Source organism: Misgurnus anguillicaudatus, chromosome 20 (genome assembly GCF_027580225.2).
Source record: "Misgurnus anguillicaudatus chromosome 20, ASM2758022v2, whole genome shotgun sequence".
NCBI lineage: Eukaryota > Metazoa > Chordata > Actinopteri > Cypriniformes > Cobitidae > Misgurnus > Misgurnus anguillicaudatus.
This window is the reverse complement of record NC_073356.2, coordinates 37,545,807-37,807,500: the sequence shown is the minus strand read 5'-3', so window position 1 is coordinate 37,807,500 and position 261,694 is coordinate 37,545,807. Positions and strand designations below refer to the sequence as shown.

At 36.5% G+C, this 261,694-nt stretch overlaps 10 protein-coding genes and 2 long non-coding RNA genes across 37 annotated transcripts in view; 8 read left to right on the top strand and 4 right to left on the bottom strand.

Annotated features, from left to right (window-relative positions):
• Nucleotides 1-15,390, bottom strand: part of LOC129455469 (casein kinase II subunit alpha) — a 15,564-nt gene extending 174 nt beyond the window's left edge. Inside the window, exons 1-14 of one of the 2 annotated variants that reach the window (XM_055220201.2) lie at nucleotides 15,257-15,390; nucleotides 13,059-13,138; nucleotides 10,077-10,207; nucleotides 9,704-9,815; nucleotides 7,148-7,249; nucleotides 6,902-6,952; nucleotides 6,753-6,812; nucleotides 6,586-6,669; nucleotides 6,230-6,340; nucleotides 6,036-6,137; nucleotides 5,711-5,811; nucleotides 560-708; nucleotides 353-479; nucleotides 1-205 (exon numbers count right to left, since the gene is read on the bottom strand). The exon at nucleotides 1-205 is cut by the window's left edge and continues 174 nt beyond it. In XM_055220201.2, the coding sequence (XP_055076176.1) occupies nucleotides 379-479; nucleotides 560-708; nucleotides 5,711-5,811; nucleotides 6,036-6,137; nucleotides 6,230-6,340; nucleotides 6,586-6,669; nucleotides 6,753-6,812; nucleotides 6,902-6,952; nucleotides 7,148-7,249; nucleotides 9,704-9,815; nucleotides 10,077-10,177 (1,074 nt within the window). In that variant the 5' untranslated portion in view covers nucleotides 10,178-10,207; nucleotides 13,059-13,138; nucleotides 15,257-15,390 and the 3' untranslated portion in view covers nucleotides 1-205; nucleotides 353-378. The remainder of the gene's footprint in view (nucleotides 206-352; nucleotides 480-559; nucleotides 709-5,710; nucleotides 5,812-6,035; nucleotides 6,138-6,229; nucleotides 6,341-6,585; nucleotides 6,670-6,752; nucleotides 6,813-6,901; nucleotides 6,953-7,147; nucleotides 7,250-9,703; nucleotides 9,816-10,076; nucleotides 10,208-13,058; nucleotides 13,139-15,256) is intronic. The other variant, XM_055220200.2, reaches the window with a different exon arrangement.
• A 4,691-nt stretch (nucleotides 15,391-20,081) lies between these two features.
• LOC129455654 (uncharacterized) lies at nucleotides 20,082-27,514 on the top strand. 2 transcript variants are annotated; one of them, XM_055220419.2, is made up of 10 exons: nucleotides 20,109-21,229; nucleotides 22,214-22,272; nucleotides 22,584-22,616; nucleotides 22,703-22,735; nucleotides 23,564-23,599; nucleotides 24,770-24,802; nucleotides 24,927-24,956; nucleotides 25,056-25,085; nucleotides 26,578-26,610; nucleotides 26,709-27,514. In XM_055220419.2, the coding sequence occupies exons 1-10, from the start codon at nucleotides 21,219-21,221 to the stop codon at nucleotides 26,852-26,854; spliced, it is 444 nt and encodes a 147-aa protein (XP_055076394.2). In that variant the 5' UTR covers nucleotides 20,109-21,218; the 3' UTR covers nucleotides 26,855-27,514. The 2 variants fall into 2 exon arrangements, with proteins under 2 accessions (XP_055076395.2, XP_055076394.2); XM_055220420.2 differs by lacking the exon at nucleotides 22,584-22,616 and having other exon boundaries at nucleotides 20,082-21,229.
• A 14,592-nt stretch (nucleotides 27,515-42,106) lies between these two features.
• On the top strand, nucleotides 42,107-53,827 carry stm (starmaker). 2 transcript variants are annotated; one of them, XM_055220305.2, is made up of 22 exons: nucleotides 42,107-42,228; nucleotides 42,531-42,592; nucleotides 43,012-43,029; nucleotides 44,294-44,323; nucleotides 44,487-44,531; nucleotides 44,649-44,690; nucleotides 44,798-44,824; nucleotides 45,128-45,166; nucleotides 45,242-45,286; nucleotides 45,701-45,745; nucleotides 45,829-45,867; nucleotides 45,960-45,998; nucleotides 46,297-46,326; nucleotides 46,624-46,689; nucleotides 46,847-46,909; nucleotides 48,495-49,196; nucleotides 49,822-49,878; nucleotides 50,272-50,319; nucleotides 51,175-51,201; nucleotides 52,034-52,078; nucleotides 52,199-52,270; nucleotides 53,032-53,827. In XM_055220305.2, exons 1-21 carry the CDS (start codon nucleotides 42,218-42,220, stop codon nucleotides 52,264-52,266), a joined length of 1,548 nt encoding a protein of 515 aa, XP_055076280.2. In that variant the 5' UTR covers nucleotides 42,107-42,217; the 3' UTR covers nucleotides 52,267-52,270; nucleotides 53,032-53,827. The 2 variants fall into 2 exon arrangements, with proteins under 2 accessions (XP_055076280.2, XP_055076281.2); XM_055220306.2 differs by having other exon boundaries at nucleotides 42,108-42,228; nucleotides 44,652-44,690.
• An 8,047-nt stretch (nucleotides 53,828-61,874) lies between these two features.
• LOC129455784 (uncharacterized) lies at nucleotides 61,875-75,219 on the top strand. Of its 11 annotated transcripts, none has more exons than XM_073858633.1 (27): nucleotides 61,875-62,382; nucleotides 62,802-62,869; nucleotides 62,972-63,040; nucleotides 63,418-63,450; nucleotides 64,027-64,068; nucleotides 64,297-64,344; nucleotides 64,523-64,561; nucleotides 64,745-64,783; nucleotides 67,023-67,064; nucleotides 67,141-67,191; nucleotides 67,397-67,438; nucleotides 67,528-67,566; nucleotides 67,666-67,773; nucleotides 69,185-69,226; nucleotides 69,302-69,340; nucleotides 69,430-69,453; nucleotides 69,824-69,871; nucleotides 70,162-70,206; nucleotides 72,074-72,118; nucleotides 72,213-72,260; nucleotides 72,333-72,368; nucleotides 72,581-72,640; nucleotides 73,245-73,301; nucleotides 73,415-73,462; nucleotides 73,545-73,604; nucleotides 73,685-73,729; nucleotides 74,990-75,219. In XM_073858633.1, the coding sequence occupies exons 1-27, from the start codon at nucleotides 62,372-62,374 to the stop codon at nucleotides 75,094-75,096; spliced, it is 1,335 nt and encodes a 444-aa protein (XP_073714734.1). In that variant the 5' UTR covers nucleotides 61,875-62,371; the 3' UTR covers nucleotides 75,097-75,219. The 11 variants fall into 11 exon arrangements, with proteins under 11 accessions (XP_073714734.1, XP_073714736.1, XP_073714735.1 ...); XM_073858635.1 differs by having other exon boundaries at nucleotides 67,394-67,438; nucleotides 72,213-72,251; nucleotides 73,248-73,301; XM_073858634.1 differs by having other exon boundaries at nucleotides 67,394-67,438; nucleotides 72,213-72,251.
• Nucleotides 75,220-75,507: 288 nt separating this feature from the next.
• On the top strand, nucleotides 75,508-81,416 carry LOC141351578 (uncharacterized). 6 transcript variants are annotated; one of them, XM_073858643.1, is made up of 12 exons: nucleotides 75,508-75,653; nucleotides 77,587-77,640; nucleotides 77,740-77,757; nucleotides 77,865-77,912; nucleotides 77,996-78,034; nucleotides 78,105-78,157; nucleotides 78,260-78,304; nucleotides 78,449-78,499; nucleotides 78,581-78,616; nucleotides 80,511-80,549; nucleotides 80,691-80,735; nucleotides 80,916-81,416. In XM_073858643.1, the coding sequence occupies exons 1-12, from the start codon at nucleotides 75,632-75,634 to the stop codon at nucleotides 81,042-81,044; spliced, it is 579 nt and encodes a 192-aa protein (XP_073714744.1). In that variant the 5' UTR covers nucleotides 75,508-75,631; the 3' UTR covers nucleotides 81,045-81,416. The 6 variants fall into 6 exon arrangements, with proteins under 6 accessions (XP_073714744.1, XP_073714746.1, XP_073714747.1 ...); XM_073858645.1 differs by having other exon boundaries at nucleotides 77,740-77,784; nucleotides 78,125-78,157; XM_073858646.1 differs by having other exon boundaries at nucleotides 77,740-77,784; nucleotides 78,122-78,157; nucleotides 80,514-80,549.
• Nucleotides 81,417-82,313: 897 nt separating this feature from the next.
• On the bottom strand, nucleotides 82,314-106,194 carry hsf1 (heat shock transcription factor 1). 5 transcript variants are annotated; one of them, XR_008647898.2, is made up of 16 exons: nucleotides 105,736-106,194; nucleotides 103,276-103,384; nucleotides 102,814-102,882; nucleotides 102,562-102,698; nucleotides 100,383-100,507; nucleotides 94,286-94,361; nucleotides 94,145-94,206; nucleotides 93,938-94,025; nucleotides 93,698-93,831; nucleotides 93,238-93,471; nucleotides 89,394-89,471; nucleotides 88,826-88,931; nucleotides 88,695-88,742; nucleotides 86,395-86,461; nucleotides 83,948-84,051; nucleotides 83,646-83,863 (listed from the first exon to the last, which is right to left on the bottom strand). XR_008647898.2 is itself a non-coding variant. In XM_055218971.2 (15 exons), exons 1-15 carry the CDS (start codon nucleotides 105,862-105,864, stop codon nucleotides 83,688-83,690), a joined length of 1,638 nt encoding a protein of 545 aa, XP_055074946.1. In that variant the 5' UTR covers nucleotides 105,865-106,194; the 3' UTR covers nucleotides 82,314-83,687. The 5 variants fall into 5 exon arrangements, 4 of the variants coding, with proteins under 4 accessions (XP_055074946.1, XP_055074948.1, XP_055074947.1 ...); XM_055218971.2 differs by lacking the exon at nucleotides 83,948-84,051 and having other exon boundaries at nucleotides 82,314-83,863; XM_055218973.2 differs by lacking the exons at nucleotides 83,948-84,051; nucleotides 89,394-89,471 and having other exon boundaries at nucleotides 82,314-83,863.
• Nucleotides 106,195-106,452: 258 nt separating this feature from the next.
• On the top strand, nucleotides 106,453-183,935 carry bop1 (BOP1 ribosomal biogenesis factor). The gene is made up of 16 exons (XM_055218970.2): nucleotides 106,453-106,611; nucleotides 107,343-107,618; nucleotides 117,394-117,552; nucleotides 163,670-163,824; nucleotides 163,908-164,025; nucleotides 166,682-166,783; nucleotides 167,228-167,440; nucleotides 167,944-168,105; nucleotides 168,324-168,404; nucleotides 172,172-172,241; nucleotides 178,985-179,117; nucleotides 179,899-180,079; nucleotides 180,621-180,912; nucleotides 181,235-181,319; nucleotides 181,500-181,607; nucleotides 183,175-183,935. The coding sequence occupies exons 1-16, from the start codon at nucleotides 106,558-106,560 to the stop codon at nucleotides 183,326-183,328; spliced, it is 2,343 nt and encodes a 780-aa protein (XP_055074945.2). The 5' UTR covers nucleotides 106,453-106,557; the 3' UTR covers nucleotides 183,329-183,935.
• On the bottom strand, nucleotides 134,740-141,746 carry scxa (scleraxis bHLH transcription factor a). Its single transcript, XM_055218975.2, has 2 exons — nucleotides 140,830-141,746; nucleotides 134,740-135,732 (listed from the first exon to the last, which is right to left on the bottom strand). The coding sequence occupies exons 1-2, from the start codon at nucleotides 141,394-141,396 to the stop codon at nucleotides 135,694-135,696; spliced, it is 606 nt and encodes a 201-aa protein (XP_055074950.1). The 5' UTR covers nucleotides 141,397-141,746; the 3' UTR covers nucleotides 134,740-135,693.
• A 51,751-nt stretch (nucleotides 183,936-235,686) lies between the features above and the next one.
• LOC141351575 (uncharacterized) lies at nucleotides 235,687-236,138 on the top strand. Its single transcript, XR_012359878.1, has 2 exons — nucleotides 235,687-235,916; nucleotides 236,065-236,138. It is a non-coding gene; the product is annotated as an uncharacterized lncRNA (long non-coding RNA).
• Nucleotides 236,139-251,112: 14,974 nt separating this feature from the next.
• Nucleotides 251,113-251,983, top strand: LOC141351572 (serine/threonine-protein kinase pim-2-like). 2 transcript variants are annotated; one of them, XM_073858630.1, is made up of 3 exons: nucleotides 251,113-251,446; nucleotides 251,521-251,697; nucleotides 251,846-251,983. In XM_073858630.1, coding segments are annotated over exons 1-3 (513 nt in total). In that variant the 3' UTR covers nucleotides 251,848-251,983. The 2 variants fall into 2 exon arrangements, with proteins under 2 accessions (XP_073714731.1, XP_073714730.1); XM_073858629.1 differs by lacking the exon at nucleotides 251,846-251,983 and having other exon boundaries at nucleotides 251,521-251,705.
• A 232-nt stretch (nucleotides 251,984-252,215) lies between these two features.
• LOC141351574 (uncharacterized) lies at nucleotides 252,216-255,053 on the bottom strand. 3 transcript variants are annotated; one of them, XR_012359875.1, is made up of 5 exons: nucleotides 254,902-255,053; nucleotides 254,095-254,134; nucleotides 253,855-253,926; nucleotides 253,337-253,518; nucleotides 252,216-252,356 (listed from the first exon to the last, which is right to left on the bottom strand). It is a non-coding gene; the product is annotated as an uncharacterized lncRNA (long non-coding RNA). The 3 variants fall into 3 exon arrangements; XR_012359877.1 differs by lacking the exon at nucleotides 254,902-255,053 and adding an exon at nucleotides 254,341-254,874; XR_012359876.1 differs by lacking the exon at nucleotides 253,855-253,926.
• Nucleotides 255,054-256,695: 1,642 nt separating this feature from the next.
• On the top strand, nucleotides 256,696-261,051 carry LOC141351633 (uncharacterized). Its single transcript, XM_073858751.1, has 8 exons — nucleotides 256,696-256,711; nucleotides 258,911-259,042; nucleotides 259,317-259,423; nucleotides 259,696-259,705; nucleotides 259,872-260,213; nucleotides 260,377-260,477; nucleotides 260,594-260,644; nucleotides 260,749-261,051. Exons 1-8 carry the CDS (start codon nucleotides 256,696-256,698, stop codon nucleotides 261,049-261,051), a joined length of 1,062 nt encoding a protein of 353 aa, XP_073714852.1.
• Nucleotides 261,052-261,694: the final 643 nt, after the last annotated feature.

The window sequence follows — 261,694 nt, the reverse complement described above, 5'->3', positions numbered from 1 at the left end:
AAACGAAAGCTAATCGAGTCTCTCTCTAGTTTGTTAACATTCATAAAAATGTGGCCGAGGAACAGAGAGACGGTCAGTGAGTCTGTTCAGGGTTGAGCTCCGGCGGCAGCGGGAAGTTGAGCGGCGAGAGCGCTGGGGGCCGAGATGACAGGAGAACCTGCGATGTTAGCCATCGGCTGGGCTGAAGACATGGATGTGACGCCTCCTACGGACGATCAAACACCATTATATCATTATTCAAGTAATAACGAATGTAAACGGGGCAGTTTAGCTTTTCTACGAGAACAATCCTAATTCAGAAGATGAGTACGACTTTAGATCAGGATGAAGTGAAATATAAGGAAAAACTGACTGATGCTGGGATGGAGTCGGAAGCTGTCAGGATTCACCTGTAATCATACTGGATGTGCTGACTGGAGTGGATCCAGTGGACAGTCCTGAAGATGAGCCCATCCTCGCCTGGTCCTTCACTATGGGATCTGATAAATGACACATACACAGATTTATAAAGTTGCTTTAGTTATTCCCGTATCTTCTGATATAGAGGTCAGACACTCACAGAAGTACGGGTGATCCATCGCCTCGCGGGCGGTGAGACGAGCTTGGTGGTCATAGCGCAAAAGTTTGTCCAGGAAATCCAGAGCTTCAGTACTGACCAGATGCTGGTTCTCACTGTGGACAAAACGCTCCCACCTTTTCCGAGAATGTCTGGACACAGAGAAGACAAATAAAGGAAAGAGAACAATAAATGTAATAAAAATGCAACCGTATCTCAAAGCATTTCATAGTATAGTCACAATATATTTGATTTATTTATTCATGTTTATGGACATGATTTTTTTCATGTCACTGCACAAATTTCTATCAATCATCTTTCCGTATTTTTTTTAAAAAGAGACAAAATACTAGGGCTGTCAAAAAAAAAATCTAATTTATTTTTGGCCATTTTGACTTTATTTTTAACAGTGAATAAGGAGAGGACAGGAAAGTACAGGGAGGCGAGAGTGGCATGGGATCGGCAAATGACCACGAGCCGGGAATCGAACTCGGGTCGCCGTAAGCACCACATGTCAGAGCGCTGCGTTAACGCAAATTAATTTTAACGCCACTATTTTTATTAATGTGCAATTAACACGATGCACAATTTCAGTTTGACCCTTGGTCTAGCACATAGTTCAGCAGACGCAGCCTTAGATTGTAAATGTGACCAGTGCTGTCTAAATGAGTTGGAGGTGTTCACAAAAATTAGTACATTAAAGAAATAGTCTACTCATTTTCAATATTACAATATGTTATTACCTTAACTAAGAATTGTTGATACATCCCTCTATCATCTGTGTGCGTGCACGTAAGCGCTGGAGTGCGCTGCGACGCTTCGATAGCATTTAGCTTAGCCCCATTCATTCAATGGTACCATTTAGAGATAAAGTTAGAAGTGACCAAACACATCAACGTTTTTCCTATTTAAGACGAGTAGTTATACGAGCAAGTTTGGTGGTACAAAATAAAACGTAGCGCTTTTCTAAGCAGATTTAAAAGAGGAACTATATTTTATGGCGTAATAGCACTTTTGGGAGTACTTCGACCCCATTATGAGAGTGAGAAGGGGAGCGGACTTTTCAGGCGAGTCGAAGTACTCCAAAAAGTGCTATTACGCCATAAAATATAGTTCCTCTTTTAAATCTGCTTAGAAAAGCGCTACGTTTTATTTTGTACCACCAAACTTGCTCGTACAACCACTCGTCCCAAATAGGAAAAACGTTGATGTGTTTGGTCACTTCTAACTTTATCTCCAAATGGCACCATCGAATGAATGGGGCCAAGCCAAATGCCATCGAAGCGTCGCAGCGCGCTCCAGCGCCCACGTGCACGCACACAGACGACAGAGGGATGCATCAACAACTCCCAGTCAAGGCAATAACATACTTCAATACTGAAAATGAGTAGACTATTCCTTTAAGTCCTCGTCTAGCGATCCCAATGCTCTAAATAGTCGTTGAACATCTAAAATGATCTTTTTGTACAATTTCTAATTTGTACCGTCCTAAATGCTTAACTAATAGACAAAGGGTGCGTGTCCATCCACTTGTGCGTATGCAGGAATTACAAAAAATAAAGTGCAGGACTTGCTTGATGATAAAATAATTATTAATAGGGCTGTAACGATTAATCGTGTCCCATTAAAAAGGCCTGTCTGAAATCGATTCTGAGGGAGTTTCTGCACGAGAGCGCCCCCTATCTGTGGAATGTGCCGAGATTTCAACGTAATTCATTAAAATTCATTCAATGAGAAAATGCACATTTGCACGATTAATCATTACAGCCCTAATTATTAGGGGAGATAAAATTTGTGACCTGATTAATGTTAAAAGAGTTATTAAGAGCGACAAGACTTGAAAACGATCTTCCTCATGCGACCTGATATATACACATCTACACAAAATTAGTTTAAAAAAATATCTGTTTGAAATTGTTTTTGACTTTGTGTTTGTCAAATCTATTAGTTTAATCTGTGATTTTAAGGTATGGATGTGGTGATTTTGTTTTATAACCTTAACCTTCTAAGACCCGAGCGTTGTTGGTTTTTTTAGATTTCTTCCAGCTATTTTGGGGTTAGGAAGAACCAATAAATATAATAACCTAATATGTTTCTGTGAATATGAAGCAGTTTAATTGTACAGGTTTGTGAACAACAGTTACACAGAATTAAGTATTATGGGGCAAACAACTTAAAAATGGATGTCTACGTATGTGGACATCCAGGTGTTAGGAGGTTAAAAAAATCTTCGTTTTTTATCAAAATCAACTTTGCTGACTGTGTCAACTTCAAACAGGTGTAGTTCTGTCATGTTTTGTCAGAAACTATTCATTCATTTGAAGTTTTAATAGAGAATGTCAAAATATAAATAACTGATTTCTGAAAATTTGCTCGTTCCGACTCCAGCTTGGGTCACAAATGATGCAGCATTAAACAAAAATGGAGAAAGAAAAATGTCTTCTGAAAGGAAAATTCATATACAAAACACTGCCTGATGCTTCTGTTGAAAATGTAAACAGGTGTAAGTTAATTGCTCTGTGCAAAAAAAAAAAGGGGGAACTAATGGGAACCTGTGGTTTTATCTTCTTTTTTCCATGTGTTTAATAGACAAACAAGTTCTTTAAAAACTTCTCTACTGTCTTTGAAATATGTCTATATTCTTTATGCTGTATGTTAGTATGGTTTCACTTATGATAAACATACAATTGTGATTAACCTCGAGTTAATCGACAGGGTTCTTGCAGGTTTCAGCAAGTTAAATTTAAGACCTTTTTAAGACCTTTTAAGACCATTATGAGTAAAATTTAAGACCAACACGACACATTACTAGAAGCATTCGAATGATCTCAGAAATTCTCAAAACGTTCTATTTTTATTGATTCAGTTATAGAAACATATAAAATGAACACAGTTTTAAAACAGATAATCAAAATACATGGAAATTCATTATCCTTAACCCTATTAGACAGCGAGTGTTGGCGGCGACAAATTCTACCCACAGCACTTTAGGAAGACACTTCTGACAATGGAAGCCCAAAAAGCTTGGGCGTCACGTGATTCATAGAGACTTCAGTTAGTTCCTGGAAGCTCATAGTGACCCATTAAAACACATTGAGTTAGAGGCAAAGAGCTGTAATTTTTCTTACTTAATAGTCAAGAAATGCATTGATTTACAATATTTATATCACACTAATATGTGTAAGTAGTATTTTTATAAAATTCTATTAACAAATGTTTTTTGACAAATAAAATCCACTAATATAAGATCAGTTAGTATGGTCAGCCGCTGGTTTGTGCCCAGTTTTACACTGCCTCATACAACTTTAAAGCTTTAAAATGCATCACACTGTGTAGTACGTAAGCTTGTAGGGGAGGTTTCCCAGACAGGGATTAGACTAGTTTTAAGAGCTTTCCAAACTTGAAAACAATTTGCTCTGACATATCTTAAAATACATCAAAATGCACACAAGTAATGGTTTTAGTAAGGCATGTTTATTTAAACTAGTTATATGTCATAATTAAACTAAGGTCTAGTCCTGGTTTAAACTAATCCCTGTCCGGGAAACCACCCAATAATGTTTATGCATGTTTATAATGTACAACTGACTGTGTGCTGTGCCTGTTTCATTTATAAATATACAAAGAACAAAAGATCACTTTCAATTATTATTAATCCCTAAAAGCATTAATATATGCATTTTATTTATTAATTTAATATTTTATTAAATTAATTTATTGCATTTAATTGAATACAGAATCACAGAGCCAAAAACACTTCACCCATACGTTTTATGCATAAATATGCACTATATACAGCCATCACATTCAATAGCCTCTCTAATTACACAATAACGGATTAATCTGCCTTAAGAAAACGAAATTTACCATTAAAAGGCTGTTTGATATGTGTTGCTAACATTATCCACTAAGACCGTTTCTCAATCCGAAGGCTGTAGCCTCCGAAGGGTCGCATTTCTAAGATGGATACGTCATAAAAACGGTCTTATTTCAGAATATTAACTTTGAAATTAACTTTAAAATATTGATTAATATTCTTAGTTAATCGTTAATTGTTGTAATATGCTTATGACTTGCGAATGTAATGCTCATTTAACTTAAATAAACCAGGCGATGCCGTTTGCAGCTCTGATTCTACCGCTGTTCATTTAACCGTAACTCTTGAAGCATTTGCGCTATCAAAAAAGTTTGAATTGTTCCTAAAAGAAGACAATTGCACTTTTTGGAAATATATGGTTTATTACGGTACTTTCTTGCTTTCCGTCTGTCAATCGCTGCTGTTTGTGGAGATCTGAAGGGGGAGCGCGTTAGGTTCAAGTGCATTGCAGCAGAGAGCAATATTAAAGTCTAAAATATAAAACTGTGTAACACTAAAGTTGACACGCTGTTGGTGGCTCGTGACTCGACGACCCGACTGTTTAAGTTGATTTTCAATAAAGCAGTGTTGATTTTTGTTCGCTTCTGTCTATGTTTCAGAAGCTAACAAATGCTCAGGTAACCACGGGCTATTAAATTACTCCGAAAAAGATTTTTGCTTATACAAAACAAAATTTAAGGATTGTTTTCCGCCAAATCCACAGTATACAGTCAGATCACAACACCTGAAATATAGCTTATGGCACGATTTGCGTGGATTATGACAAAGTGCGGAACGATTTTTTTTTTAGAGACCCACCTTCATACACTTTCTGCCTCTGCCACTGATTAAGTTAATTCTTCAGCGTTTTAAATTACTATTTTATATTCTGCGGACAACGCTTTTCGGGAATGAACAGAGGTAAGAAATTTAAGACTTGGGTAAATTAAATTTAAGACCTGGGATAAAAATCTGCGTGTTTTTAAGACTTTTTAAGGCCTTAAATTTAACATTCTGAATTTTAGACTTTTTAAGACTTTTTAAGACCCCGCGGGAACCCTGAATCGATTAATCTAGATTAAATATTTTAATCGATTGACAGCCCTAGAAAATACATAAAAGTCGTGCTATGGACACGAAAAACTATTTATAGAAATTGGTGCTCAATGACAAAAAAACAGAAAATAAAATGAATACAAACAAATAAATCAAATATTTTGTGACTATACCATGACTTGCCTTTAGATTGGGTTGAAAACTACTATGTCAATAAACAAAAGCATGCATCACACATATACCTTCCCAAAATGTCGTTGAATCGTGGATCGAGCTCAATGTTGTATTTGTCGATGTAGTCATAAAGGTCCTCTGTACCCAGGACTTTGGCAATCCGTACAAGCTGAAAGGACACAATATTGATGACAGACAGCAGGGGGCAGCAGCGCATCACAGACATAGCCACTAGCTTTCCCAGTGACATGCCAAATTTAAAACCCACCCTTAATACACAGTCATGATGTTCGGTTTGGTTTCAAACAGACTTCTCAGTTCTAACAAACTTATAAAATATAAGAAAGATTAACTAGACTCACTGTTAATGGCTTTAAACTCAAAAGCTCTCACCTGATCATAGTTGTCGTGTCCGTGAAAGAACGGCTCTTTCCGGAAGATCATGCTTGCCAACATGCAGCCGAGACTCCACATGTCTAAACTGTAGTCGTACATCTGGAGACAAAACAAACAGATTTCCCAAACATACGAGTCAACAGTGAAGAATAAATAGAAAAAGATAAATCTACATCTTGTCTGATTCTCACCTGATAGTCCACCAACAGTTCAGGTCCTTTGAAATATCGAGACGCCACCCTGACGTTGTACTCTTGACTGGGGTGATAAAACTCTGCTAACCCCCAATCTATCAGACGCAGCTAAACAACAAACACAGACGGTTAGTAAAGAATCACATCTGAAATAATTCATGCTTACATGCATTACAAAGGTGTGATTTGTGATCAGTGCCACACAAGAGCATCACTGAAAAGATTAAGATTTGCTGCTTATTGTTACGGCAACAAATATGCTGTTTCCTGATTGGTGCAAGGGAGCTCCGCTTCAAGCGGCATCTCAGCAAATCAGACGTGGCCGATGTGATGCGGTGGTGGGAAGGTGGTACCTTTCTGTGTTCATGGTCAATCATTACGTTGTGTGGCTTCACATCTCTGTGCATGATTCCCATACTGTGGCAGTAGTCCAAAGCCTAAAAGACAGAGTAAACCAACACATGTATGCAATAAGTTGGTTATCCTTCATGATATCTGAATGTGTAGGATGTCAGCTTACCTTTAAGATCTCAAACATGTAGAACCGAATGTCATAGTCTGATAGCGTTTGATACAATTGCTTTAAGAAAAACAAGAAGAAGAGGTTGAGCTGAAACGATTAGGTTTGATGGATTTAATCTTAAAAAAACGAGCCAGCTGAAGTTTTACCTTAAAGTCTGTGTTGTTCACATGTTCAAAAACCAGAGCTGGGGTTCGAGACTGCACAGAGAAACATAAGAGACTCGAGTTAGATGTTTACTTGATGTTGACTATAACATAACATAAAATCAAGTATATGCTCTGAAATATTACATGTTTAGTGCATTGCAATATGCCAGCACCAGTATGAAAAGAAATCAAATTAAATAGCTACACAAAATAAAAGTAGAGAAATGTGTAGGTAACCCGACTGACCACGGGATCTTTGACGATGTCTAGAAGTGTGATGATGTTGGGGCCGCCTCTTAGATTTTCCAAAATTTTAATTTCCCGCTTGATTTTCTTCTTTTTTACTGGCTGCACACAGAAAGAAAAAGTACAACATAAAACTATTAACAAAAAGTGTGAGCTTTAACATCTGTAATGTGAAATTGTCCAGTTAACGAAATATTAAAAGTAGAAATATAAAAATCTGAAATATTGCCAAAGACGGCGTTACAGGGACGCAGGAAAGTATAGCAAGGGAGACGCAGCGTCTCGTTCCCTTCTCAAGGAACAACAGTTACATACGTAACCCGAGACATTTTCATGTGTCAAACACAACTATGCAAAAAAGCATTTTGGTATGAATCAACATTTGCATACAGAAGATATAAGCATTTAAAGTGAACAGTTTAGCACGTGTGCTTAAAAAGTCCTACTCTACACGGGGAATAATATGAATTTTTTCCAGAAAAAAATTGATTCAAGCACTTTCAATGACATGTATCTATGTATGTTTATTTTCACAAACTTCCCAGGGCCTTGAATTATTTCCCCCAGATTCACAGACTTTCAAGGATTTCAAGGACACGTGGGAACCCTGTTTTAAAAATAGGGGTGCACCGATATATCGGCATATATTTGAGTATTAGCGGATAAAAGCATTTCCCCCTCTATCGGCCGATTGTTTAAAAACAACCAATGATCAGGGCAGATTATATCCTAGCAATCAAAAGGATAAAATACGTATCGGTAGATGTCATTTTAAAGTCACAATGAAATGAAGTAGCGATTGTCTTATTTTCCCCGGCATGACATATCCAACTGAAATGGCTTCTAAGTAAAAAAAAGGTAGGGTGGGACTTAAAATCATCCATCAAAAATTGTACTGTAAAAAAATGGACGACGCAACGCCACTTCCTTTCATTGTAATGAACTGAACGAAAAATGTATGACCCTGGGCGCTGACATGTTACGCAAAAACGTCAGTTTGGAGCCACGGCGTGCGCAGAATTAATCGTTCGTGGAGCCCAGAGGTGGAGGCGCAGTATCTAACTACCTCCCAAATGCTCGCGCGCCGAATTCAACCACGCTCTTAAACGTCTAATTTTACTGGCTTGCTAAAATAAGAAAAGTTAAATAAAACTAATTTTGCCGGTGTGAAATAACACAGAAATCGAAAATTAATAGCTATATACATCTTCAATCTTCCCTCGTAGCTCCAAAAGGGTGCTCAGCTGTCAATCACAAATGTCAATCATAACAACACGCCCAATTTTTATAACATGAAATTACTAGCTAACAATTGAACATATATCAGCATGACTTCCTAATAGGGATGCACGATATATCGGCCGATAACTGCTTATTTTTTATATTATTGGTTATCGGTCTGATAGCAAAATTAGGCCCATAAATGAACGCCGATAAATGATGGATTATTTTGGTTTGTTGAACCACTTCACTTGCTCATTGCTGGCCATGTGGAGTTTTGATTGGTGCTTTCTGTGACATAGCACGAAGATGACCATGTTGCGGGCTTAAGAAGAGTATGCTAGTCTAGCGCAAAGACAAGATGTCTGCGAGTTTTTATTGTGAAAATAATATTAATATTTATCGGCCTATAGATATCGGTTATCGGCCCCCAAATTTAAAGAGTTATCGCTTATCGGTATCGGCCAAAATATCCATATAGGTGCATCCCTACTTCCTAATCCCTGCTATTTTTTCCTGGGTCCTGCCCTCCCGCCATACCTCATGACCAGAAGTAAAGAGAGATCGTTTCAAGGAGGAGAGGAGATTTGCATTTCTGATTAAAGATTATGAAGGCAAATATTGACGCTCACAGATAAGTCATTTGTAAAAATACCATAATAGAAAAATTTAATTTCTTTGTGAACAAACAATCGAACATCGATATCAGCATAGACATTTTGTATTTGTGCATCCCTAATAAAATTAGACAAACTGTATAAATGTATTTTGTCCCTTCCTCACATTATCAGTGAAAGTCTTGCAGTTTTAAAGAAACATTAATAAAGCGTATGTATTTCTTTATAATATCATGCACAGACAAGACCAGTGACCAGGACTATTTCCAATCTTTGAAAATTCCTAAAACATTGAAACAAGTCGACTGACTGAGGTTATCTGACCTGTCTAGACTCATATTTACAGCTTCATCCCTCGTGTCTCCAGGTAGGGGAAGTTCATTAAACACGGCTGGTTACGTTACATGACAACGGCACTAATCTTCAAAACTATTTATCACTTTGTTTGAAAAGAAGCTCTCAGCTCGTCGAGTGTTATCATGAGAATCGAGAGCTTTCTCAGGAGGAGGAATGGCTCAGGCGCCTGTGGATCTGAACACCAGCCAACGGGTTTGGTGTCGATACCATTCTTGCTTCTCTGCCATAACACAAACAAGCTTATCTAGAAGACCTACTTTGAAAATGAAACCAGGATGGGACATGAAGTCTAGGGTCTCTATTCAGTAAACTGGCTTTGCAGTGAACAACAATCTTATGTGAAAGATGGTCAGCTCTTCACCTTGAGTATTTTGACGACTACTTTCTCATTGTTTGTAATGTTGATGGCTTCGAACACTTCACTGTATTTTCCTCGGCCGAGCTTCCGCACCAGCTGATAATCATCTTGATTCCTGTAGACAAGATCAACACAATAAACACCAAATCTGAGCATTTTTAACAAAGACATCGCTGATATCATGTCAATGCCTTTGTGGTGTCTCTCTTAAAACAGATTCAATATTCACCACATCACACAAATCCAAATACATTAAATCTTAAACATATGAATACAAAAAAAACATCTTTGATGACACAGGCCTGAATTACTTCAGTGACAAATCAAAACATTAACTTTACTGTATCACATGCATAACATCCGGTTTTCCACTCACCCCCATTCTACGACGTGAGATTCATAGTCCCAGTATTCCCGAGGTCTCTGTGTGTTGACGTCTGGATAAACGCGAGATCGACTCGTGACAGGGCCGGACATGATCTGGATGTGTGGCTGCTCCTGTCAGGGCTGTGATAACACAGGAAAGAATCAATACATGACAGAGTTATCAGGCCGAAAGCAACCATAGCCTTAAACTTGTGACCTGGTTCACAGTAGAGAAGACTGGATGATTAAGAAGTTGGGCTTTACGGACCCCTGGCTTTCTTTTAAATTGGATCAAGGTACTGAAACTCTGGTCAGATAGGAAAAAGATAAGACCACCGCGGGCCAAAAAATGTCAATGCATTCTTTGAGGGTTGAAAACACACACAGATTTGACCAAATTTAAGGGGGTTTCAGGAAGTCTGCTTCCCAATATGTCTAACGATTAGGGTTGCAAAGGGCCGGAAAGTTTGTAGAAAGTTTCCATAGAAACTTAAACTGGTGAACTTTGGAAATATTCCAAATTGGAGAATACATATTATGAGAATTATTTGGAAATGTAGGGAAATTTATATAAACTATCATATACAAACATACATACACATTTTTGTTTGGTCATAAGCAGACATGATTGCAAGGTAATACAAATTTTAAAAATTAAATAAAGTTTATAAAAAAGGGAAAAAATTACCCAAAACTTTTGAACAATAGTGTGTATTAAACAAAAATATTTAAAATAAATTGTTCTTTGATTTAATAAATCTGTTTTTTTTTACTTTTTATTCATAAAAAATCCTGATACTTGCACTTAACACGAGATTATTTCATCTGAAATTCTTGTGACTGAGGAACATGCAGGGTAGAAAAACAAATTAAATTGCATTTATTCTTGTTTTAAACAAAATTAATTTTTAAACTACATTTAAGTTCCCTGTTATAGACAATAAGGTTATCACAAAAATTTCTGGCGTCGGAATCGGCGAGTACTTGAACCCATGTACTGATCCAATACCATTTTCTTAAATAATACCTAGTTATGCCTGCTTAAGCTAACGCTGCAAAGCTGAACTCATTTTATTCGAATTAAGTTCCATATATTCCCGTTAATTCCCATATATTACCGTTAATTCCCATAGATTCCTATTAATTCCCATAGATTACCGTTAATTGCCATGGAAAGTTTCTAGCCATGAAAATTCCTGGAATTTTCCAACCCTACTAAATATATACTGCACAAGATTAAAACGAACATATTCTATGAATAATATTGATTAATCTGAAAAGTATGGGTACTGCAGATGTCAAGCAGGCATTCTGAATTCACACACAATGATACTAAACATCATCAACAATGGATCGTTTTTGCTAGATGAGATTTTGTGTTTAAGCACCATTCCAGAGATTCCCAACTCTGACGATGGGAGAAGCACAGTGCTAAAGCTGATATCACATGTTTTTAATGAATTATTCACTAGCAGACATGATCTGTATCACAGTCCTCAAAAAATTTCATCTAATCTAGACATGGATGAGGATCAAATATTAGACACATCTTTATAACAAGTTATCCACTGTTTTGAGAAAGTTTAAAGAAATTAAGAGTTTGGTTCCAAAACTCAATAAACGCCATTATTGAAAAAAATGAGTTACTGCCAGAATCAGTATTATTTCAGGTCAGCATTTAAAAGTAAATTCTTAATTTTATGCAAAATCTAATATCCGCCGTGTTATTCTGTCATCTTTTCTCCCTTGTTTCCCAAAACGCGATAATCCCCACTCCCCTTTTCTAGAGAATGCAATAAATCCGCTCCACAAATTACAGCGCACCATTCCAGTCCTAGTTTTCCTCATCTACTTTGTACTTCGTGATCAACAAACAAGCAAAAGCAAAATAATACTTTAATGGCATTGATAAACCTGTGATGGTTTTCTGTGACGGGAAACAAATGTAAGCCGTCAACATCTAATAATTTACGCGAGAGGCACTCGGGAGACGGGTGCTTGTTCTCCTGACAGCATCAAGCTTCTGTCATGCTAACACACTGAGCCCAGGGGATCTTATGAAAAACTTTCCATAATTTTACTCAAAGTCAACGAAAATCGAGCAGGACCAAAACATTTTACAGTGGATCGCTTTGAAAAATGTTGAGCGACGACGTCAAGTATAACCGCAGCAATGTGTTCTTAATATAACAAAGTAAGTGTTTTGATTAATGCCATTAATGTTTATTTTTTATCAGTGTATACCACTAGTCAACTAAATGAATATAACATGGCAAAGATTTATACAGGCTATTGATTCAGTAGATTTATAGCATTTTGAAAAAAAAAACTTGTCATGTATTTATTGTATTTGGTGGGAAAAATAATTCGTTTTTATAATAAATCTTTGAAAATTAAGTTATGGATTTGAATTTTTTATGTTTAAATTACCTAAAGACGCTATGTGAAAGTTTGTAACAGAAAGTGGTTTTCATCTTGCCACTTTCTTGGTATAGAAAACACGTTTTTACTGAAATTTGTCAAAATGGATTTATTGCGTTTTGGAACCAAACTCTTCAAATACACTAGTCAACATCTGAAGTGGATCAAAAACTTTCATAAAAGCTGTCTTAAAATTATCCACATGTCAAATACTGTAGTTTTCCCAAAATGAAAACTCTCATATTTTACTCGCCCTCAAGCCATCCTAGATGTGTATCAATTTCTTCTTTCAGTCAAACACAGTACCAGCTTTACAATAGCGTTGGATAGTGCCCCATTTTTCATAAGGAATAATTTTATTTCAAACTTTATAATGTATAGCCGTATGCTTGTTCACGAGAGAGATAAGGTCAAATGGGGCACTATCCAATGCCATTATAAAGATGAAGAGTAAGAATGTTATTTATTAAAAATCTGACTGTGTTTGACTGAAAGAAGAAAGTTAATGCCATGGATGGCTACAGGATGAGTAAAATATGAGCTAATTTTATTTAAATTAGCCTTTTTTTACCTGAAACAGTGCTTGCGGGCAGCCTCTGGAATCTTGATTGGTTTACCGTGGTACTGGCCAGAGGGTGAAACACTACACACCTACAAGGCAACACAAAGCGAGTAACATTAAAAACCACAAAAATCTCACGTGATTTGTATGAATAAAATCTGTGTGTAAAACCTAGGGTTGATAACCGAGAACCAGTTGTTATTCAGAAGCACCAGTTGTTTTTTAAAAGGAACCGCACAGAATTTTCAAGTTTCGGTTTAAAAAGCGGTTCCGATGTGATGCACGGGCAAAGCTTAGGGAGCGGTAACTTTAAACCTCATGAATATTAATATTAGTCACGCAACAAAATTAACGCAACTTACGACCGCTGAGGTATGCTTTCTATACTTAGTGTTAAACATGTCTAAAAGAAAGTCAAAAGTGTGAATTAATTTCCAAAGGTATAAAGATAAAGCAACGTGTAACCTGCAAAGGCGGCTGTACAAGTAATATGACAAAACACTTGCTCCAGCAACGACATAAATCTTAAACCATGCAGTGTTTTCGAATGTTGAGAATGAGAATTACTGCTCTTAACATGTCCGCTTCACCACTACTACTTTAACAAGAATAAATGATATAGTGACTTTAAATATCAATTCACATTAGATTTAAATATTTTGTCAGTGATTTACAAACACAAATAGTATTGTTTAAGTATTTTGCATTATTTTTCATATTTCTTTTATTTTAATGGAATCGTAATCAAAACCATGAATCGTTATGCAGAACTGGAACCTAAAAATTTCTTACGATATCCAACCCTAATAAAACCAGGCCACTGGCACGGAGTACAGCACTGAAAATACAACGCAAGACACAATAATGCACAAATATGAATTAAAAATGTAAACATTCAGTGGATGTCTGACAGGTCTGTGTTTTGTTGACTTGACTGAAATAAAATAATTTTTATTTAATCTAAATTAAAGCAAACAGGTGTCTTTTTTTCCAATGTTATTCACTGCCTAATGTAGAAATGACTATGAGCCATTCATAGGTTTAAGCCCCTGAAAATCATAAACACTATCACTGCGTCCAAAAACGCATACTTCCATACTATATAGTAGGCGAAAAGCACTACTTCACCTTCTATATAGTATGGAAGTATGCGGTTTCGGACGCAGCATGTTACTCTGTTAGAGGCAGGACTACTGGTTAAATAGACCAATGGCAGACCTGTTTAAAAACATTCATGATTTTGCAATTAAGTTTGAAGGGCATTAACCAGATTTATAAAATAAGCATGTTGTTGGTTTTAATATAAAACGTTGTTTCTCTATGAACACTTGAAATAAACTTTTAAAACAATATTCATACACTACAGTATTTGACATGACCATATATTTTTAGCAAACCTAACCTTATTTGTGTCTTAAATCATTGTAAGATGCATACCTACCATTTTGGTCATGTTTAAGTGCACCAAATAAAGTTGTCTAGGTTATTCAGCACCATGTTAAGACAAATACCAAGAAGGAAGAATATATAAATGTGAAATTAATTGTTTTGGGGTCAATTTCTCCCCAGATTAAACCATCAAACCAGTTTCTCATCATCCAGCACGATACTGGACTCTAAAAAAAAACTCAATACCTCCAATATTTTAAATATCTCACTTAATAAAATAAACCACTTATATGTCTATAACATCAATTTAAGCTTCAATATATATCATAAAAGGGTTTAGAATAAAGGATTGAAGATAATATAATTTTGTATGTTTATGATGGAATAAAAGACTAAATAAAAGAATAAATTCATAAGATCTGACTTAAGTCTTTAACTCATTCAGATCTGAATGGAGAGCATCAGTTGGCTAAACTAAAACCTTCCTCAGTTTTAAACATTTGCAGACATACTGCTTGTACATGTTGAAATAAACCTACACTTAGGATTATCTTAGACATAATTTAGATGTTAAGCACAATGAAATATCCAACGATTCATCGAGTTTCTCATTGATATCATTCGCATATCATCACGTTAGCCACAGCCATGCTAACATTTCAATATCTACAGATTAAACGCGTTATAAAGACCCAATGAAGTAGAAAACACAATATAAAACTTCCACACGGTCCATGCAGTGATGAAACGATCCTGTACGGGGTAGAAGTTCGTGTTATAAAGCATAAATCGTTGAAATTAAAGGCGGTTTGCATTACCTCTCAGCTCTGTGGTAATATGGCGGCGGAGTTAGCGCGAGGAGACGCGACTCTCTTCCGGTCCTACAGGGGGCGCGAGACAGCGGCGCGCGCACTCAAACTGACTTCCGCACAAAGATGCTCTGATTTCAAAGATTCCCACTATCAACTAAAGCCATGATGGTCAAAAACCAGCGCTCCCACTCTGCGCAACCAGTTAAAACGAATGTCTTCCTCTCGTTAAATATAAACCAGTCTGTAAAAAAATAAAAAAGATCCTAAATAATGTAAATATCCTTATGTGAAAATATAACCTTGATGTATTTATTATTGACATGATCTAACTTTGATGCTACTATGAAAAGGTCATTTGATTATTTCGCATTTAGACAGAGTCGCTTTGGAGGATTTCTATCATTTTTAACAATTTCATACCATAACAATTTGTAAAAACTACACAACATCATGGATGTCCTGCAAAAGCCTAAGCTTTCAGGTAGTGTAACCAAGATCTGACTTTTTTGCATTGGAAAACATAGAGTAAACTGTCATAATGAAAACATGACAAAGCCATTTAACTTGTTCATCTTGTTCATAAATAATGGTGTCAGGACTTTTCATCTTGATGACACTGACACTTTCATTGACATGAATACTTGCTTTTGAGAAATGACCTGTCCATTTTAAGCAAGTGACACACTTTTGCAGGTTATCAACTAGGTTTTGTACTAATTGTTTTGAGAACTGCATTAACTGTTGTGTAAATGTAAATAGTGGTGTGAGAAATGCACCAAAGCGACTGTGAAAAACTATAAGAGACTTAAGACTTAATTTTACAAAAGCTATAGTAATAATCTTATAACAGAGCCTGCAGAAGGTCATGGGTTCGAACCCAAGGAACATACATGCTGAATAAATGTATACCTTGTAATGCAATGTAAGTCGCTTGAATAAAAGCGTCTGCCAAATGCATAAATGTAAAGGTACACGTGCAAGGTAGATGGATAGATGGATGGATGGATGGATATTTAATCTGATTGAGAATGTAATATATTCATAGACAAGAATTCCAGCAATGCAAGTGATTCAGCAGGTCATGTAGGTCTGAGTATCACATGACTGAATGCAGAATGAATAAGATGCCAAGCTGATGGTCTTTTATTTGACAGAAATGTTCTTTGGCTATTCAACACCTCCAACATTCATTAAAATACCAGAGAAACAGATCTGAAGTGTGACACTGTTAGCAGATTATAAAGCTCATATAATGTCCTGTCTGACACAGTGTCTGTCAAGAAAAGTGAGGATTTACCGGATGACAGGCAATTTATGTGCCCATTACAATTTATAATCTAACCTAATGTGAACTTGGACTCTAAAGAGAAGTGATAGAAGACACTTAATTGATTTCGACAGTAAATCTGAATCAGTGTTTTATATGACAGTCACGTTTAAACTCCCAGAGTTAACTTTGTTTTTAAAACCATTTTACCTAATGTCAGATTCATAACATCTTGAATTATTATTATTATTTATTTATTTATTATTAGCCATTATTATTATAACCAGAAAAAGAAAACAATATACTGCTTTGCAGAACACCAATCTTGATCAAACTGTTCAGTGAGTTTAATTTAGAAAATCTGTGATAATATGAATGAAGACATGCAGCTTTGTATTTGAATACCTTGACTACTTGATCTAATGCCGAGTAATTCACCATAGATTATTCCTGAGCTCCATCAGTCTCATGTGATACTCTGTCTATATTAAAAAGTGATTCAATCTCATCAGCCGCTGAATAAATCCTGTCTGGTATGTGCTGGTATAATTTTTCCATGATGATGGAAGTCAATGGAAATTGCTCTGAAATTATGACAGTTCACTTACTCAGTTGGCAGAGGGTTTAAACAACACAATCAGGAAAACTGATACCATCTCAAATCATACAACATTCATATTTGCTTCTTATTTATTATAAAATGATTATCTAATTTTGATTCCATGCAAATGTCAACACTGCCATGCAAAAAGGTTTTTAACCATACTGATATCTCAGATGTTAATATTTAGTGCCGCAAGGGAATAGTTCACTCAATTCTGTCATCATTTACTCTCATGTTGTTCTAAACCTGCATGAGTTTTTTATTTGTATTTTGTTGAACACAACATTTGACTTCTATGATAAACAAATATTATGGAAGTATTCTGATAATGATGAAGATATTTTGATAAATGATGGTAAGCACCAGTGGCGGCCGGTGACTTCTTTTTTCTAGGTCTCAACTCCGTCTCATCTTTGTCTCGACTCCGTCTCAGACTTAGTGGTCTCGTGGTTTTATTTCAAGACCGGTCAAGACCACAACTGTGGGAATTACAATAAATGGCTGGTGCATTGTCAGATTTTTGTGAAAATCGTGCAATACATACGGCAAATTCCAATTTGGTGTGTATATATAATACGCCAGTCCTTCCCATTCACTTAAACGGCGCATCTTTTTTGTTGTTTTATTTATTGGTTTCTTTATTGGAATTTTTCTGTTTTTTTCGCTTGGGTTTAGGGTTAGATTTGATATTTGCTTAAGGAGCTTATTTAATATACAGGTTTCTCCATGTTTTTGTCTATTTTTAAGCCATGGTTGCTTGGAGTTAGGATTAGAATTGGGGTTTGGGGTAGGATGTCATATTTATGTAACAAAAAGTTGTTCTAACCCAAGCGACAATGGTAAAAAAAAATACCCAAAAAATTGAGAAACCAATAAATAAAAAGTGATGTGAATGGGAAGGACTGGCATTATCATATACACGCCAAATTGGAATTTGGCATATGTATTGCACGATTTTGCACACTTTGTGGTATTTATACAAACTCCGTGAGACTGGGTCAGATTTTTGTGGTAATATCATTATTGTGATTGGATAAAAAACATCTGGCTTTAAAAACAATCATTGACTTATTTCTTATTTGATTTCTTCTGTTACTGTTGTCCTGGTAAGAGATGAATGGAGGATAGTCCAAAATGAAATCTGTCAACAAAATGAATCCAAAGCCCACAATATCTAAGATGTAATTCCATCCATTTTTTGATGGTCTTGGTCTTATCTCATTCTCGACTGTCTTTGGTCTCAATCTTGTCTTGGTCTCGGCCCCTAAAAGTATTGGTCTTGTCCTGGTCTTGACACCCTCTGGTCTTAATTAATTTAATTGTACGTTTATTAATGGCTTCGCTTTTGAAATCTTGCCAATACACCACAACAAACAAAGGTTTGATCCTGATGGTCCTGTAACCTGAGCGAGGTGGTTTTCTCCATCCTAAAGTGCCTTGGATTGTTTTTTTTTTCAATCACGAATGAATGCATTATGTACTCTGTATGGTCTCTGTAATTTCCTTTCAGCCTCCATGTTCAAAAGGAAAATCCAGAGGTCCTGTGTGTGCCCTATGGGCCTGTTTCACATACACATGTAAATCTGACCTTACCAGCTTTCAAAGACTTCCCTCACGAATGTGTTTCTTGAAAAGACAGCGAAGCGGCCGTAATGCGGTCTAGCAAGGGATCCTCAATGGTTAATTATCCATTTACGCTTTTAAAGAGAAAATCCTTTTAGCGTTCAGACAGAGAGCTCCTTTGATAGTAGCCAAGGCTGCTCCTAAATACCACAGCGGAGGACATGTCAAATGTAACTCTATTACACAGGAACACTTTCTCCCATTATCAAAACTCTAACCCCCGGTTCTGCTCCAGAGCGGCCCGGTCCGTTTTCCATAGAAATTCACGAAAGGTAAAACCCAGATGGGCAGACTTCCTGTCTTGTCTAAAGACGGCCCATTCATTTCCATTGGCAGGAGCTCGGTCTGATAAACGGAAAAATAGCCAAAAGATCGAATGCCCACAGACGGATGAGTCTCTGGTTGGGATTACAAGAGATTTCGTCTTAGTTTTGGGAGTAGGGCTGTCACAATGATTAAATAATCGTCTCATCGCAATGATTTCAGATCACCGCAATGATTGCATATCTCTCTAGAAAACACAAGGGGGAGCTGCAGCGCCTGTATAAACGAGAGAGTATAATGCCGCTCGTTGACTGGCAGTGTAATGCGATGCATTGCAAAGCCATTTGATAAGCAGTATGAATTGCCAGGTTAAACACACATTTTCCTAAACAGCAATTCCAAATTTTGGGAAGTGAAAGATGCTTCTCTATAAGATCTGTAAGGAATTGATTTTTTGCAGCCACTACAAACGTAGTCAAGTACTAATATGAGCTTAGTAGGATTGGTTACTATTTAAGGCCTGTATAGTCAGATTATTTTGATTGCATTTTTATTTTCAGTTATTTTTCAGACACTTTATTGTGTTTATTTCTTATGAAAGAATTTTCAGTTTTTAAAAGATATATTCATTAAATAATTACTTTTTAAATATGTGTTATGTGTATTAATATTTACTGCCAGGTAAACCTTTCAAAAAATTTTATTTAAATAATTACAACAATTATTAAAAAATTATTTCATAAGCAAACAAAAAAAAATCAATGAGAATTAATCGTCAAAGCCCTAAAACAGGCAATTAAAGGTGCAGTGTGTACATTTTAGCGACATCTATGGTGAGGAGCTGGTGAATTCCAACCAATGACTCAGTCCACTGCTTACCCTCGTTTTTTAATCACATAGAGAAGCTACGGTAGCCGCCACCGGACAAACATGTCATCAGAGATAACTTAGTAAAAAAAGTTTGTACATTCTGTAGAAACATGGCGGCACAAAATTGTGACTTCCATGTAAGGTAGATAAAACGTCTCATTCTAAGGTAATAAACACATAACGGTTCATTATGAAAGGTCTTTATACACCACTGATAATAAAGTTTTGTATATTATTATGCATTTCTGTCAAGAGATCCTTCTAAAAATTACACACTGCACCTTTAATCCTCATAATCGTCACAATTAACCGTCAGTCAAATTTCATAATTGTGACAGCCCCATTTGGGAATTTGTGACATCATCCATATCTATTCTGAAATATTTGCCTATTGTTTATGGAATATGTTTCATCTGCCATCACTGTACGTCTTTTTTACGTCATTCCTTCCACGTCTAATCCTGACCTTCAGGGAAATTCCCAACCTTTCTGGGAACATTTCTGAAACTCACTGTACCCAAAAACGACAGGTCATGCGTTCGGCCTGAGACGTTACCCGACACTGTTTTCGAGACGGTCTCTCTCTCTCTCTCTCCATCAAAATTAATCTGAAAAAAGTAGGAAAGAAGTGGAATTTCCTGAACACGGATCTTTCCTGCAGCGCTGAGCACTAAATCCTCCATCATCAGGCGGCAACTTTATCTCTGGCATCATGACAACAAGAGGCCAAAAAAACAAGCGCCATTTCCCCAACACCAGCCTCTTAAAGAGGAAAATATCTATTTATCCTCTGCCAGACTGCTATTGCTTTACAGAGCAATTAGGTTTACCTTTCCCTTCAAATAATGCCCTGAATGACCCAGGGAATCCCTCCATTCAGTACGACTCAGAAACCCACCGAATGACATGTTGACGTCTGCCTAACTATCAGGTTAACCATAACCCTCCGGAGCTGTAACGTAAAGACTGTTTAAAGAAACACTTCCATCTACACACAGAGAGAGAGAAAATATTCAGGGACTTTTTTGGGTCCTGTGGGAAATAGAGAAACATTAAATGTTAAATATGCAGCAGGTAACAAAAGGTTTAGTGTCACGTAAAGGTTACTCCTTTAATGGAAACGATCAGGGGAATGTACAGACAAATGAATCCTTACATTAAGCCACGCAATTAATGTAATCCAAGATGAAGCTGTTTTCCACACATCTCTCCTCCCACAATCTCAATGGCCTTTGAAGAGCTATAAAGGCTTTGACGGACAGTCTCGACACAGGACCAGATCAAGTGCAATACTACATTGTGTACTGTACACCGCGAGAGCCCATCTCTGACCTCCAACCATGCTGACCAGGTAAGACACTCGCATCATTTCACTTGAAACTTCACGTGTATTTAGTTTCCTCTTAATCAAAACAAAACACTGAGCGTCCATTATATTGAGGACTTGAATTAAAACATCATGCATTCTTCAGTAAATAAATTAAATAAATCAGCACTGGTAAGATATAGACATATTAAAGACCAATTAATGACCTTTAATATACACCAAAGGGAATTACATAATATTACACATGCAAACTACTCTAAGAAGCTAAATCTAATTTGCAAAATCATTGCAAGTCTGTTTTGAATAGCTATTTAAACCTGTATTAATATATTTAGTTAATGAAGTATTTTATGATACTGAAACGCATCTTAATAAACATGAAGTGCATTAAATACATTTCCATTATTACCACCGATCAGATAAACTTGTTATGTTATGTTGTTTCAACCCATAGTTGGTTGATTTATAGCCCAACTGTTGGGTTTGTCCGACCATATTTGACCCAATTATGGGTTTAAAAAGCATTTAATATTATATATTTAATATTTATTAAATAAATGTAATACAATACAAGTTTATTTGTATAGCACCTTTACAAACAACAGGTGTTGACCAAAATGTTTTACAAGGTTAAAAGAGACAAAAAGTGACACCAAACATAATTTTAAACTAGAAAAACAATTCAATTTAAGTTAATGCATGAGGGATTCCCAAACTTTCTCATTCCGGGATTCACCTAGATGTGTATAATCTACTTCAAGACCCAGCAAAGTATTTTTGAATGTAAATATGTAAATATTGTGTATTAAAACTTTACAACATTAGTTTGAAAACCCCTAAACTAGTATAATATTGGTTCCTTGGTTCATTTGCTTTTAGCTGTTACTTCCTCATTCAATTGCATCATTATAGATATTTAACAGATCTCCATGCCTGCCATACAGTAAACACACCTGCATGTCACTGATATATGTTTTTAATCTGAAATTGGTTGATTCTGTTATACAGGAATATCTTCATCCTCTGCTCATTGGCTCTGGTTTTGGTTAAAGCAGACATTGAAGCAGGTAAAGTACACAATTATCTTCTCAAGACATATTACAGACAACAGTCTGTTATTTGCTGTTAAAATTTACTATAGTATAATATTATCATAACAAAAAAATCATCATTTTACGTATTTTATGTAATACAGTATATTAATGCATGCATCAGTCGTCTTAATAATATAAAACACTGCATCTAACAATTATATTATTTATTTGTTGCAGATGTTTTACTATGTGTTCGTGTTGTCAATAATGCTTCCAACAGGACATATGCATTACTTCCAATGACAATATTTCATTTATTTAAACCAATGTTTTGTTTGTTTTAGTGGATGGCGGGTCCCAAGCCATGTTTGCCACAGGTATAAATCCCATGTGTACATACTTTGCATCTATTTTTGGAAATGAAAATAAACCTTTAACTAAGATTTCCCTCTTTACACCGTAGATCAGGACTCAACATCAGACGAGGCACCGACAGGTAAGACTCGTTTTGAATCACTATGGGGCAGTTTTCTGGACAGGGCTTATTCTAAAATGCTTGTTTGAGCTGCCTTCATTTAAAAACACATTTTTAAACATATATCAGTGTCATTTTTTTGTATCAAGATGTAAACCATGTATTTTTTTTTTTTGCAAGATCCTCAAGAATGAGAGGAAAACATGCACCATTGATTGACACAGTTCTTAACATTAAAACGTGAAACATTTTTAGATTTCCTAAAGTCAGTGTGTCATAATGTTGAACTTTATTTATTCAATTAAAGTTATTATAAGAACTTTACAATATTAGTGACAGATTAATAAGAAACATTCTCAAAAAAATAATGATGCGCGTGTGCAACTGCATCATCCACTGATAAAAGCAACGCAAGGAGAAATTTACAAATTGTTTTTATTAAAATATAATCTGCTAAATAAAATTAAGTTTATGTATAATTGGTAGGTTTTTGTAATTTGAGACTCCATAAATCATTTCTACATTGGATCAGATAAATGTAATGGTTTTATCAGAACTAGTCTCTGGGTTTAAACGTTGGTAATGGTATCATGTACTTTGCTTGTCTCTGTTAAAATACAAGTTGTAATGTTTTTACTACAAATATCATTATAGTAGTTTCTCGTATAAGATACTAAGTCATTATTATAAAAAAGTTTCTCTTAAACATGTTTCTCCAAATAACTTAAGGTCTTACAACGTATGGAGTTTTATATTCATTGATAGATGTAAGCAGGGATTTGACTGTAACCGTTTAAATCTTACAATCAGACTGCATTTCATAAGGCTGTTTTCTTTTGTTATTCACAGAAAGCATGAACTTGGTCTCACCTGACCGGCCTAATGGTGAGTTACTAACCCTCACATACAGTATAACATACTAGAGGAGATTGAGAAAGTCTAGTATTTAAACTGTGCACAATGTAAGGTGTGTATGAGATTGTCAGATGAATTGTTATTTTCAGATAAAAACATGTGATGAGTTAAGACTAGAATGATCTGAGGGATAAACTGAAGATTTAAAGCAACACTGCATGCATGTCAACCACAGCTTTGACTAATGCACAATGTGGCCAAACACTTATATGACTTATAAACACAAGAGATTAATTCTACTAATACTACAATTTAACCAACCTATTTTATAGCACAAGGCAAACATTTTGGGGATTAGACTAGTCCTAGACTAAAATTAATGTAAGAGCTGTCCAAACTGAAAACAACTTGCACTGACATATCTTAAAATACATCAGTGCTCTTTGTTTTGCCTCAAAATGCACACAAGTAATGTTTTTAGTAAGGCATGTTTGCTAAAACTAGTTATATTTCACTAAGGTCTAACTAATCTCTGTCTGGGAAAACGCCCCATTAGGGTTTATTGTAGTCTCACACTTTGCACTGACATTTCTTAATATATATATTAGTCAGTGTCATTGTTTTGTTTTAAAATGCAAACTACTGTTGTTTTTTGTAAGGTTTGTTTGTAAAATCTACTTAAATGTCCTAATATAACTAAGGCCTAGTCCTGAATTAATCTAAACCCTGTCTGGAAAACCGCCTCATAGAGATCACCAGCTAAATGTATTCTGTCAAATAATTTCAACTAAATTCTGATTTGCCTTTTTTAAGATAAAGGAAATCTAGAAATGATAATATTGATTGTAAATTATTGTAAATAAGTATTTTATTTTGAAAAAAAAATTAAATGAAGTTTGAAGATGAACTTCTCTGTGCTAAAGAGATTAATGGAGTTAGTCTACAAAGCTGTCACTGGGATTGTACCCTATAAAAAAATCCTGATACGTACCATTTAGCTAAAAATATATATCTGTGAAGCACTTTTGTAAGGGTATCACCCCAGGGACAGCTTTTCTATCTTTTATTCTGATATTGTATTGAAGTCTGCCCTCTTGTGGTGTTTACACACACGTGCACGTCTTTATCCATTCTCAGATGTTTCTTGTCTTGGAAGTATTTGATGATTCATTTGATGTTTTTTCTTTCCTCTTCATCCAGATGAGCTTTTGCATTATAATGGAGCAAATGCAGGTATATTAAAGCACAATGACACGTTTAATGTAAAATATAAAAAGAAGTAATTCAGCTGAACTTCTGATAGTGAATAATACAAATAAACATGAACGCTATTCTAATCATCTATGGTGTATTTTAGATGCCAGCAGTGCAGAGACGGTGAATAATGGTGAGGAGCAGATTTAATCATAAAAAGATCTCTAACAATAAAAGACTGAAAGATAAACTAAACATTGACATGATATTATCTGTCTCTTTTTGTTTCCAGCACCTCAAGTAAATGATGTGCCTAAAGCTGGTGAGTAATGATATTATATGTTATAATGTATGTATGATTCAGTAGATATATAGTGTGATATAATGTATACTATGTGTACCGTAACAATATAAGCATCACATAGTGCAAAGAAAAGATCCATTGAAATGTTTTTAACTTAATTTTTATTACATTTAGCCACATCTCCCTCCTGAAATTGTCATAACTGCACTGTAAAAAAATTAAAGTTGAGTAAACTTAAAAAAATAAAGCAACTTGCTGCAAAGCAACTTTTATTTAAAGGGATAATTCACTCAAAAATGAAAATTCTGTCATCATTTACTCACTTTCATGTTATTACATCCACGCATACATTTCTTTGATGAACACAAAGGAAAATATTTCAAGAAATATTTGTAACCAAAGCAGTCGTGGACCCCATTTAATTCCATAGTATTCTGTTTTCCTACCATGGAAGTGAATAGGGTCCACAAATGGTTTGGTTACAAACATTTCTAAAAATATCTTCCTTTGTGTTCATCAGAACAAAGAAATGTATGCAGGTTTGTAACAACATGAGAGTGAGTAAATGATGAGAGAATTTTCATTTTTGGGTGAATTGTCCCTTTAATAAGTCCAACTTTCCTTAATAAGTCTATTAAAAGAAAAACAAACTTATATAGTTCACTTAACATAGTTGACTGAACTTAAATTGTTACTTTCATTTACTTTGGTGTTCATTTAGCATTTTGAATAATATTATAACTCAGAGAATGCAATGAGTTGATGACTGACTCATTGAATAAACTTGATTTTTCACAAAAACACAGATGAAACTGCATTGCTGAAATTCATCTTAATAATTGTGGAAAGAAATATAATGTTTACCAAAGCAAACACTGATTACCTAAATAGTAACTTCACAGAAAACTTTAACAACTATTTGGATGCGCTATCAGTTTTTACATTCTGAACACGGTTGAATCAACTTAAAATGTAACATTAATTTCACATTAGGTGAAAATTTAGGTTGAATACATTTACATCTTTAGGTGTTACCAATTGAAATATATTTTTTAAGTTGATCAAATTTTGAATCTTTTACAGTGAACAGCTTTTAAGTTTACAGTAAAAAAAAATTTCAAGTCATCTTGAAAGATGATGGGTATGGATTTAGTCTTACAACTAAGACTTTTGATTTATGGGTCCACAATGCAAAAATAACAAAATTTTAAATGTGATCCTGTTGTTTTCCACTCAGATGAAAAAATGTAAAAAATTCACTTTAATCTTGTTTTATCTTAAATAGTTTTCAGTGAAAAATAAAAACATAGTTTCTTCCAAAAAAACAAGTTTGATATTTTTACAGTGTGCAATGGGAAAAATCTTAAATACTTTGTGTAGTTTAACTGTAAAGTAGTTATTGATAGGGAATTGAATTGATGCTGATCATTTTAATAAAAAAAAGTATGACATGTATATAACAGTGTGAGATTCATCCATTAATGTTATTTGTTTGTTTATTTATCTCTAGATGCAGCTAAATCTAGCATGGAAGACAATGATGGTAAATGTCAGATGATGTAAAAACACAGACAGTATATGTAATCAGTGTATCTTATACTTTACAATTTGAACTTTTGTTGTAAATCTTTCTCTCTTCAGAGGAAGAAGCACCGGACTCAGAGGAGATTGCGTCTGTGAAACCCGCCCCGGCTCCAGTCCAACGGGCAACCAAATCCCATAATGCATCAGCACGTAAACGCAGCAAACCAGCCTCAAAAAAGAGAACAAGAAACCTTCGTCCATGAGATGTGAACCTTAGACAGGAAAACAAGGACAAGGCAGTGATATAAGATGACAAACAAACATTAATGTTTTTGTTTGCAGTGGCATTTTTTGTTTTGTTTTGAGAATCGTGAACTAGACTTTATCTTCTGTGATGTACTGATTTATTTGTGTGTTTGTTTTGTGTTTGTGTGAATTGCTACAAACATTCGGCACAGATTCTGCGGGCTCATTTTCTGTGAGCTCTCTGTTAATGTGACCTACATCATTGTGCTTGCCAAATATTTGAGCAATATTTGATTTCATTTTAGATCAGACTACTCAAAAATATACTGTTTTAATATTGTATAAGCTGTTATAGCTGTTTATTTCCTTGATTAAATACAGGATAAAGTTACGGGATATAAAATCGAACATTCTCAGACTTGATGATAAAAGCTGGTGCTGGCAACCTGATGACTTTGTGCTCAGATGCGCCAAGACTTTAAGCTCTTATAAAAACACACAAAAGCCTTTGATCTCCTCACAATGTCAGTGTTTAAATCAAAAGTGTTTCTATCTTTGTTTTCAGTCACTTTTTTATACACAAAGTATTTAACATTATTGAATTTACAAATATTATAATCAACGTGTTATTCTGAAACATTTCTGTCTTTTATTGTAGCCCTAAATAAAATATGGTAAAGAGAAACACGGCGTTGCTTCGTTATTGCACGGATTACACATAAAAATGTTAAAAATATATTAAAGGTGTAGCAGAGGATTTTTTTTTTAATTTTAGAAAAGAACCGCCTTCTTAACAACCACTTTTTTTAAAAAATGCAATTGCGCAACACTCCTGATTGACAAATAGGAGGACCAATAGTCTTGATGATCCACCCAGAAAAAGAAAATCCTCCGTAATACCTTTAAGTAATAAAGAGGAAGGTTTTTTTTAACTAAGCAATAAATTGGGAAAATTAATAAGCAATTTTTAAATTAACACAATAATATAATATACACTCTAAAAAATATTTAACCCAGGGCTGGGTAACTATGGGACAGAACACATTTCTGGGTTAAAATGACCCAAAAATGGGTTGTTTTAACCCAACTGCTGGGTTATTGTTAGTCAACCATGTTGAAACAACCCAATAGTTGGGTTAAAACAACCCATTATTTGGGTAATTTTAACCCAGAAATGTGTTCTGTCCTATAGTTACCCAACCCTGGGTTAAAAACAACCCAATATTTTTTAGTGTGTATATATATATTCAATCAACTATTCTGTATGTATTAATAAACATCTAAACAAAAATAAATGTACAAATCTTCTTTTATAAATAAACTTTTCTAAAAGTTTTCTAAAAAATAAAAATAAAGTTGTGTTCATGATGTGAATGTACAGTGAAGTTTTAATGGTAATAGATTTGTTCATCTAGTTTCCATAGTTTGCTGTAGCTGAGTATAAATAACAATGATTTTAGTATTTACACTGCAAAAAAATGTCTTGTTTTCAGTACAAATATCTAAAAATTCTTAAATCAAGATGCATTGTCTTGAGAAGCAAAATGTCCTAAGAAAATAAGTCTAGTTTTTAGACAAAGATATACAATTTAAGTGAATTTGTGCTTAAAACAAGCTAAAAAATATCTGCCAATGGGGTAAGAAAAAAACTATTTTCTTAAAAACTTAATTCAAGAATTTTATTTTAAATTTTATTAAGCACATATTCACTTAAATTGTATATCTTTGTCCAAAAGATAGACCTATTCTCTTAGGTCATTTTGCTCATCAAGACAAAAATACCAAGTAAGAAAGTCATTTTTTTACTTTAGAAAGACACCTGATATCCAGGAGGACACACATGAGGTTTTCAGTCAGTCTTTATAACTCTATACCATACACTGTATGTGTCCACTTTTGTGTAAAGGTCATGTCATTCTCTCACACTGAAGCTGATACCCGTTTAGAGTAATGACTCATGAACTTTTTCTGTCACGTCTACAGGTGAATTCAATCCTCAGTAGCACTGTTTCTAACACATTAACCCACTGAGATCTCTTCTGAGAAATACACACAACCTCTCAGTCATACAGATCAAACGCTCAGATTGTAAACCTGCTTATAATCCTTCTCAGAACATCGCCAGGGCTGCATATACATATACTGCAAAGAAAGAATGCAGATATAAATGGTTCTTAATAGCGATGCCATTTCTTTTCTATAATCTGTAGTAGCATCGATGAAACTTTAGTAACACAGAAAGGTTTTTCAGATGTTAAAGCTTAATTCTTTATGTTACCATACAGAAAAAAGTGGTTCTTCTGTTGTACCTTTATTTTTAAGAGTGCAATCTTCCAGATTTTGAGAAGCTAAGTTAGACAACTTACAACAAACTATATTGAGTTGGATGCACTTAAATTTTTTTTTGTTAAAACCAGAAGTTATAAAGTTGAATACTCATTCATAAAAATTAAGTTGTTCTAACTTGTTTTTCACATTATATTGTATTTGATTCAATCATAGACACTAGTTCACACAAAAGTACTAAAAACCCTCTACTTATTAAATTAACAACACTTGGCATTTCATAGCAACTTTAAAATTAACAACTTAACAGAAACTCTTTTAAATACTAAAAGTACAGAACATTAAAGGCGGAGTCCACGATGTTTGAAAGACGCGTTGGAAAAGGAGACGGGCCGACTAGTGCGACTACCAAAACACACTTATAGCCAATCAAATCAAATCAAATGCCGGGTTGCGTATGTGTGGGGCGGGTCTATCAACAGAAGGTCCAGATTCTATTGGGGTAGGGGCGTGTTTGTTTAGGTGATTTCAAATATCAACATTGGCTTTCAAACATCATGGACTCCGCCTTTAATAAGGGGGGGGGGGGCACCAAAGCTTTTTTACACTGATTTTTTAAGCTAGCGGTTTTCTTCCACGCTGCAAGAATGCGCTCAGCGTTCTCAGCTGAAAAACGGCATTCGGCGTCCTCCAGGCGCTTTCATCCGCATATAAAAGCTTTAGTGCGTCCCGCCCTTATTAATGTTCTGTACTTTTCGTATTTCTTTCTTCAGCTGAGCACTTTGGTCGCTGTGATACTTGAGCTGTGAGCCGGTTGGTTGTTGTGATACTTGTTCGGGCCCTACTCCACTGTGATTGGACGGCCGTGTGAGAACTGACATTGACGAGCGGAGCTTTTCACCCAAAGCTGAATATTTTCATATATAAAACCGGACACGCAGCTCAGCGCCACGCAGCGGCATTCTAAAAAAACACATTGTTTTCTATGAGTATACGCACACCAGTGCCGACAGGTGGCGCCTGTCCGCGGGGCCCAGCTTTGACTCAGGAAGTTGTCCACTCACATAGTTTAACATTAAATAAAATCATATTTGTCCCAAATCATTAACGATTAACATTGGCTGCTAACGTATATTTTGCATTTTTAAGTATACGCTATCTGACTAAGCTCGCGCTATTTAATGTGCACTTCCGGTTTATGATACCTACGCAACGCGGCGCTGAGCTGCGCCTCTGGTGTGCGCCCCTCTTTAGTCTTCTCATGTTTTCATCTTGATGCACCTGTTTTTTACAGAAATTCATAAAATAACACCATATTTCTATATTTACTCTCACTTTCAAGTACCATGCAAAGCATGCTGGGAACCTAAAACCTGAAAAATAATAGTTATCAAGCTAATTACAGTGAATTACTACAACTAGTTTTAAACAAACTAATGCAGATATTTAGGTTGAAGTTACACACGATGTTAAGTTCATGTAAATATCAACAGTGTTGGGGAAATTTACTTTACAATATTAAGTTACTCCCCATAAAAGTAACTAAGTTACTAGTTACTTAGTTTTTTTTATGAAAACGAATACTTGCGTTACTTTTGCGCTACTTTTGCGTTACTTTTTGTTACATTGGCTGAGGCTTGATCTCTTTCAGGCCTTGCAGGTGTTTTTTTATGGCTGAGAAGTTCTGCATTCAGAAATTACATATTTCCATCACAAAAAATGTCGAGCTTTGGCCTACCATCTCCGTTTCTGACTCAAACTGTTCCCGCTTAGACGTACACAATGTATTGAGTATCACAACAAGGCGCGCACGCATAGAGTGCGTAATTATACGTGACTACGTTCAGTTTAATTCAGTACATTATTTTTTTAAATCATATTAATTAAACTGAAAAGTAACTTGTATTACTTTTTTAAAATAGTAACTTAAATATTAATGCGTTACTTTACTCGTTACTTCAGAAAAGTTATATTTTTAGGTAATACATGTTACTTGTAATGCGTTACTGCCAACACTGGTTATCAACATTACTATGTCAGGACAGCTCAATAAAAAAGTTTGCTTAAAATGTTTCATGAAATCAATAATTAAGAATTTTTAACTTGTACCAATGCATTTAATTAAGTGTGGCAACAGATCACCTGAATCATTTTTTTGTTGTTGTGAGAAACAGATCAAAATCTAAGTCAAATATGTTGAATAAACTGCTGTAATTTATTCTGGAATACACCTTCAAATGTATTGTTTAGTACAGCTAATTTCAGAATACAAATACATACAAGTTGGGTCATCTATAATGACAGAAGAGGATTTGTCTATAAATTGAACCTGGTTGCTTTGAAGTCACTGCACACCATAGGAGGGAATCTAAAGAGGAATGTATGGACGAGGTAAGCCAATGCTTCTCACATGGGGTTTCCAAAAATCCTCAAACAAATAATACAAACGCAATAAGTGGAATAATCCACATTTCATTAACTTCTTAAAACCTTAATCTGTCCTGTCTAATAAAAGTGGTATCAAAAGTCTGAAAGCGCAGTTATATATAGCTGCTATCAGAGCAACATCACAGGAACATGAAAAACAACCTGTTGCGGCCACATTGTTTCAGACGTGTAGGGTTTAACAAAGCCCTTCTGTTTAACAGCGCTGTGACTACAGGGTTTCTCTTATATCTGCTTCTGAGCTTACATGCAGGAACCCAGAACATACAGGGGGTGGGTGGGGGGATTTTGTTTTTGTGGGGGGCACACTTTTTTATAAAGTGAGAAACAGACTAAACGACTAAAACAGATTTGAAATGCACCAAGTTGCATATTACAACAAACACCAAAGCACAAGGCTGTCCAGTCTACAACAACAGCAAAACACATGAATCACGCCTATACACGATGTAAACAAAAACGCAAGATCGGAAATTGAGAATTGGCCAGTGGGTTTTCATCACCCTGTTTTTATGCGCATTTTGAAGTATTGCATCAGAAACCAGTGATGAAAGCACCAACTTTCGCAAAAAAAGGTGTGTTTTTTGACTTATGCGAAAAAGAGTAAATTTGAATAATGGGAGATAGAAATGCATTTGGAAAATGCAGTTTATTTGCATTTTCAAGTCACCTGATGCAAGTAAGTCACATAATTATTATTTGGAGATGACGCGGTATGAACTAAAACCTCCAAGAAACACTTCAATACGTATCTGCTCTCAAATATAAGTCACTTGACGATATATTTGTTTACAAGAATTCAGTTTAGCAACTAGTCAGACCATTAAACAAACAGAGACCGGAAGTAAAGTTCCGCTCAGATGGGTAATAGCGTCACCGCACATGCGTCTGACGAAAGTGTCTATACGTTGCCGCACCTAAGTATAAGACGCTTTCCTTGGCATTAATGTTTGGATAACACTTTTACGTCTCCTTCGGTTAAAAATAATGCCTAGTGCGATGGAAATGATAGTAAACCTACAAACATCAGTCGACATGATGTTTGAAATAAGCGAGATGGAGTGTCAGTCGCATATCATCGATTAATAGAAATGCTGTTACTTTGCACACTTTTTTTAACATTTAGAAAATAACGCAAAGTTTTGCGCAAATCTGCAATGGAAACGCAGCTAGTGACACATGCCAATGAAAACCAGATGTGTCAATAAGCAGAACGACATGTGCCACTGGTTTCTGTACATCAGATGCTACGTTAAAATCGTTGCTTGTCAGTTTCACCAACAACGCAGTAGGCTAATAATAACAATACATACCAAAGAGCAATAAACAAACGCACATAAAATCTCAGTGGCAAGTAGGTGGCAAAGTAAAATCTCATAAGAACTTAATCTTTATATTTATATAGTTCTTCCCAGACATGAGCTAAATGAGTTTATGATGGCCCAAAACCGTACAATTTGATTTTAATACCGCATACAATGTGCTGCTGCTCAGAAGGAATACAAACAATATATAAACTTACAATACTGTATGCTTACTGTATAACCATCTTATATCATTTATATCTACTATGTATTATACCAAACTCCATATTCTAATTTTAACAGAACTACATCTAAAACAAAATATAAACATATTGAAAGGTATGCTGCTGGAGGCTTGCAATTGGTTGTTGCATTTGAATAAATAATGAGGTGAGTAAAAAAAGATCACAGGGGCTATTTTTGGGAGTGTGTTCCACTATAAATATAATTGCTTTATTTGATTACGTTTATTGTAATATTGCATAAAATGTTCTGATTTATTTTAAAGATTAGTAGTTCCTTTTAAATACTGCTGAAGAAAGCGTTAAGTGCACTATATAGGCTACTTAAGAAGATAATAAAATTCACATAACATATTTTATCTTAATAAGTCCGACCAAATGATTAGGGGGTACGCTCTGTCATCTGGGGGGGGGCACTGCCCCCTGATGCCCCCCTCTTGGCAAAGGGCCTGAAGGAACCACAAGAGTTCAGCCTCTTTTGCAATGACTGACTGTAAATTGTGAGGAACGTGTCACACTTTGTAGAGTACTTCATTTGCATAGACTTACTACATATTTGGAATTTTCATTTGGTTGAAAAAGTGCAGAGGAAGGCATAAACTCTCTGCTGCACCCTTGTGGTTATGTGAAGTGTTACAAATTTGAAGTAAAACTTTTTTAGTAGTTATGGTTGGACCAATAAAAAAAAGTCCTGGTCAAATATTTCTACATTTTTTTTACAGAAATTCATATAATACTTGGTGACATATATAAAGCAATATAATCAAGCAAGCAATTTTGGCTAAAAAAAGGCACAATTTGGGCTGTCATTAACCATAGCCCGAAAAAAGACTATGCTTAGAACATGTAAAAGAAATTAAAGCCTTGAACACATGTTGACTTTGCTTACATGATGACATATAGCACATCTCCAGGTTATTTACGCAAACACGGCATGTAACCAAATTCAAGGTTATTTAGGGTAAAAGTGGGTTACTCATTGCTGCACTATATTGGATTATAGTTAGCCATCATTTCAACGTCTCGGTTTTTGCTTGCTGTGGAATGTTTGCTATTCATTTAAGGAAATCAGGTGGAAGATATAGGACTTTAATTCATTTGAGTCCTATGGACATATTATTTGATTGAAAATAATAATAAATATTTCAGTGAGACTCTATAAGGAGCACACAACTATAAACATGAGTCAAATTTATTTGACAGAATCTTTGGATGTGGACTTCAATGGATGTCAAGGAGAGATGGAGAACTTCAGCACAAACAGGCTTTTTACTCCACGAGCTGTAAGACATTCTTACATTTCACAAGCTGTTACCATTGACTCCCTCGTAAACAGATGAGTGCATTAGGACGTGAAAATCTGACACTGTACAAACAAACACTTCAAACCATCAGCAATTCACTAAACACAATACATTAAATCATCTCGCACACTATTTGTGCTAAAGTCATGACAGCTCCTTATATCATGAAGTTTGTTTCTAGAAACTCCACAGACTTGCACTAAAGGAGGGACCCGACACCCGAGCCACGTATTTGGACAAGACTATCATACACACTAAGGATGTTTTATAGACTTGTGCCAGTAAACAACCACTAAATACACAAAAGACACCTATAGCAAACAGCACCTATAGCAACCGAAGACATCTGAATCAATTAGAACATGACATTTTTATTTACATCTACAACATGAATTAAAGCAACACTAAAGAGTTTTATTTACCATAATTTAACATTTCCAAAAAAGTCGTTCATTCACTCGAAACAGGGTGAACGCAACTTTCACATTAGCTTTGCAGCCCTCTATCGGCCAAAACCGCACTAAAGAAGTTTCCAACCGTCGGGTAGTTTGAGTGAAATCTACAAAAACTTGCTTTACGGCAGACCTACAATCCAATCAGAGCCAGCTATGCTGCAGTGTTTACGACAGTGGTAATAGACAATTTCGCTTCTAACCTGTAGGGGGAGCAAAGAGCAAAAACTCTTTAGCGTTGCTTTAAAATATATTTACTAAAGTTTCGAAACACTCACTCTTTCTTTATTTTTATAAAAAATTTACAGAATAATAATAATAAACTCATCCAAATGTAACTGTGGGAGTGATGTTGGTGACTAAAAGCATCCAAAATAAATCAAAACTGTGTTATATTTTATCATCTGAAGTGCAGTAACCCTTTTCCTAGAAATTGCAAAATTGTACACATTTTATCAAGAAGGATCTTGAAGTTTCACCTGATGAATTTTAACCCTTCTGTTATGTTCAAAATTTAGCAACACTTTTAATGTTTGGGGTCAAATTGGCCCCAAATAGTTTAATATATGCCAAATAACTCCAAATTTAACATAAAATGGTAGAAAATATAACTAAATATATAACATAATATATAAGACATCTACTAATAACATAATATATAACATAACTATTTTATTTTTAATATACATAAATTGTTTATTAAATAGATTAATTTCTATGAAAATATATATTTAGTAGCACATAAATTTAGTGTATATTTAGTCAAACAAATATTATAAATAATATATAACATTTATTTTATTTAAGAACAGTTTTATCAGTGTTTCACATATTAACCCTTTAACTGCATGGGTTTCACAGTTATAGCTGTGAATGATCAGAAATTTATATTTCTCAACAATTAGTACATTTTGATTACAGAAATTAATAATCTGAAAAAGCATTAGCTAAGCTTTTCTACTTTTACCATAAAGTGACAAATCAACCATTTGGTAAAGCACGTTTTTGAAAAATTATTAAAAACATACTAACGTTTTTTCATGTCACCCAGTAACATCATTTTGTAAAGTTACACTGTAAAAAATATTTTGCTTAAATCAACTCAGATTTACAAGTCATGTCAACTAGTGTTTATCTTGACAAGAGATGAGTTGTTACAACTAATTAAATGAAGTTGACTTTTTTCAACTATATTTTATAAGTTATAACAACTCATCTGTAGTTATAACTCATCTCTAGTCAAAATAAATAATAGTTAGGATCCTGTCAGAATCTTGTTTTGAATTATATCTAGTCTTTGTGACAGGGTTCTGACAGTACCATGTTTTATGTGGGAGATGCGTGGTTTTAGTATTGGTTTATTTTCACTACGCATTTCTTGGGTCTCGTCACTTTTTCCCCGATCCCTTACTTGTGATTCTTTCCAGGTGTGTGTCATTAAGTTTTCCCTATTTAATGTCCTTGTGTTTGATGTCCTGTACACGTGCGTTTTGTCTCTTCATGGTTCCAGTCTTGTTTCATGTCAGTGCATATCTAAAGAGTATTTTGCTAGTGTTAACCTTGTCTTGTTTCCTCTGCAGTTTAGTGTATGTGTATCGTGTCTAGTTTAGTGTCAGTATTGTGTTCATCTTGTTCGGTTTTGCCCAATCGTGGGTTTTTGTTTTCTTGTTTGTTTTAATAAATTATCTATCATTTATCTGCTGTCTACATCTGGGTTCATCCTTTTACAAATCCTCACAATAGCAAGTTGAAATGACTTGTAAATCTGAGTTGATTCAACAAAAATTTTTAAGGCAGCAAAGTATTTTTTACAGTTTAGGGCTCTTACAGTGTAATATGTCAAAAAAATATGCTTTTCTTGCAAAATTTCACTAAGAACAGTTCACATGGCAGGAGTGATTCTTTGTCTCTGACATTTGTTTAAGAAGAAATGTTGAGAATGGTAGAGAGAGCTCAATCAGTAACTAACACTAACTAGTGTTGTAGTCAAGACCACCTAAACCGAGACCAAGACATGCCGAGACCGAGACAAGACCAAGACTTTAAAGGGTCGAGACCAAGTCAAGACCAATACCAGTGCAAGTCACTGCATTAAAACACTTATGAAAAAATGTGGAATATGCATATGATTAGACACTTTTTGTCTGTGTGTGTGCATGCGTGTGTGTGCGTGCGTGTATGCCATCAGAGAAGTTGATAAAATAATCAAAGGCATTGCAGATATGTGGGAATTTATCTTTGTCTATAAGCAAATAAAAGCGAACAAACACTAAAGAGCTGAAATCAACTTAACCATTTATTTAGTCTTTCCATAGCTTGCCATCCACAATGCAGGAGCTTTTAGTAATAAAATTAGAAAAACTGTCATTGGGAGAAACTTAAACAATGCCTACATCATATGCCAAACCTGAATAAACTGCATAAAATTAATGATAAAAAATAAATTTGTGATGTGCCATCAGTTGTGGTCTTGACTGTTCTTGAAATGAAATTCAGAGTCCTCTTTGTCTGAGACCGAGACGAGACCGAGTAAAAATGCGGTCGATTCCAAGACGAGACCAAGACCTTTAAAAAGTGGTCTTGTGACCAGTCTCGAGAACTACAACACTAAAACTAACTCTCAATAAAATATATGGACTAAAAATGTGCTTGAGATGTAGTTAAAGGGTTAATGGTAAAAAACACTCATTACGTCAGTTTTACAGGAACACTGTGGGTACAGCATGCACATTTACATACTTGGCAGACACTTCTAAAGTGACAAAGTAACTTAAGTCAAAAAAGTATCAAGGAATAGCCAAAAAGTACAGGTTTAAAAATACAATTAGCATATTTTTCAGAGATGACAAAGTAGCTAAACATAATAGGAGGATTAAATTATATCGAAGGAGTTCACATTTAATCTGGGCTCTTTTTAGTTGTTTTCTCTTCAATATTCAGAGTCATCCATTTCAAAAATAATACTTTTTTTAGTTTGGCACAGGTATATTTTTGTCTACAAAAGTAATTTTAAGCATTTAACCGCATACACTTTCAAACAAAATGATTTTTAAGATCACAATTAACATTTCACTCAAGAGTTTAAAAACTTTTGACCGGTAGTATATGTGCCACAACAATAGACAATATGCTATATGATGTATGCAGTTTCCAATCCAGTCTTTTTAAGCCTGCATCAATACACAGTACAGAGCACTGACTTCTGCTTTCTTTGCCTTTGTTTATAGAGCAACACAAACAGCAGTAAAAGCTAGCGGTTGGTTTAAAGGTGATGAACACAGAATATCAATGATCGCCGGCTGTTTTCCACAAAAATGTCAAGGAAATTTAAAGCTCACAACAATGAAGAAAGACCACACTTTACTGTGCCCTGCATCTTTAATAGACCGGACTTTACCTCCTGTTCCTCAGGAAGAGACTTTACACTGTGTTACTTTGTGTACGGTTATATCTGTGAAAAATACAGGACAAGCAAATAAATGAGAGAGAGAGACTGGGAAAATTCAACATTCATATTGCTCATATTGGATCATCAGTCACGAGATCTTACTGAGATGGAAGGAAGAGCAAATATTAAAAGTTAGTCAATATTTTACAAAAAAATCACAGAAAAACAAGTGCATGACCCTTACATCATAAAGACATCTCAGTTTTAGATAAATGAAATATTTTGCATGTGGTATAAACATAAAATCATTTTAAATTATCTTATTAATGGTTGTAATGAATAATTGAAGCCAAGAAATTACCACATTTCATTGACCACATTTTATAGACAATACTTTAGAAAATATAATCTCTTAAAATACATTTTCACTACTATTCACAAACTTTATTCATTTTGGAGACTCTGAACTATTCCAACTATCATAAAGGTTTTCTTGTTAGTTAGTCAAGTAGTGACATCACATCCACATCATCACAGGATGTCAATAATCCCATCCGAATGGCCACAACAGTCTCACCGTTTTAAGGAATCTTAAATCCAAATGGCAGCGGGGAACTCCCCCAAAATCTCCAGTCATCAGGAGATCTTTTAAAAGGCCACCTTACCCTATAGAGATCTGATGAGACATTTAGCACCAACGGACTCATTTCCTCAACAAAAGCTCATTTACATCCACACTAAAACATTTACTTATCTTCCTGAGCGTTCGCATATTAAAACATACTTAAAGCTTCTTTGATGCACGCTTCAACGGTCTGTTAAATGTGAATGGGTTTACAATGATTAACCTTTAAGGAAATATGCGCTTTAGTTAGGAACAACAATGTTTTTAAGCCCAATAAATTTCTGAATGGAGAGACAAAGAGGCTTTGTTTGTTGTACAGCTCAGCCGAGCAGCCATCGTGGAGAAACCGAAGCTTTTAAAGAGCCACGACCATCATGCAAATACAGGTGTGAAGATGAAAGGCTTGTTTAGGGTTCTTATGTTTACAAATGCATCATGTGAGATTATTCAAGCATACAAAAATAAATCAATTGATGAGAAAATGTAAAAAAAGCATAACTACGCAGACTACATTTGATAAAAACAGCTCATTATTGTGGAAATCATTTATGTTTAATAAGTTAACTAATTAATGGTTCTTGACAGTAAGAAACAACTCAGCTATGACCCAGAACACCCCAGCAACCCCATTGCACTGACTTGGCAACCACACGGTTAAAAATAAAGTTACCAAAACGTCTGGATATGTGGTTCCTATTAAGAACCATAAAAATTGTAAAAAAAATTGTTCTGTTAAGAACATTTGTTCTTGGAGAACCAAAGATGGTTCCCAAGAACTATCTGTTAATCCTACCTCCCACTTTTAGCACCAACCATGAACATGACATGCCCAAACTAAAATGTTTGCAGCTCCTAAACTATTTGAGCTACAGACATGGTTGTGATATATTCTGAAAGAATTTGAAACTATTTAGAATTTAAGATCGAGTTGTAAAAGTATAGACGTTTCAGCAGTAACAACATAAACAAACGGCTTTTGTGGAACAAACGTAAGTTCCTGTAAACTCCGCAAAAAATCAATAAGAACAGAGTCCTTTCAGAGTAGATTATTTCTCATAACAAGTTACCTTAGTTTAAATCAAAGCTAAAGCTTAAAACTACACTGAGCTAATGTTAAAATTATATCATGTATACAATCTTAACTACAGATCGCCTGCCAAACCTCCCTTTAAATAGTGCTGATTAATGATCGCCATTTCCCCCATCTTTAGCAAACTGAAACATTTTTTATTTTCGACAAGGTATTTGTACGAGTTTTTTTCCAAATATAATTTTAAATATATTTCAAAATATACAAAAATTAGCCAAAAACATATGTACTGAAATATATTTTGAAAAAAAAATTCACCAAAATATTTTTGTATGTATTTTTGTATATTTTAAAATAAATATATTTTAAAGCATTATATTCACATAGCATTGAAAGAAACACTTTGTATGCTACAAACATGTAAACATAACAGGTTTGAAAAGATTAAAATTAAATAAACACTGCAAAAAATTATTTTCAAGAAAAAATCTTAGTATTTTTGTCTTGTTTTCTTGATGAGCAAAGCAACACAAAAAAATAAGTCAAATGTAAGTGATTTTGTGCATAAAATAAGCAAAAGAATCTGCCAATGGGGTGAGCAAATTTTTCTTAAATTTTCTTGAATTTAGTGTTTAAGAAAAAGTATCTTAATTTAAGAATTTTTTGAAATTTTTACAAAAAACAAGACAAAAATACTAAGATTTTTTTGCAGTGTAGGTTCAACTGCAAAAACATAATTTTATACATACTTATACATTTATTCTTTTACTTTATACATTTTAAACAACTTTTATATTTTGGCCAGCAAACATATAATTTTTGCGTATTAGAAATGTATTTGCTGCCCCTAAAATACATTTTAATATATATATAATGTATATATAACCTTGAATATATATATATATATATATATATATATATATATATATATATATATATATATATATATGCAGGTTAAAACTAAATATATGTTCTTTAATTCAAATATATATTTAATTAAGCTAAAATTTCAACAAAATGCATTTAGCATATATTTATAACATATTTTTGGCCAAAACAATGTATTTTTTGCTGTATGAGATCTCTGTAAAAATGTATATGATATTAAACAAAATATAAGTTAATCGCTTCAAATCCACTTAATCTTGGCCTCAGGCCATTCAGAAATACTGAATCCTTACCAACAAAAATACAATAAAATAGCAAAGTCCTTTAAGTGCTTGGCAAACGAGTGTGTAACGACACATTCAGTTTCTTCATTTATACCTTTTAACTTCTGATTTTCATCATTTGCAATGTTTTTTAGTCCGATTTTGCAACTTTCTTGTCCAAAGAAGTGGATTTGTTTAAGAAGTGGACGTTTTTGGCCAAAAAGCTTGCATGCACTTAGAGGGTTTTGCAGCGAAATACAGCTCACTTTAGTGACATTTGTGAAAATAAGGCATTTCAGTTACTGACTAATAACCTTTTCATTGCCATTCAAGTGAAATCATTCTAATTCACAAGAAAACACGTCAGACGCACCTAGAGGGTTTTGCATCTCAACTCTTCACATTTATTAAACTTTTCTAAAGCCAACTACGTTTTGTCATTGAGTCATGTCTAATGGCTATGCTATATTTAGCAATCAAATCAGACATTTAATCATGTTCAAATACAAAAGAACCCTGAAAGAGAAGTGTAATCAGATTAACAATGTACCTCTCACTTCTTCCAAGTATTAACAGTGTTTGTCCAGAAGAACAGGTCCAATACACATCCAATATAAGATATAAAAACTCCTGTAACACAAAACCTTGAAAATGTTCTGCTATTCACAGCATTCGAGACAGAAACACCATCACAAAAAGTCAATCACAAAAGATATTACAGACAGCAGAAACGCCAGCAGAGAAAGATGTATTTACAAAAGCACTCTGTCCTATAGGGAATATGTAATATAAAGAGATAAAAATTCCCTGTAACAGAAAACCTTGAACATTTTCTGCCAATGTGACACCCTTTGTTTTTTTTTCCAAGAACAGGACGTCAAATTCACAACATTAAGACATAAAACACCATCACAAAGGAGAAGTACGCCACAGAAGCAGACGTATTTACAAAAGCTGTAAACAATAGTCACACCGCCTGATTTCTTAACCCTGTTTTAATGAGAAGAACTTTGGGAAGTTCTCATGTAACGCCTCTGGTCTTTAGCTCAACCACCTCCACTGAGGGTATAAAAGATCTGAGAGGAGCTCAATACAGCACTAAAACTTCCAGTACTTCAGACAATCTCCTTCTGCATTTTACTGAAGCTTTACAATGTTTTTCAGGTGAGTACATCACAACTCATTCATTTGCATTTCAATTAGAATTTGTTATTAAAAAAATTGTCTTTTTTGTTAAATATTCACAGTAATCATAACTAAAAGGTGCATCAGATGTAAAACAGACTTGTGCATGCATATTAATAAGAATTAACACAACTAACAATGTCACTAAACCATGCTAAAATAATTTTTTTATATATCTCTACATATAGTATACATTTTTGTAATACATGCACTGAAACAGCACTTTTTCACACACATATATACGTATAAAGTACTTCATTTCTCTGTGTTCACTTCTACAGGACATTGGTTATCCCGCTGGTCTTTGGATTAGTGTCTGTCTCCATTGCTGCACCAATACAAGGTAAGAAAACTTACTCATTTACATTACATTTAGTCATTTAGCACATGCTTTTGTCTTACAAATGAGGTAAACAATTAAAAAAGCAATTAGAGCAACACAAGAACAGCAAGTATCATCAGTATGCATAGCAATGGGTTAGTGAGTAAGTTTTTTTACTCATTACACTTAATTGTTCTTGCCACATATATGGGCTACACACACACCTTAAATGATTGTTTGTGATCTTCTCTTTTGGTAACATGAAACATTTGCTGTGTCCCTTTAATGAGACTGAAATCAGAGCTCTTACACAACACAATAGAGTTCTGTTCATGTGCTGCTAGAATTAAACTGGGCCTCTATAGGAGACCGACTCGTATAGCTCAATGCATTCACATCATTAACCTCTGTCTGTCTTTTCTCTTGGATGTTTCATGCAGTTTCAACAGACAATGATGGTAAGTAAAACTTAGGCAATTTAATCTCTTTATTTCAGCAATAGTTTCGACTGTGGAGTAGTTTCAATGAGATTTAAATGAGTCTCCTGATTTCTCATACAGTAGAAAGGCCATACATATTCTGTCATCTGTAATGAAGATTTACATTTTTCTATAACAATCTTCTGATCTCAGCTATACAATTTCGTAATTTAAAATAAAAATGCTTACTGCATGTTAGCAATTATTTTGTTGACTTCTCTACATTTAAGTAACAAGTGCTTCTGAGCAGTCATAGATGGGTGATTCTCACGAAAACTTGGTTTTAAAAATGTCAAGCATGAAAATGTAAAAATTGCTTAAATTTACTTTTTTTCCCACCAGACATTGAAAAACAAAGTCTGGAGTAAATGGGAACATTAATTAAAAAACTTTTACTTATCATTTAACACTTTTTGTAACATAATTTAAAAAATTAGTCCTAAAAAATCTCATTACCGCAACAGTCAGAAAACATCAACACTGACATATTTTCAAAATGACATGACAAACCTGAAAGAACATAATTTGGAGATTCTGCACATGCATTTAAAATCAAAGTATTATGCTTCTATTAATTAAATTAACATTTAATAAGCATCTGTTGTGGTAATGATAATCAAAATGTCGTGTAAGCATTCTGACAAGACAATATTTCAAATTAACTGTAAAAAAATGATCTTACCTGGTTGCCATCTTGAAGTAACTGGTCCATGTGCTTGGTCACTCAAAATCAAACTTTATTAAAATTCTGTATGTGTGCTTAAACTGTTCTCAAAAAGTGTTGCGGAGGATGAGAACATCAGGCATGGACACATCATTTTCCTAATTTTTCTTCATTGTTATTATACATGAATATTCAGTAAATATTTTTTCTGTCATCTAAAGTAGTCTAGCAAAACATCCATTTATTTTTTTTCTTAATATTTTTGTGTTAATTTGATTAAATTACAACATAACACATGTTCAAACACATTGCTGTAATGAGAATTTCAGCAGAAAATGAGATAAAATTTACAATTATAAATTCTTATGTTGAAATCACACATTGTGCAAGGTAGAACACAGTATTGTGTTAATTCTGATGCTTTATAATGTTACTATATTACACATTTTAAAGCTAAAATCATTAGTGCTGTGGTGTTTCAATGGTTTCGTGAGAATCACCCAGATACTGTATAAGATTGATGTAGTGCATATTGCCAATTGTGTTTTGTGATCTTATTTTCATGTCATATAACCTCAGAGACTGGATCACAGTTGGAAATCATGGTTGGTAGGTCATCTCATCTTATCTACAAAGACAACAGGACGTAAACATGTCATGCATTTTCTACTACTAATTTCAATTTAATTATGTTCAAGACATTCAAACTGATGTTGATGAATAAGCAATGATTCTCATTTCACATCAGTTATGCATGTTTTCTGTCTTTTAGTTCATTTTAATGGAGCTCAGCATACTCATGTGAAAGAAGATCCAGGTCAGTTTGGCTATTTAAAGCACTAAAAAGGGAAATATCTTAGTTTATGTATTTCATAGATAATATGCAATATGCAAACAGATATTCAAATAACCAAATGTAAAATTGTCTCTTCGGCAGGAACTACAGATCGCCCTGATTCATCAGAGAAACATACAGGTAAGAGATGGTTCTGGAGAGGGATCAACAATGAATTTAACAACGTTTATAATAACATCACACACACATTGTCCTCAACATCTACCCATGCATCTCTTTGATTTTAGGTTCAAGTGACACAACAGATAAACCAGGTCAGTAATAAAATTTAGAAAATAAATTAAGAATCTATGAACACACCACAAAAGTACAAAAAAGACCACAGAAATAAAGTTAACACATCAACAAAGTACAAAAATAAAGCCCACTTTTAAAAAGTTGTAGGATTAGAAAAGAAACAATAACTACAAGAGACATAAAACAAAGTTTTTCCACAGAATCATGTAACACAACAGCACTATTGTAATACTAGTACACTATAGTAGTAAAGAACATGAATTAACCAGTAACTTTTCTGTCTTTAAATTTACCATTTGATTTGTTGTCTCTTTTTGAAGAAGTCGATGGCCCCACTGACACATCATCAGAAACAAACAGTAAGAGTCAAACCCCTCTTTCAAACATATTTTGGTTAAAACCGCACCCAAACTAACCAGCTTGATTTATTTCAGATGAGAAAAGCAAAGATGAATCCACTGACAGACCAGACTCCAAAGGTATGATCGACAAGATTCCCAAACACACAAGCAACAATTTATACAAATTCATCCCTCATTTTCTTGAAAAACATGTGCACAGTTCTTCCCTCTTTTTTAAATGTTCAAAAAGTACCATGCTGTTAGCATAAATCTGTACACTTACATCAACTGTATGACCTTATAGTACCATTTAAATACCATGATGTATACATATGACAAGCACACAGTTTAATACTCTTAACAATGACCACTTCTAAAAGTTTTATGATAACAATATACAGTCATCCAAAATTGACATTTTACTAAAAACAACCGTAGAGTAGAAACATAGTGAATGCCAAAAATACCAAAAAAATCCTTCTTATTGAATCACATATTTATTTTGTACATTTTTGTAGATGACTTCTCTTTTCATGATTTACATTTTTCTAGACACAACAGATGGAGATGCGTCAGAGCTAAAGAAAGATGATTCTGGTGGGTGAAATATGCATTTTAATAATAACAAAGAAACTATTTGTATAAAATAATCTGACCAAATGACCTCCCATGTATTACAGATGAAAACACAGCCAAACCATCAACAGAAGACAGCACAGGTAAAAGTTATACAAGAATTAATATCAGCATGATTAGAGATGATAATTATGATGATGATGATGATGAAGAATGTGACATTTAATGTTTTTAGATGATGAACATGATGCAGATTCAAAGGATAAGTCAACAGGTAAACAAAAAATCTCTTTCCTGTCTTTCATATAGGAAATGTTCACACAAAAATGTAAACCACATAATTTATTTACTCTAATTTAACAAAAAAGATTTACAAGTTTAAAGCTTCCAAAAGGGCACAAATAAATGCAATACAACAACACACATCAATCACACCTTTATCATAAAACTAAAACTTAATTGATACATTATTTAAATGGATTCAAAGAAATTAAAAAAAGTGTAATAAGCTGCTGACATAAAGGTCATATAAAATGTATAAACAGCTGTAAATGTGTCTGTCTGCTTTACAGAGACAGATGAAGCGGAGGATAAAGACTCAGGTTAGTTTCTCATGCATTGCTTTCCATTATTTCTCTGTATATGACATAATCCTGGATCCTGAACAACATTCCTGTTAACAAATCAGATTTTAGGGTATTAGTGTTAAGCCTTTAACAACATTGCACAAACTACAACTTCCCGCTAATACTAGTTAATGGTTAAGCAGGCACTGTGTTTGTTTAAGAGGAATTTTCATCCAAACCCAGCACAACATCATGAGAAACTCAATCTTCTGGTTAAATCAAAGTCACTTCACAGTTAAAACCATAACTATTGTACTTATTGTGTCCTTTCAGAGGGAAATAGTGATGAAAAGAAAGACTCAGACGCATCTGATGATGATACAAGCGAAAGCTCACCAGGTAGCAGCAATTATTTTACTAGTATGAACAATACTCTCATTGTTCTTGTGTGTGTGTGAAATAATGTAGGCTTAGTTTTAAAAAAAATAAAATCATCATTTACACTGTTGATGTGTCTCAACCTGAAGTTAACAGTTGTGTATTTGTCCTAATAAAGAAAAAAAGGAAGATTCACATGACACGGATTCAGATGAAACAGATGAACATAACGACTCTGATGGTGAGCTTAAAACAAATCACAAGAGTTGCCAAACTGTTACAGTCCCTTTTATTTATAATATCTCACAATATAATAGGTGATGACCACAACAAATTATTATTTCCGAACACGGCAGGTAAACATTGGTCATACGGCCCCAAAAAAACTGACAGGTGGATGACGTCAAAGTACCGCGAGAGCGAGTCAAAATTAAACTTCTCTGTACGAGTTCTCGAATCGCTCTCGCGGTGCTTTGACGTCATCCGTTACGGTGCTGCACCTACTTCCCTTTTCACTCAGTCAGAACATATTTGAAGCAATATCACTGAAAAGTAAAATATTACACTTGTTTTTTGTGCTGATTTTCTTGTAGACAATAAAACACTGCAAAAATGTGTAAAAACAAATTGTGTAGCATAACGTTACTTGAACAGTAAACTAACTTTACTCACATTTCTGGTAGTCTCACGTCACAAAAAGCTGTCGTGTTTACATCAGTGACAGTTTGCTTCAGCAAGATCAAATCAACGCTTCATTTATTAAGTATGCGAAATATTATAACGTGTTTTTATATCGTTGTTATAAACTTAAAAGTGTAGAGAGACGTTTGTGAATGAAGGTCGCGCACACCTGTCTGTTATTGTGGTGAAATCGAGAGACGCCCCTAAACATGACGTGACACAAAGCGAAACGCGATTGGTTGATTTACGTGTCAGTTATATGGCCTCTTGGGCGGGACTTGGCTTGGTCATTCAAAGCGGCCGGCCATGGTTTGCAATCCTAATCTGACTTTAGCAACAACACTGAAATTACACAAGACTATGAGGGGCATAAACAAAGTCTAATGACTACTCTAATATACGATAGTATGTTACATTTTTTCAACTCTTTACTAAAGTAAATACTTAAGTATACTAATGTTACAGCATTTGGGTGAGGTTTGACTTCTGTATACTCTGGTTTACAGTGTACTGAGGTCACTTACCGTGTGACAAATATTTCCTCAATACTATTAACAATCCCATATTACTGCATATTTGAATCGCTTTCCCACTATCAATCCCACAATGCACCTCGAAAGCGTGACGCTCGGCTTCGGTTGTGGCTAGAAGGGATACAGCTACGGCCGAATTCTCGCAAAAGTATGTTAAATAAATTTGGTCTTAGTTTTTTGTCTGAACTGGGTGATCCTCTAGTTTTAAATGGCAAAATACAACCAAACTTTTTCATTTGACCACATTCATTACTTTTCCTAAGTTTCATAGGCATTTAGCATGCTTAGTGAATATGACTGAGTTTGAGTATTAAAGTCCCCCTGTAGTCAAGAATTGTATCACTGAAAACTCATCTTTGAGCATTTATAAAAGTTTTACCTGTCACAGTCATTCTTTATGCTTTTAAACAGCTTAAATGTAACTCTATCCTTGCCTCATGTAGTGTACGCAGAACTATGAATATGCAAATTAGCCTCCGCCTCTACTCAGTAGTAATATGCAAATTAGTCCCCTCGTCAATTATTTTCCACCACCATAAATATTGGTGATGCTAGTGGAACAAAAATGGCACAATTCAATTTTAATGGCATATCATTTGATTTTACATACAGATTCAGACAAAGCAGATAAAGACAAAGATGAAAAGAAAGAAGATGAAGACTCCAGCAAAGACAGTGACTCGGATACCGATGAGGACAAAGACTCCTCTGATGATTCCTCTCATGAAGATTCAGACGCAAAAGACACAGAAAGCACAGAGAAGAAAGACAAGGACACAGAGACCGATGAAGACACCTCTGAGAAAGACACAGACAGCACAGAAAAGAAAGACAAGGACGCCGATGAAGACACCTCCGAGAAAGACTCACACAGCACAGAGAAGAAAGACAAGGATGCTGATGAAGACACCTCAGAGAAAGACTCGGAGAGCGAGCAAGACACGAAAGAATCTTCTGACACATCAGATGACAAAGAGAGCGATGAAGACAAACACACAAAAGACGAGGATAAGGACAGCGAGAAGAAGGACACCAAAGACAAGCATGAGACAAGTGACCACAGCAATAAGGATGAGGATAAAGAAGATGAGTCCAAACCAGACGAGCAGGACAAGGAAGATGTCGCTTCAAACGAGGATTCTGTGAGCAGTCAGTCAGATGAGGAGAAGACAGAAGACAAATCTGATGATGACAACTCCAGTCTGGACTCGGACAGCAAAGACAAAGAGCACGAGAAGAACAGCACCGAGTCCACAGAAAGTGAAGGCAGTGACAGCAAGACCGATAAAGACAGCTCAGAAACAGGAGAAGAAGGTAAATCCGTTCAACTTGAGATGAAACATGGTAGTGGGTGTTGAGTCTGTGATTAGCTGGTCCAAACTTGGCTAGCATGTTGCAAAAACAAGTCTCTACACCCTATAAGCGGGTATGGAGTATTGAAGATACAAGATGATCTTCCAGCTCATGACAGGTTTAAAATCAGCTGCCAAGCGTGTCTTAAGCAATGATAAGTGGAATTAGTAGTGGTTTATACTTTTTTCACCAAACCAAAATATCATTAGAACCATTAATATTGTCGTCACACCAACAGTACTGTCCAAGTCTTCGACCCATTAGATGTTTTTTGTTTATATGAGTTTAAATCTTTAAATCTAGTTTCTGGGAAAAATAAATCCTCATCAACCTTTTTCATTTTTTTTCCTTCAGATTTTGGTGCCCACAATGCTTTGCATGATGCTCATATTTTATAGTTTTATTCTTTAAAGACTTAATGTTAATGTTTAATGCTTATTTAAATTTTTTTGAGTGAAAGTTACCCAACACTGAATCAGACTGATTTGTGTGAGATCATGTTGTAGGACTGATTTTGTAGGATGTACGTCTTTACTGTATCTGTAAAGTGTTTTATACTGAATGTATTTGTAATTCCCCTATTCAGATTCCCCAGACAGCGCATCACTAGAGACAAAGGAAGACTCAACTGTTGATTCTCATGGTAATGGAGTCAAAATAGATCACAATATCACTTTTTACTGAGGTGGACAGTACGTACATTTATTATGTACTCAAAGCGTTATTCTTTGGAAAACGTTTATTTTCTACATTCAATACTTTTAAATTCAACTACATTTCATTAAGTTCATTTAAGACCTAATTACTTTAAAAAAAATGTAGTACTCAAGTAAAGGTGAGAAAGTACTAGATTTTAAATATAGCCTACTTCACTATTAAAACGTAATTAATTTATTAAATGTAGTGGAGAAAAACACAGATAAAGTACAGATACTTAAAAAATGTACTCAAGTAGAAAGTAAAAGTCTGTCCATCTCTGCTTTTTAATGCTAAAATACAAGTAGTATTACTTAATAATCTTTGTGCTATCTTCTAGGTGATCAGGGCGGTGACTCTGTAGCATCTACTGAGTCAACAGCAAATGGTAACTATGTCTCATAATCTCAAATGTTTCATAATCTCAGCAGATATTTGTAAGAATCGTGTGAACATGTTTAAAAAGTTTCCTTTTTGGCAATAAAAAACTGAAATGTTGATGCAGATAGCCACCATTCTTTAGATCGTTGGCTTTAAAGGTGCAGTGTGTAAATTTTAGTGGCATTTAGTGGTGAGGTTACGGATTGCAACCAACGGCTTAGTCCACTGCTCACCCCTTGCTTTTAAAACGCATAGAGGAGCTATGGTAGCCGCCACTGGACAAACATGTAATCATTGGAGACAACTTAGTAAAAAAGTTTGTCCGTTAAGAGTTTCTGTAGAAACATGGCGGCACAAAATGACGCCTTCCACGTATGGGGACCCTCGGTGTATGTCGATAAAAGGTCTCATTCTAAGGCAATAAACACATAACGGTTCATTACGAAAGGTCTTTATACACCCCTGATAATTTAGTTTTGTATAATATTTTGCATTTCTGTCAAGAGATCCTTCTAAAAATTACACACTGCACCTTTAAACCCTTTGCGCTTATGCCACATGTTCACGCACCCTTACGAAGATTAACCATGCAGTTAAAACAAACAAAAAAACATAGTTACTGCATGGTTTTGCTAATAGTGATCAATACACCAAAAAATAGGGTTAATTTTTATAAGGGCATTTAAGAAAATACATAAATAAGAAAAATTTATTTACTTGCCAAGCGAATCGTAAGTTTCTTCTCAACGTCTAAATGAAAAGATTGTGCCGTCTAGTGTGATTAATACTGTCTGACTGAAAGTAACTGTGTGCAAAAGTCACAATGAATTCTGATGTTGCCATTATATATTTTTATGTTTAGATGATGATGACACTGATGATAAAAAGGGTAAGCCTTTCCCATATTTACAGCATCATAAACAACACACTGTAAAAAATGTGCAGCATTTTTGTCAAATCAACATATATTTTTTATGTTACTTAAAAAAATTACAAAGTTAAGCTAAACAATTTCAACTTGAATTTATAAGTTATGTCAATATTTTTAAGCCCAAACTTAAAATAGTAGGTTGAAATGACTTGCAAAACCAAGTTGTTTTAACTTTGTGTTGCATTTTTTTACAGTGCAGCTGATACACTTACTGAAAAAAAATTCAGCATGAAGTTATAACAACCTGGTTTTGCAAGTCGTTTCAACCTATTATTTTAAGTTTTGACCTGTGATAATTTGACATAACTTATATAAACAGGTTGAAATTGTTTAGGGTAATTTGTTAAGTAACACAAAAAATATGTTGACAAAAATGCTGCATTGTTTTTTTTACAGTGTATGAACATTAACAACGCATAGGTTATACGTTTGATTCCCACACTGTAAAAAATGAACCATAAAGTTTAAACAACGTAATTATGTAATTCTCAATTGCATTCAACCTACTATTTAAAAGTGTTGACATAATTTAGAAAACAATTTGTCAAGGTTTTTTTGATTAAAAATGCATGGTAATTTAATATCATATTTTACAGTGCAGTGAACACACACACACACACACACACACACACACACACACACAAACAAAGTTTAGCCTAAATGATCTGTAAATCGATTTGAATTAAAGCGTCTGCCTGATGCACAAATGTAAAAGTATGAAATGATCTGGATATACCGTACATTACTCCAGAGGACAAATAACGAACATGTTGTTTTTATTTGTTTAAAGATGCTCCAACTAAAGCAGACGGTCATTTTAATGGCACAACACAAGGTACTGACACTGTAGAGATTCTTCAAACAATCACTGTGTTGAACAAACCTCTGGAGATAAGAAAGCATGTGATTGCATGAAAGGTAAGATTTGTAATCAAATGTTGTTGTTTTTTCTCAGGGCCGAATCATGACTTGAGTACCCCCTTGCCAAGATCCTTACCATCAGGACAATACAAAAGAGATTGAACAGGTATCATCTGAGCTGTCCCCCTGTGTACAAAACCGTTTTATAGGCAGGATCCTGAAACCTCTTAAAGGGATAGTTCACCCAAAAATTAAAGGTGTGTCGTCATTTGCTTACCCTCGTGTAGTTGCAAACCTGTATGGATTTCTTTGTTCTGCTAAAAACAGAAAGGAAGATATTTGTGATGAAGCAGAAGACAGAAGCACCATTGACTTCAGTAGTAATATTTCCTACAATGGAAGTCAATGGTGCTTCAGTTTTCTGCTTCATTACAAATAGTAATGAGTATTCAAAACCTAAAGGTTTGGTTATAAACATTGCTCAAAACATCTTCATTTGTGTTCAGCACAACAAAAAAATTAATACAGGTTTGTAACTACACGAGGATGAGCAAATCATAATAGAATTTTCATTTTTGCGTGAACTATCCCTTTAAAAGTGAGCAATTACAAGAGAACCGCTCTTCTCACACACAGCACAAAAAATTATTTAGTTTGACATTCAATTTTTATCTAAGATATTAAAGTATTATTAAGTTACAAAAACATTTAGTTTTATTAGATAAAAGAGCATCTTTTCATAGTTTTTGGTGATCATATTAGATGATTCTAGCATTAAGAATATAATGTTACTCTATCGCCCCCTTGAGTCCTGTATGCTTTAGTCATTTTATTTGAATAATCTGGAAAGAATGCAATTAAACTGCAAAACTAATACATTCATGAAAGACAATATCAGTTATGAATTCTGCTTTTTTCCTATTCCAGAATTTTCCTAGAGAGACGTAAAAGAATCATCGGAGAAGGTCAAGATATAAAATGTCACCCCATTGATGCCCCCTCTTTCTCTTTGTCATGTGGTGAAGGTTCCAGGGTTTAAATATATTTGACTGAATGTGACAGATTTAAGATAGGCAGTAGTACTAACTCAAGAGTCATGCACTGTAAAAATATACAGCAGTTTTGTCAAATCAACATATATTAACTTAAAAAATTAAGTTAAACAGTTTCAACTTGATTTTATAAGTTATGTCAACTTTTCACAAGCCAAAACTTAAAATTGTAAGTTGAATTGACTTGCAAAACCAAGTTGATTTAACTTCACGCTGCGTTTTTTTTTTTACAGTGTGGACCTCTTTTGTTTTCCATGCGGTGTCTTGACAATGAGATACTTTTTGTTTATCTGAAAGACTGCAGCTGCTACAATGAAAATGATTTATTTGAAATGTCACACAATGATGTTTAACCCACCCAAAAAATGATTTAAGACTGTACAGACAATTTATAATAGACTCTTGAAAGAATACTAATAAACTAGCAATGTAATAGCAGAGATTGTTTTGAAAAACTGAAACTGAAAAAAATGTTGTATAGATTTAAAGTGGTTTAACATGTACACAGGGAGCAAACTAATAAAGGGTTGTCAGGTAATCCGCGACCATGACTTTTGGGTTATTTTTGTGTAAATTTAAACATGTGTAGAAAAACGGCACATGAAGTTTCTTATTTTCAACTGTTTCAATTGTTTCTCTTGAACAATGAGATTAAATAGAGATGAATTGCAGACTTTTGTGATGTCTTTTCTGAAGATTTTTCTCCTGATGATTAATCTCAATTGTGTGGACACTGCACTTTGATTTGCAAAAAAAAAGAAAACAAAAGTTTGTATTAAAATCAGATTTTAACATGAACCTCAATAATATTTTTACATTTTATTATCTCAATCTTCTATAAGATTTCTTCAAATTAAATATAAATTATGATCTATACACTCTTCACTAGACTTTAAAAATCAAAACCTTCAAGAAAACATTATACATTTTATTGTAGAATAATGTAAAAACAAGTGTTTTATTTTGTAACTTAAATATTTATACTAAAAATTAAACACCAAACATTTTAAAACGAGCAAGAGATAGTTCACACATGAACATCATCATTTGCACCATTATATTGTTATAAACCTGTATTTATTTTAATAAAAAGATATTTTGATAAATAAAGGCAATATAGTATTTGTTTTTCCACCAACTGTGTTTAATATCATTCATCAAAATATATTTTCTGTTCAAAAGATTAAAAAACTCATACAGGATAATAACAACTTGTGTTGATGGGTATAATGACAGAATTGTAATTTTTGGGTACACTGTCCCTTTAAGTGTTAAATGTTATCAGATCGTGTTAATACCCTTATAAATTGGATCACATTTCAGTGGTTTAGTCAAAGAAAGTCTTATCTTATCTCTAACTTCATTTTTTTAAAAGATTTAACCAGCAGACCAGATTTCTTGACCCTTACCCAGAGAAAGAGTTAAGTTTCCACGTGTGTTACCACCAGCTCTTTGGATCACAACTCAATCTCGTGTTACATCTCGGCTAAACCTGGTGGTCTAAACCAGGCCCTAGGGTGAAGGAACAGGAGGATGAGGAGAAAGAGGAAGGTGTATCACAGACAAAAGCCACCAAACAGCTCAGAACAAAGCAGCTTTGCCCTGCCAGTCCGAGCGTGACTCATGGGTCTCTGCGTGTGAATGACCCGTCACCCCCGTACCTTCACAAATTTTACAAGAGGCTGGTAAAACCAAAGGCTAAGTTTCAAAATGGAGACGTCCAGTGAAGCTTGACCCTCACAGTGCATTAGTCGCCCATTTTCCCAACAGCCTCGAAGGGGCCGGAAGACCACGAGAAGCCTTTAGAAATATTATACTTTAATTTAAGGCGTAAGAGGGTTTAAGATCTACTCTGATGTAGTGGTTGATATCTGTGAGAATAGAGCTACCTTTAACTTGAAAACATGAGGGTCACACTCATTCTGTGTAATATAAGATGCTAACTGATTACTGTTTCTCTAATATCCAAAGGTAACAGTGAGACAAGGTTTACAATTATACTATATGACTATACATCGCAAAACCAGTTCCAGTTGCTGTAAACTTCCAAAACGGCATGGGTTAATATATTATAGGGATAAAAACACTCAGTGCATACCATCAGAAAAAATATGGTCCCTAGCTGTACCATCCCTAGCTAGTATACCTTCCTTACTGAAAAATTCATATAAGACCAGCATAAGCATAGTGAGCTGGTTTTAGCTGGTCTCCCAGCTTGGTTTAAGCTGGATTTGCTGTTGTAGCAAGCTGGTTTAGCTGTGTTTTGGTCACTTTTTAAGCTGGTCTAGCTGGTCAGGCTGGAAGACCAGCTGAACCACCAGCTTTACCAGGCTGGGGGCAGCTTAAATCAGCTACTACCACCTTAAACCAGCTAAAACCAGCTACCCTGCTGAAAAAAGCAAGACCAGCATATGCTGTGTTTTGGTGCTGCTTTAGCTGGTGTTCACTAGACCAGGTTATGCTGGTCTAGATGGATTTTACAGCAGGGTTAGACCAGCATAATTCCCATGCTGATCCATGCTGGTTTTTTCAGCAGGGTACCAGGTTATGCTGGTCTAGCTGGATTTTACAACAGGGTTAGACCAGCATAATTCCCATGCTGGTCCATGCTGTTTTTTTCAGCAGGGTACCAGGTTATGCTGGTCTAGATGGATTTAACAACAGGGTTAGACCAGCATAATTCCCATGCTGGTCCATGCTGGTTTTTTCAGCAGGGTACCAGGTTATGCTGGTCTAGCTGGATTTTACAACAGGGTTAGACCAGCATAATTCCCATGCTGTTCCATGCTGGTTTTTTCAGCAGGGTACCAGATTATGCTGGTCTAGATGGATTTTACAACAGGGTTAGACCAGCATAATTCCCATGCTGATCCATGCTGTTTTTTTCAGCAGGGTACCAGGTTATGCTGGTCTAGATGGATTTAACAACAGGGTTAGACCAGCATAATTCCCATGCTGGTCCATGCTGGTTTTTTCAGCAGGGTACCAGGTTATGCTGGTCTAGCTGGATTTTACAACAGGGTTAGACCAGCATAATTCCCATGCTGGTCCATGCTGGTTTTTTCAGCAGGGTACCAGGTTATGCTGGTCTAGCTGGATTTTACAGCAGGGTTTGCACCTAAAGAGTTTATAAATGTACCTCAGAGGTGCATATTGGTACCAAATGTATACATATCTGCATGGTACAGTACATATTAGGACTTTTTTAAAGGGAACTGCCTGAGTGACAGCTTGGGACATTTGCTTGCCATTTTTTCTGTGCAAGTCTGTTAGAAAGTAAAAAATATGATAGAACCAGATCAACATATCTTCATTTATTAAAGGAAAAGTCCAATAGAATTTAAAAAAGTGTCCAAAACCCATCTGAGATATTCACGTAAGATGTTCGGGCAGGATATGAGAAGTTTAATGTCCACCTGTCCACATTATTTCTTAGTCCTTCTGCACAACATATTAGATTGAGCCCACGGTGATTCATTACAGAGCGCTTGAGTGACCCAAACCTCCAGTGCTGTAGTCATTTCAGAGCGATCGGGTTTCTAAACAAGAATGGTTCCTTTAGGACGATCAGAGGTGGCTCGTGGCCACTGAAACAATAAGTCCTAACAGAGCTTTAGATGAGAAATATGAGAAGAGAGCAGGAATCTGTATGGGAAAACATCGGAGACTCCATGTGTGTGAGTTTGTGATTGACCACAGCAGAATTCACCTACATGCAGCACGATTGTAAGGTTTAGTCTTACAATCTCTGAGGAACTGTGTTTCCTCAAAACAATATTTGATTTTTTAAACTGGTGAAAACACAGAAAATTAGCTTCAAATTATGTTTAGTAATCAGTGGATATTTGAGGCTTTATCCAGGCATCTGCGGAATGAATCCATAAATTAAACATATTTAAATATTGTGCTGGGGGGAGGTCTTTATATCCCTCTCTCTGATTAATTATTTTTACAAAATGTACCCCCATTTGTAATTAATGATCATATTAATCTATATTCTTTTCTAATCCATGCCCCGATTTTCCAAATGTTGCCAAACACCAATAGTCTATTTCAGCGCGAAAACAGTTTAATAATAAATAAAAAGAATTCCAAGCAGCATATCATTGTATTTTACAGGACAAACACAAAACAAATCTAAGAAATATGAACATTGAGAAAGCAAAAACGACCATTGTTAGGATCGAGGGGAACTTCCAGGATGACACAGGAAAGCAAAAATGAACTCTGCATCATCAAAACATTTTCTTAGTCTAAGTAGGCATATAGAGCCTATTTATTGTTATATTGAGAGTACAATGCGTGTTGCATTTTTTTCTATTAAATATTATGATAATACACAAGTGTTTTGCATGTCTGGAGCATCAATGCATTTTAGCATGTACAGTTCAGGTTCAGTAATTGTGTCTGTAACGGATGCCAGCTAGTTGTGCAGTAAAAGTAAAACTTTCTATGTGATTTTTACAAATCGCACCCTGCATATGAATATAATATAACATAAAAATATAGGACAATTATAATAGTAATAACAATTGTTTAATATTAATTAAGAATGTTATTATTATGTTAATTATTATCAGTCTCAGATGCAGAAATTTTTCTTGAAAATGCGTTTGTCCCTTTAGGCGTTCCATAGTCGACTTTTATTTTGTATAGATGACAGTTATGCTGTGTTCCAGACAACTCGAATTTTTTATATTTCCCAACTAAAAAATCTGATATAAAATCTGAATTAAGTAACATGGAAAGCATTTAGTAACATTAAAACATTTGAAGTGTTTGGAACAATTAAAGAGCGCCGTTGCAGACATCATTTCCGGTTTCAGGTAAATTTTCGAAATCGTTGAGTTTTTTTTACTTTTAATAGATGAGAATTTTGAAATATCTTAAATGAAATAAAAAAATTAACATATATTTATTTAGCCTAGAAGATTTTTTTACTCCAAGCAACATTCACATCAGGAAATATTTAACATTTTGAACATTCAAAACTTTTTTATGTTTAATTTATAAAATTAATAAATCAGAATTATTTTGACAAAAATTACCTTATATTAAAAGAAAATAATAAAATGTAAAAACCGTCAGGCGTTTAAAACAGCGCCACCAGTGGTGGAGAGAGTTCTGCTGTACCGCGTGACCTCAGCATCCACGCTGGTTAGATTGATCTCATCTCTGGCTCCAGGAGCGATATGGTTTCAGCACCTAACAGAGATCTTTTGTTTGAAAGCAGCCAGTCCTGCAGGAATGAGGGATACACAGGACATGAAACCAGAAGAGAAATATTGGCATCGAGACCAGATGGGTATTAATATAACTTTTTTATATAGCTTCTTAGCCCTGTTACTTTGATAGTCACCAGCAGATGCTCATTATTACCAGTAACTCAAAACATCTTTAACCCTTAAATGTATTATGGTGACTGTTTATTATGGTGACTAAAATGATGGGTAACACAGTGATTCAGTGGTTGGCACTGTTATCTCACAGCATGAGGAATCCTGCGCTGTGCCTGCTAAGCAAAGAAGTCTTTCTATGTGGAGGTTGTATGTTGTCCCTGCATTAGCATGGATATCCTTCAGGCCAGTTTCTTCTTTACCAGTTTCAAAACATGCAGATTAGGTAAATCAAAGTCACTAACACGTGAACACTCCTGATTTCACAGAGAGCAAGTCATGTAGTGTGAACCGCACAGCTCGGACGTACGTTTCAAAGTCATGTAGTCTGTACGAGCCCTAAATTGACTTTAGTTGGTGTGTGTCTGGCTGTAAGTGCCCTGCGATGGACTGACCATCTGTAGATAGTATACCCTGCCTGTGGCCCAAGATGCTGGTATAGGCTCAGACCTTCCCCTTCTATAGGATAAGTGATGCCGTGGTCTGACTATTATGATAGCTTTTATTTATCTTTCTGGAATTGTTAATGAAATATGAGGACAGTTTTGTAGAATTTAGGCAGTTTGGAGATCCAATCGTGTTAAATTAACATCCCAGATAACTAAAGCCCGAATGTAATGATGACCATGCATCAAAGGGTTAATAGATAAGGTTAATATTATGTGAGCTAACATGTTTTATAAAATACACTGTACCATTGTAACATAATGCTACAGATAAACCGAGAGAGAGAGAGAGAGAGAGAGAGAGAGAGAGAGAGAGATTTTAATTTCAGTGCAACAATGAAAGCTTGTTTAGTGCAAGAGTTCATTAGCTTTAAATCAACATCATGTCGAGCTTATCAGAAAGAGTTTATCAAAGAAATACATTTGAAGGACTGCTGGTCTCAGTTACATTGTAAAGTGGAACGGATGTGGAATTACATTTTCCTACGAGTGGACAGGAATTCCTGCGATGGGATTTTTTGTGTCCTAAAATTTGACAATACACTACTATGTACTAAAAGTACTATGGTATATAATTTGTACAACTACTATTACATATTACATGGGTGATTCTCACGAAAACTTGGTTTTAAAAATGTCAAGCATGAAAATGTAAAATTTGCTTAAATTTACTTTTTTTCCCACCAGACATTGAAAAACAAAGTCTGGAGTAAATGGGAACGTTTATTTAAAAAACTTTTACTTATCATTTAACACTTTTTGTAACATAATTTAAAAAATTAGTCCTAAAAAAATCTCATTACCGCAACAGTCAGAAAACATCAACACTGACATATTTTCAAAATGACATGACAAACCTGAAAGAACATAATTTGGAGATTCTGTACATGCATTTAAAATCAAAGTATTATGCTTCTATTAATTAAATTAACATTTAATAAGCATCTGTTGCGGTAATGATAATCAAAAGCATTCTGACAAGACAATATTTCAAATTAACTGTAAAAAATGAACTTACCTGGTAGCCATCTTGAAGTAACTGGTCCATGTGCTTGGTCACTCAAAATCAAACTTTATTAAAATTCTGTATGTGTGCTTAAACTGTTCTCAAAAAGTGTTGCGGAGGATGAGAACATCAGGCATGGACACATCATTTTCCTAATTTTTCTTCATTATTATTATACATGAATATTCAGTAAATATTTTTTCTGTCATCTAGTAGTCTAGCAAAACATCCATTTATTTTTTTTCTTAATATTTTTGTGTTAATTTGATTAAATTACAACATAACGCATGTTCAAACACAGCCAAACACATTGCGGTAATGAGAATTTCAGCAGAAAATGAGATAAAATTTACAATTAAAAATTCTTATGTTGAAATCACACATTGTGCAAGGTAGAACACAGTATTGTGTTAATTCTGATGCTTTTTAATGTTACTATATTACACATTTTAAAGCTAAAATCATTAGTGTCGTGGTGTTTCAATGGTTTCGTGAGAATCACCCAGTTATAGTATATAAATATGATTCATACATACATAAATAGATCAAATGAGTAGAGAATTATAATCTGAAACAATCATACTGTCAGAAAAAATGTTTTCTGTCACTGGGTTGGTACCGTTTCAAAAAGAGTTCATATAGTACCTCAGAGGTATATTATTTTTTCTTACAGGGTTCCCACAGGTCCTTGAAATCCTTGGAAGTTTGTGCATGTGGGGGGATTCAAGGCCCTGGGAAGTTTTTGAAAATATACATACATAGATACAGGTCATTGAAAGTGCTTGAATCTATTTTATACAAGAAGTTTTCTGGGAAAAAAAATCCATATTATTCCCAATGTAGTGTAGGATAATATCATAAAAATTCTAGACTTTTTAAGCACACGTGCTAAACTGTTCGCTTTAAATGTTTATATCTTCTGTATGTGAATGTGGATACTAAAATGCTTTTTTGCATAGTTGTGTTTGACACATGAAAACATCTCAGGTTAAGTATGTAATTGTTGTTCCCTGAGAAGGGAATGAGACGCTGCGTCTCCCTTGCCATCCTTCCTGCGTCCCTGTAACGCCGTCTTTGGCAATATTTCAGATAGCGATATACTTCCTGGCTCCCGCGTCACCCTGTCTTTGTCATTAAGCCTCAACATTGGTTGAATTTGATATACACATTCAGACACACTTACCCCTGGAGGCGTCCCCAAAGTGTCACCGCAGTGACGCAGTGCGATTTCCCTCAAAAAGAGAACTGTAACAATGTATCTTTAAAGGTAACACGATGTAACCTTACTCTCACTTGAAATGTGTCCCCACATTTAGTCCTTGAATTTGAGGATAGTGGACCTGGAAAGTCCTTGAAAGGTCCTTAAATTTGAAGTTAGCCAAGGTGTGGGAACCCTGTTCTTACTACTAACCTAGGGTACTAACCCAGTGACACCTTAAGACCATTTTTTTTACTTTTTTAACCATCAAAGCTAGTTTTAAGGACTTAGGGGGCGTGCACACCAACGCTTTTACGCCCGCGGCCGGCGCATGTTTTCAATTCATTTCAATGGAAACTCAGCGTTTTTCAAATAAGCCAGCAGCTAGCGGTTTTTTTCCGCGCTGAAAACCGGCGCAGAGAGTTGAGAAATGTTCAACTTTGGAAGAAAAGCTCCGCTCGTCAATGTCAGTTCTCACGCGGCCGTCCAATCACAGTGTAGGTGGGGCGGGACAAGTATCACAGCAACCAACCGTCTCACAGCTGACGTATCAGCGCTACTAAAGCGCTTAGCTGAGGAAAGCTGGCACTCAGCTGAAAAACAGCTGGCATTCGGCGTCCCCAAGGCGTTTTCAGCCGCGTTTAAAAGTTTTGGTGTGTCCAGCCCCTAATATAGGTTCTGATAAACCTCCATCAATCAAGATTGACTTCCTCTTAGATCTGAAACTTCCTGTAACTTCATGCGTTACTCTTTGTGTTGTCTTACAGGTTGAGAGATGTTGTGTATACAGGTGTTGTGTTGTGTGGTTATGCCCTCCACTGGCTGAGCTGCTTTATTGTGCTGTTGTTGAGCTTCTGTCAGAGAACTTTATCAGTCTTTTAAACAATCCACCAGAAGCTGATGCACGACATTCATTCATTCATTCATTTTTTATGAAACTAAACGCTCATATTTATGTCTCAAAAATGTATTTTTCAAAGATGGTGGGTGTAGTTTGAATGGCATGGGCTGGGGTTAAACATGAAGTCCTGCCCCTTGTAAAGATGGGGGGATGGAAGAGTATAAAATGTATTTTGGTGGCCACTCAAGCATAAGCCCATCAAAAGCAAGTTTGCTGGTTGCTTTATGTCTGCAGCAGAGTTTCCCACATAGACCTGTCTGTGCTAAAGATGCTCTCACGGTAAGTCAATAATCCATCCTTCATTACACCTGCTTTTGCTTTTTAATCATGCATCATTGTCGAGCATTAGTCAATAATAGATTAATATTTACCAATAAGTAGTTGTTTGTTTTATTAAGGTTGGGAGGAAATGTTTTGCAAGGATACTATATGCAGATTATAAATATGCAGATTGTGTATATTTGGGTGTAAAGTTTAAATAGATCAGCACTCAACAGTATTTTCAGTGCCATAAATGTTGTGACATTTACTTGTAGTTCACATTAAGAATTGACTTAAAATATATCACCTAATGTGCATCTCGTAAGAATTAATTTATTGAATTTTTAAGATGGATTTACTTTATAGTAATCATGATCTAATAGTCTTTATATATTTCTGTTTGCGTATACTGCAATGTTATCGCTTTGCATTCACAGAAATCTTGTCATTGCTTCGGTGGCTGTTGTGTTTTTGGTGTCTACTGTATCAACAGCTCCTGTTGAAGGTATGACCTCTTTCCCCAGAGGACTCAATGTAACAATACATCCTTATGTTTAACACGCATGGCCAAGTAAATATAAACACTTTATATTTCACAATAAAACAGATAAAGAGCCTGAAGAGAATGACTTTGAAGCTGAGGAAGGTGAAGAAGAACTTTCTGAAGAAGATGATGGTAGGTGATGAAGGTCTTTTATTTCTTCAATCTCTGGATAAGGGCCAATGACACTACGTTAAGAAGTGGCATCATAATACAACATCTGAACCAGCAAAGATGAACCGTTTATATTGAAGAAGATTAAACATCATAAAGGTTTATGATAAACAATCTCTTGATTCTACTTTTCTAACTTAATCTAATGAGCTTCATAAATCCATTCGATAAAACCTAAACCATAAAATGAGAAAAGACCAAACCTTCAGCAGTGAATTCAAGCATCAGACACTGAAATCCTGTATTTCTGTAGTTGTGATAAGAATCAAGCAGAAAGCAGAGAAGGTCAAACCTGCTGAGAGTTTATAAACTCTATCGATTCTTCCTTTTCTTCACAGATGATGACGATTCCAAAGCTCAACATATGAAGGGTGGGTGACAAGTTCAAAACTTACCACCATTATAATTAAACCTCAGTCATATTATGGTATTCATCTTGGTATTATGGGGGTTTGGGACGTGTTACTGCAATACCATGACTGATTTAAATACATAAAAGTATTTTTAAAGGGTTATATACCACACAATGCCATCCATTACAAAAGTACAATAATTTGCATCTTTATTTCCTAAATCATGGTTTTGTTTGGATTATATGTGCAATTTCAAACATGCCTTGATATTCACAGATGCATTTTAGTAATACCATGAAATTACCATCAGTACAGCCACAATAATGTGAGAAAAGCAATGCGTATAATTTTACAAATAAATAATGTTTTAAAGAAATGATTAAAAAGTGGAAACAATGTTGCTGGGATTAACCAAATAACTCTGATCTAATAAAATCTAAGATGCACATAAAAGGAGCGTAAAATTAGTCTTTACTTGATAACAAAAAGCACTTGTCCTCTCCATAGGGCCACCTGGCCAGAAAAGATTGATTGACACGTGAGACGCGATCTCTCTGAATCTTATGTTTCTTGTTCCTCTTTCATTTCCAAAAGGAGTTGGATCACAGCAGGCCACTTCAGCACCCAAAGGCTCGGGTAAGGTGAAGCTAATCCTCTTTAGAGAGCACTGAACCTCGTAGCATTGAAAAAAATAATAGTTCACTGGGTGCACCTGACTAAACAAAGTCAATCAGTCTTTAATCTGCTTTAGGAAGCAGGTGCAGGCATTGAGATATTAATAAATGCTTAAAGCAGAAACATCAGGTGCATTGAAAGCAAACTCTGGATGATGTTTATATTAAAAGTTTTTTTTATTTCTAGTAGGTATGAGTCCTTCACCTGGCAGCTCCGTCCCGGGCGAATCCCCAAATGGTACGGAAACTCTACTCGATAACCCAAAAACAACTTCTTTCTAAATGCATTAGCGTCTCATGGCCTCTTTGGTGAAAGGTGAATTTGTTAAAAGCTCAATGGCCACCTCTCAGACCTTTCTTTGAGTTCCCAAAGTCCAATCCATCTTTTGACAAAAACCTTTGGTCTTGTTTCCCAGGTCACAAGCTGAATGGTGCTACGCAAACTGGCCAAGTCTGTAAGTGTCAACCTGATCTAGCGAGAGAGCAACTTTCACACAAGTCACACTTTAGAAAGGTTACACATGTAGATAATACTCTTAGTATACTGATGGGGTTTGGATTTATAAATGATATCAAATATGACGATGTAATTTTCTTGTCAACTAAGAAACTGCAATAAAGTGTTTTTGTCGTTACAGCATTAAGCGGCCCGTCAACATCTTCATCTGGAGCCAATGGTAACTATGAACAACATTTCAACATTTGTATAAATTAAGAAATTCAAATTTTTGTTTTTAACTGCAATGCACACAAATGATTTATAAAACTATAGACTGCATGCAGACTATGAAAACTATAATTCACTAAATCCTATCACATTTTCTCATGCATCTCACAAGCTGACTTAAACATGACATAAGATGAGATATTGAGCAACCCTCTAAAATTATTTCACTGTACGCATGCACACACATCTGGATCTGATTAGCATTTCATTTACTTTAAAGGTTTAGTGTTTAAATTTTAGCGGAATCTAGTGGTTTGGTTGCTATTGGCAACAAACGGCTCAGTCCACTGCTCACCCCTCGCTTTTGAAACGCATAGAGAATCTACGGTAGCCGCCACCGGAAAAACATGTTATTGTCGGAGACAACTTAGTAAAAAAGTTTGTCCATTAAGGGTTTCTGTAGAAACATGGCAGCACAAAATGGCGACTTCCACGTAAGGGGACCCTCTGTTTATGGAGATAAAAACGTCTCATTCTAAGGTAATAAACACATAACGGTTCATTATGAAAGGTCTTTATTCACCCCTGATAATATAGTTTTGTATAATACTTTGCATTTTTGTCAAGAGATCCTTTTTAAAAATTACACACTGCACCTTTAAATTATGCATTTAACAACAGCATTAATGCTGCCTTGACGTAATATAGGAAAAATAGTGATAATTCCCACTTCCGAAGTCATAATACGCAAGTATGAACACCTGAACACAACAACAAGCTCGTAGCTTGTTGTTGTGTTCAGGTGTTCATACTTGCGTGTGTCTTGGAAAAATTTTATTTGAACACAAATTTATACTACTTTAATGATAAGACAAGGCAATGAAGCTATTAAATATAAAAACTAATAAAGCATACACTCAAAAACATGTTGGGATATTTTCAACCCAGCACTGGGTCAAAAAGAGACAAACCAACCTGTTGGGTTGTTATTTAACCTGGGTGGGTTGCTTTAACCCAATGTTGGGTCAAATATAAACATTTCCTGGCTAAATTGAACACACGGCTGGGTTTGTCCCAGCATTTTTTGGAGTGTACCTGTCACAGCAGAAATCCGTCTCCCATCTGCAATTTTTAAAGTTTGAGATCTGCACATCTTGGAAACTTGGGTATCAAAATTATTTCTGAACTTTAAAGGTGCAGTATGTAAATTTTAGCAGCATCTAGTGATGAGGTTGCGAATTGCAACCAACGGCTCAATCCACTGCTCACCCCTCGCTATTGAAACACATAGAGAAGCTACGTTAGCCGCCACGGGACAAGCATGTCATCATCGAAGACAACTTAGTAAAAAAATCTCTGTTAAGAGCTTCTTTAAAAAAATGGCGGCACAAAATGGCGACTTACATGTAAGGGGACCCTCGGTGTATGTAGATAAAAAGGTCTCGTTCTAAGGTAATAAACATATAATGTTTCATTATAAAAGGTCTTTATACTCCCCTGATAATATAGTTTTGTATATTATTTTGCATTTCTGTCAAGAGATCCTTCTAAAAATTACACACTGCACCTTTAAAGAAGGTAAACATGAAATCGATGCAATTTTTGCATAGGAAACTTTACGATAATGTGATGAACTACATCTGTGTGAACACTAAACTTTATCTTAACATCAGCTGAAAGTGCAAGAAAAATGAGAAGTAGTGTTTATGTAGCAGATTATGCATTATGTTTGCAGCACAAAAGATCATGGTTTCAAACCCTGGGAACTCACAACTCAAATGCATTCAAATTAAATATGTTGCTTTGCATGAAAGCATCTGGCAAATGCATGCATGTTAAAATGGCTCAGAAAAGTCAAGTAAGTTTTGAGAAAGAGCCTTTTGGGTAAATATTGAGCTTTTTTAAGAATGACTAATTGCTTCATAAGGCCACACATTTTTTTTTTTTTGCTTTAAGATGTGTATTGTGTTATTAGACACAAGTTTCCCAGACAGGGCTTATCCTAATCCCAGATTTATGTTTGAGCTGCCTTAATTTAAAAATGCTTTGTACTGACGTATCTACACATAAATCAGTGCTGTTGTTTTGTCTCAAGATACACACCAGTCAAGTTTTTGTAAGGTATATTTGTAAAAACTACTTTAGTGTCCCAACATAACTAAGTCCTGGCTTAACCTAAACCCTGTCGGGAAACAGTTTCATTGCTGTGCAGTAATGCTTCATGAGATCTTCATGTGTATGGTTTACAGGCAGTAACGGTAGAGACGGATATTCTCGCCCAAGTTCTCATGGTAATGTATTCGGGTTTGTTGGGTTTTCAAGCCTAGTACATTTTCTGCTCAGTCACTGTATTTATTACACTTTCAGGTTCAAGTAACAATGGACAGAATGGATCCAAATCAGAATTAATTCCTTCAGGTACTGCATTAACGTCTGTGTGCCGTGTTCTTTGTATTGCCTGAAAATTAAATAAAGAGACGGCACACGGATGTAACCAGTTTATAAAAATATTTTCTTAATATAAAAACGCAGTACAACAGCAGGAATACAACTGCTTGGTGTTGAAATTTAATTTGAATATGTTATGAGAAATAACACGCATCTGAAAACAATATATTAGCAGGAGGAACAGGTGCTCATGGAGGTTTAGGATCTAAAGTCCCTGGTAATGACTTTTAGAAACACATATATAACATTTTAAAGAAATGCACTAATGTACAACTCCCAATAAGTTTTTTGCATGATGCCTTTCAGGGCCAGATGGGGGCGTCCACACAGTTTCCATTTCTATTTGTAAGAGATCATGATTTGCATCCAAACAGAACCAACTATAAGTAACTAAACATGTGATGATTTGTTTTAAGCAATAGTGATGTGTCTGTTATGTCATAGTGTCATCAGGTCAAGGGTCATCAGGTCACGCGATTGGTCGACCATCAACAGGACAGATGTCAGGTGCTTCAGGTGTAGTTTCCTCTGAGGTCCAATCACAAACATCAGGTACTTCCAAAAGCTAAAATGTTTTATTTAATTCAATTTAAAGTTTATTTATATAGCGCTATTTACAGTTTACACTGTGATGCATTCTGACCATAAACGTCTCTTTACAATCTTCTTTAGTGTCACAGAGCTTTCTTATGAAAAAAACAATCAAAATTATTTTATATTATTGAAGATTTTAATATGAGCTCAAACATATCTCATTAAATTTACACAAATCCAAAAAATTATATAATTCATTTACATAACCATATTATTGATATAACAAATTTTTACTTTTTTTCTTCTATAAGCAATTTTAGGAGAAACATCTGAGATTAAAATATGTGACCACAAAACCAGTTATAAGGGTTAATTTTTGAGATACATTGAAATGCACCACCTGAAAGTTAAATAAATAAGCTTTTCATTGATGTTTGGATATGTTAGGATTGGATGATATTTGGTCAAGATGCAACTATTTGAACATCTGGGGTTTAAAAAAAATTAAAATGATCCAAATTAATTCTTTAGCAACACATATTACTAATGATGAATACATTTTTTGATATATTTACATTTATAAAAAAATATCTTCATGTAACATGATCATTAATTAATATCCTAATGATTTTTGACATAAAAATTGATCATTTTGACCCATATGTATTTTTGCCTATTGCTACAAATAGACCCGTGATATTATGGCTGGTTTTGTGGTCCAGGGCTATGAAACATTTTCCTCTGGGTTGCAATGTAAAAACGATATTGAACTTATAAAATAAAACATTTACCTAATGTTATCAAGTTTTTGCCAATAGTTGACACAGTAATTAACTCATTCTCCGCCAGGCTTTTTTAAAAAAGTTGCTTTTGTGATTTTCACTAAAGTTTCACAAAATGCCTTCCAGGAAAATTTTCTTCTAAAATATATAAACATATAAATATATGTTTATTTAAATGAAAGAAAAGACCTTCTGCCTTTAAACAAACAAAACAGGAAAAAAGTTCATTTATTTGTTCTCTTTTTATATCCTCTTAAATATTGGTAGATTTCTCTTAGTTTCTATATCCTCTTAGGTTATTGGTAAAGGAATTTTGTTGATCAGTTGATCAAAACATACACAGAGTTTATAATTAATTAAATTGGTTTTTGCTTTAGTGTTTTATAAATTGGCCATCTAGTGGATAGTAGCGGAATTGCAGATTATCATAAAAACTCATCAGAAAAGCGTCATTGGCAGGGAAATGTTTTCTCTTAATTGACGAGATAACTTGTCAATGGCGGGGAAAGAGTTAATGGTGGTTAAAGTTAATATGATAACAAAAAATCAAATAGCATTGCCACTGGAGCTTGACTTTTATAAAGCTTTTCATGTGTAACAGTGAATATATACAGTAAGTTATATACTCAGTGCATTTGTCTCTGTAGGATCAGAGGCTGTCGATCAACATGCAGAAGGATCTGAAAACGGTATGTGAATATCTTCTCAACAGGGTTTTCTTCTGAAGGTTTCTTAGGATCTGATGATGTTTTTTTTTTCTTTAGGTGACTCTGCACATGAAGGATCTCAGATTGAATCTCCAGGTGAAGAATCTCCTTACATTTCACACGATTAACAACACAATTCTTTCAAAGCATGTGATGAATGATGATTGTGTCATTTGTTTCTTCAGAAATCCCAGAGACAGAAACCAACGGTGAGTATTATGCTCTGGTATTGCATTAAAGTACGTCATATAAAAACAAGACTCAACCTGATTCTGCCAAGTGAGAGATGTCCTCAGGGCAACATATTGTGTTGACCCAAGGACAACATTTTTGTAAAAAAACCTAAACCCACCCCAACCCTAACCCTAACCATAACTGAACCCTAAAATCAGAGTGAAAAACAATGAAGAAGCAGCTAATCCTGGTTGTAAACTTGAAACAAATTGTAAACATATTTCTGAAATCTGATTGGTTGATTGAAATGTTGTCAAAATAATGTTGCATTGAGAAATATCAACCACTTGGCAAAATCAGGAGAGTCTAAGAGATTCAGTCACTTTAACTGTTGTCCTCTGACAGGTAATGGACACAAACACTTAATGAACGGAGGAGAAACAGGGTTCACAGGTGAGCAAACATCTCATACATCCTCTTTGATCTTTAAAGCATTATCTTTTTATAAAGACTAAACATCTGAATCATTTTACTGTGACATTTCATAAACCTAAGGTGATTTTAGTGAATGTATGAAGTCATTTCAAACAAAGAGAAAGCACAGGTTGACCTTGACTTGATTTGTATTATACTTCATTTGAAATATTTTTCTTGAAAAGTAAGCTCGTGTTATTTGTCTGTGAAGACGTTTGTGACCGCTCACAATAAGTGGCATAAATTTATTGTTGTTGTTTTTTATGCAGGAATGGATCATTTCATGCCAGGCTCATCTCCGATACAAGGAACAGGTGTGAAAATATGATTTTATATTTTATATCATCAGTAGTGTGCACAGAGAAGAAAACTGATTTTTCTAAATATTTAAATCTTACAAAATCATGACTGTGTCATTACTATATGTGTTTGACACATTTGGCACAAACTCTGGGAATTACAGGTAAAAACGAATTTTCCAACACAATCTCACAGAAATTCATATGTATTTTAGGAGGTGGCTATTTCATATTAATTCATACAATCAAATTTGTGAATTTTTGTACAACACTACAGATTTTCATGATATGTCCCCTTTAATGCTTTCTCTTTGTTAGCTGCTTTGGAGAAAAGTGTCTGCTAAATGAATCATGTAAAACAATTCAATAATCTAAAGTTGTGAAACAGAAAGGTTCTTCAGATGTTAAAGGTTCTTCATGGAACCATTCTGCCAAAAATGGTTCTTCTATGACAATCTTGGTTCCTCTAAAAACAAAGCAAAGCACCTTTATTTTTAAGAGTTTAAGGGTAAAAATTGAGCCCAATCTCATGGGAATTCACACAAAAATAAAGATTATTATTAAAGGGACACTCCACTTTTTTGAAAATATGCTCATTTTTAAAATAACTCCCCTAGAGTTAAACATTTGACTCTTACTGTTTTCGAATCCATTCAGCTGATCTACGGGTCTGGTGCTAGCACTTTTAGCATAGCTTAGCATAATCCATTGAGTCTGATTAGACCATTAGCATCACGCTAAAAATAACTAAAAAGTTTTGAAATTTTTCTTATATAAAACTTGACTCTTCTGTAGTTACATCGTGTACTAAGACCGACGGAAAAGGAAAAGTTGTACATTTTTTAAGCAGATATGGTCAGGACTATACTCTCATTCTGGCGTAATAATCTTTGCTGCTGAACATGGCAGCAGTAGGCACAATTATATTACGCAGTGCCCGAATATAGTCCCCTGCTATTGAAAGTAACCAAAGGGCTACCTTCAGGCGCTGCGTAATAGCCATATAGTACATGATGTAACTACAGAAGAGTTTTTAGGTTATTTTTTAGCATGATGCTAAATGGTCTAATAGGATTCAATGGATTGTGCTAAGCTATGCTAAAAGTGGTAGCGCCAGACCCAGAGATCGGCTGAATGGATTCCAAACTGTAAAAATCAAATGTTTAATTCTAGGGGACCTGGAAAATTTGCATTTTATCAAAAAAGTGGAGTGTCCCTTTAATAATAATAATCTTTATTTTTGTATAAATTCCCATGAGATTAGGCTCAATTTTTACCCTTAAACTCTTAAAATTAAATGTGCTTCACTTTATTTTTAGAAGAACCAATTATGTCATAGAAGAACCATTTTTGGCAGAATGGTTCCATGAAGAACCTTTAACATCTGAAGATTTTTGAATTGTTTTATATGATTCATTTAGCAGACACTTTTCTCCAAAGCAGCTAACAAAGAGAGAGCATTAAAGGGGACATATCATGAAAATCTGACTTTTTCCATGTTTAAGTGCTATAATTGGGTCCCCAGTGCTTCTATCAACCTAGAAAATGTGATAAAGATCAACTCAGTAACTTTTGGTAAACCATTCTTTGCAATCATGTGAAAAAAATAGGTCGATGAAATTTGGCTCCCCTTGTGATGTCAGAAGGGGATCTTATTATAATAATACCGCCTCTTAATCTGCACTATCCAACCACGGCACTGACATTTAGTGCAGAGATCAGCACACCCAAAAACAGCACATTTTTGCTCAAACCTACAAAGTGTCAATTTTAACATGTTAAAAAGTCTTGTGAAATGTCCATTTTAAGATAATAAAATGTTAAAACAGAACCAAATAAACATCAGACTCATAATTGATTTTAATTATGATTTCAATTCTAGACACTGTAGATCAGTCAAGCCACGACTTTCTTGTGGGTTTAATGGGTGAGCATCCATTTCATCCTATGAAATAGTGTAAGGACTTTATTTAAAATGATTTCCCAGTGTCTGAATGAAGTGAGAATGTCGCTCTCTGCAGGTGAAATGGGTGAAAACTTTGGTCCAGACACCCAAACGGGTGGGTTAGGTACACTTTTAGACTTACTACTAGACTCGGATCCTCCGTCCACATGTTTAGTAACTGACGCTGTCTCAACAGATCATACGGGACTTGAATTTCAGGTGGATTCCACAGGTGAGCGTGCATGCATGACTAGTTAAAAGCATGTGATTTACATTCATGCACACTGTATAAAATGGCCCGTGTGCGGTGCCGAGAGCTTTTCATCACCCGTCCAGCCGTCACACTGAACTAATGATGAGTTATTATCATGAAATAAACCAGCCAAGAGAATGTATTGAAATGTATTGGCTGATGTGAATCAAAGCCGTCTTATTTCTCCACAGCAGTTGGATTGAGTCCAGGGCAGTCGTCCAGCAGTGCTTCAGTTCTAGACGTTCCTCCAGGTAATAGCTCCTCCTGACTGATGCTCGGTTCTCCTTCAGGTCCTGTAAGTGTAGTCATTTCTTCATCAGGAATCAATCCTGGCCTCAAGTCTATACAGCTAAAGGGAAGAGTAATGAAAGCTTTCAGAGATGTTTATGATGATCTATGTGGTACCTGTGAGTTACACAGACGGACAGATCAATGTTGTAAATAGGGCTGTCATAAAGATTAAATAATTGTCTCATCTCAATTGTTTGACCTCATCGCGGTGATTTCAGATCACTGCGATGATTGCACATCTCTCTAAAAAACAAAAGGGGGAGCTGCAGCGCCTGTATAAACGAGACTTACTTTTAAATATGTATTATGCGTATTAATATTTACTGCCAGATAAGCCTTGCAAAAGATTTAATTTAAATAATCACAACAATTTGCGAAAATTATTTCATAAACCAAAAAATTTATGAGAATTTAATATCAAAGCAATAAAACAGGCAATTAATCGTCATAATCGCCAAAATGTATTAACCAATTAACCGTCAGCCAAATTTCATAATCGTGACAGCCCTAGTTGTAAATACTTTGTTAGGTGTCTATGGTCATGAATTTATTCCAAAATTTCAGCAGGACCGCCTCATCCATCTGCTGACAATGGGAACCATGGTTTCTCCCCATCCATAAGTAAGTGAAGTGTTTGACTTGATATCTTGATAACATTGACTGAAATCAAACTTTGATGCTCCAGATCTCATCATTAGATTACAAGACTCAGATCTGATGTCTTGTGTTTTTAGGTGTATCTGATAATGGTGAACAGTCAAGATTAGCAGCAGACACAACAGGTAATAAACTGATCCTGAGTCTGTATGGTTTAATACTGGATTACTGCACGTTTGAATGTCTTAATCCAAGTCATTTTTCCAGATTCATCATTCATCTTGGACACATTAGCACATCCAGATCATTTCCTCACAGATTATTCAGGTATGTCACTTATTGTAAATCACGCCATCTGTAGTAGTTTGATGATATGATGCATGACTGCAAGGTTTGATTTTTTTCAGATGGTGGATTGGATAATAACGGTGCCGACGGTCCTGAAACTAATGGTAAGACTTTTCCTTCCTGTATTGAAAAAGATAAATCGCATGAAAACATGTCCTGGTCAAATATTACCCTGAAATGAAAGCAAAAATTGTATTTGGCATGATTAACATTGTAACATTAATAACATTATCATTGTATGTTCCATTAAAACATCTCGTGCATTTTTGCACATTGTTTTAGAGGCACGTAACTACAGTAAAGTTTCCTTTATAATTCCTGTTTACTTATGCTGTGTTGTTTTAGCCTATCATTGGGTAAATACTGTATGGACTAACTCAACTGTTGGGTTAAATAAAGCTAGGTTAAAGGGATAGTTCACCCAAAAATGAAAATAATGTCATTAATGACTCACCCTCATGTCGTTACAAACTCTTAAAACATCTGTTCATCTTCAGAACACAGTTTAAGATGTTTTGGATTTATTCCGAGAGCTTGTTGACCCTTCAAAAAATCTATGTACGGTTTACTGTCCATATCCAGAAAGGTAATAAAAACATCATCAAAGTAGTCCATGTGACATCCATGGGTTAGTAAGAATGTGTTTACGACTTTATTCAGCATTGTCTTCTCTTCCGCGTCTGTTGTGAATCGCGTGCACGAGACTGAAGTCACGTGACTGCAGTGAAGCGGATGACGTACGACACGGCTGACGTGTTATTTGGTGCGCCCCAACTTTTTTTGTGCGCCTGGGCTTCTTTTACAGTCTGAGGGAGATGCACGCTGTAAGTTTGAAAAAAAAAATTCACAAACATGTCTGAGGATAACACGTCATCCACGTCACTGCAGTCACATGACTTTAGTTTCACGCATGTGCTTCACAACAGACGCGGAAAAGAAGGCAATGCTGAAAAAAGTCGTATTTTTATTTATGGACCAAAATGTATTTTGGATGCTTCAACACATTCTAACTGACCCACTGATGTCACATGGACTACTTTGATGATGTTTTTATTACCTTTCTGGATATGGACAGTAAACCGTACATAGATTTTCAATGAAGGGTCAACAAGCTCTCGGACTAAATATAAAACATCTTAAACTGTGCTTCGAAGATGAATGGAGGTCTTACGAGTTTGGATTGACATGAAGGTGAGTCATTAATGACATTATTTTCATTTTTGGGTGAACTATCCCTTTAACAAATGGGTCATATTTTACCCAACCATGGGTTGAAACAGCCGGTTGTGTCAGTGTTGACTAGAAAGACCATCATGGTCCATCAAGACACTTTTTGACTACCAAAGTTATTTATTGGGTTTCAGGAAACGGTCGGCACAAACCAGTTGTGGACAATCCAAAAGGTAAACAACAAAACTTAAACAAACGTATAAAAGAGTCTGGATTGACAGTCTTGAATGAGTGTGTATAAAGCAGGGGTGCCCAAACTTTTTCCTGAAATAATGCTGTGTTATTTAGGGTAACTGTTGGAAAAAAAAGAAATAATTTTGCCAATTATTTTTAAATGATAATCCTTTAGTCTGTGTGCCACTGCCTTGACCTCTCCATTATAAGCTTAGTACCCGAGTTCGTTGAGTTTCGTGATGCATGCTATACACATTTAAGTATGCATGTACAGTATTCACTTTAATTCCTTGCATTTTATTTCAATTAGCATTTTTCTAATGTACCAATAATACAAAAAATGTTACAGTTTAGAAAATGTTTAATTAGAAATATAAACATCTGCGTCAATGGTGTTTACCTTATCTCACGTGGCATGACGGGCCAAATTAAAGGTCACTGCAGGCCAACTTTGGCCCAGGTTTGGACACCTCTGGTATAAAGCAATAAAACCCATTAGAGTGATCACATGTTATTGACAGACTAACTCTATCCTGGAGATGATGTTTTCACATGTATGATTCTCTATCTGAACAGGTGTAACTGAGCATCAGTTTGTTGCTATGGAGACGGATCACACAGCTGGTACTAATTCACTCTGATCTTTGACAAAACTGATTTGTTATCCATCATGCAGAGTTTATGTATCTTCTCTTGGCTGTCAGGGCTGGGACGATTCATACTAATAATACCCATCTGAAGTCATTTTAAAGGGGATGTTTGCACAGCTCTTTCATGTACTATGGCTCTCTTTGGTCAGTAGAGTCGTTTACAACATGCATAATCATTATAAATGTTCTTTATTATCATGAAAATACATGAAAAGGTTTGAAGAACAATATAAATATATGCTTAGGCATTTCCTGGAGCTGCGTGTGTAATGAATGGTTCGTCTGTGGCGCACGATTTATCGTCCCAGACCAGAAACAATATCTCATAGCAAGCAGTTGATTCTGACTGAACTGCAAAAGAGAGAAAGCATTTAATTTTGCATCACACAATTTTGCCTTAATAAAACATGCTGTACATAACAGAAAAAGATGTTAATGGACAAACTCTTAGAACACACTAAAAACGATTTTGTCGGCTGAACAACCATTACTTATTAAAGTAATTAGATTAAACACGAAAAACTTAATATTCATATTCAACCTCTACTTAACATATTCAGTATGTGTAACACAAAAATTTTAGTTACCAGGTGAACTTAAATGTATGCAAAAATAAAATGAAAAAACATAAAAAGTAATGTAAATCTAGCATCACATTTTAAGTAACTATAGAGCCACGTGATATGCAAATTTCCCATGATGCCTTTCCTGCCAAAAATTCTGACCTTTGTCATAGCCATTATGGAAAGCACATTTTACTTAAAATGAACAGACATTATGTGTAATATGAACTTAAATATTTGAGTTATTGTAACATTCTTTACTTAAAATTTTAAGTACATAAAACACATGTTTTCTTGTTAATTTTAAGTAAAATTAAGTTTTGTTTTTGTAAAATTATCCAAGTTGGGACTACTTAAAAAGTGTGATGCAAAAATGGTGCTTATATATTTTAAGTAAATCCAACACATCATTTTTTTTAGAGTGAACAAATGTATTAAAAACAACACAAACAGTGTTAGTTTATGGACACACCTAATGCATCTCTGTGTTATTATTGGAACAAAACATTTTGTGTTACTTTTAACATGACTTGTGTTTTATTTGAAAACAAAATCAACACATAATCAGTTCACATATGGCAAAAAATATATTTTAAAATTTCAAAATATACAAAAAAATTACCCAAAACTATATTTGCTGACATATATTTTGAAATATGTTTACAAAAAATATTTTTCACCTATATATTTTTGGCCATTTTTTGAAATATATTTAAAAATGTAATAAATAAATTTTAAAGCTTTAAAAATATATATCTAGCATACTATATCTACTTTGTTTATGGTACAAATCTGTAAACAAAACAGTTTTAAAAAGATTAAAATTAAATATATTTTCAACTTCAAAAATATACTATAAAATAAAATGAGTTTGTATTTAGCATATATATAATTATTTTTTGGCAAAGAATGTTTTTTTGCCATATGGGTTGTAAAATTAAAAATGTATTATACATTTTTAAATATATGTTGATATATGAAGGTTAAAACTACATATATTTACAAATTAAAAAATATTTAATTAAGCATTACTTTCTACAAAATATATTTATATAAATAAATGTTACAAAATAGTAACACGCATAGAGTTAAACACACATAGTGTTAAAAGCATAACACAAAACTTAAAAAAATTTACAAATAATTTATCAAATTGATGGGAATGCAGAAATGCAGTCTATAAACGTGGAAATACAGATTGCTGGAAAAACTTGTCAATGGCGGGGAAATAGTTAAGAGTAAGGTGTAGTAAGCTGTACTTTAAAGAGAAGAAAAAGGAAATAATATATCTTTAAATTAAAAACTACAGTTGTTAAAAGCCTTCTTTACTGTGTTTTATTTCAGCTGGCACTCTTGATGTGAATGATCATACACTTAGTCCTTACGCTGACACCACTGGTAAGCAAACTTTATTCATCTGTTGTTTAATGCAATGATCATCTGATCTTTTTATGAATACATCGTTTTAATGCACACTCTCAATTTTGTTTTTTAAAGGTCATGATAGCTTGACAGGTGCGAGTGTGCAAACAGATACGGCAGGTACTATCTTTAATAATCTCTCAAATGACACGTTATAATCTGAGTAAAAACACACAGCCGTCTGATGTTGCTGTGAACAGGTGCACCCGGTGAATCTGTGACGGATGGAAATGTTCAGACAGATATGAGTGAGTTTTTATACGTCTATGATTTTAGCAGCACTGCTTATAATAAAATAATGATGAAATCTGTCTCATTTTTGGTTATATAGGTCGTTTAGCTGTGACTGATGGATTGCTAAAGTATACAGGTAGCGGTGAATATCTCAGCACATACAGACACGTGTCAGTTTATCACTCATGCAGGTGTTTCATGTGTAGCGTGTGTTTCTGAAAAGCAGATTCTGTGCACGAGACGGGGACTGAATATACAGGTCAGTCACTTTGCGTTTCATGGAGATGTCAGAGGATATATAAATGATCATTATTATCAGTCTAATGTAAAAACAATTTCAACATTGATATATCATTTTCAGATGCCTCACAGACACATAGTGATGTGGTACAGACACATTTACCAGGTATGTTACATTTTGGGTGAGCTGTCCAGGTAAGTTTCTTCATTAACTATAGTAAACAAAACCATTCAATTAAAATGATTGAAAGCATCTAAAAGCTTTGTTTGCAGAATATCATTTCTTATGATTTTTTTTGTGAACATTCAGCCACAGGAGATCCATTGGCAGTTTCTTCACAGACAGATGTCATGGGCACAGGTGAGCGACGGATCGACTATAACAGCTCACTTCATACAAACTGTAAATAAATAATTTGCTGGGTTTCTTAATCTTTTTTAGCCTCAGCTGAACCTCAAGGGACTCCCGGGAGTCCAAGTAAGTTCATAAGACATCTACAACTTATTTGAAATACTTGTATTTATGCTGGAGGGAATTATTTATCCGCCCTCATTTTCTGTGGAACACAACCGGGTTAATCCTGTTAAACCAGATGTTAAATGATAATCTATGTTAAACTAAACTAACAGGTAACAGAATTGAACATGAAAGTAGTTGGTTTTATTTCAGTGTTTTTAACGCTGTCCTAGTGCCACCCCAACATCTAACAAACCTCAAATCGAATCACATCATTATTAAAGAATACAAAATCTGCCCTTCATATATAAGGTTGCAAAATACAAAATTAGTATATTCAAAACCTCAGTAAGAAATAACCAGAAGCATCATTTAGAGACTATTAAATCTAGGGCTGTCACAATGATTAAATAATCGCCTCATCGCAATGATTTCAGATCACCGCAATGATTGCACATCTCTCTAAAAACACAAGGGGGAGCTGCAGCGCCTGTATTAATGAAACCGTTTCAGATAGCGCTCTTTAACTGACAGTGTCACATGTCAAAGCCATTCAGTACAGTGGGAAAAATGGTACTTTTAAATATGTGTTATGTGTATTAATATTTACTGCCAGGTAAACCTTGCAAAAGATTTAATTTAAATAATCACAACAATGTGCGGACGTTATTTCATGAACAAACAAGCAATTATGATAATTAAATGTCAAAGCAATAAAACAAACAATTAATTGTCACAATTTCTTAGACAATTAACTGTCAGCCAAATTTTATAATTGTGACAGCCCTAATTGTATCCCATACAGACACAAAAGATAAAGGATCGCCAAATTCATAAGTGACCCTGTCTGTAAATGCAATCTGAAAGTCTCATAAACTAATGATGAGATTGAAGTTTAATTTCAATCTTTGACATGATCTTACTCAGTCAATATTTAAGACATCAAGATTATATGTTCACATCAGTGATTCTCAAACTGGTGTCCAGGTACCCCCAAAGGTGTTTCAAGGGGTCCCCAGAAAAAAGACAAAGACAACAATTTGCTGTCTTTATAATATCAAAATTACTATGTATACTTTTAATGTTTCTGTAAAAATATAGATATATATTTTAGGAAAGGCGTTTATCATATGTAGGGGTCCCTGCCATCAAAAAGTTTGAAAACCCCTGCTTTACATTATGTAGGATCATTTAATGTACAAAACAGTAAATCACAAAAACAGGGTTCCCACACCTTAGTTAACTTCAAATTCAAGGACCTTTCAAGGACTTTCCAGGTCTAATACCCTCAAATTCAAGGACTAAATGTGTCGACACATTTTAAGTAAGAGCAAGATTAGATCGTGTTACCTTTAAAGATACATTGTTACAGTTCCCTTTCGAGGGAACTCGCGCTGCGTCACTGCGGTGAGACTTTGGGGGACGCCTCCAGGGGTAAGTGCGTCTGAAGGTGTATATCAAATTCAACCAATGGTGAGGCTTAACAACAAAGACAGGGTGACGCAGGAGACAGGAAGTATATCGCTATCTGAAATATTGACAAAGATGGCATTACATGGACGCAGGAAGTATGGCAAGAGAGAAGCAGCGTCTCGTTCCCTTCTCAGGGCCTTGAATTTTTTTCCCCCAGATTCACAAACTTTCAAGGATTTTAAGGACCCGTGGGAACCCTGCAAATAAATGACTTTGGGTTTACACAGACTGGGTCACAAATATCATTGGTTGCAGTTAGTTTTGGTGAATGCACATGCAAGTCACCTGGCACAAATATGGGGGATGTAGCATGAATAAGAAAATATGCATACTGTTGGGCATGCAAGTACATGATTTCTGGGTATTTCTAATATGAAGACAGACATGCTATACAAGTCAGGGTTGAGAATCACAGCTTCACGATGTGTTTGTTTTCCTTCAGCAGGCCGTCCTGGTGCTACAGAACAGACACAGACAGCTGGTAAGCCTCATGAGGGTTTACACTTACGCCCATGTTATTACACATAAATGATGTCCTTTACTAATGAATAAATATATGAATCGAGTAAAAGCAGGTGCTGAACGGCTCTTCTGTTTTCTCTGTTTTGTTTGCTCTGTCCAGTATCAGCAGGTGAACAGTACCACACATCAGGTCAGGGTCCTGAAGGTGAGGATGAACGTTTGTGCAGATCCATCACTTCTGTTTCAATAACATCAGCATGATAAAGAAAACCCAACTATTTTTAGATTTTACTACTAAAATACAGACTGCACGTTATGACTCAATGTGAATATATGTATTGTAACTAGTTTGACTTTCTTCTCTGATCTCTGTGCTTTTTGAAAGGTGCAGAAAATGTGGAACTGGAAGATACCTGCTGACTTTCACATGAAGCCTCGTGTGAAGTTCCTGCGTTACAGGTTTCAATGTATAGACCAGAACGCCTGGCAGAGGAATCGTAAACCCGCTCGCTAGACTTTAGCCGACGTCTTTGTGTGTCTGTGTGTGTGTGTTCGTGTGTCCGTTTGTTTTATTTAAACATTCAGATAATACTGTAAGTTAACTTTATATTGCGCCTGTTTATAAAAGTGCCCTTTAATTGTTTCTTTAGTACAACCGAGAGGAAAGAAAATTGAAATGACAACGCTTAATTGAATCAATATTGTGATATTTCTTACAATCCAAGTAAACCCGCTGTGTAAATGCATTGGTTTATTCCCCTGTAATGTTGCTTTCTTGCCTAGATGTTGAAGCAATAATCTTTTCAAACATCAAAAATTGTATATTGCTGAATGTCTTATTGAAAATAATCTTTACATTAAATGGATCATCTATTTTGAACATCAATTCAAGTGTTTCACATGGTGTTCAAGTGTTTTGAAAGGCCCTGCAGGTCCAATACTAGTTTAAGGTGGTCCAACTCAACCGAACTGGTCAACCACCTGGACTAGAGACAGGGTTCCCACACCATAGTTAACTTCAAATTTAAGGACCTTTCAAGGACTTTCCAGGTCCAATACCCTCAAATTCAAGGACTTAATGTGGGGACACATTTCAAGTGAGAGCAATGTTACTTCGTGCTACCTTTAAAGATACATTGTTACAGTTTCCTTTCAAGGGAACTTGCGCTGCATCACTGCGGTGACACTTTGGGGAGCCTCCAGGGGTAAGTGTGTCTAAATGTGTATATCAAATTCAACCAATGGTGAGGCTTAACAACAAAGACAGGGTGATGCGGGAGCCAGGAAGTATATCACTATCTGAAATATTGCCAAAGACGACATTACAGGGAAGTATAGCAAGGGAGACGCAGCGTCTCGTTCCCTTCTCAGGGAACAACAGTTACATACGTAACCCGAGACGTTTTCATGTCTCAAACACAACTATGCAAAAAAGCATTTTGATATGAATCAACATTCGCACACAGAAGATATAAGCATTTAAAGTGAACAGTTTAGCACGTGTGCTTTAAAAAAAGTCTAGAATTTAATGATATTATCCTACACTACACAGAGAATAATATGGATTTTTTCCAGAAAACTTCTTGCATAAAATTGATTCACGCACTTTCAATGACCTGTATATATGCATGTATATTTTCAAAAACTTTCCAGGGCCTTGAAATTTCCCCCCAGATTCACAAACTTTCAAGGATTTCAAATACTAGTAGGAACCCTGTAGAGAAGACCAGACCTAAAAAGCATGCGTGACTCCTCCAGTTCTCTTCAAATAAACAAACTTGCATTTACTTTCAAAAACATTTTATTTAAAACATACCAATACACAAAGTGTTGTTCACATGCGTAATAAAATAATTTGTCTAATATTAATGTCTCTCTGGTTATGACAGTCATCCAATGACTAAAATTATGACTGATAAAGATGATTTGACATTCGTCTCCTAGTTCATCTCCTGCAACCACCATCCAAAAATAATCTAATACAAGTCTCTAGGGCTCAACATGTGTACAAATCACACAAAATAATACAAGTTTAATTTTGGTGTTTTAGTATGCAAAGCACGCAAAGATGTGAATTATTGCACAAATCTTCAAATTCAATTGTTATTAAATCAATTCCTGTACCGAGGTGATGGGTGCCATTATACAAACTCCTGTTATTAAAGAAAAACAAAACGAATAAACCTGCCAATTAAATATTACATCTGTTGAAGATTTCAGTCATGTGAAATATGTAATTCAAAACAGTGTGTTCTGTCAGGAAAACAGCTTATATATTTAAATATGTCTGGATCTCTTATATACACTGATCATCTTGTTGTGGCTGCAATGTTAAATAGAGACTTATTTTAATACAAAATGTTACTACATATGCACATTCAACTGGCATATTTGTCGTAAAACATATCCATCATCATTATTATCCAACATCAAACGTTATATGATGAGTAACAGCTATGGCTTTAAAGACAGCGGGTGAGTGCTAGACAGGTTTAGGTAACATTAATTTACTGTCTGTTATATGTTTGTCTGATCAGATCAAACATGTTTTCCGGCTAACGAAGGTGCTGAATGAATTACAACACAATTGTTGTGTTGTTTCTCTGTATTTATATATATATATTTACAATTTTTTGCTTTAACCTCACATCTATGAGATGATACAACGTTACATACTGCAAAAGAAATATTAAAAACTTGGCGTAGTCGACAGGATGAGACCCGGGTGTCAAACATTTGATAATAATATTCAACCAGACCAGCAGGAAAATGAACTCAGGATTTCATACACGGGTGTATATGCTCATCAAACATGTTTATAATGTTGTATACTGTAGCAACACCTCTCTTAATATAAAACCATTCAAGTGTGGTCAAAATATCAACAAGTTTTTGGATGAATCAGATCTGAATGACAAACTACAGGAAGTACAACCTTCGTATTTTGATGTGTTAATTCTCTGAAAGGAATACTGAATTTTCTCTATTGGTTTTAAGAAAAACCTCCTCAGACTAAAAGTGAAATATTGTGTAATATTACCATGGCTAGCCTTGATGTGACCAAAAAATAAAATGCAGAGAATAAAATATTACAAAACCCACACAGACAAAAATCCCTTTTCAAATGCAACTCTCTATAATAGTTTAGGGTCTTGGGTTACGGGGACGAGGAGAAGTTCAAAAGGGACATGGTCGGGTCTTCAGCAGGTTCAGTTTCAAAATAAGAGTCGTCCTCCAGCTCAAGAAGAATGGGCAACTCATTCCCAGTGGTTTCCGTGGCGATGGGGTCGGGAAGAATGAGGGGCTGAGCCGTGTATTGAACTAACTGCTTACCTGAAAGAAAATATTCAAGTTAAATCAAGTTTTTATTGTTGTTTATATGTCTCTGTGGTGTTTTTATTATGCTTTAAGACGAACCATGTGCTAATTCATCATTCATCAGCATTGCTGAGTATTTTCTCCACAAAATTTGAGTTTCCAAAGACAGACTCATTCCCACGGATTGAAATCGCCTTGGTTTCCTACGTCACAAACATGTAACCAATAACATCATCACAATTGAACGAGTGGATAAGTAGCTCGAGCTATAGATGTTATGTTTGGACGACTCGATTGCACATCAGTACTAAAAAAAGGGGTGGTGCGCCAAGCTGCGCGATTGAAGAGGGGCGGGGGCTAATTAGCATATTCATTGATACACTCATATTTAATGAGGCAAGGGTGTAGAGTTATATTAAAGTTGTTTTAAATCTTTCACAGGAAAATCTTTCACATATGCACTGTTATGACGCTATACTATGTTATGTTTACTACAGGGGGACTTTAACACAGATTTTTACTTAAGAACTAAACATACATAAATTTAATGCAAGTATATCTGGTAATATCAGCATTTGTAGTGTAATGTTTGTTACTACATTAAACAAAATGATTTTGACAAAATCCAAGGCAGCGTTGCATTCGAGGGGCAACCTTTCGATCTCTCTGATGAAGCCAATACGGAAGTGACTTCAAATGCAATTCATCGACTGGCCACTAGAGGCAAGGGAGTCAATTCCCATAGGCCCCCCATGTTAAAATGCTCAAGTTTATAGCCTGGTACAAAAGTGTTTTTTGTCTATATAGTTAATTTTGCCCTTCATGACAACTTTAAGGAAGGTGAATTTTTTTTGCAACTCATTCGTTTAAATTATAATAAGCCTTAAAGTTCTGCATAATTAAGGGCGTGGCCGGTTGGCCTGCCACTGCTGTCACTAGAGTTGAGCTAGGGGGGCGTGGTTTCAGCCACTTCAGCTTCACCCAAACCTCGCCTCTTTATCCATTTTTGGTTATCCACGAGTGATGCACGGTGATGCGCAGACAAGATGGCGACGGCAGGCTCCGCTCACTACTGGCTTCAGAAAAGCTCTTCACAAATCTATGGGTGATGTCACGAACACTACGTCTATTTTTTTTACAGTATATGGTTACAGTAACCAAGTAATGAAAGTAAAAATCTGCTCATGAATAACTCTTAATTTAATATTGATGATTGTCTACAATTTATTTAATTATAAATGACTGTCAATAAAGTCTTATCCACATTTGAGACAACACATCTAGTGATGTTAGACGTGACACCAAAGCTGTGATGTATGCGTGAAAAAAAAGAAAAAAGGAAAAGAAACAATATTTAGTTAAGCGTTGTATCGTTGCTAACAAAATCATGTGACCAATGACGTCCAAAGCTTCGTTTCACACACTCCCACGTGACTGCTTCATTTTTTTTTATTCAATGCTTGACACAGGGAGCGCCCTTGTGGGTTGTTAAGGTGTATTGTTTTGCATATTCATTTTCTGTTGTGTTGCAAAAGTTTATAGTTTGATAGAAGTTGATAACATATTTGGCTTTTGGGGTGAAGCCTTATATTTAAGCCTAAAATTTTTATATTTTCATATCTTCCATCAAGTAGCCTATACTGGGATGTCCGGTTTGTGTCAACATAAGTGTCACATATTATTTGTTATGCCTAATTTTTATCATTAATTGTAGCATATATCTGTTCACTGCCGTGCGCACCAATCAGCAGTCATGTCATTTTTTTTTTTTTTGGATAGTAGTGTAAAAAGCTGGAAATAAATAATGTGTGTATGACTTTGTGTGTGTGCACCTGCATTTATTAACATCCTCTTCCTTTATTTGTGTTTTTGATTTGTTTAAATTACTTATTGTTTAAATTTCGACATTCACAGTACAAAATCTTGAGTACGCAATGGATTGTTATCATGTATTTAATATATAAATTCATAAATGTATTCATCTTTCCATTAATAATTTTTTTGCTTTTGAGATGGTTGTAAAACATTTTGGGACACGGCGCTTTCCCCCACTTTCACCAGCAGAGGTCCTCGTCGAGCTCTGATTTGAAAAGCTTTGAGTAATGAATCTTTTTCTGATACAATTGTGCCAAAGCTTTGGTGGTTCAAGAAAGCTTCACTTCGCCATCACTAAAGACACCTTCATATTGCTTGATCAGAGAATATCACACAACAAATTAAGGCTGCATAACGATTAATAACAACTAATGGTTTGCAGAATAAAAGTTTATATCACATATGTGCGTGTATAATAATTATGCATTATAAACACACACATGCATGTATAATTTTAAGAAAAAAATCCTAATTAATATTAAATTATATATAAATGTATATTTTTCTTAAATATATACACATGCATGTGTGTGTGTTTATCTCTCCATTATTATTAGTATTATTATTATACACAATACACACACTTTTATTCTGCAAACGATTAGTTGCGATTAATCGTTACGCAGCCCTACAACAAATGCTGCGAATGTTGATGTTTTAAACTGAAATACCTGAATCAGATGAGTCTGCAGCGGAGTCCGTTTCTTTCACTGGATCAGGAGATAGAAGATCCTGGATCTGTAACAGCACCATAGATTGTTGTTTACATAAATGAATAATGTGAATGAAAGAAAAAACAAAATGCTTTCCTGCAAATCACATGCTCTGAAATCAGTTTTATATACTACAAAAACGTAACACTACACACTAGATACAAAACTTCTGCCTTTATTTATTTGATGAACATTTCACTAAATGCAGCGCTGCGCAGACTGATCTACAAGAAGTTCTGCGAGAGAGCGATTAGTAAGAACTGGTCTCGAAACTCTCTCGCAAGACTCTGATGTCATCCGCTGATAGATCTGCGCAGTGCTGCTGAAGTATAACACACTTCAGTGTGATGTCATCTGTAAAGACATAAAATCTAAATGACATTAATCTGCCTTAATGCGTTTATTCAATGCGGATCAGGATTACAGATCCAGTACAGTCAGTGTCATACAGAAAGTCATTTGAGTTTAGTTCAATTGAGATTTTTACACGTTTGTTGATATTTTAATCGCAGTAGTGTCTTGTAATTTGATTTGTTCATATTTGCCTGTTCAGGCACAAAGGTGGCGTTTTTTTAACCCCTCCGCTCAGTCCGCTGTCACTGCAGAAAAAACAAGCATTTATTCGTATTCATATGCTTAGCTTATAAGTTCCTGATTAAAAATGAAAACAGAAGCTATTAATTATTATCATTGAAATATGCAATGACATATAATAATTGATTAGGACAGAATTTTTATGGCCATGTCCTTCAAAATGAAGGACAGTAAAAAAGTCTAACGCAAATTCTGTTTGACACTATGCCAAATACTTTCTGGTGAACGGGTCAGACAAGATTGTTTACAATCTTTGCATTTAGTTACTTTCATCATGACAGCGATGTTTATAACATACGAGCTTAGATTAACATAAATGACTGAACTGCACTTTGAGTTTAAGCCATTTTCTTAAAAAAATCCAGATAATTTACCACCATGTCATCCAAAATGTTGATGTCTGTCCCTGTTCATTCAAGAACAAGTTTTTTGAGGAAAACATTCCAGGACTTTTCTCATTTTAATGGACACCAATACGTAACAGTTCCAATGCAGTTCAAAATTGCAGCCTCAAAGGACGATCTCAACGAGGCACAAGGGTCCCATCCAACGAAACAACCGTCATTTTTGGCAAGAAAAACAAAAAACATTCACCCCCAAACCACAACTTTTCATCCTCCTCCGGTCCTGTGACGCGCCAGCGCGACCTCACGCAATACGCCATCACGTCAAGAGGTCACGGATGATGTATGCGAAACTACGCCTCAGTGTTTACAAGTGTGGAGAAAGAGGACCAGTCCAATGTTGTTGTATGTCGAATGATACCAAATAATGTCTGTGTGTCAGTTTAAAATGATCCGCAAATGTGCGTTTCATATATATAAAATGTAACAAGTGACCTTTCAACATCACTACGCAATTACGTGAGGTCGCACCGGCGCGCCACAGGACCGGAGGAAGACGAGAAGTGGTCCAAAAGTGCTTTTTTTTCGTGTCAAAAATGACAATCGTTTCTCTAGATAAGACACTTATGCCTCATTTGAGATCCTTTTGAAACTGCAAATTTAAACTGCACCAAAACTGCTAAGTGTTGGGGTCCATTAAAGGTGCAGTGTGTAAATTTTAGCGCCATCTAGTGGTGAGGTTGCAACCAACGGCTTAGTCCACTGCTCACCCCTCGCTTTTGAAACGCATAGAGAAGCTACGGTAGCCGGCACCGGACAAACATGTCATCGTTGGAGACAACTTAGTAAAAAAAAATCCATTAAGGGCTTCTGTACAAAAATGGCGGCACAAAATGTCGACTTCCATGTAAGGGGACCCTCGGTGTATGGAGATAAACACATCTCATTCCAAGGTAATAAAAGACATAACGGTTCATTATGAAAGAACTTTATTCACCCCTGATAATATAGTTTTGTATATTATTTTGCATTTCTGTCAAGAGATCCTTCTAAAAATTACTGCACCTTTAAAATGAGAAAAATCATGGAAAGTTCTCCTCAAAAAATTTCCGCCTGACTGAACAAAGAAAGACATCAACACCCCGGATGACATGGTGGTGAGCAAACCACCAGTTTTTTTTTTTTTTAAGAAAATTGACTAATTCTTCAATAGTAAACAATAAACTGGTTAAAAAGTCTGTGTTCTCAATGTTAAGCCAAGAGTACTACATAAAATAAAAAAATTATAAATAGAAAAATGACGGCGTTTCACAAACTTACACTGGCCAGGCTGTCGAGATCCACGTCGGCGGCAGCAGATGTGAAAATCTATAAAACACAACGATCCGTTTAAGAATATTTTCAAATCATAAGTCATCACATCTATGATAAGAGCGCATTGAAATATTTACATCAAACAAGGGTGAGCTGTCGAAATTAATAGACTGAGCGTTTAGGATCTGCTGAAGGTTCTCCAGGCCGTGATCGATGCTCTCCAGATGATCACTGAGTTCAGTCCTGCAGTGAAAAAACAGAGAAAATAACTTCTCATGTTCTTTAAACACATCGGACTCAACGTAGACCAAAGCTCATTTCTATAACCAGAAAGCATTTAAACACACTCCTCAGAGGCCGGTCCCCAGAAAGATCAAAACTGTGATGATGAGGGACAAGGTGGGCTGCTGACCTCATCACATTAGCATCCAATCAGAGGCAGGAGGGGAACGGGGATCAAATGGTGATTGGGTAATGTATTGTATATGCGCTACTGTTTACGTGCCATGCCACACTCCACATCAATCGAAGCACTTAAACTAAGGACACCCTGCGACAGCCACCAGCACTCCTGAGCGGACCAATCAGCATCAAGAATGACTATGGCAGATCAATCGGGAACATGAGCTAAGTGTGGTTAGATTCAATCCGATCAAGCACAGCGTCAGGCGTTCTGGGGACGGCTCGGGCGACTGAAATGCTGACCCGGAATGAGGCCTGAGGTGAAGAGAAGAGGTGGGGAGGCTGGAGAAAAAGCGACAGATCTCAGACATCTGAGGATAACTGAAAAGACAGAAGCACAACATGGATACAGCAGTAGGGGGCGCTATAGACATTAAACCGGGCCTGGAGTGTAGAGTCGAATCGCAGATCATTCAGAACGAGATTTATAGCTGCCAGACATCATCCAGTGCTTGTACATGTTGGCGAGGACTGTTAAAACAATTGCTCCAATGAACATTTATTAGGTGTACAAAACTAAAAGCTTTTTTCTAATCCATCCTAATCTAATCCGGCTTTAAGGAAATTCAATTAAAGATCAAGTTGAAGGAAACGTCGGACAGCTTTGGCTAGTTTGCTGAACATTCAGGTATACGTTAGCACTTTACTGACATATTAAAAACTAAAGACTCTTAAATTCAGTGCCATATGGGCAAAGAGATATAGAAACATGAAATAATGTACTGGCTTTCTGGAAAAACATTAGGATTAGTCACTACATCAGCCTGCCAGACTAAACCAAGCAGCCAAACTCTACAAACAAGTCCAGCTGAAGAGTTAGTTAAGAGGAGCGATGCGTCTGCCCGTTACATGACTTTAAAATCAAACCCAAACATTAGTTTTTCAGCTGTCCAGTTTGATTTGTTTTATTTGTAAAAGAAGTGTTTAACATTTCACCCGTGTCACTTTTCTCATGGAACACAAAAGATGTTTTTTTAGTGAGAGTCATAAGGTCTGGGTTTCCATCCAAACGTAAAGCAAATTCGAAATTTGCATAAAAATTAAAATGGGAATTAGGTGCGTTTCCATCCATTTCTATTTCGAACGACAGTGTTATTGGTAACCTACTAACAAACAATAAATAAAACAGGACAGGAGACGGGACTACATTTAGTTACAATTGGGCAAGTTATGAATTTACTAGTAGTACAGCTTGTAATTGCTAAACTAAATGTTGTGCACGGAAGAAGGAATGCAGTATTTTTGATGCAGGCACTAACAGCAAGGGCATTAAAACGACGTCGAGCCCCATATATAGGAAAGACAACGTCATGTTTGCTACGTCAGAATTTATTCAGCAAATGCAAAAATCTAATCAAATGCATAAATCAAAAATCACTTCAAGCTACTTTTTTGCGAATTATAGGATTTTAATTCGAAATTTGGCGTTTCTTATTCGATACTTCAAAATGCACGTAAAATCCCAGCTGGGACAATACAGGCAGGTGTGTTGGACCAGGACTGGAACTGAATTGTTGTAATTTCCACTGACGTCTCATTTTGAAGCCTGGGTCCTCTGGAGGTCTCATTTGTCAGCGTATAAATCACTGAGGTCTTATTTCAGAAAAGCAACAATAACGTTTTAATGTAAGAAAGAAATGACAGTGATTATGCCTCATGAGGAATAAACGTCATTTAAATGTTCATTTAATATTTTCCTGAAGTCGACGAATATCCCATGTGGGTGATTATATAATTGTAGTAGGTATACATTTGGTGTCCAACATCATTTTCACATTTTTAGTATTTTAATCATTAAGCACTCAATAGCTACATTTACATGCAACCAAATAATCTGTTTGTATTGGTATTGATGGCTCAATCGGATTGAAAAGCCTTCATGTAAACACCCTAAATCAATACGATTAAGGTCATTCGGATGCAAATTTTGAGTCTGATCTGTGATCCGATCGTCAGGAGAAAAGTATGCATGTAAACTCGTAAATTGTAATATTTTCAACCAAATGCAAAAATAACTTGTGCACATGTGCAGAAGAATTGTGCTTAAGTTCTCGTCTTATATTTACCTCTTATTTTTTACGCATCACATGATTCTCATCACAGAAACACAATGTGAAGACAACACGCATTATTAAGGTAATGGGGTCACACGCTGAACATTCTGCAGCGTTCATGTCTTTCATAACATTATATAAAGAAATAAAATAGCGTTGTGCGCCTTTCGGAAAGTGTTTTTTCATTGCCTTTATCTGAAAACTTCTTAAGAGCAACTTTCTCCAACTTAACTTTGACTTTGTAAATTTATCAGAGATAAAGCATGAACTCAACGAAAGGTGCTGTGCACTGCGTTGCCAGGTCCTCTGCTTTTTTGCGGACTTTAGATTCGGCTACTTTTAAACTGTTTTGGCGAGCTGATTTTGTTTCTGCGTGTTAAAGATGAAAGGAATTTTAGTTATTGCTATTTGAGCTGTGAATAGTCATTGGAAAGCTTTTGGGCTAGTTTTGAATGTCCATTGGGATGGTTTTGATACGAGAATCTGGCAACCCTGGCTGTGCGCTTGCGCAGACATATGGTTTGATTAGGTTTATATAAAATGTACATGTAACATTTTAATCAGATTGCAATGTTTAGGGTGCTTGTAAACTATAATTTTGTTATCAGCAATCAGAATAAATTCAGTCGGATTGACAAAATTCTGTGCATGTTACAGGCCACAACAATATAACATTTTCTGTAAAAAGTGTCTTAAACGGGTCATATGATGCAATTTCATGTTTTCTTTTGTCTTTGGAGTTTTAAAAGCTGTTTGTGCATATAGAAGATCTGTAAAGTCATTTTAAGTCTTAAACACTAAAAATATCTACGTCACTGTGCGCGTTTTTCATAACACCGCCCAAATGTATACACAAAGAAAGCGGGCTTATCTTTTTTCCCCGCTGTAGTATTGTTGCCACCGCCATTTCGCAGAGATGCTGTGCTTTGGGAGCTAATGTTCCAAATAGGTAAAGGGGGTGTAACATTTCTGTCACACGGTTGAGGTATTCGGCCAATCACAACTCACTGAATAGCTGGCCAATCAGAGCATGCCATGCTTTGTAAAAATCGACACCGTTTAAAAAAGGCAGAACTAGACAGTATCAATTCTGTAACGTCAAACTTTCGGAAATCAGGAAATCATTATTAGCTGTATAAGATACTTACAATGAATAATATATTGTTATGGCCTGTATCTTGTGATCCATGACAATGAGTACCAAATTTTTAGGGCTGTAACGATTAATTGTGCAAATGCGCGTTTTCTCAATGAATGAAGTTGAATGAATTACGGTGAAATCCCAGCACATCCCAAAGCCAGAGGGCGCTCTCGTGCAGAAACTCCATTTGTGCCACAGAGGAAGTCCCATTACAAACACTATTTCAGGAAATGTCTATAAGAATATTTATATCGCCGTTCTTCAAATTGTTTCAGGTATTTTCATGATAATAAAGAATAGTTTGAATGTTTTTGTATAACGAGTGTTGCTTTTTTAAATGCACGTTATAAACGACTCGGACTCATAATGATTTTAGATTAATAAGGACTTCCTACTGCCATAGTACACACACAAGCTGCGCATGAAACACAGAATCGCAGCCTTGCGATTCAGAATCGATTTTAAACAGGTCTTTTTAATGGGACACGAAATATATTGTTACATCCTTACAAATTATTAAATAGCCAAAAAATTATAATTTTGGACACGAATTGTACCTGCAATTATATAATCTAATGTATACTACCAACAAATGCGACATTAGGAGAATGCAGCCTTTAAAACGAGATAAAGTTAGCAGGTTAGGATCGGACAACTCGCCTCATATCGTAACTATCAAACTCACACTTGAAAAAGTTCAGACCTGTTCCATTCGTCGTTTCATATCACGCTAGACAGGTCCTTTTGTGCTCCATGGGACAAAGTGATCATGTACGTTTATTTTTTGGTAACTACACCCCCTAAATTCGCTATAATCACTTTAATATAAAAGAACAAACTGTTCAACTTTAAAGGACATGTGCGGTATTGTTTTGTAAAAGTAAACACTCACTTGTCCAAGCAGGCGATGCTCAGACACTTCTGCTCGATGGGCGGTGGGCTCGGGGCCGTGATGGGCTCGCTCTCCTGAAGGATTGAATTGATGAAGGTTGTGGGAGAAAGGGGCGTGTCCACAGGTATGCTTGACGCCGCCTCTACTTCCACTTCCACAGGACACAGCTCCTCTACTTCAGGGCTGTGGGCGGGGCTTGACGGCTCCTCCTTGATGTGAACCAATGGGCTTGTTCTGTGATGTTAAAAAGTTTGTTTGTAATAATTTCTATTTGTCATCTTTTCTATTGTTATTGAAAAGCTTTAAAGATGACATTTTCCTGAACCTGTATGGTTCGAGAAATTTCCTTAAACAAATTATAGTATCTTACTTTTTGATTTCTTTTGAACCAGGACATGCACTTGACAGGCTAATGTGAGATTCAATCACAGCACCTATGAGACAAAAAACAAACACTTGCCTGTCTTCAATCCATTCTTCTGTGGCCACAGGGTTGGACTGTGCAAGGTCAGTGATGTCAGATATAATTGGCCCCGTGTTCACAGGCATTTCAGAGGCGAAGACGCCTGTCCCCGTGAAAGCTGTAGTGGAGGGCTGGAAACACACACATTAAGCAATATTACATATCAACGACATAACTAGTTGAGTAATGATTGTTAAATTCAGGAGAGAGTTATAGGACAGCAGGTGCATTGCTCACAGACATAGCAGGAGAAGACTCCAGGGAAAACTGTCTGGAGTATTTGGGAATCGAATGTGTGGTACTGCTGTCATTCAACATGAGAGGTCTGTGAACAAACACAGAAAGACAGAATAAATCAGATATATCTTATATATAAACAGGTATAAAGATAGACAGAAACAAATTTTTTTTTATATAAGGATAGATTTTAAACTGGAAACGTACATCTTTCGTTTGACTCCCAGGACTCTGTTGGATCGCGCCAGTGTGAGGAGAAACTGAATGAGCTGTGAATGCAGATGAAAGAGTTTAACATCAAGAGTTTCACATGTTTGATATTTCTGTCGATTGTCTTTTGGATTTCACCTTATTGACGACTTTCTGTTGCTGAGAGTGTTTCTGTCTCAGACTGGCCACTTCTCTCCACAGAGCTTCATTCTCACTGAGAAAGACAGACAGACAGACAGGGAGAAAGAAGGAGATAGAGACAGACAGACAGATAGACAGAGAGAGAAACAAAAAGCAAGACATTGATTTTATTATGCATCTTATTTCCTTGAGCGTGTCAGAGACTTCAGAAGATCTTCAAGATCTTCAATTGTAATGATGTTTAAAAAAAACAAATAATGTGTAATATTTTTGTAGTACATTAAATGATGATTCCACTTTCACAAAAAATCTGATAATTAACTCACCCCCATCTCATCCAAGATTTTTATGTCTTTCTTTGTTTAGTCGAAAAGAAATTAAGTTTTTTGAGGGAAACATTGCAGGATTTTTCTTCATATAGTGGACTTTAGTGAACCTCAAAAGTTTACAGTTTCAGTGCATCTTTAAAAGCTCTAATGCTGCGTTCACAAAAGCCGCAGTAGAGGCGCCAAGTGATTTCAATGTTAAGTCAACGTGAAGACGCGTTGACGCGTGTCTGGAGGTCTCGCGGGGCAAATTAGGCATTTTGCGCGCCACGGTAGACGCGATTCCGCCTCATTCGCGCGTCTAGTTCGCGCAAATGGCGCAAATTGAGCATTGCCGCGGCAAACACTTATAAACACTGGAGCGGTAGTTTCACATACGCCATGCGTGACCTTTCAACATGATTGCGTAATACGTAAGGTCACGCCGGCGTGTCACACGGCTAGTGCAAGACGAGAAGTTGTGGTTAAAAAGTACTTATTTTTTGGTGAAAATGAGGATGGTTTGGCTAGGTAAGACACTTTGGGATCGTTTAGAGTATGGATGCATAGATCAATGCCAATATCGACTAAAAATACGTAGCCTATCACTATTCTGAATCGCACAGCCGATCTTACTCCCAGCCATTTCATGTACTATGGCTTTTGATCAGTAAGTCCTTATCGATCTGAAATCACTGTTAGTTTGAATCATTTATAACATGCATTTGAAAAAGCAACACTCGTCAAACATAATCATTATACATATTCTTTATTATCATGAAAATACCTGAAAAGGTTTGAAAAACAGCAATATAAATATATCCTTAAGCTGTGTGTGTATTGTTCTTCGTCTACACCTCATTTTGAGTATCTGCACAAGAGCACCCCCTGGGCGCATAGCAAGCATTATTGGCCGATCGATCGGAGCATCCCTAGTTTAGAGCCCTTTGAAACAGCATTGAAACCATAAACTGTTAAAGTCCACTATATGGAGAAAAATCCTGAAATGTTTTTCCAGCTCCCCTAGAGTTAAACATTTGATTTTTACCGTTTTGGAATCCATTCAGCTGATCTCCAGGTCTGGCGCTAGAACTTTTAGCATAGCTTAGCACAATCTGATTAGACCATTAGCATTGCGCTCAAAAGGAACCAAAGAGTTTCGATATTTTTCCTATTTAAAACTTGACTCTTCTGTAGTTACATCGTGTACTAAGACCGACGGAAAATTAAAAGTTGCTAGGAACTATACTCACAAATTGGTGTAATAATCAAGAACTTTGCTGATGTAGCATGGATGCAGCAGGCGTAGTGATATTACACACTGCCAGAAAACAGACCCTGCCATTGAAAGGGGACTATTTTCGGGCAATTTTCACAACTTTTAATTTTCTGTCGGTGTTAGTACACGATGTAACTACAGAAGAGTCAAGTATGGATTGAATGGATTTCAAAACAGTAAGAGACTAATGTTTAACTCTAGGGGAACTGGAAAATTAGCATATTTTAAAAAAAGTGGTATGTCTCTTTAATTTCTTTTCAACGGAACAAAAAAAAGACAAACATCTTGATGACATGGGATTGATTAAATTATCAGATTTTAATGAAAGTGGATATTTCTTTTATTTTCAATAGAGTGCTGCAGGCAGTGTTGGGGAAAGTTATTTTTAAAAGTAATGCATTGCAATATTAAGTTAAGGGCGATTTATAGTCGTGCGTAGGTTCTACGCCGTAGCTTCGGCGTAGGCTATCCGTAGCCTGACGCGCACCTCACAAAAAATTTAACAGCGCGTCAGATGAGGAGTGATTTAACTCAAACTGCATCAAAAGTCGCTGTTTATTTACTTCCATCATTGCTGGTCTTCTCAAATTATACACAACAAGTTGCTGTTTCTTCTTAGTTTGTGGGTTAACTTGCTAGGCTTCTTCTTCTTTCACGTTTGTGCTGCTACAGTGGTTACACGCGTGGATACTGCCTACCAGCGGTCGCGCGTGTGTTTGCACGTCGACACGGACGACGACGCAAAAGTATAAATGAAAACCGACGCGGAACCTACGCCGTCGCTGCTACGCCGTAGGACCTACGCACGACTATAACGAGCCCTTTACTCCTCAAAAAAGTAACTAATTGAGTTACTTAGTTACTTTTCATGGAAAATAATACTTGTGGTACTTTTTGTTACATTGGCTGAGGTTTGATCTCTTTCAGGCCTTGCAGATGTTTTTTATGACTGAGAAGTTCTGCATTCAGAAATTGCACATTTCCATTGCAAAAATGTTAAGCTCTGGCCTGCCATCTCAGTTTCTGACTCAAACTGTTCCTGCACAGGCGCGCACACATAGTGTGAGTAACTCTATGTGACTATGCTCAGTTTAATTCAGTACATTATTTTTTTATCAAATTAATTAAACTGAAAAGTAACTTGCGTTACTTTTTGAAAAAAGTAACACAAATATTAATGTGTACATTTATAAAGTAATGCTTTACTCCATATTTCAGAAAAGTAATATCATTACATAATGCCATTACTTGTAATGCGTTACTTCCAACACTGGCCGCAGGGATGACGTATATTTGTAGGCCACCCCAAAAGTTAGCAGGAAACTTGTTCCCTTGACATTTTTCCCATAGACTTTTGGAGTATCGATTTGTGTTTAAGGCACTTACACATTTTGTCCTACAAGATCATCTTCACAGATTAACACATTTTTGGGGATTTTTAAGTGTAAATGTGCTAACTAAAATTGAAAATCTAACCATGGTCTCTCTACATCAATGTCATTACCACAGAGCTTCCAACAGCTCTTTCAAACTTTATTAAACACATTTAAAACATGATCATTGATAAGGAAATACTCAGAGGATGATTTTTTGTTGATGTCGTAGAATAAAACATGAGAATATCTGGTGCTGATGCTGACTCAATAACTTATTGAAGGAATTTAACCAAAACTCCATTGACTTTGGGAGAATGCAATCAGAAATGCTAATATACTAACTTGCTTCTGGGTTTTGCGTCATTATTGATCACAGAATTGTTTTAGGGAGGTCTGTCTCTCTTAAACTCCGCACTGAAACTGTGTTTTACATGTGACCTCACAAGGCCACAAACAAATGACCAATCAGAGACTGCAGAACATTCACACTGTTGTTCCATAAATAGAAAAATTCACATCACAACAATGTTAAAGAAGATGAAGATAAATACGAGTCAAATGAATGACACAAGCAGCTGTGTTTGTTTTTCATTAACACATATGACTGAAAGACACTGGACCATAAGACCTTCTGCTGAACAAAACTATGAACTGTAAATAATAAACAGATTTTAATTTATAAATGATATATTATATTAAGTGTGTATGACACTTTTCCTGATGAAGTCTCCTGTGGTCATGAAGGCCCAGAGAAGCTCTCAGCTTGACTGTTAAAAAGCAGCGTGCAGTAAGAGCCTCTTAAAAAAGTTGCCCCGCCTGCCCCCCCGCACCCCACAACAGATGGACGAGGGCTTTTACAGGGGCAGCTGTGGATTCCTGTAAGGGGATCAGACCTCTCTCAAATAAATCTCCATTTAAAATCTCTTCACTCCATTACTAACTCTCAAAAACCTGTGTGACTTGATTGTCAACACCTATGGTGTTACTCAGGTGGGTGTGGCTTCCATGCTGAGGTCATCAGCTAAATTTTGCCTGTGTGTACCAGCTTATCATGTGACTCTGTGAACATGTCAAAAGCCAAAGAGGAACTCGAGTGACCCGTCCAGCAGTAAAACTGTGGGAATGAATGAATGACATGCCTTTGACAGCCTCACATCAGCTGCCGATATGCTGTTTCAGACCGATGACTAACTGGGTTTATGATGCAGATTAGGGCTGCACAATATATTGTATCGGCGTCGACATGACAATATGCGCCTCTGCAATAGTTAAATGGTAGAATATTAAAAACATTTATATCATATTTCGGATGCCTTTGCCAGTGTTACACTACATGAAATTGATTTCAAACCACATTAAATGACAATTCTCTGTAAAAAATCTGTGATCTATACAACAAATGCAAGGCAAAAGTTAAATCCTCTCAAACAGAATTTTACATTCCATCACGTGAAGTCATCCAGTATTTCTCACGTCGCAATTTATATTGCAGAAAAACAAAACATCGTTATGTCAGCCCCCCCCCCCCAAAAAAAATATCGTGCAGGCATAATGCTGATAAAAAAAAATACAATGTGGCCGATACGAGCCTGATAACATAAATGTAATAGAGACAAACCGAAAATTGGTCAAACTAAAAACCATTTGTTATGTATAATATTGATAAATATACCCTTTTAACTCTTTCCCCACCAGCGTTTTTTAAAAAAGTTGCCAGCCAGCGCCAGCAGTTTTTATGATTTGCACAAAAGTTTAACCCTTTAACTGGCGCAGCCCTTTTTGAGTGGGGGGTTGGTGAAAAGGTGATATACACCTTTAAATTAATATAACTATAATATAATTTTTTTTTTTTGGTCTAGAAGCCTAATTTTGGTTTTAATTTTGGTAATTTTTGGTTTTAAAGAAGACACTTCAACGTTTTTTAGGGAAGTGTCTGGAGGTGAAAATATAATTTTTTTAAAGCAGTTTACATTTATTTGTAATAAATAAAAAAGCAATATAGTATAATTTTTAATACATAAAATTGTCAAAAAAATGAGGTTTGTGCTGGTTTGCTGCATACTTGTGTCACAAATGAATAAATTACAGTTACTGCATAATTATTACTGCTAAAAGGTTTGGAAATATGAAAACTACATTCTTAGACCTTTCCAACAATATATAGTTTGTCGTGATAGATTAACATTTACATAGAAAATATTGAAATAAACATAGGTGTCCCGCTCACGGCACTGCGCCAATTAACGGGTTAATATATTTTAAGTAAATATATAAACATCAGACCCTCTGTTTTAAAAAAAAACATCTTTATTTGTTCTCTTTTATCACCTCTCAAATATGGGTAGGTTTCCAAAAAATACTAAATTTTAAGCAAAAAGCTGAGATAATTGCATTTTTGTAAAGGAATTTTGTTAAGATTCAGAGCGATGATCAAAACATACACAGAGTTGTTACTGTTTTTGGATCAGTTTATGCATCAGTGTTTTATCATTCGGGTAAGAGAGCCACCTAGTGGATAATAGCAGAAATATGGATTGCAGTAAAAACTCGTCATTGGCAGGGAAGCATTTTTTTTCTTAATTGATGAGAAAGTACTTGACAAAATATTTACAAGACATAAATATTGCAAATAGGACACCAGAGTGTTGTTGTGTGTAACGTAACATCACATTAAAAAGTAAATAATTATTTTTTTACAAGTGTGAAATGAGCAACCGTGCTCACAATCCAAAATGTTAAAAGTGATGCGGTGAACTGTAAAGTGAGCGGGTGCATCCAAAAATATTTTTAATGATATTCAGGTCACGATCGGTCGAGTGGTTTGAAATAAAGATGCCAATTAACTATTTAAACAATTACTACTTTTAAAAAATGCGGTCCAGAAAACGGGTCGGGTAGAAATATTTTTTTAGCGGTCCGAGTTGCGGGCATGTTAGTTGAAAACGTCGGTCGGGTGCCGGTTGTTTATACATTGACCCGCACATCATTGATGCCCATATTTGACACAAACATCTTAGTTGTTCTCAGTAACTACAAAGAAAGAGGAAGTCATGTTGACCCAGTGTTGGTAATGGTGACCCAGTGCTGGTCATGGTGAACCAGTGTTTTTATTGGTGAAGTGTTATGTGGCTCACTGTTTGAGGGTGCAGATTTTCGAATCCATCGACTCCTGCTTGCCCTTCATGAGCTGGACATCTGTGATTATTTTGGACACGTCATCGGTGTTGACCTTCAGATCCTCGTGCTTAATGTTGGACACCTGCAGAAGGACACAATGAAAACGTCAAAGTCAGATATGAACCGAGCTGTATGTGTGCGAGACCGCAGAGGTAAGTGACCCGTTTGTGAACTCTCACGCAGTGGAAAGCATGTGCTAACGGTTTGATATCCGTCCGAGCTGGACGTTTGGACAGAACCGGAGAAGAAAGCTATAAATCGGAGAGTGGAAAGTTCATCTTGAGGATCAGAGAGACGCTGGATAAAATGCCACAAGACCTATAATACAAACATCTCCAGATGGCCATCCATCAACTCTGAAGATAAAGATTATCTCAATCTGTCAGATCCAATGGGCCGGGGGAAACCAGCAGCACCGATATAATGGCTGTACTGAATGCACTGAACCAGTCAAGTAAAAGATGCAGGACTGCTGAATGGAAATTTACAAACTGCTGATTGTCTAAAGCTTTCCATTGATGTATGTTAGGACAATATTTGTCAAAGATGCAACTATGGAGTGCACAAAATTGAGAAAATCGCCTTTGAAGTTGCCCAAATAAAGTCGTTAGAAGCTGCATCCACCCACAAAAATTAAGTTTTGATATATTAACAGAAGGAAATTGACTAAATATCTTCATGCAACACGATCTTTACTGATTATAATGTCCGCATGAACCGTTCCATACAATGTATTGTTGGCCTAAAATTTTCTTCGTATTTTTGTCTTGTTTTCAGTAAAAATATTTAAAAATTCTTAAATTAAGATGCTTTTTCTTGATGAGCAAAACGACCTAAGAAAATAAGTCTAGTTTATTAAGACAAAATAAATCTGCCAATGGGGTAAGCAAAAAAATCTTGAACATTTTTCTTAAACACTAAATTCAAGAAAAATCTAGAAAAATTTGCTTACCCCATTGGCATATTTATTTATTTATTTTTTGCTTGTTTTATGCACAAAATCACTTAAATTTGATATTTTGGTCTAAAAACTAGACTTATTTTCTTGGGTCATTTTGCTCATCACGAAAAAGCATTTTATTTAAGAATTAGATATTTTTACATCCTTTGGCGTGTAAGTGTGTATTAGTTCATGTTAACGATATGCAAAGAGTACAAATCCCAAAGTAAACGATGACGCGAGTCTTGGACTACAACAAACACACAAATTGTAGGCAACAGTTTACTTCCTGGACCTGTTGACGTGAACACAACGGTCATTATCATAATCCCGCCCACTTTGGACTCAGCATGTAAGTTAACTCATGTTAGCATTGCATTGTGAGCGAATCTTTCAAACATGGTAATGAGCATCACATTTCCAGCTGATGTCAGAGGTTTTCAGGCCAATCACAACGTACAGAGTAGCTGGCCAATCGGAGGACACTGTGCTTTTCAGATCGATAAGCTTTGTACAAAATCAACACGTTTCAGGGAGGCAAGGCATAAAAGAGCAACAATGTACAGTATGTGTAAAATAATGTGTTTTTTGAACAATAAACCACGTGAACACATTGTATTACACCAAACAATGTTGTTTTAGCAACATAATAGGTGCTCTTTAATGCAAACTGGAACTTGCGGCAATATGTGCACTTTACATAAAAACTTAATATGACTTTTCTAACGACAGCATGCAAATATAGACAAGTTCATCAAGTTTACACCTCATATAGAAACACACGGTTCAGAACATATATTACACACACTACTGTTGAAAGACCACAGCTGGAATTCAATGTGAAAGCAGATCATTCATAATCCCACTTTATTAACTATAAAAAATCCACTATGAGAAAATAATGCAGGCTCAAAGCCGAAACTAAACCAAAGGAAAGTACCCACAAACCCTAAACTCCTGAGACAAAAGCCTTGATGACGTCATAAGAACATCACCTCAGACTCCCTCTCAAGTCTGAATACTGTAAGCTGCTTTGGATTGTTGTCAAAAGGCCCTTTAAAGACTAATGAATTATTAAAACCAGGAGGCTGTTTATAGGCGAGCAACACAAGGTCCTCTGAGGACAAATATAGCCCAGTTTTTAAATCGGATGTTTCATGAGGGACATACACAAGATGTGATGGATTTCTACTTACTGTTGTTACCTTCCTCTTGATATTCTCCAGCAGATGCTCCTGCCCACGGATAAAATACGGATGCTGGAATTCTGTGTCATCTTTCTCCGGCTTTACAAGCCCACCCTGCTCGATGTGGACAACTTTGCGGAAACCATCTAGAAACGGGACACACACATACATTTAAAATACATATAATTCAATAATAATAATGATAATAATTTGTTACATTTCTATAGCACATTGATTTCGGCAGCACTGAAAGCGCTTTACATATGTGCAGCATCCACCTGGATGATGCGACGGCAACCATACTGCGCCAGAACGACCAGCACACACCAGCTTATTGGTGGAGAGGAGACAGAGTGATAAAGCCAATCAGTATATATGGAGATGATTAATAGGCCAACGGGCAAATTTGGCCAGGATGCCGAGTTACACCTCTACTCTTTTCCGAAGGACATCCTGGGATTTTTACCGTCGACCACAGCAAGCCAGGACCGTACATACATATATACAGGGCTAATGCTAACTATCAAACATTTTGCATGTTTTAATAGCAATTTTAGAAAAAGTAGTAACCTGTAAACATATTATAAGAAGATTACTCAAAAGTCTTAAGTTAATAATTCTGCATCTTCTCAAGCACGCATCAGATCAAACTGCATAAAATGATCTAGGCTGTAATGAAACACAGCTTATACCATAAAACAAAACTTAATTTTTATTACTTACACATATTGAGCTGCCGAACAAAACTGGCCATATTATTGTGCTTGAAGTATTTCGGAAGAACCTCTTTAGAGAACCGGCCTTGATCAAACACATGGAAGCTGGTTCCATTCTGAAAACAGATCAGAAAGTATTACTACAGTAAACACACAGACAGCTTTTTCTTAAAGGGATAGTTCACCCATTAATAATGTTTTTTTAATGATTTACTCCCTCCTTAAGTTGTTCCAAACCTGTATAAATCTCTTTGCTCTGCTGAACACAAAGAAAGATATTGTGCCAAACAGATCTCGTGCACTATTCACTTCCATATTATTTTTTCTACAATGGAAGACAATGGTGCCCCAGATTTGTTACAAACATTCTTCAAATATATTTTCTTTTGTGTTCAGCAGAACAAACAGGTTTGTAACAACTTGAACAATGACATAATGTTAGGGTGAACTATCCCTTTAACAGAACTTAACTGTAAATTTATTGCATTTATAATCAGTGTATTAACCAATAACCTGAAAGTCATCTCATTAATCTTGTTTAAAACCCCTAAAAGCTCACATTTGCGGATTCTGAGACCTCTCATGACACTTATCTAAAATCCATGATGAAGTAAAACTGAATGTAATGACTACAATGACTCTTAACATATAAATAGTTAAAATATAAATCAGCAAACTATGAAACTACTCTGACATACAATAGTCATCTATTAGTAGGAGGGGTGTGCCATATTAAAACATCACTAAATGTCTCGTCAAGGAGAAAAGCTGTCTTATGATATCAGCATTAAGTTGAGTTTGTGGCGAAGCCTTTTAGCCTGCGTGTGGTTTATTGTTTAGGCTTCCAATAGGGATGCTCCGATCAGGATTTTTGCATCCGATTCAGAGTACCGATTCTTACCGAAGATAGTGAACGAAATTCAAATTTGCAGGCCGCACATGAGCAACGGGTTGCACTGTGTAAAAATGGTCTCAAATTGTGGCCGCATTCAGGAGATTTAGCGAGTAGCAATTACGTCATTTAATGCGATGATCAGGCAATACAGTAACCCCCTTGTTTCCAATAATGTTCATTTGGGAATGCATACAGGGGTGGTTTCCCAGACAGGGATTAGCTTAAGCCAAGACTAGGCCTTAGTTTAATTAGGAAATATAACTAGTTTTAACAAACATGGCAAAACAAAAACATTACTTGTTTGCATTTTGAGGCAAAACAACGGGCACTGATGTGTTTTAAGATACGTCAGTGCAAGTTGTTTTTTTAGTTTGGACAGCTCTTAAATTTGCTTTAGTCTAGGAATAATCTAATCCCTGTCCGGAAAAACGGCCCTTAAAGTCTCTGAGGCGTGTTGTGTTTGACTGTTAATCATTACTGTGTGTTGCGTCTCATCGATTTAAACCCTTTCTCTGAGTTTTCATGATATTGGGGCGGTTTCCCAGACAGGGTTTAGCTGAATCCAAGACTAGGCCTTAGTTATATTTGGACATTTTTGTAGTTTTTACAAACATACCTTACAAAAAACAATACTGGTGTACATCCTGAGACAAAACAATGGCACTGATATATGTTAGGATACGTCAGTGCCAAGACGTTTTTATGGATGAAGGCAGCACAAACATGCATTTTAGTCTGGGACCAGGATAAGACCTGTCCGTAAAACCGCCCCTTTATGTCTAAATGTTCTTGCTTAAGAACTGCAATGAATGGCTGTACCATTTCTATTATGAAATGGACAAATCTTAAAGATGAAGTGGATTAAATGTTGTTTGGTGCAAAAAAGCGTATTCTTAATGTAAAATAGAAATAAAATAACAATTGCCGTTGGCGCCCTCTTGTTAATAATAATCCTAATGTTGTTTTATGTTTTTGTTTAATAAAACCACTTGTTTACTTGGTTTTGATACTAATTATTATTGCCTCATCATTATAGTGTCATTTTGACTTATGTCTATTTTTATTACCAAAAAAGTCAAATTACTTATCATTTATTACCAAAACAATTGTTAGTGACAGTCCTAGATTAAGGTAAATTTTTTTCAAAATTATGTGATTTCAGTTGAATGAAAGAGTATTTTGCATTCATGTATTTTATTATTAAGGATTTTTTTGAAATGTGCAAAAATGTCGTCTCATTCTCATGAACCCAATCTCGTGTAGTAAGTGTTTCGTCACAGCCCTAATCTATAGTTAATTCAGTTATTTACATTTTTTTTTCAGTATGTTGTGATACACTGTTTTACGCCTGAAGTGGCGCATGCCATATAAATCGACATTATAAACAGATATAAACAAACCCAAACAACAACAAAGGCCTCACTGAACAAACAACACAATGGATTTAGTGTAACGCCCCTCCAAATCTGAGTTTATGTCATGACATTGGTTGTAAGAAGTATAAATAAAATCGTTTAACCTACCAACTTCAACCCCTCAGAAACCCAAACCTATAAATAACTGGTATTTTACCTGACTCCAGCAGATTAACAGATCTGTCTCCGGATCCTCCACCAGGGTCCAGAGTTTTGTAAGAAAAGCAGGTACATTATTACCAGTAACCATTACTCCTCCTGGCCCGACGCTGTGATACTCCATCATAGATGATTTATTGATTATTTTTAAAGATAATTTACGGTCCTAAAACTTCTCTAACGAGTCGCTGATTCTGATCAAACTTACAAACAAACTCGAACGTGTTTCTGCACAAACGCGAATTGTTCCGTTCAAATACACGACTGTGAGTCTGCTTTTCTTCACTGACGGTTCAGATTTCGTTTAAAGATCGATATTTCTGATTACATTAATCTGAATAAATGTTTTGGTGTTGTTGACGAAGTGGAAATTTCCATTAAATCCAGATCGCTACGAACTGCGTAGAGCACAAGCAGGCGCAGAATAACGTCGCTCTCTGATGGCGTCACAGTGACGACGGAAACCAGATAAACGCAAGTTTAAAAGACTTTAAAGCACTAAAATAATTGGGGAAGCAAATATTGATTGCTTCAAATTTGTTTTAATTTAACTCAAATAATTATTTTTTATTTGAATATATTTTTTCAGTATGCGTTCACTTTTAAATATTAACGTCAATTATACATAATCAAAAGTATTACATTTTAAGTATTTAAAAATATATATTTAATTACGATAACATGCAAAATTGTTGCATTTCGAAAAACGTTAAGAAAAATAAAATTAACTTGACTGCGTTGTGTTTTTACCTTTGACCTCTGACGTAGTTGAAACCCACGTGGTCATCCCAGCAGCACGCGTCCGGCGCCGACTTCAACAATGACTAAAATAAAGAGTAAAAAAAGAAATATCGAGGAAAACGAAGATGAACAGGTATAAAAACAAATAAATCTTTGTTTAAAAGTCAAACCGTTTATAAAGTACAGCGCGTTTAAAAGGAAAATGCTAGCACGTGTGTTTATGTAACTAGTGCGGATGATGTCTGTTCATGTTTGATACCATTGATATTCTTAATTTTATTAGATTATATCACATTTTATGACACGTAGATGTGTAATAAATACATTCGTCTTCACAATGTTATCTTAGTTTGTGCACTTTGCTTGTTGACAACTGTCTGGTGTGTGTTGTCTATTTATTATATTGCGTATAGAAAATTTGATAAATATTAAGCTTTTTGTATTGATTATGGTTCTGTATCTGCTATTTGCTGCTCGTGCACGGTTACTACTTCTCTTTTACATCACATTTTACCCATAATCACCCTTTTTACCTCATAGATACAGAAGTACAGTACTCAAGACAAAATGCTTTAGTATAATTTGGTATTTACTATAGACAGTGAACTGTAATATATTGTAGTATTATTTCTTACACTTTGTTAATGCATACTGTGGTATTCTGTAGTATGAACTATAGAAAACTGATAAACTAATAAATACAGGTAATAGTGTTTACTATTTTATATTGTACTGTACTGCTATTTAGTCGTTTAAATATGTTTTCAGGTGTTATCATATCATATAAGAATGCTTGTTTATTGCTTAATGCATGTTTTTTTTTTTCGTGAAACTCACTGTCGTCTGTCATGTGATCGTTCACAGCTGCCCATCTTTGATAAGGACAGTGGTAAAGATGGTCATCTAGATGATGATGATGATGATGAAGGTGAAGCTGATCTCTCAGACAGTGAAGAGAGTGTCTTCTCTGGACTTGAAGAATCAGGGAGTGACAGCGATGATGAAGACGATGAAGATGATGATGAGGAGGAGGATGAAGAAGATGATGATGGTCCTGCGCTAAAAAGCTCTGATGTAGAGGAAGTTGAGAAGACAGATGGAGATGTTAAGCTGTCTACAAAAGATATCACCAAACCTCAGGTACTGAAAACCAGCTAAGCAGATACTTACACCAGATTTACTGAATAAGAGAATATGGCAAATGACATACTATACAGTACTTAGCTGTTTAGTGTATGAATTTTCTGTCATTCCAAATGGATCACTTAACGTTTTTAAGTAAACTTAACTATATAAGCGGTTTCTCAGATGTTCTCATCACGTAAGCAAAACTACACTGTTTAGTACATGAATTGTCCAGCGTTGTACACTTCCTTAATTTGGTTGAATGAGTGCATCATCCGGGTACTTAAAGCACACTTTCTTTTTGTAATATCCAATGTGAACACACTACTTAGACTATTCATACGTAGAACAGTGCATAAGTATGCGATTTGGGGCGCACCTAATAATACTCTCGTCCCAAGATGATCGCTTCTTCATTCTAGGTTAAAAAAGTCAGATTATTTAGACTAGTTGTAGCACAGCTCTTCCCAGTGCATAATTTGAGCTTCACTAATATCTTACAAACCAAAGTTGAATACTTCGTATGAGCTGTAGTTATAGTGTTACTCGCCCTAGCATTTAAATGGTTTTAAAAGGTTTGGTAGTTTATTATTCAGTTTTTCAAATTTCTACTTTTCTTACTAGGACTGGTTTATGTGATAATGTTTCTGTTATTATATCTGATCTCAGATCTGCTCTGATGTCTTTCTGAATTGTCTCCAGCTCAGGATGCAAAAGCTGCTAAATGTCACCTTGGTCAAAAATGAGATAATGATATTAACCGAATGCTCATAGGCTGGCGCGTATTATACGTTCACCAAATATTTCAACAATTCCATGAAATTCTGGCCTTGGGCAATTCAGTAATAAAAATGCTTATTTACAAGAAACATGTCAGACGCATTTTGCATTTTTGAGCATCTGAGCATGTGTTTGTTTTTGTAAGCTGCAAATATAGTCAGTGTTGTTTTCCTTCTTGCATTTTAGGCAATATTATAAGGCTTTATTATTCAGTGTTTGTATGATCGATTCAATGAGTGCGATTATAGACAATTAAGCCCTTTTCACACAGACATTTCGGGAAATACAGGGAAAATGCACCCGGGATTTTTCCAGGATCATTCGATTTTTTGTTCGTTCACACTGCCGATGATTTGTCGTAATCTGTGTGTGCGTTCACACAGATACCGGAAAGGTCCTGGAAAGACACGTGATGTGTTTAAAGTCCTGCACTTTCTTCTCTGCAGTGTACTTATTAAATACTCACATTCTTGTTATTTGTTCACACATATTAGTCTCCATGTGTCATAATACTCTTAGAAAAAACTGTTTAAAAATCTTCTGCACTATATGTGACCATGGACCACAAAACTAGTCATAAGTGGCATGAGTATATTTGTAGCAAAAGCCAACAATAGATTGTATATGTAAAAATATACATTTATCTTTTATGCCAGAAATCATTAGGATATTAAATAGGGATGCTCCGATCGATCGGCCGCCGATCGGTATCGGCCGATAACGTCATTAAATGACTCGATCGGTCCTCGCTAAATTTGCCGATCTCCTAAACCGATCTTTCTGTTTACCTTTGTTAACATAGGGCTCCTGAATGCGGCTCCAGTTAGAGACCATTTTTACGCAATGCGAGCATTTTTATAACCCATCGCTCGTGTGTGACATGCAGATTTGCATTTCTCTCTTTGCGTTTGCAGAGTTAAGCGTATTTTCTGAGGACGCGATCTGATCAACAGTGCGACGCATCTTCACATCCCCATCAAACCGCGTATACAACACACATCTATCGCGGATAATTGCATCCTCATGCCAAAAGTTTATTATTTGCATGCGTTTTAAAGTTTGAGCGTTTAAACTTTCATTTTCCTCACAGCTGCTCTCGTCCGCGTACATCCGGCGCATGCACACACAGAAGCCTCAGTCATCAGTGCACGTGAACAGAGTGATCTCTCTCTCACGTCTTAAAGCTACAGTATCCTAATTCATCTCTCAATAAAATCACTTTCTGCTCTTCACTAAAGAACTGTTATACTTCATACGAATGCGTGTATGTTTAATTCATACAGTTTAGACTGTGAAGTGTTTTATTTGTATCACTTTTAACAGACATAAGACTTTTTAAAGGCATATTAAATTTCTCTTTGCAGAAGAAATATTTGTTGTGCTAATTTTTTGATTCTCTATTAAAACAATAATAAACCTAATTACTGCAAGTAATATAACAAAGGCCACATCTGTGTTATTACTTTATCTAGAAAAAATGTTAACAGTAACAGTCATCAAAAAGCTTGCATATCAGCTTGAAAAATCGGTATCGGCATTGGTATCGGACGGCCGATCACGAAGACAACAAATCGGTGATCGGTATCGGCCTGCAAAAACCTTGATCGGAGCATCCCTAATATTAAATAAAGATCATTTACTATGAAGATATTTTGGTAAGTTCCTAAACTATCAAAACTTTATTTTTGTGGGTGGATGCAGTTGCTATTTTAACTTTAAATGCAATTTTCTTAATATTTAGATTTTTTTGCACCCTTAAATTCCAGATTTTCAGATAGTTGTATCTCGGCCGTATATTGTGCTTTCCTAACAAACCACACATCAGTGGATAGCTTATTTATTCATCGTGTATAAATCTCAATTTTAAAAATGTACCCTTATGACTGGTTTTGTGGTCCAGGGTCAAATATAAGAGAATGAGCATAACCTGCAAAGCTATAATCTAGAAGACCAACTGGGGGCCGCGAGATGATGCCAGGGGGCTGCATTTTTATGAGTGTTTTATAAAAATATATTCATTTATCATAAATTGCTTTGTAATTAAACCTCAGAAAAATAAGGCTACTAACCAACAGCACTACATTGTGTAATTAAATATGTTTCGTTTAATTCAAATTTGAAGTTTATTTTATACATTTTCTTTAGGAGGCAACAAACGGACGCACCGTACACAAGGGGGCCCGTATGCAGGAAAAGTTTGAAAACCACTGATCTAAACACTGGGGACTTTTTTTTAAAGTAGCACAAGGAGTTTTATAATAATTTTAATTTAACAGTACTGCATAATTCCCGTATAGATTATATGCATTACTTTATAATTCTGATTATTTTATTATTATTCTGACATGTGGAAAATAGATGATTATGTGTGTCCAAACTAGAGGTCTTCACAGATCCACTTAGATCCGAAAACCGAGGTCCGACCCGAGTAATTTAAAATGAATGTGTTTTTGCCGAACAGACCAAAGACGACCCAAACTATCTCGTTTGTGTGTGTGTGTGCGTTGATGTCCTTCAACTCCTCCTCTTTTTATCAAAAGTGCTTGCGACATCGTGTGGCTGATGGTAGGTTGGTTTTTGTTGAGCCAGACCTGTCAATTAATTTTAAATGTACATTTTAGCTCTTACCTTGGTGTTGTCGTTAGATAACAAAGCAAAATAAATGGAGCAGCAGGCCGAATGGGTTGCGAGGCCACCAGAGTTTCTTTCTGTCTGACTGGTGCAGGTCGGGGCTGCGGGTTGAAAAAAGTTGCCACTGGTTCGTTCGGGTCAGACTCGGGTCTAGTTTTCTCGAGTTGGGTCTTTGTTTAAAAAAGATTTATGCACGTCGGGTTTGGGTAAAAAGTGATTCTGGTCGTTTCGGGTCGGGTACATTTTTTTGGACACGAGAAGACCTGTAGTCCAAACTTCTGATGATGCTGAACGTCCCTCTCTATCGCCCCCTAATGGAGCATCATTGATAAAATCCCACTGTCTGCTTTTCACTGGTTCTGCTCAGTGTATCTTGACGCACAACCATAACTTTTTTCTTCTGTGTTGGTAGAGACGGTTATTGTCACTGTGTGTTAGTTTATTTAATCTCTAGTCAGAAACTGATGATTATGATATATGCCAGGTGACTGGCACAGTAGTAAGTCAATGTTTACCTGTAGCTGCTTTTCCTCTGCTGCTAACTCATAACTCAACAGCTGTCAGTCACCTCTGCGGCTCGGCAATGAGTCTGACTGCTAACATTCACAACTTTAAACAACTTCTCCCAGGCCACCCAGAACATTTATTGAGACTAAGCTGCAAAATCGGATTAGACCAGGTCTATTACTCATCTAATGTTTGACCATTTTGAAGTTATTGAGATGGTTTATACTCGCTCCATTAACCAATTTGATCATTCATCCTTGTTTCAGATTCAAATCTACTGACAGCTTTGTTGATGCATTATAAACGTTTCCAAATTTTGCTAATGTAATAACTTCTTTAAGGATAATGTTTCGATGCTGTTAAAGGAGTTGGCACGTAGTTATTAGCTGTATAGTATCTGTTCATGTCAAATTATATTTGATGAAATATCTGATGTGAGATAAACCGCATTTAAAGTGCAAAGTTTGGGGTCAGTGAGTTGAGCTCAATTCAATCCATCGGAAGTGTCTGACTTTCCACAGGACATATCAAATTCACGGCTTTAAAATCTCCGTTTGGAGTTGCCAGGAGATCGTGGGACGTATTGTTCCCGTCTCAACTATTTAATCCGCCCCCCTTTCGCCGTTTCTTTCCTCTGCTCTTTTGTTGATGGTCTTCTGAGAGATGGATCATGGCTCGGACTGATGCACATCAGGCAGAAGTTAATGCGGCTGCCGGAGACGTGACGGTTCCCGGGAGAACCCCTGCAGCCGTGTGTCTGATCCAGCAGCGGCCGCTCACGCCGGGTGCGGGGGTGGTAGATGACATCGGGACGGGGGCGGTGGGTTAGTTAGGACCAGACCGGCTCGTCTTACAGTGAAAAACGCTCTCTTTAATGCGTGCCCACGCACGACGTTCGCTGCAGGAACGTCTGGTCCACTTCCATCACCGGACGCCTGACGTGCTCCTATAGGGGTCTAAGCGAGGGTTATTTTTTAGATCATGAGTGATTTAATTGAGTAGCTATGGTCTTAATTAAGTATGGACGTGAAGTACGATGAGTGGCGTCGGATTCTTCCTTCCACAGCTCACTCAATAACTCAACCGCAGTTCAGAGGAAGCGAGCGAAATAATGGGCGACCCGAGGCCCTCTGAGCGGAACCTGGGACGCTTCGCCAACAGACATTAAAAACACTTCACCGGCTGCAGGGTTCGTGCGCGAGCGGTCGTGTGCGATTTAAAGGCCGTCGGAGGTGCTAGAATGAATTTGAAACGGATGTTCTGAGGTGAGGAGGTGTTCTCCAAAAGCCTGTCAGTGCATTCATTTCCCGCTCTGATTCATAGATCGTATGTCATTCGTAACGCTCAAGGCTCAAACCCTCATCCCCGCGCTTTTGGTCTGCAACATCTTCGGCCCACGCGCGTTTGTGGTCAGGCTGGCATAAAGCCACGCTCCTCCAGACGATATGAGGGGTTTGTTTTTATCCGCAGCTACATCGTGAGCTCTTCTGTTTTGGCTGGTTGACCGTCATCTGGTCAAATCATCTATCACGATTTCTGAACTCCCACATTCTTATTTTTTATTACGGTGCACGCATAGTTATGAGCAAAAACAAGTTTATTGCACCACAGCCCGTGTAGTCTTTGCACTTGTGCATAAATTTATTAATTCATTTTTTTTTATATAATTTTAGATTTGTTCCGAAAACACCTGATGTTTTTCTTTTGCTATATAAACAATATCACAGACGTCTTCTGTGATGTAATAAATAATTGATGTGAAATTTGGAATTGAGTCCCAGACACAAATAATTTGAACTGATTCTTGTAAATGAATCAAATTTGGGCTGATGTGTATATCGCAATATATATACAATAGTGGGAAAAGTAACACTTTTTGGCTTTGGCTCTATCATTCAAAAAATATTTAAGATAGATTAATATTTTTTTTACACAAACAACACAAATGAACACACAAAGTTTGTTTGCAGGACCTACACTGTAAAACCTAAAAGTTAACTCAACTCAAACCATTTAAGTAAACCAGTTGCATTAGTTTTAAAACACATACAGCGTATTGCACATACAGTGCATAATTGCACATGACTCAAGTTCACAGTACTTAAATTTATGTGTTTTAAAACTTAAATGGTCTAATGCAACCGGTTTACTTAAATGGTTTGAGTTAAGTTAACTGTTAGGTTTTACAGTGTATCATTATCGTACAATTACACCGAAAGTGACAGGAGTGCAGTGCATTCAATCAATTTCTGTCTATATTCTACAGGTGAATATTGTTTATATATATATATATATATAAAATAATATAAGGTTGGATTTGGTTACTTACACACCCAACTCAGAAATAAAAAAACACATAAGATGAAGAAATTTACTTCCATGCAAAACACTTTTTGTTCAATATCTTAACCAAAACACATCAAAACTTTTCACAAATTTAAAGGAGATCTTCTGACAGTAAGAGAAAAAGAGCAAAAGCACAGATTGCTCAGCCGTGTATAAATATGTAAAGTAGTCGTGTTACAATTAACCCCGCGTTAGTTTGTGCTCCGGTCACACCTCATTTGCGAAACCTTGTTATTTTGAATACTTACAAATGTTATGTACAGTCAAAGGTGTCTAAACTGAAAACAACTTGCATTGACATATCTTAAAATACATTTGTTTTGCCTTGAAAAGCACACAAGGAATGTTTTTAGTAAGGCATGTTTGTTAAAACTAGCTATATTTCCTAATTAAACTAAGACCTAGTCCTGGCTTAAAACTAATGCTTGTCCGGGATAGGCTTGCCGCGATAGGCGGTGAAACGGTGATAACCGGTGCTTCAGCCTCTCACCGGTTATATCACTTGCCCACCGCGACACCGTCTTTCACCGTCGTTTTGATATTTTCGTGTAATTAAATCATTTAGTTTCGTTAGAGAGAGCAAGCACTTACAACTGAATGTGTCTGTTGTCTGAATTCAGCGGGGCTGAACGCGCGTCACGTCACAGAGCAGCCGCAGGTGTCATATTTCATTTATTTCTGTCAGAGTTTGCAAGGCGAGCTGACTGACCAGATGATGACAGAAGCCGCGTGCTTTGCTCGTTTTTGTATAATATACATATCTTGTTTAATATAAGCGAGATCGTTTTGTTGTTGTGTTTTTCATCAAGAAACTAATAAACCCATCATTCAAGCAGCGCTTTTATGGAGAAGTAGCTTTTATGGAGAAGTAGCCGGTTGCTCTGCTTGGGACTGGCGGGTTCTTTGAGAATTACCTGCGCACATTGACTCAAGCACTTAAGTAAACCAGCTGTTGCACTCACATTGCACGCAAATTCATAGGCGATTTAACGCAGCTTACGCAAGCGATGCATTTAAACAGTTGCGTAATTCAAAAGTGAAAGTAAAATGTGAACGTCTGCATGCGCATTTATAAGCCCCTCCCACTCGGTGATACCGGGATCACCGAGTTTGTGACGCGCTGATTAACCGGTGGGAAAATTACGTCACCGCGGCAACCCTAGTCCGGGAAACCATTCCCTAAAGTTTTACAGCATTATCATATCGCATATCGTTTATCGCAAGTTATTGCATGTCGCATTTTTCTCATGCAGCCCTAAATCAAACCCTTGGTTTTATCGCTGAATTTAAAATCTTTAAACATCCTTCAAACTAGATTTAGTTGACGCAAAAAGGCAAACAATATTAAAACATGCTTTTCAATTATTTCTAAATGTCAGTATATTTGATCAAGTCTTGTTTCTTATAGTCACAGAATATAAACAGGTAAACTGGAACCATAAGGTCTTCGTATTTCTTAAAATATTAACCTCCTAAGACCCAAGCTTTGATTTGACTTTTTTTCAGATTTCTTTCATCTATTTGCAGTTAGTAAGAACCAATAAATATAATAACCAAATATTTTTCTTTGTACATTCAGCAGTGTAATTGTACACGTTTGTGTACAACATGTTCCAGTTACACAGAATTAAGTATTATGGTGCAAACAACAAAACATGATGTCCACGTATGTGGACACACCAGGTCTTGCGAGGTTTTGCTTTCTAAACTGCTCTCGCTTTATTTTTTACATTCACAGTGTGATATTTCAGATATTGCAATATAAATATATATATTTTTAACCATCCAGCAGAAAGGTTTTTCATTTATCCTAATAGTTCACGTCCTGATTTGGCCTAAACTTTAATGACTCAAACGACCCGATGTCATTCCTCCCCAGACCTCCCTTTCTAAAGCTTTCAGCTTGTTTTTAGATCTTCGGTGTATGCGGAAAAATTGTCCGTCCCTCGGGCCGCGCGAGGCATTCAGGAACGCGGGCCTTTGCCGTCTTGATGTGGATTTAACTAGACTTCAGGGAGGAAGTGTTTCTCTGAGCTTTGCAGTCTAAGAGATAGCAGGACATCGAGGAGCCGTAAATCAGCACAGGTTTGCTCACCTGCCCCATCACGGGCTCGTGGGAGACGCGCTCTTCCTCTCCACCCTGTTAGGAGATTTTCTGTCCGTTTGGTCTCATCTTGAGTGATGGGCTGTGCTAAATAACAGACGGTACGGTGAGTCCCAGCGTCCCGTGCCGGATGTGAGGTTCTGGTGACTGCTTTTTAACAACACGCGTGTAAATCATGCAGAGTAAACTAAACTGCATCTTTAAAACATACTGTAGTAAAACGCTGTTGTCTGGAAAACGCTGGATGTTTTAAAAAAAAAAGCAAAAAATAAATGGTAGCGTTTGGGTAGTTATGTGTTGCTTTGATGATGTTTTTTTTATCTTTTGATGATTTTTTTGTGTCAATTATGTAACTTAGTCCATTAGAGTAATGAGAATGGTGCTTAACTCATTCCCCGCCAGCCATTATTTTTTTGAAGTTTTCACAAAATGCCTTCCAAGAAAAATTTTCTTCTAAAAATATATAAACATACAAATATATCAAATGACAGAACAGACCCTCAGCTTTCAAACAATTAATAAACAAACAAACAAAACTGGAAAAAAATAACGTTTCATCATATCTATATTTTTTTTCTCTGCTTATAAACTCTTAAATATGGGTATTTTTCTTTAAAAATATTTTTTTTTTGCAAAAAGCTCAAATAATTGCTTTTGTGAAGGAATTTTGTTAGAGATCAGATTCAGAACGATAAAACATACACAGAGTTTAAAATTAGTAAATAACGTTTTTTCTTCAGTTTTATAAATTGGGTAAGTGCGCATCTAGTGGATAATCACGGTATTACAAGAACCATAAAAACATATTAGGAACACGTTTTTTCATACAAATGTTTTCTCTTAATTGACGAGATAACTCGTCAATGGCGGGGAACGAGTTAAGATTTATAAAAATGTCACAACTTAAAGTTTTAATGAACATAAAAATACATTTCCTTGTCTTGCATTTCATTGTATGAGTTTCTTTATTCTGTTGAGCACAATTGAAGACGTTTTGATAAAAGATGATGAGCACACAGTTGAAGGTAACACATCAACTGTGTGGTTACTATCTTTTTATCAAAATATCTTCTGTGTTTAACAGAGTAAAGAAACTCATACAGGTTTATAAGGAACCCCTAAGGGGACATGGAGAAAAAATTAAATGAAGTTTAGTTTCGCGTGAGCACATTAAACTAAACTTTAGATTTTTTTACTCCAATGTCACCTTAGGGGCTCGGTAGGTTTAAAACAACATGAAGGTGCATAAATAATGACAGAATTTTAAATTTTTGGGTGAACTATCCATTTAAAAAAAAACTTTTACATTTTAAAGATGAAATACGACCTGGGCCTGTTCTGAACAAGCCCATTTATCAACTCAAACAATGTTTCTATTTTGCAACTTGTGCATTAAGTGACAGCTTGTGTTTGTTTTTACAGAGTGACATCAAAGATTCAAAAGATAAGAAGAAGATGAAGAAGAAGAAGAAGACATCAGGAGATAAGGATGCTAAGCAAAGTGTGACATCACAGAGAGATGGAGGTCTCAACGTTTCATCTCAGGTGGATGAATATGAGCAGGACACATCAGATGAAGAGGTAAGCACCTGTTTACACCTGTTCATGTGACACAAGTCAGGACAACCGTCTCCTTTGAGACCACATTGAAAATGTTGTTTTTATTAATCCATGGCAGTACACCTGTAATACTGACAGGTTACATGAGGTGAAAATATTTACAGTTCACAGGTCACTAATCAAATATAAGCAAATTGTGACAGTGACCTTGTGAATTTCTGGTTTGGGAAACTTCTGAAGTGCTGATTTTATTTAAGGAACTTGGCAAATAAAAAAAAATTAAATTTTCCATTCATCTTTGAACTTGAATTGTTATGCTTATGATATCATTTATATCCGTTTAGAAAATCAAGTAAAGCTGAAGTGTTTTCTTTATTGGTTAAATGATCTTTTCTCGTTCTCGGGTGAATGAATGATCTTTTACAGCGATGCAAATTTGTATTAAGATCCTTGTTACACTTGAGCGAGTCCACACGTCATCCGTGTGTCTGGGTGTTTGTGCACCTGCATGTGTTGCGATGTCACTTTGCATGCTTTCATTTGTTTCTGAGGCACATTTGACTTTCAACTCTTTTATTTGGATGCGTAAGATTTACAATTTCGGCCGTCCACCAGGTTACATAGGCAAGTTTGAATTTCCAGATGTCTGCATTTTTGTAGAAGAAATTGTGGGTCAGAAAAAATAAATGTTGAAGTATTGTGATATTTTACATCACAGTCGAATTACTTAGGGTTCCCACGGGTCCTTACTCTCACTTGAAATGTGTCCCCACATTTAATCCTTGAATTTGAGGGTATTGGACCTGGAAAGTCCTTGAAAGGTCCTTGAATTTGATGTTAATTAAGGTACCCTGCATAAATTTCTAATTTGGAATATTTCCAAAATTCCCCCAATTAAGTTCACATGAAAAGTAATAATTATGGTAAATGTAAAGGATTAATATACAGTAGTAAACTAAATTTAAACTTTGCATTTACCTGATCTAAACTTTAATCAGTGAAACTGTTCAGTGCTGTTTGGTAAGATCAATCTGACTCTAAATATAGCCAATGGCTTGTTCAGCATATTTGTATGAACACGATTGCTTCATTGTTCCATAGATGGGAATATGGTTAGTTGTGCAATGTGTCATGTAAAGGGAAAAACATCGCTGGAAACCGCAGTATTTGATACACTTTCCCTTACGTCCGTCAGACGTTACCACAATTCTGTAATGTCTCCGTTGCTTTGTTTCGTTGAGGGGACTTTATGATGCACCTCACACTATGATAACATCTCAAATGTACATGAAGATCCATTAAAGAATTCCTCTTCAGCTCTTTAATTTACACGCTTCATTGAAAATCATTGAACCTTCCCACAATGCGGTCTGGGTGATTTGCCAGGCTGTACAACCTAAACACAGCCATCCAGAGGAGCTCTTGGCCATCTGCTTCCGACCAGGAATGTTTTGCAGAAGTGTTATTGTTCTTGGGTCGATCCACGATCCCAGAGCGACTTTTTTTGCATCATGGCCGACGAGTATTGTCACTTTTTTCAAGCGTTCTTCATCCACGGAGACGACAGCAAGCTCCTCTAGTTTAATGATCTGAATTGAGCTCGTTTATTGTCTTAATAAATGTCCCTGATCATATTGTGGACCATTCATCAGTCCAATAAAGGACAAGTCGTTATCTTGTATTGTGTTATTGAATGTATTATAAACTGGTTGTTTTGATGGCTGTATCTGGGGGACAGTATTTCATAAATGCACATTTTTAGCAGTTTTATGTTTAACGTTGCAGCGTTGAGTTTTGTTGCTTAACAGTTTGACTCTTGGCGTCCTGACGCACAGCTGTCCACTTTGGGTAGCTTCTGTTATAAATACACTACAAGTCAACTTAATGATCATCCTACAGCCAAAAGTGTAGGCTACTCGGTTAATCTCGCATAAATGTAGTTCATTTCAGATTTATAATTATTTCATCTTCCTGGTGTGAATCTCATTGGTTTGCCGATCTTGAAAAAGATCTTGGTCTGATCTCTACACATCGACCAGGTGGTCCCCTTTGCAATAAACGAACGTCCTCCCCATCCCGTCTGGGGACGGCATATTGGGTTGCCTCTCCGTCCCATCGCAGCCCTCGACACAAGTTGTCTACAAATAAAACTCCAGACTTCTAAATCCCCGTGTTTTTCAACCTCACGTCCCCCCTTTGTAATAAAGAGCTGTTTCCTGTTAGCGCAGCGAATGGGGAATATGGGAGAACGCAGCGTCTGTCCGGGACTGAGCCGGCAGGAAGGGGCTTTTCCCCTGCAATGGCTTTTCCATGTGCTCCGTGAGATGAATGAAGACACATTGTGGAATTAAGGGGAAAAGGGGCTCTGGCTCCCGGCCGCAAATTCGGCTTCCTGCCGCCAAGTAGCTACTGCTCGCCGAGACCTTTCTGAGCCCTACACAGTAGCCTTAAAGGAGAGATGTGTGCGTTTAGTGCGTGCGTCCAGGTGAAGTGAATATACAAATAGGTCATTTGTTATTGTTGAAACTTACCTGGTGGCCTGAATTGACCTGATGGACCTGTATTGTCAGCTGGGCTGGTTGTTGAATGTTTAACCATTACATTAACACTTGTTAACATTAGTTAATGAATTAGCTAACAAAGAATGAACAAAATCGTTTTTCTGCATTTATTCAGCAATTACTAATAATAGATTTTTTTACGAAACGTTGTAACTGTTAACATTAGTTAATGCACAATGAACTAACATTGAATGCATCAACTTACATTAACAAAGATGAATAAATGCTGATCAACTTGTTAGCTAATGCATTTACTAATATTAACAAATACAACCTTACTTTAAAGTGTTTGATGAAAAGATTGTTGGATAAACATCTGAAATGGATGAGGGACGTCATGCTCTCGTCTGATGTAATGATTAACAACTTCATTGCTGTGATGTCATGACAAAACAGGAAGTGCTTTTAGATCACATAAAACACGAAAGACATGATTAGGGCTGTCACAATGATTAAATAATCGCCTCATCGCAATTGTTTGACCTCATCGCGATGATTTCAGATCACCGCAATGATTGTACATCTCTCTAAAAAACACAAGGGGGAGCTGCAGCGCCAGTATAAACGAGACAGTATTAGATTACTTTGAAAAATGTGTTGTGTGTATAAATATTTACTGCCAGATAAACCTTGCAAAAGATCTAATTTAAATAATCACAACAATCTGTGAAAATTATTTCATAAACAAAAATGTATGAGAATTAAATGTCAAAGCAATAAACAGGCAAATAACCGTCAGCCAAATTTCATAATTGTGACAGCCCTAGACATGATGTTAAATCATGAAAAATATTGAAGCTTAAAGATAAAAGATTTATGGTGAATAGTTTATGATGTCCAGATATATTAATTATTACATTTAGGTATTTGGCAGACATTTTTATCCAAAGCGACTTATTTTAAAAAGCACCTATTTTATTGATAAAAAACAATGTTATTTTGTGTATTTGGTATAATACGATGTGGTTACGTGGTTTATGGTTAAAAAACACATTATTATCCACATACCGTACATTATTGTAGCTCCATATTGGCCAGCTAATCTGTATGTTGTGATTGGTCTGAATACCTCTGACGTTAGCAGGAAATGTGACGCTCCTTACCATGTTTGAAAGATTCGGTTACAATGCAATGCTAACAGGAGTTAACTTAAAGGCTGCGAGTCCAAGCGGGAGGAATTATGATAATGTCGGTTTTGTCTACATCACCAATCCCAGGAAGTAAACTGTTGCCTACAATCAGTGTGTTTATTGTCCAAGAAAAAGATTTACGTTGGAGACGATAACTCGCATCATCGTTTACTTTGCGGTTTGTAATTTTTGCATATCGTTAACATGAACTTATACATACCAACAGTGGGTTCACACCAGCAGCGTTTGAGCCGCCAAATTTGTGTCTACCGCGTCTAGTTTGCCGCTTGAACATTTTGAGTTTACTCGCTTCATTCGAGCGTGAAAGCCGTGCATGAAATTCTAGTCATCGAGACATTCACGTGGAAATTCACATCATGGGAGGGGCTTCTGCGACTCCGCTCGCTTCTGTAATCATGTCACTACTGGAGCAAACTCCTGATTGATTGATTGACTCCGCCAAAGTTCAAATTTTTCAACTTGCGCGTTCCCTGTTGCAACGCTCAATTCGTGCCATTCGTGCGAGCTAGACGTGCAAATGAGACAGAATCCCGTCTACCGCGCTAAACGCCTCATTCGCGCCGTGAGACCTCCAGACGCATGTCAACGCGTCTTTACATTGACTTAACATTAAAATCACTCGCGCTTGACGCCTCTATGGCGGCTGGTCTGAAAGCAGCATTACACACGAAAGGAAATGTAAAATCGTTAATCGGACAATAGTTGCTATTTTAAATATACATATGGCCTATAATTAATTAAAATCAATGTGATCAGTCAGTCTCTCACAACTCACACTCCTGAAATATAGTTTTTTAAATAAAATCCCAATCGGGTAATATACAAGTTAGATAAAAATTATTTAATTTTGTCATGTTTTAAAACCACATTTTCCATAGAGGGCGCTGTTTCTGATCTGTATCTGGAGGGTGCAGAGCCGAAATGTTATTTCTAGCATGCGGTAAGCCACGGATGAAGGTTCCTCTTTGGAGGTTTCAGTAAATGGTGGTCTTTTGTGCTGTAATGTAAAGCTCTGGTGACAGCTAGCGGATCAAGGTCACGTCTGTTAATTACATCCACAGTCTGATTCCAGTTTCAGGTCCCGTGAACCACAGAGAGCCATCAGGTGTGGAGGAAACTTTACATCCTCTCGTTGAATCAGGGCACCTTCAAAAAAAGTCTTCAGCGGTTGCATGCCAGCCGTTTTATGTCAATTGCTAGTTGTACTCGGGTTTGGATTTGCATACATGTGGTTGAATTTACAAAGCGAAACCTGGGACATGGACTAGCATGTGATGAGTCTAGTTAATGTGATTTCCTCCGGTGCCAAATGAAGTCTGAATAATTACACATTCTGGAGGCTTTGTGGTGTCGAGTTTTCGAGCTGTAAGTTGCTTCAGGTGGCCAGATCTCGTTCAGGAAGGTAATGGCTGGCTTTGTCATTTCCACCCCGAGATTCGAGCGAGATTTCGGCCCACGCCGTCTGAAGAAAAGAGCCCTGTTTGCTTTCCTGTGCAAAGTAAAACAAACACGACCTGGTCAAGGTGTCCAGATTTCTCCCGAGTTAAGACGCGATCCAGCCTTCCCCCTCGGCGCTCCGTGCCACCCACTCCACGGAAATATGATGAAATCTGTCGAAAATGAGAAACGGTGCGCGCTTCTGGAGGTGAAACTTTTATTTGCTTTGCTCGCTAAATTTCGGTAATCCCAAAGTTTAATTTTGTGATTGGGGCATTTCCAAGAGCCGTCTGATGGGTTCCAGATGGATCTCAAATGATTGTGGTCAATCTGATGGCAGTTGAAATAGAAAAAAACTTTTTTTAGGAAAAAACCCTGTTTCCCAATCCCATCTTTACTAGGATTGACAGCATTGTGCGGTATCATTGAATCTATAGTTGTGGAGTGCACAGCGTGATTGTGACCCAGCGTCTCTCAGCTGGAAGGAAAACAACCGTCCTATTATACCACTGCTAGTATTCATCATTTTTCTGTCTTTACAGTTATACTTCCTTCATTGATTGGCATTGAAATGTTGGAAGGAAGAGATTTTCGATTTGAGTCGTTCATCTCCGAGTGCTGTAGACAGAAATGTTCTGCTTGGATGAATTCGTACCATAAGCAATATATACAATATACGTTTGCCGAGCATTGCTTTCCTCCGAACGCCAAGCTCAAAACTGCTAATCGTGGCCTTCAACACTCTTCTCTGGCCTGCGTTTGCTTTTACGGACCTCTGCATTCCAAGCGGACGTATGGGAAGGCGCTGGCTCTCAGTTGCGGGAGCAAAATCGCATCAATTTATGAAAGCGGAACCAGAGGGTCGTGTCCATTCACCCTTGGCGGCCCAGCAGCAGTTGAGCTCTGAACTCTCCACCTTTGACCTGTGCTGTGGTCCAAACGTTTACAACGAAAAGTTGGGCCCGAGTGAAATTAAAGCTCGATATCTCTTGTGAATGAAGATCATGATCGTCTGATTTATTACTTTCTTCCAACCCACCTTGCAAAAATGTTGCCTACAACGAAGCATTTTCAGTTTGGGGACCTCAGAGTTAAAGGGACAGTACATTTTTTTACGTCTATGCATTTGGCAGACGCTTTTATCCAAAGCGACTTACAGTGCATTTCAGCCATTTTTTATCAGTATTGGAATTGAATCCCTGTAACCTAAGCTTGGCTAACACAAGGCTTTATCATTTCAGCTACATTCACAGTTCCCACTAAAATTATTATCCTTTACTTACATTTTTTATCATTTATAGGGGTGTCACATTGATTAAATAATCGTCTCATCGCGATTGTTTGACCTCATCAGATTTTCAGATCACCGCAATGATTGCACATCTCTTTAAAAAACACAAGGGGGAGCTGCAGCGCCTGTATAATCGAGACATTATCAGATTACTTTTAAATATGTGTTATGTGTGTTAATATTTACTGCCAGATAAACCTTGCAAAATATTTATTTTAAATAATCACAACAATGTGTGAAAATTATTTCATGAAATTTATGAAAATTAAATGTCAAAGCAATAAAACAGACAATTAATCGTCAAAGCAATAAAACAGTCAATTAATAGTCACAATCGGCACAATTTATTAGACAATTAACCGTCAGCCAAATTTCATTACCGCGACAGCCCTAATCATTTATCCTAAACTCATAAAATATTCTTTCTTAGACAGAATGTGAGTGACTGACAATCTCGGTCACCATTCACTTACATTATACTGTATATGCAAAAAGATGCATTCACACAGTTTCCACTAAAAATATATTTTTTTCTTATCCTTAAATTTGTTATCATGTATCCTTAACCCATAAAATATTCTCTTATGCAGAATATAAGTGGAGGACAGCCTCAGTCACCATTCACTTTCATTATATATGCAAATCGATGCATTCACATAGTTCCCACTAAAAAAATTATTTTTGTTATACTTTATTTAAATATGTTATAATTTATCCCAAACTCATAAAATATTATTTCTTAGGCAGAATGTGAGTGACTGACAATCTCGGTCACCATTCACTTACATTATATATGCAAAAAAATGCATTCACACAGTCTCCACTAAAAATATTTTTGTGTTATCCTTTACTTAAATTTGTTATTTATCCTTAACTCTTAAAATATTATTTCGTAGGCAGAATATAAGTGATGGACAATCTCGGTCACCATTCACTTACATTACATATGCAAACAGATGCTTTTACATAGTTTCCACAAAAAATACATTTTTGGTTGTCCTTTATTTAAATGTGTCATCATTTATCCTAAACGGATAAAACTTTCTTTTTTAGGCAGAATGTGAGTGACTGACAATCTCGGTCACCATTCACTTATATTACATATGCAAACAGATGCATTTACAAAGTTTCCACAAAAAAACTACATTTTTGTTAATCTTCACTTAAATGTGTTATTAATCCTAAACTCAGAAAATATTCTTGATTAGGCAGAATCTGAGTGAGTGAAAATCTCGGTCACCATTCACTTACATTACATATGCAAGCAGATGCATTCACAAAGTTTCCACAAAAAAAATACATTTTGGTTATTCTATCATTTACCCTAAACTCATAAAATATTCTTTCTTAGCCAGAATGTGAGTGACTGACAACCTCGCCAATGAAACAATGACAAGAAATTAATTCATGTCATTTTTACCATACACTGTGTTTCTGGCCATCATGGTCTTATTCCTCTTCTTTCGTCTTATTAAAAGCACCGCCCGTGACTCTTGTTCATATACGTTACGTGCTTTTTGCCTTTTCCCTCGGCAAGCCATTAGGTTGAATGTTTCAGGGAAGAAAATGATTAATATGTTTTGTGCTTCGGCAGACGCAGGCTTGATTTTACGGAACGTCTGCGCTATTAAAAAACAAAGAGTGGTTTTGTTCTCCTGGATCGAAGCGTTCTTCAGATTTATCAAATTAGACTAAAGTGAATGTGGGTGGTGTCCTGTTACCCCTGCAGAAAGGTAAAGAGGGATTTAAGGGCTGTATCCCACCGGGAGCCATTGGTCCCGTACAGACCTCACACCCACGCTATGCCTTCCAGATCACAGTCATGCCGGTAATTTCTCCACCTGGAAAGTAGTCAAGTTAACGTCTAACCTGTTCAAAACCAACCATTGAGTGAATGCGTCCTTATTTGAATTTTTGAGAGGGGAGAAACTATTGAAAAGATCTTAATTCTGCCTGTATTGATGTAGCATATCTGGGGCACTATTGCTTCCAAAGTAGAAAAAAATTATACTATAGAAGTGAATGGTGCCCCAGATCTGTTTTTCAAAATATTTTAAGTTGAACAAAGAAATGTAACAACTTTTGGTGCACTTTCCCTTGATCGCAAATGCTTAACTACTACTGTCATGGTTAAGCAATGGTTTCCTGTTAGTAAGATGGTTAAACTGTCAACTAGCTGCTTGTATAAAATATTTCAGATAGATGTTTGATTATAAACTTAAAGGCTGAGGTTTGTTACTAATACAGTAACGTAAGACAGCGTTCACGTCTGTATTGCACGTATGTCTAGATTATGTTTCTGGCCTTGGTGTTTTGTGTTACAGCCAAAAATGTTATCGATCAGCAAACGCGCCGCACCGGTCTGGGCGACGGTCCAGAGAAGTCTTCATGAATTGAGAAGGTTTGTTCGTCTGTATAGAATGAAGTGATTTCCAAACCGTTCCTGTCTTCAGACACAAAGGTCTTCTTTCAGCTCGGCTGAAATCAATCGGCTGATAAAATTGACAGATTGCTGGTAAATTATGTGGAATCTTGGCCTGACACGCCGCTGTCAGCGGGAAATTTCTTTTTAATAGTCTATTTAAGGAGAAGCTGGGATGTGTTTTTCTAAGTCAGGGGGGAATGTTGATCCAGCGGGCTGGGGCTGGGAGGTCGGAGGGCGGAGGCCGTCGGGTAAATCGCGTGCCGGTTGTACAGAGCCAACGGGACCCCAGGCTGCAGACTCTTGCAGGTGTGTGGAGGTGGGAGGGTGGGCGTTGTTGGAAAGCCGGGAGAAGGGGAAGTTTTTTTTTTTTGAGAGCAGCCAAAGTAGCCACCTGTCGTTCCAGAGTTTTTAGGACTTCCTTTTTATCCGGTCTTCAGCACAGCTCCCAGTTGGGCCAGAATGCATCCTGCCAGAAGGCTCTGATTGAAACCAACTGCCAGCGGGGGCCTGGGGTGGAGGGGGGGCCCCTGATGACAGGAATGGAGATGTGGAGTCATTGGAAGATGTTTCGAACGTTTACCTTCAAAATTGGAGTGGGATAACACCACAAAATTAGCTAGACGCTAGCATGCAACACAACTGTGCAAAAGTAAAACTAACAAAAAGTTTTAAGATTATAATTTATATCTTTTGCTTTAGTTTGCGTGTTAGAAATGGCAATATAGATTTCTACACATAAACTGTAACAAGTGAGATTTTTGTTTATGATCAAGGCGTTCAATATGATCACACAGAAACCTCAGATTAGAGACAGAACAGAAATCTTCAGCACTTTAAAAAGTTTTATTGCACTTTGTGCTAAAATTGCTTTTTCACTGTTTGAGGGGTTTGGGGTCCACAAGGGCAGGGGTTTTCAAACTTTTTGATAGCAGGGACTCACCCACATATGATGAACCTTTAGCAAGGGACCCCTTTTTTAAAAATGTATATCAATATCTTTTTTTTATAAAGAAACATTTAAACTGTTTTAGATAAATAGTTAGAGTGATAAGGTAGCAAATTGTTTACAAACTTAAATAATTGGCTACACGTTGACTTTTCTCCATTTTTGCTTTGTCCTTTTTCTCTTAAAAGTTTCTGGGGACCCCTTGTAACGTTCTGGGGGTCTCTGGACCCCAGTCTGAAACCCCCTGCACTAGGAAACCTTAACAAACTTCCAAGGGCTTCGGACTTCAGAATAATGTAAAAAAATAAGACACAACAAGCATTAAAATAAGCTAAAACAACTCAAATCATCATTTTTGTTTTCTTATTTACATCGGTCGAGAAGCTAAACCAAGCTCTATATATGATTCAGTATAAATTGTGAAGGGGGTTCAAGTATTGTTGGGGACAATAGGAGGGCCTTCAAGTAAAAAATGTTGAGAACCCTGCTTAAAAACTGTTTGTTAGATACATTTGCTATCTTGGAGATGTTGCAGATTTCTTACAGATTTTGATTATTTCAGCTTTTTTGTCTTCTCATGTAATCGGACCGATCTGATCTGTTTGGGGATTATCAACTTTTGTAGGACTCCTTGATTATACAAAATCTCACTTAAAGGTGCAGTGTGTAATTTTTAAAAGGATCTTTTGACAGAAATGCAAAATAATATACAAAACTATATTATCAGTGGTGTATAAAGACCTTTCATAATGAACCGTTATGTGTTTATTACCTTAAAACGAGACTTTTTTATCTACACACACAGAGGGTCCCCTAACGTGGATGTCGCCATTTTGTGCCGCCATTTTTCTACAGAAGACCTTAACGGACAAATTTTTTTTACTAAGTTGTCTCCGACGATGAAATGTTTGTCCGGTGGTGGCTACCGTAGCTTCTTTATGTATTTTAAAAGTGAGGGGTGAGCAGTGGACTAAGCCGTGGTTTCAATTCGCAACCTTACCACTAGATGGCGCTAAAATTTACACACTGCACCTTTAAGCTGATTTTTTTTCTTTTTTTAAGAAAATATCAATATTTCTTATCAACACTCATAAGAAAAATAATGTGATGCATTCTGTGAAAACCTGTCGGATGTCGCGTTGGAACATTTTCAGAAAAAAAATGTTTTTGTCAAATTTGGGTTTTTATTAAATTACTATTCTATAACATCTTGTCTATCATCTCTGGAAAATATCTAGGCAAAATTCATGTTTAGTGTAAGCGATTTATTATGCTGAAAAGACTGCGTCGTTAATAAAATAGTATCCGATTCTCGACTTAATTTTTATAATCGATTCTCAATTTAACTCAATGAATATAGATTATATAGAATATTATATTATAATATATAAGAATATAGACTGAATGAATGAATGACAGACTTGCCTCTCGCTCCTTGGTAACTTCGCGCAAGGCAAAAAAAAGGGTGACATCTAGTGGAGAAGATTAATTAGATTAACGTTAATCTTATATTCAATTTTTGCGGAAATAAAATTGGGGAAAAATCGATTCGTGGCCTGTGAGAATAGATGTTGAATCAACCACGGGGGGAAAAAACAATTTATCGAAAAATCTTTTTTTTCCCCAGCCCTACTATTAAAATAAACCACATAACACGTTGATTGGAGATGTATTAATGCACATAGTCCTGTGTAGATTATGGCACGCGAAGTTACAAAAATGTAATTTCGCGGAGCACATGAGAACGAGTTTAAACAATTAGCTGCTAAACATGATCGCATAAATCTAATCAATCCTGGTGACGTCAGTCCCTTAAACGATGTTATAATGGACTATTTCACATCCAGAGAAACAGGATCCAATGATAGAGACTTTACTGAAGAGGAGGAGTCCTGATGAAGGTACCCTAGTCATGCTGTTATTGGTGTTTGCTATTCTAAATGTTAAATAGTTGTGCCATCTAAACATACAAGGGATGAATAAAAGTTCAGAGACTATGCCCATGATAATTAAAGTAAAACTTTACTAAAAGTAACAGTAAAATATAATGAAAGTGAATAGATGCGGTTCAGATAATATATAAATAATGTTTAAATGTTTTTAAGTGCTGTGTGTTCCTTAGGGTCAAAGTGACCATTTTGTATCTTTAATAAGATGTGTAGTGACTATAATAAGTCTTTTACCACAGTAACATGACTTTTTACTTTGTAATAATTGTCTCTCTTTAAATCAGATTTTTTCAAAATTCAGTTCCTGAAAATCACAGCGATGAGCCAAAACTTTGTTTTTGACAAGCTATGAAAGAAACAAAAAAAAATGATTTAGAAAGGGCTTGAATCCAGCTTTCATATGGTATAAAAACGTAAAATTTGTTAAAAAAAATCACCATGAGATGGTTTTTCCCATTTTCCACAATTTTGTTTTACACATTTTTTGTAAAGCATCTGATGTGCCTTTTGCCAAGTACTGCAGTCTCTATTTACACTAAACTTTTTTGTGTCAATACTTTTGAAATAGTTTGAATAGAATACAGTAAAAAGTTTGATTTCTACAACCTGCTTAAATTAGTTTTTCATCTGGGATTGTCTTTTTAACCAAAGATATATGCAGTGCCAAAACAAGCGAATTTTAAACAAACTTCATGTTGGATCTTAAAATCCTGCCTGTGTATGCAGCTCGCTAGGTTTAGGAACATCGCTTGTGCCTCCCCACCATCCGAGACATTTTTTCCACATTGTGTTATTCGTGTTTGCATGTTTTTCGAAAACGACAGTGGAAAAATAACTCGAGGATAAAGAAATGTGGCACGTTACCACCTCAGATCGCTTGCCGTCCATCAACCCACTCCTGAGTCATTTCTCAAATCTAAATCCAAAATATGCTCGGTCGGTGGCGGAAAGAGGACACGGCCGGACATTGAGATGTTTCAGTGAACGATAGATAGGAAAAGTCAAGTTCACTTCTGTTATACGACCATAAGAGGCATGGTAGAGAAAAGCTTCAGGGTCTCATTAGACATTTAATTTTTAATAAATAATGACTTTCTCTGAATGATGTACCGGATGCTTTGAGGACAGGTGGGAAACCCATTTGAAACCTGCTTTGCCAGAACGCAAACTTTCCACAAGCATCCTCCAAGGTTAAAGCCTGTGTGCAAAGATTATTTATCAGGCTGGCGCGGTGCACGGCCCGATCTGTAACGCGCTGCTCATCCGCCCGCCATCTTTTTCCTCGCCGCAAGTAATGAGCACTTGACCTTTCATCGACCTCTTTTGCAGAATTGCGGTTTTGCTGTTCTAGAAATAATGACGGGATTTATTTTTATGGGCTTTGCTTCCTTCAGCTGTAGAAGAGGTTGGAAATAAAAAGTGGGTGGTTGGCTGAGCTGCGGGTCTGTCAGGTGAGCGAATCGCCTCTGGATTCTGTCTTCTGTCTTCCTGATTTGGTACCAGCTACCAGCGACAGCATGGCACAAGGTGAAGGGTGGACGGGAGAGGATCCCTGGTGAAGGGTGGACGGGAGAGGATCCCTGATGTTGAGCAGGACCGAATCGGTCGGACGCTGGCCTGCGCAGCTGTCATCTGTTAGTCATCCTCCAGACGGTCTCGGGAGACCCGGGGGAGGCAAGATTATTACCCCCACATCCAGTCTTTTGTGGAAAGAACTCTCCTGTCTGTTCTACTCGTTGGCCTCTGCTGTTTTTAAATTGTTTAGGCCGGTAATGAGGGGAAAATTTTTTTTTTTTAGGTTTGGTTCATGGTTGCGTCCAATTTGTGACTTGACGTTAGAGAAGGTCTGTATGTATTGTGTATCCTACCAGACAAAAGTTTTGACAAACTTCACTTCGGATTGATCCTACAAATCTTTTAGCCAGTATATTTATACCTATGTGTGATTTTGAAGTGTTTGTTCACTTAAAGTACTTTAAAATTTAAAACAAAAATATGAGTTGATGAAGAGAGTGATTCTGGGCTGTAATCCAGGGAAAAGGTGGCTATTGTGATGGTTATTTACATTTTTGCAGATATGGGGCACCATTCACTTCCATAATAGAATTTGTTACTACTATTTAAGTCAGTGGTGCCCCAGATCTGAACAGTTTTCAAAATATCTTCATTTGTGTTTAGGAGAACAAAGAAATGTATACAGGTTTAACACAACTTGAGGGTAGATCTGCATAACGATTAATCGTGACTAATCATTTGCTAAATTATATAAAACTGTATATACACTTAAATAAATATATTCATGCATGTCTGTGTATTTATATATACATAATTATTACATACATATATGATGTACACAACATTTTTTATTTTGTAAACGATTAGTTACGATTAATCGTTATGCAGGCCTACTTGGGGCTGGGCGATTAATCGAAATCAAACCGCAATTGGGATGTGAAATGTTGCGATTGGCAAATCGCGAGAGGTTGCGATATGAGAAATATGCAGCGAAGTTTTAAGACCGTCTGTCCAACTTGATGCACTCACGCAGTATGTGTCTCTCAATGCTTGTTAAATATTCACGCCTGACTCTTCATCGCAAGACTTCACGTGCGCATCACCAAAATGGACAATGCGTTTAAACTTGACGCACTTAAATAAAAATGACATGACATTGAACGCATTTCCTACTCATTTTAAAAATCCCAAATGTATTTAAAGAGCACCTATTTTATTGCTAAAACAATGTTATTTCGTGTATTTGGTATAATTTAACGTGTTCACGTGGTTTATGGTTAAGAAACACATTATTTTCTACATACCGTGCATTTTTGTAGCTCCAGATTTCACTCTCTTCCTGTAACGCACAGATTTGAAAAGTGTCTCTGATTGCCCTGAATACCTCTGACGTCAGCAGGACATGTGACGCTCCTTACCATGTTTGAAAGATTTGCTCACAATGCAATGCTAACATAGACGAAACGTTGTGCTTTAAAAGTGTATATTTGTTATTTTTATTGTCAAAAATGACAATCGTTTTGCCAGATAAGACCCTTATGCCTCGTTTGGGATTGTTTATAGTCCTTTGAAACTCCGTTGAAAAAAACTGTTAAGTGTTGAGTTAAGTGTTAATTGTTGGTGTCTATTAAAGTCCATTAAAATGAGAAAAATTCTGCAATGTTTTCTTCAAAAAACATAAATTCTTCTTGACTGAACAAAGAAAGACATCAACATTTTGGATGACATGGTGGTGAGTAAATTATCTGGATTTTTCTTTTAAGAAAATGGAATATTCCTTTAACTTACAGGCTGTGAGTCAAAGCGGGAGGAATTATGATAGTGTCGGTCTTGTCCACGTCAACAGGCCCAGGAAGTAAACTGTTGCCTACAATTTGCGTGTTTTTTTGTAGTCCAAGAAAAGAGATTAACGTTGGAGACGATTACTCGCATCATCGTTTACTTTGGTGTTTGTACCTTTTGCATATCGTTAACATGTAAAAATACACACTTACACACCAAAGGAAGTGTAAAAACGTGAATCGGACCAAAGGTGCTCTTTAATATTTTGATAAATATGAAGTTGAGTATTCCAGTTTTTCATTTACAAAAACAAACATGCATCCAAATCTTTTCTGTAAAACTCAGTCACCCATTTATATATTTGAACTTTTTGTTAAAGCTGCAGCTATAATGAACCCTTCATTTTGAATTGCACATTGCATCCGCTACAAAATGTAACTGCAAATCGAATTGCAACCGCAATTTCTGGCAGAAAAATCGCAATTTAATATTTTTCCTTAATCTCACAGCCCTTCAGGCCTATTCAGGATGATGAAATGATGACAGAACTTTCATTTTTGGTGAACTTTATCTTTCAAGACAAAAGTTACAAATTTCATTTTTAAAATGAGAAAGTATATTTTTAATGAGTGATTATTGCTAATTATTGCCAAATGTAAGAGCCTTCATTTCTGTAGTGTCTTGACCTAAGGTCCATGTGAGAGTTTGAGCAGGTAACCGAGTTCACGTGTGTCAATACTGAGCTGTACGGTGTGAGCTGATGAGATATGAGGGGTTGACAGAATGACAGAGAGCGGGTGAACAGAGGGGTAACACTCAGCGGGATATCAACCCGTCTGTGTGCGCACGAGAGAGAGAGAGATGTTTAAAAGAGGTCACTCACTGCTCTTCGTTCATGAATTTGTGCAGACGCAGAACATGATGGTGCATTGGGTCTGAAAATGTTTAGGGTGAGCTTTCATAAATCAGCTTTCTATTGATGTTTGTAAGGAAAAGACAATATTTGCCCAGTTTACAAATCTAAATATTAAGAAAATGCAGGCTTTGTGTGTGCATGACAAAATGATGTGCAATAATTTTTAAGTTTCAAGTCATCGCAGAGAAACGCAATGCAACGTCAAAATGACTCAGTGTCCTACAAAGTCATTCTCAAATGGTTATTTTCAAAAAGTGCTTTTCAAGTAATCTGGCGAAACCAACCTGTGTTTTCACATTACAAAAAACCAAATATGGCAATGTCAGCCCCCCCTCCCTTCGAAATCATGCAACTCCACCAGAAACAAAAGCTGTGTATCTCATTTGTGCAGACACACTGAGCAGTCTGTCTGACGGACGGACGAACGCTTCCTGTGCCGTCCACCTCTGCTCATTCGTCTGGTTCAACTCGTATGCACTTATGTCTCGATGAAAACCAGACAGAACCGTCACACATGAGGTAGATAAACGCTGCTCGGCCTGGCCAATAGTGAACATTTATAGCATTAAAAAGTTTTTGAAACTTTTTATTTACAGAACAGAAGTTTAATACCGATAAAGACAATGTCATTGTAATCGAGATCAGTATAAGATCAGGTTTACTATTTAAAGGGAGAGTGAGATAATGATATTACCCGAATTATTTTGCCACGTATTATACAATCATTAAATGGTTTTGCTTTAAATTCCACGATGATTTAGTAGCAAAGTGCACAGAAGAGGGTTTGGGTGAACAACGGCGCTCGCATATTGAAGTGCAAGAGCTTGTTTACCCGGTTAAAGGAGGTTTACAGAATATATTAGGATATTGAACATATTTTTGAGCCTTTTTTTCCCCAAAATATACAGTGAAGAGATGGGAGTTTTTTTAGTAGTGAAGATTTGTGCGTGCACTTAGAGGGTTTTGCAGTGAAAGACCATCTAAAAAAGGCAGATGCACATTTTTTATTGCAAATCAAATTGCAACCACAATTCCTGCAGAAAAATTGCAATTCATTCGCAAATCACAGTAAAGATTTGTTTAATACCAATGATATCTGAGAATAGGGCAGTTTAATGACTGACTAATAACCTTTTCATTGGCATTAAAGGTACTGAACCTCAACATAAGAACCTCATTTACAAGAAAACATGTCAGACTCGCTTGGAGGGTTTTCATACTGTCTATATATTAGTTATTGTAAGAGTAAATGTGTCAGATGTCTGTTCTGCTTTCTGAAGGTGAGATAATATCAGCAGTGTATGTAGAGATTTTTATTTTCCTGAACTTTAAGAAGGGTGAGGTTGTGTCTAGATTCTAATCAGGGGAATGTGAAATGAAATGATTCTGGTTAGTGGACCCCCAATGTAAGATGTTATACAGAGATATTTTGATCTTTATTTGGCCGACTTGTGTTTTCGTAGCTGTAATGAGGTGTTGGCCTAAATTACAGGCCAGCCAGATGCATGCAGACATGTCCAAACTTTAAAAGTCTTCGTGAGAGATGATGCGAGTCAGCCAAAGAAAGAAATTGAGATTAAAATTAATTCTTTCCATTTGTTCGGTATTTAGTTTTTTATTTCGTTTTTTAATTTAACCAACAATGAATATATGTAATTTGCCATATTAGACATACAATATACAACATTTATTAAACATATTGTCATTTCATAGTCAGGCTAAGTGTCTTGTTTTTGATTTAAGCAAATTCGTAGGAAATAATGTGATTGTGTCAAATTGCGTCCACTTGTGCCTTCGATGTCCCTCTGATTCTAAAAAATGCCCGCATGCTCCACCACAAATTCCACGCTTTGCTTTGCAAAATTTGTGTCCGTATCACCATGATCATTTGTAGATGTTTCTTTGGATAGTCTTTGGCGAATAGCTTCCTGTAGTCGAACAGAAGCGTTTGCTGTGTCTTTACTGAGCTGTTGTGCAGAAGAGCTGGAGGTTTGTGGCAAAACGTTCAGCTCTTGTAAGTCAAGCTTTCGCTTTTTCCAGTTGTAGTTTTTTCCACCAATAAAACGTTCGGTCCAGTCCAAAGGCGACATACAAATAATTAAATATGTATTGATATTTGCATATATACACACACACAGTTTTTGTAAATGCTTGGTGTTGATGTTTGGTAAATCCGTTTGCGTCGTGCTTTAACTCCTCAGGGCCGATTTTCTCTCTCTGTCTTTGCCCTGCAATGAAAGGAAATAGTAGATTAGTTATGAAATATACATCATTCTCAGCCATTAAACATTTTCATAATCCATGTACATTTCTTTAAAGAGATACTTATATGTTTTTAATGCCTTACAAGATGTGTTTAATTTAAAAACACAGCGACTTATGAAATGATTGATTTGAGGAGTTTGAAGGTTGATGCATTAACACTCCTGCTGTTTCTCTCCTCTCACCTTTATACACACACACACACACACACACACACACACGGCTCACATTTCCCAGTTTGCTTTGCTTATAACAGGAGCATATGGAAGGGGGCGGAGCTCTCAGTCAAAACACTCGACCTTAACTCATGAAGTCAGACAGAATCTCTTTCTTCCTTGCTTGCTTTCTCTCTAATAAAATTGAGAAATAAAATAGAGCAAAAATAATAAAATATATAAATATAAAAAGTTGACTCTCTCATTTTCTCTCTCTTTCGCTTTCTTCCTTTTTTCCAGCCCCTCCTCAGTGCCACTTTAAAGTCACCAGCGTTCCGACTCCAGGGATCACTTACGGCAAACTAATAGGATTTTGCCTACATTTGCTTTTCATATCCTGTCTGACACACCGTAAAGAAATTATTATTGCTGGAGCTTTGGTCCAAATGGCCAGATTGATCGTACGCTCCCCTGCTCTGAAGTCCTTTATAAACACATTATTTCCAGGTACTTTAAGTCAGGAAACAAGTCGGTAAAAATCCTTAAATATATAAATCAATGAATTGCCGCTCACTTAATCTTTCCCACTTTCTTTTAAGCCTTTTACGTCAATGATCCTGTTAACACAAATATTTGGCTTCACGTCAGGTTGACAGCTCGCCGAAGATCACGTCGCGCTTGCGTTCGCATGTGTACGCTCGTGTTTGGACGTGTAACTTTAGCTCGGGCGATGACAGGGCGAGTGGATTATTAAAAACAGTCTTCTGCTTCAGTTAATCCCTATATATCGGTTTCACTGCCTTTGAATGCGCTGTTTAGATTATCCTGATTGTTTTCATAGTGTTTGGTAATATTTACACGATCAAACGTTGCCTTACGTTTATGATTACGTAGCGTACGGCCGCACCTGTGGTAAAAGGCGGTTTCGTGTGCCTTTTCAGAACACATTGAAGTATTCACACTTGGCAGTTTTATAAGATCTCGCTTTTGGCCAAATCTTTCAAGATTGGTTTGAATGAAGGAAGAGGAAAAGTTCTGGCTCTTTAGCGTGCGGTGCTAACACTTGAAATAATTTCATATTGTGTCAAATGTTTGGGCTCCTGTTAGAGCAAAAACTCTTAAACATTTCCATATGCTCGTAATGAGAGACGTTTCGATAATTGTGCAGAAAATATGACCCGCACAATCTCTTACCCGCAGTAAGCAGACGGCGTAACCGTGTGGAAAATGCACCAAACTGTCCCAGACGTTCAGAAAGAAAATAACTGCGGTGGTTGAAATACTTTACAAAGCTTGTGTGCTTACGCAAACCCACGTTCTTACCTGCGAGAAATCTAATATTGTATAACGCCCGCTGCTGATGGTTAGTGCGGTTTAGCCGAATAAGCAAAGTAAAATGGGTGTTAAAACACAAAAGCCGACTGACAGATGAGGTGTTTGTGCTAAAAATTGTAAGGATGGTGACGTGTAAAAAATATTCACTGTGTTGAGTTAGTAAGCCATTGAACTGTACAAATTCTGCCTGTATGGAAAGTTCAATCGTAAGTCAAAAAATCAGTTTGGATAATATCTATCATTTTTATATAGGCACACAAATCTGCTTTATTCTTAAACGTTCGCAGGCAAAAGTAGCAGTTTTGTGCCTGCGTTTGATTTAAACGTGAGATCTTCGACGCAGCTGTCTGTTCTGTGTCAGCCTACAGACTTTTAACTTTGGTGAAAACCGAACATTTGAGTTTAGTTATACCTCCGCGTCTTGGCTCGGGAGTGCGTGTGCTTTTTCGTCTTCCTCTTTCTTTAGAAACAATAAAGTCGTGCGTCTTTTTGGCCGAGCGATATTTTCATGGCGTAATGAGCCCTAAGTAGGGGTAAAAGAAAGGAGTGTGGTTTTGGAGTGCATAGGGAAACTTCTGAAGCCTCGCTACAAAGTCTGTTTCAAATATCTGCTTGCCACTGGAATCCCGAGGACATGGGCGTCATTCTCGATCGGACTTATAAAGATCTATCATTTAGTTTGTACAGATTAAGGGTACTGAAATGGGAGTGTTGGCCTTTCTGGCCTGTTGTTGTTCCAGCTATGTGGTTTTGGGGTGATTTAAAACAGAGGTTTAACCACAAACAGTTTAACAAATAAAACCTTTTGAATGGTAAGTTGACAGGAGGGTTGTTTAAAGGGTATCTTTGTGAAGTTTGTTTGTATCATTCAATGATTTGATCTATATACCAGTACTAGTTTACTACTGTGCAATATTGAACCTTTTATTAAAGAATTAAATAAAGACAGTAACAATAAAATTTTATTTCGCTTCATTTAAAATACTAAAAGGCCCAAACATGACATTATTTGACAGAACTGTTTGTAGCTGTGCATCTGATACAGATGATGCTCATAATCTCATAATGAACAAATATCAATTCACCATTAATGTTACGTTTGGATTAAATTAAGTTTTAAAGAAGTTAAAGGGACAGTTCACCCAAAAATCATCATTTACTTACGGTCAGGTTGTTACAAACCTGAATAAATTTCTTTGTTCTGCTAAACACAATGAAGGAAACAGAAGCACCATTGACTTTTATAGTAGTATTTGTCCTACTATGGAAGTCAATGGTGCTCAAAACCAGTTTGGATACAAAAATTATTCTGCTGAACACCAAGGAAAATATTTTAAGCAATGTTTGTAACCAAACCATTTTCAAGCACCATTCACTTCCATTGTATTATTTATTCAACTATGGAAGTCAATGGTGCTTAAAAACGGTTTGGATACAAACGTTGTTCTGCTGAACACATATGAAAATATTTTGAGCAATGTTTGTAACCAAACCATTTTTGAGCACCATTGACTTCCATTGTTGTATTTTTTTCAACTATGTAAGTCAATGGTGCTTATAAATAGGTTGGTTACAAACATTGTTCTGCTGAACACAAAGGAAGATACAAGGAAACAAAAGCACCGTTGACTTCCACAGTAGTGTTTGTCCAACTATGGAAGTCAATGGTGCTAAAAACAGTTTGGATACAAACGTTGTTTTGCTGAACACAAATGAAAATATTGTAAGCAGTGTTTGTAACCAAACCATTCCCAAGCATCATTGACTTTCACAGTAGTATTTGTCCTACTATGGAAGTCAATGGTGCTCAAAACGGTTTGGTTACAAACATTGTTCTGCTGAATACAAATGAAGATATAAGTAAACACAGAAACCGAAGCACCATTGACTTCCATAGTAGTATTTTTCCAACTATGGAAGTCAATGGTGCTTCTCTTTCCTTAATTTGTGTTCATAAGAAATTTATAGAGGCTTGTAACAACCTGAGGGTGAGTAAATTATGATCTTTGTATGTTTGTAAAGTAAACAAGGAAACCGAAGCACCATTGACTTCCAAAGTAGTATTTTTTCAACTATATAAGTCAATGGTGCTTCTGTTTTCTTGATTACTAATATCTTCCTTTGTGTTCAACAGAGCAGAGATACTTATAAAGTAAATAAACATTATACTTTCAAAAGTCACTGAATGTCCCTGACGCTTTCAGCTTTTCAAACCTTCTCTAAATGATTTTACATTCGACTTAAGCTCTCGCAGGTTGCGTGTCACGCTCGACAGGAATATTAATTGGCCGAGATGGCAGATGGGAAGAGCAACACAGGATGCCAGAGCGAAACGTTGAGAAAGGTGCACGGCTGCTTAGTAAAAAAACCCTGCAGCAGATGTTCACCTGCCTGATATATAGATCACGGACCATTTACATTTGCATATTTATGCCTCCCATTTGCTCATTTGTCATAAATGGTCCGAACCAGGTTTGTTGTTGTTCACCCGTACAGTGCGCGGTATCCGCTGCCCTTACCGTTCTTCTGTAGTTTATTTCTTTTACTGCATACTTTACAGATTTTACGTGCTTTAAATTTTCTCTCCTGTTTTCTTTTCCACTTTCTTTTTAGTCAAATGGCTTCTGGAAGCACTTCAGGTTGGTTGTGGAGTAAAGGCACATTGTGATGATATACCCGACTAAAAATGCTCTTGTGTGATGGCAGCGTGTAATTGTGTGTGTGTTTTTTTTTTTTTTGAGTGCATGTTATATTTCAACTTTTGACAGCTTAAATTACAGTTTTCCCCTGTTTTGGGTTCGGTGTCGTTGTGTTCCTCACGGCCGTGGTGTGATTTACGGTTTTATTTTTAATGTGCTGTGTTGTTGGCTAAGGTCAGCCCCGGCCGGGCTCTCCGAGGGACGATGGATGATGTGTTTGTATGTTACCTGACAGTCTCTTTGTTGATTGGATATTTTCCGCTGGGTTTATATTTAATCCAATCTTTCGTCGTATCTGTCTATGAGGTCATAGTAGCAGCACTCAGTGTAACTGAGATATCGGCCATGAAGGGAAAGGACAAGGATGAAATCATAATTCAGCTTCAGATAGCACGTAATGGTTTTCAATGTCAAACGTTATCTTGGGAAGGCTGAAATTACAACGTAGGCTCGAACTAAAAGACGAGTTGGCCTGTGTAGGACATTTTATGACAGGCTGTCTCAAACCGCCGGCTATTTGTGCTACAGATACCAAATTATAGCAGAGTCTGACTTATTATAATTATATGCTTCTCATTACCATTTAACGAAAGCCAGTTTAAAAATTGGGCTTTTGTTACACATGGTTTGAAAGAAAATAGTTTTAAATGAAGTTTATTGACATATTTTGCAAACCCCCAAAACAGCGGCCACCTTTTTGCCTCAATTTGTTTCTCCTCAATGACCTTTGCTAACACCGAATAAATCACATGCACTTATCCCCTCCCTAAGGGTTCGGCCATATTTCGCACCTCTTTCAGCTTGTATTTGGACCTGGACGTGTCCAGATCATTGCACGGCTTTAATGGACAACATCTGCTTGCGTCTTACTCACCAGTTTCCTCTGATTGCTGAGGCAGAACGTGCAGATCTGTTTGGGCTGTGCGTTCTCCGAGTCCCGGCTGGGAGAACTGTGATGATGGTAGTAGTTTGAAGTGGAAGGTCCTCCGCTGTGGCACGGTTGGCCGTCCCCGCAGGCTTCCCCGACCAGCAGCACGTTTCCCAGGTGAGAGATGTAACTGGACGCCAATCTCAGGGTCTCGATCTTGGAGAGTTTCCGGTCGGCGGGTTCTGTGGGTATAAGAGTCCTCAATGCCGTAAAGGCGGTGTTGACGCTGTTGGTACGGTCTCGCTCCCGCGCGTTGGCCGCGTTGCGTTGCCGGCCCTCGGGTATCATCAAACCTGTGGTGGCGATGGAAATGGGTGGCAGTTCTACTAGTCGCCCAGCGCTGGGTTTCCTCTTTTTCCCTCCAACTTTCAAATCGTACCCCGAGCCGTCTAAGCGAAACGAGCGGTCGTCGGAGCCTGAACTCTCGCTGCCGTTTTCATCGTCCTCGGACATCATGGAGATCTCAGAGTACAGGTAACGGCTAGGAGCCGGTCGCACCATCGCAAAAGACATAGTCAACTTCCAAACGTCTCCAAGTGTTTCAAGCCTAAAATTGTTGTGTTTTTTTAAGTGCAAGCATGCACTTGTTTACCCTCAATAGTCCTTTAGTAGAGTTGCACTCTTGTATTACATCGCCTCAAGTATCTCTGTATTTAGTTGTTCGCCGTCAGAGCAGATTTAAAGTGGTGGTTTTCCTCTTGAACTTGTTTGATCTTCACTCACATCCCATCGGTGCTCCTGAAGTCCACATCTGTCTTCTACATAAACACACACACACACACACTGCTTCTGTCCGTCTGTCTTCAGCGCTGACTCTCTCTCTCTCTGATCAGAAACCCACGTGTGCTTTTACTCCGACTCTTTCACTGTGGTTGAGCTTTATAGGGTGTGGGAGTGTCTGCTATGAATCCTCCCTCGCTCTCTCCCTCTCTCTCTCTTTTTCTTCATCCCTCTATTTTACTGCTTATGCAAATTGTCCAGCTGGCCTCTCAGTGGCTCTGACTATCAGCTTCCTTTATTTAATTCATTGTAATTTGCCCTTTTTTGAATGGGGGGGGGGGGGGGTGAAAATGTGATATGTACACCTACAAATGAATATAACTTTTTTGTCTAGAAGCCTAATCTTGCTCTTGTTTTAAAGAAGACACTTCAAAGTGTTTCACGAAAGTGTCTGGAGGTGAAATTATTACATAGAAAAATTGTTATAGCAGTTTACATTATTGTAGTAAATAAAAATAATGCAATAAATATATATTTTATACATACAATTAGGGGTCTGCGATATGACTATATTTAATTGTGAACGATTAAAATGTCTGCGTTATCCACTCTTTCGGAAATATTGTTGTATTGTGCCTACATCAAGTACGCTACAAACTGATTCGTGCAAGTTATTTAAGGTCCGGGTATGGCTTTTTTTTCCGCGTCCAAAGCTTTCAAAGTATACTAACGGGGCACGCGCAGATGGCTGTGTTAAACACATACGCAGTACAAATAATTTCTTATTCAAATTATTACAATTCGATTTTTCGATTAATAATTTTTTTTCCGTGGTTGATTCAAAATCGATTCTCACGGGCCACGAATTTGTTTTTTTTTTTTATTAATTTCCGCAAACATTGAACGTAAGATTAACGTTAATTTAATTACTGTCACCTTTTTTTTTGCCTTGCGCGATGTTATCAAGGAGAGGCGAGCCTCTCATTCATTCATTCAGTCTATATTCTAATATAATTATATTCTTCTATATAATCTATATTCATTGAGTTGAATCGAGAATTGAGTATAAAAATCGAGTCGAGAATCGGAATCGAAATAGAATCGATTTTTTAACTTGTGAATCGAAATAGAATCAATCTGGCCGTCAGGGCAGCACTAATTTGCAGTTCATTAAAAAAGTTTGGATAAGTGAAGAAAATTAGACGATCCACCATTGCAAACAAAGTTTAGAACAAACATCAAACAAATATAGTGAAATCGTGATGTTTTCTAAAACAACCGTGATATGATATTTTCCCATTTTGCCCACCCACATACAATTATCACAAAAAAATTGTGTTACACTTTTAGTGGTTTTACCAACAATGGCCACTAGGTGTCAACGGGTTTGTTGCATACTCTTGTCACAAATTAATAAATTACTGTCTCTGCATTATTATTATTATAACTACAAAAGTATTGAAATATAAAATCTTGCCAATGATATATGGGTGATTCTCACGAAAACTTGGTTTTAAAAATGTCAAAGCATGAAAATGTAAAAATTGCTTAAATTTACTTTTTTTCCCACCAGACATTGAAAAACAAAGTCTGGAGTAAATGGGAACATTAATTTAAAAACGTTTACTTATCATTTAACACTTTTTGTAACATAATTTAAAAAATTAGTCCTAAAAAATCTCATTACCGCAACAGTCAGAAAACATCAACACTGACATATTTTAAAAATGACATGACAAACCTGAAAGAACATAATTTGGAGATTCTGCACATGCATTTAAAATCAAAGTATTATGCTTCTATTAATTAAATTAACATTTAATAAGCATCTGTTGCGGTAATGATAATCAAAATGTCGTGTAAGCATTCTGACAAGACAATATTTCAAATTAACTGTAAAAAAATGATCTTACCTGGTAGCCATCTTGAAGTAACTGGTCAATGTGCTTGGTTACTCAAAATCAAACTTTATTAAAATTCTGTATGTGTGCTTAAACTGTTCTCAAAAAGTGTTGCGGAGGATGAGAACATCAGGCATGGACACATCATTTTCCTAATTTTTCTTCATTATTATTATACATGAATATTCAGTAAATATTTTTTCTGTCATCTAAAGTAGTCTAGCAAAACACATATTTTTTTCTTAATATTTTTGTGTTCATTTGATTAAATTACAACATAACGCATGTTCAAACACAGCCGGACACATTGCGGTAATGAGAATTTCAGCAGAAAATGAGATAAAATTTACAATTAATGTTGAAATCACACATTGTGCTAATTCTGATGCTGTTTAATGTTACTATATTACACATTTTAAAGCTAAAATCATTAGTGCCGTGGTGTTTCAATGGTTTCGTGAGAATCACCCATATAGTTAAAATTTACATGCAAAATATTGAAGAAAACTCAGGTGTCCCGCCAGTTAAGGAATACAATTTTGTCCTTGCTTTGCTTGCTTTATTGCATTCATTTTTGTTTTACTTTTGGACTGCTTCTCATCCGTCTTCTCATCCATCTTCATCTGGTTTAATCTCTCCTCTAACACCTCATACTCCTCCAACTCTTATTTCTTTCTTCCTCCACCCTTCATTTACAGTAATACGGTGCTCGCACTCCAGAGCTTCTCACTGGAGGTTTATAAAAGTCCACCCGAGCTTGTGAAGAATTAGATAGCAGGCGTTGAAAGTGGGGCCGTTCTGCTGTCCTCCCCTTGAGCCCCGTAACCTTCAGCTTACCCATGGAGCTAAGCCATCTGAGGACCCGTGATTATTTTTTACCTTCCGCTCAGCGGTCCGATAGCTTTGATAAAAGAGCGTTTGTCTATGAAGATGAGTGGCTTGTCTCACACTTTATCACACTGTCGTTAAACTGGCTGGACCTGTTTAGTCACGGAATGGGAAATGGCAACATAACAACATCCACTGGGACCATAACTCACAGCCCAGCACCTGTTCTTCACTTTATCATTACAAACAATCAGTTTATTCAGCTGTGTGCTTTTTGGGGTCTGACTTTACAGTCTGACTTTACATTTACTTGAATATGGGCTCAATCCACATTGAGCTGTGATGAGTCACGGGTTTGAATCTAACCTAGTGTCTTCATCTTTTTTCCTGGTGTCAGAAAAATAAAACGATATTTTAAGAATGATTATTTGGATGAATGGAAAGGTCAATCCTTGATGTACTTATTTTAATTCCTATTTACCCATTTGGAAAATATGAAGATTTGAATGGTGGCTTGCCATTTCCTCCTCGTGCTGTCTAGATTTTTGACAGAAGCTCAACATTGGTGTGGTGTAATGATGTGGTTGCTTGCAAATGCAGGCTTCAGAGGGCCTGACATGATAAAATAAGACGTTCTGAGCATGCGGTAAATCCATATTAATGTCGTCTCGCGTTTAGTCTCTGAACCGCGACCTCATTAATGAGTGAAGCGAGTTAAAGGCGAACGGGTCGGCCAGACAGGATGTCTGATTTCCGACTCGAGCTCTCCATCACCGCAGGAGAACCTGTGAGACTCACTTGTACAGTTTTGTCTTTATTTTATTGTTTAGTTTGATTAACACTAGTAGGATTGAGACTGTCTTTTTGTCGATTCTTTGCCTTTCATAGCCCCCAAACCTTAATTGTGAAGAATGGACTGTAACTCGTAACGGACCTGAAACGTTGCGGGTCCGTGGAGAGCTTGAGAAGCGTTTCATGTGTTTTTTAATGAAAAGTGTTTGGTAATGGCTGCTGCGAGTGAAGAGATTTATATTCCTCTGAGTGGGAGAGAACGCTTTAATTTAATTCTTGTAAAAGGGAATTTTGACCTGGTTTAACTAGCGACAGTAAATCATTAGTTGACTTTCTAACACAGTTGTATTGAAATAATGTTTTCCGCATGTCGAAACGTGTACGACTGTCCTGTTCCGAATAAAGTGTTCCTCTTTTCAGGGCACATGGAATAAAATCCAAAAGATGTCTTTTTCCCTCTTAAAAAACAATTTTCCAGTAGAATTGCTTTAGCAGTCGCTAGTAAGACGTTTTCTGTCCGCACACTGAAGCGTATCAGTTTCACGCCTGTGTCCTCAAGAAGAGGTAAACAGCCGTCTATAAATGCATTGCTGCATGAAACTATTGATAAGTGTAAGTTAGAAAATGGTTTGACCTCATTCTCAGAGGGTTTGTTAATCACTCGAGGTGTTCGTGTCATATGCCTATGACAGTACATCAATAAATTAAATGATTTGATTTAAAGGGACACTCCACTTTTTTGAAAATATGCTCATTTTCCAGCTCCCCTAGAGTTAAACATTTGATTTTTACCGTTTTGGAATTCATTCAGCTCGATAAAAATGGAATTCATGTCGGCCCGGAGTCTTGACGCCCGCCTTGTCGGCCCGGAGTCTTGACACCCGCCTTGTCGGCCCGGAGTCTTGACGCCCGCCTTGTCGGCCCGGAGTCTTGACGCCCGCCTTGTCGGCCCGGAGTCTTGACGCCCGCCTTGTCGGCCCGGAGTCTTGACGCCCGCCTTGTCGGCCCGGAGTCTTGACGCCCGCCTTGTCGGCCCGGAGTCTTGACGCCCGCCTTGTCGGCCCGGAGTCTTGACGCCCGCCTTGTCGGCCCGGAGTCTTGACGCCCGCCTTGTCGGCCCGGAGTCTTGACGCCCGCCTTGTCGGCCCGGAGTCTTGACGCCCGCCTTGTCGGCCCGGAGTCTTGACGCCCGCCTTGTCGGCCCGGAGTCTTGACGCCCGCCTTGTCGGCCCGGAGTCTTGACGCCCGCCTTGTCGGCCCGGAGTCTTGACGCCCGCCTTGTCGGCCCGGAGTCTTGACGCCCGCCTTGTCGGCCCGGAGTCTTGACGCCCGCCTTGTCGGCCCGGAGTCTTGACGCCCGCCTTGTCGGCCCGGAGTCTTGACGCCCGCCTTGTCGGCCCGGAGTCTTGACGCCCGCCTTGTCGGCCCGGAGTCTTGACGCCCGCCTTGTCGGCCCGGAGTCTTGACGCCCGCCTTGTCGGCCCGGAGTCTTGACGCCCGCCTTGTCGGCCCGGAGTCTTGACGCCCGCCTTGTCGGCCCGGAGTCTTGACGCCCGCCTTGTTTTTTCTCTCTCTCTTGTAAGATTTGTGAGGACACTACACTGGTTTCAATAATTTTTTCATGTAAAAGTAGAAAGTGGTGTGCTGTAGTTGTTATCTGGTTTATAGCTAAAAAATAAAAAAAAAATCCACTTAAGATATATATGCAGTTTTGATTGCATAGAGGAATTTGACTTTTTTCCACACTTTGATCTTTATAGTAATAGGGAAAGACGTTATTGCATGAAATATTAATGGCATTTAGTGTTGCAACTACAACCACAATGACACACCAATATTTCTTTCCAGATTCAGATCTGACCCCTGGTCATTAAAAAGAAACCTCACCATGGCAGTCTGTAGGCCCTGGGACGAGTCATTACAGGAATCAGGTCACAATATGACGACATTCATAAGAGCTGAGTGAGACCACGGCACAAGCTGGAATGTTCGCTACCTCATAAAGCTCAACCTCTGGGGTAACCAATGACAATACTCGTTACCTAGCTGTCACATAAGGGCCGGCCCCTCTTAAAGCATCCCGTCGGCATTCCATCTGACTGCCATTAGCTCTCACGACCCCACCGGCGCTTTGCGACATTTAATCCGACCCCCTATCCGCACAAAACCGTATTCTGGGCTCTGTTTGTCTCCCCAGGCCGCAGAGCTTTCGCTGTTTGTTTAAGCACCCAGGGTGAGCTGTAGTACGATCTGCCGTCGGGGCATCGATCTGTGGCTCTCGACCGCACGCCCGTGGGCTGAACCGTGGGCGACGGATTCGTCTGGACATTTGTGCGTCCAAGAAAAGAGTCCAGTATCGCTTTCAGAGCAGCAGGACGCTTAATTTAAGCCAGACGCTAACCATCTGCGCGCTCCACACACAAACACACGCATGGGGAACCTGCTGAGGTCACGACAGCAATAACTTCAGTTAATTTATTCAATAGAGAAGAGGGGTTATACCAAAGGAAAAAATGTAAGCAATTAGGCTGGGTAAGCCCTTTGTTCTTATTTCAAAATTGCTCTTGTTGTGAGTTTTCCGTCGTTAAACGTTTGTTTTTTTTACAATGTGTTTTCTCTCGGGTACATTTACAGTGTTAAAGCGTATAAACAGACTGAAACTACAGAAGGGCTTTGCAGAGGCCTCCCAGTTCATCTCTTCCATTGTAATATAGTCAGAGCAGTTCGTCCACAGGCACACGGATCCACTTTTTTGTAAAATAAAGCTCCTCTTTATAGGGCTGACGTGTTTTTCTTATTGCGTTAGATGGAGTCTGATTGGACTAAGTGACCATCACTGCATCTGAAATTGTGTACTGTGGCAGTATGTAATGAATTAAATGAATTATTTACTGCTTTATCATTAAAACAATATGTTATATATATAGCAGGGCTCCAGACTAACTTTTTTCACTAGGAGCACAGTGGCCCCCAACTGAAAAATGTAGGGGCGCAACCAGAAAATTTAGGGGCACATACCGTAAATCAACATACTAACCAAATATTCAAATTTCTACTAAGTAATACACTCTATTACTAATAAATACTTTGATGATAGATGCAGAAAGTACAATGTGCTGTTTTAAATTCAGTGTCACATCACAAAAAAAGGTCAGATTTACTGGTCGCACATGTGCGACTGGATATAAAATTTGGTGGCACACTCTCAAATTTTGGTGGCAGTCTGGAGCCCTGTATAGCATGTGATGTGTGGATGCAGTATCAATACATCAATACATATCAATACTGCATCCTTTATGTTTTCATATGTGCTTTGATGGTTTACATGTGCGTTGTTCACTAAGTACAATTAAATCACGAGGAATACATTTCTTTGTACCTATATCCCACAAAGAGCCGCCCAGTTCATAGATTTTTTTTTATTATATTCACATTTTGGAATTTGGTGCCTCAGCTCGCATGGCCTCACAGCATAATATAGTTCATTAAATGCACACTTGCCGTAAGTGGTAGATCATCCAGGTATATGTTTATCAAATGCTATGACTTTTGGACAATGCTCGCCTCGCATACTAATTTTCGCCTCGTGTATATAGTATGGAAGTAGGCGATTTTGGACACGTGTTACAGCAGTGGTTTCCAACCATTTTTCCTTTGGACTCCCCTAAGTACAAATGCAACCATCTGAGTCCCCCAATCCTCTACATCTATCTTTCCATTTGATTTTGCCATTACACTGACAGGCATGTTGAGATGGAACGAGCAACATTGAATAATGATTTTATACAAGAAAATATTTAAAAGCATTGTAAGCATATGATTTAAAAAATAATAATTAGAGATGCACCGATATTATTTTTCCACCGATAGCCGATTATTCAGACTGATATCTGCCGATACCGATAGTTTGGTGGTTATATTAATTTGCATTAACTAAATTATGAAGATTCATTAAACTAGTGATGTTTCTTTACAATAACTATGCACAGAGATCAAATTCATTGCATTTTATTGTTCTCTTTTGATTGACAGGATATAGATTGACAGCCATGACTATCGTTTGTTATTAAAGTATCGGCCGATAGTTTTAAAAATTTATTTTATCGACCCATACCGATTACTGGCCTATATATATGTGCATCTCTACTTCAAATATTTTTTATGAAATTATTAATAGAAACATTTATGTGCATCTTTATTTGAGCTCAAAGCATGTAAGATCCTGTGCTGTCTACGTGAACTCTGACGTCCCCTAAGGTAGGCAACCACTGTGTTAAACTGATTTCACTGATATTCTTTCTTTCGCCGATTATTCAGACTGATATCCGCCGATAGTTTGATGGTTATATTAACTTGCATTAACTAAATTCTGAAGATTCGTTAAAGTAGTGATGTTTCTTTACATTTACTATACACAAAACCAAATTTCTTGTACTCTCTTGATTGACAGGATATATCGGCCATATCGGTTGTTATAAAAGTATCGGCCGATAGTTTAAAAAAAATTGCTTTTATTAACCGATACCAATTACTGGCTTATATATTGGTGCATCTCTACTTCAAATATTTTTTTTAATAAAATTATTAATGGAACATTTTATGCATCTTTATTTAAGCTCAAGCATATCGGATCCCGAACCTAAGGGGTGGCCCGGACCCCAGTTTGGGAACCACTGTGTTAAACTGATTTCACTACAGTTATGATGATTTTAAGCACTCCATTTAGTTCATCACTTTGCTCCGCAGGATTCAGATCTGTATTGTATGCGTCTGTGGCTTTATTTGTTTTTTTAAGACCTCAGAATGAAGTGAAAGAGTGAAGGTGAAAAGTGCTATGTATGGACGACCCGTTGGGTTCCTCTCATATTCCTTACGCAGGATGCTTGGGTTTGGATATTATTATTCCATAATCATTTTCCAATTTAGATTTTTCCAGCAAGCTGTTAGCGGTCGATGTTAGTGGCGTTCTAATGGCCCGCGTACAGCTGCCACTCATATAACCCACATTCACTCTCTATGTGTCTCTCTCTCCCTCCCTATCTACCTTTTCTCTTAATGTCTCTCTCTCTCTCTTTGGCTCTCTTGCTCGCTCGCTCACAGACACATGAATCTGTTTGGATGAAGCTTATGGAAAGTGCGGAGGTGGCTGCCTTCCACTGCGGGTCCAGTATACTGGGATTATAAATGATCCCATTAGAGCGAAATGCAAACCTGCGTTTGCGGGGAGGAGACGCGGGCCGCTCCGTCTGCAGATGGTTTGTCGTTCGGTGGCCCGTGCCGAGCGGGTAAGCCGTCGAACCGCTTCCATAAATCCCGTGCCTAAGCAGTTCTCCTTCCCGCATCTTAAACGCCAGTTAAACCAGTCAGATCAGCCCTGCCGCTGGAAAATATTCAGCGCCGACATGAATTCATAAATCAAATCGCTTAATGCACCTAAACACATGATTGAATTTGAAAAGGCCACAGCTAGATTTCCACAATTGCCCCTGGAGAACTTTATAATTAATTGGTTTTATAAATGTGCAAGTCTTGATGACAAATCATTATATATACGTCTGCAGCAAGACCCTACTGATTTGTGAAACGAAAATTTTAAGGATGTAAAGTGGTTTTTGACACGTTTCTGTTTATTTGTTAGTCCTTGACGGACAGAAACTGGAAAAGGTCATTGGATTTTTATTGTTTTGTGTATTTTAGTTATTGGGTGATGAGAATCTGAGCAAGATGGACAGAATATTTTGCAAATGTTGCAGTCCATTCAAACTTGTGTCCTACCCTAATATCACGTTTAGGGTCCAACATGATGTGCAAGATCATTTCTGAAGCACTTTTACCCTTGTCTTTATAGATACAGGATTAGGATATAGATACAGAAGTATCGTCCGATAGTGTGAAAAATTGTGTTTATTGAGCGATGCAGATTATTGGCCGATATATCGGTGCATCTCTACTTAAATAAAAAAAATATTAATGGAACATTTAATGCATCCCTATTTGAGCTCAAAGCATATCGGATCACACATCCCCCATGTTCGTTCGTTCTTTGGTTCGTTCGTTCGTGAACTCTGGCGTCCCGATCTCAAACTTGTGTCCTCCCCTAATATCAAGTTTAGGGTCCAACATGATGTGCAAGATCATTTCTGATGCACTCTTACCCTTGTCTTTAACTTGTTTCTCGTAAGATAGGGCTGCACGATTTGGGTAATTTTTCCCATTGCGGTTATTGATGCTAATATTGCGATTGCGATTATACTAAATGGTATCATGAGTCAACTTGATGGGTTTTAAGGAAAATCCACACACAGTTTAGCTAAAATGTGTATTTGTAAAACTAGAAATGTTTTCGTATTGCCACGTGATATAGCAACTGCTCAGTGTCAGTAATCCTAAATCCAAAATACCGGCATACAACAGACATAGAGTTTTTTTTAGATACAAGATCACTGTCAACCTCCTCTGCATCCATCTTCGCTCTGGTATAATTGACGACGCACACCACACACGTGCATGCCACACGTGCACTGCCTTTTTTGTTCGTTTTTTTAAACAGCAAGGAAAATCATCAAACTGTTATCAGAAAGTTTGTGTTAACAAGTCCACACATTTATTTATTTAATATAGTTGCAACGTTTTGCTGTCATGTGGTCGCGCAGGCTGACATCGCGATTGCGATGCGATTAATTGTGCAGCACTATCGTAAGATTTGTCATATCTTTTATCTCAGTTATGGATAGGGTTGCAAAGGGACGGAACGTTTACGGTAAGTTTCCGTAAATTTTCAATTGGAACTTAATCTGGCAATTTTGAAAATATTTAAAATTGGAAACTAAAAAATTTTTAAACCACATTTACGTTCCCTGTTATAGGCAAATCAGCAGTTTTTTTTTAATTCCCAGTTTTTTCCCATTAATTCCCACATATTCCTATTAATTGCCAAAGTTTCCAGCCTTGAAAATTTCCAGAATTTTGCAACCGTAGTTATGGGCCAGTCGACAAATGATTGTCAATGACGTTTATGTTGAACGTTTAAATCAAGCAGCTCTTTATTGGTCAAAAAGGTCTCCCTTGACTATCACGGGTCATCATCTGAGAGGTGACAGATTAGTCTGTGTTTTATGGTGTAGATGAACATGTGCTCTATTGCCATTTCTGATTTAATATGCCGATTAAAACCTCCATTAATGTCTGTAGTATCAAGCACACTTTTCTAATAGACCATCATCTTTGCTTGTACAGAGACTGAGACCACAAACTCCACAGTGGATACGCCACATCCGCAGCCCTCGAGTCCTCCATCAGCTGTTTAAAGCATTATCAAAGTCTGGATCTAATATATCTGTGTTTAAAGTGTTAATTTATTCTGCCTGTTTGCTTTGACAAACCGTCACGGGAAATCTTGACCGTCACCGTATCGCTCATGTCCATGTCGTCGCTGTGCCGTAATGGAATCTGTCACTGAAAACGTCTCCGGATGTCAAAATCACATTTAGACGCTCGTGGTGCCAGCCGATCCGAGCGTATCCGTAAATAAGTTCCATGAAAACAAAGGAGTGTCTTGTAAAGTAAACCAGACGGACTCTGGTCTCGATCTGTCTGCTCACGGGCGGCCAAATGTGCTACAGAAGATCATCCAGCGTGCGGTCTGACCGCAGCTTATCCATTATTACAAAACCCACTTTTGAGGATGCTGATGGTGCTCGGAAAGACCCAGAGATGGGTCGAGACCGGACCCTGATGAATATGACGTGTCTGACTAAAACATAGGTGACAACTGTAGACGTTTGGCCGACCAAACTTGTCTGAAAACAGTTAGGTAAAGTTTCTGGAGGATGAGTCACAGATGTTGGGCACAGTTTGGTGGATAGCATGGTGATTGAAAGCAGACCTTGTCATTGACCTCGTCTACATCGCTGCCCCCCTTTTCCAAGGACCTTGTTTTTTTAACTCTCTTTGAGAGTGCATTGAATGCTTCACCAAAAATCAATAAACAAAGTAGTTTATCAGGATTTATTCATCTTTGTTAACATTAGTTGATGGCAATACAGTTGTTCATGTTAGTGCATTGTGCATTAACTAATGTTGAATCAGTTTATGCTGGAATGAACATGAACAGGTGAATAAATGATGCGGATGGTATTGTTCATTGTTAGTTCATGCTTGCTAATGTAGTTAACAAATACAAACTCATAATAAAGTGTCACTGAAATATCGTTGTAGATTTGTCTGATCTAGGAGTCGTACAACAGACAGACAGTATGATCTCACATTGAGATCTGATCTCACCATCATCAGGTCAGATCTGATTACATGAAGAGAGAGATAAAAGCGACCTTGGGTCCTCAGAAATGCGCTATATAAATAAAACATTATTATTATTATTGTTATTATTATTAAAACTAAGACAACCTAAATCCATTGTGCTAGCATCAAGATGCTAAACCTACCTTCCTAGTAAAAAAAAGCTAAAAACGGTCTATGCTGGTTAGTTGGTTTTAGGTGGTGTAGCAGGCTAGTTTTAGAGGGGTTTTGGACACTTTTTTTAGCTCGTCAGGCTGGTAGATCAACTGACCCACCAGCTAAAACCAGTTGACCGACCAGGTTAACCAGGCTAGAAGACCAGCTTTGCCAGGCTTGGGAGGACCAGCTACTTCCATCATAAACCTGCTAAGGCAAGCCAACCAGCTTAGTCAAGCTTGCCAAGCTTCCGGCCTGGTCAAGCTGGCCTTAGCTTGTTGGGTCAGCTGATCTTAGCTGGTGGGTCGGCTGGTCTTAGCATATGGGTCATCTGTCTTAGCCAGTGGGTCAGCTGATCTTAGCTGGTGGGTCGGCTGGTCTTAGCATATGGGTCGGCTCGGCTGTCTTAGCCGGTGGGGACGGTCGGTCTTGGCCGGTGGGGACGGCCGGTCTTGGCCGGTGGGGACGGCCGGTCTTGGCCGGTGGGGACGGCCGGTCTTGGCCGGTGGGTCAGCTGTGGCCAGTTGCAGTGACATTAAGACTGCATCTTAAGAATGAGTCTGACTAACTAGCAGTTAGTTAGGGCTAATCAGTCTTATTATTTGGATTTAAATTAGACCAATCTACCTTTCTATGTAACATACTTAAAACAGTTATGAACAGTCTTGAAGAAAAAAATTCATGACTAACTTTTAAGACTAGTCTAGTTTATGCTACCGGCCACTGGTCTTAGCCGGTGGGTCAGCTGTTCTAACCATTCGTTCACACCAGATGCGAATTAAGCATTTAATTCGCACAAATAATGCCACAGGATGTCTATCGCATCATTGCGTTACCATTATATGTAAATCACTCGCGTTTAATGCTTCATTTGTGTCTGATGTGAACTCACCATTAGATGGTCTTCCTGCCTGGCAACCTTAAACCAGCTTGACCAGCAAAAAAATGGCAAACCCCATTTAAAACCAGCCTGCTACTCTACCTAAAACCAGGCTGGGAGACCAGCTTAAACCAGCTAACTGGCATAGACTGCCTTTAGCTGTTTGTTTCAGTAAGGCTGCAAACTACCCAATTGTGAAGATTTGGGGATGATAAAAAACTTGATAAAGATTTTAAAAACACTTTTTTAGTGATGCAGTACTCTGGGTACTGTATATATTTACACACACACATACGAGTTTTCTCCATGCTTCCAGGATTCAGTCAGGCAGTCGTGCGGGAATGCTTCAGTTCCAGGCATGCAGTTCCCACTCCAAAAACAACTTCCATTCAGTGCTCCCATGTGACAGCACGCTGGTGGGATAATGGGGGGGTTCTGGAAGAGAGCGGAGAAGAAAAATGAATGAGTTGCTGGATCTGCAGTAACGCCATCGATTCAGTACTCTTGTCAGGCGGTGGTTTTTCTGTGCTTCTCTGCCACGACGGATTACTGCTCGACCTGACTCATACACGCGAGCTCCGTCTGAATCATCCTTACTGACAATGGGAGGATGCGACTTTTCTCCCCGAAGTTTGTTCTTTAGACTTCAAACGTAAGAACCGAGCGCAGGATTGACTCAGAACCTTTGGCATCCGTGCAGATCTGTGACACAGCGTTCTCAGAAAGTGTCCTGAAGTGATCATTGATATCTGTTTTGTGTCAGGAGGCTGTTGTCTGTGGTTTGGACCTGTCGTCTGAAAAGGGTTTTTGAAAAGCCGATTTTGTAGCCGTGAGGCCGTCTGCTTTTCCCTCCTGTCTAGACGGCCTCAGGTTGTTGTCAGCATTTAAGAAAGTGGCTATATTTTTTTCTTGCGAGTGCGAGTAATGGTTGGTTTTCTTCATGATGTAATACCCCGTCATACGGAGCAGAGGGATATTTTGGGGTACTGTTGGGAATGTAGCTGCAATATATCAAACATTTCATCATTTAAAACGCATATTCTTTTATAATGCATAGATGTTTATACATGCACACAAATCATACATGTTTTTATGTGTGTGTGTGTAAGAAGAGCTCACATGCAAAACACACTTAGTGCGTCCCCTCACTAATCAGGACAGAAGCGGTCAAAAGAGACGGATTAAAATACCAGGTGTAAACGTGAATGTGTCTCTCTCATCCACTTGTGATCCGATTGACCAAAACGCATCTTAATACCAGGTGTAAACAGCCTCTAAAGCCCTATTTGCATGGGATTAGTATTACCTGGTGACCTGTTCTTAATCCCGAGCGAATCGGCCATGTTTGTAATTTGTAAAGTAAAAATTCCCTGGCAAATGACCTACCATATTTCACTGAACACCGAGGTCCTGTGATAATATTAGGCCTGTGCGAATTGGCATCTCTGTAATTTGGCCAGTATTTGGCGGGGTCGTATATCATTTTTCAAAACTTTTGTTACCTGTGCGCCTTTTTTATTTAATTTTTCTCTGTTTCTGCGCCGCTTGCACTGCAGCTGAGGAGCGCACATACATAGACGCATCCCTCTACTTATGGCTTTCCTTGTGAAACCTTGAGGGATTTGTTAATTCGTACGAAGATAGTTGTAAAATATATATTTTGCTTTTATTGTATGTGATTTCGAATCATTTTTGCCTCTTAATTTGGACCAGTAAGCAACATAGAAGGGCTGCAAGATACCGAAATTATTGAAATATCGCGAATGTGCATATAACAATCTTGAGACAAAGAGACTGATGCTTTATTTTTCTATAAAGAATGTGAACTTGTGTGTTGGATATATAATAAAAATATATATACATTTCAATTTAATTCGATTTTTTAAACATATGAAGCTTTTTCATATCATACATCAAAGTTATGACATCGCTTTTTTTCAGCATTTTGCAGCCCTACAACATAGCAGCATCATTGCAACCAACCACTAAATCTTAGCATTGCTCAAACTTTTTCAATTATTATAAAGGTCTTTAGTCTTGATTAGGGTTGTGCCGATATACGATAGTATCATGTATCGACGATCGCCAGACATATTGCCAATAGCAGGCTTTCTCACAGGCTGACGATCTCAAAATGGGGCGTATCGGCCAACACTAGTCTTGATAATGCTGTTGATGTTATCTATCAGTCCTACCCATTGACACATTGAGCTGTGGTGGTTGTTTAGTTGACACAAGTTCAAGTCTTGCTTGTTCTATTTTTCCCATTTTTCCTGTTTTCTCTTTTGCTGTTACTTCTGTTGTCGCTTATATATTAAAAGTCTTGATTCATTTTGATGCACAGTTGAGACAAACATTTCCTCATTTCCGTTTTTTCCACTGCAGATTTATGCAGTATCTCATGTTAAACCCACAGTCTTCAGTTTACCTACTGTAGCTTTTGGAAAATATACCATCACTTTAGACTCGATTCCAACTCGGCTTATCTGTTCCGGTTTACTTGAAATTCAAGACGAAGCAAACATACAACCTTCTGGCTTTACACGGGTTACCTTCTTTGTACTCATCATAGTTGATTACTGTTTGTCACATGAGATTTTTTATAAATCTTTCGATTTGCCCTCATCACAAAAGATGAACCCACAGCTTTCCATGCCTCAGTTCCAAGGACATACCTGGAGCCAAGGAATTTCGCAGTAGTTCTGCGAGGTGTAGGTCAGCGGCGTCGGAAAACATGAGCCGTACTCCTGACAGTGAGAGACAGACCAGAGGATTTTCCTCACCGATCCTCAGCTTCCCTGACACCACGACCGACGCTCCGGGCGAGCAGAGCGGATTACAGATTTCAGAGGAAAAGTGGAAGAAAGTGGCAATCCAGCTCTTGGTTTGTTTTTATTGGGGTTTTTGAGCACTTCAGACCCGTTTTGATGGATTGACCTGTCACACAACTGCCATCACGCATCGTGATGAGCCAGCGTCGCTCTCGGCCAGCGGCTGAACTTTAAGGGCTTGGCCTGTGATCCCAAAAAATCCAGCAGAGAGCGGCGCGATGGATTCGGCCTTTTTATGATCAGATGTGTTCAATCATTCACTGCTGGAGATCCCAGCAGCTTTTGTCTCTTCATACTGACTGTCATACAAACTCTCAATGGCAGGTCATGTCTTTTAAATTAGAGACAGATTTGAATTATTTGCTAAACTTCTCATATACAAAAACATTTGTAGAAATTTTGTGATAGTTGAATGAAATGTTTTATTGATCTTACAAATCTTTTAATCTGAATATAAATGAGAAGCTCAGATTCAAAAGCCGCTCAAAAAAAAGTAAAAATTTGATAATATTAATTAACTCTTTTCCCGCCATTGACGATTTATCTGGTCAATTAAGAGAAAATGATTACCTGTCAATGACGGGTTTTTCCGGAAATTTTTATTTTTCATAAAAAATGCTGGCTGGCAACTTTTTTTAAATTGCTGTCGAGAAAAGAGTTAACCAAATATCAACGCGTGAATTGAAAAATGTGAACTTCTGCGGATTTCTGCACCGCGTTAACTAGGGATGCACCGATATGGAAATTTTGGCCGATACCGATAACCGATAATTCTTTATATTTGGGGGGCGATAACCGATATCTATAGGCCGATAAATATTCATATTTTCACAATGAAAATCTCCCAGACCGCAGACATCTTGTCTTTGCGCTAGACTAGCATACTCTTCTTAAGCCCGCAACACGTGTCATCTTCGTGCTATGTCACAGAAAGCACCAATCAAAACTCCACATGGCCAGCAATGAGCAAGTGAAGTGGTTCAACAAACCAAAATAATCCATCATTTATCGGCTTTCATTTATCGGCCTAATTTTGCTATCAGACCGATAACCGATAACATTAAAAATAACCAGTTATCAGCCGATAGCGATATGTCGGCCGATATATCGTGCATCCCTAGCGTTAACCATTCAGGACCTTGCTGTAGTAGTGACGTGATTACATGAAGCAAGCGGGGTGGCGGAGTCGCAGAAGCCCCTCCCATGACGCGAATTTCCGCGTGAATGTCTTGAACGCGCGAGTGAACTCAAATGTTCAAGCGTCCAACTACGCGCGAATATTGCGTTTTTGCCACCTCTACTGCGGCTGGTGGGAATGCACCATTATATTGTTATACTATTAGCTAGACCGCAAACGCAAAGGTGAACCTAGTGGGTCAAAGCAGAAAATAAATATGGCTGGAGCAGAGACGAATGTGGAAAATGACAGCGTGTCTATAAAGATCTTGTGCCTATAAAGAACGGTACGTCTGAAATAGATTTTTAGCCTGAATTAAATCAGAAGAATACGAATTACCTGTTTATGTCAGTATGATAATTACATATTTAAATGATAAAAAGGTAATAAAATAGCATTTTTGTCAAGAAATGTTGTATCGCAAGAGATATCGTTATCGCAACAGCCAACAGTAAAATCGCATATTGCATATTTTCGCAATACCGTGCAATGGTAGAAAAAAACTCCTTTACTGTTTAATATACAAATTCTCAGCCTTATGTTTCTCGTGATCATTGTGAAGGACAAGTGCATGCTTAAGTATGTGACAATAAATAGTTTGTATTATATACAGTTTGATGTTAAGTGTCTTCTCTAAGGAATGTGGTTAAATGTGTGACATCATGATGTGATGCTTTAGACGGGAGAGGTCTGAGGTTTCGGGTATGGTTCTCCAGGGTTTCTCAGACTCTTTACGAGAGCTCCTCATGAACATCTGGGGGGTCGTGTTCATTCTGCGGCCTGTGAAATGTGTGAAAGCAAAGGGGGCACATTTCTAAACCAAAGCTGCTCTGCGTTTGATGTTGTCCTGTAAAGAATTCATTTCACGAGCGAGCCCTCATAAAACATTACCTCATCACAGTCTGCACTTCAATGCTTTATTTAAGACTTCATTTGCAAGATTAAGATAAAAGCAAATTATAAAAATAGTAGCACTCTTGTTTACACGAGGCAATGAAAATTTGCTCATATTTGCTCTTTTCAGCTTTATAATGCCATTGGATAGTGCCCCATTTTTTTAAAGCTCCTAAAAACACATCCATCCGTCAAAAATGAATCCATAGGATTATTAAATGTCTTCTGAAGTAAAGCAAGGATAATATTTAACTCATGACTGTGTTTAATGTTGGTACACCTAGAATAAGTTGAGCTAATTTTCATTTTGGGGTAAACTATAATAGTGCATTCACACCAGCCACGTTTGAGGCTTCAAATTCGCGTCTATTGCGTCTAGTTTGCCGCTTGAACAATTTGAGTTTACTCGCTTCATTTGCGCGTGAAATTCTAGTCATAGAGACATTCATGCGGTAATTCGCGTCATGGGAGGGGCTTCTGCAACTCCGCTCCCTTCATGTAATCACGTTCACTACTAGAGCAAGCTACTAATTGGTTAACATGGCGCGTTTTTCCACCAAGTTCAAATTTTTAACTCTAGAACTAGACGCTCGAATGAGGCGGAATCGCGTCTACCGCGCCACGCTAAATGCCTCATTTGCGCCGCGAGACCTCCAGACGCGCGTCAACGCGTCTTCACATTGACTTAACATTGAAATCACTCGCGCTTGACGCCTCTACCGTGGCTGGTGTGAACGCAGCATTAGGTTTTAAGATTAAGGGAAGGTTAACCTGCTAATATCCAACCTCTATCATATTTAGATTAGGATTAATGTTTTTAAAATCAAAGTTTAAGTTTAATTCGTGCATGTTTTTGGGATTATATTATCCCCAGCTTATATTTATTTATTTATTTAAATGTAAAAAATACAAAAATAAATTTTTCTTAAATGTATACATGTATGTGTGTATTTAAATATACATAATAATTTCACACAATAAACACGTATATTATGCAAAAAAACTTTTATTTTGTACTCGATTAATTGCGATTAATCACAATTAATCTTTTGTCAAACCTAAGAAAAATAAAGAATGAATATAACCTTAACTGCAGAATAAGGTAAACATTTGAACCAATTATGGTAGTTTGTGAAGAGTAATTTTAAGAAAAAATAAATGATAACAAGTGCATGCAGATGTGAACCATTATGCAACAAAGAAGTAAGTTTATAATCTCTCAAAACTGGCATATTTTCTGTATAGAAGTATGTGCTTTCAATACGAGTGTTTAGCCAAATAGTTTTTCCAAAGCGGTTAAATGTCACGTAGATTGTCTTCTCGAGCATTGTGCACGTACGTTTTGACTGACAGTCTGAATCTCTCAGGTGGTTAGCATTTTTTCCAGTCTTTGTGAGTTTAATGATGTGTGGAAATATCAGATGTGTAGATGTTTGACCATCTTCTCGAACCCTCTGTCATGAACGCACACGCGTCAGCAGATCTCAATCCTCCATCACTCGTGAGTTAATCTCACCGTCTCCAGCACCGTCTGAGCTGTATGAAGATAAGAGCGTGTGGTGAGAGGCTTATCGTCCAAATGAACACCGTTCTCCATCCACATCTCCTGACAGGCCTGACTGACGTTTAATAAAGCCCGTGTTCGGTTGCCGAATTGAAAGCAGGTGAGGCGAGTGTTGCTTTAGCCTCGTGGATAGTCCTACTGAGAGAACAGAGATTGACCTCATTGACCCTGCGTGCGCCCTACAGAGGGAACCGATCTGCAGCCTTTAACTATTTGCATGGGTTAAAGGTCAAGTGTGTCATTTTAAAATACTGTAATACCTTTTTCTTTTTGGCTTAATGTGTCGAGTCGAGTGTTAGAGAGTTTGATTACCCAAGACTGGCTCAACCGGAGGTGTGAATATAGGGGCAAAACTTTCCTGTAGCGCTCGATAGGTAGAAGATTGCATTAGCAACACAATCAGGGCTCCAGACTAACTTTCTTCACTAGGAGCACAGTGGCCCCCAACTGAAAATTTTAGGGGCACAACCAGAAAAAGTAGGGGCACACACCGTAAATCAACATGCTAACCAAATAATCACATTTCTACTAATTTCCACTGTATTACTAATAAATAATTTGATAATATATGCAGCAAGTACAATGTGCTGTTTCAAATTCAATGTCACATCACAAGAAAAGGTAAAATTTACTGGTCGCACATGTGCAACTGGATGTAAAATTCAGTGGCACACTCTCAAATTTTGGTGGCAAAATGCCACCATTTGGTTGCAGTCTGGAGCCCTGACAATGGTTACTCATTTGATTTCAGGAAACACAAACTGATAAAATGTATAGATGGAAGTCACTTTGGATAAAATGCAAAAATATTAGGGCTGTAAATCGTCACTGGTCTGATTCATTTCAATTATGATGTAATTTATTTAGTTTGATTCAATCTGATATCTCAAAGCTAGGGATGTGTATTCTGGCGATGTGGTAAATATCATGTTACAGGTTGTTGTTGTTTTGTGGTGATGTAGGCAATATTTGGATATTTCTTATTTTGGGAATCAAATAGGTTATAATTTTATAATAATAATTGTTGTTCCCCGAGAAGGGAACGAGGCGCTTCGTCTCCCTCGCCATACTTCCTGCGTCCCTGTAACGCCGTCTTTGGCAATATTTCAGATAGCGATATACTTCCTGGCTCCCGCGTCACCCTGTTTTTGTCGTTAAGTTTTTGTCTTATCTTCACATTAGCATCACGATGCATCGTAAAAACGATTATATTCAACAACCCTATTGTTATTTAAGATAACGGAATGATTGGAAAACCTTTTGCATAACTTTGACCCCTCGGAAAGTCAACCCATAAATGGCTTTCTTAATTTTTGTCTTTGTACATTCACATTTACGCATTTGGCAGATGTTTTTATCCAAAATGACTACATTTTTATCTCTGTGTTCCCTGGGATCGAACCTGCGGCCTTTGTGCTGCTAACACAACGCTATAGGAGATGAGGCTTAAAGGGATAGTTCAACAAAAAATGACAATTCTCCCTTATTTTGTTTTAAACCTGTATGAGTTTCTTCTGTTGAACACGAGAAGATAAATGATGGTAGGCACACAGTTGATTGTACCCATTCACTACCATAGTAGGAAATACAAATACTATGGAAGTCAATGGGCCTACCATCATTTATCTTCTCTTTTGGTCGACAGAAGAAAAAAACCTATACCCAAAGTGCTTCAGAAAACGTGTTTTAATAACTAAAATATTATGTCAGCGCTCCTGATTTCTCCATCCGGAAAACTTTGCCAAGGTTGAGTGACAATCCGTGACGCCTGCAGACAGGAAATATCAGATTAGCGAGTCTGTCTTTGCTTCTGTTGGGTTTGCCGATTTGGCAGCGCTGACTTCCAGTTGGCACGATTACCATTCACACCAGACACTTAAAATTCCCAGACATTGAATTTTCCATGGATTTGTCTCCATCAGATTGATCACAATGGCGCCAATCAGAACATCCCTGTGATCGATCTGCACCAATAAGCTGCCAGATCACATCGACACGATTCTCACCATCGACCAATCAGATTAGAGTTCAGGTTGTGAGCCTTTGATGATGAGTCGGGTGTGGGGGGGGCCTGCGCAGCTGCCGTCGGCTGTGTTTGAGACCGTGACAGGGTTGCCCACTCGGACCTAATTGGATATGGTAGGGGTGTTTTTATAGAGATCGCTCACAGGTGTAAGCCTCGCTTTAAAGTGACGCTCACAAACTTTGAGAACTTTCAGCTGTCTGCTCTTACGTGTGTGTGTGCGCGCGCATGTGTGTGTATGGCACAGTCGTCTTTCCCAGACAAAGAAATCTCTATTTTGAGAGCAAAGCTGTGTTTGGTTTATTAGCGGTTTAGGATGTGTAATGGTATTGTGGTGCGTTGTAAAGTGGGCGAGCGGTGAGATCTGGGTTTACTCCGCTATGCCTTCTAGTTAAATAAGTTAAAGAACCTGTCACATGGGTAGGGATGAGAAAATTGGTCGAGTTGTTTTTTTTATTACACTTGCTCTAGAAATGACGAAAAAATTGATTTACACCGACGTTTGGTGCCTTTTGTATGTTATTGAAACGTAACCTTGGTCTGAACAGTTTTGCAAATTTCCATTTTTCTCCGTTCATGTAGATGAAACGCCCATAATGGACACTAAGTGTTTTTTAATAAGACTTACTAACCCGTCTTATTTTACAGCTATTAGAGAAGGAAAAGTAAACTCTGAATGTAATGTGGTGTTTCAGATTCATATTTTTTCTTTCTCCTCGCAGGACATTCGCAACACTGTCGGCAATATTCCCATGGAGTGGTATAAAGATTATCCTCACATCGGATACGACCTGGATGGCAAAAAGATCTTTAAGCCAATTAGAAACAAGGATGAGCTGGACGAGTTTCTGGACAAGATGGAAAACCCAGATTACTGGTGAGGAGCGACTGGACCGTTCATTTATAAGTCTTTTTATGAATGCTGTTATAAGTTTAACACGTTGTCTCGCTCACATCCAGGCGCACCGTTAAGGACAAGATGACAGGCACAGATATTCGCTTGACGGATGAGCAGGTGGACCTCGTGCACCGTCTGCAAGAGGGCAAATTTGGAGACGTCAACTTCAATGAATATGAGGTATGTGCCTTTCAGTAGGGAAAAGTTATATACGCTTTTCATGTCAGTCACCTCCTCAACATAATAATTGCAACACACAGTAGGTAAAAAAAAGCTCACCGCCGACAGATGAAGTAACACAACCTACGCAGGAGGTCGTAAAGTTGGATTATGTCATGGCCACCGTTTAGCAAACACGGCTTTGACTTTACAAGCGTTAGTGCTAATTGTGCGTTGCTGTGTGTTCTGGTGCAAACAGGAAGTGAGTCACGCCAGAGTCGAATCTGTGTGTGATCAACAGTCCACCTCAGACGGGCTTTAAAGTTCATACGCGTGAAAATGCCACCTGTCATCTGACCGGACCCGTCGCAAGTGTTGCGTCTGGAGATGTTGATAGACCAGATGTTGTCATTTACACTGCAGGGCCCGCTCTTTAGTTTTAATGGGACTGAAAACTGTTTTGTTTGAGACGGATACTGCAGAAGTTTATGTAGCGGTGCAATTTTTGGGTAACTACACAGGACAACAAAACGACAGAATTGTAATCGGCTGTGTTCGGATGAAACATTACTATACTACTTTTACTGCAGAAGATTAAAGTGTGCATGCTGTCTGTAGTGTGCAATCTTTCCTACATCAAGTCGAATGCTGAATAATACGAGTTTTGATTATTTTTATGCATTTGGGAGATAACTTAATCCACAGCGATTTACAGTGTTTTCAAGGTAAACTGTACATTTTATCTAGGGCTGCAACAACAAATCGATAAAATTGATAAAAATCGTTGATGAAATGCGTTGTCGATGGTGCGGACACGCTTCATACAGCATGAACTGTGTGCTGTTTCTTCATACAGGGCGAGCTGCACGTTTATCAGGCGTTGCTGCTTCTTACTGCGCAACCAGCTTATTTAAAAGCAAGGCAGTGTTGCCAGGTCCTCGACCTTTAAAACGGTTTCTGCGGGTTAGAGATTAAAGGATTTGGTTCATTTGTTGTTGGTATTTGGCTGTGAATAGTCATTGGGATAGTTTTAGACAAATTTTGATTGGCCATCGTGCTGGTTTTGTTATGGGGATCTGGCAACCCTGACAACGATGGAAGCAAAAGCGCAAAGAACGCTGGTTAATAAAAGTTTCATTTTGTCCTTTAATATAAGTGAGTTTGTGTTTATTTATTTGTTGTTGGGTTTTCATAAAAATAGTACTGAACCACAAACTAAGCATCTGTTTTAAAGTAAGGGGGAAATCCACGTTTTTATTACTGTAATGCATGTATATCACTTTCATATCATAATTGCTTATTTATTTTGTTAATAACGAATAATGTTAATACTCATCAAGGTTTAAAGTTGAAGGTTAAAATGAATGAATGAAGATGTTTTACTTTTTAAAAGCTACTTTTTAAAAACTAATAAATTCAAGATTATATTAGTAAAACTCTAGGAGTAGTTGTGTCCTTTGCACTTTTGAAAGTGCACTTCTACACGTGAATACCATGATTTAATGCCTTATTGAAAAAATCTAATTGATTAATTTAGTTTTTATCCGATTAGCTGATTAATTGGGAAAAAATAATCGCCCCGATTAATCGGGAAAAATTAATCAGGGGGGATCGCCCAATTAATCAAAATAATAATATTTTCTATAAATTGGGCGGTTTTTATTTTGATTATTCTGGCAAATTATATATAATAATATTGTTTCTGATTAATCAGACAATTTTTTTTTTTTTCGGGAAAAGAAATTGCCCAATAAATAAAAATGAGTAAATGAATAATTGCCCGATTAATCAAAATAATAATAATTATTATTTTTAATTTTTTTATATAAATTGGGTGATTTTAATTATTCGGGCAAATTATATATAATAATATTGTTTCTGATTAATCAGGCGATTTGTTTTTAATCGGGAAAAGAAATTGCCAGATTAATAAAAATGATTAAATGAATAATCGCCCGATTAATCAAAATAATAATTATTATTATACCTTTTTTTTATAAATTGGGTGATTTTTATTTTGATTATTCGGGCAAATTATATATAATAATATTGTTTCTGATTAATCAGACGATTATTTTTTTAATCGGGAAAAGAAATTGCCCAATTAATAAAAATGAGTAAATGAATAATCGCCCGATTAATCAAAATAATTATTATTATTATAAATATTTTTCTATAAATTGGGTGATTTTTATTTTGATTACTCGGGCAAATTATATATAATAATATTGTTTCTGATTAATCAGGCAATTTTTTTTAATCGGGAAAAGAAATTGCCCGATTAATAAAAATGAATAATCGCCCGATTAATCAAAATAATCATTATTATTATACTTTTTTCTATAAAGTGGGTGATTTTTATTTTGATTATTCTGGCAAATTATATATAATAATATTGTTTCTGATTAATCAGGCATTTTTTTATTAATCGGAAAAGAAATTGCCAGATTAATAAAAATGAATAATCGCCCGATTATTTAAAAAAAATCACCTGATTAATTGATTATGAAAATAATCGTTAGTTGCATCCCTCATTTTATCATTGTGTGTTCCTTGGGATCAAACCCATGACCTTAATCTACCAGTTAAGCTACAGGAACACAGAATCTATTACATGTTTTTGTCATCTTTACTTTGTTTTATTGTCTTTCTAAATCTCCGTTTCGTTTTTTTTCAGCCTGCGATTGAGTATTTCTCCAGTGAAGTGATGATTCATCCGGTCACCAACAGGCCTGAAGACAAGCGAAGCTTCATCCCGTCCCTCATTGAGAAAGAGAAGGTGAGTTTCCATCAAAGCACAGATTTTTACCTTTTACATTTGAAAATATATATTTGCATACATCGGCACGGGTATAGCTGTGTTTCGTCCTGTAACCGCTGCCAGCTGTGCTGCATTACAAATAATGATCCCACATGGTTTTTAAAGTGGAAAGAGTCCTAAAACCTCGAGATAATGGCCTTCTGAAGCTGAAAGACTTCAGACCCGCAAACGTTACAGTAAAAATAGGAGGCACGCCGCCCGCTTCGTCTCCATTCCCTCTTTGATTCCCGATGCTGTATGGAGTTTGTTTCCTGCAGTAAACTGCTGATGGTGTAATGTGTGTTTCTCTATAGGGTTTTGTGTAATGACCGTATACACGTGCTTTCAATCACAATAATGATGTGTTATGTGTCTTTGAGCTGACATGCTTGTGTTTTTCACTCATAACTGTGCCTGTATTAGGTTGGAAAGTTGGTCCATGCCATAAAAATGGGCTGGATCAAGCCGCGCAGACCCGTCGAGACCACCCCGCAATACTACGACCTGTGGGCCAAAGAAGACCCAAACAGCATCCTGGGACGACACAAGATGCACATCCCCGCACCCAAGATAAAACTTCCCGGTCACGAGGAGTCGTATAACCCTCCTCCAGAGTATCTGATGTCGGAGGAAGAGGTGCGTAAAAGACAAAAAAACACTGTCATGGTTTATGTCGAGATATTTTTTTAGTATCAGCAGATACAATTTTTAGTGATCTGCAGTGTTTCATGTCATGTTTTAGCCGTACCGGGCAATGGAAAGCACCTGTAATCATCTGAAGAAACCTAATAAACATTTGTCATAAGAAATACTCTATATTTGACCTCAGATGACTATAGCACACAGGTCATATACAGAAGATAGTTTTGTGTCTGCTGTGTGAAATTGTGGCTGCACGCCCAAACCGGACATTCACACCTGCGTTTCCAGGCCCGCCTCCATTAGGCCTGTACAATTTGCTTATAAGTCATTTGCATTTTGTTTTACATGCTGTAGTGAACACGTGCAGTCCTTCTGCATGTTAATCTTTTTATACAAGCAAATTTTGACCCCAATTTTGACTGCACCTGTTCTTTAGTTCAGCTGTCGCCGAAGGTTTACTTGTTCTTTAACGTTTTTATTCTGTATGTTTTATTCAGAGGTTGGCATGGGAGCAACAAGATCCCGAAGACAGGAAGTTGAGTTTCCTGCCGAAGAAGTTCGCCTGCCTGCGGGCCGTTCCCGCTTACTCGCGCTTCATTCACGAACGCTTCGAACGCTGTCTCGACTTGTACCTGTGTCCACGTCAGCGCAAGATGAGGGTGAGACGCAGCGACATCCTCGCCCTTACAGATAATCACTTAAACCTGTCATTTATTGTTTGAGAGACCCCCTTAAATGTGTACCATTTGTTAAGCCAATATATTAAGTCACAAAAGTGTTTGATCTTCACCACACACACATCTCAAATAAAAAAGATACATTTCTTTGTTTTAATTTTAACAAGTATTATTCATATTAACAAGATTTTGTCTCTTAGGTGAATGTGAACCCAGAAGATTTGATCCCCAGACTCCCCAAACCAAAAGACCTGCAGCCATTCCCAACCACACAGTCTCTGGTACGTCAAGTCAACTGGTCTGTGATCAGTGTTTTTTTGTGTTTGCTGGTACATATGGACCATCATAAGGGTTAACTGAGATTTATACATCATCTGAAAGCTGAATAAATAAACTTTCCATTGATGTATGGTTGGTTAGGATAGGACAATATTTGGCCCAAAATCTAGAATCTGTGGGTGAAAATAAATCAAAATATTGAGAAAATCACCTTTAAAGTTGTCCAAATGAAGCCCTTAGCACTGCATTCACTCACAAAAATAAAGTTTTGATATATTTATGGTAGGAAATGTACATGTAACATGATCTCTACTACTATAATATCTTAATGATTAACAATATTTTTGGCTTTTGCTACAAACATTAACCGTGCTATTTATGACTGGTTTTGTGGTCCCGGGTCACATATAATCATATAAGGAGGTGTAGGAACAGATTAGACATCAGTAATACTTTTAAACTTTATTATAATAGGACAGTAAGTTCTTATTTTTTTAGCTACGTTTCCATCCAGTTGCGAATTTAACTTTTGTAATATTGCATAAAATTTAATAAAGCATTTCCTGCAATTGACTGCTCTATGGGAACGCTTGTCTTGTAAGACAGATGATTCATTATACTTAACCACGTTGACTACAGATTTTATGACGAAAACTAAATTTAGTTGATTTGCACTGAGATCGATCCACTTCTTAGTCCAGTTATGCCGTCTCTTTGCACCTCAGGGTTAGTCCGCACGGGTATTTTATTTTATTCCCACCTTTGTTAAAAAAATATCTCTGCGTCCACACAAACACGCAAAAACCCGGCATGAAACGCTGTCAATAGCATGCCAAACCAACCAATGGAGATATTAGGGGTGACCCCGAATAGTCGAAGATTCGATGCATCGATAGGAGAAGCCCGATTCGACTACCAATCTCACAGTCGAATCGTCGCAGATGTGTTATGAAATGAGGATCCTTTAATTTTGGTTGTATATGGGTGCACACATTATCTGATTTCACATAACAGCTTTCTCCCAATATATTAATATACAGCATATTATTATAATTCTGCAAATAATATGTGAAGTATCAGCTTTCAATAAATATTTTTAAAATGCGTTAATAATCCAGCAACCCGTGTGACCGGGCTACACGTCCATAAGAGGTTCCTATGTTAATAAACCATTGCCTCTTTGTTTCTACATTTAAAAGAAAAAGCTGGCAATTCTGGTTATACTTTCATTCTTTTAATAATTTCTTTATTTTATTTTATTTATAAATCACTCTGGGTTATCTGATTTATCTATTTGGCTTGTGTTTTGTTTTCGTGCACTTGAGGCATTTTGCACATTTGTTCTGCACTTTGTTCCTTCTGACCTTATTTTATTAAAAAAATGTACTTATTATAAACGTAAATTCTGATCTAATTTAAGTCTGTACATTTTGGATTGCTTTTCGTTGTATCGATGTTGCGCTATTGCGTGCTGGCCATGCTTGCGCATGCAATTTAGCCGATCGTGCTAGGTGCGCTTTGTCTCATATTTAGAAGTTCATCAAACTTAACATTAAAAAACGGATGTTTTCGACGGGTATAAGTTTTTAAAATGTATTTAGAACATTGTGGTTATCTTGTCAAAAGTTAAACTACAAAATAGGTAAACCGTTTCTTTAAATTTCGGTGATGAAACGGAAAATATCTGCACCGAACCTATATTTATGCCTGACACGACTGTCTTGTAATTTAATATTCTCGTCGGTGTTCACTTTCAAATGATAGAAAAGCGATTTCTGAAATAAATAATATCATCAGTTGTTTCTGTATCTAAAGTGAATGGAGATGATCAAAGTGAAAGCAAGCAGGTATTTCTGCTAAATAATAACGCGTATTGTCTATAAAATCATTAATTTCAGTGTTTTTATGAATTGTATATAAAGCTTAGTTTTTATCATTTGCAGTAACAATCACAAATTATTTGTCATTTCTCATTTGTCGTTTTTTTGGTCATGACTGCTTTGACGCGCTTAATCTCCAAATTAAATAAAAACACTGAATTAGCCAAGGTTTCCAAGGCAGGATCACCTTTGTTATATTTTTAGTTATCAAAATGTTTTTTGTGTGATGTTCTGTACATCGTGGCTTAAAAATGTTATGAGGAATAATTAAACAAATGTTGCCTTACATTTTACCTTAAAAATATATAAATGCATCGTCAGTTTTGTCTTCGTTCATCACTTGAAAGACAGTTTTGGTCACTTAATCAGAAACTTGTTTATGTGTGCTGCTTGTGAAAGAAAATAAAAGTTATCAATTTGTCCCTGGTCTGACCCCCTCCCAACCTATGCACACAGCAGCAGCCACACACATAGATGATTCGACTATCGGTCGACTATGAAAAGATTCGACAATTCTGATTCGAATATGTAAATTCTTAGTCGAGGACAGCCCTAGGAGATATACGTCTAACCTTAAAGCCATGTTGGCACGTGACAGGCCAAAAACTTGTGACAATGCTGCATCTTAACCCTAGCAGGTGTTTGCATAAGAGTTTGGTTTTCAGTCACAAACCGCATAGAAAATGGTATGGTTTTGAAAATACCCATGTGGACAAGGCCTCGATTATGATTACGACTTTTGATTCGCTGCAAGAATTTTATTTGTTTCCATCGCAGTTTATGCAAGTTTCTTCTTAACAGATAAAAAATGTATCAGACTCAATTGAGCACTTTTTATGAGATATTTAAAAATGTGCATTAAAATTGGTTGATGGAAACATAGCTAGTGTTACATACAGCACCACACCATTAATAATTTTTGAACTAACGTTTTGCGACAACCATGCCTGTAAAACTGCATATATATAAACATACAATATATTAAATGAAGGGAACAGACTCTCTGCATTCAAACAAAAAAAATTATCCTACCTTCATTTCTTCTCCTTTATCACCTCTCAAATATGGGTAGGTTTCTTCAAAAACACAAAATTTTGAGCAAAAAGCTGAGATGATTCCATTTTTGTGAAGGACTTTTGATAGAGATCTGATGCAGAGCGATCCTCAAAACTTAGACAGACATGCAGCTGGTTGACCTAGGGCGATACTCCCGGGATTTCTAAGTTGTGGAAGTGCACCTGCTGGATAATAGTGGTATTGCGGATTGACAAGATAACTCGTCAATGGCAGGGAAAGAGTTAATAACGAACAAAAATGAAATAAACAAGCCTAAAATATTTTGGTTTTAACTAGGGGTGTGCGACATTGGCAAAAAAAAAAAATCTGGATAACACGTGTGATTTTGCAGATACCAAAAACAGGCGATATTTTGCATCCTTCAAAAATGTGTTTGTGTCTTAAATTGTTCTAGCTCCCTCCTATAACATATTAATGTTTTAGAAGAGTTTTTTGTCACAAATTTTCTTTGGGGGGCTGCGAAGGAATGCACCGTACACAAGGGGGGCCGCATGCTAAAAAAGTTTGGGAACCGCTGGGCTAAAATTTGTATGACGCAGATTTTTACAAGCCATATACACGCCGCAAAGTGCATGCAAATTGAATGCGTGGGCACTAAAGTCTGTTTTTTGAAAAGCAAGTGATATTCTCGATAATTATACATCATTTAAACAACATTATCGCAAACTATATATATTGCACACCCCTAGTTGTAACAGATTCATGTAAAATAATAGATTGACGCTGGAAAACAAGTTAGCCTGTCCTCATCTAATCTCACAGAAACACTTGTTTAATATTTTTCTATCTGATGTGTGTGTTTTGTTTGACAGGTGTATCGTGGACACTCCAGTTTGGTTCGAAGCATCAGCGTGTCACCAGGTGGACAGTGGATCGTATCCGGTAAGTTTTGTCACCATTTCATGCAGATTTTACTTTTAAACTCAGCAGTGATACTCAGCAGCCATTATAAAGATGATTTGCGAAAACAAAATAGATTTTCCTGTACATCATGATGGTTTATAAATCCTTCATCACATTTAGGAATCTTGTATGTTTACATTCAAACTGATTTGTCTGTATAAAAGGGTCCTGGTTTTCATCTGAGGTGTGAGGTAAGGTCTGTCTTAGCTCTCTTACCTCAGCGGTAGCTAACAAGCTGCTAAAATCGTTCCTCGCTTACCCGTCATGATGTCATGAGTCCTGGCGAACGTTTGCAGACGGGCCGAGCGAGAGATGAGAGCGATTCAAGATTTCGCAGAGGCCAGGATGAGCGAAGACACGCCTGAAACGACAAATAAATCAATCACGCTGTGCTCGTGATCCATCTCTTTCCTACCCTCTAGACGGACTTCGATTTCTCGTTTTTATGGGTTTTGGCAGCCGAGTCTTATTGTTAGTCACTCCTGTATGGGTCGTGTCCATCTTCACCAGCTATTTGTTATTTCGAAGCCCTGACAAACATCGTAACCGTTTTGCCGTTAAGAAGAAAATCTGATTCCCATTTAACTTACGAGAGGGTTTCCAAGACACGTTACTGTGAGAATAATGTGTGTAGGTATAAAAAGATTTGGTCGGTAATGGAGGAAAACCTCTCGAGTGCAATCATGGTCTGTTGATCATTATCTGTATTTTGGGACCGGGGTTTCTTTAGATACATAATGCACGCTATAATACGGAGTATATTCCCTCGGTCGGGTCGGCCATCTGATTGCTATTAACTCGGGGATATAAATTACTCGAACGAAAGAATCGTTTTAATAATGCACGCAGTCAATTTCACTCAATGTTAGTGAAGCAGCCAAATCCACAGAAACCAAATGATATTCATACAGTATGAAAATACGCTTGAATTTGCCCGTCTCATTTGAATGAGGTGCTTCAGGTAACAATACCACTGCAGAATGATCCTGCTGCTTTCCCAGAATGCTTTGCACAGAGTCGCTTCAGGGGAAATCCATCACATTGGGGTAAATTAAAGTTAGATGATAAAACACAGTTAGAAATATGCAAAAAGAAATCAGGGAGGGCAGTTCAGTGACAATATCTGTTAAACCAATATGCAAAACCACTACAGACAGGGCTGCTCTTTTGTGTAGCTATAAAATATATTAAACCAGTAATAAAATGTTTTTTCCCACAGTTAAAATGGCGGTTGACGACCTGCTTTCTTTGTGTGTGTATGTTTAATAGAGATAATTTCTTCCATATCAGTGGGTTGGGCTTTGACAAAGCAGTAGTGGCTCTTTTGTTCCAGGGCTTTGTTTCGACTGCTGGGTTTTTCCTATTTTGTGGTGCAGATTTAGAAATCACAGTAGGAAAATCTCATTGAAAAGATTGTACAGCCAGCAGCTTTAAAAAGCCTGGACGAATTTGTAATAAAAGAAGAAATGTTTGAAGAAGCTTGCTTGTCAATTTTGCATTTTTTTTTGTTTGTTGTGTTTCATAGGCTCAATTTGTTTTTTACGTTATAATATTAGCATATATATAAATGCACTAAGGATTGTGAGGAAACCAAAACTAAAAAAAAAAAATGTTTTAAGCATACTATAAATCAGGACTCGAATACGATTTAATACAGATTTGCACCAAATTTTAACATTATTATTACAGTATTTGAAATTCAGGTCATCTTGGGTCGAAAGAAATGTACCCTGCACGAAATGACCCAAATTACTTTTTACCCAAACCTGACATGCATAAATATATATATTTTTTTAAAGGAAAGACCCGACCCGAGACAAACACGAGAAAATTAGACCCGAGTCCGACTCGAACCAGCGGCAATTTTTTTTTACCCGACTGGAAACTAATGTAAATGGCACTGACGTGTGTGCAGTTTGCATCCCCGCACGCACAAAGTCAGACTGATAAGTAAATTATTAAGTATAATATATTCGTTGATTAAAGGCTCTTGCACTGGAATGAGCTTTTTTCCCATGTTAGCACGGATTTACGATTAAACTGAAATTTCTTTATGACTGCCACTAGGGGGCGAACTCCGACAGTCATGTCCAAATGTAGTCTACAATGGAAAGGCGGTTTAGCCTATATAGCTTTAAAATCTAAAAAAAAGAAAACATGAAGTGCAATTTCAGTCATAAGAAGAAGACTGGCTATACATCGTGAATACTTCAAATGTATTCTTGAAATTAAACTACAGATTTTCTTTCAAATGTAAAGTGCTTTATAAATAAAATGCATTATTGTTGTTATTATTATTAAATGTAACAATTTATAAATTTTTAATTAGTTTAAGAGCTCTGCTTTACAAAAATACATGTTGCTTATTTACACTTGCAATTATTTTTTTGCGCTTGCAATGTTCATAGTTGATTTATTGCCATTTGGCCAATTGTTTAGAATAAAAAGATGTGTGCATCTTTTTTGAAAATATATATTTTTTTAAATATATGACCTATAACAAAAAGTAACAAAAACAACATAACATATATAATAGGTAAAAGTAAAAATCTTTTAATAAATAGGGGTTTAAGTTTGACAAGTTTGACCCACATCATATTTACATTTTAAGAAGAAGTAGTTGAAGACCCCTGTCATAAACGATATAAACATTTCAGTACTGAACAATTGGCACATCAATTTTGCGTGATGCCTCACAAGGCTGTTATATACAGTCCAGAGTTGATTATCTTTTTTGTTTTAAATATAATGACAATTTTGAATTTACTGTCGTCTTTACTGTGCAAGACATGAATCAAAGATCTGGAGCACATAGTAGGGGTGGGCGGAATGACCAAAAATCTATTTCACGGAATGAGTCATTTTATTTCACAGATATGTATATTTCACGGTATACATGTTTTTCAGTTTATATAGTTTTTTGATTACAAAAATGTACAGAAATTTGCCACTCACTAATGGCTTTTAACTAAATGCTCACCGCAGTTTTCAAATATGAGCAATTAAAAGTTAATAATGTTAAAGTGAAATTGCCCAGAAGATAACAACAGATTAAGTCTTGATAAGACAAAATCTTGTTTATAGACAGGATAAATACCTGTATATGAGAGACGAAGCTCTAGATTTTATAAATTTGACAGGTGCTTTAATTTGATGATCATGAAGTCTGTTTTAAGGTCTTGACGCTTTTTACTTTCTATTATACCTTAACATTTGCGTCTCTTTCTTGTCTTTCCCATCAAATATGTGTGTACAAAGCAAATGGCTCGTCAAACTATATTGCTTCAGCAGCGCACGCGTCACTGATATAAGCGCGACTTTTGTCTTAGCTTGCTTAAAGTTCAGAAAACTTTACAACTATTAGCATTATCTGCGAGAAGAACCCTTTAATTGGCGTCGCAGCTCCTTGCGCGTGTTTAGACCCCTGCACGTGAGAGACCGGCCGGCTGCTGCATGAGCACGGAGAGAAAAAGTGAACGAGAGTCTCACTGTGAGACCTGCGGTGGATTCACTGGCACTTATTATAAAATTACACAAATAACTTGTTCATTTTTATGAGTGAATTATTTTACATGTTTCTCTGTCACACTCAGTCTAACATGCAGGAGGGCAGAGTTAGCCACGCCCACTTATTTGCATTCCACGGAATCGAAAAATATGTTACGTCTGACATTTTATTCTGCGGTAGCGGAATATACCGTCATACCGCCCAGCCCTAGCACATAGGTTAGTGTTTAGTACAGACAAACACTTTAAAGATCATTTTTAAACACACTATTTATAAAAGTTCTAATCAAGTCATGCTGAAAATTTAGTTTGGTATGGTGTTCCTGATTGTCAGCCTGTGGATGTCGCACAACTTTAGAGTTATTTTCTAAATGTCTACAAAAAAACTATTGTGAAATGACGGCGTTTCCATTAAAGGTTCTCTAAGCGAATTGACGCGTTTTAGACCATAAAACATTTTTTGTTACGTACAGCAAACATCTCCTCACTATCTGCTTCCTACCTGACCACTGATCAAACTGTAAAAAAATGCGATCTCTGTAGACAGCTCAGGCTCGACAAACGGCAATAACAACATAGTGGCCAAACCTAGCACAACAAAACATAACAAAGTGTTCCAGCCAATTAACGACAAGAAGGATTTGGGGGTGGGGTTTGGGCGCGTTCATGAAGGCACGGACGTGAGAGGGAGGGGGAGGCGTTAGCTATGCTCCGTTTGTTTGAAAACAGTTCAAACATCAACAGGAAGTGACGTCGCACATTATTCGCTAAGAGTGCCTTTAATCAATGATATGCAACGTAATTTGGAAATATGAATAAACGGTTTCCATTGCCGTTTTGTGAAATACACCTTTTACGAATTGCCTGAAAAACACCTCATGCGAGCATAAAAACTTTTTTGCGAGTTTGATGCGTTTCCATTGGCTGTATTTTCAATCCGCAATGACAATTTAATGGAAAAACAGCTAGTAATGTTTTGTCTCTCTCTCTCTCTCTTTTTACATCGTTTCACTCAAAAAATGTCATTATGTGAGAAAAATGGTTTGTGAACGTCATGTCTGCTTCAAGACGTATTAATTTTCCATCATTGCTGTCTTATATAATGAGTTTTAGCTATATTGCTGCTTTTTCCTTTCATAACGGCAAATCTTACAGCCCCATTTTACAATATTTATGGTCACCATTGCTGCTCAAATGGGTGCAGGAAAATTTCAGTGTCCCCTGAAACCGATCCGCTTGCACACAAACATGCAGCAGTGTGTTATGTTGTGTGTTGTGTTGGCGAGCGGGCGGGTAGATTTTGTACAGGACACCACAGCTGTACGGTCCAGACAGACTTCAGTCGGCCACAGCCCGTCCCTCACTGCTATATCTGTCACCATACTGCTCAATACTTAAAAAGTGATTATGGGTTTGAGAATTATTACACTCCACCCTCCAGTCTGACCCGTTTCCACTGCTGACTTTATAAATGATCCAGGTATAAAAGTTCATATGAGATTATACGTTGTTATTATCAGGATGAGGTTTCTTCATGGGTCGACTTTGAAGCAGGTGCTCTCTCTCTCTCTCCATCTCTCCTTTTAGTAATGTAGTGTCTCTCACTCATTATCAGTAGCTGCATTTCCCTTGCAGATTTGCACGAAATGTTAGCAGTTTTTCTAAATGTCGACAAAAGACTTGCAAAATTATGACGTTTCCATCAATTGATGATGTGCGAGTCAGTGCATTCAAAAACATCACGTCGACTGATGTTGGTATGTTTACTAATTGTGCTTTTCTATTGCATAGTACCCCACGGGTCAGGTCGGGTGAGCTCACCTAGCTTTGGCTTGTTTCGTTTTTCCATTGAGTTTAGTACCACTTCAAAGTGGGATGGATTATAGGCGTGTTATATTTGCGTTGCATGAAAGTGAGCGTCGTTGGAATGCAGTGTTTCCCATACATTCATTTATTTGTCAGCCCCCCACAAAATCAAAATTGAGCCCAATAAATAGATGTTTGCACATTGTGTTTATCACTACTTCTGTCTCACATGGCAGTTTCTGTACAAACACCAGTGGGGTTGACGTGCAAGGCTAAGTTGCAAAAACCCCATGCATGCATGCTAATGTGGGCGTCGTGAATATACCGCCACAAACTGCAAGGAAAACACTTGTATGGTGTTCCTGATTCTCAGCCTGTGGATGGCGCACAACTTTAGCGTTATTTTCTAAATGTCAAAAAAAAACTATTGATTTGCGACATAGTTTGGAAATTTGAATAAACTGTTGCCGTTTGGCGAAATACACCTTTTCCGAATTTCCTGAAAAACACATGCGAGCGTAAAAACTTTTTTGCGATATATGGGAGTTTTTGCAAATTTGATGCGTTTCCATTGGCCGCATTTTCATTTCGCAATGTCAATTTGATCAATTTAAAGGGTAATTGTAAACACAGCTAGTGATGTTTTGTCTCTCTCTATTTTTTTCACCTTTAGTAATATATACTCTCTTTTTCTTTCACTCTCTCTCTCTCTCTCTAGCTGAGTTTCCATTGCAGATTTGCGCAAAACTTAAGCATTATTTTCTAAATGTCGACAAAAAACGATTGCTAAATATGGCGTTTCCATTAATCGATTATATGCAACATAGTTTGGAAATTTGAATAAACTGTTTCCATTGCTGTTTTGCGAAATACACCTTTTCCGAATTGCCTGGAAATCGCTTCATGCGAGTGTAAAAACTTTTTTGCGATATATGGGAGTTTTTGCGAATTTGATGCATTTCCATTGGCTGTATTTTAAATTCGCAATGTCATTTTGCACAATTTAAATGGTGATGGAAAAACAGCTAGTGTTGTTTTGTTTCTCTCTTTTTTTCTCACCTTTAGAAATATAGTCTCTCTCTTTCTTTCTTTCTCTTTCTATGTTCAGCTTTGTGTGTTGTGCGACAGTGGTTGTGTTTAAGTGAGGATGATTTGTATAAGCTGACGGAGAGTTTAGTTTGTGTGTTGTGTTGGATGCCGGTGGTCAGACAGTCATTGCATCTGTTCTCTTTTACACACACACACACACACACACACACACACACGTTGCACTACGCGTAAAGCACCAAAAATTAGTGGTTTGTTGAAAGTCACAAACCCTGAGTTAGTATTACAGTAACACTTGCCTTCATGACGTCCTTCACTTCATCTGACCTCACTCAATAAATGTGTTTTCATCTTGTCTTCAGGCTCTGATGACTGCACCGTTCGTTTCTGGGAGGTCAGTACAGCGCGCTGCCTAAAGACCATGGAGGTGGGCGGAGCAGTGAAGGGCGTGGCCTGGAACCCCAATCCTGCCATCTGCCTGGTGGCTGTCAACTAGTAAGAGCCCCGCCTCCTTTTATATATTTTTCCTTTATAAATTTGATGCTTTTTAGAAATGACAGGTGTGCGTTATTAATAAATGGAAGCAAATTAAGTACAAGGAGCCATTTTTAAGACCTTTTTGTAATTGTTTAAAACAAATAAACTAATGTTATAGTGTAGTATTCGCGCTCTAGGGCTGGGTGGTTTGTAAGTACAGGTGTCATGAAAAATTTTGATAAAAAAGAGAATGCAAAGTAAGAGTATCAAAATAAGAAGCATACAGTTACAAACATCTCTTCATGTACTATTTCAAATGACATCATACAAACCAATTTTGTTGTTTTTTCCACATTTAAGAGGAAAATTTTCATTACCGCAACGTGTCCATGACTGAATTTGAGTTCTTTGACATGGAAATATTTATAATTAAAAAATCTAAAAAATAAAAAGCTTCAGTGCATGTTATGCTATAAACATTTACATTAAAGAAACATGTGCTATTTGGTGATCATTGGTAAATGTAATTTTTGATTATGATAATTGAAAAAATAATTCTAAAGGAAATATGTTTTAAATCCTCTGAAAAAAATAATGGTTATAGTAAGTTCAGACCTTAATCTTATATGTGCAAAAACAATTGGCTTCAAGGGCTTTTTAAAATTTCTGATGCTGGACACCTAAGTCTGGATTTCGTGAGAATCACCCAGTTGGTTGAGAGGTTATGAATGGATCGGTTAATAAATTGATGGATATTGTTGATGGATAAATGTGTTAAATTATCTCTTTGTGTGTGTAGTGATGACACCGTGCTCCTCATAAATCCTGCTCTGGGCGACCGGCTGGTGTCGACTGCCACGGATCAGCTCATCTCCTCTTATGAGGAACCAGAAGAAGTGAGAGATCAATCGGTTCAGTGGACTGTCTCAGAGGGTGAAGGTCATGAACAGGGTCACCGCCTCACCCTAAAACACCCCAAGGTAATTAAAACATCTGCAAACATGCTGTTGACAACAGTTGGAGACCTAACACTGATCCACCTTCATTCGGTTCAAGAGTTTATTTCGACTAAAACCTACAATAATTATTTAATTAATTATGACATAATGATATCCATCTACAATAAATGAATTGTATATTATTTAAAAAGCCAAATCACTATATTTTATAATAATATTTTATTTGTATATATAAAAATCTTAGATGACTTGATTTTTCTTTCAATCACAATTTTGGATGGGCTGCAGCCAGGAGACTTTTAACTATTGGCAAAACCCACGAGCTTGTGGTCGTCTTTTTCCTGAGATGGAAAGAAATTTAAGACGCCTCTAGTGTCCAATTAAAACTCCTGGAAGAGGAGAAGCCGTGACACGGGTTGGCAGACTGGTAGAGGCGAAGCCGGCGTTAATAACGGCTGTAAATTTCGTCTCGGCGTGTCTTTGAGGTTATATTGGATTAATTTTCTGCGCATTTACCACTAAATGACTTTGACCTCTGACCTCTCTCTCTCTCTCTCTAAAGGCTGTGAGGCAGGTGACGTGGCATGGGAAAGGAGACTACCTGGCTTGCGTCATGCCTGACAACAGCAGTAATCTGCAGGTGGTTATCCACCAGGTGAGCAAACGGCGGACGCAGAACCCCTTCCGTAAGAACAAAGGCCTGGTACAGTGCGTATCCTTCCACCCGATCAGGCCCTATTTCTTCGTGGCCACGCAGCGCTACGTACGGGTGTACAACCTTATCAAACAGGAGCTTACCAAGAAACTGATGGCCAACTGCAAGTGGATCTCCAGCATGGCCATTCATCCAGGAGGCGAGTTTGCATGTTTTACTGTCAGAAAGGACAAACATGTAAGGTCATAAGTCTTGATATTGATATTAAATAATGCTATTAAATGTGCACTGTGTATAAAGTCATCTGAAGCCATATGATAGAAAATTTACATGAATGCATTTGGCAACTGTGCATTCAATCTATATATTTCATAGTATTAAGTGTTTTTGGAGTTGACCAAGGAAAGATCTGTTCAGAATGAATATTCTAGTTTTTCCTCTGACATCACTGTATACTTTCGGGAAGTCATATTTGATGCGTTTCCTAACGCAGTCGCTCTGTCTTACCCATTTTTCCACAGGCGACAATGTGATATGCGGGAGCTACGACTCCCGCTTGGCCTGGTTTGATCTGGACCTGTCCACGAAACCTTACAAAGTTCTCCGGTGAGTCAGCGCAGGTTTCTGTCATTCTGACGGTCTGGGGCAGAATTCGGGGGAAAGTGTTGCTTATGCTGGCGCTGTTTATTAAATGGATGTCATCTACTGGGAATTGTAGCGGTTCTGCACAACGTCCCTCTGCTGTCGGGACACTAACCGGCTCTGTCTTGTTTTTTGTCCAACCAGACACCACAAAAAGGCTCTGAGGGGCGTGGCCTATCACAGGCACTACCCACTGTTTGCATCTGCGTCTGATGATGGCAGTGTTATTGTCTGTCATGGGATGGTCTACAAGTAAGTACAGTTGTTATCTCTGCTCTCTTTCTATCTATCTATCTCTCTATCTTTCAAAAAATTCTTAATTAATAAAAAATTTGACGGTTGGGATGAAATATGCCGAATACAACTGAACTTTCAGCATATCAAACTGTATCCCACAATGCAATGTTTTTGTTTTGACCCTTGATTTCTAATGTGATGAATCTTAAATGCACATATCAGCCACAATAAGACTCTTTCTGACTAAGATTGTTATTTCATGTGCACGTCCGGTGTGCGATACCTGCGAGTTGTCCTTTACGCGACACAACGCTTCTCGCCCGGTGTGTCACTCAACGCTGGTTACTATTTGATCGTGTCATAAACAACGTTATTGTTTAATAAAATGTATTCAGTCTTTTCACATTTTTTTTTGTTGCTATTCTAAGCCAAATTGTTTTAATTGCTGAACATTTGGTGCATCCCTCCCCATATAGTAGTATTTAGTGCAGTTAGCTACCAATTAGATAACATTTCATTTTAAAATGATCTTTCTCATAATTTGTCATAGGTTCTCATAATTTTTAGGGATGTACCGAAAGAAAAATTCTTGGCCGAAAAAAGGAAACCAAAGCCGAAAACCTAAACACTTAAAGAAATTATGCCAATTTTTAGTACCATTTGCATTTATGGCTATCACTGTGTACTAACTTTACTAGGGGTGTGACGGATCACAAAACTCACGGTTCGGATCACATTACAGTTTTTGAGGCACGGATCAGATTATTTTTCGGATCAGTAAAAAAGGGATGGGGAAAATCTTATAACAAATAAAGAAATTACAAACATTAGTTACACATTAGGAAAGTTCTGAAATTAGCATTAGGTACAGAAATCAAATAAAATGAATTATAAAACTGTCGTTATTGTATAAATTAAATATAATTATTATTATTATTTTTTAGAGCTACAGAAGTGATTTTTCTTTTTGTCTTGGGTTGTTTGATTAACATTAATGACACAGACTTAAGTAGGTTAATTGAAGTTACTGTCTCTTTAAGAACAAATAAGCACAGACTGGTTTCTGACTGTAATGACGAGCATGTGCAAGTCACGGTTTCTGTTTGCGTCATCACAACATTTCTGCTGTATTTTGTCCGAATATCCCTAAAAAATCCATCAAAATTGACTCCCTTTCATGTCGTCTCAGATGTGTATGACTTTTCATTTCTTCAGTTGATCACAAAAGTTTTTATTAAAAATACCTCCTATCACTCCTGAAATGTTGACGCTCCATAAAGCACATATTGAGGGCTGGGTACCAAAAGGGCGTAAATTATATTTTGGATGAAATGGAGATATATAAATACATCCCTCTGGTTCTCACCCCTTCGTATATCCATCACAGATGGTTTAATAAATGATACATTAGTGAGAGAAAAACATAGTTTCAGCTTATTTGAAGTTATCGGCATTTTAATTGAACACTCAACTGTCCTTATTATGGTTTTTAGTTTTGCTAAACAAGCTTAAAGTATTAATCATGACAGAATTTATTTTACTTAACTAGTTAAAGTTTCTGACGTGTGTTTCTCTTTCACAGTGATCTGTTGCAGAATCCTCTGATTGTTCCTGTTAAAGTTTTGAAAGGACACACCGTCACTCACGACCTGGGAGTTTTGGATGTGACCTTTCACCCGACCCAGCCCTGGGTTTTCTCCTCCGGGGCGGACGGAACGGTCCGTCTTTTCACCTAGAGACGGCGTCCGTAGCTAACGAAAACATCCCTTTGCCAGGAGCTCGAAAACAGAAATTACACACCGGTGAGGTTTTTTTAAGACTCAAATGCTTCAAGACAAATCCATCTCGCCGCTCTCTGGGGACATCAAAACGTTGCTGGCAGGAATCAAGTGCCTGGTCTGATATTGAACATGGCATTGTAATATGCGTTCGAATCGTGTTTTGCTTTATGTTACGAGAAAATAGATCCAGCTGCTTCTAGATTCCCGCAGGACTGTAGTCTATCATAACTGACACCGTTTCACAACCCAAACCTCGGGAAGGCCTGTTTCCGTATCGAGCTCACGGCAAATCAAATCCGACCGCTAATCCTTGGACAAGGAAGCAGAATTTGAAATGAAACAAACGGCTGATGACAAATCTCGCCAAAGCAAACAACACAAGATACAAACTTGTTGTGAGTTCACCTCCTGTAGTGTTTAAAGCTACCTGTCAAAGCGTCCACCCAGCCGTGTCAACCACCAGATGTGCTGTCTTTCTTTTTTTACAAAGTATTGACTTGTGAAACTTTTACTTGTATTTCAAAGACCTGTTGGATTTTAATTAAACATGGTGTTTCTTGAAGACTATTTGCTCTGTGTGTTTTTTCACCTCGGGTCAGCGAGGGGGGTTTCTGTTGAATTATACGCAGGCAGCGTTTGGGAATAGGTTTCGTTTTCTCCGTCGAGAGGCCCAGACGTCGCTGATCAGACGGCTCTGTGTGTTATAGATCAGATTTCACGGAGGCCGTCCACCTGCGGGGTCTTTCTCTTCGTTCTAGACGTCTGTCTCTCACTGTTTGCCTTTCTGACTTAAGAGCGTTTACAGCTCAATCTTAATTGGCTAATATCTCTTTAGAGGTGACGAGTTTAATAATATTTCTCATTAAAGCATTAAATTAAGTACTGTTACCTTAACATAGCTTTATTGCCTAGTAGATGAATAACTGGTCTGACCAAAATGTTAACAAGGTACCGTTTTTTATATTAGTTTATTGGTATTCGCAATATTGAAGAAAACTTCGATAACTTACTAATTATATGATATGCAATACGGTAATGCTTTGCGTTTGTGAAATTGTTTTGAATAATAATCAAACTGAAAATGATATAACATCAACATTAAACCGTTATCACAAATCATTGCGTTATTCACTGCAATTTTGGTATATTTTGCTTCTCTAATTGTATAGTTATATATAATTATTGCTAATATCGGTAACACTTTACAGTAAGGTTGAATATTTTAACTTGAGTTAATGCGTTAGCTATAATGCTATTAACTATAAACAATACAGTGTATATTAATCTTAGTTCATGTTCATTTCAGTATTTACCATCAAATTTTTTTGCGGTTGTTATTGCTTCGCGTCAGGTCCTGATCACACTGTCAGTGTTTATTTCACGATAACAACCAGCTGCTTGTACGTTATCCTGCTTATTACATGGCTATTTATCTCTCTTAAGTAAGCTAAGGATCATTAAATATTGATTTGAAATATTTTATAAGCTTATTTTTAACGAATGCCTTATGTGAGGAAAACAAATTTTCTTCCGGTTTCACAGAAGACTTTAAATGTCATGAACACACTATTTGGTTTAAATATTTGTAAATGCACTCACCTAAAGGATTATTAGCTCTTTCCCCGCCAGCGTTTTTTAAAAAAGTTGCCAGCCAGCTCCAGCATTTTTCATGATTTTCACAAAAGTTTAATGCCTTCCAGAAAATGTTCTTCTTTAAATATATAAACAAACAATATGTCAGATGAAAGAACAGACCCTCTGCTTTCAAACAAACATTTTTGCGAAGGACTTTTGATAGAGATCAGATGCAGAGCGATCTTTAAAACATACAGAGTTCTTTCACGTTGTATAGGTTGCGGAAGTGCGCCACCTGGTGGATAATAGCGGTATTGCGGAAAGACAGAAAATCTCGTCATTGGTGGTTAACTGTGAGCGGTTGTTATTTAGGAATAACAAACATGTAAATCTTGCGACTGGCCAATCAGTATCAAGCATTTCACTGAACTGTGTAATAACTAACATTAACAAATATTAATAAATTCTGAAAAACGATATAGCATATTGTAAGTTCATATTAGTTACAAATACAACCCTACTATTGTAAAGTGTTACTGAATAGTCTTGCATTACATTTAGCCTCTGATGTTGCTCAGCTGAAACTCGAGACATTTCCACAACAAGTGGCAATGTTTGTAGCAACTTTCATGCTACAACGCAAAACATATTCATCTTTGTCTATTTCAGACACATCCAGCTCTTTATTTTCCTGTAACTCTATGTTTTTAATCATTCTCATGTTTCGTTCATTGCACGGTATACCATCATACTCTTCAGCCTTCACAAATACTGTCGGCTTGCTTCCAAGCATTGTTATTGTGCTCAGTGACTCGCTGCCAAGCCCATCTAACTAGTCAATGTTGAGTTTATCCATAAATCAGTTCAGTGGTCCATTTGTCTGGATAGTATCGTACAAGTATTTATCTTTTTAGCTTCCATTATGCCTGGCACATTTGGGTTTTTTGGAGGAGAGTCAGATATCTAAAAATAACTTGTAATCGTGGTCTGCGCTCCGGTGGTTTTCCCTCAACATTCGTGCGGTAGCAGTAATTCAGCAGATCATGTCTCTTGTGCTCATGGAAATAGATGGAGAGCAGATATATCGCAATAAAAATACATGCCTGAGTGGACGAGAGATGATTCAATATTTTAATGTTGCCTGATCATTTTTGGCAATGTAAAATCAAGAAGGTCTACAACACCTAGAGAATGTTTAAAGGTAATGCTAATAGGTTAGGTTAGGGTTACAGTTAGGATGAGTTAGTATGAGTGTATAGTTAGTAAATTAGTATACAGGGGAGCAAAGGCTACCAGAATGGATAAAACAATTTAGAGGGCTATTTTTGATAGTCTACTCAAATTTTTTTTATTGTACTTGTTTATATGTTTTATTATTGTTTCAAATGTTAACATACATAAAAGAAGCCAATCGTATATAAAAAAATAATAAATAAATAATCAAATTGAGGCAATCAATAGAATGTGCTTTGGCGGGCAACTCACAGACTCATGGGCACCATGTTGGAGACCACTGGTATAGTAAGGGTGTCTGGACACCTCTGAGCATCATAACACCTCAAAACTCTTCAGCTTCATGCTTTCTCTCAGTCAAATACTTTATGACCCCTTGGTTTGCTAAGCATAATCCAAAGAATCTGATTAGACCATTACCATCGCGCTAAAAAATAACCAAAGAGTTTAGATATTTTTCCTTTTTAAAACTTGACTCTTCTGAAGTTACATCGTGTACTAAGACAGATGGAAAATTTAAAGTTGTGATTTTCTAGGCAGATATAGTTAGGAACTAGAGGTCCTCTCGGGTCCAAATAAATGTACCTGACCTGAAATGACCCGAATCACTTTATACCCGATGTGCATAATTTTTTTTTTAAGAAAGACCCAACCTGAGAAAATTTGACCCGAACCAGTGGCAATTGCTGTTAACCCAACTGGACCCAAATATAAAAGGCACCGATGTGTGAACGGTCTGCAGCCCCCAGACCCGATGCTGCTATTATTATACCCGACCCGTGTCCGAGGCACACGTGAAACTTTTAGACCCGAACCCGATTGGGTCTTGGGTCGGACCTCAGGTTTTCGGATCTAAGTGGACCTGTGAAGACCTCTTCTATGAACTATACTTTCATTCTGGCGTAATAATCAAGGACTGCAGCAGGCGTAGTGATATTACACAGTGCCCGAAAATAGTCGCCTGCTATTGAAAGTAACCAAGGGGACTATTTTTGGGCAGTGCGTAATATCACTACGCCTGCTGCAGTCATGTTACAGCAGCAAAGTCCTTGATTATTACGCTGGAATGAGAGTATAGTTCCTACTAGCCATATCTGCCTAGAAAATTACAATTTTTAATTTTCTGTCGGTCTTAGTAGACGATGTAACAACAGAAGATTCAAGTTTTAAATAGGAAAAATATTGAAACTCTTTGGTTATTTTTAGCGCGATGATAATGGTCTAATCAGATTCAATGGACTATGCTAAGCTATGCTAAAAGTGGTAGCGCCAGACCCGGAGATCAGCTGAATGGATTATAAAACAGTAAAAATCTCTAGGGGAGCTGGAAAATGAGTATATTTTCAAAAAAAGTGGAATGTCTCTTTAAGAAAAACTCTAACCCTAAACATTTTGTTGTTTACCCATTTGTAAAGATTTAAGACAGTTGCAGTCAATTGCAACCTAGAAAATGTGATAAAGATCAACCTAGTAACTTAGTTTTGATAAACCATTCTCTTCAAGCATGTGAAAAAATAGCTCATTGAAATGTGGCTCCCCTTGTGATGTCAGAAGGGGATCTTATTATAATAATACCACCCCCTGCCATTTAGTGCAGAGACGAGCTAATTTGCATTTAAAGGACACACACAAAAACAGCACATTTTTGCTCACACCTACCAAGTGGCTATTTTATCATGTTATAATAAATGATCTATATGATATTTTGAGCTTAAACTTCATGTATGTACTCTGGGAACACCAAAGATTTATTCGACATCTTAAAAAAGTCTTGTGAAATGTCCTCTTTAAACCTTGATCTCTATGCAGTCACTTTCAGGTCATCATACAGTAAAGTCCATCTAGACCAAAACATTGTGGGCATCTTAATAAACCAAAAGTCCTGTGAGAACATCACAGCTCATAAAACACATCTCTCCATTATTTGACGTTTCCACTTTTGAAATGTAGCCACAGTAATTAATTAACACCGACAGTAGTGCAGGAAAGTGTACAATAGACACACATGCGTTACTCCCCTCGCGTTCTTATAAGTGTTGGAAACATAAAATTATGTTTAATGCAAAGAGGATTTATTTAAATTCCTGAGAATTTTGGGGTGTTAGGCCACGATGCCCCATTAATGGGCATGCAGACAGACGACCGGCCAGACACACGCGACACACTCGCTCCAAACCAAAAATGGCATTCCAAGGAAAAACCTTCCGTCTGAGAGATGACATCATAAGCGGTCGGTAAGACTGGATGACCTCATTATGACTTCCTCCTATCGGCCTCATGTCAGAAGCTTTGTCTTGAGGAGACATCAGAGAGCGTCTACCCGGCCGTGAAAGTGATCTTTTACGAGGTCTGCTAGACAGCGGACAGTGAATGGGGTTTTGTTATATTCAGGTTATGCGCAGAGAAATATCATGAAGTGTTTTGTAGTTTTTTGCGTCACGGCTCTCTGTAATTGGAGTATGACTTCAGACGGTGGCATTGAAACTGTCTGGAGAAAAAGCTCTGGATGTCTATCACGCGGCGTCTCGCCCGCAAGCCTGGACTCGGTACGAGCGCCTGTGTGTGTGTGTGTACCTGTGGTTTTCCTGTCGGTGAAACCCAATAACAGTCCCATTGCATCATTTTGAATAGTTTCAGGAGAAAATGGATGCAGTCTTGGCAGACGGCGAGTGTTTCCATTTGCTTTCTCTAAATCGTTTCCCTCTTTTGCTCACCCTTCCCCAGAGGGAAAATGGTCAAAACAAACAGCAAATAGTTGGTGTTGAGAGACTGGGCATTTGAAGGCCACATTCCCGCATAAGTGGAAAAAATTAGAGTCCCTGTCGGAGACCCGAAGCTCCCTAAAACTTTCATTCACTAAGTTCATTTGGGAGAGCTGTGGAAAGCTGTAGGATCTCTAGCTGGTGAATATTGGTGTTGTCAGGTGATTTTTCATCAGAATGCCCTCGCGTCAAGACCGTTTTGACCTCGTCAGACCACCTGAACCGCATTTGTGCAGGTTTTACAAACAGGTCTATAACTTAAAAGTTATCCACTGATTAAGACATTCAAATCATGACAAACATTATTCCCTTCAAAAAGTCAATATTTTGCAGTCACTGTATACAGTATATATATCATTTTAAAGGGACACTCCTCTTTTTTTGAAAATATGCTAATTTTCCAGCTCCTCTAGAGATAAACATTTGATTTTTACTGTTTTGGAATCCATTCAGCTGATCTCCGGGTCTTGTGGTATTACTTTTAGCATAGCTTAGCATAATCCATTGAATCTGATTAGACCATTAGCATCACGCTCAAAAATAACCAAAAACTGTTTCGATATTTGTCCCATTTAAAACTTGACTCTTCTGTAGTTACACAGTGACCTGAAAATAATCCCCTTAGTAACTTTCCATAGCAGGGGACTATTTTCGGGCGCTGCGTAATATCATGAAACTACAGAAGAGTCAAGTTTTAAATAGGAAAATATCGTAACTCTTTGGTTATTTTTGAGCTAGATGCTAATGTCTAATCAGATTCAATGGATTATGCTAAGCTATGCTAAAAGTGCTAGCGCCAGACCCGGAGATTGGCTGAATGGATTCACAAACGGTAAAAAATCAAATGTTTAACTTTAGGGGAGCTGGAAAATGAGTACATTTTCAAAAAAGTTGAGTGTCCCTTTAAGGCTTGTTTGTATGTACAATAATCATTTTAATATGTAGCTAGTTTGTAGGTAAAGTTTTTGGTTGGGCTGTAAAGTAAGGATACAAGACTCACGAATACTTTAGACTAAAGGCCTGGGTATACTTCGCTTTTTATGTGTAAGCCAGTGTCACCATATATATTTTGTCATGATGAAGAAGAGTACCTGTGTTGGAGATCTTTAGGGGTCCACTTAGATCCGAAAACCCGAGGTCAGACCCGAGACCAGATCGGGTTCGGGTCTAAAAGTGTGCCTCGGACACGGGTCGGGTAAAATAATAAGCGGAATCGGGTCTCGGGTAATTTAAAATGAATGTGTTTTTTTTAACGGACCAGAGAAGACCCGAACTCTCTCGCATGTGTGTGTCAATGTCCTTTTTTATTCGTTTGCCAAGAGCGGTTGCGACATCGTGTGATTGGCGGTAGGTTAATTTTCATTGAGACACACGTCTTGTCAATTTTAAATGTACATTTTAGCGGTTACCTTGGTGTCGTCGTCAGATAACAAAATAAAACAAATGGAACAGCTCGCCAAATTGGTTGCAAGGCCAGCAGAGTTTATTTTCTTCTTTGTGATTGTATTGCATGCACGTACAGAAGTATGTAGGCCAGAAAAGGTATAGCAATGTGTCGCAACGCACACGTGCTTATTAGTCAAATAAAGTATACTTTGCAAGGTTATATGTTCGACTGAGTGGGTAAGTTTGCGTACACATAAAAAACAAAGTATACTTGGGCCTTAAGAGGTATTGAACATGAATTTTGTCATGTTACCTAAGGTTTTCATGACACCCTGACAACAACACAACATATATTTTTGGGGCCATTTACAAACAAAATCCAAAACTTTTTATGTGTTTTGGCTTTTCAACGTTTAAAATTCTTGAAAATGGGTTTTAACATGCACATTTTTTTTAAACTGCCATAATTGTTTCTGTGTAATCGACAAAAACCCAAATATGTCAATATTTGCATGTGTTTATTGGTACTTCCCTAACAAAGTTTACAAAATTTAACTGCTTTATAGTCCTTGGTCACTTGTATTAATAAACTCTACCTCATTGTTTGTACAAACAAAACTGCTTGATGCTTTTGCTATCTTAAAGGATTAGTCCACTTTCTTAAAAAAAATCCCGATAATTTACTCACCCCCATGTCATCCAAGATGTTTTTCTTTTTTTGTTCAGTCGAGAGCAAATTTTGGCAAGAATAAAGCACTTTTAAACCACAACTTCTCTTCTTGCACTGGCCGTGTGACACGCCAGGGCGACCTCACGTAATGCGTATATGGAAAGGTCACGCATGACTAATGCTTAACTACTGCTGCAATGTTTATAAGTTTAGAGAAAGAGGAGCGTTGAGATGTTGTTGTATGTGTAATGATACAAAATAATGTCTGTGTGTCAATTTATTGTTTAAAATGATCTGCAATTATGCGTTTCACATTTGCGACGCGTGACCTTTCCATGTGTTTCCTCATTACTTGAGGTCGTGCTGGTGCGTCACATGGATGGTGCAAGACGAAAAATTCTCGACTGTAAGTAAATTATCTGGATTGTTTTTCTTATAAGAAAGTGGTATATTTCTTTAATTGTTTGTATTTATAGCTCTGTAAAAGGATGTGTATGCGTGCAGGCCTGTAGTGTTTCTTTACAAAGTAAGATCGCCATCTACTGGCCTGTCACACGTAATACAGCCATTTTAGTCATCTTTGTGGATCCATCCGAACGAAAATAATTTTGATAATTTTATCAATACATTGTTGTTGTGTAAACGTACCCTTTATAGCTAAAAATGTCATTTAAGATGCTATTCTTCAGACAGAGAGCTTTACTGTACTTTCTGAATAAATGAGGTTTGTTACAGATGGAGACAAGCTCATGACCAGCAGACTAACTTCGTTTTATTATTCTGGCTGAACATTGTGTCCCATTTCAAACATCTAATACACTTTGACCTAATTCATTATGATAGTTTATGGAAAGCATATTTGAGTTAACACAAAACTGTTTTATGTTGGTCTTGAATTGATTGATCTGTCTAAGTAGATAATGTGACAGAAGTTAAATGGGTTTGCAAACAGCATTCATGTAAAACACAAGGAGATGAATACGATTCCTTCTGTCTTTTATCATCTCTATCAAGTCACTGTCATATAAAGATCAAACACAAATCTGTAAAACTACTCATAAATACGACAGTTACTTCAATGCAATATAGGTGAACAGAGATGAAGTTTGGCCGTGACCAAAAATCCAACCCTGAGCTTTCAACATACAAATCCAAATCTGATCGGCGGTGCTTTGCGTTTCACTCATCGAGTCTTTCCAAACGGTAGCAGCCAAACACATTACTGACACAGTAAGGGCACATTAATATTTTCCAAGCATCTCATTCGAGGATCTTTATTCACTCTCCATCTTTCTTTTCTAAATCTTCCAGGATTCCTCTGTCTCATCTTGACCACAGTTAGCAGATGAGCTCTTCTCCGAGGAATCTGCAGGATTGTGAGTCTTAGCCAAGTGGTTTTTAAAGGATCTGGTGCTGATGCAGAAATCAAAATATAAATAAACCATCTTAAATCTCCTCTGAACCGTACTGCATCATTTAAACTGTTGTGAACTTTTACCCATATATGGACCGATTCAGGCTGGAAACTTCATAAACACCTCTTTATAACCCATTATTACACTTACTTACTGTAAATAATTATTCATTTTCACTCACAAGGCTAGGAACGCTAAGGTTTACGTCATTATTGACTGTCCTGTTTTTTTTAAAGATGTTTGCAAGCTTGTTTACAGATACAGGTTAGCCAACAGAGGAAATCCAGAAGGCGTTGAGATGTCCAGACTGTTGTCTTATACGTCCTGTCTGTATACTGACAATAGAGCCCTTCTTCTGCTTTGAAGACTTTGGCAGATGGTGCAAAAAAAGAAAAGGCATTCCTGTGTACTTTTATTTGGTTACAAAAGCCAGGAGAAAGAGTACACATATTTAGTAGACCTATCCTATTAGATATCAACTCATTCACATACTGTATCCTTAAGCAGCCCACTTCATTATTTAAATGTTTTTGGGGCCTGCACTTTCAAAAATAAAGGTGCTAGAAAGGGTTCTTTACAGCAATGCTATTGGTTGCCACAAGGATGAGGTATTTAGTTAGCGGGACACTTGTTCTCTCGACAAAAAGTCCATTCATTTTCCCCATAGACTTTAGGATTATGGAAAAAAATAAGCTCCATGTTTAACAAAAGTTTTTGGCACTTGCACATCTTGTCCTAAAAGATCATCTTTACAGATGAACACAACTTTTATGAATTTCAAAGTCTAAATGCGTTTACTAAAAATACAAAGCTAACCTCAGGCTATAAGTGAACTTCACTACGGTCTCTCTTCGTCACCAATTCTCCGACAGCTCTTTCAAAATTTAAAATGCATTTAAAGACATAAAAAAACTTTATAAATTACAATTGCGGATATTACTGATGTCTTTTTTATGTCATAGAATAAAATGTAAACATTTATTTGGTCTTATGATCTTATTTGAGACGTTTAACCAAAATACCATTTACAAAAAAAATAAACATTGATTTTGGGAGGTTGGAACCGGATGTGCTAAAATGCACTTGCTTTGGGTTTTGCCTACAACTAACATGAACAATCCATAAGCAGTACATTTGTTACAGTACTTATTAATCTTTGTTAATGTCATGTATTTTCACATACTTAATACGTTTTTATACAGGTGTTTTTTAGTTATTTTACAAAGATAAACTGTATTTTAAAATAATATATTAGCAATTTAATAAAATAACTAATAAAAGCCGTATATTTACAGGGATTGATCTGAAAAGTAGTTGTATTTCATGTATTTTCACATTTATCTGTTTTTCTACAGTTTTATAACAATTATTAACAGTAATATTCTGTAATTTAATGAATTAGGACTGTAAAAGATTCTCTGTATTTTTACGGTTTTTGTATGTAATTTTGAAAAACATTTTTTACCGTAATTTGACGGAATTTCTCTGGCAACTTTGCTGCCAGAGATTTACCGTTTTTTACGGATTTTTTTTACAGTGTAGTTAATAGAAATAAAGCTTAAATTGTTTGTTCATTTTAGTTCACAGTGTATTAACTAAAGATAACAAGGTTTTTGATAAAGAATTAGTAATTGTTGAAATTAACGAAGATTAAATTTTTATTTATTTATTTATTTACCCTTTATTTTACCAGGTGATGTCCCATTGAGATATTCAAATCTCTTTTGCAAGGGAGCCCTGGAGCAACAGTTACACAAATTACACAGAATCACAGAAACAGACACAACAAACAATACAAATTTACAGCCTACATATAAAACAATTTAAAACACAAAGAGGTCATTTAAAACATGTACATTGTTCAAATTTATAATATTTAAGTAATTGTTTAAAATGTTCAAGTGAAATAAAAACAGAAAGCTTTAAATCTTTTTGGAGCAAGTTCCAACACCAAGAAGCAGCATAACTAAAAGCAGTCTTACCAAGTTCAGTTGTTGTACATTAATAAATGCTGTATAAGTGCAGTTCATTATTAGTTTATGTTAACTAATGAACCTTATTGTGTTACCAGAAATACATCATCCCTGCAGCACTCTATTAGACATGAATCTTCTTCAACAGGGGGTCTGGGGACCCTTGGCGGTCTGTGGTGGCTTTAGGGTTTTCCAAATATTGTTTAAATGCAAAATAATTATTTAGAAAAAAAATGAATATAGGCATCAAACAAAAATGCATTAAATAGGCCAATAGTAAAAAAAATGTTCCCATAAAATACTATTCAAGTAAAGTGTAAAATGTTATATGCAGTATGTCAAAAATTATTATTGTAATATCTTTAACGTAACTATCATAATCTTAATTTGCGTACTGGGGCTTCCTGCTTTTCTTTTCTATCAAGGCCTGAAAAATGATGAAGACCTCATCTATAGGAGAACAATATGTGGTTTTCCAAATATTTCCCTCAGTGATTGCAAGCTGGCCAGACCCTGATGCAGCAAAGCAGGCCCAAACAATCATGTTACAGTTAAAATGTTTTCATGATAATATGCTGTGCCCTTTCTTTGCCAGATATAGCTCTGTGTTTTCATATTATAATTTCAATAGTTTTTTCTTGGTTTCATCCGTCCACAAAACATTTTGCCAGTACCGCGGTGGAGTCTAAATGTGCTTTTTTGCAAGCTTCAGGCGTGCAGCAATGTTCTTTTTAGTAAGCAGTGGCTTCCTTCGTGGTGTCCTGCCGTGGATACCCTGCTTGTTCAGTGTTTAATATATTGTAAACTCATGAACAGAGATGTTAGCAAGGTGTAATGATGCCTGCAAATCTTTGGCTGTCATTCGGGGTTGTTTCTTTACCTCACTGATGAGTCTTCATTGTGCTCTTGGTGTCATTTTGACTGAACGCCCACTTCTTTGTACAGTCCCAAGCGTCTCCATTTTGGCCTCACCTCCAAACGTATTATCTTAACCAGACTCCAGGTGTGCTAAAACTTGACTCTAATTTTTTGAGGTCATTAACTCAAGGGTTCACATCTTTTTTCCACAAGCACTTTTGGTTGTTCCAAATAAAGACATAAAAGATAAGACTTTTTTGTGTAATTATTTTAGACACATTATGTTTGTCGATACCCTTGACTAAGATGAAGATCAGATCACATTTTATGACACATTTATTCAGAAAACTATGAAACTCCAAAAAGTTGACATACTTTTCTTTTCCGCTGTATTAAAGACCTTTCTCTGATATTTTAGAGCAATTGATGGTTAAACTGAAACTTCATTACGACTGCCACTAGGGGGCGACCTCTGACAGTCGTGTCCGAATGTCATGTACAGTGGAATGGTGGCTTAAAGGATTAGTCCATTTTCTTTAAAAAAATCCAGATAATTTACATACCACCATGTCATCCAAAATGTTGATGTCTTTCTTTGTTCAGTCGAGAAGAGATTGTTTTTTGTCATTCCAGGATTTTTTTCATTTTAATAGACTTTAATGGACCCCAACACATTTAAAATTGCAGTTTCAAAGGACTTTAAACGATCTCAAACGAGGCATAAGGGTCTTATCTAGCGAAACGATTGTCATTTTTGACAAGAAAAATTAAAAATATGCACTTTTAAACAACAACTTCTCGTCTATCTCCGGTCCTGTGATGCGCCAGCGCGACCTCACGTAATTGCGTAATGACGTTACGTGTTACATATATGAAACACACATTTGCGGACCATTTTAAACAATAAACTGATACAAAGACATTAATGAGTATCATTCCACATACAACAACATCGGAACGGTCCTCTTTCTGCACACTTGTAAACACTGGGGCGTAGTTTCGCATACGTCATCCGTGACCTCTTGACATGATGACGTATTACGTGAGGTTGCGCTGGCGCATCACAGGACTAGAAGACGACGAGAAGTTGTGGTATAAAAGTGCATATTTTGTATTTTTCTTGTCAAAAATGACAATCGTTTCACTATAAGACCCTTATGCCTTGCTTGAGATCATTTAGAGTCCTTCGAAACTGCAATTTTAAACTGGGGTCCATTAAAATGAGAAAAATACTGGAATGTTTTCCTCAAAAAACATAATTTCTTCTCGACTGAACAAAGGAAGTCATCCACATTTTGGATGACATGGTGGCGAGTAATTATCTGGATTTTTTTTTTAAGAAAATGGACTAATCCTTTAAAGATAGCGCTGTACACTGTGTGTTCGCGCTAGATGTCAGAAACGATGTAAAATTTTGTGCTCGGTACATCACATTTGATAAATAAGCAGAGAGTAGGCGGTGTTTTGCGGCTATTCGAGCACATTTGACCACATGCGCGTTTACACTACAAAAGCAATCCAGTTGAATTCGTTTTTGACTATCTTTGAATGTGGTCGAAAATGAATGAGCGTAAACCGTTCACCCCATTTACATCAGTCTTTAACGTCGTCCACTTGTGATCCGATCGACCAAAACACATCTTAATAGCAGGTGTTAACATCCTCTATATCATCCTGGGGCCAGGTGGTCTTTTCTTCTTAACTTTAGCCACACAGTGAGGTATTTCGCAGCATCTGCCACTCTTTTGATGGTCTGGTGCAGAGTTTGGCCATGGATGCCCAACTGCTTCAGCAGCTTGATGGTAGATGTTGCCACAAAGCCCCGACATCCAACTTCCACCCTGCTAACAAAGAAAATAGCTCTTCTACAGTATATGGCATCACTGTATATGAAGGTGCTTATAAGGTTTATCACTGCGATGCCATAGGAGAATCATTTTTGGTTCCACAAAGAACCATTCAGTCAAAGGTTCTCAATCTTTCTTACCTTTTTAAAATCTGAAAAAATTTGAGTCAGATTTGAACTTACACTACCCATATAAGCACCAAAGCTCAGTGTGTGTCATTGTACTACGGTAACCACTACACCTCAGACTCAGACTATTAGAGAGTATCTTTCTACTAAACTAAAGCAGACGGGTCGGATTTGATTTTCCTCGACCCTAATTTGCAGCACCTGCAAAAAAGCCGAGCGTTTTGAGTTTACAGTCTTTTAATTGGAGGGAAAACAGTCCTGTGAACTCCTGCCGCCCGCCTTCGTTCAGATCTGTTACAAATTACCGCTAAATAGAGGAACCTTATTCATTTTCCCCACACATGTGCTCGCAACCCCGCGATGACATCATGTGCTCAGGCCGTGCAGACGGTGGTGGAAGTAAACCGCACTGAAATTGAGTTGCCTGGGTTAATTTAGAGAAAAGTAAAAGGCCACTCTCTGGTTACTTTAAGCAGCACATTTGATATGAAAGTCGAGTCTTTGAAGGCGAGTCAGACGCTGGCGGGCGGGGGGACACGAGTCCACCTCCTTCACTTCACATATACTGTATGTGTTTCAGCAGATATTCACACCTCTTCTGGCTCTCGTCAGTCTGGTTTCCTGTGCGTGTCGAGACGACGTCTCACTTTGTTTTCATGTGATTCTAGAGAGTAGATCATCTAGGATATTCTTGTCGTACCTGCTGCTGTATCTGTAATGCTGCACATGGACTCTTAAATAAAATGTGCTACACGACGCCAAATAAAAACCATAAAGAACTCTTTCACAAAAGGCTCTTTGACTATAAAAACATAAGATATAAAAACACTGAAAGGCTTTTTGTAATTGTAATGGAGAAAGGCTCTACAGACTATAAAAACAAAAAGACATGCACTCTAAAAATGGCTGGGTTATTTTTGACCCATAATGGGTAAATATTGGACAGAACACATGCTAGGTTAAAAATGACCCAATTTTGGGTTGGTGTTATGCAACCATCAGGTATAATAATCCAGCATTGGTTCAGTTTAACTCAGTGGTGTGTTTTGTCCAATATTTACCCATTATGAGTAAAAAAAATAACTCAGCCATTTTAAAAGTGTAAAAGCTTCTATTAAACTTGAATGGTTCTTTGGGGAACCAAAATGGTTCTTCTGTGACATCACTGAAATATCCTCTTTATTTTTAGGAGTCATCTAACCATATTGTGTTCCTGTAGATTGATAAAGCATTTCTTATGCCATCCAAAAGTCAATGATAAATGTATAGCTTTAATGCACTTTAAGTTGCTTTGGATGAAAGCGTCTGTCAAATGCATGAATGTAAACACAAGCCCTGTTAACTTTCTGAACTGGTTTCCATTACAGATTTTCATAAAACTTTGCAATATTTTCTCAATTTTGATAAATGTTTCTATTAACCGATGATATGCGACCAAAACATACATTTTTTTCTCTTGTGATAAGCAGTGTTTCCTTAAAAAGTAAAGTAAGGGATTCCTCTTATTTTTCCAGTAATTTAATGACAGTATTTTTAACTACATACTGTGAATGGACCGTAGATCAATTATATACAATATAATACAATAATGGATTTAACATCAACATTTTGGGGTGGTTTCCCAGACAGGGATTAGACTAGTCCTAGACTAAAATAAATGTAAGAGGTGTCCAAACTCAAAACAACTTGTACTGACATCTTAAAATACATCAGTGCCCTTTGTTTTGCCCGAAAATGCACACAAGTAATGTTTTAGTAAGGCATGTTTGTTAAGATATATTTTCTATAATTTAACTAAGGCCTAGTCCTAGTTTAACATAATCCCTGTCTGGGAAACCACCCCATAAAGTCTAAGGTTAAATGCATGTTTTTATGTGTCGATCCTTCTTACTTTAAAACCTTTGGTGAGTTAATAAGATTAATGGTAACACGCTAGTGTAGTTTACAATTCTCACTATTAACTGGTTGGTTATTAGCATTATTAAATTACTGAGATATTGGCTGTTTATACCAAGCGTCCCGCACAAGCGCTGAAAAGTGAAGCCAAAACGTCTTGATCGCCCCCAGTGACTGGTCCCAGTATAGGTCATAAACCCCGCCTCCCCCATGTTATTTAATGGGACTTGAGACCAACTAAACAATTTAATTTCACCTCAATTATCTTTTTTCCAAAGTTGGTTTCTGTCATTTTCTGTAGTTTTTAATCATGCTGATGTAAATTCAAATGTTTAAAATAAGTTTGTTTTTAGTTAGTTATTTAATGCTATAAAAACGGTGGTGTCACTGTCACATCATGATTGACAGCTGTGATATGCCCATTCTGCGAGGGCGGGGCCTTGATTTCATGGCTTTACTTCCTGCTCACTACCGCACAGACAAGACTCAAGATGTCAGCGCCTTATCGGTACACTGGCGGCTTCACTTTTCACCGATGAAAGAGAGCGAACGGGCATCATCTTTTTTATACTTATAAACTGTACTGGGGAAAATTACTTTTAAAAGAAATGCATTACTATAAAGTTACTCTCCATGAAAGTAACTAATTGTGTTACTTAGTTACTTTTCATGTAAAGTAATACTTACGTTACTTTTAAATTACTTTTGCAATACTTTTGTGATCTCTTTTAGGCCTTGCAGGTTTGTTTTGTGACTGAGAAGTTCTGCATTCAAAAATTGCATATGAAGAGTTTCGTTGCAAAACGAGATAAATAAATTTTTTAACATTTTTGTCAAAACATGTTTATTATTATGTTATCATGTTATTATTTTGTTTTATGGTGCTACTTAGCTGTATTTTTTAAGTTATGAAGGATTAAATCAAAACAAACCAACTGCAGGTGGTTTGAAATTAATTGGAATGTACAACCAAATAACGAGATTTATGAACAATAAAAAAAACGGTGGTTATCTCGTTTTGCAACAAAACTCTTCATATTTCCGTTCCAAAAATGTCGAGCTCTGGCCTAGCGTTTCTGACTTCTGACACATAGAGTGTGTAAATTTACGTGCAATTCAGTACATTTTGGAGAGAGTAATTTGTACAGTAATCTTATTACAGGATTGAAGATGTGATTACTTTTTTACCCAACACTGGTGATAAGTCCTTCCAAAAGTTATGCTGATGGATGTTGGATCATGATGGATGAATTGTGAGACCACCTAATGCCAGCGTAAAATGTTTTTGTAATATATATGGTAGTTTTTGGTGAAACTGGGCATATTTTTTATGTGCAATTGACGCAATTCCAAGTGTAATGGTAATGCAACTACAACTGTCTATTTCTTCAACGAATTCGGTTCTGTATTTTTCCCACTTATTTTTTAAGGTTTCCAAAAACCAACAAATGACTCATAACATTGCAAAATATACAAGCTCTTTAAGTTTAAATGACTACATTCTTTCTGTATTCATCAAGACTCTTCACCTCTGTATTTGTTCATGTAAGCCAATTTCTACTATAGTAAATGTGCTGCCCGCTGTGTATACAGCAGTATTTGGGTACGCTGGCGTAATTTGAGTATTGTGAAATTCTCCACACGGGGTTTAGTAAATTATAACGCAGGGGTTAATCCACGGTAACCGAACATCATTAGTGTTTAGTCTTGTATATGGCCCCAGTGGGATCAGTACTGAGATCAGTCTGAGATACTTGCAGACATATACAGCACAGTTTTAAATGGGTTAAAGTTATACGGTAGTTTCACAGAGCTTTCGTGACTCTGGATTAAATGACATTCATTCATACTGAGCTAAAACCAAACTCCCCTGTAGTGTGAGTTTTCGTGTGGATGTTGTATAGATAAATATCTTATCTCTTTCAAAGTCAAACCTTTAACACTGAACTCTTGATGTTTCTGCTGTGGGTTTTTCAGGGATGCAGTATGTTGAAGTGTAAGCCAGCAGATGATATAAATGCCTATGTGCCCGCGTCCTGGTCACGCCGACTGTTTAAGCACAAATTCAACATTAACATTAGCATCTCTTTGAAAACAGGATGTGTGGAGTGAGTTTGGCAACCAGTGCTCACTTTTTTCTTCTCCATCAGTCTGCTCGACTACAAGGACTCAAATCAAATGGTTTACTAAACTTGCCCTGCTGAAAAAAACAGCATACCAGCAAGACCAGCATATGTTGTGTTTTGGTGCTGGTTTGCTAGTAAACACCAGCTAAACCAGCATCAAACCAGCACCAGCACTAGCACCAGCTAAACCAGCACCAAACCAGCATTAGCACCAGCTAAACCAGCATTAGCACCAGCATCCCATGCTGGTCATACCAGCATATGTTGTGTTTTGGTGCTGGTATGCTGTGACCACCAGCTAAACCAGCATAGACCAGCATAATTCCCATGCTGGTCCATGCTGGTTTGATGCTGGTTTTTTCAGCAGGGTGGTAATGGCAGATGTTAATCTATAACTTATGTTTGTTTTAGGGATAGTAAATATATCGAATTCTGATAATATTGGTGGTTTTATTTCTCTCAGTGATGATGAGCTCGCTCTTATCTCTGTGTTCTCCTGCGGTCTCAGCTGATGTGAGACCCTCTGATTTATTCCCTGAAAAACCTTCCTGCTCCGGTCCAGGGTCTAATCTCGACCCCAGCTGTGGGCTCCCACCTGGATCATAAATCGGAACCCCTAAATCCTTACCTGGACAGTGTTCAGAAAGCACATTCCCTGCCGGAAACTGGGGGTGGATGTGATCCTTGAGCGTGTATTTCTCTGATGCACACTATATCATTTGTATTCAGACAGAAGCATTAAAAAGTGTTTCTTTGCTTTTATTTTACTGTCGTTGATTGTTGGTCAAGGTCTTCATGCATTGCATTATGGGTAACCCCTGTTGTATTGGGTTAAGTGGTCACAGGTCTGTTCTGATGATGCCAATAATAAAATGCATCTAATCATACGATTATGAATAGTTGAGACGGCTAAACTATAACTACAGTATAGGCCCAACTAAAATAAACAACCTGCAGAGAGATGGATTCATTAGATTCGAGTCATTTTTGTTAACCTTAGTAAAATAAGCAATTGTGTGTCGGATCGCTACTTGATATACCAACTATGATGTAAACCCGAAGCAAAGAGAAGCAATGGTGTAAAAAAGCTGCTGTCAATCACAGATTACAGCCTGCAGGGCTTAAGGCGGATCATTGAAAATGAAGCGTGCGTTTGTTGGACCGCAGCTCTCCCGTCTGTAAGAAAATAAGTTAATGGGAGGCTTGAGAAGATCGTTTCCCTTTTGAGCCGGGCACGGACGCCCGCCTGCGAGCAGTCAGACCGCTCCGCGAGGAGCTGCTTGTCTGTTGTGCATTAGCCGGATTTAATTTCGGATGGCCTGTAATTACAGGGTTGACGGAAAAAGGGCCCGTCATAATAAAAGCGAGTAGAGGGGTGGAGCTTGCTGATGTCATATGGACACGTACACACTGCTGATTTTGAAAGTCACATGTATATCTGGCAATAAATCTATTCATCAAAAAATTGATCGTGAACACCAGGCGGGCCACACGCGTCCTGAAAGGTGAAGCCAAAAAAATGGCCAGGGCCTTGATACCTCAGCTCAACCTCACTCGATGATGCCATTATTGGCTTCATTTTTTACAACGAAAGTCTATCATCTGTCTTTTTTACAGCCTATGGTTGACACTGACCAGCATAGCAATAATTATACAAATGTCGCAATATATATGATGACTGTGAATAGGAAGCACGGATAAACATGGAAAGTCACCTCAGGTTTTTGTTCGGGTCAATTCTATACATACAACATGTAAATAATTTCTAAATAATTGAATTCACCTGTCACCTGTTATAAATAATCCAACTCTGTTTGTACAGAAGAAGCAGCAAGTGTCACATTCACATGTATGTGAACTCTGTCTGTGCTTAATCATCTGACTTCCTATTGGACAATGAGAAAATAATGATCCAATTAGATCATTACCAAGTTCCTGATCAGATCCAAGGTAGATCCCACATCTGTCGAGTCCTTCTGTGACCTCACAGAGTTTTTATCCCTTCGAGTAAGTGGACGTAACTGCATAATGACAAGAGCCGTAAGTCTAATTTTCCCATAAATGAGTCACGACTCAGTTTTCCGAAGAATTCATCTCCGTTGCTTACGTTGATCCCTTCATTAGGTCATCATCATCTAACATGTGTTTCTCCTCAGTACGTCTGTGAATGGATTCAGAAACTTCGGCCTGATTTTATTTCTGCTGTTCTTATTTGGACAGTTTCCATTTTGTATTTCTTATAAAACAAAGAAAATACATGCGCGCTGAATTACAGAGGCTCTGCTCAATATTTATCTCATCATTGTTTTGGCAAAAGAGTCTCCTGACAGTAGATTTCAATTGACCGTTATGAGGAAGAAAAAAAGAAAACAGCATGACTGCAGTGTGATGGCCAAGCATTTGTTTGTGTTTATCTGTGGTTTTATTTGTCAGACATTTACTTTATCCATGTATGTTCCTGGCCTAACTTACATTATTCAGGGTTCCCACGGGTGCTTGAAATTCTTGAAAGTTTGTGAATCTGGAGGAAAAAATTCAAGGCCCTTGGAAGTTTTTGAAAATATACATACATAGATACAGGTCATTGAAAGTGCTTGAATCTATTTTATGCAAAACGTTTTCTGGAAAAAAATCCATCTGTAAGCTTTAAATGTTTATATCTTCTGTATGTGAATGTTGAATCATACCAAAATGCTTTTTTGCATAGTTGTGTTTGACACATGAAATGTCTTGGGTTACGTATGTAACTGTTGTTCACTGAGAAGGGAACGAGACGCTGCGTCTCTCTTGTCATACTTCCTGCGTCCCTGTAACGCCGTCTTTGGCAATATTTCAGATAGCGATATACTTCCTGGCTCCCGCGTCACCCTGTCTTTGTCATTAAGCCTCACCATTGGTTGAATTTGATATACACATTCAGACACACTTACCCCTGGAGGCGTCCCCAAACTGTCACCGCAGTGATGCACCGACAGTGAACTGTAACAATGTATCTTAAAAGGTAACACGATGTAACCTTGCTCTCACTTGAAATGTGTCCCCACATTTAATCCTTGAATTTGAGGGTATTGGACCTGGAAAGTCCTTGAAAGGTACTTGAATTTGAAGTTAACTAAGGTTTGGGAACCCTGATTATTGTTGTTAAAAATACTTTTGTCTCCCCCTCACAGTGTCAGAAAAATGTGGTACCCTCATATGTTCATTTTTGTACCTTTATGGGTATACAACACATTGCTGTTGTACATTTTGTGGTACAATATTTAGGACCTATTGTATAACTTTAACAAATGTCTCACCAGCGTGTTTTTCTGATTTGTTACAAAAGTTTCACAAAATGCCTTCCAGGAAAAAAAATCTAAAAATATATATATACTCTTAAATATGGGTAGGTTTCTTCAAAAAATTTGCAAAAAGCTGAAATAATTGCATTTTTGTGGAGGAATTTTGTTAGAGATCAGATTCAGGATGATTATCAAAACATACACAGAGTTTAAAATTAATAAATAATTTTTTGCTTCAGTTTTTTTATAAATTGGGTAAGAGCGACATCTAGTGGATAATTGCGATATTACAGATATCCATAAAAACTCATCAGGAACATGTTTTTTATGCAAATGTTTTCTCTTAATTGCCAAGATAACTCGTCAATGGCGGGGAATGAGTTAAGGACCAATTTTGTTAAATGTTATGGGAACAAAACAGTTAACTATACATTTAAATGTACACTATAGATCCTTAAAGTAGTTATGTACCCAAAAAGGCACAGTATTGTATTATGTTTGTCTGTAAAGGTACAAAACAAAACCTTAGGATACCACCCCAGCGACAGAAAATTTATTTTTGTACCTTTTATTATGTCAGTGTATGTACATATATGACAATCTGAGCCTGCTTACTCCTACATTCATCTTAACTTTTGATTTTGCCATTACAATGGCATTTTGAGATGGAGCAAAACTGTAACATATTTTAACCACTTTGCATTGTAAGCATTTATATTTTTCCATATATATTTATATATAATTATTAGTGGATTCTGTATTTGACCTCGAAACATATTGGATCCTTCACCCCTTTGGACCCCAGGTTGGGAACCACTGCCATAGAAGACCCACTTTTGATTTACAAAGCACTTTACAGTCATAAGAACTATTTCTTCTATCTCTTCATAGTCTTTTGCAAAACAGAGATATTAATGTTTCTTTATAAAAGCATAAAATGCATCTTGTATGGCAGCATGTAAAGAGAGTACTGTATTAGTTGCATTGGTTTGTTTGTCTGTTTTCTCAAACTGTGACTCAGATGTTGTCATAAAAGTTGTTGGCAATGATAGCCCCGTGGTTAGTGTGCCGACATACATTGCCAATGCGCTCACGGCGACCCGAGTTCAATTTCCAAGTTTCATTCCATTTACCTAATTTACATAACCAATAAAATCATTCAGAAATAATGAAATGTCTTTAGTATGGAGTATACACAGCTTACCAATCTCATTCTCTCACACTTATGGTCCCTCAGCTTTAAAACCCATAACAATCCATTTTACACAATTTTACAAAAAAAAAACAGAGTTATATCTTAACAATTATATCCATTTTCTACAGTCATAAACCCTTGTGGAAATCTAACACCTGATGTATGCCTAAACCCAATACAATTCATATTGAACGCAATCAATCTGGCCATTTTAACCGAGTCATGAAGTCGAGCTGTGGCCCTCGGAGAGCTTTTAAAGAGAGACTATGACACTTAAGGTGGTCTAGTTTAAGGTAACATGTTAAATGGGAGGCAGATGTTTGTGTGCGAGTATAGGCTTTATTTCCTTTGAGTGCTTTTGGATACAAATGTGAACCTAAATCTGTCAGTGCGCTGCACCCTCGCTGTTATTTCACTGAAGACGGCGAGACGTCCTAGCTTGCAGTTCTGCTTCTGTGGGTCTCTTGTCGGCCGGGGCACGTTTTGTTAAAAAAAGGTTGTTGAAACGTCCTTTTCAGGTTGTATGGTTCTATAAAGAACCTTTAACATGCACAGAAGTGGGGATGCACCGATATATCGGCATATAATCGGTATCGGCAAATAAACGCTTTTTCACTATCGGAAATCGGTCGATTTGTTTAAAAATGATGATCAGGACTGTAAAATGCATCAGTGTGATTATTTTGAATTGGACGGATAGTAATTCAAACAGTAAAAACTATCTGTATCGGTAGATGTCAATCTTAATAATCAAATATCGGTATAGGCACATAAATGTTGTATCGGTGCATCCCAACATGTAAACTTCATTAAAAAGTCCTTGTTGTCGATTGTCATTGTTTTGGTGTATATTTGACTGTTGAAGTAATGATGTGTGTGTTATTTGCAGGTCCTCAAACTGACTCGATTCAAAAACAACTCTTGAAAGTTCACCGAGGCCAGACGCAATCATTTTCTGCACCTCAGACACATTCAGACAACCTTGGCTGCTTCACATTTCGACCGAATGCGTTCGACTCTGTTATGGGCCGGACTGAAAGGGATACCGGGTTGACGGCGGCCTCTCGCTCCTTTTAAAAGATCGGATACCGTTTAACAGCGGAAGAATGAAAGCCACAGAGTCCTCAACAGCACTACGGGGCTCAATAATTAGATTTTCTCTCATGTTTGCCCCCACACTGACATTCCCCGTGCTGTCGACGGCCCTCAATCCATCTTCATCGTCTACTGGCTCTCGGTGACCCTCTGGGTGGGGCGGTACAGGTAGCACAACATCACAGGTCTTTAAAATGCAATTCAAGGGAAAAATGAGTAGAAACGTTCATGTTAACAAAACAATAATGTGTGACACTAATGCACATGTGCTTTCAATTCCATGTCCCACGTTAATGGTAAATGTCAACCGAAAGTAATAACAAATAGGAGCTCGGTGTATGTGACAGGATGAAATCTCTTAATGTGTGTTCGCTCTGTTGAACAATAAAATTCATCCCCTGTTTTTAATACTTTGAAAGTTTGGCATTCCTCATTTCTGAGACATTCTAATCTTTCTATTTTTTTTTTTTCGATAATAATGACTTTGAGCTGTTGGGTACGATTTTGCCAGAAATTTGACTTGCATAAAGATAAGTAACCTGCAATTTTTTTAACATGTCGATAGAGAGGCAAATATTTTTATTTTTAAAAATGACAATTAGGTATAAAATGAAGGCAGACATGTTAGTGATTGTCATGCCAATGTATATACTGTGTTTAAGTTTTGTGTTTTTTGAAACGACGCTCATTGTCACTTTTAGTTTAAGTTTCGTGTTTTTTGAAACGGCGCGCATTGTCATGTTTAGTTTAAGTTTCATGTTTTTTGAAACGCAGCGCATTGTCACTTTTATTTTCAGTTTCGTGTTTTTTGAAACGGCGCGCATTGTCAATTTTAGTTTAAGTTTTGTGTTTTTTGAAACGCAGCGCATTGTCACTTTTATTTTCAGTTTCGTGTTTTTTGAAACGGCGCGCATTGTCATGTTTAGTTTAAGTTTCGTGTTTTTTGAAACGGCGCGCATTGTCACTTTTAGTTTAAGTTTTGTGGTTTTTTGAACGGAGCGCATTGTCACTTTTATTTTCAGTTTCGTGTTTTTTGAAATGGCGCGCATTGTTATGTTTAGTTTAAGTTTCGTGTTTTTTGAAATGACACGCATTGTCATGTTTAGTTTAAGTTTCGTGTTTTTTGAAACGGCGCGCATTGTCATGTTTAGTTTAAGTTTCGTGTTTTTTGAAACGGCGCGCATTGTCATGTTTAGTTTAAGTTTTGTGTTTTTTGAAACGCAGCCATTGTCACTTTTATTTTAAGTTTCGTGTTTTTTGAAACGGCGCGCATTGTCATGTTTAGTTTAAGTTTTGTGTTTTTTGAAACGCAGCGCATTGTCACTTTTATGTTCAGTTTCGTGTTTTTTGAAACGCAGCGCATTGTCATGTTTAGTTTAAGTTTCGTGTTTTTTGAAACGACGCGCATTGTCATGTTTAGTTTAAGTTTCGTGTTTTTTGAAACGGCGCGCATTGTCACTTTTAGTTTAAGTTTTGTGGTTTTTTGAACGCAGCGCATTGTCACTTTTATTTTCAGTTTCGTGTTTTTTGAAATGCCGCACATTGTTAAGTTTAGTTTAAGTTTCGTGTTTTTTGAAATGACGCGCATTGTCATGTTTAGTTTAAGTTTCGTGTTTTTTGAAACGGCGCGCATTGTCATGTTTAGTTTAAGTTTCGTGTTTTTTGAAACGGCGCACATTGTCATGTTTAGTTTAAGTTTCGTGTTTTTTGAAACGCAGCCATTGTCACTTTTATTTTCAGTTTCGTGTTTTTTGAAACGGCGCGCATTGTCATGTTTAGTTTAAGTTTTGTGTTTTTTGAAACGCAGCGCATTGTCACTTTTATTTTCAGTTTCGTGTTTTTTGAAACGCAGCGCATTGTCATGTTTAGTTTAAGTTTCGTGTTTTTTGAAACGCAGCGCATTGTCATGTTTAGTTTAAGTTTCGTGTTTTTTGAAACGACTCGCATTGTCATGTTTAGTTTAAGTTTCGTGTTTTTTGAAACGGCGCGCATTGTCATGTTTAGTTTAAGTTTTGTGTTTTTTGAAACGCAGCGCATTGTCACTTTTATTTTCAGTTTCGTGTTTTTTGAAACGGCGCGCATTGTCATGTTTAGTTTAAGTTTTGTGTTTTTTGAAACGCAGCGCATTGTCACTTTTATTTTCAGTTTCGTGTTTTTTGAAACGCAGCGCATTGTCATGTTTAGTTTAAGTTTCGTGTTTTTTGAAACGACGCGCATTGTCATGTTTAGTTTAAGTTTCGTGTTTTTTGAAACGGCACGCATTGTCACTTTTAGTTTAAGTTTTGTGGTTTTTTGAACGCAGCGCATTGTCACTTTTATTTTCAGTTTCGTGTTTTTTGAAATGCCGCGCATTGTTATGTTTAGTTTAAGTTTCGTGTTTTTTGAAATGACGCGCATTGTCATGTTTAGTTTAAGTTTCGTGTTTTTTGAAACGGCGCGTATTGTCATGTTTAGTTTAAGTTTTGTGTTTTTTGAAACGCAGCCATTGTCACTTTTATTTTCAGTTTCGTGTTTTTTGAAACGGCGCGCATTGTCATGTTTAGTTTAAGTTTTGTGTTTTTTGAAACGCTGCGCATTGTCACTTTTATTTTCAGTTTCGTGTTTTTTGAAACGGCGCGCATTGTCATGTTTAGTTTAAGTTTTGTGTTTTTTGAAACGCAGCGCATTGTCACTTTTATTTTCAGTTTCGTGTTTTTTGAAACGCAGCGCATTGTCATGTTTAGTTTAAGTTTCGTGTTTTTTGAAACGACGCGCATTGTCATGTTTAGTTTAAGTTTCGTGTTTTTTGAAACGGCGCGCATTGTCATGTTTAGTTTAAGTTTCGTGTTTTTTGAAACGGCGCGCATTGTCATGTTTAGTTTAAGTTTTGTGTTTTTTGAAACGCAGCCATTGTCACTTTTATTTTCAGTTTCGTGTATTTTGAAACGGCGCGCATTGTCATGTTTAGTTTAAGTTTTGTGTTTTTTGAAACGCAGCGCATTGTCACTTTTATTTTCAGTTTCGTGTTTTTTGAAACGGCGCGCATTGTCATGTTTAGTTTAAGTTTCGTGTTTTTTGAAACGGCGCGCATTGTCACGTTTATTTTCAGTTTCGTGTTTTTTGAAACGGCGTGCATGGTCATGTTTAGTGTAGCCTCTTATGGAACGGCTGAAATTCCACAAGGGTGCGTATTTGTTCCCCAGACGTTGCACAATAAACGTGACATCCGAATATATATTCATTATAAATCGTGAATGAAAAGTGAGACTCGAATGAATGTCCGTTAGTGAACTAATTGTATACACTATTTATATCGTAATTTGGTCAGAAACGTCAAGATTGTGAGAGGAACAAATCGTTTTGGATTAAAATGCTTGGATATTCCATTTCCTTGGACTTTTGGGGATTTATGAACAATTTGTTTTGGACAACTTCACCGAAACTGATAAAGGGAAGAATTTGAAAGTAAGTGACTATCCTAAATCGGCGCCACCTGGTTTAGGTAACTAACAACTAGATTACAGTTTTATGACTACTAAAAATCATATGCTTTGTGTGCGCGCTTAATGGAATCCCGAAAGTCTAAGCTTTCCAACGATGTGCCGCATGACTGTATATTTTGAAGATTTAATGCTTCAAAGTTACAATGACGTAATGCAGCCTCACATGCAAGGGAGGGGGTGTACAGTGTACGGCACAGTGTTCCTTATCAGGTTAAGTTTCGTGTTTATTGAAACATGCATTGTCACTTCTTTATTATTTTTATTGCCTAGCCCATGCACTTCTATTGTACTTTATGGTAACCATTTTTTTTACTGAATGACAAATCTTATTATTTTCTGTGATATTCAAAATGATGTCACAGATGCTGACAATGGAGCTGAACTTCATCCCGGCACATTCCGGTCAAAACCAAATTATAGCTTTTGGACTTTAAACTGGCGAATTCAAGAAAATGAAAACATTATTGTCCTGCCAATGACAGAAATGTGAAGGTGAGAATGCCAAATTAAATGGGCTTATGAGCCTCCAAGAAAGTGTGTGGTTTATACCACCGCATTAAACATTTCAAGATCAAATTTACTGATTTACAAACCGGTCAGTTTTGATTAGATGACGGGGACTGTAGAAGTCCGCATGCACCTTTTCTCTGAAAGTGTTCACTGCGCTCTTGAGATGCTCAATTGTAGTTTACAGCTGTTTAAACACAGATCTATTTTCACTGTGGTCACTACGAAAGAACCCAATTAGGCAGTAAAGTTGAACCGGAGAGGGAATTAAAAAACAGCCGAGTATCCGAGTCAATGAACCGGGCTGCCGGCTGTAGTTGCCAGAAGTAACCGTGAAGTGGAGCCGTTTGGCACCGTGTGTTGTTCTGGGAGATGCAGGGGGTTTATATCTCGCTCCAAACACTGGTGTTACCCTGATTTATAGACAACAGGGTTTATGATGTGAAAGGTGTCATATTTAGGTTACAACTCATGAGAAGGTGAAAGAGAATTCAAATATGTATCACCCGCCACTGTACTGTACAGAACAGGCGGTGAATTTGGAAATCCATTTTCCAGTTCTGGTAAAGCAACTTTACTGAAAAACTAAGGAGTATTGTTCCCATGAATCCTTAAATCAATAGCTCAGATGCAAACATCACTAAATGTCACTTCCGTCAAAATTTAGATGATTTAAAGGAATGCTCTCTGCACGCATTATACGTTCGTGAAATACTTTCACTTCAAATCTGCTTAATCCTGGCCTCAGGCCATTCAGAAGTGCCGCTTGTTGGCAAAATCCATGAACCACCAGGTCAATGTTGTCCTCAAAGACACAAAATACGAATGTGAAACGACAAACTTGAGTCCCTTGTGAATACTTGGACCTGAATACAAAGTGTGGCAGTCTCATGCGTCACAGGGCCTCTTATTGTGTACTTAAGTTTCCTATTTTTAATTCTGACTTTCATCATTTGCAATGTTTCTGATCGCTTCTTTAATAAATTTTGCAAATGTCTTGTCCTAAGAAGTGGGTTTTTGTCAAAAAGCTTGCATGCATTTGCAGCGAAAAACAGTCAAATTTGTTAAATAGCAATAAAATGACTAAAGCGACAAATAAGACATTTCAATTACTGACTAATAACCTTTCGATTGGCATTAAAGTGAAATTTTCTGAAACTAAACATAAGAGCATGATCAAAAAATGCTCATTTATACGAAAACATGACTTTATTTGTCATTAAGCACATAATGTTTATGTTTCTTCACCAAAAAGTGGTCGGTCATATTGTTACGCTTAACAATTGATTGTAAATGAAAATATATTGCAATTTAAAACTTTCTGTCTAGTCTAAAGAGACTGAGTTGCAAAAATGTCTTCTTGCTTGGACGTCAGACATCCAGAAACATTAACACCTATTGGGTGCTCAGCAATGCTCGTGAGCTAATACAGTTATAGATAAATATCATTATTCCTAAAAACTAACTGTATTCATATCATGCAGTGTATAGCATCTATGCATAGGGTATAAAAATCCTTAAAGTGTGGCCTGTTTAAAGGGTCAGAGAGAGGCTGAAAAACTAAATTACAACTGGTTTGGCATACAAAAAAATAACTTTAAATGTACTCGAGGGAAAATAAATAAAATGATTACAAAAGTGCATTAAATGAATGCTTTAAAGTCATCTTAACTGTATTTAGAAACTCAGCAACTGGGTTGGTGGTTTGCCGCAGCCGGAGGATTGAACCCCAAATCTTTAACCTCTGCACCACCACACATCAGGGTACCAGTATAGTTATGTCTAAATATACTTATCTCTCCAAAAATCTTGAAATAAACTCATTCCAGCTCATGTCAAAGATTCAAAGTGGGTCACATCTCATGGGACGGTCTCCTTTGCTGGCAGCTTTCAATCACTTCATTCATCGAATATGGCAGCGACCTCAGACAGAGCTTTTAACAGACGTTAATATACTCAGTCTGAACTATGGTTTGAACTCAAATTGCCCTCTTTTCTCATTTCCGTGGTTTAAAGATGTAAAATTTGACCTCTTCCTTGGAGGAGGGAATCATACGACATGATATCAAAGATAATCTGATATCTTACAAGCCGATGGACCACAGTAAAGTGATGATAACCCCAGTGGACGTTTATTTAAGCGGTAGCTGGATTTTGACTGATTTTAAGTAATTTGTTATTCTTCCTGGTTTACGCTGCCCCGCTCTACAAATCGCAGGAGAGTTTTCAGTGGCGTTCATCCATCTGGTTTCTCTGTGATTCCTGCTTAATTTTCTTACCACCTGTTCAACATCTCACATCCATACAGCCAACCTATAGTGCTCATAAGACCTAAATGTTAACACCAGTTTGTCAAAAGGATTAATATTGCCTTGAGTTTATAGATATATGAAAATAAATGCTAATGATGAGATTTGGAGCATCAAAGTTTCATTTCACTCATTGATTTCAATCTTTAACATAACTTTACTCAAACAATATCAAGGAAAACAAATATGATGGAAGTATTGTGATGAATGATGAAGAAGATATTTTAATAAATGATGGTTACCACATAGTACCCATCCATTGTATTTGTTTTTCCTACTATGGAAGTCAATGGTTACAAGCAGCTGGCTCACCGTCATTTATCAAAATATATTATTTTGTGTTCATCAGAAAAAAATTAATTCATACGGGTTTAATAGAACATATATACAGGTTTTATACAATCATTTTTGTGTGAACTATCCCTTTAATTAAGAACCCGCTGACTGGGGCGTGAAATCTGATTGGGCAGGAATCCCTGAACCGTATTATTGACACGTCAATATTATATATTATACTAATACATTTCGTTTTCATTGAAATTAATTAAACAACATGTGTGTAGTAAAAATAGTAAACATTTGTCAGTAAAACAACAGCCCTATTTTTTAACCCGTGCAGACGGGCCTGACAGACATGGCCACACCCACTGTTATAAAAATATATGTATATTATTTAACGTGTTTTATATCATTTTTAATAAACGTGTTTTACTTTTTAAGACCAAGTTACACAACGAGAAAGTTTTTCCTATTACAACCGCACCTGTCAATCTTTACTCTGAGGCTCCTTAATTAATATTCAGTCATACTGCGCCATCTAGTGGACAAAAATGAACTTTACAACAAATGATTCTTACAGAAAATAAGCCAGAGGACGGAGATGTTTGAGAAACACAGTTCAAGAAACCCTAAAATCTGAAACCCAAAGCTCACATTATTACAGTTTTTCTCAATTGCTTTGGCTCAATTCTCAAATGAAAATTTTATTTTCCAAAACAATAAGATCAGATCTCTAAACAATTAGCTTATTGTTCACATCAGATTGGAATTTCTTATTGATTTGAGCAAATTGCAAATGCTTTGGCACATGTGTGCAAACAATAAGTACAATCGTCTGCAGTTTGCCCAACAACTAATTGCATATGGCTTGTTGATCAAAACTGATGAGTCAATTCTCACTTAAACTGTCAAACTCTTCACAAGTTCTCAATCATTTGTCATCGTGTACGCCATCACATTCAAAACGATCCATTCACTTATCAAAAACTACTAAACATGCATGTACATTCCATAAATATCTGACATTGATATTGTTTGTAATGTCTGCTTCATTGGAGATTTTTTCCCTGGTGCATGGCAATGGAAAACATAAGATGTGATGTGGATGAAAATCTTCAGCCTGACCAACAAGAGCGACAGAATGTCCAACAAGAGCGACAGAATGTCCAACAAGAATAATTAGTTTATCGTTGAGGTTATTTTGTAGTTATTTTCTATTATATTTTTATTTTGTAACATAGGAAATATGAAATGTACAGCAATTGGACAAGCAAGATTTCAGTTTAAATGTAATACACATACAAAAATAAATGAAGTGAATAAATAGAAATGTTCATTTACTTTTTTTCTATGTACTGTTGACTCTTCTCAATTATTAAGATATTTTTTATGAAACCTTATTTTCTATGGTGGACTTTCATGGTGAAAAAACAACTAAACATTTTGACCAGTGTTGCTCACACGATGACAAAAATACTTTATATTTTGGTGCCCTTGGCCAAATTACTGACAAGATAACTAGGTTTTGAAGCATGAATTACATGTTTTGGGTGTGTAACTTCATTTTGCAGACATGCAATTAAGTTCTGAAGTTCCAGCAAACAGTTGTGATATTTGCACTCACAGTTTAGAGAATAATAAGACTGTTGCGAAAAATGTGCCAAAGCAATTGAGAAAAACTGTAAATTATAAAGCAGTTTACAGGATTTATTCAACTATATATATATATATATATATATATATATATATATATATATATATATATATATATATATATATATATATATATATATATATATATATATATATATATATATATATATATATATATATATATATATATATATATAGGAAATGTTTCAGAAACAAAGAACTGTCAGTGTCAGATAAACCTTGAAATTGGGAAGCTTACATTTATTGAGTTACACAGTAGTTTTCAGGATTTATTCAACTAAAATATATATTAGATAGATAGATGATAGATAGACAGATAGATAGACAGATAGATAGATAGATAGATAGATAGATAGATAGATAGATAGATAGATAGATAGATAGATAGATAGATAGATAGATAGATAGATAGATAGATAGATAGATAGATAGATAGATAGATAGATAGATAGATAGAATATATGAAAGTTATGTAGATATATGAAGGTTAAAACTAAATATCCTCAATACACTAATGAACAGATCACATTTAGAGTCTCAGGATTTATTTTTGTTGAGTATAACATTTTAAATACAACAATGGCAAAAAGGTATTTATTTTACATGAAGAGATGGAGTGAAAGGCCAACATGTTCATAAATAAATAAAAATATTTTAAAAATGAAAAGAGAATAAATAAATAAAAATCTGGAATCATAAATTAAATGAACCTATATAGTAAGAAAAAATATTATAAAATAATAAAGTGCAATATCACAATAAATCATATAATATCAAAAGATTTTAAGCAGCTTCTTAACATTCCAACCTCTCATTTTAGCAAGAGCTTTGGAAAAACACTCATCACTCAAAACAAAGTCATTTTAATATAATAAGTAGTGGCAGGGATTGAAAGAATCTACATAAAAATAAATAAATAAATAAAACACACACACACACAAACACACACACATAGAACGCGTCATTTTCATAGAACGCGTCGTTGCCATGGAAGCATTATGACATCACAATCGGAATCGGTGCCTATAAAAAGGCTCAGCCAGATGAGACCGGTATCATTTGACTAATCTGAACGCTTGCCTTTGGTTGACTCCGAACGCTACTGTACAGATTAACAAGTGAATTTTGCAGACTTTCCAAAAGTTCGCAACTTTAAGCTGATTGACGCACTGTGTACGGACAGACAGTTTACTTAGATTTCAACCCTCTGTAAACCGAATCTAAGCACAGTTAAGTCTCTCAGTTGTTCTTAGACATCATGTTTCGTCCTTCAACATCGTCCGTCAAGGACAAAAGACGAGCAGATGTCAAAAAGACGGATTTTTGCCTTCCGAATGCTGTGCCGATTTTCGACTATGTCCCTGACAAAGGACTTACGTCGAATATCAGGCGCGCTGCCGGTGGCTTAAATCCGTGTGGAGGAAGTGAGGAGAAGGAGGAGAAGGAGTTGGATGTTTCGCTTGCATTTGCTAAGGCGAAATGCAAAGCAGGTGAGATGCTAAAAGTTCAACAACATACATACAGTTTACATATATATGTAAATGCACGTGTACAGATAGACACCAGGGGGTGCTCGTGTAACATGTGTTCTCTCTTGGCATTACAGGCAGCTTTTTGCCCATTTTGGCATTAGCCCTCCACCCGTTTAAGAAATAAACTAATATGATTAAAATAAGGATTTAAGATAGAAATATGAGGTCTTGTTTTAACTAGGGCTGGGCATAGATTAATCTTGATTAATCTCATACAAAATAAAAGTATTGTTTTGAATAATATATGAGTTTGCAATGTGTGTAAATATTATGTATATTTAAACACAAACATACAAAATGACCTAAGTAAATAAGTCTAGTTTTAAGACAAATAATATACAATTTAAGTGAAATTTTCCTTAAAACAAGCAAAATTATCTGCCAATGGGGTGGGGAAAAAATTGTGAAATAAGATTTCTTTTTTCTTAAACACTTAATTCAAGTAAAATGTTCTCACTCCATTGGCAGATATTTTTGCTTGTTTTAAGCACAAATACGCTTAAATTGTATATTTTTTTTCTAAAAACTAGTATTATTTTCTTAGGTCATTTTGCTCGTCAAGAAAATCAGATTCTTGATTTAAGAATTTTTAGATATTTCTACTGAAAACAAGACAAAAATACTAAGTAAGAAAATCATTTTTTGCAGTGTGTGTGTATATATATAGAAATTTTTATTTAAATATTGTTTTTTTAAATGTATATATAATTTAGAATATATAAAAATGTAAATAAATATAAATATAGACATGTAAATGTTTCTTAAATACATACATGAATGTGTGTGTATTTACATATACATACTAATTACACACAGCACAAACTCATATGTTATGCAAAAAAATTACTTTTATTTTGTATGAGATTAATCTAGATTAATCTATGCCAAGCTCTAGTTCTAACATATATATATATATTGCTACGTAGAAGCTAATTTTATAGTATATAATTTTATAATTTTATAGTATATAATTTTATAGCTAAGTTTTTGAAGTATATATTTAATATAAAAAAATTGGTATATTTTACAATAAATGTATTGCCGTATGGGTATTACCATTAAAGTTGACAAATCTACATGTAATGTGACTATTTTAAATATAAAAAAATCAAATCTATGCTATATATAATTATTTTAGTTACAGTTACTTAATGTCAAACGGCTGCCATATTACTGTCATTTCTACAGACATTTTTACAGTGCACATGTAATGATTGTTTTATACACTTTAATAAACATTGATTAAAAAGTGACCAGTTTTAGTCAAAATGTATCAATTTGGTTTAATCTTTTAATAGTTTTAATTCTATAACATTTATTGAATTGTAATTGCAGGAGGAGAGGAGGAGTTGGTCATCACTGAGTTCAGTGATGATGACTATGATGATGATGGATTTGGTGGAAAAGGTAAGATGGAAATTAAAACATTTTTCCTGCCAAGTTTTTATGTTTGTCCCTTGAAATCATGTGTAAACTAAATCTGTGCTCTTGTAGATCTCACACTGACCTCCACAGTTTTTCAAATGTGTTTCTTAAGCATTATCACTGACCACGGTTCTTTTGTCATAATGAATTTTCTAATAGTTTATCATATTATGTTTTTTTTCTGTTTAGACAAACCCAAAAAATCCAAACTCCGCAACTTTATGAAGAAGACGTTTGGCACTGCAAAGTGCCCGTTCCTTCAAAATAATAAAGTGGAAACATTGATTCCTTCAAAGGTGAGTTACATCATTACATTTACTTAAGTCACATTTTAGAAAATAGATATTTTTAGGAGTAAATTAAAGGATGGTTACTAGAGTACATTTACAATGAACAACATGTCTTTTACTTTGTTTTACTATATTTTAATGCTTTATGAAATGTGTAGTTTATTCCAACCTATCTATCATTTGTTCTCTGTCCCCCTTTCTCTCTTATATACACAAATGCAATATTGATCCTACACTTGCTTGTACTTTTACTTAAAGTTATCTCTGGTCTTCTCCACAGGTCAATGCCGATTCGGCTAATCATAATCTAATCTAAAGGATGATGCTGGTCTGGCCAGGCTGGAATCAATCATACCGGACAAACGAAAAGGGATCTTTGACTATTTCCGGAAGGGCAAAGTGGAAGCGATGCCGAACCCACAGCTTAAAGTGGATCCAACTATCCCTTATGCTAGGGAAGTTGTTGATCTTGCAGCTCAGTCAAAGACAAACGTTGGTCCGAAGAAAAACAAGCAGAAGGCTTTTAACAGCCGCTTTTTTGACAACTTCCGGAAAAAAACTTTGGAGCCTGTTGATGGAATGCAACAGCTCAACGCCGATCTAGCTAATCCTGTTGCCATGGATGAAGCGGATCCGGCCATTCGTGAGTTTATAACTCACAGCCGCACGGTTGCAGCCAGTGCCGAGCTGCAAACAAGTGCTATTCCAGCCCACTTCTGGGCAAGGAATCAAGATCCCAGAACTTTCAGAGAAAAAAATGCCGAAAAGCCCAGGCTGAAAGATTCTGGAGAACCCGGGCCGAAAGAAGCCGGAAAACCCGGGCCGAAAGATGTCGGAAAACCCGGTCCAAAAGATACCAGAAAACCCGGGCAGAAAGATGACAAAAAGCCAAGACCGAAAGATGGCAAACCTGACCTTGACGTTAATCCGGCTTCTTTCGATGATACTTCGGCCGATGGCGAGCCGGAGTCTGGCCCAAAGATTACTTCTATTAGAGGTGAGAATAATGTCATCATTACTGTCATTATATAAATATGTCTGTTTTCTACAAAAGCTATTTTTCAGTGGGGTAAGACAACACAATTTACCATTTTCTCTGAAAGCAAATCTTATCGTAGACGAGTAAAACAAGGATGTAGTTTTCCTTTTCATTTTTTAATTGTTCATCTATCATTGTTTTATACCTCCGTCTAGATATCGTATGTTTAATCTCTTTTCTGCTATGTGAACATAACCTAACCACTTCTTATTTTTGTGTTTTGTTTTTTTCAGAATCTTTGGCCTCCAAATATGATTTTTCACTGAGTGACGTGCTTGGCGAGGGCAGCTTTGGCAGGGTGTACAAAGGGACGCGTAGGTCTGATGGCAAAGAGGTAATGCACTCAAAACAACATTTAAAGATTGTATATCCTTAAACCTTAAAGTTTTGTGCAGTGTCAGGTGCATGTTCAGGAGGAGAAATAAACTGTTTTTTTGCTCTTTGTAGGTTGCCATCAAACTCATGGAGCGAAATAAAGACGACAAATATCTTGTTATTGTAAGTTGTCCTAACTTAATTAAGTCAAAAACATAAAATAGATATGAAAGAGTATACTAAAGCAAGAGCTGCTAACTAACTTTAATTTGTTCATTTTTCTCCAGCCTGGATACACCGAGCCGCTCCCTACAGAAGTGGGGCTGACGCTTAAAATGCGTGAATGTCACAGCCCCTTTGTCATCGAGATGTATGACTGGTACGAGGATCCCAACATGATCGCACTCGTGTTGGAGTATCCTCAACCCTGTCAGACACTCTGGGAGTTTTTGACCTCGCGCCATACACCACTCAGTGAATCAACAGCACGACCACTAATGTACCAGGCTGTACAAGCAGTGCAACACTGCCTGGATCATGGCGTTTTCCATGCTGACGTCCATCTTGGAAACTTCTTGTTGGACCGAGTAAACATGAAGCTGACCTTGATCGACTTCGGCCTTGGAAATCTACTAACGGACGATGGCTATGATTCTAAAGGGTTTAAAGGTGAGCTGGAGTTTTTCTGCTGTTAGTGACTTATTGATCATGTGACCCTTTTACTAAATGACTTTTGCCTGCAGGAGCTCTGCAATGCACTCCACCCGAGGCCGACGGCAAGTCAAAGTATTACGCCATGCAAACCAACGTCTGGGCATTAGGAGTGTTGCTGTACTGCATGGTGCATAAACGTTACCCTTACCTGAGGAAAGCGACAAAAAAATCTCACAAGCTTCGGCTTAACAAGAAATATTTATCAAAGGGTGAGTGAAAAGCACAAACGGAGGCAGAACTTCTCTGATCAGATGCACAGTATCGGCCACTAAACATGGATGGATGGACAATATTATCATCATATGACAGCTCTTTGGGTTATTGCCATTTGTGTGTCATGACTAACAAGCTCTCTCCTAAAACTTGTACAGAACTCTGTGATCTGATTAAACGGTGCCTAGACATGAATCCAGATAAACGGCCGTCGATCCAGGAGATCTTAGATCATGACTGGTTTAAGATGGACTAAGAAAGGCAGTGAAATGGATTCAGTCCAACAGATACACAGTGTGAGGTAACAGACAGATTAGGAAACTACATTTGCAGTTAGTCTTGTAAGAGAGACATGAAATAATTTCTTTGTGTAGTTAGATTTATGTAGAGTAGTAAGATTGAGATTTAAAAGTGTAAATGCCAACATGTTCTTGCTTTCTTTTATTTAGATTTTGTCAAGAATCATCCAGACTGCTACAAACAGATACTGAGCTCCTGTATAGCTCAGTGGTAGAGCATTGTGATAAAAAATGTATATCTTGTAAAAATACTTTGCCAAATGTATCAATGTAATTTATATTATTTTTTTATTTATTATTTAATTTATTATTTCATTTTTTTTGTAAAAAAATTGTATTAAACATTTGTATTATCTATCATATTTGTGTTAAACTAAAAGCATTTATTTACAGACATGTGTCTTGTATTGGTGTCCTATTATGCCTCTTTATCACCTGTCTCAGATCAAAATACACCACAAATCACATACATTTAAACAATTTGCATCCCTTTCATAAAAAATATCATATGGTTTGCTTATATTACAAGTCATGCAATTTCAAGACACGGTGGCAGCATTAGATTTTAGGTCAGGTGTTGATAGTGATGAATACGGGTGCCAAAATACTAAGTGTTCATTGATTGTGTATACGCGTATCACGATATAAGTAACTTTATATGTGTAATGTTTATTACATATAATTGTTATGATTAGTGTGATAACACGCAGATGTTTAACTTACACTTAACACTTCGACAATAATATTGCCAATCCACTGTTATTTCATCCAACTAGCATTCTTGTTATGTAACTTATATATGTTTATATTTATTCATTTAAAACCACAAATGCTTTTACATGTTAACAACGCGCGGGCGCAGTTGTTCATAACCTTAGCACCAGTGCATGTGACGTGCGCGACAGAGCACACTTTATAGAGCTCTTTGTTTTGACGTTTTATTATAGTATAAGTAGTTTAATTCAAGTATAAATGCTAAGTTGTAGTGTTTTATTTGTTATTCATTATTCATGTGATTACTAGTGTGTTTTTTATTTACTTGTATATTCATGTTGTATTTGTCTGTTTCAGAACCACACGTTCTTAAAAATGATTAATAAACAAACTTTCAACATTTTCTGCATATCTTTGACTTGACCAGCATCCGCATATATTCGGTTTTAACTGAACTTTCTTTGCATGTGAGGATGATTCAAGTGCATCAATTCTGCACCCAGAAAGCCCCTAAACGTAGCGTGTATATGATTTGGGCGCATCAATTCTGCACCGGGGATGTGCATAAAAGGTCCGGTCAAGCGCATCATTTCCAAAATAACCATCTGCACACTAAAGCTTTTTTATTTGGACAGTTTTACGCAATTACGAAAATATATTTAGCATACTTAATTGATCAAACGTACCTATTATGTTCTCCTAAACACTGCCATGATTAATAATACTCCTGTAACTTGTAAATCATTTTAAACGAATGTTTTTTTACATTTAAAATGATACTACATGTAGCACAAAGCACTATACACATTTAAGATTTTGTGTGTGTGTGTGTGTGTGTGCGTGCGTGCGTGCGTGCGCGTGCGTACGTGCAAATTGCAGTAGTATTGAATCGGCAGGTTTCGGCTGAAAAATAATAAAAGTTGTATCGGGACAAATTTTTTGCACCCTCAGATTCCAGATTTTCTAGTTGTATTTCAACCAAGTATTGTCCGATCCTAAAAACCATAAAGCAAAGGAAAGCTGATTTATTGAACTTTCAGATGATGTACAGTGGTCGCAAACATTATTACAACATTTGACAGATCTGAACATTTCATATTGATGGTTGCTCTGAAAACAACAAATATCAGATGAAGTAAATCGTACTTTCTTACTTTTAAAAAAAATGACCCTTATGACTGGTTTTGTGGCCCAGAATCACAAATGTGAAATATTAATATATAGTGTACGTGAAACCACATTGAAACAGTAACTTGCACTTTAAAATGTATGAATTCATTTCATTAGAAAATGTTCATGCAAGTTTCATCTGCACATAGATTGTTGATTTTATCAGAACTTACTACATTAAGAGTCAATCTGTTAAAAAGGGTCCAGATTTGGCTATTGGTTAACCCCTGTTGGTTCAATAAATACCGTAACCACATAAGTCTGAAGACATGAAGCTTTTTATGACTAACAAAAAAAAAATAATAGTGTCCATCTTCTATGATCTGAAACATTTAGGGTTTTTTTGTCATGTACTTGAGGCAGTATATTAAGTTTAGTTCATCTCTGCAGGCCTTCTGTCGATTCATTTTGAGTCTCAGATTCTTGTTTTAAAAGTTCCTGGGTGTCCTTTTCTAATTGCTCTTGCTCTTTGGCATCCAATTCCTTCAGTTTTTCTTTCACGTCTTGGGGAATCTCCACTTCCAACACATTGTACTGAAATATAAGCCTATGAATGACCAAAGAGCTTTAGATTTAGAACAGTAGTGTTTACATGGTATATGCAAAAAATTTATTATTATAAAAGAAGTGTTTGCTATTTGATGCAAATGCTTCATTCTGACATGTGCTTGTGGCATTTTGAATGCAGTGTTGCATTTTGAAGATGATGTGAGCTACTTTGCATTTTGTGTGTGCAGTTTTGAGAATTGTGTGTAGAGTTTTGAAAAAAATGAGACTCCCAGACGTTATTGAGAATATCAGGCTTTAATAAGAGACCCTGTGACATCTTTTCCATGCGCCCGTACCCAAATATACACACGCCACAGCTGCAAGAACAGCTTTTTCTTCCGTTTTCCGTAAATCCGAGGATTGGAATCTGCCTACTGTCCACAAAAAAGTGCATGGAAGGATTTTGCTTCATATTGCCGAGAACCAAAAACGATACATTTAACTTTAAAGAAGTGTCACCCCAAAATGAAAATTAATCCGTATTTTACTCTCCCTTAAGCCTTACTAGGTGTATATGACTTTATCTTTCAGCCAAACAGAGTTGGAGTTATATTAAATAATATGTGTGCACTTACATAATAATTATGTATATTTAAGAAGATTTTTTTTATATTCATATTTATACATTATATAGTAAATATAAAATTGTATATACACATGTAAATAATTATTAAAAGTATACATGCATTCTGGTTTCCATGTGTTGTGGGGACATAGACATAATGCATTTTATACTGTACAAACTGTATATTCTATTCCCCTACCCCATTCCCTAAACCCCAACCATCACATAAAACTGTCTGTTACCTTAGATGTTCAAGAAACATTATTCTGTTTGAATTATGAGCTTGTTTCCTCATGGTCACAAAAATACTGGTATTCCTATCTTTGTGGGGACAATTGGTGATACTTACCAGGTACACACACACACACACACACACACACACACACACACACACACACATTTATATGATGTAAACAAAAACTTTTATTCTGCAAATGATTAGTTGCGATTAATTGTTATGAAGCCCATCCATCCATTAAAAACCCTTGAGGTGAAGTGATTGGGTTTTGTAAGAAAACATTTCACCTCAGAGGACATTTAATAACTGTATGTATTAGTTGTTATAAGCTGAAAAGAGACAGGATATTATTTCATAACTCAAACTGTGTCCGTCTGACTGAAAGAAAAAAGCAATATACACCTAGGATGGGTTGACGGCGAGTAAAAGATGGGCTAATTTTCCTTTTTGGTGTAAACTATTCCTTTAAAAGAGGTGAAGGATCCTACCTTTACATCCTCACGTGCAGAATGTTTTTATTATTGTGTTTTTTAAGTTTATTTTTAATAATTTCTTTACATAATAATTTTATAATCATTAGTTATCCATATAAGTGTTGATTTGATTATTTAATATTATTTTATCATTATCAATTTTATTATTATCATTTTTATTATTACATTATTGTTTTATATTCATTATTCATTCATTCATTGTAATTCTATATTTTATGATTTCATGATGGTTCAGTCTCTCCCCTCTCAAACATAACAGGTGTTTTGAGTGTTACCGGCTGATGATTGGCTGTTCTGCCTTAAGTCCCGCCTCTCTTGGTGTGTAGATTGATCGGTCAGCTCGCGCTGAGGCGGGAACTTGTGTTTATGTACATCTCCCTTTTTCAGGTAGGCTACTTTGAATGAGTGTTTAAAAAACTTAATTAAACACTTTAATCAAGTCTATGTATGCTTTTGAGGTTTTTGAATAAGCTTGATATGTGTTTGGGACTAATGCTAATCGGGTTATTGTTCAGCAGCTGGCTAAATTCGGTCATGTAACGTTAGACTATGTGGCATGCAATGTTTACCTGTGATGAAGAAGGCAGGGAATTGAAGAGGATGAGGGACAAATTCCCATTGTTAAGCAGTGTATTCATGGTTTTATTCCTAGTGCTATCGATTGGATATTTCGAGCATTGTTTGTTGATTAGCTGAATACTTTGTTAATACTACCTGTTGTGTATGATTGTAACGTACTTGTTGAGGAGAAAAAATGAGAAATGATGACATAGTTCTTCAACAGGTATGCAAACAATGAAACAAAAGTGTAGCCTATATTATTTTAATGTAAACACGGTAAATTGTTACATTATTTAGACCACCAGAGAAAAAGCTTTTCAGGGCACAAGTAAGTTAGCTAAATTTAGCAGTCACAGTCCTGTCAGACCCATGTCAAGCTTACCATTATTTTTTTGTCACACAGTATCAATAAGATACAGAAAAGAAAGGGGCAGGAGAAGATTGACACCTTTTTCAAGAGAAATCCTGTAAGTGAAGTATCAAATTTAAAATGTTATCCATCCTCCACACTTTTGAAAAACTTGCTACGCCCCCTGAACCGTATTATTGACACGTCAATATTATATATTATACTAATACATTTCGTTTTGAAATTAATTAAACAACATGTGTGTAGTTAAAATAGTAAACATTTGTGTAAAAAACAGCCCTATTTTTTAACCCGTGCAGACGGGCCTGACAGACATGGCCACGCCCACTGTTATATAAATATGTATAATGTATATTATTTAACGTGTTTCATTTAAATTTTAATTAATCTGTTTTACTATTTAGGTCATCGCTGTCCACACCACTTTTTAAGACAAAGTAAAGCAACGAGAAAGTGTTTTCTATTACAACCGCACCTGTCAATCTTTACTCTGAGGCTCCTCAATTAATATTCAGTCATACTGCGCCATCTAGTGGACAACAATGAACTTTACAACAAATGATTCTTACAGAAAGTAAGCCAGACGGAGATGTTTGAGAAACACAGTTCAATAAACCCTAAAATCTGAAACCAAAGCTCACATTTATTAAATTATAAAGCCGTTTACAGGATTTATTCAACTATATATATATATATATATATATATATATATATATATATATATATATATATATATATATATATATATATATATATATATATATATATATATATATATATATATATATATACAGGGGCGCAATGAACAGTTTCAAGGGGGGTATGCAAGACAGAATTTTGGGCCCCTTCCTTTAGATGATTGTTTGATCTTCAAACCATAATGTGTAGCTACATAAAATTACTCAGTTGAGTGCGTGTATTTAATTTTACAGGTCGCATTTGCAACTAAAAGTAAATCCATGAAGCAAAAAATAAATAATTTTATTCGAAAAACGAATAGCCTACCATTTTAATCTGGAAAGGCAAAAAACATTCACGTGACTGATTTTAAATAGATCAAAGGAATAATAATGCATGATGCATTTCTGAATCTATGAAAATAAGGCGCTTTGAAAGTCATGGCAGTCGAGTTTTCTGCGCGGTTTTAGAAGCGAAATGTTTACAATTAGGTTTAGCCTAAAAGAGTTCATTCTTCAGGGTTCATATTAATGATCTTATTGTCCATTTAAACATGTTCTGAGGAACTGACTGTATTCGTCAGAAAAACACTATGTCGCTGTTCTCTGTGTGTGTGGTATGTGTTCCGTCCTCCGCTCATGACAAAAGGGGTGGCCGGCAAAAGTATTAAAAAATTAATATTACGTTGATCTTTAAGAGTGTGCGCTTCTCCCGCACACGCCCTTCGCCAGTGACACAGAAATTGCAAAAAGCACAATCGGCTAAAGTTTTAAATATAACGTTGATTTTTAAAAGTCAAAAGCATGCGGCAATAAAATGTGCTGCTGATGGACATGGACATGCAAATTTAATTTCTGTGCACTGAAGGCTGTTTTTTGAAAAGCGATTAAAGTGATATACTTCATAATAGGATTTTGCACATCCAACAACAGCTATATCATTACAAAGATAATACTGCATGTTTTGACATTTGGTAGCATATTGCAGTAGTTTATATTTGTTACGTAAAGAGATGCACGGTGTTCTTTTTAATGTTTTTTTTTCTTTAATATTCACAACACTTTTCAACAAAACATTGATTAAAATTAAGAGACAAATTATATTAAATGAAATTCATTTTAAGCAAACATTTGAAGCAAACAAAACCTAATTTAAACTTGAAAATTATGTCTTATGACTCACTCCATTTGTACCGTCATATTAGCCTTCAATCCATTACAATATATGGCGTTTAAAATTACAGTCTAATCTAATTAAATTGAAACAATTAAGAACATTACAACAATATTTAAGCACATCAATACTCAAACATAAATATAAAACAGACATTCTCTATTAGGATACATGTTAAAAACAATCTGATATAGCGTTTATAATAGCTGCACTAACTTTACTATTTTGGGCAAAACCTCCTGCAAACCTGAATAAAAATAAATCACTTTCACTTTGAAAATGATGCGCTGTCACATTAAATCCAGCTCTTAGTGATTTAAAATTTAACTAAATTATGGCTTAGACAATTCTCCTATTTCATGTTTATTTAGAAAATAATATTTTTAACTACGCCTATTAAGATATTGTCCGTCTTACAAATGCAATAGTTGTCAGCGGTCGCTATGCTAATATTTCCTTAAATAAAGCCCTTGCTGTCCTTTTGTATTAACACAAATATTTTTCATTTTTCATAAAACATACAGTTTAAGGAGCAGCATGAACGCTTTTTAGTGGCATGTGAGATCTTACCTTGAAATGGCAAACTGTAGGGCTGTCGATTATTTGTGGTAACTTTGCATAGCAAACGCACCAAACTGATCCCAAACCAAAATGTTGCCTACCCACCCAAATCCATACCCGCAGAATCAAATTAAAAACCACCAGAACCGCCAAATATGTAATTGCATCTACTAGGTCATGTTTGCACGCTGTTTTTTAAAAGTGTCTCAATTGTACTTAACACAAAGTAATTTACAGTAGTTTTATATTAATTTACTTTACATTTTACTACAGTGTTAATAACTAAACGGAAAAGTGCTGACGGTGGGGCCCCCTAGCGTACTCATGGGCCCATATGCCTGGCATACTCTGAACCCCCCCTAACGGCGCCCCTGTATATATATATATATATATATATATATATAGGAGATGTTTCAGAAACAAAGAACTGTCAGTGTCAGATAAACCTTGAAATTGGGAAGATTACATTTATTGAGTTACACAGTAGTTTTCAGGATTTATTCAACTAAAATATATATTAGAGATAGATAGATAGATAGATAGATAGATAGATAGATAGATAGATAGATAGATAAAGGTTAAAACTAAATACACTAAAGAACAGATCACATTTAGAGTCTCAGGATTTATTTTATTGAGTATAAAATTTTAAAAACAACAATGGCAAAGGTATTTATTTTACATGAAGAGATTGAAGTGAAAGGCCAACATATTCATAAATAAATAAAAATATTTAAAAAATGAAAAGAGAATAAATAAATACAAATCTGGAATCATAAATTAAATGAACTTAAATAGTGAGGAAAACATAAAATAAAATAATCAAGTGCAATATCACAATTAATCATATAATATCAAAAGATATCAAACAGCTTCTTAACATTCCAACCTCTCATTTTAGCAAGAAATGCAAAGCAGGTAAGATGCTAAAAGATAAACAACACATATATGTAAATGCACGTGTACAGATGTAACATTTTTTTCACTCTTGGCAATACAGGCAGCTTTTTTGCCCATTTTGGCATTAGCCCTACATCAGTTTAAGAAATAAACGAATATTAATAAAATAAGGATTTAAGATAGGAATCTCCCCTGTATGAGGTCATGTTTTAATATATATGTTGCTAAATACAAGCTAATTTACAGAAGCCAAGAGAGGCCATGCATATGCTTGTTTTCTCATAATCACAACTTAATTTCTAGTTATGTCGACATTACAAAATTTGTATTCTTGAGATGTGATTAAAGCGTGTACTCGATATAACGTGTTGTTTTGTTTGTAAACAGCAAAAGCATATTTTGTTAAATTAGCATGGATGAACAAATGAGATTTTACTTGGATCAGAGATTCACTCAAGCTGAAATAGATTTGTCAATATTTACAATTTTACAGTGATGAATTTAGGGACCGTCTTTAAGTTACTTAATAATATACACATTTCTATACTTTTAACACCATTTAAATTAAAGACTTAAAGGAATAGTCTACTCATTTTCAATATTAAAATATGTTATTACCTTAACTAAGAATTGTTGATACATCCCTCTATCATCTGTGTGCGTGCACGTAAGCGCTGGAGCGCGCTGCGACGCTTTGATAGCATTTAGCTTAGCCCCATTCATTCAATGGTACCAATCAGAGATAAAGTTAGGAGTGACTAAACACATCAACGTTTTTCCTATTTAAGACGAGTAGTTATAAGAGCAAGTTTGGTGGTACAAAATAAAACGTAGCGCTTTTCTAAGCGGATTTAAAAGAGGAACTATATTTTATGGCGTAATAGCACTTTTGGGAGTACTTCGACTCGCCTGAAAAGTCCGCTCCCCTTCTCACTCTCATAATGGGAGAGGGAGGGTGTTACTGCGCCGAGTCGAAGTACTCCCATAAGTGCTATTACGCCATAAAATATAGTTCCTCTTTTAAATCCGCTTAGAAAAGCGCTACGTTTTATTTTGTACCACCAAACTTGCTCGTATAACTACTCGTCTTAAATAGGAAAAACGTTGATGTGTTTGGTCACTTCTAACTTTATCTCTAAATGGTACCATTGAATGAATGGGGCTAAGCTAAATGCTATCGAAGCGTCGCAGCGCGCTCCAGCGCTTACGTGCACGCACACAGATGATAGAGGGATGTATCAACAATTCTTAGTTAAGGTAATAACATATTTTAATATTGAAAATGAGTAGACTATTCCTTTAAAGTCAACAAATAGTCACAAAACCAACGTGTTTATGTGGTTGTCAGCAATAATGCACACTTTTTAGATTTTTGATATTTATTTAAATAAACTAACTAGCTACACGTGTGGTAACGGCGAAGACCCAACTCATATTAGCAGTCCACTTCAAAATACACTAAATATTATGGACAGGCAATTACATTATGACATTTGGATTATCATGTTTTGGATATTTTAAAATAAATTTATTGCCGTATGGGTATTTCCATTAAAGTTGAGAAATCTACACTTAATTAGTATTTTAAATATAAAATAAATCAAATCAAGTCTATGCTATATATAATTATTTTATAGTTTTATTCTGTAAAGACAAAGACTTGTTAATGTTTGATATTCATTTCACTTCGCACAAATTGTTGCCAAATAACATACATTTAAATCTACAGTTACTTAATGTCAACGGCTACTGTCATTTGTGTCATTTTTTACAGATGTGATGTTTGTTTTATTCACTTTAATAAACATTGATTAAAAAAGTGACCAGTTTTAGTCAAAATGTATCAATTTGGTTAAATCTTTTAATCGTTTTAATTCTATAACATTATTTATTGAAATGTAATTGCAGGAGGAGAGAAGGAGTTGGTCATCACTGAGTTCAGTGATGATGATGATGATGATGGATTTGTGAATTTTTCTCTACCGAATGCCATGCTGACCTCTGACATCCCTAAACATCGGATTATTGTCAGAAGTCGGACACGCTTGTAGTTCAAGTTTGCAAGATGGAGGAGAATGTGTGATGTGTGATGATGTGTGTGATGAGGCGCAATGCGCAAAAGGTAAGATGGAAATTAAAACATTTTTCCTGCCAAGTTTTTATGTTTGTCCCTTGACATCATGTGTAAACTAAATCTGTGCTCTTGTAGATCTCACACTGACCTCCACAGTTTTTCAAATGTGTTTCTTAAGCATTATCACTGACCACGGTTCTTTTGTCATAATGAATTTTCTAATAGTTTATAATATTATGTTTTGTTTCTGTTTAGACAAACCTAAAAAATCCAAAAATAAACTCCGCAAAATTTTGAAGACGACGTTTGGCACTGCAAAGTGCCCGTTCCTTCAAAATAATAAAGTGGACACATTGATACCTTCAAATGTGAGTTCAAGGAATCAAGATAAGCAGAAAAGCCCGGGCTAAAAGAAGCCAGAAAACCCCGGCCGAAAGATGACAAAAAGCCAAGACAGAAAGATGGCAAACGTGGGCTAAAGGTTGACGTTAATCCGGCTTCTTTCGATGATACTCCGGCCGATGGCGAGCCGGAGTCTGGCCCAAAGATTTCTTCTATTAGAGGTGAGAATAATGTCATCATTGCTCTCATTATATAAATATGTCTGTTTTCTACAAAAGCTATTTTTCAGTGGGGTAAGACAACACAAATGACTATTTTCTCTGAAAGCAAATCTTATCGTAGACGAGTAAAACAAGGATGTAGTTTTCCTTTTCATTTTTTAATTGTTCATCTATCACTGTTTTATACCTCCGTCTAGACATTGTATGTTTAATCTCTTTTCTGCTATGTGAACATAACCTAACTACTTCTTATTTTTGTGTTTTGTTTTTTTCAGAATCTTTGGCCTCCAAATATGATTTTTCACTGAGTGACGTGCTTGGCGAGGGCAGCTTTGGCAGGGTGTACAAAGGGACGCGTAGGTCTGATGGCAAAGAGGTAATGCACTCAAAACAACATTTAAAGATTGTATATCCTCAAACCTTAAAGTTTTGTGCAGTGTTAGGTGCATGTTCAGGAGGAGAAATAAACTCTGTGTTTTTTGCCCTTTATAGGTCGCCATCAAACTTATGGAGCGAAATAAAGAAGAAAAATATCTGTTTATCGTAAGTTTTCCAAACTTAATTAAGTCAAAAACATAAAATAGATAATAAAGAGTATCCTAACGCAAGAGCTGCTGCTAACTAACTTTAATTTGTTCATTTTTCTCCAGCCTGGATACACCGAGCCGCTCCCTACAGAAGTGGGGCTGACGCTTAAAATGCGTGAATGTCACAGCCCCTTTGTCATTGAGATGTATGACTGGTACGAGGATCCCAACATGATCGCACTCGTGTTGGAGTATCCTCAACCCAGTCAGACACTCTGGGAGTTTTTGACCTCGCGCCATACACCACTCACTGAATCAACAGCACCAGAGGTGGGTAGTTACGAATTACATTTACTTCGTTACATTTACTTGAGTACATTTTTTGGGTATCTTGTACTTTTAGAGTAAATTTAAGAATGGGTACTTTTTACTCTTACTCAAGTACATTTCTAGTGAAAAAACTGTACTTTTATTTTCCTACATTTGGCGGCGTTACTGCGCTACTGTCAAATGGTAATAATTAAGGAATATATATATAAAAAAAAAAAACAGGCCGTGTTCGAAAGTTTCGCGAGACAGGCTGCGTCACCCTTTAGCGCGCGACCGCACGTAGATGATAGCAGAAGCAGATGAGGGCGCGTATGGTTGTGCGAAATATCGGAGGCAGATCATGCGTGGCTTCAAGTTCGGTCTATGTTTTCACTCCAAGAGGTCAAAAAGAATCGTTTCCAGGGCTCGACATTAACGCTTGTCCGGGACAAGTGGATTTTTTGTAGGACAAGTGTAAGAGAAAATTAGTTGTCCGACTGGACAAGTTAAATTTCAATCAATGTTACTTCAGGTTATGTGCCGTTAACGACAGAGCAGAACGCGCAGCGCAAACACCGAGCGGAATATTTAACAGAGAGCGCGCACGCCGACACACACATTTACATGTACTGTTATTGTTACTAAACAAGCTGTGCGCGCATTAAAACTGATCGCCGAACATGTGTGCGTGCTGCGCGACAGCAATTTGAATCTGACAGAGTTCGTCACTGTACATTAAAAATCCCACACGAACATTACAGCGTAAATGCTAGGTTTAAGATTGATTTTATATATATAACAGATAATCTAGATACATTTATTCTAATAAGTTTTAAAACATGGCAATGTTTTGCTTTAGTGTTTTTATGTCAGACAATCATTGAAAAATCTTCTATTATTTTGCTTTAATTGCTAGTCCGGGTTAGGTTGAAGGCTACAGTTTGTCCGGTTAGAACAAGTATGTCTCACTCAAAGTATTCAAATCGTTGACTTTATTAAATGTGCATAGATGTGTGTTTAGTATAATGCACGCACACGCACAGTCCACAAAACGTCCTTTGATTTGAATCAATTCTGCTTATTTAAACTATAACTATTTACACTATTCAGCCGATCTCCTTTCCCGTTATCATTCACCTGCTCTATTCTCCGACACTGCGCAGACTCTCTAGCGGTAAGTTTTGGAACAGTCCATTTCGCACTTAACAACAGGGGTGATCGGATTAGTCCATTTATTAAAGGTGACACTTTTCTACAATCATTGAAATGTGGGAAAAATGAAGAGAAAGGCAGCAGATATAGCATCATTCTTCAAAAAGAGTAGCAAGAAGCAGCCAAATGAATCTTAGTAAAATACATTTCAGTGGCCTACAAATTCACATGATTTTCTGGTCTCTATAGTATTTTCAGCAATGGGAGATATAAATCCTGGTTTAAAAGTAAATTTCAAAAGTTTTATTTGATTAAATAGTTAAAAAAAAACATGAGGTTGAATTATGACTATAAATTTTATGTTAATCTCAATTCATTTTAATTAAAATTCAAATATTGTAGCAATTGTATGTTATACATTATTCTTATTAACACACCTATGATACTTAAAAGTATAGAGATTTTATGTGCCACCAGAGTAACTGCTGGCCCCTGCCTGGCCACCATTGAAAATCCCTTGCTCCGCTACTGATTAGCAAAACACAAAAAATACATTATATTATAAATCTTTACCCGGACAAGTGACTTTTGTGCATGGACAAGTGAAACACAAATTTACTTGTCCGAAGGATAAGTTGCTCAAAAAGTTAATGTCAAGCCCTGGTTTCATAATGTGATGCATGCTTTGTTCACTAAACGAGCTGACATCTCAGCGTACAGGAAGTCAAGATCCAACCTGAAGTGTGTCAGTATGTCTATTTGAACACTATTAATGGTCATTTCACACACTGTCCGAGTTTTTTGCCATACGCACTCTTGTGCAAGCGATGACAAAACCTAGTGTAAGTTAAATCATACAAACAGCACGTTCACATCTGCACATTTCCATATCATTTCCCCACAACTAAACAAACTGAACAGCATAATGTAACGACGTCTTGCATTTATACACAAATCCGGACACCTCACTAATGTGTAGAAAATGCATTCAAATAAAAACGGGATTGTATTTTATTTAAATCCTTCCTAAAGAATGAATGAATAAAAATAAAAGAATAAAGTTTGATTTTAAAGAAATAATAAATGTAGAGTTGATTTGCACAAACAGGTAAATTCCATATAAAAATTCTAAAATTATCATTTTTTATTAAACTCCTGTTTATGTTCAGTAATTGCACTTTAATGACAATGAAAATAACCTATTCATATAAAAACATGTTAACAAACAGACACGCACGTTCTTTTTTGTTTACTGTTTGCATGTTTAAAGGCAGATGCTGAAAGTTTGTGTTGTGAACATGAAAATAAATACAGAGTTAACCGTCAGAAAGACATCTGTGTGTGTGTGTGTGTGTGTGTGTGTGTGTGTGTGTGTGTGTGTGTGTGTGTGTGTGTGTGTTTGTGTGTGTGTGTGTTTGTGTGTGTGTGTGTGTGTGTGTGTGTGTGTTTGAGATATTTTTCTCAAATGACACATTATTTGATGTTAATGTTGCAGGACTGAGATAGGCTGCTTTACTTGTATATAAGCAGAACAATGAGACTTTTAAGGAGAGGTTTGTGAAAACACTCCAAGTAGTCTGAAATTCAGTGCTTTTGCGCTACTTCACTATCAGAACGGAAGTAACGAGTAACTAACTACTTGAGTAGTTTTTTATCTTATACTTTTTTACTCTTACTCAAGTAAATAATTAGATTTGATACTTTTACTTGAGTACAGATTTTGGGTACTCTACCCACCTCTGAACAGCACGACCCCTAATGTACCAGGCTGTAGAAGCGGTGCAACACTGTCTGGATCATGGCGTTTTCCATGCTGACGTCCATCTTGGGAACTTCTTTTGGACCGAGTGAACATGAAGCTGACCTTGATCGACTTCGGCGTTGGAAATCTACTTACGGACGACAGCTATGATTCAAAAGGGTTTAAAGGTGAGCTGGAGTTTTTCTGCTGTTAGTGACTTATTGATCATGTGACCCTTTTACTAAATGACTTTTGCCTGCAGGAGCTCTGCAATGCACCCCACCTGAGGTCCACGCCAAGGCCAAGTACTACGCCATGCAAGCAAACATCTGGGCATTAGGAGTGTTGCTGTATGCCATGGTGCATAAAAGTTACCCTTACCTGAAGAAAGCGACAAAATCTCACAAGCTTCAGTTTAACGAGAAACATTTATCAAAGGGTGAGTATGATGGACAATATTATCATCATATGACAGCTCTTTGGGTTATTGTCATTTGTGTGTCATGACTAACAAGCTCTCTCCTAAAACTTGTACAGAACTCTGTGATCTGATTAAACGGTGCTTAGACATGAATCCAGCTAAACGGCCGTCGATCCAGGAGATCTTAGACCATGACTGGTTTAAGATGGACTAGAAAGAAGAAAGGCAGTAAAATGGATTCAGTCCATCAGATACACAGTGTGAGGTAACAGACAGATTAGGAAACTACATTTGCAGTTAGTCTTGTAAGAGAGACGTGAAATAATGTCTTTGTGTAGTTAGATTTATGTAGAGTAGTAAGATTGAGCTTTAAAAGTGTAAATGCCAACATGTTCTTACTTTCTTTTATTTAGATTTTGTCAAGAATCATCCAGACTGCTACAAACAGATACTGAGCTCCTGTATAGCTTAGTGGCAGAGCATTGTGTAGGGGGGACAAATCTGGCCCCATCCATCCGTTTGGCCCAACAACGGAATCCAAACGGCATGGCCGAGGATAGCGTGTTCTGTCTTTTCCGGCGCTTGCAGGTGACGTTTTGGCATTTATGCAATTTTGTATTATTATCTGACTCCAAGATAAAGTTAATATAAATCGGATTGATAATTACTTTAAACAGTTACAGAATTTGGGTGGATGTTTGGTTATTCTTGTTTAGCCCTACTTGTTATTGCATCCGTTCGTTCGGCTACTCATGTCGCTTTGGACTCACGCACCGGCCGTTTATTAATATTTAATAATCATGCGGGGCGGGCCCACGATCAAAACCGAATCAGGCTTGGTCGCTGCTAGAGGTTAGACTGTATGTTCAGAAGGCCGCCTTTTACGCGTGCTCATCTCTGAACATACTTTATTTAGTCCCCATAGAGGTCCACTTAATTATTACAATATTTATTTCTAACCAGAGGCTCACGACCACTATCATAAAACAAACTGACCGTCTTCTCCAATGATAGCTTTGTATAATCGTGCCATAATTTAATATGCAACTTAGATAGATTAATAATGAAATAACCAGAGGCTGAGGCTCATCTGATTTAGAGTGGTCAGACAACATTTACTTGTTACTCTAAACAGGAAGTTAGCCTCCACGCATCTAATTTAACTTAAACTAGCTGATGTACTACTATGCCATCTAGTCTGGGATTTTGGTCCGTAATACTAGCCTGATTTTAAGACATTGTATATTTTTTATTTTTCTTGTCAAAAATGACAATCGTTTTGCTAGATAAGACCCTTATGCCTCGTTTGGGATTGTTTATAGTCCTTTGAAACTCCGTTGAAAAAAACTGTTAAGTGTTGAGTTAAGTATTAAATGTTGGGTTCTATTAAAGTCCATTAAAATTAGAAAAATTCTGCAATGTTTTCTTCAAAAAACATAATTTCTTCTTGACTGAACAAAGAAAGACATCAACATTTTGGTGGTGAGTAAATTATCTGGATTTTTCTTTTAAGAAAATGGACAAATCCTTTAACATAACTTTACTCAAACAATATCAAGGAAAACAAATATGATGGAAGTATTGCGATGAATGATAAAGAAGATATTTTAATAAATGATGGTAAGCACACAGTTGATGGTACCCATTGATTCCATTGTTTTGTTTTTCCTACTATGGAGTTCAATGGTTACAATCAGCTGTGTGTTCACCATCATTTATCAAAATATATTGTTTTGTGTTCATCAGAAAAAAAGAATTTCATACGGGTTTAATACAACCATTTTTGGGTGAACTATCCCTTTAATTAGGAGCCCGCTGACCAGGCGTGAAATCTGATTGGGCAAGAATCCCTGAACCGTATTATTGACACGTCAATATTATATATTATACTAATACATTTCGTTTTCATTGAAATTAATTAAACCACATGTGTGTAGTTAAAATAGTAAACATTTGTGTAAAAAACAGCCCTATTTTTTAACCCGTGCACATGGGCGGAAATCCCGGGGGGGACAGGACCCCCCCTATCTGAGGGTTGTCTCCCCCTAAAATATCATTAGAATATGTGTATTGAAAATAATTTAATGATTTATAATACTTAAAATAGATGTGTAAGAAGTGAAACAATACAAATGCAAACGGAGCAACAACAAAAAACTTTTAAACATTTTGATTCCCCCTCCCTTGCCTCACAGTGGTTTGGTCCACTGCCCGCGCCCCTTTTACCTCACCGGTCACCACCGACACACATTCCGGTGGTAGAGAAGTGTACGGAGCCGACGCGTTAATCAGCTATATACAATACAACGTTTCACATCACTTATCAGTTTATCCCACTGATCTATATAAATGACTGGATTGCGCATAGAACGCTTAACGTAACAGCGTGAGTTGAAGCCAGCGCAGAGTTCGAGCCGCCATCTTGGTATACCCAACCGTCAGAGGGTGTCATTGACTTCCATTCAAAATCATGTTTTAAATTCACCCGCTTTACAGCGTATCAGTCACGCAAGATTATTTTTAGGATATGTGTACGTAAATTAACTGTTAATTCTGGTGTTATTTTCAATGTTTATGTTTTAATCGGGCAGGAAAATTGATTTATAAAAAACCGTTAAGGTGAGTGTGTCTGCTGCGTTCTGTTAATGACACGGGTATAAATAAAGTTTTTTTTTAAATTCAGCTACACGGTCAGCGTTATTTCTCTAAATAAGTTGTAAGTTTAGATAACATAAAACCAGCAAATTATTGCATGAAAATACGGTACAAAGTATGATTATTTATATAGATTTCGGAATGAGCACGTTTGTCATTAATACTAAATGCTGCGGTCTGTCTGCTGATCTGATACTGTAATGAAGATGAATGTATAATAACTGATTAAAAACTAAAATGTACAACTTTCAGTAAATAACTATGTACATGCTTAGGACGTTTGTGTTGTAATAATGTACAGGGTAACTTCAGATATAAAAACGAAGACTTGTAAAGTGATGTTTTATCATTAAAATCTGATCGCGTCCATTGATTTTATGGAATGTTTGGGTATACCAACATGGCGGCGCGGTGGCTTCACAGTTTTGACGTCATGCGCAATCCAGTCATTTATATAGATCAGTGGTTTATCCTCATATGTTTTAAAACTGGACTATGTTGACATATAAACATGAACATATTTCGTTTTCTGAGAACAGAACATTTTTATGCATTCATGCAGAGGTGAGGCAGAGCTGAAAGTAACAAATTACATTTACTCACCTTGCTGTAACTGAGTTTTTTGTGTACTTTTACTTTAAGTAGTTTTTAATATCTGTACTTTACTTTTACTTAAGTATGTGTAAAGTATTGTAGGCTACTTCGCTACATGTTAAAACATATCCTTTACTGAGTAAAAATAAATATAAAAGTAAGGTGATAAAGACGCGCCACGGTCGGATGATTGATTGATGGGCGGGGGAACGCGCAAAAAGAACCATGGAGAGGGACGAGACAGGCGCGGGCTAATGCAGACCCTCAATTCAATTCTTATGAAAGAAACCCCTGGCCTTTGACGCAAAGCGATTGTTTCATTCAATTAGGGTTCATGCTCTTGAGTACGGAGTTTGAGAATTGCCGACCGGGTTTTAACCGCTAATTTGCACGATGCGTTTTTAATACATGCGCATTATCTTCCGAGGTCTAGCAGCTTCGCGTCAAGTCAAACAATTTAAGAACGTACTCGAGAATGCGCATGTCATTAGACATTGCAGAGAGAGAGAGAGAGAGCGCGAGAGAGAGAGATTGAAAGACATCAGGTACACAGGTCTGGGAGCTAATAAACGTGTAAAGGATGTATAGTGTATAGCCATGGCACTCATCTCATTATATGCTCATTTATGTATATAGTTTAATAACATAATGTATGTTACCAGCAATACATCAATTACAACCTTCATATAATGATTGTATTTACTAGCTGCTGACCTCATATTATTTTTGCTTCAAAAGTGCATAACTCACCTGTAAAACTCATTAAATAATTCCATAAATGTTTCTTAGTTATAAAAAAGCTTTTTATTTTATTAACATTTGTTATTGCACTTTAATTGTAGAGATGTTTACAATTAAAAACATAGTTTGAGATGTATATATCCTTCCTTTGTGAACTATACTAGAAACCTCTCCCCGCTGTAAAAAAGTAACTTTACTCTTAAAATTAAAATGACTTACTTTTTACTTGAGTAGATTTTTAGACCAGTAACTTTACTTTTACTTAAGTAAAATGTTATTAAAGTAACTTTCCTTTTACTTAAGTAAAATATTATTAAAGTAACTTTACTCTTACTTAAGTAGAAAATTTTATTACTCTTTTCACCTCTGCATTCATATGTATTAAAATTAAATTTGCGTCCGTTCATAGAGAAAGAGAAACGTTTTCTATCTGTACCCATTTCCTTGCAAGTACAATTTTGCCTGTATTATTGGTGTCCCCTTCAAAAATTGTTCTTGAAAAATTTTATGTTTATTGTCCCCCCCAACATTTAGATGAGATTTTCGCCCCTGCCCGTGCAGACGGGCAGACATGGCCACGCCCACTGTTATATAAATATATGTATATTATTTAACGTCTTTACTCTGAGGCGCCTCAATTAATATTCAGTCATACTGCGCCATCTAGTGGACAACAATGAACTTTACAACAAATGGTTCTTACAGAAAGTAAGCCAGAGGACGGAGATGTTTGAGAAACACAGTTCAATAAACCCTAAAATCTGAAACCAAAGCTCACATTTATTAAATAATAAAGCAGTTTACATGATTTATTCAACTAATAGATAGATAGATAGATAGATAGATAGATAGATAGATAGATAGATAGATAGATAGATAGATAGATAAAGGTTAAAACTAAATATCCTAAATACACTGAAGAACAGATCACATTCAGTCTCAGGATTTATTTTATCGAGTATAACATTTTAAAAACAACAATGGCAAAGGTATTTATTTTACATGAAGAGATTGAAGTAAAAGGCCAACATGTTCATAAATAAATAAAAATATTTTAAAAATGAAAAGAGAATAAATAAATACAAATCTGGAATCATAAATTAAATGAACTTAAATAGTGAGGAAAACATAAAATAAAATAATCAAGTGCAATATCACAAAAAATTATATAATATCAAAAGATATCAAACAGCTTCTTAACATTACAACCTCTCATTTTAGCAAGAAATGCAAAGCAGGTAAGATACTTAAAGTTAAACAACACATATATGTAAATGCACGTGTACAGATAGACACCAGGGGGTGCTCGTGTAACATTTTTTCTCTCTTGGCAATACAGGCAGCTTTTTGCCCATTTTGGCATTAGCCAAATAGCTACATCTGTTTAAGAAAAAAACTAATATTAATAAAACAAGGATTTAAGATAGGAATCTCCCCTGTATGAGGTCATGTTTTAAGCCAATTTACAGAAGCCGAGAGAGGACTTGCACTATTATTAGTTTTGCTTGCTTGTAGGGCTGCACGATTCGGAGAAAAATCTAATTGCGATTTTTCTGATCAAAATTGCGATTCGCGATTTTAAAGTGCGATTCATTAGTATATAATAATTTTTAGTTTTAGTTTTATTAGTTTATAATAACGTGGACAGTCCCTTTTAATAAAAAGAGCAGCTTTAGCCTGTACGGCTAATTTCCAGCTGTAGTCCCCGGCCAGAGTGTTAATAGGCATACATCAAACAAATACATTACAGTTATATTACAACAAAACTAAACAAAAGAGAATAAAATATACAATCCTGCGACACACAATTTAGACAAGCACAGTCAAAAAGCACCAATTACAAAAACATAAAACCTGTTACATACATGGGAGCAGTACAGATTTCACATATAATTATGCAGGAGCCACATTAAAACACATACATAACCAAACATTAAAGCAGCCAACAAAGATCTAACAGCAGCAGCATGACCATGTCACATCAAATGCCCATCACATCTGTCTGATTAATGTGTGCATTTATAATTGACGGATAGCCAGCTTTTAAGATGTGTAGTAAAGACGGACTATGTATGTAGGTCTTTAATTGTGGTGGGCAATGAATTCCAGTTTTGTATTGCTGTAACAGAAAATGATAATTGACCAAATGTGCTTTTCCTAAATGGGATTAAAAGATCACCTCGTGTAGTGCTTCTGGTGATCTGACTGCTATTTTTACGTTGGATTATAAATGAATTAAGAGGAGTAGGAGCCTTATTATGCAGAATTTTATAAACCAGACAGATATTTTTGTATTTAATTACATCTTCCCAGCTTAACAGTTTATGGTCATCAAGAATGATACAATGATGTGAACTGTTAGGCTTCTGGGCCAATACTTTAAGAGTTTTTTTATAAAGAATTGCTATTGGCTTTAGTGATAAGCTATTTATTTGTCCCCAGCTTGTCAGACAATATGTCAGATGTGACACAATCATGGCATCCATAAATAATTTAGCAGCATTAAAAGTAAGTGCATTTCTAATATATCTAAAATTTGCTAATGTAAACTTAACCCTATTGCACACTTTCTTAATATGAGGTTTAAAAGAGAGATTAGAATCAATAATAACACCCAAATACTTAAATTGTGGCACAATACTGATGTTTTGACCTGAGATCATTATATTTGACACAATATTACTTTGTCTCTTTGTGAAAAACATTCCCACTGTTTTATTTACATTTAGTTGAAGACACGAACGATTTAGCCAATTAGTAATGTGATCCATAGCTATGGTCAGTTTGGCAGCAGCCAGATGTTCTGTCTTGGCATGCACATATATTACAGTATCGTCCGCATACATTAATGTACTGATATCTGGACAAACTGATGGCAGATCATTAATATATAAACTAAACAAAAGCGGGCCAAGTATCGAACCTTGTGGTACCCCTGTAGATAAATTAAGAACTGATGAACGATAATTATTAATGGAAACATATTGAGTTCTACCAGTTAAATATGACTCAATCCATTTGATTGCAGAAGGGGAAAAATTAAAAGTAGATAATTTGGCAATAAGTACCTGATGGTTAACTGTGTCAAAAGCTTTACGCAGGTCTAAAAACACAGCACCAACAACACCTCCCTTGTCAACCATTGCTCGGACAGTTTCTACAAAGAAACAATTGGCAGTTTCTGCAGAGTGATGGGCCCTGAAGCCAAACTGCATCGGATGAAGAGTAAATGGACTATTATTAAGAAAAGAAACAAGTTGCTCTGATACACATTTTTCAGCAACCTTGGAGACCACAGGTAAAATACTGATTGGGCGGTAATTAGATAAAATTAGAGGGTCATTTGACTTAAATATAGGAGATACAATTGCAGTCTTCCAAATAGTTGGGAATATCCCCTGTAATACTGACTGGTTAACAATATGTGTGATAGGGTAGGCTAGATGTTCATTCAGGGATTTAAGCATTTTAGAATCCATTCCATAAATATCTTTTGCTGTTGAGTTTTTAAAAGAATTAATAATTGCCTGAGTTTTAATTTCAGAAATAGGTTGAATGATAAAAGATGGCTTACTTTTATCTATTTCAACAATATCTCCATTTATTGGAGGAAAATTCACTGCAATTTCATTCACAGAATTAATAAAATATTCATTAAAAGCTATAGCTATTTCAGATGGATCTTGTATCAATTTACCATTCAAATTCAGTTCTACCCGGTTTCTAAGCCTATAGCTAATTCCCATCACATTCTTAATCTGTTCCCAGATCAGCTTTGTATTACCCTTTCCCTCATTAATAATTTTTATAAAAAAGTTAGCTTTAGCTTTTCTAATTACTTTGACTACTTGATTACGTAGTGAGGTGAACCTATACCTATCACTATTTAACTTTGTTTTTAATGATCTTTTTAAAGCAAAATCCCTTTCTTTCATCAGATTAAAAATGTCATTATTAAGCCAGGGGAGTGCATTTGTTTTTTTCTTTCCTTTTACCTTTCTAGTAAACTCCTTAACTAAACTTTGTAGCTTGGTTGCAAACATCTTGCTGACTTCGTCTATATTGATCCCGGTAAGAATATCTGACCATTTAGTCTGCTGTACTGCCCTTTGAAAATTATCCATTTCATTCTTTGGGATCCTAAGTTGCTCCACAGATTTATTAGAATGATGAAAACGTTTTTTTGTAAGTTTTCTTGACAGTAATGTCAGATTATGGTCAGACAGTCCAGTAATAAAATTAAACGTTTTTACAATTCGCTCGGGCTTATTACTGAATATTAAATCTATCTGTGTTTGCGATGATGTGGTTATTCTAGTTGGACCTTCCAACAATTGGGTAAAATCTAGACTGTCTGTGATCTGCTTAAGGGGTTTCCTATTAGTCTTATTTAGCCAATTACAATTTAGATCTCCAAGTAATATTACCTCCGTTTTAAAATCACACGCTTGAAGTAGCTTTTTAAAAGTAATATAAAAATCATTATTATTGGAGGGAGGGCGGTATACAACAATGAGCACAAAGGACATTTCAGATGAGAGCACAATATTCAACCCAATACACTCCAAATCATGATCAAAAGGCCAACATATTTGATGACAGTTAATGTGGTCTTTTATATAAATCATAACCCCTCCCCCTCTTCCCTCAGATCTGTCCCGTCTAAAGATATTATACCCGGGTACATGTAATGCGCCCGATGGAGAGTTGTTATGTAACCACGATTCTGACAGGCCTAAAAAGTCTAAATTAGAGTTAGTGAGAAGATGATGTATTTGTAAAATAAAAGAGCTACATCCAGGTTTGTTGTGGTGGTTTTAATAGCACCAAAGAAAGATGCTGTGCTACTGTTTATTTAAAACCTCTTAAACATTGTGCCAAGTTGTCTGCAGGACTTTGCTCTTCTACAGACAAACTTTTTTTTTTATCTAAAAACATAAAAAAATACAATTTAACAAAAATTTATTGAAAGTTTTATTTAAAATAACATATAGGCCAATATATTTTGGCTGTCACTACAACAATGCTTCTGACAAGCAAATGTTTAGTTTTTTCTTTTAATCATAAGACTATACTCATCTTGTTTTACTTTTCAGGCATCTGTAATAAATGTAAATATATTAGTTATTAACAGAGGTGGAAAGAGTACTGAAAATTTGTACTCAAGTACAAGTACAAGTAGTTGCTAAAATAATACTCAATTACAAGCAAAAGTACTGGTGTTAAAAATGTACTTAAGTAAAAGTACAAAGTACCCCTCTTAAAAACCACTCAAGTACAAATTACTTTTTAGCCGGTGATATTTATTGAATAAACATTAAATCCATTGAATGAAATCAGAAATATGAATGGATTAAAAACAGGCAATTTGTGTTTTATACGAATAAACACATAGTACAGGAATTTTGTCTTTTTAAAGAATGTTAAATGATTTTAACAGCAGCTATATTATTTCATATTGTTTCTTCATATAATTTTTATCAAGTTATAAAAATGGTCTAATGTTATTATTATTAATGAATTATGATGCAACATAAATAAGCTTGTTGGGTTATTTTATTTAAAAACAGATTTTTTTTACATTAACTCATTCCCCGCCAGCCATTTTTCGAAAAGTTGCCCGCCAGCATTTTTTATGATTTTCACAAAAGTTTTACAAAATGCCTTCCAGGAAAAATTTCTTCTAAAATTATATAAACATACAAATATATCAAATGAAAGAACAGATCCTCTACTTTCAAACAAACAATAAAAAAGTGAAAAAACGTTTCATCCTATTTTTTCCCTGCTTATAAACTCTTAAATATTGGTATTTTTCTTTACAAATACACATTTTGTTTTTAGCAAAAAGCTAAAACAACTGCATTTTTGTGAAGGAATTTAGTTAGAGATCAGATTCAGAACGAATATCAAACATTAAATTGGTAAATAACGTTTTGTCTTCAGTTTATCCATAAATTGGGTAAGTCCGCTATCTAGTGGACAATCGCGGTATTGCACATTAACATAAATTCTTCAGAAACACGTTTTTTTATGCAAATGTTTTTTTCTTAATTGACAAGATAACTCGTCAATGGCGGGGAAAAGAGTTAAAAAATATTATTGGACAAGAAAGCTTTGAAAAGTACCCTACTAATATTTCAAAAGTTATCAGCATTTAGTACTGACACGTGTAATTTAGACAGGCTGTCAGTGCAGTTACACTGCTACGCCAGTGGGACGCGGCAACAGACGAATTTGATTAGATAATGTGCTTTTTGAGATTAGAGGCTGAAGTCTTTGTAAGCCGAAATCACTGCAGATGGCAAACAAAGTTTGCATTACATTTGCACACTGTCTCCTTTCCTTCCTCTGTTTGTGAACAACTCCCAGGTCATGGGCACTCATCATCCGGTATTTCTTTGGAATTTTTAATTAATTCAGCGTCCATAACGCCAAAGTTCTTTGACATTAAAACACTAAATACACGTCACAGTGAAGGACGCGCGGGGACCAAATACAAGGGTTTTTATTGGCCCGCCCACAATCAGTTATTTCTATTGGATATACAAATGCTGTCAAAGATTTGAATATTAATTTAATTCAAATTCTACAAGTACTTAGTAACGAATGTGATTTTCAAAGTAGCAAAGTACATTACTTACCTTAATTTGTACTTAAGTACAAGGAAAATTACAGACTTAAAAATTTACTCATAAAAGTACAAGTACACGAAAAAACTACTTAATTACAGTAACGTGAGAAGTTGTAATTCGTTACTTCCACCTCTGGTTATTAACTTATTAGAATCTATGATTTAACATAAGCAAAAAATACAAATAAAACACTGCACAGTCCTCACTGTAGGATTTTAAATGTGGAGCTGCAGAAGCTTGTTCAGTTAAGAGTAAGGACTGATTTTTATTTTTGGTGTGTAATAAACATTTCTGACACAGGTTACTGTCACTTTAAGACACAAGACAGCTTTAAAACGGCTCTGCTTCAATATACTGATAAACATCCAGCTGTTTATGTTCACTTAGACAAGAAAGAAAACTTAAGTTTAGTGATCACGCGTGTGCTGCTGACTGCTCTCTGTGTGCGTGCTTCATGAACCCTCATGCCTGTAAATATTCAAAGCGGTGCAGATGTGCGCGTGCAAGAAAGTATACTGAACCTCTTTCGTCTGCTGTGTTCCGGGCTTTAATGAAACCTGCTTATAGTCTGATGAGGCGCTTGTCATTGTTTGCGATGCATGATGAGAAACGGACGTATATACACCTTTCTTTAAGTCCAACATTACACAAAAGGGAAATGTTTTTGCGCATTTCTGTCCTTTCATTTGCCGGTTAATGAGTTATAATGCGTTTTTTAAATGACTGAATCCAAAATCTGCCAACTTCATGATATTCCGCGTTGTGCAGTTAATTCCATTTGTATGCATTTCGCGATTCTGTCCGTGTTTTCCACATCGCGGAAATCATATGGCCGTAAACTTTGTTGAGGAGTTGAACTGCTGCTCGCTCATGTTTTCCTAATGGTGTTATCTGACGTGTAGTCAGCGCCTCAGTGTTAATGCACTCTATTCGTTACAACTGCATCAAACGTAAAATGCGCATGAAGCGAACTGTCAAAAACTGCGTACTAGATGATTGTTATATTTTGAATCGAAATAATCGCAGCTCTTGCGATTCGAAAATCGCATCCATTCACATCGCGATTTCGGTTTAAAAACGATTAATCGTGCAGCCCTACTTGCTTGTTTTCTCGTAATCACGACTTAATTTCTAGTTATGTCGACATTACAAAAGTTGTATTCTTGAAATGTGATTAAAGCGTGTACTCGATATAACGTGTTGTTTCGTTTGTAAACAGCAAAAGCATATTTTGCTAAATTAGCATGGATGAACAAATGAGATTTTACTTGAATCAGAGATTCGCTCAAGCTGAAATAGATTTGTCAATATTTACAATTTTACAGTGATGAATTTAGGGACCATCTTTAAGTTACTCAATAATATACACATTTCTATACTTTTAACAGCATTTAAATTAAAGACTTAAAGGCAACAAACAGTCACAAAACCAACGTGTTTATGTGGTTGTCAACAATAATGCACACTTTTTAGATTTTTGATATTTATTTAAATAAACTAACTAGCTACACGTGTGGTAACGGCCAAGACCCAACTCATATTAGCAGTCCACTTCAAAATACACGAAATATTATGGACAAGAAATTACATTATGACATTTAGATTATCATGTCAGGATAATGAGAAAAGCAAGCAAAAATAATAATAGTGCATGTCCTCTCTCGGCTTCCGTACTAATTTGATAAAGTATGTTTTTTAAGTATATATTTAATTTGAATCTTTTTTGGATATTTTAAAATACATTTATTGCTGTATGGGTATTACCATTGTTAGATCTGGTCTCCACACCACAGACAAAATAAAAAATGATCCAGCCCTGGACGCCAGAACACGTCAGAAAATATACGTTTAGTTGTTTGACAGGCATCTGCCAGTTAAAAGGTTGATGAATCATTGCTAGAGGAAAGCATAAACAGAGGCGTGAGACATGATAACAATAGAACAGAGTTTTATTGATGGACAGCTTCAGTTTCAGTTGCATATGTCTCAATGTTCAAACCTCGTCTACCCCAGGAATACAGCATGCACTTTATATCAAAATTGCTCAGCTGCAACGTCATATAGACCTTGATCTTCCATAAACATTCTCTTTATTTATCTGTTTACACACACACAGAACAGCTCTATGAAACTGAACCACCATGAAATTAAGACATGACATATAGAAATACAATAAATGAATGTAATAAAATAAATATAATAAAATATAGAAATATTATTAAAAAATGATAATAATGAAATTAATAATAATCAAATAATATGAAATAATCAAATAAACAATTATATGGATGACTAATGATTATAAAATGATTATGTAAATAAATGATTAGAAATAAACTAAAAAAAAACACAATAATAAAAACATTCTGCACGTGAGGATCTAAGGTAGGATCCTTCACCATAAAAGTTGACAAATCTACACTCAATGAGTATTTTAAATATAAAATAAATCAAGTCTATGCTATATATAATTATTTTATAGTTTTATTCTGTAAAGACAAAGACTTGTTAATGTTTAATGTTCATTTAACATTGCACAAACTGTTGCCAAATAACATACATTTAAATCTACAGTAACTTAATGTCAAACGGCTGTCATGATACTGTCATTTGTGTCATTTTTTACAGATGTGATGTTTGTTTTATACACTTTAATAAACCAGTTTTAGTCAAAATGTATCAATTTGGTTAAATCTTTTAATCGTTTTAATTCTATAACATTTATTGAATTGTAATTGCAGGAGGAGAGGAGAAGTTGGTCATCACTGAGTTCAGTGATGATGATGATGATGATGGATTTGTGAATTTTTCTCCACCGAATGCCGTGCTAAACTCTGACATCATCCCTAACATCGGATTATTGTCAGAAGTACCAGAAGCCGGTAGTTCAAGTTTGCAAGCTGAAGGAGAATGTGTGATGTGTGATGATGTGTATGATGAGGCGCAATGCGCAAAAGGTAAGATGGAAATTAAAACTTTTTAAAAAGGTTTTATGTTTGTCCCATGGCATCATGTGTAAACCAAATCTGTGCTCTTGTAGATCTCACACTGACCTCCACAGTTTTTCAAATGTGTTTCTTAAGCATTATCACTGACCACGGTTCTTTTGTCATAATGAATTTTCTAATATTTTATCATATAATGTGTTTTTTTTTCTGTTTAGACAAACCCAAAAAATAAAAAAATAAACTCAGCAATTTTTTGAAGAAGACGTTTGGCACTGCAAAGTGCCCGTTCCTTCAAAATAATAAAGTGGAAAGATTGATTCCTTCAAAGGTGAGTTACATCATTACATTTACTTAAGTCACATTTTAGAAAATAGATATTTTTAGGAGTAAATTAAATGATAGTTACTAGAGTACAACATGTCTTTTACTTTGTTACACTGGATCTTTACTATATTTTAATGCTTTATGAAATGTGTAGTTTATTCCAACCTATCTATCATTTGTTCTCTGTCCCCCTTTCTCTCTTATATACACAAATGCAATATTGATCCTACACTTGCTTGTACTTTTACTTAAAGTTATCTCTGGTCTTCTCCACAGGTCAATGCCGATTCGGATAATCCTAACCTAAAGGATGATGCTGGTCTGACCAGGCCGGAATCAATCATACCGGACAAACAAAAAGGGATCTTTGACTATTTCCGGAAGGGCAAAGTGGAAGCGATGCCGAACCCACAGCTTAAAGCGGATCCAACTATCCCTTATGCTAGGGAAGTTGTTGATCTTGCAGCTCAGTCAAAGACGAACGTTGGTCCGAAGAAAAACAAGCAGAAGGCTTTTAACAGCCGCTTTTTTGACAACTTCCGGAAAAAAACTTTGGAGCCTGTTGATGGAATGCAACAGCTCAACGCCGATCTAGCTAATCCTGTTGTCATAGACCAAGCGGATCCGGCCATTCATGAGTTTATAACTCACAGCCACACGATTGCAGCCAGTGCCGAGCTGCAAAAAAGTGCTATTCCAGCCCACTTCTGGGCAAGGAATCAAGATCCCAGAACTTTCAGAGAAAAAAAATGCCGAAAAGCCCAGCCTGAAAGATTCTGGAGAACCCGGGCCGAAAGAAGCCGGAAAACCCGGGCCGAAAGATGTCGGAAAACCCGGTCCGAAAGATACCAGAAAACCCGGGCAGAAAGATGACAAAAAGCCAAGACAGAAAGATGGCAAACCTGGGCTAAAGGTTGATGTTAATCCGGCTTCTTTTGATGATATTCCGGCCGATGCCGAGCCGAAGTCTGGCCCAAAGATTACTTCTGTTAGAGGTATGAATAATGTCATCATTGCTCTCATTTTATAAATATGTCTATTTTCTACAAAAGCTATTTTTTCCAGTGGGGTAAGACAACAATTTACCATGTTTAATCTCTTTTCTGCTATGTGAACATAACCTAACCACTTCTTCTTTTGTGTCTGTTTTTTTCAGAATCTTTGGCCTCCAAATATGATTTTTCACTGAGTGACGTGCTTGGTCAGGGCAGTTTTGGCAGGGTGTACAAAGGGACGCGTAGGTCTGATGGCAAAGAGGTAATGCACTCAAAACAACATTTAAAGATTGTATATCCTCAAACCTAAAAGTTTTGTGCAGTGTTAGGTGCATGTTCAGGAGGAGAAATAAACTCTGTGTTTTTTGCTCTTTGTAGGTCGCCATCAAACTTATGGAGCGAAATAAAGATGAAAAATATATTGTTATCGTAAGTTGTCCTAACTTAATTAAGTCAAAAACATAAAATAGATATTAAAGAGTATACTAAAGTAAGAGCTGCTAACTAACATTTTTCTCCAGCCTGGATACACCGAGCCGCTCCCTACAGAAGTGGGGCTAACTCTTAAAATGCGTGAATGTCGCAGCCCCTTTGTCATCGAGATGTATGACTGGTACGAGGATCCCAACATGATCGCACTCGTGTTGGAGTATCCTCAACCCAGTCAGACACTCTGGGAGTTTTTGACCTCGCGCTGTACACCACTCAGTGAATCAACAGCACGACCCCTAATGTACCAGGCTGTACAAGCGGTGCAACACTGTCTGGATCATGGCGTTTTTCATTCTGACGTCCATCTTGGAAACTTCTTGTTGGACCGAGTGAACATGAAGCTGACCTTGATCAACTTCGCCGTTGGAAATCTACTAACGGACGACGGCTATGATTCAAAAGGGTTTAAAGGTGAGCTGGAGTTTTTCTGCTGTTAGTGACTTATTGATCATGTGACCCTTTTACTAAATGACTTTTGCCTGCAGGAGCTCTGCAATGCACTCCACCCGAGGCCCACGCCAAGTCCAAGTATTACGCCATGCAAACCAATGTCTGGGCATTAGGAGTGTTGCTGTACTGCATGGTGCATAAACGTTACCCTTATAAGAAAAAAGCGACAAAATCTCACAAGCTTCGGCTTAACAAGAAACATTTTTCAAAGTGTGAGTGAAAAGCACCAACGGAGGCCGAACATCTGTGAAAGACATCAGTCACTTAACATGCACTGATGGATGGATAGACAGTATTATCATATGTGTTATTGTCATTTGTGTATCATGACTAACAAGCTCTCTCCTAAAACTTGTACAGAACTCTGTGATCTGATTAAACGGTGCTTAGACATGAATCCAGCTAAACGGCCGTCGATCCAGGAGATCTTAGACCATGACTGGTTTAAGATCGACTAGAAAGAAGAAAGGCAGTGAAATGGATTCATTTCTTTTGTTTGTGCAATTGCTACACTTTGGAATCTCACTTTAACAGAAAAACATAAAAGAAAAAATACAATACATCAACCAATTTACATTCATACATTCACCCATTAACAAATTTCTCTATTCAATAAATTAAAATTATTGTGCTGCAACACTTTAAATAATTTCAGTTCAGAGGATCCGTCCAATGCGATGTGTTCAAAAGTCGATATCCAATGTGATTAAAAGAATACCTCAGTAGTTCACTTTGTTCAGGTCAAACCGTATAAGGGAGAGTGGGGTGATTTGTGCCAGCGGGGAAGTTGTGCCACCCCGTTTCTAGGGAACCATAGAAGAAATCGGTCATGTGTCCACACATTTTTGATGACTCAGCCATTTCACTCATCCTGCAAAGAAGAGAGCCTTATTGTACGATAGGAAAGCACATTTAAGTTGAAAAAACCTTTCAAAGTAAAATTTCTATGATCATTTTTTTTTTATTGTTGTGTCTGAACACAAGTTTGAAAACATTTCATACATGTTTTAGTGCTTTGGTAAAGCTACATTATGAGTCTATACAGATAACATGATGTTAGCTCAAAACTAATTGATGATGCATTTTTCTAAAATGGTGAGGTTGGGGTGATTTGTGCCAAAGGGCCTGAGTTAAGTTGTGCCAGTGTTGCAGTTATAAATATTTTAAACATTATTTTATTGTATTTGTGCATTTTATTCTTAAGTTTTATTACTGCGTAAGAAACTACCCACACCACAAAAACGTGGAGGTACAGCCAAAAGGGAGCAGAAATGTATATTCCCCTGTAGCATTGACAAATGGGATGTTATGTAGTAGGCCAGATCTGTGAAAAGGATGGCATTCAGTATGGTCTTTATTTGAATTTAATTTCGTTCTGAACATATGTTCATGTGGCCTTGTTTAAGAAAATTTGCCTTCGATGTCATAAATGACCTTTAAATAGAATTTGCTGGGTTTTTTTCTTTTTGAATGAAACTTTGTTCTGATGTGTTCAAAGGTCAGTTTTCATAAAAGCCCTGGGGTTTCATGATGTTGTAAAATAACTTCAAATAAACCTTAAATGAGTAATTTTGTATTTAATTTTTCTATCTTTTATAAAGCATTACAGTGTCTGAAATCAAAATATACTGTTTTACTTCAATAATCAATGGCACAATTTACCCCAATGCATTTTCTCCAAGACCACTTTTTTTCAGAAAGCTATATTTCTTAAATACTATATTTCAGATCGAAAGTAATTGTTCCCATAAATGCACCACATCCTGAAATATATGTTCATATTGTAGTTGGAACCATTACTATCTTGGCCTCGGTTTAAGGTCACTTTAAATAAAAACTGGCACAACTCACCCCACTCTCCCCTAAGCGATTGGAGTGCAGTGTTTCAGTTCTTGCAGGTTAGAGATTCTTGGGTTGGCTCGCCATCTAGTATCCACTTGAAATATCTCTCTTCATTCGTCTGCTGTCATTCAAAGGTCCGATCAGACGTCGAGGTGTCCACAAACTCTTCCGTGTCGGGGGAAAAACCTGGCCTGCACAATAGGACATAAAGAAAATGTCAAATAAATAAATGGGGCGAAGCCAGACTTTGTAGACATTGGGGGCTTAGCCCAAGCTTGGTCCCCTGCTGATATTTTTTCTCCATTTACGGCAGCTTCATAAACTATTTTTTAATCTAAGTGTTCTCTGTATTGTCATTTTGAAACTTTAACATAACAAATTTTGACAACGACACTTTAACTTCTCTTATCAAAAAATAGGCAATCAAAAAATAGTCAAAATATGTTAGCTGTAGGCTAATCCAGTAACTATAAAGCTACATAAGAAAGAATAACAATTTTGACTTTATTGACAGAACAATTTCTCACCTGCTTATGGAAGTTCTCTCTCTCTCTCTCTCTCTCTCTCTCTCTCTCTCTCTCTCTCTCTTCTTAATTGCACTGACAGGCACACATAAGGATATTTTAATGTTAGAGATTGAAGATTTACATTTTATAACTGTCTATCAATGTATTTCTGAGGTAAAATCATTGCGAATTTGAATTTCAGTGAAATGCATATGAAACAAAACATAAGCTGCCTAAGTAAGTAACTATATACTTTCTCACCTTATTATTTCTGACGTCTTCAGAAAAATCGTATATCCATCTATAAAAAGGGATATATGCAACAATGAGCAAGTTTTTTCAGAGTTTTAATTCACTGTTATTAAATGTACTTTAAATACAATGACAGTGTGCAGCAGAGGACTAGATCAGAACGACACATTAAGTTAGACGTTAGCCAAGCAGATAATATATCAGTTGACGCTATTTAACAGTATTTAATACACATAACTATAAATATACACTTACAGTAATAACGGAGGCACTGTAATCATAAACACTTTGAAAAATGCGTTTACTGTGGGGAGATTCAGCATATTTATTTGCCTTCAACTCGCATCCCTTATTCATTTTCAGTTGAGTGGAGGACCGGAGAGTTTATAGCTGAATGGCGCCACCTAGCGTACTGGATGAATTCATTTTACAGATCTGAAAAGATTTGGGGCTTTTGACAGAACATTCGGGGTTTGAGCCCCATAAGCCACCTCGCTCCGCCCCTAACAACTCTCTAGTGCTTATTCTCATATTTAACACTGTGATAACAGAGGATTGCGATATCGGAGGATTGTGATAACGAAGGATTGCGATTCATCTCGCTGCTGACTGTCACCATGGCAACATCAAACAAACTCGTTTAGCGGTTTCTCAAAACACAAATAAATCAATAAAATGTCAAAATATAAGGGAATAATCTTAATATTACATACATTTCCCTTCTTTAACATAAAACATTCATAAGCTGATACACATAGAACTTGTGTCACTGTAATACGTTGAACTCGATACACATTAAAACACAGTGAAACTCACCAAAACCGTCTTCAAAACACTCATCAAAACCACCGCTAAGATGTTATAGGGTTAACTCTTGATGAACAAATATAAGAGGTGTTAAATAAGCTTAATTTTTGGAGTTTAGTTCAAGGTGTCTGGATTCCGTGTGTATCAGATCAAATTTCCGTTATAGCGTCTGCCGTTTGTGTTAAAAAAACAAAACAAAACAGCTCGTGCATAACTGTGACAGTGTCTTAAAGGGCCAGTGATATTAAATTAAAGGGATGGTTCAACATCATTAAAAGAATTGAAACTTTTACAAAATTAATATTTTAATACATTGTGTGGGTTCTAAATAACTTATTTATGTATTTATTGCTATTTATTCATTATATGATATATTATATGATATATTATATGATATATTATTTATTACTAATATTATTTATGGTTCTATTTGAACTGTGGGTTACAATTAGATTTTAGGTCAGGTGTTGATAGTGATGAATACCTTACATTAGGATGTAAGGACAGAGCTTGTTGTCGGGTTACCAGATCAAAGAAATGTAAATCACATTGTTGTACTGTGATTATTGTGATGTCTTTATACAGCTGTCATTTCACCGTCTAGGTTACTCAGTCCTGGAGGGCCAGTTTCCTGCATAGTTTAGCTAAAACCCTAATCAAACACACTTACACAGGACCTCCAGGATTGAGTTTGGCCACCCCTGGACTAGGTTAACTATACTAAATATAGTTTGGCTAAGAGTAACTCACCTCTTTGGTTATGTGGTTATAATTTGTTTATGCCAAAATAACTTGTATGATATTACATCATGTAAGCAAAGTCAACAGTGATAACCCTGCTGAAAAAAAAACAGCATGGACCAGCATGGGAATTATGCTGGTCTATGCTGGTTTAGCTGGTGGTCACCAGCATACCAGCACCAAAACACAACATTATGCTGGTCTTGCTGGTATGCTGTTTTTTCAGCAGACAACAAGCTTTCATTTATTGATGTATTTTAAATTTTCACTGACAGACCAAATTTTAGCCTAGACGTCTGGGCTGTAGGCCTATGATTGTATTTGTTGAAGAGAAAAAATGAGAAATGATGACATAGTTCTTCAACAGGTATTCAAACAATGAAAGAAAAGTGTACCCTATATTATTTTAATGTAAACACGGTAAATTGTTACATTATTTAGACCACCAGAGAAAAAGCTTTTCAGGGCACAAGTAGCAAAATTTAGCAGTCACAGTCCTGTCAGACCCATGTCACTATTAAGCTTACCATTATCTTTTTGTCACACAGTATCAATAAGATACAGAAAAGTAAGGGGCAGGAGAAGATTGACACCTTTTTCAAGATAAATCCTGTAAGTGAAGTATCAAATTTAAAATGTTATCCATCCTCCACACTTTTGAAAAACTTGCTACACCCCCTGAACCGTATTATTGACACGTCAATATTATATATTATACTAATACATTTCGTTTTCATTGAAATTAATTAAACAACATGTGTGTAGTTAAAATAGTAAACATTTGTGTAAAAAACAGCCCTATTTTTTAACCCGTGCAGACGGGCCTGACAGACATGGCCACGCCCACTGTTATATATAAGTATATTATTTAACGTGTTTCATTTAATTTTTAATTGACCTGTTTTACTATTTAGGTCATCGCTGTCCACACCACTTTTTAAGACAAAGTTACGCAACGAGAAAGTTTTTTTCCCCTAACCTGTCAATCTTTACTCTGAGGCTCCTCAATTAATATTCAGTCATACTGCGCCATCTAGTGGACAACAATGAACTTTACAACAAATGGTTCCTACAGAAAGTAAGCCAGACGGAGATGTTTGAGAAACACAGTTCAATAAACCCTAAAATCTGAAACCAAAGCTCACATTTATTAAATTATAAAGCAGTTTACAGGATTTATTCAACTATATATATATTAGAGATAGATAGATAGATACAAATCTGGAATCATAAATTAAATGAACTTAAATAGTGAGGAAAACATAAAATAAAATAATCAAGTGCAATATCACAATTAATATAATATCAAAGATATCAAACAGCTTCTTAACATTACAACCTCTCATTTTAGCAAGAAATGCAAAGCAGGTAAGATGCTAAAAGTTAAAAAACACATATATGTAAATGCGCGTGTACAGATAGACACCAGGGGGTGCTCGTGTAACATTTTTTTCTCTCTTGGCAATACAGGCAGCTTTTTTGCCCATTTTGGCATTAGCCCTACATCCGTTTAAGAAATAAACTAATATTAATAAAATAAGGATTTAAGATAGAAATCTCTCCTGTATGAGGTCATGTTTTAATATATATGTTGCTAAATACAAGCTAATTTACAGAAGCCGAGAGAGGACATGCACTATTATTAGTTTTGCTTGCTTGTTTTCTCGTAATCACGACTTAATTTCTAGTTATGTCGACATTACAAAAGTTGTATTCTTAAGATGTGATTAAAGCGTGTACTCGATATAACATGTTGTTTTGTTTGTAAACCGCATTTTGCTAAATTAGCATGAACAAATGAGATTTTACTTGGATCAGATATTTGCTCAAGTTGAAATAGATTTGTCAATATTTACAATTTTACAGTGATGAATTTAGGGACCGTCTTTAAGTTACTCAATAATATACACGTTTCTACATTTAACAGCATTTAAATTAAAGACTTAAAGGCAACAAACAGTCACAAAACCAACATGTTTATGTGGTTGTCAACAATAATGCACACTTTTTAGATTTTTGATATTTATTTAAATAAACTAACTAGCTACACGTGTGGTAACGGCCAAGACCCAACTCATATTAGCAGTCCACTTCAAAATACACGAAATATTATGGACAGGAAATTACATTATGACATTTAGATTATCATGTCAGGATAATGAGAAAAGCAAGCAAAAATAATAATAGTGCATGTCCTCTCTCGGCTTCCGTACTAATTTGCTAAAGTATGTTTTTGAAGTATATATTTAATTTGAATCTTTTTTGGATATTTTAACATACATTTATTGCTGTATGGGTATTACCATTGTTAGATCTGGTCTCCACACCACAGACAAAATAAAAAATGATCCAGCCCTGGACGCCAGAACACGTCAGAAAATATACGTTTAGTTGTTTAGGCGTCTGTCAGTGAAAAGGTTGATCAATCGTTGCTAGAGGAAAGCATAAACAGAGGCGTGAGATGAAGGTTTAGATGATAAAATAGAACAGAGTTTTATTGATGGACAGCTTAGTTTCAGTTGCATATGTCTCAATGTTCAAACCTCGTCTACCCAGAAATACAGCATGCACTTTATATCAAAATTGCTCAGCTGCAACATCATATAGACCTTGATCTTCCATAAACATTCTCTTTATTTATCTGTTTACACACAGACAGAACAGCTCTATGAAACTGAACCACCATGAAATTAAGACATGAAATATAGAAATACAATAAGTGAATGAATAATATAATAAAATATAGAAATATAATTTAAAAAATGATAATAATGAAATGAATAATAATAAAATAATATAAAAAAATCAAATAAACAATTATATGGATGACTAATGATTATAAAATGATTATGTAAATAAATGATTAGAAATAAACTAAAAAAAAAACACACAATAATTAAAACATTCTGCACGTGAGGATCTAAGGTATCCTTCACCATTAAAGTTGACAAATCTACACTTAATGAGTATTTTAAATATAAAATAAATCAAATCTATGCTATATATAATTATTTTATAGTTTTATTCTGTAAAGACAAAGACTTGTTAATGTTTAATGTTCATTTAACTTTGCACAAACTGTTGCCAAATAACATACATTTAAATCTACAGTTACTTAATGTCAAACGGCTGTCATGATACTGTCATTTGTGTCATTTTTTACAGATGTGATGTTTGTTTTATACACTTTAATAAACCAGTTTTAGTCAAAATGTATCAATTTGGTTAAATCTTTTAATCGTTTAATTCTATAACATTTATTGAATTGTAATTGCAGGAGGAGAGGAGGAGTTGGTCATCACTGAGTTCAGGGATGATGACTATGATGATGATGGATTTGTGAATTTTTCTCTACCGAATGCCGTGCTGACCTCTGACATCATCCCTAAACATCGGATTATTGTCAGAAGTCGGGCACGCCGGTAGGAGGAGAATGTGTGATGTGTGATGATGTGTGTGATGAGGCGCAATGCGCAAAAGGTAAGATGGAAATTAAAACTTTTTAAAAACTTTTTATGTTTGTCCCATGGCATCATCTGTAAACCAAATCTGTGCTCTTGTAGATCTCACACTGACCTCCACAGTTTTCCAAATGTGTTTCTTAAGCATTATCACTGACCACGGTTCTTTTGTCATAATGAATTTTCTAATAGTTTATCATATTATGTTTTTTTTCTGTTTAGACAAACCCAAAAAATCCAAACTCCGCAACTTTATGAAGAAGACGTTTGGCACTGCAAAGTGCCCGTTCCTTCAAAATAATAAAGTGGAAACATTGATTCCTTCAAAGGTGAGTTACATCATTACATTTACTTAAGTCACATTTTAGAAAATAGATATTTTTAGGAGTAAATTAAATGATAGTTACTAGAGTACAACATGTCTTTTACTTTGTTACACTGGATCTTTACTATATTTTAATGCTTTATGAAATGTGTAGTTTATTCCAACCTATCTGTCATTTGTTCTCTATACCCCTTTCTCTCTTATATACACAAATGCAATATTGATCCTACACTTGCTTGTACTTTTACTTAAAGTTATCTCTGGTCTTCTCCACAGGTCAACGTTGGTCCGAAGAAAAACAAGCAGAAGGCTTTTAAGAGCCGCTTTTTTGACAACTTCCGGAAAGAAACTTTGAAGCCTGTTGATGGAATGCAACAGCTCAACGCCGATCTAGCTAATCCTGTTGCCATGGACCAAGCGGATCCGGACATTCGTGAGTTTATAACTCACAGCCGCACGGTTGCAGCCAGTGCCAAGCTGCAAACAAGTGCTATTCCAGCCCACTTCTGGGCAAGGAATCAAGATCCCAGAACTTTCAGAGAAAAAAAATGCCGAAAAGCCCAGGCTGAAAGATTCTGGAGAACCCGGGCCGAAAGAAGCCGGAAAACCCGGGCCGAAAGAAGCCGGAAAACCCGGTCCGAAAGATACCAGAAAACCCGGGCAGAAAGATGACAAAAAGCCAAGACAGAAAGATGGCAAACGTGGGCTAAAGGTTGATGTTAATCCGGCTTCTTTCGATGATATTCCGGCCGATGCCGAGCCGGAGTCTGGCCCAAAGATTACTTCTGTTAGAGGTATGAATAATGTCATCATTGCTCTCATTTTATAAATATGTCTATTTTCTACAAAAGCTATTTTTTCCAGTGGGGTAAGACAACAATTTACCATGTTTAATCTCTTTTCTGCTATGTGAACATAACCTAACTACTTCTTATTTTTGTGTTTTGTTTTTTTCAGAATCTTTGGCCTCCAAATATGATTTTTCACTGAGTGACGTGCTTGGCGAGGGCAGCTTTGGCAGGGTGTACAAAGGGACGCGTAGGTCTGATGGCAAAGAGGTAATGCACTCAAAACAACATTTAAAGATTGTATATCCTCAAACCTTAAAGTTTTGTGCAGTGTTAGGTGCATGTTCAGGAGGAGAAATAAACTCTGTGTTTTTTGCCCTTTATAGGTCGCCATCAAACTTATGGAGCGAAATAAAGATGAAAAATATCTTGTTATCGTAAGTTGTCCTAACTTAATTAAGTCAAAAACATAAAATAGATATGAAAGAGTATACTAAAGTAAGAGCTGCTAACTAACTTTAATTTGTTCATTTTTCTCCAGCCTGGATACACCGAGCCGCTCCCTACAGAAGTGGGGCTAACTCTTAAAATGCGTGAATGTCACAGCCCCTTTGTCATCGAGATGTATGACTGGTACGAGGATCCCAACATGATCGCACTCGTGTCGGAGTATCCTCAACCCAGTCAGACACTCTGGGAGTTTTTGACCTCGCGCCATACACCACTCACTGAATCAACAGCACGACCACTAATGTACCAGGCTGTACAAGCGGTGCAACACTGTCTGGATCATGGCGTTTTCCATGCTGATGTCCATCTTGGAAACTTCTTTTGGACCGAGTGAACATGAAGCTGACCTTGATCGACTTCGGCGTTGGAAATCTACTTACGGACGACGGCTATGATTCAAAAGGGTTTAAAGGTGAGCTGGAGTTTTTCTGCTGTTAGTGACTTATTGATCATGTGACCCTTTTACTAAATGACTTTTGCCTGCAGGAGCTCTGCAATGCACCCCACCTGAGGTCCATGCCAAGGCCAAGTACTACGCCAAACATCTGGGCATTAGGAGTGTTGCTGTACTGCATGGTGCATAAACGTTACCCTTATAAGAAGAAAGCGACAAAATCTCACAAGCTTCGGCTTAACAAGAAACATTTTTCAAAGGGTGAGTGAAAAGCACCAACGGAGGCAGAACATCTGTGAAAGACATCAGTCACTTAACATGGGCTGATGGATGGATGGACAGTATTATCATATGTGTTATTGTCGTTTGTGTATCATGACTAACAAGCTCTCTCCTACAACTTGTACAGAACTCTGTGATCTGATTAAACGGTGCTTAGACATGAATCCAGCTAAACGGCCTTCGATCCAGGAGATCTTAGACCATGACTGGTTTAAGATCGACTAGAAAGAAGAAAGGCAGTGAAATGGATTCATTTCTTTTGTTTGTGCAATTGCTACACTTTGGAATCTCACTTTAACAG

What these genes read in the sequence shown, in the direction of transcription:
- scxa (XM_055218975.2), bottom strand. Translation starts at nt 141,396, where the DNA reads ATGTCTTTTGCGATGGTGCGACCGGCTCCTAGCCGTTACCTGTACTCT. An exon ending in TCAGCAATCAGAGGAAACTG is followed by an intron (nt 135,733 to 140,829) that starts GTGAGTAAGACG and finishes CTTTCATTGCAG; the next exon opens with GGCAAAGACAGAGAGAGAAA.
- LOC129455654 (XM_055220419.2), top strand. An exon ending in ATCAGACGAGGCACCGACAG is followed by an intron (nt 22,736 to 23,563) that starts GTAAGACTCGTT and finishes TGTTATTCACAG; the next exon opens with AAAGCATGAACTTGGTCTCA. An exon ending in AAATGATGTGCCTAAAGCTG is followed by an intron (nt 25,086 to 26,577) that starts GTGAGTAATGAT and finishes ATTTATCTCTAG; the next exon opens with ATGCAGCTAAATCTAGCATG.
- LOC141351633 (XM_073858751.1), top strand. An exon ending in AAAGATTACTTCTGTTAGAG is followed by an intron (nt 260,214 to 260,376) that starts GTATGAATAATG and finishes TGTTTTTTTCAG; the next exon opens with AATCTTTGGCCTCCAAATAT. An exon ending in GTAGGTCTGATGGCAAAGAG is followed by an intron (nt 260,478 to 260,593) that starts GTAATGCACTCA and finishes TGCCCTTTATAG; the next exon opens with GTCGCCATCAAACTTATGGA.
- LOC141351578 (XM_073858641.1), top strand. Translation starts at nt 75,632, where the DNA reads ATGGAGACGGATCACACAGCTG. An exon ending in TGGATTGCTAAAGTATACAG is followed by an intron (nt 78,035 to 78,104) that starts GTAGCGGTGAAT and finishes TTTCATGTGTAG; the next exon opens with CGTGTGTTTCTGAAAAGCAG. An exon ending in GGTACAGACACATTTACCAG is followed by an intron (nt 78,305 to 78,448) that starts GTATGTTACATT and finishes GTGAACATTCAG; the next exon opens with CCACAGGAGATCCATTGGCA.
- LOC141351572 (XM_073858629.1), top strand. Translation starts at nt 251,113, where the DNA reads ATGCGTGAATGTCGCAGCCCCTTTGTCATCGAGATGTATGACTGGTAC. An exon ending in TGATTCAAAAGGGTTTAAAG is followed by an intron (nt 251,447 to 251,520) that starts GTGAGCTGGAGT and finishes TTTTGCCTGCAG; the next exon opens with GAGCTCTGCAATGCACTCCA.
- hsf1 (XM_055218971.2), bottom strand. Translation starts at nt 105,864, where the DNA reads ATGATGGAGTATCACAGCGTCGGGCCAGGAGGAGTAATGGTTACTGGT. An exon ending in TCAAGAGGAAGGTAACAACA is followed by an intron (nt 100,508 to 102,561) that starts GTAAGTAGAAAT and finishes GTCCTTCTGCAG; the next exon opens with GTGTCCAACATTAAGCACGA. An exon ending in AAAATCTGCACCCTCAAACA is followed by an intron (nt 94,362 to 100,382) that starts GTGAGCCACATA and finishes TGTCTTTCTCAG; the next exon opens with TGAGAATGAAGCTCTGTGGA.
- bop1 (XM_055218970.2), top strand. Translation starts at nt 106,558, where the DNA reads ATGACTAAAATAAAGAGTAAAAAAAGAAATATCGAGGAAAACGAAGAT. An exon ending in ATGGAAAACCCAGATTACTG is followed by an intron (nt 163,825 to 163,907) that starts GTGAGGAGCGAC and finishes GCTCACATCCAG; the next exon opens with GCGCACCGTTAAGGACAAGA. An exon ending in TCAACTTCAATGAATATGAG is followed by an intron (nt 164,026 to 166,681) that starts GTATGTGCCTTT and finishes GTTTTTTTTCAG; the next exon opens with CCTGCGATTGAGTATTTCTC.
- LOC129455784 (XM_073858631.1), top strand. An exon ending in TACGCAAACTGGCCAAGTCT is followed by an intron (nt 64,562 to 64,744) that starts GTAAGTGTCAAC and finishes TTGTCGTTACAG; the next exon opens with CATTAAGCGGCCCGTCAACA. An exon ending in ATCTTCATCTGGAGCCAATG is followed by an intron (nt 64,784 to 67,022) that starts GTAACTATGAAC and finishes TATGGTTTACAG; the next exon opens with GCAGTAACGGTAGAGACGGA.
- stm (XM_055220305.2), top strand. An exon ending in GCTAAAGAAAGATGATTCTG is followed by an intron (nt 45,746 to 45,828) that starts GTGGGTGAAATA and finishes CATGTATTACAG; the next exon opens with ATGAAAACACAGCCAAACCA. An exon ending in CTCAACTGTTGATTCTCATG is followed by an intron (nt 49,879 to 50,271) that starts GTAATGGAGTCA and finishes GCTATCTTCTAG; the next exon opens with GTGATCAGGGCGGTGACTCT.